This window comes from Cydia strobilella, chromosome 21, assembly GCF_947568885.1.
Source record: "Cydia strobilella chromosome 21, ilCydStro3.1, whole genome shotgun sequence".
In the NCBI taxonomy this organism is placed as follows: domain Eukaryota; kingdom Metazoa; phylum Arthropoda; class Insecta; order Lepidoptera; family Tortricidae; genus Cydia; species Cydia strobilella.
In genome coordinates, this window is record NC_086061.1 from 5,552,832 (window position 1) to 5,796,624 (window position 243,793).

At 38.6% G+C, this 243,793-nt stretch overlaps 7 protein-coding genes across 9 annotated transcripts; 3 read left to right on the forward strand and 4 right to left on the reverse strand.

Moving 5' to 3' along the window:
* Window positions 1–92,271: 92,271 nt before the first annotated feature.
* Window positions 92,272–111,029, forward strand: LOC134750909 (clavesin-1-like). Of its 2 annotated transcripts, none has more exons than XM_063686150.1 (6): window positions 92,272–92,354; window positions 107,061–107,326; window positions 107,621–107,842; window positions 108,510–108,703; window positions 109,548–109,664; window positions 110,788–111,029. In XM_063686150.1, the coding sequence occupies exons 2-6, from the start codon at window positions 107,068–107,070 to the stop codon at window positions 111,019–111,021; spliced, it is 1,026 nt and encodes a 341-aa protein (XP_063542220.1). In that variant the 5' UTR covers window positions 92,272–92,354; window positions 107,061–107,067; the 3' UTR covers window positions 111,022–111,029. The 2 variants fall into 2 exon arrangements, with proteins under 2 accessions (XP_063542220.1, XP_063542219.1); XM_063686149.1 differs by lacking the exon at window positions 92,272–92,354 and adding an exon at window positions 92,525–92,746.
* A 2,839-nt stretch (window positions 111,030–113,868) lies between these two features.
* LOC134751037 (sister chromatid cohesion protein PDS5 homolog B-like) lies at window positions 113,869–154,189 on the forward strand. Its single transcript, XM_063686371.1, has 19 exons — window positions 113,869–114,116; window positions 117,818–117,907; window positions 122,927–123,121; window positions 123,476–123,666; window positions 123,975–124,182; window positions 125,989–127,035; window positions 128,615–128,792; window positions 129,428–129,616; window positions 130,665–130,758; window positions 131,391–131,574; window positions 132,613–132,834; window positions 133,286–133,423; window positions 133,627–133,686; window positions 133,970–134,129; window positions 137,429–137,547; window positions 138,563–138,706; window positions 140,221–140,385; window positions 142,359–142,454; window positions 149,959–154,189. The coding sequence occupies exons 2-19, from the start codon at window positions 117,827–117,829 to the stop codon at window positions 150,058–150,060; spliced, it is 3,573 nt and encodes a 1,190-aa protein (XP_063542441.1). The 5' UTR covers window positions 113,869–114,116; window positions 117,818–117,826; the 3' UTR covers window positions 150,061–154,189.
* A 1,384-nt stretch (window positions 154,190–155,573) lies between these two features.
* LOC134751306 (facilitated trehalose transporter Tret1-like) lies at window positions 155,574–167,445 on the reverse strand. The gene is made up of 8 exons (XM_063686691.1): window positions 167,127–167,445; window positions 164,292–164,503; window positions 163,594–163,767; window positions 161,657–161,806; window positions 160,723–160,855; window positions 157,531–157,748; window positions 156,825–157,007; window positions 155,574–155,836 (listed from the first exon to the last, which is right to left on the reverse strand). The coding sequence occupies exons 1-8, from the start codon at window positions 167,203–167,205 to the stop codon at window positions 155,600–155,602; spliced, it is 1,386 nt and encodes a 461-aa protein (XP_063542761.1). The 5' UTR covers window positions 167,206–167,445; the 3' UTR covers window positions 155,574–155,599.
* A 1,785-nt stretch (window positions 167,446–169,230) lies between these two features.
* LOC134750837 (facilitated trehalose transporter Tret1-like) lies at window positions 169,231–186,764 on the reverse strand. Its single transcript, XM_063686070.1, has 9 exons — window positions 186,580–186,764; window positions 176,957–177,183; window positions 176,351–176,417; window positions 175,699–175,955; window positions 175,105–175,234; window positions 172,228–172,361; window positions 171,673–171,768; window positions 170,748–170,927; window positions 169,231–170,279 (listed from the first exon to the last, which is right to left on the reverse strand). Exons 1-9 carry the CDS (start codon window positions 186,650–186,652, stop codon window positions 169,986–169,988), a joined length of 1,458 nt encoding a protein of 485 aa, XP_063542140.1. The 5' UTR covers window positions 186,653–186,764; the 3' UTR covers window positions 169,231–169,985.
* A 6,995-nt stretch (window positions 186,765–193,759) lies between these two features.
* LOC134750942 (mannose-1-phosphate guanyltransferase alpha-A) lies at window positions 193,760–201,786 on the reverse strand. The gene is made up of 9 exons (XM_063686199.1): window positions 201,624–201,786; window positions 200,663–200,861; window positions 199,847–200,015; window positions 199,418–199,629; window positions 198,990–199,086; window positions 197,724–197,882; window positions 197,069–197,189; window positions 196,552–196,695; window positions 193,760–195,732 (listed from the first exon to the last, which is right to left on the reverse strand). Exons 1-9 carry the CDS (start codon window positions 201,691–201,693, stop codon window positions 195,632–195,634), a joined length of 1,272 nt encoding a protein of 423 aa, XP_063542269.1. The 5' UTR covers window positions 201,694–201,786; the 3' UTR covers window positions 193,760–195,631.
* A 4,019-nt stretch (window positions 201,787–205,805) lies between these two features.
* LOC134750846 (uncharacterized) lies at window positions 205,806–208,291 on the reverse strand. The gene has a single exon (XM_063686080.1). The coding sequence runs from the start codon at window positions 207,875–207,877 to the stop codon at window positions 206,288–206,290; it is 1,590 nt and encodes a 529-aa protein (XP_063542150.1). The 5' UTR covers window positions 207,878–208,291; the 3' UTR covers window positions 205,806–206,287.
* A 1,520-nt stretch (window positions 208,292–209,811) lies between these two features.
* On the forward strand, window positions 209,812–242,476 carry LOC134750919 (facilitated trehalose transporter Tret1-like). 2 transcript variants are annotated; one of them, XM_063686171.1, is made up of 10 exons: window positions 209,812–209,967; window positions 221,280–221,423; window positions 222,899–222,984; window positions 232,721–232,890; window positions 233,373–233,526; window positions 234,276–234,408; window positions 234,857–235,011; window positions 235,322–235,396; window positions 238,552–238,746; window positions 240,655–242,476. In XM_063686171.1, the coding sequence occupies exons 1-10, from the start codon at window positions 209,895–209,897 to the stop codon at window positions 240,910–240,912; spliced, it is 1,443 nt and encodes a 480-aa protein (XP_063542241.1). In that variant the 5' UTR covers window positions 209,812–209,894; the 3' UTR covers window positions 240,913–242,476. The 2 variants fall into 2 exon arrangements, with proteins under 2 accessions (XP_063542241.1, XP_063542242.1); XM_063686172.1 differs by lacking the exon at window positions 209,812–209,967 and adding an exon at window positions 212,677–212,795.
* Window positions 242,477–243,793: the final 1,317 nt, after the last annotated feature.

A 243,793-nucleotide genomic window follows, 5' to 3' on the forward strand; every position in this document is an offset into this window, starting at 1 on the left:
TTTGTCCGTTTTTATTGCTTTTGAGTTTTTTTATTTCATTAAGCTTAGGCTGCCTGTCCACAGGGGCGGAGCGAGGTGGCGGAGCGATGAGCGAGGAAAAAATCCACCGATTAAATGGCATAAAATCTCCGCTCTGTAATTTTAATGAAATTCTATTGCTGGATTTTTTCCCTGCTTACCGCTCCGCTCCAGTGGACAGGCAACCTAACTTTTAGAACCATACTCTAGAGGCGTTTTGACGCCGCAACAGGTCTCTAGTATATTAAAATAGACGAAAACTAATTTCACAGTTTTTCAAAAATCAAACATTTATTCAGCAAACAGGCCACAGGGGCACTTTTTCATGTCAATTTTTACAAGCAATAAAATTAGTCAAAAATTACAAGAAACAATTACAAATATGGAATCAATAAAATATTCGATACTTTGTTAGATATGTATTCAGTCTAAATGTGAAATTGCACAAAAAAACTAATAAAAAATATACAAACAACAGAAAAGTACTAAAATTGTTTAGAGATGTAAAAGTCTCAGGTGTCACAGATAAAATATATATAATAAAAAACCGGCCAAGTGCGAGTCGGACTCGCGCACCAAGGGTTCCGTACTTTTTAGTATTTGTTGTTATAGCGGCAACAGAAATGCATCATCTGTGAAAATTTCAACTGTCTAGCTATCACGGTCCCGTTTTTACCTTGGGTACGGAACCCTAAAAAAACGATTATCAAATTATCCTTAACGCATGAGATTTGTCTGTCAAAAACTACGAAGTTTCAACTGAAAAAAAAATAATGATTTATATATTTTATTGGGAACATTCGACATGAAATCACCGTATTAACAACATTACGCTGAAGAAAGTAAATGGATGCACGCTAGTGCCTTCGCCGAGACCTACCTACATGTGACGTCATGAGATTATATAATAAATGGAATGACAGTTGGGCGCTCGGCCGAGAGTGGGTAGGATTGAAACTAGTCTCGCTCCGACCCTGCCACCGATCGGACGAGTGCGTAACTGTGCATTCGAAACCAATATACGATGTGTTATTGTTGTTCCCCAAATACTTAAGAGGCAGGACGTTACAATGGCGACGAGGATGGGATCAAGTGAAAATCCTGTCTCAAAAATAAGAAAGAGGGATATAAATAGCAGCTTACTAACTAGTTGCACCACTAAAGCTATTTATTGTTAAATATATCGATGTAATAAATAAAGAACCCACGAGATGTACGTAAACGTAAACAAAAAGGTTATATGAATTGTTAATTCGTTACCCAACTTTTCCCGATAAATGTTAACGCCTTCAAAATAAAGATTTAAACACTACAAACAAAGACCTGCCGTGTTTATTAGTTACGGAAGTAATCTACTTCTATACCTAAACAATTCGTATTCGGTATGGCGCCAGGGTGCGGCGGCGCATCTGGACATCAAACCTATTATTGTATAAATTATAATTGCCTATGCCAGCGGTTCTTAAACTAGTGACGGAACAGTTTTGAAAAGCGAAATATTTCGTTGAACACTTGAGAATGGCTGGCCTATGCCTATCTTTCTAGTAAGTACTATCACACCTACCTAACAATAATATATAATTAGCCTTTCGGCTATGGCGAGACCCGAATCGGGCGTCTGCCATTGCGAAATCCTTATTTTCTAACTTCAGGGTCACAATTTAAATACACATTCTGACAAGCACAGATGGATGCAAATTTAATCTTTGTGTCACAAATCTTTAGCTATTGTAATAAAGGCGAAATTTTTGCAGTAGTTTGCAATGGCTCATGGCTAATAAGGTGGTTAGTATAGATGACCAAAAGGCGGAAAGGTTACGTTAATACGACGGAAAGGGTAACGAATATACAATTCATTTTTGTTTTAAAAATATATAAATAAGCATGTACATGCATAAGGCCTATTTAGGGCGGAAAGTTCCATACTGATTAAAAATCATGGGTATCAATCAGTATGAGTCAATTTTGTCTAGTATTTAACTAGAAACAAAATATTAGAAATTTACTCCAATAGGTTAAAAATATAATATATTCTTGCGGCATGGTGCCGTAGATGATGCTGGCCGACAAAAAGTTATCAGTTTTAAATTGTTCTCAATAAAGGAAAGGAGACGAATGACCCAAAATAGCACAGGTATGACTACCCACAAAGCAGTCTGAGCACATAAACATCTTTGTAAGGTACACTTTTGGTATTTAAACTACAGTATGGTCGAGAAAAGAACTATTTTTGCGCTAATAGTATTACTATAAAGCACATTTCAACATAACAATGAAATAAATAAATAACTAAATTTTCATGTAGTCAATTTTAGGCCAAATTTACTACGATTAAATTGAATTGACTACAGATTTACTTCAATAGGAATGTCTTAATCGCGATGTAAATTTTTTAATATTTACTAAAAGACATTCTTATTCAAATATATCTCGAAAAGTCAATATAATATTATGTATTTTAGGAAAGTCTATAAAGTTAGCATACCAGTCCCGCCAAGCTCACCAGGAAAAAATGGACCTCGTACAACGCATCCAAGAACTAAAGGAATCGATTGAGGAATCCAACCGCCCTGCTTCGGGACCTGTTTCGTTTGCCGAAGCCCTTAAGAAAAATGGAACGAGGTACGTTCAACCGTCTAACATCAGTTCAGTCGCAATTTACCCGGTCGACAAGTTGAAATCGAGTGAGGAGACAAAATCCCTCGTTCAAAAGATTATCCGGCCCGACGAGATGAAGCTGCACGTGAGAGGGTTGCGCAAGATCAAAAACGGCGGTGTTGTGATCAGCACTGACTCAAAAGAAGACGTCATAAAACTCAAGCAATCAGCGCAGCTTACGACCTCTGGACTCACCGTTGACGAGCCCCAAAAACGCAAGCCCAGAATTGTAGTCATCGGAGTTCCCGCGGACATGCAGGAACCTGAAGTCCTGAAGTGTATTTACCAACAAAACTTAGCCGATAAATTACAAGATTGGTCGCTCGAAAAATTTATGGCATCTACTAAGCTAAGTCACAAATCCGGAAAAAAGGACGCCGACACATGTAATTATATAATTGAGGTTTCTGGAGTGATACGCAAGGCCTTAATTACGAACGACAGAGTTTTTGTGAACTGGTCATCGTGCCCTGTAAGGGATTTCACCTTGGTTACGCGCTGTTTCAAATGTCAGCTCTACAATCATGCAGCGAAGACCTGCAAAATGGAGTCTAACATCTGCGGACACTGCGGCGAAGCGGGTCACTCATTCAAGGAATGCGCAAAAAAGGACGAAGCACCAAAGTGTGCAACATGCTCGCACTACAAGAAATCATGTAACCATCAAACAGGCGACCCCGAATGCCCAGCTAGACAAATGGCCGAAAAAAGGTACATAAACTCCATAGATTATGAAGGCGCCTAGGAGCGCTAACTTTTCACATATTTACATAGCACTTTTTGATTCATTCGTTTAACTACCTATGAATAATAGCATATTCTCTGACCTAGATAGTTTCTCTGTATCAGAGTCTAAAGCATGCGACGTCGAAACCTGCAAAAAACACATTCGTCCCAGCCGAAATCCATTATCGATCTTAACACAAAACATACGAAGTATTTCCAAAAATTCTGACAATTTTATTGTATTTCAACAAAGACTGGATATAACTTGTGACATAATTGTCTTGACAGAATGTTGGCTTGGTACACATACCAATCTACCAATTATGCCAGGGTACATTTCGTATTGCACTAAGTTTAATTATAACCAAAATGACGGGGTAGTAGTTTATGTAAAAAATATTTTTAAACATCACAGTTGAGGAACCCCAAATACAAGATTGCAATCGGCTTTTAATAAAAATCGGATCAGACACTGCAATACTAGCCTTGTATAGACCGCCTTCATTTAGAAATATCGGTAATTTTATCGAGTCTCTGGATGAAAACTTAAGTAAATTAACATCCTTTAAAAATATTGTATTGATAGGAGATATTAATATCAACATTCTATCTGATAGCAGCGAATCGACTTTGACAGCCCAGAGCTACCTTAACCTATGTTCTTTCCATGGCTTACTCCCAGCGCACACGCTTCCTACGCACCAAAGCGGGTCATGCTTAGATCATATTATGGTAAAATCTAATTTTTCGGCATTAGCACTTATTACTAACTCTACAGTGACCGACCACAGAGCTGCCCTACTAACCCTCTATCGTAAATCACGTAATACATGCACTCGCACGCAATTTGTGTCTAAATTAAATATAAACAAACTTGGAGATGATTTATGCAACATTGACTTTGGCCCCGTTTATTATTCTGCTGATGCAGAAAATAGTATGCTGTACTGGATTAAAAATGTCCAACAAGCAATATTTCTTAACACCAATAAGACACGTCTAAATCGCAAGAATTTTAACATAAAACCATGGATTACCCCGGGACTTCTTCGATCAATGAGACACAGGGATAAACTCCACTTGAAAGCTAAAGCAAATCCAGACAATCTTATATTGCAATTGTCGTATAAAAGATATCGTAACTTTTGTACCAACTTACTGAAAAACGTAAAAACAAACTACGACAAAAAACAGCTGGAAATTGCTGGAAAAAACAGTAAATTAGTTTGGAAATACCTTAAAAACGTAACATACACGGCAAAACAACGGGAGTCATCTGCAAGTTTGTTGCAAGTAGGTCCGTCCGAATTGTTGGCGGCAAATAGCACAAATGAATTTTTCGTTAACATAGGCAAAAACCTGGCAGAAAAAGTCCAGGGCGAGCCGTCTGCATTCCCTTCAAGAATACTTTCCGATACAAATAATTCACCCAAATCATTTGTGCTATTAAATACGGATGAAGCTGAGGTGGAAAGAATTATCATGAGCCTAAAAGACGATTCCGCGGCTGGTTGGGATGGGATATCGAACAAAATAATAAAGACATTCAGACACATCTTGGTTCCACCACTGACACACATATTTCAAAAGTGCATCTCTGAAGGAATATTTCCAAAATGTCTGAAAAAAGCCGTTGTAATCCCTGTCTATAAATCTGGTAGCAAAATACAAGTAACAAATTATAGACCGATTTCTCTTTTACCAGCGACATCTAAAATCCTGGAAAAAATTATTAATAATAGACTTGTTCAATATCTGGAGAAAAATGCCTTCTTGGCAAAGACGCAGTTCGGTTTTAGGTCCAAGTTATCAACCGCAGATGCTGTACACGAATTGACTGACTATTTACTTCAGGAACTAGACAAGGGAAACAAGACAATTGGAATCTTCCTGGACCTCGCAAAAATCTCTTCCTGAATCCTCCACTTACAAGAAAGCCCAGGAGCTTGATAAGAAGGGCTTTATGCAGGTGATGGTAAATGCAGCCAATGGAGAAGTGGATCAAACCGAAGAGACTTCTGAAACAGCAGTAATGGGACCCACTCTGTCGTCCCTCAAGGATTCAGTCACAGGAGCGGTTTCATGGTTTAAACCGGAAGAGACGGACAGTGAGGATTTTGAAGTCGAAGACGATCCACCAGAAGAACCCTCTGACGATCAGAAAGAGGATGATGATCCTGAGATTGTCACATCTCATGAAATCGCAGGCTTGGATCCTGATATACGATCGGCATTGGACCGGATACGGCAGGAGTTTGTTCCTGAGAATCATCCAACTTTCTTAGCGAACATCTCCCCTGACGACTGGCCAAATTTTTCTGCTATGATAAACTGGTTCAATCAAACCTCGGGATCTCAATATTCTGTAGCTAGGAAGTCTCCTACCGAGTGCCTCATCACTAGAATCAACAAAAAACTCGTTGAAAATACACCTTATGTCAATCAACCTGTGCCCAAAGCTGTCACCGTTGACACCTACACTGAATCTGTAGTGTCAAATGACCTTGTTCAACCTTCCGGGTCTGATCTAAATGAGGTGGCTATTCAGAACTCCGCATTGTCTTCTGAATCCCGATCCCTCTTATCTATACTGAGGAAGGGAGTTATACTGCCTGCAAAGAAAAAGGGAAAGCCAAATAAGAAGATTACAATTAGATCTATAGGCCTTCCAGAGGTTGATCTTCTCAAGATATTGTCCGAGGATCCAAAGATGCAAATGCCAGACCTGTTGAGGGCTGTTTACCTGCAGAAAAACACGTGGCCTCTTATTAACAATGGTTACAAAGTGAACGAATTCCGAATGGTTGATTGATCATGTATATCTTTAGAGCTGAATCACAGAAAAGCTTTTGACACCGTTTCTACTTCCATTTTACTGCACAAGCTTGAATCACTAGGCATTAGAGGCACACAACACAAATTAATTGCGAGCTACCTAGACGGACGAACTCAATGCGTTAAAATAGATAACATTATCAGTTCCGACTTAGATAACACATCTTTTGGCTTGCCACAAGGAAGTGTCCTGGCCTCGACCTTATTTTTAATTTATATTAATGACCTATGCAATCTAAAAATAGATAGTGGCAAAATCATTTCCTACGCAGATGACACTGCCCTACTTTTTTCCGCAAAGTCAACAAACGAGGTCTACGAGTTCGCACAACGCGGATTTAATGTTGTAACTGACTGGCTAAAACGTCATCTACTAACACTGAACTCTGACAAAACGAATTTAATAAGTTTTTCCATGCGGAAAACAGATCCGGTCGCACATAACCTCAAACTTTACGCACATAACTGTAAGGAAAAATCGAATAATCCCTGTTCATGCCCATCTCTAGCTATTACTGACAAAATTAAGTATTTGGGAGTCTTGATTGACGAAACCCTCACTTTCAAAAATCACATTGAATCATTATGCAATAGAGTCCGAAAGTTAATATTTGTATTCAAAAAACTTCGTTCGATTGCTGATCTAAATTTAATTAAGCAAGTATACTTTGCACTATGTCAATCAATACTAACCTACTGCATTTGTTCCTGGGGTGGCACAGCTAAAACTACCCTACTAACCCTAGAAAGAGCCCAGAGAGCGGTACTAAAGGTAGCTACATCCCGCCTATTTTTATACCCTACTGACCTCCTTTATAAATCATGGGAAGTACTAACTGTTCGTCAATTATATATATTAAGCACAACACTAAAGCAGCACGCCAGAATTCCTTTCAACCCTGAATACAGAAACAAAAGGCGCAAAGATATAATAGGTATTCAAACCGTTCAAAGGAAACACGTATTTTCATCTAGATTTTTTGTCTTCTTGGGCCCATTTTTGTACAACAGGTTAAATGTAAAACTAGACCTATACCCACTTAGCTATGCTTGTTGTAAGAATACTCTACGACGCGCCCTTCAAAATATGACGTACGATGATACAGAGAACCTACTTATAGTCGTAACATGATTGTGTACTTGGAATTTTAATACTTAAGACCCATTTTGTTAAGGCGATAAGACTTCTATTGTGTAAGTACTACTATTAATTTATAATTAAGTGAATAATTAAAAATTGATTAATTTTGTCCTTCGCTGCCTGAAACACAGGAACTCCTAGTTCAGGCATTCGTAAACCACTTTCCTCTACTAAAAACTCTTAGTCTTTAAGATGAACCTCTGTACAATACTTTTTTCAATAAATTATTTGTATTTGTATTATTATCCTGAAAAAAATAATAATAATAATGACGGCAGTTTTCCAATGGTGGTGGCAGTGATGTATATCCCTAAACCAAGTGGCATTACCAACTTGCAATCACTGATTTCTGCTATCAATTACATAGTTATATAAACCACCTATAAATTGTTGTGTTCTGGTTCTCTCGCAGACATTAGATAATGAGATATAATTAGTATAAGGCTATATGTATAATGTCCAACTACTTGTCTTAATTGGTAAACAGAAAAATATATGTTGTAATAAAAACATGTTATTCATATTTTTTTCTAATTGTAATAACATTAAGTAACTATATTCTTTGTTTTAGGTTGCATTGGTTTTTTTTTTCAGATTTTATGTTTTTTTACCAAATAAGTGGAGTAAGAATAAATGGGCTATCGTGACTATAGTAGAAGTAGAACAATGTTTTTTTCTTCATACAAAAATACCGGTATTGTTACATTCTTTGGTTAATTATTTCATTTTTAATGGGACAATCTAAAAATACGAAGTTGTTACTAAAACACATGGTTCAGTCCTACGTAAAGAGCATAAAATAATTAAAAACTTTGCGCTAGTTCAGGTTTTTGAAAAACACCAATTTCAAGCCCTGTTCACCACTTTATATTTTTGTTACTATCTTTTTAGGTTACATGCCCACATAATATTTGTAGATAAAAATATAAATAGCTAAAAATTCTACTGTTAATTGCAAACTGCTAATTAGTGTTATCAGCATATTATCACCAAAAGTATGCTATAAATATGTTATAATATGAAAATTATCCTCATTATTTTATATGTATGATAAATAAACTTTATATGCTGCAATGTTTTTTTAATTTACATGTGTTTGTCATACAGGGTAACTGATATGTGGCTCAATCGTACTCATTCGCTGACAAAAGCATGGTATAATGCAATCATTAAGGGTAGGTAGGGGAAAATTATTATTATTATTTATTTTGATACACTAGCAGCTCTTGGAGCTGATGCTGTATATCAAAGCACTTGTATTTTATTTTGCATTTTTCAAAGTTCTAAATAATAATAATGTGGCGTGTATATAGATTATAGACAATATTCGATACCTACTTAATAAAAACAACAATGTTTTTCATTTAATTTTTAATTAATCTTACATTACTATGGTGGGTAAACAAGACTACACCATAAACAAAGTTGCAAACTTATTACAATATCAATTCTGAAAAACTTTTAACAGAGATGTTAATCAATAGACCTGGTCAAAGAACACATCATCCACAACCGTCTCAAGAATCATATAATTGGCATCCACATCATGGACCTTCATATGCTTCTGCAGCACTCTCTTATTGGCCAAGGATTTACCACAAATATTACAACTTATCTCCTGTTTAGAGTGAGATTCCCAGTGGACCTTCAACCCAGAGGAAGTAGCAAATCCTTTCAGGCAAATGTTGTATTTTTTGCGTCAAATATAGGTTTTTTTGGTCACTTTCCTTTCAAAATATGGTATTGGGTCTCCAAAACTGCCGGGAGACAGCGGCGCCGGCCATCTACTTCAGCGGAATGGCGTCATCAAAATGACTCCCGCCTCGTTGCGAATATTGCATATTGCACCCAAACTATGCATTGCACATACACGTGTGCCAAATAGAAGAAGAAGAATAGAAGAATCTCCCAGACAATAGAAACAGGCAGAATTTGCTGTCTACGTGTGATGTATTGTTTACATGGAACTACTGAATTGATTTTGATAATTGAGGTGTCAATCTGTTCGTCTTTATAGCCCAGGTAACAAACCCTACATTTTAACCGACTTTCAAAGGAGGAGATTTTCGTACGAAAAGAAACCATTGTTTTGATTGTTTATCAAGCAAATTCAATTTATATATTTTGATTCCACTCCAAGATGTTGTTTTCATGTATATTTTGTAATGTTCTTTCATTTAATTGCATAATTTGAGCGCATTAAGTTCGTTTTTTTGATACAACTTCCACAGTTTTTATCGGAAATTAATAATTTAAGCTGTGACGTATAGTTGAATAACTGGTTTCTTTTATATTATACGCAACATTGTAATAACGTTTTTAGTTGAGCTATAAAATACATATACTTACACGAACTTTTTTCGTAGAAAGTGGTTTTTCTTTGTTTGTAGCTCTTTGATACATAATTTTCACATTTTTCGTCTGATTTTGATTTTTTTGATATCTGTGTATGGCTTGAGACATCATCTTTAATATTAACTTCCGATTTTTAGTTAGGTTGTAAAACCCAAATAATCGAATTTTTTTTTACGTCATTTTGATTTATTTTGTAAATTGCTCTTAAACTACTATATATAAAAAAGTACATAGTGTAGAAATTAAATATAGAATATTTAATTGGCTAACATTTAATACCCCACACGTGTATGTGCAATGCATAGTTTGGGTGCAATATGGAATATTTGCAAATAGGCGGGAGTCATTTTGATGAATTCGGAAATCGCTAATAACTAGACACGATCTCTGTGCATGCGCGCTCGATTCGCGGAGTAATTTTTTAATTACCTAAATTTTAATTTTGTTATTACATTAATTGTGCCTAGAAATTCTTAGATTCTGGTCAGAGACCAGTAGCGGTCAGAGATCAGGGTGGGGCAACTGCCCCACCTTGCCCCACCGTGGCTACGCCCATGATATTCATTAAAGCTAAGGTGGTTCTGCTGTGGAGCATGACACGAATCCCCTAGCCTGATCCTCTAGGGATCCTGGTGAATTTGGGGCCTGAACCCTCAAGCCGTAAAGCTGCAGCGTTTACATTACGGCAAACATCTATACATATAATAAAGCGGAAGAGGGTCGAAAGTCTGTACATGGAAGATATTTGAAAAAAAGTTGGCTGGGGATACTTAGAATCGATAACAGAACACGTTCCAACAGTTTTTAGAATTTTTGTCTGTTTGTCTGTTTATCTGTTTGTCTGTTTATCTATTTATCTGTTTATCTGTTTGTCTGTTTATTTGACCGCGCATCACGTGAAAACGGCTGAACGGATTTTGATGCAAACTTTACTAATCTGTCGAAAAAATCCACGGCCAGGTTATAGGCTATAAAAAATTGAGAAATTTCACCCCTAACGGGGTTAAAAAGGGGATGAAAATTTGTATGGGGTTCAAGATTTATTTTAAGCTAGCAATTTGAAACTTCGTAAAAAGATATATTATTGAAATACAAGAAAACTAATTTCAGCGTTTTTGAAAATTCATCCCCTAAGGTGGTGAAAAAAAGGTTGAAAGTTTATATGGAGATTCCACGCGGGCGGAGCCGCGGGCACAGCTAGTATATATATATAATTGTTAAAGGTTTTCTTGTTGTTCAAACCGCGAGTTCTCAGTCCGGGGCGAACTACTAGTTATATATCAAACAACAAAGGATAAACATTTATTGAATATATCCTGCTTAATAGACGTGGCTTTTTGTCTTCAGGATTTGATTTGCCATGTGATCATCGCTTTCCGGTTGCAACTTGATGCCATCGAGGAATGTCCATATATATATATAAAAATAAATTGTTTATACCTATCACAATACCTAATACCTACTACTAGAGGGCACCTGTAACACTATTTTGGCTATCTAGTTGTCTATATCAGCCATTCTCAAAGTGTGCTCCGCGGACCCCTAGGGCTCCGCAAAGCCTCTGTTGGGGCTCCGTGAGAATACTTGTAAAATAATCGTGAATAAAAAATTAAAAAAAAAAAACAGTTTTTCTATAGGTACATCTGGTCTACAGTGAAGAACGAAAATTTTAAATTGTGGCTCAAATACACACACATTCATTTGAAAGTTCTTAAATACCTAAAGTTTAAATACCTATAGTTGTTAGTGTGTAGTTTAGGCATTAAAAAAATTGTATGCTTATTATTAGCTAAGTGTGTGATTTATTTTTACATATTATGACCAGGAATGTTACCACACTTAATGCAAATAAATATATTTCATTTCATTAAAGTTAAACAAGCCTCCCACCCTAAATTCATCCAACTAAATGAAATATTCCGTAGGGTATATATATATAATATATAAAGACGGGCCAACATTTCGTTAACACCTGATTTGTATCTATTGTTTTATTTTTAAAGATTCTCTACCTATGTTTAATTCTACTTAACATAGCGCTGTTTCTTTGTACATACCGTATAGTAATATTTAATGTATCTACCAATCCTATGATACGACCTCTGTTCATGGGCTCTGCTCGTTTGCCTCCTATATTTAAAAAAATAACTTCTACTTAACATAGCGCTGTTAATATTCGGCATCCTCTCAAGGCGGCTGTACTGATTTTTCTTTAATAAAACAAATGTAAACAGGTTGTGAAGGGCAAGAGGAATCTACCGATACGTCATTTTAAAAAATCCGTCCAGTATCCTGAGCTACAGGATGTACTGATTATGATTATTTAAACCCATAACCCTACTTTCTGTTAAAGTCACAGTCGAGTAAAATGTTGATATTGGGGTATAACGTGTACAAATGTATAGACAAAAGTGGAATTCATATTCATCCAAGTTTCATATTAAGAGAATATCCCCTGAAAGGGTATAAGCGCTAAATCTGGATTCAGCTATTATTTTCTATAACAAGATGTATTTTTCCGTAAAGATTCCTAGGACTTTTTTGTGTAGAATTTAATAAGCTTTAATGTTGCCTTACACCATACTTTCATAGAGAACGTATATTTATAGACCTGTACCAATAACTTCTGAGGTTATAAGAATATTAATGTTGCTTATTTTTTATATATAGTTTCCAGACCATATACTAAACCTAAAAATAATATTTTGTGTCATCCTAGGTATTTGCTTAGGTAGAAGCTTAGGTAGAAATTTAGGTATTTCTTTTTTCAATCAGCATTCTGTAAAAAAAATATTCGAGACGAAATTCTTTGTTTCCCTGTAAAGGCAAAGTGGCTTCCGACGTACACACGCATTTTGTGTCATTTTCATCCACGGGTATAATGGCATTTAATAAATACCTAATATTGATCCTAAAACGCCTAAAAAAATATTAGAGTCGGTAAGTGAAGTGTTGTACTTTACAGAACATTGTTATATGTTATTCAAACAAATCTGTGTCAAATTCATCCACCGCTTTTATTTAAAAAAAATTTTTTTTTAATTAACACCCTGTATCTGCCACAAAAAAAAAATCATATTATTAAGTTAACGTCTACAATATTATAATACCACATTGAGACATCATTCATAATTTGGGTCATTTTGATCCACGGTTTTTTTACTATCTGGCAAAATAAAACTCAATTGAGCAAGAAGGGCGTGCGCGGGGAAGGGTACCTACGCGGGTGGGGTGCTTATTATACTTGCCGCAATATCAGCTGGCGACTGAGATCTTAATACTATCTCCTTTACCCTTGTTAAGACCAACCAAGAGATGGCATTATGAGCTGTCTCGCCACTTAGTTTTGCGATACAGTGTATTTATTTCATTCGGAGGCATAATTACATTGTCTTATCAATCTTACCGTAGTAGGTATATAAATATAATTAAAAATAAACTGTAGGCTGCACTCCTCATACTGACCAACATTTGTGACGTTCCTAATCAAAAGGTACCACTTTCTCTGATAGGTTATTTGTATAAAGATATAATCAAATTTCGTCTTTATGGTAAACGACAAAGTGGTATTTGATTGAGAATGTCACAACAGCGACTTAAAAATTACTTTTGTTTCGATTTTTAGTAGACTTTTTAAGTTTATTTTAAGACGCAATTTATTGTTTTTTTGTTATGTTTAAGCGTGGCAAGCAACATTAATTATATTGATGATGATGTTCATTAAATACAATATTTTTTCATACTATACTGAACTGTCACCCTATACATGAGAATGAACAGCGCCCTCTTGACAATGATCATATATTACTGGTCAGGCTTTAATATGTATCATAATTTAGTAAAGTCCCCTTTGTGGATTCTAAGTTTCCGAGTTACAGCAGTTTAGTGAAAGCGTTTTTTTTTTTTTAATATAAATTAAGGGTTGAATAAAGAGGAAAGAAAATTTGATTATTTTTGCGCTACGACGCACGGTTTAGGAGATACAGCCCTATAAAGTTTTTTTATTGTTTTTTTTCTTTTTTCTTTTTTACATTGTGTTTTTTGTATATTACTTTGGGGTTTCATAAAGGGGACCGAAAAGTTGATTATTTTTGCGCTACGACGCACGGTTTAGGAGATACAGCCCTATATAGATTTTTTTCTTTTTCTTTTTTACGTTTCTAAATCTTAATTAAGGGCTTTTTAAGGGGAATGAAAATTTTATTATTTTTCGCTACCATGCACGGTTTAGGAGATACATCCCTAAAGTTTTTTTTGTTGTTTTTTTTTTTCTTTTTTTTGTCATTGCGTTTTTTGTTATTACTTTGGGGTTTCATAAAAGGGAACGAAAATTTTATTATTTTTGCGCTACGACGCACGGTTTAGGAGATACAGCCCTAAAATGATTTTTTTCTCTTTTTCTTTTTTGCGTTATTAAATCTTAATTAGGGGCTTCTTAAAGGGGAACGGATATTGATTATTTTTGCGCTACGATGCACGGTTTAGGAGATACAGCCCTTTAAAGTTTTTTTGTTATTATTTTTTTCTTTCTTTTTCTTGTGTTTTTGTATATTATTTTGGGGCTTCATAAAGGGGAACGAAAATTTTATTATTTTTGCGCTACGACGCATGGTTTAGGAGATACAGCACTATAAAGTTTTTTTTTTTTTTAAATTTTGCGTTTTTTTTTAATATAAATTATGGGTTGCATAAAGGGGAACGAAAATTTTATTGTTTTTGCGGTACCACGCACGGTTTAGGAGATACAGCTCTATAAAGTTTTTTTTTCCTGGTTTTTTTTTGTTTTTTTAAAGTATTAATTACGGGTTTCTTAAAGGGGTTTTTTAAATTATTTTTGCGCTACGACGCATGGTTTAAGAGATACAGCCCTATAATGATTTTTTTTTTAAATTTTGCGTTTTTTTTTTTAAATATAAATTATGGGTTGCATAAAGGGGAACGAAAATTTTATTATTTTTGCGCCACCACGCACGGTTTAGGAGATATTATATCTATATATATAGTATAGCTATAATAGCTCTATAAAGTTTTTTTTCCTGGTTTTTTTTTTAAGTATTAATTAAGGGATCCTTAAAGGGGAACGATATTTTGATTATTTTTGCGCTACCACGCACGGTTTAGGAGATATAGCCCTATAAAGATTTTTTCCTGTTTTTTTTTTCATTGTGTTTTTTGTATATTACTTTGGGGTTCCGTAAAGGGGAACGAAAATTTTATTATTTTTGCGCTACGACGCACGGTTTAGGAGATACAGCCCTAAAATGATTTTTTTTCCACTTTTTCTTTTTTGCGTTTTTCAATCTTAATTAGGGGTTTCTTAAAGGGATTTTTTTAATTATTTTTGCGCTACGATGCACGGTTTAGGAGATATTATATCTATATATATAGCTATAATAGCTCTATAAAGTTTTTTTCCTGGTTTTTTTTTAAAGTTTTAATTAAGGGTTTCTTAAGGGGAACGAAAATTTGATTATTTTTGTGCTACGATGCACGGTTTAGGAGATGCAGCCCTATAAAGATTTTTTCCTCTTTTTTTTCTTTTTTGCGTTTTTAAATCTTAATTAGGGGCTTCTTAAAGGGGAGCGAAAATTTGATTATTTTTGCGCTACGATGCACGATATAGGAGATACAGCTAATACAGCCCTATAAAGATTTTGTTTCTTTTTTTTTCATTGTATTTTTCATGTATTACTTTTGGGTTACATAAAGGGGAACGAAAATTTTATTATTTTTGCGCTACGACGCATGGTTTAGGAGATACAGTCCTATATATTTTTTTACAATGCATGTGCTCGAAAAGTGCGTTTCCTACGGAGCCATATCGTGCGGAAAGTACTGCTTTTCTGCACTAGTGCTTTTTGTTTTCAATTTTTTTTACAGTACATATGGTGCTACTTTCTCGCACTAGTGCGGAAAAGAGCACTTACCGTGCATATGTCGAAAGTTTAAAGGGCCATATGTACTGTAAAACGTACGATACACGTGCGAATAGGTAATTCGCAACTCGTGTCGATTTAAAACACTCCTTTTAATAATTAAACTTATTTGTCATGACATGTTTTTTTATTTACTCGCACAATGCATAGTAAAACATTGTATGATACACGTGCGTAAAGATGATTTCCGCACTTGTTGCATAAATAGCAATTTTTTTTATCAAAGAATGAAAGAAAGTCACGGTATTAATAACCAAATTTTACTTTAGTGGTACCTTTTCCCTATCACTGTCACAAATGTATGTGGCGTTCACGTAAACGCGATATTTTTAAGATTTCCCTGCGCAATGTTGCCAGCTCGCTCGCAAATCAATCATGTACTTACAGTTCTTTTGCATAATGGTGACATTGTACAATATCTATGAGTTTTAAATAGGTAAAAGATAATTCGACGCATTCTTTGCTTGCTTGTTGCTTGTTGTTGTGTTGTTTGCGTAACTTCTTTGAATAAGTTGCGTTAATTTGGCGCACAGGCGAAGTAAACATGCGTTGCGTACGGCAAGGTCACGCCGCGGCCCCACCCTGCACGGCCTCCGTTGCCCATTCAGACCGCCCGCTAGCTTCGTTTGAACGCAAATAATATTTTTGTAATATTTGTTTATGCAGTGGATGCAAGTGACACAAATTCATACATCTTATTTATCCCGCATTTCAAATTAATAAGATGTAAACTCTAATATCTTTAATATTCTTTTGTAACGGTGACAGCCTGTTACAACAAAATCATCAAATATCTTATGAAGCTATGCCTTAATAAGACACAAAATCATTTAATGGACCTATTTAAACGATTAAATTCGACCTAAGTAAATTTTTTTAACTCTAATTTTTTTTTGTGTCATTTAGAATATTATGACATAGTATCAGATTGCAGTGGACGTAATTGACACAAACTATGTTTTCACACTAAAAACACTATCTTAAATGCAACACAGTTACATGTTTTCTCTCGAATATTTTTTTCTCCAAGATAATTCAAAATAAAAAATAATTACCACAAAATAACTAATTACTAGAAAAGCAAATTATATATATGACACAAAACAAAATGTAAGATTTACATCTTAACAAAGTATTCATAAGCGAAAACAGAATTGACTTTAATATTTTTATAACCTACGGGTCAAAATATAGCCAGCGGTACAGGTCTATTAGAGTAAAACGCAAATTTCTCCAGGATGGTAGTCTTACTTATTACAAACGATATTACAAACAGTTGAATGTCCCATCCTAAAATTGCGAGAGAGGGTTTTGAATAAATCTCCCGTTGTCAAAAACCTGCAAATATAAGTAATATGTAACACGATACAGGTAGAAAAACTTTATTTTTTAATTTTCTCATTTACCCCCCAAAAGTGGCCCCGATGTTTAAAATTCATTTGTTTACGTTTCATGTCCGTCTTGACCGTCTTACATAAATTTCAACTTAATTGGCCCAGTAGTTTAGGAGAAAATAGGCTGTGCCAGACGGAGAGACAGACAGACAGATAGACAGTCAGACAGACGCACGAGTGATCCTATAAGGGTTCCGTTTTTTCCTTTTGAGGTACGGAACCCTAAAAACGGCAAAAAAATCACGTTTGTTGTATGGGAGCCTCACTTAAATATTTATTTTATTCTGTTTTTAGTATTTGTGGTTATAGCGACAACAGAAATACATCATCTGTAAAAAAAATCAACTGTCTATAGCTATCACGGTTCATGAGATATAGCCTGGTGACAGACAGACAGAGTTTTAGTAATAGGGTCCCATTTTTACCGTTAAATAAAATCTTTGTTTTCAGAGCAACACAATACGTTTATTATTGGCGGATTCCTAACAATTCTTGATAATTGTCTTATAAAACGACATTTCTAGTAAAAACAAAACCATGGAAAAGTTAAGATTTACGTTCGAGGTACTAGCGACGGGCCCGGAAGGAAAAACAAATACGATGTGCATAACCTCAATCGAAGTACCCGATGGTCGTGTGTTTGAAGTTCCTGACGATCTGAAACCTGCTAGTAAACACACTGGCATTACGACTACGGATGTATTCACGAAAGTAAAAAACTCATTAAAAAAAAGACATCAAACACGGAAATTATGGATCCCACTAACTGAAGAGTTGAGAAAAATCTACTTGGACGCCGGTGAAAATGTACAGTTTGGTGATCAATATTTGGACGAAATTATAATATCCGCCGTACGGCGGAAAACTGACGACTCTCACCTGATAGTCTGTAGTCGCAGAGGTTACAGCAGGCAATTGCCGGCAGGCAATAATCGCTTATGTGTGTGGACGTTATTGGTCTAGGACTGCAGGCCGCCCGATACGATCTGAGACTGCAGGCGGACTGGTAGTACTGGCATACGACATTAACCAAAACCCAAACCGGGACGAGGTCGCCGCCCTGGACGGCCGTACCGGGCTGACACCTGGCCAGGTATTATACCTTCTAATTGTAGGCTCTATAATTAGTCCGTTTGCTATGGGGAAACAGTATGACATTCGTATCATACAGCAATGCCATTTGGAGCTAGGCAGAACCCACAAAGGACTCGAACTGTCGCCCTGAGAGATTCCTCGCTCAATCCTTATAAAATCCTGCGGGCCAAGGGCGGTTGGAATCGACATGCCAATTAATAGACTTTAAATCTCGTTTCTTTGTTTTCAGGTATGTTCTTAGTGTGTATAAGGCTAAATAAGTTTAGTTTAAAAATGTAAACTATTGGTTAAATAAAATCTTTGTTTTCAGAGCAACACAATACGTTTATTATTGGCGGATTCCTAACAATTCTTGATAATTGTCTTATAAAACGACATTTCTAGTAAAAACAAAACCATGGAAAAGTTAAGATTTATGTTCGAGGTACTAGCGACGGGCCCGGAAGGAAAAACAAATACGATGTGCATAACCTCAATCGAAGTACCCGATGGTCGTGTGTTTGAAGTTCCTGACGATCTGAAACCTGCTAGTAAACACACTGGCATTACGACTACGGATGTATTCACGAAAGTAAAAAACTCATTAAAAAAAAGACATCAAACACGGAAATTATGGATCCCACTAACTGAAGAGTTGAGAAAAATCTACTTGGACGCCGGTGAAAATGTACAGTTTGGTGATCAATATTTGGACGAAATTATAATATCCGCCGTACGGCGGAAAACTGACGACTCTCAACTGATAGTCTGTAGTCGCAGAGGTTACAGCGGGCAATTGCCGGCAGGCAATAATCGCTTATGTGTGTGGACGTTATTGGTCTAGGACTGCAGGCCGCCCGATACGATCTGAGACTGCAGGCGGACTGGTAGTACTGGCATACGACATTAACCAAAACCCAAACCGGGACGAGGTCGCCGCCCTGGACGGCCGTACCGGGCTGACACCTGGCCAGGTATTATACCTTCTAATTGTAGGCTCTATAATTAGTCCGTTTGCTATGGGGAAACAGTATGACATTCGTATCATACAGCAATGCCATTTGGAGCTACGCAGAACCCACAAAGGACTCGAACTGTCGCCCTGAGAGATTCCTCGCTCAATCCTTATAAAATCCTGCGGGCCAAGGGCGGTTGGAATCGACATGCCAATTAATAGACTTTAAATCTCGTTTCTTTGTTTTCAGGTATGTTCTTAGTGTGTATAAGGCTAAATAAGTTTAGTTTAAAAATGTAAACTTTTGGTTAAATAAAATCTTTGTTTTCAGAGCAACACAATACGTTTATTATTGGCGGATTCCTAACAATTCTTGATAATTGTCTTATAAAACGACATTTCTAGTAAAAACAAAAACATGGAAAAGTTAAGATTTACGTTCGAGGTACTAGCGACGGGCCCGGAAGGAAAAACAAATACGATGTGCATAACCTCAATCGAAGTACCCGATGGTCGTGTGTTTGAAGTTCCTGACGATCTGAAACCTGCTAGTAAACACACTGGCATTACGAATACGGATGTATTCACGAAAGTAAAAAACTCATTAAAAAAAAGACATCAAACACGGAAATTATGGATCCCACTAACTGAAGAGTTGAGAAAAATCTACTTGGACGCCGGTGAAAATGTACAGTTTGGTGATCAATATTTGGACGAAATTATAATATCCGCCGTACGGCGGAAAACTGACGACTCTCAACTGATAGTCTGTAGTCGCAGAGGTTACAGCAGGCAATTGCCGGCAGGCAATAATCGCTTATGTGTGTGGACGTTATTGGTCTAGGACTGCAGGCCGCCCGATACGATCTGAGACTGCAGGCGGACTGGTAGTACTGGCATACGACATTAACCAAAACCCAAACCGGGACGAGGTCGCCGCCCTGGACGGCCGTACCGGGCTGACACCTGGCCAGGTATTATACCTTCTAATTGTAGGCTCTATAATTAGTCCGTTTGCTATGGGGAAACAGTATGACATTCGTATCATACAGCAATGCCATTTGGAGCTAGGCAGAACCCACAAAGGACTCGAACTGTCGCCCTGAGAGATTCCTCGCTCAATCCTTATAAAATCCTGCGGGCCAAGGGCGGTTGGAATCGACATGCCAATTAATAGACTTTAAATCTCGTTTCTTTGTTTTCAGGTATGTTCTTAGTGTGTATAAGGCTAAATAAGTTTAGTTTAAAAATGTAAACTTTTGGTTAAATAAAATCTTTGTTTTCAGAGCAACACAATACGTTTATTATTGGCGGATTCCTAACAATTCTTGATAATTGTCTTATAAAACGACATTTCTAGTAAAAACAAAACCATGGAAAAGTTAAGATTTACGTTCGAGGTACTAGCGACGGGCCCGGAAGGAAAAACAAATACGATGTGCATAACCTCAATCGAAGTACCCGATGGTCGTGTGTTTGAAGTTCCTGACGATCTGAAACCTGCTAGTAAACACACTGGCATTACGACTACGGATGTATTCACGAAAGTAAAAAACTCATTAAAAAAAAGACATCAAACACGGAAATTATGGATCCCACTAACTGAAGAGTTGAGAAAAATCTACTTGGACGCCGGTGAAAATGTACAGTTTGGTGATCAATATTTGGACGAAATTACAATATCTGCCGTACGGCGGAAAACTGACGACTCTCAACTGATAGTCTGTAGTCGCAGAGGTTACAGCAGGCAATTGCCGGCAGGCAATAATCGCTTATGTGTGTGGACGTTATTGGTCTAGGACTGCAGGCCGCCCGATACGATCTGAGACTGCAGGCGGACTGGTAGTACTGGCATACGACATTAACCAAAACCCAAACCGGGACGAGGTCGCCGCCCTGGACGGCCGTACCGGGCTGACACCTGGCCAGGTATTATACCTTCTAATTGTAGGCTATATAATTAGTCCGTTTGCTATGGGGAAACAGTATGACATTCGTATCATACAGCAATGCCATTTGGAGCTAGGCAGAACCCACAAAGGACTCGAACTGTCGCCCTGAGAGATTCCTCGCTCAATCCTTATAAAATCCTGCGGGCCAAGGGCGGTCATAATTCATTTATTTATTATTAAGTAAAACAAATGTATTTTTCTCTCTTTACCCTTGTCTTACTTCTTTTTTGTTCCATGTAAATTTGTATTCGTTTCATTATTTATTTCTATACTCGAATTTCTATTCTAATCTTTACCTGGTTTGTATACAATAATAAAACATGACACTGGCTATTATAATAAAAGCCATTAAAAATAAAATAAAATAAATACTTAAATAAATGTTGATTGTTGGTGTTGAATCCCTTTGATAAGTTTAATATTTTTTAATTATGTATTTCGAGTGACGAGTACATATACATTATGGCATACTTTATCGATGCGGAGGAATTCCGTTGTTTTAATATTATGGCAAAATAATGAAGATTAGAAATAATGAAAATTCGGCGAGGAAATGGAAATGCCAATTACGGTCAGATTTAAAAAAAAAAAAAAAAATAACTGAAAATCTTTAAAAGGACATGTTTATTTATGTTACCCGTTTATTTTTTAACAGAGCCCAACTTATGCTGTTGTCCGTTAAATTTTCGTGAGCGGTGCCTGAAGATGATGTTCAAACGAATACACCGTTTGTATTTTGATAATTGTTGGGAAGAAGTGATAGAGGAGTGATTCTCAAAATAGTGGCTTCTTAACCTCGAATCGAGTTTTTGAATGGAATGTATGCTTATTTTCTCTTTTTCTTATGAAACAAAAATATGTATAGATAAACAAAAACAATGTTTATCGAGGCCAAGTCATTATTTTTAATTAAATTTAATACATATATTAAAAAAAAAATTAAGAGTACCAGTTTTCACTGTAACCTGTCTTGTCCAAACGCATCTCTGTTCCAGTTTTAGTTCTTTAGATTTTATAAGCACCAATTGTTGTTAATAAAGTATCATGCTTTAAGATAACATAAACAATACCTTTTAAAATGTACGTTGCACGGGTCTTATATTAATTTTTTTACAACAATATTCATGCATGAAGTTTGTCCAAGGATATTTTCACTGTAACCTGTACATCCGCGGTATTGCATCTCACTCACACATAGAAAATTATATTTAGATCATAGTTATGGCAAAGTATTAAGTAAGTATCAAACTAACCATCGTATGGAACCATCATGACCCAAGTGTCGTAGTTTCAGAGAGACAACTGATCAAAGGCTGAAATCTGGAGTTTGTAACAGGAATGATAACTTTAACTTGTCTCGATTATTTTACGAAATTGGTATGGGGCATAATGTAATAATATCATTTTAATATTGCATGAAGGTATATCTATCTATGCTAAAAGTGAGACATTCGTATTATTATTCGTTTAAAAGATAAAATCTATAAAATGCATTTTTCACTGTAACCTGCTTAACTTTAACCTGTGATCAATGTACAGGTTAAAGTAAGTCTTGGCAGGTTATTGTGACTTCTGACTCGATCCATATATTTACACTACCTTTCAGTCTATATATGACCGCTTTTACTAGCATAATATCGTGAGCTTGTGCAGGTCGTCTGGGGGTTCAGAAACATAAAATGCAGGACGTGTTTTTCGACTTTTTCAATTATATATTATATTTCTCCATAAACTTATTGTAGCCAAAACCGAAATTCATAGTCACTAGACTAGTTAGTAAGTTAGTTTTGCTGGGCATTTTCGGCAAATCGACAACCATTGTGCCTATTCTGGGTGTGGTTGACTAGTGCGGAGCCTGTTTTAAGGGCTCTTTCCCACTGAACATCCCTTTTTTGCGGGTACGGTATTCTACAGGAGACTGTTCTAGTAGTAACGTGCAGTATCCCACAAACAGAATGCTTGTGTGAATGTTATTATATTAGCACGTATACTACAAAAATGGGATCCTGCAGAAAACCGTACCCGCATAAAACAGGATGTTCCAGACCCAGAATAAAGAGGTATAACCCCTCAAGACCGTACGTAATTCATAATACCTTCACACATCTTAATGGTGGGGAACGTGGCTCTTTTCTTGAATATAATTAATAAATACCAATGGAGACTTGGTTATGAACGATACTGGAAACTTGGAGAGGAGTATGCTGTTGAATAGGATGGTTCAAATGCCCACACTACTAGGCCTCGGCTTCCAGGTTTCGAAGGCTCCCTTAACTCCAAGAGCTTTCCCCGTTTCTACCATTTGTAATATATGTGGTGAAGAGCTGAGTGGACTTCCACAGGCATTATCAATAACATTAAATAGTATTTGTTTCTGAGATCAGTAGGGTGGCTCGTGAAAGTATGACCGCCATTTCTCCTTCACCGCGAGGTCCCCCGCATTACAGGGTTGCAGGTGCACTTGTAAATATTCCATGGCGTTTTTCGCTCTTCCACCTCCATCTTAATGTATCAAGATCTGTTGCCGTTCCAACGAGCTTCCTGCAAGAACTCCACGATCAGTCGGTCATTCCACCCTGGACTACCTTGCGAGTCCGGTGAGCGTGCCGAAGTTTTAGGTAGCAAGCGGATCATTTGATGTGATTCGTCTTTTTAGCCGTGTCTATATCTAACTCAGTAGCACTAGCGCGCTTAACACAGCGGTCAGGCGGTAGCGCCCTATCCCTTGGGAACCTCTTTCTGCGACTATGCATTATTGAATGACAGAACTTTGCTTTTATACAGAAGCGGCCGTTAATATAACCCTCCGCCAACATTCAACGATGATGGACTGATGGTAGAGCTTTATATTATACACCCAAACTGGAATCATGCCGTTCTCTTTAAACAAATATTTAATTTTAACTTCCTTCAATATATAATTTTAACTAAGTAGGTACCTATCCTACCGACTGCGCCAATGTTAAGGATGTAAATCAAATACCAAGTTTGGGTTGAGACTGACTCGTACTTTACTTACTTACCCATATGCGTATATCACGAATATCAGATCTACCCACAATATCCTATTTTAATAAGTTTACTCATATATTTTATATTAAAACTCTCTGTTTCTGCTACATTTCACTCCTAACCTGTGTAGTTTAACTTTAACCTGTATGACAAAACTTCAACTTGTCATAACTTCTTCATTTTTATTAATATTCCGTTCCCTCCAAGAAATTTGGAGTACTTGAAATTGTAAAAAATATTTTTAATTCTTAAAAGTGAAAAAAGTACAAAAAAATATTTTTCGTTAACTTTAACCTGCCGATGCCACTTTTTTGGGAATCACTCAGAGGTACTTTGAAAACACCAAAAAAATGGTCTTCGCGACAAAATAGAGACCTTAGGAGTTGGTAATTGTACATGTGTAACACAGCCATCATACTTAAGAAAACTATTACAGAAGATACCTATACAAATATTTGAAACATTTTGGTTTGAGGCTGTTAATAAAATTGAAAAGTATGCTTGAAAATATATCTTGTTTACTTAATTTGATTAATAAAGCGAACGCTATTTAAATAAACGCTTCAGATACTAAAGTAGAATATCCAAGAAAATGTAACAATATCGCTGCCTTTTTAAGGGATATTGTTATCAGACCTATTTAGATAACGTTGAAGAGGTTCTACTAAAAGATTATTATATGCCACACTGACAATGTTAATTGAATTTGACTAATGTCACTGCATTTCAGCGAGTTTTCAATTTTATTTATAAATTCATCCCATAAAACCAATTAGTATGGAATATGGATTCCGATACATCAGCTGTCGTCGGTGAAGCAACATCAGCCTCAAGTTTCGAATCTGAAACTATATTTGACGATACGTTTTTTTCCAAAGTTACGTCTAAAACAACAAATTCGACCACCGTCGCAGCGTGTACGAAATGTTTACCATCTAACGTTGAAATAAAAGGATTTAAAAAATGCTCTTCCAACTTCATTAAACACCTGAAAAGAAAACATGGATCTGACTGTGTTGAAGAATTCAAATCATATTGCACTGAGAAGAAAAGAAAAATTCCAAAACCAACATCAGTTCAAAATCATCAAGTGCTTAAAATTAGCAGCGTATACTGACAAGACGAGTTTGAAAGAGACACAGTTAATTTTTTTATACATTCGGTGATACCACTCAGTTGTGTAGAAGACCCACATTTCATTCAAATCTTAAAGAGACTGCATGTCGATAGTTTTGGATTGAAAATTATGAGTCGTACAACTTTGACCCGTCGTATAAAACAACATTATGATGATCAAGTTAAAGTAATTAAAGATTTAATGACCAGAGTAAATTTTATCTGTGCTACTGCAGACATTTGGTCCAACCGGAAAAGAAGTTTTTTAGGTCTTACAGCCCATTGGATCGATCCTGATACTTTCCTAAGATCATCAAGGGCATTAGCATGTCGGAGATTCCCGGGAGTGCATAGTTACGATCGAATAACAAATCTACTAAGAGATATTTTACATGAATTTGACTTAGATTTGCCTAAGATTGTTGCTGTTACCACAGATAATGGAAGCAATTTTGTAAAGGCTTTTAAAGAATTCGGAGTTCACCCAAGCAGCATATAAATAATAGACAATTGTGAGACCGTGTCATACAATGATAACGAAGACGAGCCCTTGATGATTTCAGATAAAGGTTGTATTGATTTTTTAAATGATCAAGCACTGTTGCCGTATCACATGCGATGCTGTTCCCATACTTTAAATCTGATTGCAACCACAGATTTAAAACATTTACTTGCCGTTTCCGCTGACACTGTTCTGTCCAACATTCATAACAATGTAATAGACAAATGTAATCAACTTTGGAAAATGGCGAATCGTCCCAAAAGCTCGGAAATTATTCAAAATATATTGGGACATAATCTTAGTCGCCCAGGCGAAACTCGTTGGAACAGCATGTATGATGCCCTAAAGCAAATTTTATCGATTAAAGAAAAAAGCAGTGTTCTGCATGAAGGGCTCGGTTTAGAAAGCATACTGCGTAATAGAGACTTCAATTATATAGAAGAATATCTGTCTTGTTTGAAACCTGTAGCAACAGTACTAGATATTCTCCAAGGCGAAAATAATACCTATTACGGTTTATTGTTACCAACACTACTAATGCTTAAAAAAAAAAGAACAAGCACTACAGCAAAACAGTTATCAATATTGTAAACCAATTGCGGTCCAATTATTAAAAAAAGTGCAGGATCGCTTCGATAACATATTGAAACTTACAGGACCTGCCGCAGAAAAGGCAATTATCGCCGCACACAGCTATCCGAGATTCAAAAATACTTGGTATCCATGCGTTGATATCGAACATCACGCTCGGTTAAAATAAATATTTTCGGCGGCTGTATCAGAGGAATATTCACATCATTCAAATATCGAGCCGGAGATATTTCAACATACACCTGACATTCATGACGCGTTTTACGATTTCAGTAATTCAAACAGTGATAATTTTAGTATCAACAGTAACACCAGCAGCGGACACTCAATCAGAGCCGAATATTCTATATTAGGATATCTATCAGATACATCACGGTCACTGGATATCCTGAACAAATATCCTGAGATAAAAAAAGTTTTCCTAAAGTATAATACACCTCTGACCTCCTCAGCTCCAGTAGAACGACTGTTCTCGTACGCGACGATGACAAATACTCCTAAAAGCAACAGATTATCAGACGAGCTCTTTGAGCGAAGAGTAATTTTAAAAGCCAATTTGAATAAAGAAAAACATTCTTAAATGTAAGAAATACAATTTTATCTCGTATTCCGAATTCACTTAGCTTTTTTTGTACATATCAGACAAATAATTCCTATTAATTGTGAATGGTGTCCGCACTCTGTTTGTAATGAAAGGCATTGTAAGTAGTACAGTCAGCATCAATAATATATCGAATTTGAGTGTGTGCCGAAATGTTTACATATTATTGATACTGTCTGTACCATTTTTTACAGTCGAATATTTTAATTTAAAGCTTAAGTAAGTAAAAGCGATAAGTTTATTTTAATTTTATTTTGTTTGAGTTGAATAAATAAAACTATTGTTTATAATTGAAGTTTTTTTTTTATTCAAAAGGTTGAAGTGATCCAAGCCGAATACACAAGTAAAATAACGGCTTACCATCACAACTATACATAAACATCTTATATCTATCTACTTAAGCCAGTCGCTAAATATTTAAATTTACTGTTACAAATATAATTACAATGTAGTTTTGAATTAAATTTACTTTTGAAGGAATATTCTGACTATTATTAAATAATCTTTAAAGGTATCTAAAATTATTTCTTGTTTACATCTAGCAAAATGAGCTCGTTAGGATTATCAGGATTGGTTATTTATACAAAATGGTTGGCGAGCGGCGAGAAGCGAGTATAATTTTGATAGTTTTGACGCCCGAAGCCCAAACGTGAACTCAGCTACTTAATATATAAAAGTAATCTGGAAGTAATCAAGTCAACAATTCCAGTAATTTGGAATCGACATTGATTCCAATTACTTGTAATTAGAATATTTGTATAGATGATTACTGATTCCTTAATATGTAATGGTAATTCACCGTGTCACTTGAATACATTACAAGTAATCTGACACGCAGTAGCGGATTACAAAGTAAAATCAATTAACACGTTCGACGCCGGTGACACAGCGTCTGTGATCAAAAAATCCTTACTCCTATGCCAGTGACACATATGTGTGTTTTAATTTATAAGCCTTTTTGTTGCCAAATTTCAAATTAAATAAAAAATGATTGAACGTACACTTATGTTATTCAAAATTAAATCTAAATACGCTTTGGTTTCAAAATTTGTAAGTTATTGATATTGCACAAGATTACCTTTATACAGGTGGCACAAATATGTGTCATTTTTAAGACAGATTTCAGCGATTCTCAAAATTTTCTTTGGAACTTACTAGATTGCACAGCCAATCTATACATATAATAAAGCGGAAGAGGGTCGAAAGTCTGTACATGGAAGATATTTGAAAAAAAGTTGGCTGGGGATACTTAGAATCGATAACAGAACACGTTCCAACAGTTTTTAGAATTTTTGTCTGTTTGTCTGTTTATCTGTTTGTCTGTTTATTTGACCGCGCATCACTTGAAAACGGCTGAACGGATTTTGATGCAAACTTTACTAATCTATCGAAAAAATCCCCGGCCAGGTTATAGGCTATAAAAATTTGAGAAATTTCACCCCTAACGGGGTTAAAAAGGGGATGAAAATTTGTATGGGGTTCAAGATTTATTTTAAGCTAACAATTTGAAACTTCGTAAAAAGATATATTATTGAAATACAAGAAAACTAATTTCAGCGTTTTTGAAAATTCATCCCCTAAGGTGGTGAAAAAAAGGTTGAAAGTTTGTATGGAGATTCCACGCGGGCGGAGCCGCGGGCACAGCTAGTATGAAATAAGTTAACAATTTAGTACTAATTTTTATACCCCGGTAAGCTAACCCGGGAAGTAGCATATTTATTTAGTATCTTTTTGACTCCGTGCCGCTATTTGTCAATTTGATTTGATGCTGTCAGCGGTATTATGTTATTAATTAATTGACAGACATGACGAAACTATAAGGGTTCCCAGTTGACTACGGTCCCCTAAAATCATCAGATATTCACAGCAGTGTTGGCCGTAATTGTTAATTTAGATTAACCATTGATCAATTGCATTAACCATTAGTTCCGCCATTAACCAATTGCCATTAGGCACCAATTGCATTAAAGTTATTTCGGATTAAATTTTTGAGACGTGATAGGACCTTGAACATTAGTCATGGGATGGAAAATGTAGTTTGACACATCTGTCAAAACTGTCAAAATTGACAGTTTGACAGTTTTTGTCATTTTCAGTGACAGTTATCTTTTTGGGATAGAATTTAGCACCCAGTGACATTGTTGTGTAGATTTATACTATCTGTCAAAATTGACAGTTTGTGACATTCTGACAGTTTTGGATCCCAAATCGAAACGGCTTGTCCGATTTCGATAGGACCTTCAACATTAGTCATGGGATGGAAAATGTAGTTTGACACATCTGTCAAAACTGTCAATATTGACAGTTTTTGTCATTTTCAATAAAAATTATCTTTTTGGGATAGAATTTAGCACCCAGTGACATTGTTAAGTGTAGATTTAAACTATCTGTCAAAATTGTCAGTTTGTGACATTCTGACAGTTTTGGATCCCAAATCGAAACGGCTTGTCCGATTTCGATAGGACCTTCAACATTAGTCATGGGATGTAAAATGTAGTTTAACACATCTGTCAAAACTGTCAAAATTGACAGATTGTATGCTAAGTATGGTCTTATTTCTAATATTTCTATTACAGGTGTCAGCCTGGTATAAACTGAAAAAATATTTTTCTGATTTGCGAAGAAAAACGAAGGACACCTTATTGATATATACGGTAAGTGCCTGATAAAACACTTATATTTACTACTACTAGTGTAAGACAAAGATAGTATGATTCTCTCTGTCTATGTTTGAAATGAGACAGCCCCTTGACAAACTATGGAGATGATGAGACGATGGAGCAGGATGCTGAGCCACCGGATAAAACCGGTGGCCATACGGTTAGTCAAAAGCGTCCTATTTCTGAGGAAAACAGTGGAGTAGACCTTCATGGGAAAAAATCTAGTCCCCCAAGCGCGTCAAAGACAAGATAGTACGCATAATTTTTTAGGGTTCCGTACCCAAAGGGTAAAAACGGGACCCTATTACTAAGACTCCTCTGTCTGTCTGTCACCAGGCTGTATCTCACGAACCGTGATAGCTAGACAGTTGATATTTTCACAGATATGTATTTCTGTTGCCGCTATAACAAATACTAAAAACAGAATAATATACATTATAACACACCTAATAAAAGCGTGTTATAAAACGAGGGAAGAAGCGGGATGGCGCCTTACAAATTTCTAAAAAAGTTGTATGTTCTTCCCATTTCAGAAACAATGCCGCGACTACCGCGGCTCGCCGTCGAGCGTTAAGAGCTGTAAGTGTTCAAATTTGACTATAAACACGCGCCATGTTGCGGAATTTCATTAGGACTAATTTTTTCATACTATACTGAACTGTCACTTTGTGCCGGCAGGCAATAATCGCTTGTGTGTGTGGACGTTATTGGTCTAGGACTGCAGGCCGCCCGATACGATCTGAGACTGCAGGCGGACTGGTAGTCAGTGGGCCCCTTTAAATTGTGTTTTTGTTTCCAGAGCGTATACGATAAACGAAAGGCCGGACCGCGTACAGGTCGCCGCCCTAGCCCGCCGTGCCGGGCTGACACCTGGACAGGTATTATACCTTCTAATTGTAGGCTCTATAATTAGTCCGTTTGCTATGGGGATTTATTTCAAAAAAGATATTACAAGCTAAGTATGGTCTTATTTCTAATATTTCTATTACAGGTGTCAGCCTGGTATAAACTGAAAAAATATTTTTCTGATTTGCGAAGAAAAACGAAGGACACCTTATTGATATATACGGTAAGTGCCTGATAAAATACTTATATTTACTACTACTAGTGTAAGACAAAGATAGTATGATTCTCTCTGTCTATGTTTGAAATGAGACAGCCCCTTGACAAACTATGGAGATGATGAGACGATGGAGCAGGATGCTGAGCCACCGGATAAAACCGGTGGCCATACGGTTAGTCAAAAGCGTCCTATTTCTGAGGAAAACAGTGGAGTAGACCTTCATGGGAAAAAATCTAGTCCCCCAAGCGTGTCAAAGACAAGATAGTACGCATAATTTTTTAGGGTTCCGTACCCAAAGGGTAAAAACGGGACCCTATTACTAAGACTCCTCTGTCTGTCTGTCTGTCACCAGGCTGTATCTCACGAACCGTGATAGCTAGACAGTTGATATTTTCACAGATATGTATTTCTGTTGCCGCTATAACAAATACTAAAAACAGAATAATATACATTATAACACACCTAATAAAAGCGTGTTATAAAACGAGGGAAGAAGCGGGATGGCGCCTTACAAATTTCTAAAAAAGTTGTATGTTCTTCCCATTTCAGAAAAAATGCCGCCGCGGCTACCGATTATCGCCGTCCGCCGGCTAGAACTGTAAGTGTTCAAATTTGACTATAAACACGCGCCATGTTGCGGAATTTCATTAGAACTAATTTTTTCATACTATACTGAACTGTCACTTTGTGCCGGCAGGCAATAATCGCTTATGTGTGTGGACGTTATTGGTCTAGGACTGCAGGCCGCCCGATACGATCTGAGACTGCAGGCGGACTGGTAGTCAGTGGGGGCCCCTTTAAATTGTGTTTTTGTTTCCAGCGCATACACCATTGAAGAGAACCCCGACCGCGTCCAGGTCGCCGCCCTGGCCGGCCGGGCCGGGCTTACACCTCGCCAGGTATTATACCTTCTAATTGTAGGCTCTAATAATTGGCGTATTTTCGGCAGAAAAATACACTTCGTTTTTTAATTAAAAAAAATAAAAAGGCGGCAAAGCAAATCTTTTTACTTTTTTCTGTGAAAATATATACGTAATAACGTTGCTTCTGTAACGAACTATACAACATCATCTGCTTTTAATTCTAACCTCTTTGGTTTAGTAACCTACCATTTTGTATTTATGATACAGGGCCCGCCTAATGTGTTTTTATGACTTTTGTCAATGTCATTAGACAAACATAAACACAAACATTCAGGCAAGCAATTATTTAATCAATGTTTTTATACATTATATACTCCACCTACTTCTATTAGATCACAGTCAAGATTTACCCGGGACTTTAATTACTAAAACGTGAGTTTTCCACTAGGAATGTACAGTTGTCATCAGATATAGCGGCCAAAATGTTCAAACATAGAACATGTAATTACTTTAACGTCTTTGATAATAGAGAATGTGTTAATATATTTGTGACGCATTGTCCGCTCCGATATATATGGTGGCAATTGTATCCCCCACCTTAAGGTGGTTCGATTTTCATACAAAATTCAATCTGCTTTAATTAAGGCACTAAACACTATTACTACACAAATATTTGCTCATTTATCTACTTTCGAATATTCGTTTGCGCAAAATTAATAGAAAAACTTTGTTTCATACAGAAATCATACATAAACCAACGTAATTTTTTCATCAATTTTACGTATGTGTGTGTCACAAATGTCGTGTACAAATACGTTGCGTGCGGCGTTGCCACTCTATGACGTTGGCGACGTTGCCTGGCCGACCTGGCAGGATTTGCAGTGCCGTCATGTTTAGGGGAACCGCTAATGCACAGCCAAATAATGCTCAACCCAAGAATGTACAGCCCAATAATTGGCGTCCATGATGTACGTGTATTATTGGGTTGAGCATTCTCGCCTTACAAATTTCTAAAAAAGTTGTATGTTCTTCCCATTTCAGAAACAATGCCGCGACTACCGCGGCTCGCCGTGGAGCGTTTAGAGCTGTAAGTGTTCAAATTTGACTATAAACACGCGCCATGTTGCGGAATTTCATTAGGACTAATTTTTTCATACTATACTGAACTGTCACTTTGTGCCGGCAGGCAATAATCGCTTATGTGTGTGGACGTTATTGGTCTAGGACTGCAGGCCGCCCGATACGATCTGAGACTGCAGGCGGACTGGTAGTCAGTGGGGGCCCCTTTAAATTGTGTTTTTGTTTCCAGCGCATACACCATTGAAGAGAACCCCGACCGCGTCCAGGTCGCCGCCCTGGCCGGCCGGGCCGGGCTTACACCTCGCCAGGTATTATACCTTCTAATTGTAGGCTCTAATAATTGGCGTATTTTCGGCAGAAAAATACACTTCGTTTTTCAATTAAAAAAAATAAAAAGGCGGCAAAGCAAATCTTTTTACTTTTTTCTGTGAAAATATATACGTAATAACGTTGCTTCTGTAACGAACTATACAACATCATCTGCTTTTAATTCTAACCTCTTTGGTTTAGTAACCTACCATTTTGTATTTATGATACAGGGCCCGCCTAATGTGTTTTTATGACTTTTGTCAATGTCATTAGACAAACATAAACACAAACATTCAGGCAAGCAATTATTTAATCAATGTTTTCATACATTATATACTCCACCTACTTCTATTAGATCACAGTCAAGATTTACCCGGGACTTTAATTACTAAAACGTGAGTTTTCCACTAGGAATGTACAGTTGTCATCAGATATAGCGGCCAAAATGTTCAAACATAGAACATGTAATTACTTTAACGTCTTTGATAATAGAGAATGTGTTAATATATTTGTGACGCATTGTCCGCTCCGATATATATGGTGGCGATTGTATCCCCCACCTTAAGGTGGTTCGATTTTCATACAAAATTCAATCTGCTTTAATTAAGGCACTAAACACTATTACTACACAAATATTTGCTCATTTATCTACTTTCGAATATTCGTTTGCGCAAAATTAATAGAAAAACTTTGTTTCATACAGAAATCATACATAAACCAACGTAATTTTTTCATCAATTTTACGTATGTGTGTGTCACAAATGTCGTGTACAAATACGTTGCGTGCGGCGTTGCCACTCTATGACGTTGGCGACGTTGCCTGGCCGACCTGGCAGGATTTGCAGTGCCGTCATGTTTAGGGGAACCGCTAATGCACAGCCAAATAATGCTCAACTCAAGAATGTACAGCCCAATAATTGGCGTCCATGATGTACGTGTATTATTGGGTTGAGCATTCTCGCCTTACAAATTTCTAAAAAAGTTGTATGTTCTTCCCATTTCAGAAACAATGCCGCGACTACCGCGGCTCGCCGTGGAGCGTTTAGAGCTGTAAGTGTTCAAATTTGACTATAAACACGCGCCATGTTGCGGAATTTCATTAGGACTAATTTTTTCATACTATACTGAACTGTCACTTTGTGCCGGCAGGCAATAATCGCTTATGTGTGTGGACGTTATTGGTCTAGGACTGCAGGCCGCCCGATACGATCTGAGACTGCAGGCGGACTGGTAGTCAGTGGGGGCCCCTTTAAATTGTGTTTTTGTTTCCAGCGCATACACCATTGAAGAGAACCCCGACCGCGTCCAGGTCGCCGCCCTGGCCGGCCGGGCCGGGCTTACACCTCGCCAGGTATTATACCTTCTAATTGTAGGCTCTAATAATTGGCGTATTTTCGGCAGAAAAATACACTTCGTTTTTCAATTAAAAAAAATAAAAAGGCGGCAAAGCAAATCTTTTTACTTTTTTCTGTGAAAATATATCATCTCACTCGTCATCAACGTAGGCTTTTTTTGACTGCCAAAAAGCGGCTTCAGCCCGAGTATACCTTCGTGTGGTATCAGAACTCTAGTATCCTTGTGAAGAAGAGTGAGAACGAAAGGAAGATTTATAATATAAAACGCGAAGAGGATATCGATTCCCTGCTTAAAAACGAAAATCATAGCGTAACGGACGCAGAGTAAACAACATAAATACCGGGCATATTAAGAGCGCGTACACACTACTCATTATCTAATAATTATAATAAATATTCTTGTTACATATTATGAACCAAACATTCGAGTTCCTAGATAAAGACATAGAATATACTAGATATGATAATGTAAATTTATGGAGTAAATATATTACGTACAAACAGAAACAACTGGATATAGTACACCTAAATATTAGATCTATAAGAAAACAGTTTAACGAGCTTACGGCCTTGCTGAAATTATGCGATGACAAGCTGGAGGTAATAGTATTATCAGAAGTCAATATTAAAAGTGAAGAACTCCCTTTTTACTCAATACCAGGATATCAATTATATGCAAACACAAGGGAAAAACGTCGGGGAGGAGGACTGATCGTATATGTCAAGGACCACTTAAATTTTCACGCCGAAATAAAAAAAACCTCAGCCTCCGAAGTAATACATGGAGAGTTGAAGGCTACAAAAAAAAATATGCTGCATATAATAGCAGTTTACAGACCACCGAATACCAATAAATTGAAATTCATAGACGAGATTAATCTCTTGCTGAGAAATATTTCAAAGCTCGACGATATAGTGTTGATTGGTGACATGAACTTGGACTTGCTAAATAACCGAATAAACACGACAACTTCTAATTACAAAACCATGTTGAGTGAACACGGACTACAATGTGCAATACCTACTAGCGAGATAACGCGCGAGGCGATCGTCGACGGACACCTGCAGTCGTCGTGCATCGACCATGTGTGGGTGCGCAGGCGCAGCGCAGTGCGCGCTGACGCACACATGCTCACGTGCAAACTGTCCGATCATCATATGGTAGGGATGCGACTATACATTGGCGTAGATAATTATGATACGAATGCATCGGCAATAAGGTATGCGCTGTCTAATAAACTGATTAAGGAAAATTTGGATCTTATTGACTGGTCTGAATTATTAGCAATTGATTGCCCGCTTATCTTGTATGAAAAACTTTGTTCATTGTTTGGCAGTATCTATGATAAATCGATAATTGAAATAAAACGAAACTCTAAGAGAGAATCCCAACCGTGGGTTAGCAAACAATTAGAAAATATGATTGATAAAAGAGATGAACTGTTTCGAGTTTGGAAATGTTCTCCTAAAAACATGAATAAAAGATTAGAATACACTCGGTATAGAAATAAACTTAATAAAATCATAAATGCTGCCAAAAACAGATACAGACAGACTGAAATAAAAAAATGTGAGGGTGATTTTAGAAAAATATGGTCTAAAATTAATAACTGGCTAGGGCGAAACAAGAATAACGTAGATGAAACAGTAATGAGGTATTTGGGCAAAACTGATGACGTAACTAATATATGTAGTAATTTCTCAAGAACATTCACACAAGAAATTGCAAGTATAAAACATGTTTGTAATCAAAAATTTTTGGATCGAAATTCATATGTAAAAAGAAGCATTATTTCTTTTAGGTTTAGGAAAGTAAATGCCGTTACAGTCGAGAAAATTATTGAAAAATTTAGTTGTGAAAAATCGCCCGGCATAGACAAGATTAGGGTGCAGGACATTAAATACGTAAAAAAAGATTTAAGTAAATTATTGGCTAACTTTATTAACATATGCATGTCTAGCGGAATGTATCCTGATCTATTGAAAAAATCTCTAATTAGGCCTATATTTAAACAGGGATCTCATCTGGACTACTCAAATTACAGACCCATTGCCATTCTATCAGTTATAAATAAGATTGTAGAAAAAATAATAATGGAACAAGTGGGATCGTTTTTGGAGCATAACGGTATATTATCAGACGCGCAACACGGCTTCCGGAAGGGCCGTAGTACTGCTACGGCCTTGACCCACTTTACTAATTATGTCAACAATAGTCTCGGAGCCGGACAACAGGTTCTGGCACTATTTATTGACTTCCGGAAAGCATTCGACACCCTGGACCATGATCAGCTGTTGTTGGCGATGGACGAATGTGGTATCAGAGGGCCTACCAATAAGTGGTTCCGTGAGTACCTAACGAACCGAACATTAAGAACGGTCATCAACGGAACGACTGGAGCCGAGGCGCAAGTCAATCTCGGGGTACCGACTGGCTCGGTATATGGGCCAATTGGATATATTATGCATGTGAACAGTGTGTCGAATGTAGTCCGTAACTGCAAGGTGTATATGTACGCCGATGATATGTGTCTACTGTTCTCAGGGAGAGATATGGCGGATATGGTATGCAATGTGCAGGAGGATTTCGAGAACATTAATAAATGGGCCCATGACAATGGGATAATTTTAAATATAAGTAAAACAAAATGTATGCATATTTATTCGCCGCACAATAGGAAGGCAAAAAATGTGACTTCGACTGAAATTAAAATTATTGGTCACACATATGAGTGCCTACATGACAATAAACGTAACTGTATTTGTAATAAACTGGAAGTAGTGGATAACTTTAAATATTTAGGATTATTGATTGATACACATTTTAACTGGAAATTGCACATAAATCAAGTAAGTAATAGGCTTCGATCAGTCTTAGGCCAATTCTATCATTTGAATAGAATATTAAATAAACGCACCCTGTACATGGTTTACTATGCCCTTGCTGACTCATTGCTGAGCTACGGATTAAGTTGTTATGGACTCACTTTTAAAACCTACTTAGACCAAATTAAACAATTGCAGATAAGGTTGATGAAATACTTAGTTAACAAAAATATAAGAGATGAATGTAGAATTAATTATGAAAAATTGTTCTTAGCTTGTAAAATCCTTCCGATATCATGTAAAGTAGAATATCTTAATGCCATAGAATGTTATTATACCCAAGATTTTAAAGTTAACAGATCTGTTAACCACTATGATACTAGGTTATCTAAAAAGAGAAAATTACTTCAAATCACGACTAAAAATTATTACGGTCAACGAACTAAAGAATATGTAACACCTAAGATATGTAATAAATACCCTCTCTTACTTGAGGAAAATAAATTAAAAATAGGTAGTCTTAAGGCAAAGCTTAAGGAAATATTGTTAAATAACTATTCTGAAAGCCATTGTTAGTATATATATATCACAATATTGTTACTTGTGTTTAGTGTAGTTAAAGCTAGGTGAAGTGTTAACTTTACTAGTTACTGTTTGAATTTCTGGCCACTTCTGTGGGAGCTTGTTTTAGATTTAGGTACATACTAGTATGCACTCCAGGGATGCATGCGCATTGCATCTGTTATGCATAAAACTAACTTTTAATGTTGTAATTTTAATCACAGTAATCAATAAGTACGTATTAGGTAAGATAAAATAATAATAAGAGCGCACCGCCAACAAACTGTTACACAGTTTGGCGAAACTTTTGTAACGAAATTGATGAATGTTCTCTTTATATAACAATAAAAAAAAAAAAAAAAAAAAATATATACGTAATAACGTTGCTTCTGTAACGAACTATACAACATCATCTGCTTTTAATTCTAACCTCTTTGGTTTAGTAACCTACCATTTTGTATTTATGATACAGGGCCCGCCTAATGTGTTTTTATGACTTTTGTCAATGTCATTAGACAAACATAAACACAAACATTCAGGCAAGCAATTATTTAATCAATGTTTTTATACATTATATACTCCACCTACTTCTATTAGATCACAGTCAAGATTTACCCGGGACTTTAATTACTAAAACGTGAGTTTTCCACTAGGAATGTACAGTTGTCATCAGATATAGCGGCCAAAATGTTCAAACATAGAACATGTAATTACTTTAACGTCTTTGATAATAGAGAATGTGTTAATATATTTGTGACGCATTGTCCGCTCCGATATATATGGTGGCGATTGTATCCCCCACCTTAAGGTGGTTCGATTTTCATACAAAATTCAATCTGCTTTCATTAAACACTATTACTACACAAATATTTGCTCATTTATCTACTTTCGAATATTCGTTTGCGCAAAATTAATAGAAAAACTTTGTTTCATACAGAAATCATACATAAACCAACGTAATTTTTTCATCAATTTTACGTATGTGTGTGTCACAAATGTCGTGTACAAATACGTTGCTTGCGGCGTTGCCACTCTATGACGTTGGCGACGTTGCCTGGCCGACCTGGCAGGATTTGCAGTGCCGTCATGTTTAGGGGAACCGCTAATGCACAGCCAAATAATGCTCAACCCAAGAATGTACAGCCCAATAATTGGCGTCCATGATGTACGTGTATTATTGGGTTGAGCATTCTCGCCTTACAAATTTCTAAAAAAGTTGTATGTTCTTCCCATTTCAGAAACAATGCCGCGTCTACCGGAAGCCGCAGTCCGGCGGTTGGAGCTGTAAGTGTTCAAATTTGACTATAAACACGCGCCATGTTGCGGAATTTCATTAGGACTAATTTTTTCATACTATACTGAACTGTCACTTTGTGCCGGCAGGCAATAATCGCTTATGTGTGTGGACGTTATTGGTCTAGGACTGCAGGCCGCCCGATACGATCTGAGACTGCAGGCGGACTGGTAGTCAGTGGGGGCCCCTTTAAATTGTGTTTTTGTTTCCAGCGCATACACCATTGAAGAGAAACCCGACCGCGTCCAGTTCGCCGCCCTGGCCGGCCGGGCCGGGCTTACACCTCGCCAGGTATTATACCTTCTAATTGTAGGCTCTAATAATTGGCGTATTTTCGGCAGAAAAATACACTTCGTTTTTCAATTAAAAAAAATAAAAAGGCGGCAAAGCAAATCTTTTTACTTTTTTCTGTGAAAATATATACGTAATAACGTTGCTTCTGTAACGAACTATACAACATCATCTGCTTTTAATTCTAACCTCTTTGGTTTAGTAACCTACCATTTTGTATTTATGATACAGGGCCCGCCTAATGTGTTCTTATGACTTTTGTCAATGTCATTAGACAAACATAAACACAAACATTCAGGCAAGCAATTATTTAATCAATGTTTTCATACATTATATACTCCACCTACTTCTATTAGATCACAGTCAAGATTTACCCGGGACTTTAATTACTAAAACGTGAGTTTTCCACTAGGAATGTACAGTTGTCATCAGATATAGCGGCCAAAATGTTCAAACATAGAACATGTAATTACTTTAACGTCTTTGATAATAGAGAATGTGTTAATATATTTGTGACGCATTGTCCGCTCCGATATATATGGTGGCGATTGTATCCCCCACCTTAAGGTGGTTCGATTTTCATACAAAATTCAATCTGCTTTAATTAAGGCACTAAACACTATTACTACACAAATATTTGCTCATTTATCTACTTTCGAATATTCGTTTGCGCAAAATTAATAGAAAAACTTTGTTTCATACAGAAATCATACATAAACCAACGTAATTTTTTCATCAATTTTACGTATGTGTGTGTCACAAATGTCGTGTACAAATACGTTGCGTGCGGCGTTGCCACTCTATGACGTTGGCGACGTTGCCTGGCCGACCTGGCAGGATTTGCAGTGCCGTCATGTTTAGGGGAACCGCTAATGCACAGCCAAATAATGCTCAACCCAAGAATGTACAGCCCAATAATTGGCGTCCATGATGTACGTGTATTATTGGGTTGAGCATTCTCGCCTTACAAATTTCTAAAAAAGTTGTATGTTCTTCCCATTTCAGAAACAATGCCGCGACTACCGCGGCTCGCCGTGGAGCGTTTAGAGCTGTAAGTGTTCAAATTTGACTATAAACACGCGCCATGTTGCGGAATTTCATTAGGACTAATTTTTTCATACTATACTGAACTGTCACTTTGTGCCGGCAGGCAATAATCGCTTATGTGTGTGGACGTTATTGGTCTAGGACTGCAGGCCGCCCGATACGATCTGAGACTGCAGGCGGACTGGTAGTCAGTGGGGGCCCCTTTAAATTGTGTTTTTGTTTCCAGCGCATACACCATTGAAGAGAAACCCGACCGCGTCCAGGTCGCCGCCCTGGCCGGCCGGGCCGGGCTTACACCTCGCCAGGTATTATACCTTCTAATTGTAGGCTCTAATAATTGGCGTATTTTCGGCAGAAAAATACACTTCGTTTTTCAATTAAAAAAAATAAAAAGGCGGCAAAGCAAATCTTTTTACTTTTTTCTGTGAAAATATATACGTAATAACGTTGCTTCTGTAACGAACTATACAACATCATCTGCTTTTAATTCTAACCTCTTTGGTTTAGTAACCTACCATTTTGTATTTATGATACAGGGCCCGCCTAATGTGTTTTTATGACTTTTGTCAATGTCATTAGACAAACATAAACACAAACATTCAGGCAAGCAATTATTTAATCAATGTTTTCATACATTATATACTCCACCTACTTCTATTAGATCACAGTCAAGATTTACCCGGGACTTTAATTACTAAAACGTGAGTTTTCCACTAGGAATGTACAGTTGTCATCAGATATAGCGGCCAAAATGTTCAAACATAGAACATGTAATTACTTTAACGTCTTTGATAATAGAGAATGTGTTAATATATTTGTGACGCATTGTCCGCTCCGATATATATGGTGGCGATTGTATCCCCCACCTTAAGGTGGTTCGATTTTCATACAAAATTCAATCTGCTTTAATTAAGGCACTAAACACTATTACTACACAAATATTTGCTCATTTATCTACTTTCGAATATTCGTTTGCGCAAAATTAATAGAAAAACTTTGTTTCATACAGAAATCATACATAAACCAACGTAATTTTTTCATCAATTTTACGTATGTGTGTGTCACAAATGTCGTGTACAAATACGTTGCGTGCGGCGTTGCCACTCTATGACGTTGGCGACGTTGCCTGGCCGACCTGGCAGGATTTGCAGTGCCGTCATGTTTAGGGGAACCGCTAATGCACAGCCAAATAATGCTCAACCCAAGAATGTACAGCCCAATAATTGGCGTCCATGATGTACGTGTATTATTGGGTTGAGCATTCTCGCCTTACAAATTTCTAAAAAAGTTGTATGTTCTTCCCATTTCAGAAACAATGCCGCGACTACCGCGGCTCGCCGTGGAGCGTTTAGAGCTGTAAGTGTTCAAATTTGACTATAAACACGCGCCATGTTGCGGAATTTCATTAGGACTAATTTTTTCATACTATACTGAACTGTCACTTTGTGCCGGCAGGCAATAATCGCTTATGTGTGTGGACGTTATTGGTCTAGGACTGCAGGCCGCCCGATACGATCTGAGACTGCAGGCGGACTGGTAGTCAGTGGGGGCCCCTTTAAATTGTGTTTTTGTTTCCAGCGCATACACCATTGAAGAGAAACCCGACCGCGTCCAGGTCGCCGCCCTGGCCGGCCGGGCCGGGCTTACACCTCGCCAGGTATTATACCTTCTAATTGTAGGCTCTAATAATTGGCGTATTTTCGGCAGAAAAATACACTTCGTTTTTCAATTAAAAAAAATAAAAAGGCGGCAAAGCAAATCTTATTACTTTTTTCTGTGAAAATATATACGTAATAACGTTGCTTCTGTAACGAACTATACAACATCATCTGCTTTTAATTCTAACCTCTTTGGTTTAGTAACCTACCATTTTGTATTTATGATACAGGGCCCGCCTAATGTGTTTTTATGACTTTTGTCAATGTCATTAGACAAACATAAACACAAACATTCAGGCAAGCAATTATTTAATCAATGTTTTCATACATTATATACTCCACCTACTTCTATTAGATCACAGTCAAGATTTACCCGGGACTTTAATTACTAAAACGTGAGTTTTCCACTAGGAATGTACAGTTGTCATCAGATATAGCGGCCAAAATGTTCAAACATAGAACATGTAATTACTTTAACGTCTTTGATAATAGAGAATGTGTTAATATATTTGTGACGCATTGTCCGCTCCGATATATATGGTGGCGATTGTATCCCCCACCTTAAGGTGGTTCGATTTTCATACAAAATTCAATCTGCTTTAATTAAGGCACTAAACACTATTACTACACAAATATTTGCTCATTTATCTACTTTCGAATATTCGTTTGCGCAAAATTAATAGAAAAACTTTGTTTCATACAGAAATCATACATAAACCAACGTAATTTTTTCATCAATTTTACGTATGTGTGTGTCACAAATGTCGTGTACAAATACGTTGCGTGCGGCGTTGCCACTCTATGACGTTGGCGACGTTGCCTGGCCGACCTGGCAGGATTTGCAGTGCCGTCATGTTTAGGGGAACCGCTAATGCACAGCCAAATAATGCTCAACCCAAGAATGTACAGCCCAATAATTGGCGTCCATGATGTACGTGTATTATTGGGTTGAGCATTCTCGCCTTACAAATTTCTAAAAAAGTTGTATGTTCTTCCCATTTCAGAAACAATGCCGCGACTACCGCGGCTCGCCGTGGAGCGTTTAGAGCTGTAAGTGTTCAAATTTGACTATAAACACGCGCCATGTTGCGGAATTTCATTAGGACTAATTTTTTCATACTATACTGAACTGTCACTTTGTGCCGGCAGGCAATAATCGCTTATGTGTGTGGACGTTATTGGTCTAGGACTGCAGGCCGCCCGATACGATCTGAGACTGCAGGCGGACTGGTAGTCAGTGGGGGCCCCTTTAAATTGTGTTTTTGTTTCCAGCGCATACACCATTGAAGAGAACCCCGACCGCGTCCAGGTCGCCGCCCTGGCCGGCCGGGCCGGGCTTACACCTCGCCAGGTATTATACCTTCTAATTGTAGGCTCTAATAATTGGCGTATTTTCGGCAGAAAAATACACTTCGTTTTTCAATTAAAAAAAATAAAAAGGCGGCAAAGCAAATCTTTTTACTTTTTTCTGTGAAAATATATACGTAATAACGTTGCTTCTGTAACGAACTATACAACATCATCTGCTTTTAATTCTAACCTCTTTGGTTTAGTAACCTACCATTTTGTATTTATGATATAGGCCCGCCTAATGTGTTTTTATGACTTTTGTCAATGTCATTAGACAAACATAAACACAAACATTCAGGCAAGCAATTATTTAATCAATGTTTTTATACATTATATACTCCACCTACTTCTATTAGATCACAGTCAAGATTTACCCGGGACTTTAATTACTAAAACGTGAGTTTTCCACTAGGAATGTACAGTTGTCATCAGATATAGCGGCCAAAATGTTCAAACATAGAACATGTAATTACTTTAACGTCTTTGATAATAGAGAATGTGTTAATATATTTGTGACGCATTGTCCGCTCCGATATATATGGTGGCGATTGTATCCCCCACCTTAAGGTGGTTCGATTTTCATACAAAATTCAATCTGCTTTAATTAAGGCACTAAACACTATTACTACACAAATATTTGCTCATTTATCTACTTTCGAATATTCGTTTGCGCAAAATTAATAGAAAAACTTTGTTTCATACAGAAATCATACATAAACCAACGTAATTTTTTCATCAATTTTACGTATGTGTGTGTCACAAATGTCGTGTACAAATACGTTGCGTGCGGCGTTGCCACTCTATGACGTTGGCGACGTTGCCTGGCCGACCTGGCAGGATTTGCAGTGCCGTCATGTTTAGGGGAACCGCTAATGCACAGCCAAATAATGCTCAACCCAAGAATGTACAGCCCAATAATTGGCGTCCATGATGTACGCGTATTATTGGGTTGAGCATTCTCGCCTTACAAATTTCTAAAAAAGTTGTATGTTCTTCCCATTTCAGAAAAAATGCCGCGACTTCCGCAGCGCGCAGTAGAGCGCTTAGAGCTGTAAGTGTTCAAATTTGACTATAAACGCGCCATGTTGCGGAATTTCATTAGGACTAATTTTTTCATACTATACTGAACTGTCACTTTGTGCCGGCAGGCAATAATCGCTTATGTGTGTGGACGTTATTGGTCTAGGACTGCAGGCCGCCCGATACGATCTGAGACTGCAGGCGGACTGGTAGTCAGTGGGGGCCCCTTTAAATTGTGTTTTTGTTTCCAGCGCATACACCATTGAAGAGAACTCCGACCGCGTCCAGGTCGCCGCCCTGGCCGGCCGGGCCGGGCTTACACCTCGCCAGGTATTATACCTTCTAATTGTAGGCTCTAATAATTGGCGTATTTTCGGCAGAAAAATACACTTCGTTTTTCAATTAAAAAAAATAAAAAGGCGGCAAAGCAAATCTTTTTACTTTTTTCTGTGAAAATATATACGTAATAACGTTGCTTCTGTAACGAACTATACAACATCATCTGCTTTTAATTCTAACCTCTTTGGTTTAGTAACCTACCATTTTGTATTTATGATACAGGGCCCGCCTAATGTGTTTTTATGACTTTTGTCAATGTCATTAGACAAACATAAACACAAACATTCAGGCAAGCAATTATTTAATCAATGTTTTTATACATTATATACTCCACCTACTTCTATTAGATCACAGTCAAGATTTACCCGGGACTTTAATTACTAAAACGTGAGTTTTCCACTAGGAATGTACAGTTGTCATCAGATATAGCGGCCAAAATGTTCAAACATAGAACATGTAATTACTTTAACGTCTTTGATAATAGAGAATGTGTTAATATATTTGTGACGCATTGTCCGCTCCGATATATATGGTGGCGATTGTATCCCCCACCTTAAGGTGGTTCGATTTTCATACAAAATTCAATCTGCTTTAATTAAGGCACTAAACACTATTACTACACAAATATTTGCTCATTTATCTACTTTCGAATATTCGTTTGCGCAAAATTAATAGAAAAACTTTGTTTCATACAGAAATCATACATAAACCAACGTAATTTTTTCATCAATTTTACGTATGTGTGTGTCACAAATGTCGTGTACAAATACGTTGCGTGCGGCGTTGCCACTCTATAACGTTGGCGACGTTGCCTGGCCGACCTGGCAGGATTTGCAGTGCCGTCATGTTTAGGGGAACCGCTAATGCACAGCCAAATAATGCTCAACCCAAGAATGTACAGCCCAATAATTGGCGTCCATGATGTACGTGTATTATTGGGTTGAGCATTCTCGCCTTACAAATTTCTAAAAAAGTTGTATGTTCTTCCCATTTCAGAAACAATGCCGCGACTACCGCGGCTCGCCGTGGAGCGTTTAGAGCTGTAAGTGTTCAAATTTGACTATAAACACGCGCCATGTTGCGGAATTTCATTAGGACTAATTTTTTCATACTATACTGAACTGTCACTTTGTGCCGGCAGGCAATAATCGCTTATGTGTGTGGACGTTATTGGTCTAGGACTGCAGGCCGCCCGATACGATCTGAGACTGCAGGCGGACTGGTAGTCAGTGGGGGCCCCTTTAAATTGTGTTTTTGTTTCCAGCGCATACACCATTGAAGAGAACCCCGACCGCGTCCAGGTCGCCGCCCTGGCCGGCCGGGCCGGGCTTACACCTCGCCAGGTATTATACCTTCTAATTGTAGGCTCTAATAATTGGCGTATTTTCGGCAGAAAAATACACTTCGTTTTTCAATTAAAAAAAATAAAAAGGCGGCAAAGCAAATCTTTTTACTTTTTTCTGTGAAAATATATACGTAATAACGTTGCTTCTGTAACGAACTATACAACATCATCTGCTTTTAATTCTAACCTCTTTGGTTTAGTAACCTACCATTTTGTATTTATGATACAGGGCCCGCCTAATGTGTTTTTATGACTTTTGTCAATGTCATTAGACAAACATAAACACAAACATTCAGGCAAGCAATTATTTAATCAATGTTTTCATACATTATATACTCCACCTACTTCTATTAGATCACAGTCAAGATTTACCCGGGACTTTAATTACTAAAACGTGAGTTTTCCACTAGGAATGTACAGTTGTCATCAGATATAGCGGCCAAAATGTTCAAACATAGAACATGTAATTACTTTAACGTCTTTGATAATAGAGAATGTGTTAATATATTTGTGACGCATTGTCCGCTCCGATATATATGGTGGCGATTGTATCCCCCACCTTAAGGTGGTTCGATTTTCATACAAAATTCAATCTGCTTTAATTAAGGCACTAAACACTATTACTACACAAATATTTGCTCATTTATCTACTTTCGAATATTCGTTTGCGCAAAATTAATAGAAAAACTTTGTTTCATACAGAAATCATACATAAACCAACGTAATTTTTTCATCAATTTTACGTATGTGTGTGTCACAAATGTCGTGTACAAATACGTTGCGTGCGGCGTTGCCACTCTATGACGTTGGCGACGTTGCCTGGCCGACCTGGCAGGATTTGCAGTGCCGTCATGTTTAGGGGAACCGCTAATGCACAGCCAAATAATGCTCAACCCAAGAATGTACAGCCCAATAATTGGCGTCCATGATGTACGTGTATTATTGGGTTGAGCATTCTCGCCTTACAAATTTCTAAAAAAGTTGTATGTTCTTCCCATTTCAGAAACAATGCCGCGACTACCGCGGCTCGCCGTGGAGCGTTTAGAGCTGTAAGTGTTCAAATTTGACTATAAACACGCGCCATGTTGCGGAATTTCATTAGGACTAATTTTTTCATACTATACTGAACTGTCACTTTGTGCCGGCAGGCAATAATCGCTTATGTGTGTGGACGTTATTGGTCTAGGACTGCAGGCCGCCCGATACGATCTGAGACTGCAGGCGGACTGGTAGTCAGTGGGGGCCCCTTTAAATTGTGTTTTTGTTTCCAGCGCATACACCATTGAAGAGAACCCCGACCGCGTCCAGGTCGCCGCCCTGGCCGGCCGGGCCGGGCTTACACCTCGCCAGGTATTATACCTTCTAATTGTAGGCTCTAATAATTGGCGTATTTTCGGCAGAAAAATACACTTCATTTTTCAATTAAAAAAAATAAAAAGGCGGCAAAGCAAATCTTTTTACTTTTTTCTGTGAAAATATATACGTAATAACGTTGCTTCTGTAACGAACTATACAACATCATCTGCTTTTAATTCTAACCTCTTTGGTTTAGTAACCTACCATTTTGTATTTATGATATAGGCCCGCCTAATGTGTTTTTATGACTTTTGTCAATGTCATTAGACAAACATAAACACAAACATTCAGGCAAGCAATTATTTAATCAATGTTTTTATACATTATATACTCCACCTACTTCTATTAGATCACAGTCAAGATTTACCCGGGACTTTAATTACTAAAACGTGAGTTTTCCACTAGGAATGTACAGTTGTCATCAGATATAGCGGCCAAAATGTTCAAACATAGAACATGTAATTACTTTAACGTCTTTGATAATAGAGAATGTGTTAATATATTTGTGACGCATTGTCCGCTCCGATATATATGGTGGCGATTGTATCCCCCACCTTAAGGTGGTTCGATTTTCATACAAAATTCAATCTGCTTTAATTAAGGCACTAAACACTATTACTACACAAATATTTGCTCATTTATCTACTTTCGAATATTCGTTTGCGCAAAATTAATAGAAAAACTTTGTTTCATACAGAAATCATACATAAACCAACGTAATTTTTTCATCAATTTTACGTATGTGTGTGTCACAAATGTCGTGTACAAATACGTTGCGTGCGGCGTTGCCACTCTATGACGTTGGCGACGTTGCCTGGCCGACCTGGCAGGATTTGCAGTGCCGTCATGTTTAGGGGAACCGCTAATGCACAGCCAAATAATGCTCAACCCAAGAATGTACAGCCCAATAATTGGCGTCCATGATGTACGCGTATTATTGGGTTGAGCATTCTCGCCTTACAAATTTCTAAAAAAGTTGTATGTTCTTCCCATTTCAGAAAAAATGCCGCGTCTACCGGAAGCCGCAGTCCGGCGGTTGGAGCTGTAAGTGTTCAAATTTGACTATAAACACGCGCCATGTTGCGGAATTTCATTAGGACTAATTTTTTCATACTATACTGAACTGTCACTTTGTGCCGGCAGGCAATAATCGCTTATGTGTGTGGACGTTATTGGTCTAGGACTGCAGGCCGCCCGATACGATCTGAGACTGCAGGCGGACTGGTAGTCAGTGGGGGCCCCTTTAAATTGTGTTTTTGTTTCCAGCGCATACACCATTGAAGAGAACCCCGACCGCGTCCAGGTCGCCGCCCTGGCCGGCCGGGCCGGGCTTACACCTCGCCAGGTATTATACCTTCTAATTGTAGGCTCTAATAATTGGCGTATTTTCGGCAGAAAAATACACTTCGTTTTTCAATTAAAAAAAATAAAAAGGCGGCAAAGCAAATCTTTTTACTTTTTTCTGTGAAAATATATACGTAATAACGTTGCTTCTGTAACGAACTATACAACATCATCTGCTTTTAATTCTAACCTCTTTGGTTTAGTAACCTACCATTTTGTATTTATGATACAGGGCCCGCCTAATGTGTTTTTATGACTTTTGTCAATGTCATTAGACAAACATAAACACAAACATTCAGGCAAGCAATTATTTAATCAATGTTTTCATACATTATATACTCCACCTACTTCTATTAGATCACAGTCAAGATTTACCCGGGACTTTAATTACTAAAACGTGAGTTTTCCACTAGGAATGTACAGTTGTCATCAGATATAGCGGCCAAAATGTTCAAACATAGAACATGTAATTACTTTAACGTCTTTGATAATAGAGAATGTGTTAATATATTTGTGACGCATTGTCCGCTCCGATATATATGGTGGCGATTGTATCCCCCACCTTAAGGTGGTTCGATTTTCATACAAAATTCAATCTGCTTTAATTAAGGCACTAAACACTATTACTACACAAATATTTGCTCATTTATCTACTTTCGAATATTCGTTTGCGCAAAATTAATAGAAAAACTTTGTTTCATACAGAAATCATACATAAACCAACGTAATTTTTTCATCAATTTTACGTATGTGTGTGTCACAAATGTCGTGTACAAATACGTTGCGTGCGGCGTTGCCACTCTATGACGTTGGCGACGTTGCCTGGCCGACCTGGCAGGATTTGCAGTGCCGTCATGTTTAGGGGAACCGCTAATGCACAGCCAAATAATGCTCAACCCAAGAATGTACAGCCCAATAATTGGCGTCCATGATGTACGTGTATTATTGGGTTGAGCATTCTCGCCTTACAAATTTCTAAAAAAGTTGTATGTTCTTCCCATTTCAGAAACAATGCCGCGACTACCGCGGCTCGCCGTGGAGCGTTTAGAGCTGTAAGTAATCAAATTTGACTATAAACACGCGCCATGTTGCGGAATTTCATTAGGACTAATTTTTTCATACTATACCGAACTGTCACTTTGTGCCGGCAGGCAATAATCGCTTATGTGTGTGGACGTTATTGGTCTAGGACTGCAGGCCGCCCGATACGATCTGAGACTGCAGGCGGACTGGTAGTCAGTGGGGGCCCCTTTAAATTGTGTTTTTGTTTCCAGCGCATACACCATTGAAGAGAACTCCGACCGCGTCCAGGTCGCCGCCCTGGCCGGCCGGGCCGGGCTTACACCTCGCCAGGTATTATACCTTCTAATTGTAGGCTCTAATAATTGGCGTATTTTCGGCAGAAAAATACACTTCGTTTTTCAATTAAAAAAAATAAAAAGGCGGCAAAGCAAATCTTTTTACTTTTTTCTGTGAAAATATATACGTAATAACGTTGCTTCTGTAACGAACTATACAACATCATCTGCTTTTAATTCTAACCTCTTTGGTTTAGTAACCTACCATTTTGTATTTATGATACAGGGCCCGCCTAATGTGTTTTTATGACTTTTGTCAATGTCATTAGACAAACATAAACACAAACATTCAGGCAAGCAATTATTTAATCAATGTTTTTATACATTATATACTCCACCTACTTCTATTAGATCACAGTCAAGATTTACCCGGGACTTTAATTACTAAAACGTGAGTTTTCCACTAGGAATGTACAGTTGTCATCAGATATAGCGGCCAAAATGTTCAAACATAGAACATGTAATTACTTTAACGTCTTTGATAATAGAGAATGTGTTAATATATTTGTGACGCATTGTCCGCTCCGATATATATGGTGGCGATTGTATCCCCCACCTTAAGGTGGTTCGATTTTCATACAAAATTCAATCTGCTTTAATTAAGGCACTAAACACTATTACTACACAAATATTTGCTCATTTATCTACTTTCGAATATTCGTTTGCGCAAAATTAATAGAAAAACTTTGTTTCATACAGAAATCATACATAAACCAACGTAATTTTTTCATCAATTTTACGTATGTGTGTGTCACAAATGTCGTGTACAAATACGTTGCGTGCGGCGTTGCCACTCTATAACGTTGGCGACGTTGCCTGGCCGACCTGGCAGGATTTGCAGTGCCGTCATGTTTAGGGGAACCGCTAATGCACAGCCAAATAATGCTCAACCCAAGAATGTACAGCCCAATAATTGGCGTCCATGATGTACGTGTATTATTGGGTTGAGCATTCTCGCCTTACAAATTTCTAAAAAAGTTGTATGTTCTTCCCATTTCAGAAACAATGCCGCGACTACCGCGGCTCGCCGTGGAGCGTTTAGAGCTGTAAGTGTTCAAATTTGACTATAAACACGCGCCATGTTGCGGAATTTCATTAGGACTAATTTTTTCATACTATACTGAACTGTCACTTTGTGCCGGCAGGCAATAATCGCTTATGTGTGTGGACGTTATTGGTCTAGGACTGCAGGCCGCCCGATACGATCTGAGACTGCAGGCGGACTGGTAGTCAGTGGGGGCCCCTTTAAATTGTGTTTTTGTTTCCAGCGCATACACCATTGAAGAGAACCCCGACCGCGTCCAGGTCGCCGCCCTGGCCGGCCGGGCCGGGCTTACACCTCGCCAGGTATTATACCTTCTAATTGTAGGCTCTAATAATTGGCGTATTTTCGGCAGAAAAATACACTTCGTTTTTCAATTAAAAAAAATAAAAAGGCGGCAAAGCAAATCTTTTTACTTTTTTCTGTGAAAATATATACGTAATAACGTTGCTTCTGTAACGAACTATACAACATCATCTGCTTTTAATTCTAACCTCTTTGGTTTAGTAACCTACCATTTTGTATTTATGATACAGGGCCCGCCTAATGTGTTTTTATGACTTTTGTCAATGTCATTAGACAAACATAAACACAAACATTCAGGCAAGCAATTATTTAATCAATGTTTTCATACATTATATACTCCACCTACTTCTATTAGATCACAGTCAAGATTTACCCGGGACTTTAATTACTAAAACGTGAGTTTTCCACTAGGAATGTACAGTTGTCATCAGATATAGCGGCCAAAATGTTCAAACATAGAACATGTAATTACTTTAACGTCTTTGATAATAGAGAATGTGTTAATATATTTGTGACGCATTGTCCGCTCCGATATATATGGTGGCGATTGTATCCCCCACCTTAAGGTGGTTCGATTTTCATACAAAATTCAATCTGCTTTAATTAAGGCACTAAACACTATTACTACACAAATATTTGCTCATTTATCTACTTTCGAATATTCGTTTGCGCAAAATTAATAGAAAAACTTTGTTTCATACAGAAATCATACATAAACCAACGTAATTTTTTCATCAATTTTACGTATGTGTGTGTCACAAATGTCGTGTACAAATACGTTGCGTGCGGCGTTGCCACTCTATGACGTTGGCGACGTTGCCTGGCCGACCTGGCAGGATTTGCAGTGCCGTCATGTTTAGGGGAACCGCTAATGCACAGCCAAATAATGCTCAACCCAAGAATGTACAGCCCAATAATTGGCGTCCATGATGTACGTGTATTATTGGGTTGAGCATTCTCGCCTTACAAATTTCTAAAAAAGTTGTATGTTCTTCCCATTTCAGAAACAATGCCGCGACTACCGCGGCTCGCCGTGGAGCGTTTAGAGCTGTAAGTGTTCAAATTTGACTATAAACACGCGCCATGTTGCGGAATTTCATTAGGACTAATTTTTTCATACTATACTGAACTGTCACTTTGTGCCGGCAGGCAATAATCGCTTATGTGTGTGGACGTTATTGGTCTAGGACTGCAGGCCGCCCGATACGATCTGAGACTGCAGGCGGACTGGTAGTCAGTGGGGGCCCCTTTAAATTGTGTTTTTGTTTCCAGCGCATACACCATTGAAGAGAACCCCGACCGCGTCCAGGTCGCCGCCCTGGCCGGCCGGGCCGGGCTTACACCTCGCCAGGTATTATACCTTCTAATTGTAGGCTCTAATAATTGGCGTATTTTCGGCAGAAAAATACACTTCGTTTTTCAATTAAAAAAAATAAAAAGGCGGCAAAGCAAATCTTTTTACTTTTTTCTGTGAAAATATATACGTAATAACGTTGCTTCTGTAACGAACTATACAACATCATCTGCTTTTAATTCTAACCTCTTTGGTTTAGTAACCTACCATTTTGTATTTATGATATAGGCCCGCCTAATGTGTTTTTATGACTTTTGTCAATGTCATTAGACAAACATAAACACAAACATTCAGGCAAGCAATTATTTAATCAATGTTTTTATACATTATATACTCCACCTACTTCTATTAGATCACAGTCAAGATTTACCCGGGACTTTAATTACTAAAACGTGAGTTTTCCACTAGGAATGTACAGTTGTCATCAGATATAGCGGCCAAAATGTTCAAACATAGAACATGTAATTACTTTAACGTCTTTGATAATAGAGAATGTGTTAATATATTTGTGACGCATTGTCCGCTCCGATATATATGGTGGCGATTGTATCCCCCACCTTAAGGTGGTTCGATTTTCATACAAAATTCAATCTGCTTTAATTAAGGCACTAAACACTATTACTACACAAATATTTGCTCATTTATCTACTTTCGAATATTCGTTTGCGCAAAATTAATAGAAAAACTTTGTTTCATACAGAAATCATACATAAACCAACGTAATTTTTTCATCAATTTTACGTATGTGTGTGTCACAAATGTCGTGTACAAATACGTTGCGTGCGGCGTTGCCACTCTATGACGTTGGCGACGTTGCCTGGCCGACCTGGCAGGATTTGCAGTGCCGTCATGTTTAGGGGAACCGCTAATGCACAGCCAAATAATGCTCAACCCAAGAATGTACAGCCCAATAATTGGCGTCCCTGATGTACGCGTATTATTGGGTTGAGCATTCTCGCCTTACAAATTTCTAAAAAAGTTGTATGTTCTTCCCATTTCAGAAAAAATGCCGCGTCTACCGGAAGCCGCAGTCCGGCGGTTGGAGCTGTAAGTGTTCAAATTTGACTATAAACACGCGCCATGTTGCGGAATTTCATTAGGACTAATTTTTTCATACTATACTGAACTGTCACTTTGTGCCGGCAGGCAATAATCGCTTATGTGTGTGGACGTTATTGGTCTAGGACTGCAGGCCGCCCGATACGATCTGAGACTGCAGGCGGACTGGTAGTCAGTGGGGGCCCCTTTAAATTGTGTTTTTGTTTCCAGCGCATACACCATTGAAGAGAACCCCGACCGCGTCCAGGTCGCCGCCCTGGCCGGCCGGGCCGGGCTTACACCTCGCCAGGTATTATACCTTCTAATTGTAGGCTCTAATAATTGGCGTATTTTCGGCAGAAAAATACACTTCGTTTTTCAATTAAAAAAAATAAAAAGGCGGCAAAGCAAATCTTTTTACTTTTTTCTGTGAAAATATATACGTAATAACGTTGCTTCTGTAACGAACTATACAACATCATCTGCTTTTAATTCTAACCTCTTTGGTTTAGTAACCTACCATTTTGTATTTATGATACAGGGCCCGCCTAATGTGTTTTTATGACTTTTGTCAATGTCATTAGACAAACATAAACACAAACATTCAGGCAAGCAATTATTTAATCAATGTTTTTATACATTATATACTCCACCTACTTCTATTAGATCACAGTCAAGATTTACCCGGGACTTTAATTACTAAAACGTGAGTTTTCCACTAGGAATGTACAGTTGTCATCAGATATAGCGGCCAAAATGTTCAAACATAGAACATGTAATTACTTTAACGTCTTTGATAATAGAGAATGTGTTAATATATTTGTGACGCATTGTCCGCTCCGATATATATGGTGGCGATTGTATCCCCCACCTTAAGGTGGTTCGATTTTCATACAAAATTCAATCTGCTTTAATTAAGGCACTAAACACTATTACTACACAAATATTTGCTCATTTATCTACTTTCGAATATTCGTTTGCGCAAAATTAATAGAAAAACTTTGTTTCATACAGAAATCATACATAAACCAACGTAATTTTTTCATCAATTTTACGTATGTGTGTGTCACAAATGTCGTGTACAAATACGTTGCGTGCGGCGTTGCCACTCTATGACGTTGGCGACGTTGCCTGGCCGACCTGGCAGGATTTGCAGTGCCGTCATGTTTAGGGGAACCGCTAATGCACAGCCAAATAATGCTCAACCCAAGAATGTACAGCCCAATAATTGGCGTCCATGATGTACGTGTATTATTGGGTTGAGCATTCTCGCCTTACAAATTTCTAAAAAAGTTGTATGTTCTTCCCATTTCAGAAAAAATGCCGCGTCTACCGGAAGCCGCAGTCCGGCGGTTGGAGCTGTAAGTGTTCAAATTTGACTATAAACACGCGCCATGTTGCGGAATTTCATTAGAACTAATTTTTTCATACTATACTGAACTGTCACTTTGTGCCGGCAGGCAATAATCGCTTATGTGTGTGGACGTTATTGGTCTAGGACTGCAGGCCGCCCGATACGATCTGAGACTGCAGGCGGACTGGTAGTCAGTGGGGGCCCCTTTAAATAGGCTATTTGACAAATTTTTGAAAATGGTTTTAATTTATTGTTTATGACTTAATAATTACACTACATTGATATTTCCGTGAAATTTCCTGTATTAAATATAAAAAAACAATGTTAAAGTTTATTTATTTTGAACGCGCCTTAAACGCTGTTTTTGCAAAGGGGCTAATCACGTGACACGTTTGACGTCACACGCGAGTAAACTCAGTCAACGACCTTAGTAAATCTTATGGTTTATGTTTATGTGCATTGAATTGATTATTTCACTGTAAAGTGGTATATAAATGGTGTATAGTGCCGCAATGTTCAAGTACGACTATAAAAAATTCAGATAAATTGTTTGTTTCCGTTCCAACGAATCCCAAAAAAAGAAAAATGTGGTTAAAACTAGCGCGAAGAGACCTAAAGAGCATTTTAGCGCATACAAATGTTTTTATGTGTGAAGACCACTTCGATTTAAATAATATTTAACTGTAAATAAATATGGTAATTAAAGCAGCGGATTTTGTTATTTAACGAAACAAGATCTAGGTATTTAATGTATTACTACATAACCTCATAACATAGCTCTTTCAGCATTAGTAGGTAGGCATACTTTTTTTTTTTCAAACTAAAGTGCAGTTTGGAGATATTATTCTCGTCATCGTATTCTATACATCGTCGTCGTATTCGTATCATCGAAATCGAAATGTTCGTAAATAAACAATTTCTACGTATACTCACACAGCTATTTTTACATTTCTAAGTTCCGCAGCATTGTAATCCGGATTATCTTTAAAGAAAAGTGCAACCATTAATGCGTCTGTCTGGTAGGTTGCGCTATCAGCTTTTACATATTTCGGCTCTATTTTGAGATTCTTATGAATATTGTGCTACTAGATATACGGATAAATCGGAATATATCAGAAAACTGTGGAACAATAACTAAAATTAACTAAATACAAATAAAACAGTTAAAACACTCAAGGCAATCAAGAATTTTTACACGCGTGTGACGTCATCCGAGCGTTGACCAATCACAGAGCGTTCACGTCCCTGATGAAATTTCAAAAAATATTAAATTTTCTTTCGTTTATTTTCCAAAAAATAAACATAATTTACATTCAAATATAGTGAAATATACTTTATTAGTTTATTATCTTTCAGGATGACAGCAATTCGTTATATATTTTTAATGTTGTCAAATACCCTATTGTGTTTTTGTTTCCAGAGCGTATACCATACGGCCATACCCGCAACGGGAGCACGTCGCCGCCCTGGCCGGCCGGGCCGGGCTGACACCACAGCAGGTATTATACCTTCTAATAGGCTATTTGACTAATTTTTGAAAATGGTTTGAATTGATTGTTTATGACTTAATAATTACACTACATTGATATTTCCGTGAAATTTCCTGTATTAAATATAAAAAAACAATGTTAAATTTTATTTATTTTGAACGCGCCTTAAACGCTGTTTTTGCAAAGGGGCTAATCACGTGACACGTGTGACGTCACACGCGAGTAAACTCAGTCAATGACCTTAGTAAATCTTATGGTTTATGTGCATTGAATTGATTATTTCACTGTCAAATGGTATATAAATGGTGTATAGTGCCGCAATGTTCAAGTACGACTATAAAAAATCCAGATAAATTGTTTGTTTCCGTTCCAACGACTCCCAAAAAAAGAAAAATGTGGTTAAAACTAGCGCGAAGAGACCCAAAGAGCATTTTAGCGCATACAAATGTTTTTATGTGTGAAGACCACTTCGATGTAAGTAATATTTAACTGTAAATAAATATGGTAGTTAAAGCAGCGGATTTTGTTGTATTTAGGTATTTAATGTATTACTACATAACCTCATAACATAGCTCTTTCCGCATTAGTAGGTAGTTAGTAGCATACTTTTTCTTTCAAACTAAAGTGCAGTATGGAGATACTATTCTCGTCATCGTATTCTATATATATATATCGTCGTATTCGTATCATCGAAATCGAAATGTTCGTAAATAAACAATTTCTACGTATACTCACACAGCTGTTTTTACATTTCTAAGTTCCGCAGCATAGTAATCCGGATTATCTTTAAAAAAAAGTGCAACCATTAATGCGTCTATGTCTGGTAGGTTGCCGCTATCAGCTTTCACATATTTCGGCTCCATTTTGAGATTCTTATGAATATTGTGCTACTAGATATACGGATAAATCGGAATATATCAGAAAACTGTGGAACAATAACTAAAATTAACTAAATACAAATAAAACTGTTAAAACACTCAAGGCAATCAAGAATGTTTACCCGCCTGTGACGTCATCCGAGCGTTGACCAATCACAGAGCGTTCACGTCCCTGATGAAATTTCAAAAAATATTAAATTTTCTTTCGTTTATTTTCCGAAAACTAAACATAATTTACATTCAAATATAGTGAAATATACTTTATTAGTTTATTATCTTTCAGGATGACAGCAATTCGTTGTATATTTTTAATGTTGTCAAATACCCTATTGTAGGCTCTATAATTAGTCCGTTTGCTATGGGGAAACAGTATGACATTCGTATCATACAGCAATGCCATTTGGAGCTAGGCAGAACCCACAAAGGACTCGAACTGTCGCCCTGAGAGATTCCTCGCTCAATCCTTATAAAATCCTGCGGGCCAAGGGCGGTCATAATTTATTTATTTATTATTAAGTAAAACAAATGTATTTTTCTCTCTTTACCCTTGTCTTACTTCTTTTTAATATACTAGCTGCGCTCCGCGGTGTTACCCGCGGTTAAGAAGTAGTCTGTGTGTTAATCCAAGGTGTAAATAGTACATTTCGATGCTAGTGCGGAAAGTACCGAGATATCTTGCCACGAGCCGATGATTGATGTTCGATTTCAGGCAAAGAGGATATAATATAGAGCGGTACTGTCATAGTAAATTTTGTAACCCCAGTAAATTCACTGCCATCTATCGACACACTTTAAACTAAAAATGAAGATTTATAAAAATACTATAAAATGTATTTAAATATGGATAAATGATTTTTTTTATTTGTATTAATTATTTTTATGATTTTGACCCATGTTCTTTCACTGATATGCGTTAAAATGGTTAAATAACAAACGAAACCGTCAACGCCATCTATACGACAGTAGGCCAAAGCTTTGGTTTGTAGTAAGGTTTTGAAAAGTTTACGGCAAGAAACAGTGCCAATATAGAGGGCGCTATTTGGCTGGTTTACGTGAACTTGGTTCAAATCTGTACTTTCGAATGCGAATTTCATGTGTTTTGGACAGTGAAAATTAAGGTACTATAAAATTTTAAGTATAATAGGTAGCTTAATAAAACTTGGTGTTTTTGATAAGTCTACTGAGTACATGGTATACAAAAAATTTCAGCTCTCTAGCATTGTCCAAGCCGAAACTACGAGGGTTCGAAAATACGGCGAAACGTGCCGAGAAAAGATATGCACTGCCTTTTGCCCTTTGTCTCGTCTTGGCGGGGGCACGGTACGATTGATACCGATATATACTTTTAACACCATTGCAGCATTTGTGACATTTTCAACCAAAAGGTACCACATTGTCGCTTGTCAATAAGGTTGATTTCAAATTGAAGCTGTATGGAAATAGCGCCTTATTGACAACCGACAATAAGTACTGTGGCGAGGTACGAGTATATGTACACGTATGTATGGGTATAAGTAGGAACTAAGTATATGAGTAACCATATCATGTAATGTGTTAGGTTTAAGCAGTCAGTAATAAACGACACGTCGAACATATTGGTTGTTTGCCTCACTTACGTCCCACCGATACCCCCCACTTCAGATGGCGACCTTGCCAGAGCTTTCCGCCTACTAAGGACTTATTACACGCGGAAAGGATGACGCAATCGTATCCCTACACTCGCGCAGCGGTGTCGCGTCTCATTTATAACGAAAAATACGGCAAGCTATACGAAGATGGGAAAGGAGTGCTCTAAGTGCATTTGTGACAACAAGGAGGTGATTGTTAACCAACATGGCAGCGCCAACGATGCCGGAGCTGAGATAAGGAACCACACAAACGTGAACAATATTCTACTATCAGTGGTGCTGGCGCTTTGCGGGGCAGGCGTCCTTTACATCATATACAGGCAATATAATAAATGCCACAAAAAGTTGGTGCGGAACGAGTTACGTGAAAACGCATTTCGGAGGATTCGTCTAAGGTTGTCAGGGCGCGGAGATCGTGCCAACGGCGACCACGTCGAGGACCACGAGGTACCGGTACCGGCTACTTAAAAATGAGCGTAAAAGGATAGGATACTTCAAAAACTCGGCGGTATAGTCATGTAAGTTTTCTTGTTTATATTTAGAATTAATAGTAAGTATATTTTATGGAAAACCTTGATTTAGTATTTGGGAGCTTAAAGAAAATTCAAGTAGCATTAAGAAAATTAGGTCAAAAAAGGCATTTATATCCATTAAATGTAAGTGAAAAAATTAAAAATGCCAAAATATTTTATGACCAATATAAGTTGATTCTCGCTAACTTGAATAAAACAGACTTAAGTATAGAATATGCAGAATATACACTAGAAAATTTAATAGATAATATAGAATGTACTTATAAGAAAATTTTATCATATCAGTGTTATGTAACACCTGACTGTTCTAAAAATAGCTGTACGATAACCACTACCATGGACAAGTTCGATTTAAAAACGGCGGCGACTTTGTTACCTGTAATGGACGGTTCAGAGGACGTCACAAATAACTTAATAGATGCAATTAGTATGTACGAAGGGTGTTTGAAAGAAAGTAGCTGCAAGCAGTTATTAATTAAATTTGTTCTTGCCACAAGGTTAACAAAGTCCGCGAAATTGAAACTTAAATCACAGTATGGCACTTGTGAGGATTTACTTGCGGAAATGAAAAAGTATTTGCTAACTAAAAAGTCAGCTAATGCTTTATTGATGAAACTTAACAGTGTTTCGCAGGGCGAGATGTCTATCTCACAATACGCAAATCAAATAGAAGATATTTTCGTAAACTTGACTATCTCACAAGCCAATACCAACGAAAAAGCCTGTGAGGTACTCAAACCAATAAATGAGCAGCTAGCTATAAAAAAGTTTGCTGACGGATTGCGGAATAGACGTCTCAGTACAATTATAGCGGCTCGGGACTACACAGACTTCAAGGATGCTGTGCGTGCTGCACACGACGAAGAGACTGCACAGCCAGAGACCAATACGATGCTGAATTTCAGAGGTAGGTCTTTCAACAGGAATCACTTTGGCTTCGGATATCGCGGATATAAACCATATAGAGGTAATTTTAACACCTCAAACCAAGGTTATCAACAGTATAGAGCTAATTTTAATGGTTCGACACGAGGACATCATCAGAATCGAGGTAACTATAATATGCCTACATATAATAGGTATCAGTCTCGCGGGAGCTATGTGAGATCGCGTTCGAATCGCGGTCGAGTTTCTCGTGGTAGGGGACATGTACTTACCACAACGCAGATGAACAATGAAACTACACAGCCGAATACAAGTGAGTTTTTTCGTGCCTAAACAACATATATTAACATTTGACGAAAATGTCGGATATGTATTTTTCAATACAGTATATAAACAATGTTCGTGGTTAGTAGACACGGGAGCTACGTTATCAGCAATCAAGTCCGAATCATTATCGGAACATGCTATTATATTTAGTCAAAACAATGAGGTACGCGGTATAGGCGGTACATTACATTCCTACGGATATACGTTCATTGAAATACATACTCCTAATGGCTACGTTATTAACCATAAATTTCACATTTTTGACAATTTACCAGTGCAATCAGATGGAATACTTGGGTTTGACTTTTTAAAGCAACATAGAGCAAACATTGACTTAGATAATTTTCAGTTAACATTAAAAAATCAAGATAAATCGACGACAGTACCGATTTACGGATCTCCAAAAGTTAGCCGCGATTATTTAACAATCCCCGCTCGAAGCGAATCTATTCATTATATAAGTTTAAATAAAAAGATTTCTGAGGACTGTGTCGTATGCCCACAAGAATTACAAGAAAATTTGCTTCTAGCTGGATTAATAGTAGAACCAAATAAAAATGTAATACCTATTAAAATTCTTAATACTAGCCATAGCAACATAACAATTCCAATATTTCAACCAACGTTGTACTTATTGCGCGACTACAACATGTGCTTATTTAGCAAGTGCGACTCAAGTTCCGTTCGGGCTAAAGAGTTGTTATTGTTACTGAAACTTGATCACTTGCAACAAAATGAGCGTGGGACTATAGAAGCCATTTGTTCTAAGTATGCTGATGTATTTCATTTACCGGGTGATAAACTAACAAGTACTTCTGTGTGTGACCATACAATAACGGTTAAAGAGAATAGTAGTCCAGTGTATGTAAAACCTTATAGGCTACCTAAAAGTCAACAGCGGGAAATACAAAGACAAATAAAACGAATGCTTGACGATGACATAATCGAGGAAACGCGAAGCGAATGGTCTAGTCCTATTTTGTTAGTTCCGAAAAAGGGAGAAAATAAAGATAAAAAAGAGTGGAGATTAGTAATCGACTACCGAAAATTAAACGAAAAATTAGAAGACGATAAATTCCCCTTACCGAATATTACGGAAATCTTGGATTCACTTTCTGGTGCTATATACTTTTCACACTTAGACCTTAGCCAATCTTATTATCAAGTCAAACTTACCCCAGATTGTCGTAAATACACAAGTTTCAATACAAATTCAGGACAATTTTCCATGAAAAGGTTGCCAATTGGTTTACGAACAAGTGCAAGTACTTTCTCTAGAGTAATGACAGTAGCAATGTCTGGTTTAAACTTAGAAAAGTGTTTTGTGTATCTCGATGACCTTGTAGTATTTGGACGTAATTTAGAGATCCATAACAAAAACCTTTTAGACATTTTCGAACGGTTGAGACAAGTAAATTTAAAACTTAATCCTTATAAATGCCAATTTTTAAAGACAGAACTTCTTTACTTGGGTCACGTCGTATCAGCCCAGGGCGTTTCGCCGGATCCTGAAAAAATTAAAACAGTAAAAGACTACCCAGTACCAACCAATGTAGATGACGTCAGACGGTTCGTGGCGTTCTGTAACTACTATAGAAAATTTATAAAAAAATTTGCTACTATCACGATACCATTAACTAATTTGTGTAAAAAGAATGTTCCTTTTAATTTCACCCAAGAATGTCAACAAAGCTTTGAATATCTAAAAAATAAACTGATTTCACCACCTATATTACAGTATCCTGATTTTAGTAAACAATTTATTTTGCAAACAGACGCGTCAGGTATAGCGATAGGAGCAGTTTTATGCAACGATGACATGAGACCGGTGGCTTACGCCAGTCGGCCATTAAACCAAGCTGAAAAAAATTACCCAACGATACAAAAAGAGTTACTTGCTGTCGTATGGGGTATAAAATATTTTAGACCATATCTATTTGGGAAAAAAATCACAATTATGACAGACCACAAACCACTTATTTACCTCTTTGGGATGAAAGATCCATCAAGTAGATTGTTAAAATTCCGATTACTATTAGAAGAGTACGATTTTAATGTTTGTTATGCAAAAGGCAAAGAAAATGCTGTCGCAGACACGTTATCGCGTATAGTAATTACTTCAAACGAATTGAAGGACATGAATAATCAAATTATCACAGTAATGACGAGAGCACAGAGTAGAAGAATACAAGAAGCGAATAAGACAGGAATTGAGCAATCCGATATTCCTAGTATCGAAACAAACAGGCGGCCCGATCAACCGCGTGTCGTAGAGATATTAAGAATACCAGGAAAAGCGGTAGAGATGATGATGATTAAAGGCGAAGAGTTAAGAAAGTTAGAAAGGAAAGGAAAATTAATAATGGAAAATGATGAATGTTTTAGTTTTGATAAAAATAAAAATATAATTTACGTAAATCTCGATTTTAGATTGCATTTTACGCGAGTCGAATTTGTAACTAAATTGAGCGAATACTGTAAAGAAATTGACGCCAAACAAATGTATTATCAAAAATGATGAAAACGAGCATTTTATCAAACAAATAATACAGGAAATAAATAATCGTAAACAATGGTCCTGTCCACACGTATGTGTATTAAGAGGTATAAAAAGAATACTTGATGATGATGAAAAAAAATTCATAATTAGTGACTACCATTTACTGCCCACAAGTGGCCACGCGGGGGTACGTAAAATGATTAATAATATTAAAAGAAGATTCTACTGGCCATCAATAGAAAAAGATGTCAGAGAATTCATTCGAAAGTGTGAGTCTTGTCAAAAACACAAGCACTCTCGAAACACAGTGGAGCCGATGGTAGTGACGACTACAGCCACGTCGGCATTTGATAAGGTATTTCTAGATTTAATGGGTCCGATCGAGCAGGACGACGAAAATTATAAGTATATACTTACTATCCAGTGTGAGCTGAGCAAGTACGTAGAAGCTTATCCACTTAGAAATAAAGATACGGTAAGCGTAGCACGTAGTTTAGTTAATAATTTTATACTAAGATATGGACCACCCAAGGCGATTGTTACGGACAGGGGCACCGAGTTCATTTCATCAACAATGTCTGAGGTATGTAAACTTTTAAAAATAGATAAACTCCAATCAACATCATATCACCATGAAACCATAGGGTCCCTCGAAAATTCTCACAAGAGCTTAGGCGCTTATTTAAGAATTCAATGTAATAAACATCCAGAAACATGGAGTCACTGGCTTCCATTTTGGTGCTTTACATATAATAACTCAGTACATGCAGTAACAAAATACACTCCGTTTGAACTCGTCTTTGGTAAAACATTGTAGAGTAACAAGTACAATTGAACCATGGGAACAAACTTGGAGATGATTTATGCAACATTGACTTTGGCCCCGTTTATTATTCTGCTGATGCAGAAAATAGTATGCTGTACTGGATTAAAAATGTCCAACAAGCAATATTTCTTAACACCAATAAGACACGTCTAAATCGCAAGAATTTTAACATAAAACCATGGATTACCCCGGGACTTCTTCGATCAATGAGACACAGGGATAAACTCCACTTGAAAGCTAAAGCAAATCCAGACAATCTTATATTGCAATTGTCGTATAAAAGATATCGTAACTTTTGTACCAACTTACTGAAAAACGTAAAAACAAACTACGACAAAAAACAGCTGGAAATTGCTGGAAAAAACAGTAAATTAGTTTGGAAATACCTTAAAAACGTAACATACACGGCAAAACAACGGGAGTCATCTGCAAGTTTGTTGCAAGTAGGTCCGTCCGAATTGTTGGCGGCAAATAGCACAAATGAATTTTTCGTTAACATAGGCAAAAACCTGGCAGAAAAAGTCCAGGGCGAGCCGTCTGCATTCCCTTCAAGAATACTTTCCGATACAAATAATTCACCCAAATCATTTGTGCTATTAAATACGGATGAAGCTGAGGTGGAAAGAATTATCATGAGCCTAAAAGACGATTCCGCGGCTGGTTGGGATGGGATATCGAACAAAATAATAAAGACATTCAGACACATCTTGGTTCCACCACTGACACACATATTTCAAAAGTGCATCTCTGAAGGAATATTTCCAAAATGTCTGAAAAAAGCCGTTGTAATCCCTGTCTATAAATCTGGTAGCAAAATACAAGTAACAAATTATAGACCGATTTCTCTTTTACCAGCGACATCTAAAATCCTGGAAAAAATTATTAATAATAGACTTGTTCAATATCTGGAGAAAAATGCCTTCTTGGCAAAGACGCAGTTCGGTTTTAGGTCCAAGTTATCAACCGCAGATGCTGTACACGAATTGACTGACTATTTACTTCAGGAACTAGACAAGGGAAACAAGACAATTGGAATCTTCCTGGACCTCGCAAAAGCTTTTGACACCGTTTCTACTTCCATTTTACTGCACAAGCTTGAATCACTAGGCATTAGAGGCACACAACACAAATTAATCGCGAGCTACCTAGACGGACGAACTCAATGCGTTAAAATAGATAACATTATCAGTTCCGACTTAGATAACACATCTTTTGGCTTGCCACAAGGAAGTGTCCTGGCCTCGACCTTATTTTTAATTTATATTAATGACCTATGCAATCTAAAAATAGATAGTGGCAAAATCATTTCCTACGCAGATGACACTGCCCTACTTTTTTCCGCAAAGTCAACAAACGAGGTCTACGAGTTCGCACAACGCGGATTTAATGTTGTAACTGACTGGCTAAAACGTCATCTACTAACACTGAACTCTGACAAAACGAATTTAATAAGTTTTTCCATGCGGAAAACAGATCCGGTCGCACATAACCTCAAACTTTACGCACATAACTGTAAGGAAAAATCGAATAATCCCTGTTCATGCCCATCTCTAGCTATTACTGACAAAATTAAGTATTTGGGAGTCTTGATTGACGAAACCCTCACTTTCAAAAATCACATTGAATCATTATGCAATAGAGTCCGAAAGTTAATATTTGTATTCAAAAAACTTCGTTCGATTGCTGATCTAAATTTAATTAAGCAAGTATACTTTGCACTATGTCAATCAATACTAACCTACTGCATTTGTTCCTGGGGTGGCACAGCTAAAACTACCCTACTAACCCTAGAAAGAGCCCAGAGAGCGGTACTAAAGGTAGCTACTTCCCGCCTATTTTTATACCCTACTGACCTCCTTTATAAATCATGGGAAGTACTAACTGTTCGTCAATTATATATATTAAGCACAACACTAAAGCAGCACGCCAGAATTCCTTTCAACCCTGAATACAGAAACAAAAGGCGCAAAGATATAATAGGTATTCAAACCGTTCAAACACGTATTTTCATCTAGATTTTTTGTCTTCTTGGGCCCATTTTTGTACAACAGGTTAAATGTAAAACTAGACCTATACCCACTTAGCTATGCTTGTTGTAAGAATACTCTACGACGCGCCCTTCAAAATATGACGTACGATGATACAGAGAACCTACTAATAGTCGTAACATGATTGTGTACTTTGAAATTTAATACTTAAGACCCATTTTGTTAAGGCGATAAGACTTCTATTGTGTAAGTACTACTATTAATTTATAATTAAGTGAATAATTAAAAATTGATTAATTTTGTCCTTCGCTGCCTGAAACACAGGAACTCCTAGTTCAGGCATTCGTAAACCACTTTCCTCTACTAAAAACTCTTAGTCTTTAAGATGAACCTCTGTACAATACTTTTTTCAATAAATTATTTGTATTTGTATTATTATCCTGAAAATAATAATAATAATAATGACGGCAGTTTTCCAATGGTGGTGGCAGTGATGTATATCCCTAAACCAAGTGGCATTACCAACTTGCAATCACTGATTTCTGCTATCAATTACATAGTTATATAAACCACCTATAAATTGTTGTGTTCTGGTTCTCTCGCAGACATTAGATAATGAGATATAATTAGTATAAGGCTATATGTATAATGTCCAACTACTTGTCTTAATTGGTAAACAGAAAAATATATGTTGTAATAAAAACATGTTATTCATATTTTTTTCTAATTGTAATAACATTAAGTAACTATATTCTTTGTTTTAGGTTGCATTGGTTTTTTTTTTTCAGATTTTGTTTTTTTACCAAATAAGTGGAGTAAGAATAAATGGGCTATCGTGACTATAGTAGAAGTAGAACAATGTTTTTTTCTTCATACAAAAATACCGGTATTGTTACATTCTTTGGTTAATTATTTCATTTTTAATGGGACAATCTAAAAATACGAAGTTGTTACTAAAACACATGGTTCAGTCCTACGTAAAGAGCATAAAATAATTAAAAACTTTGCGCTAGTTCAGGTTTTTGAAAAACACCAATTTCAAGCCCTGTTCACCACTTTATATTTTTGTTACTATCTTTTTAGGTTACATGCCCACATAATATTTGTAGATAAAAATATAAATAGCTAAAAATTCTACTGTTAATTGCAAACTGCTAATTAGTGTTATCAGCATATTATCACCAAAAGTATGCTATAAATATGTTATAATATGAAAATTATCCTTATTATTTTATATGTATGATAAATAAACTTTATATGCTGCAATGTTTTTTTAATTTACATGTGTTTGTCATACAGGGTAACTGATATGTGGCTCAATCGTACTCATTCGCTGACAAAAGCATGGTATAATGCAATCATTAAGGGTAGGTAGGGGAAAATTATTATTATTATTTATTTTGATACACTAGCAGCTCTTGGAGCTGATGCTGTATATCAAAGCACTTGTATTTTATTTTGCATTTTTCAAAGTTCTAAATAATAATAATGTGGCGTGTATATAGATTATAGACAATATTCGATACCTACTTAATAAAAACAACAATGTTTTTCATTTAATTTTTAATTAATCTTACATTACTATGGTGGGTAAACAAGACTACACCATAAACAAAGTTGCAAACTTATTACAATATCAATTCTGAAAAACTTTTAACAGAGATGTTAATCAATAGACCTGGTCAAAGAACACATCATCCACAACCGTCTCAAGAATCATATAATTGGCATCCACATCATGGACCTTCATATGCTTCTGCAGCACTCTCTTATTGGCCAAGGATTTACCACAAATATTACAACTTATCTCCTGTTTAGAGTGAGATTCCCAGTGGACCTTCAACCCAGAGGAAGTAGCAAATCCTTTCAGGCAAATGTTGTATTTTTTGCGTCAAATATAGGTTTTTTTGGTCACTTTCCTTTCAAAATATGGTATTGGGTCTCCAAAACTGCCGGGAGACAGCGGCGCCGGCCATCTACTTCAGCGGAATGGCGTCATCAAAATGACTCCCGCCTCGTTGCGAATATTGCATATTGCACCCAAACTATGCATTGCACATACACGTGTGCCAAATAGAAGAAGAAGAATAGAAGAATCTCCCAGACAATAGAAACAGGCAGAATTTGCTGTCTACGTGTGATGTATTGTTTACATGGAACTACTGAATTGATTTTGATAATTGAGGTGTCAATCTGTTCGTCTTTATAGCCCAGGTAACAAACCCTACATTTTAACCGACTTTCAAAGGAGGAGATTTTCGTACGAAAAGAAACCATTGTTTTGATTGTTTATCAAGCAAATTCAATTTATATATTTTGATTCCACTCCAAGATGTTGTTTTCATGTATATTTTGTAATGTTCTTTCATTTAATTGCATAATTTGAGCGCATTAAGTTCGTTTTTTTGATACAACTTCCACAGTTTTTATCGGAAATTAATAATTTAAGCTGTGACGTATAGTTGAATAACTGGTTTCTTTTATATTATACGCAACATTATAATAACGTTTTTAGTTGAGCTATAAAATACATATACTTACACGAACTTTTTTCGTAGAAAGTGGTTTTTCTTTGTTTGTAGCTCTTTGATACATAATTTTCACATTTTTCGTCTGATTTTGATTTTTTTGATATCTGTGTATGGCTTGAGACATCATCTTTAATATTAACTTCCGATTTTTAGTTAGGTTGTAAAACCCAAATAATCGAATTTTTTTTTACGTCATTTTGATTTATTTTGTAAATTGCTCTTAAACTACTATATATAAAAAAGTACATAGTGTAGAAATTAAATATAGAATATTTAATTGGCTAACATTTAATACCCCACACGTGTATGTGCAATGCATAGTTTGGGTGCAATATGGAATATTTGCAAATAGGCGGGAGTCATTTTGATGAATTCGGAAATCGCTAATAACTAGACACGATCTCTGTGCATGCGCGCTCGATTCGCGGAGTAATTTTTTAATTACCTAAATTTTAATTTTGTTATTACATTAATTGTGCCTAGAAATTCTTAGATTCTGGTCAGAGACCAGTAGCGGTCAGAGATCAGGGTGGGGCAACTGCCCCACCTTGCCCCACCGTGGCTACGCCCATGATATTCATTAAAGCTAAGGTGGTTCTGCTGTGGAGCATGACACGAATCCCCTAGCCTGATCCTCTAGGGATCCTGGTGAATTTGGGGCCTGAACCCTCAAGCCGTAAAGCTGCAGCGTTTACATTACGGCAAACATCTATACATATAATAAAGCGGAAGAGGGTCGAAAGTCTGTACATGGAAGATATTTGAAAAAAAGTTGGCTGGGGATACTTAGAATCGATAACAGAACACGTTCCAACAGTTTTTAGAATTTTTGTCTGTTTGTCTGTTTATCTGTTTGTCTGTTTATCTATTTATCTGTTTATCTGTTTGTCTGTTTATTTGACCGCGCATCACGTGAAAACGGCTGAACGGATTTTGATGCAAACTTTACTAATCTGTCGAAAAAATCCACGGCCAGGTTATAGGCTATAAAAAATTGAGAAATTTCACCCCTAACGGGGTTAAAAAGGGGATGAAAATTTGTATGGGGTTCAAGATTTATTTTAAGCTAGCAATTTGAAACTTCGTAAAAAGATATATTATTGAAATACAAGAAAACTAATTTCAGCGTTTTTGAAAATTCATCCCCTAAGGTGGTGAAAAAAAGGTTGAAAGTTTATATGGAGATTCCACGCGGGCGGAGCCGCGGGCACAGCTAGTATATATATATAATTGTTAAAGGTTTTCTTGTTGTTCAAACCGCGAGTTCTCAGTCCGGGGCGAACTACTAGTTATATATCAAACAACAAAGGATAAACATTTATTGAATATATCCTGCTTAATAGACGTGGCTTTTTGTCTTCAGGATTTGATTTGCCATGTGATCATCGCTTTCCGGTTGCAACTTGATGCCATCGAGGAATGTCCATATATATATATAAAAATAAATTGTTTATACCTATCACAATACCTAATACCTACTACTAGAGGGCACCTGTAACACTATTTTGGCTATCTAGTTGTCTATATCAGCCATTCTCAAAGTGTGCTCCGCGGACCCCTAGGGCTCCGCAAAGCCTCTGTTGGGGCTCCGTGAGAATACTTGTAAAATAATCGTGAATAAAAAATTAAAAAAAAAAAAAACAGTTTTTCTATAGGTACATCTGGTCTACAGTGAAGAACGAAAATTTTAAATTGTGGCTCAAATACACACACATTCATTTGAAAGTTCTTAAATACCTAAAGTTTAAATACCTATAGTTGTTAGTGTGTAGTTTAGGCATTAAAAAAATTGTATGCTTATTATTAGCTAAGTGTGTGATTTATTTTTACATATTATGACCAGGAATGTTACCACACTTAATGCAAATAAATATATTTCATTTCATTAAAGTTAAACAAGCCTCCCACCCTAAATTCATCCAACTAAATGAAATATTCCGTAGGGTATATATATATAATATATAAAGACGGGCCAACATTTCGTTAACACCTGATTTGTATCTATTGTTTTATTTTTAAAGATTCTCTACCTATGTTTAATTCTACTTAACATAGCGCTGTTTCTTTGTACATACCGTATAGTAATATTTAATGTATCTACCAATCCTATGATACGACCTCTGTTCATGGGCTCTGCTCGTTTGCCTCCTATATTTAAAAAAATAACTTCTACTTAACATAGCGCTGTTAATATTCGGCATCCTCTCAAGGCGGCTGTACTGATTTTTCTTTAATAAAACAAATGTAAACAGGTTGTGAAGGGCAAGAGGAATCTACCGATACGTCATTTTAAAAAATCCGTCCAGTATCCTGAGCTACAGGATGTACTGATTATGATTATTTAAACCCATAACCCTACTTTCTGTTAAAGTCACAGTCGAGTAAAATGTTGATATTGGGGTATAACGTGTACAAATGTATAGACAAAAGTGGAATTCATATTCATCCAAGTTTCATATTAAGAGAATATCCCCTGAAAGGGTATAAGCGCTAAATCTGGATTCAGCTATTATTTTCTATAACAAGATGTATTTTTCCGTAAAGATTCCTAGGACTTTTTTGTGTAGAATTTAATAAGCTTTAATGTTGCCTTACACCATACTTTCATAGAGAACGTATATTTAGAGTAAAACGCAAATTTCTCCAAGATGGTAGTCTTACTTATTACAAACGATATTACAAACAGTTGAATGTCCCATCCTAAAATTGCGAGAGAGGGTTTTGAATAAATCTCCCGTTGTCAAAAACCTGCAAATATAAGTAATATGTAACACGATACAGGTAGAAAAACTTTATTTTTTAATTTTCTCATTTACCCCCCAAAAGTGGCCCCGATGTTTAAAATTCATTTGTTTACGTTTACGTTGCTGCGATAAAAGAAACTGTGAATTGGGACATTTGGGACCGGTCCGAACCAAATGTAAAGTCGCCTTGTGTGCCTCACGGAAGAGACCAGTCCAGTTTGACAGGCAAAAAAAAGTATAAGTAGGTACCTACGTTTTTAAAAGTCAAGTGCCCGTACGGTTCATTCTCTTTACTTAAATTTTGATGTTTTATTTGACTGGGTTTTATTAATTTAACTGCCCTCAGTACATAAATATGTATATATTTCTTCACCTTAATCCTTGGCAATAAGGTGTGTCGCGAATATCGCGAATCGGCTAATAGCTGCCAACGTCATGGAGTAGATGGCGCTCGTAGTCACGTTTAAGTGAAATAACCGCTTCTAGGTTGTTGTGATTTTTAAGGGTAAAACAAGAGGGTATACGCGCGAACGACAGTAAGAAAAGGAGGTTGTGTGCGAACAAAGCTACGGCAAGAGTGATATTTGCTTTAGGATCTATTCAAGGAGTTTCTAATGGTGTTATTAGAATAATGAGGTGTCTATTGTAGATTGTGACTAACATTCATTGTGATATCAGTATTCAGAGTGTCAACAGTGATCCGAGGGAATTGTTCATGGCTAATGTAAGTGAAGTTCAATCATAATTATACGAAGGGTTTCGTCCCAAGATATTAGTAATTTAGAATTATAGAACACATTGTAGTTACGAGAAAGTGTAACCACTCATCATATGAACTTAAGGTAAACTTAGTGTGCGGAAAGGGGTCGCTATAAGGGGAGGTTGGAGGCGACTATGAAGCCCAAGTAACCAGATGGATAATCAGGTTTAACTCATGTTATACGTAGGTAACAAAGTAGGACACCAGCAATGAATTATCGTCATCTCACTAACGTCCAGGCCTCGTATAGGTATGCAGTATGTTTACATATCGTTTTTCCAGTATCAGTAAAGGCATCAGCTCATTCAGTAAAGGCATCAGCTCATTCGATAGGTTAATAAGTATAGTGAGCTTGACGACATGGTGGAGATGCTGGGATTTTTTATGCACTCACTGTTATCATCATCAAATGTAACGTATGTTTCTCTCTAACAGATGAAAAGTCAATTTTCTTACGCATGCACAGTCAACAATACTATTAGCTTAGCACCTTTGCATACAAATTTCTATGCAGGGGGTAGTTTTTCTCTGCAGCTGACTGTAGAATTAAAGTGCTAAATTTTTTGGCTTGTTCAGTTCAATTTAATGTTTTATTTCAGGCATGAAGCCCATAATATTTATGTAATCCTTTTCTTGCAAAAAGGCGTTAAGCAGGCGATAATGTTAGTAGTTAACCGGAACACATAGGCGATTAAGTACCTACATTTTATTAAACATTCTTGCTCTTTGATCTTTGGTATACAAGAGATTGCAAATGTCAGTAGGTATAAAAAAAATATAGTTTTTAAAAAGTAAGTACCTAACAAAATACAAACACTTTCTTGGTATATTATTTAAATGCAAAATACAGTGAAACCTGGAAAACTGAGATTTCAAGGGATCTGCGAATTAGTCCCACTTTAACAGGTATTCCACTTACACAGTTTTCTCAGATATCCAGGTTGAAGAAAAAAATGTGTCTCATTTAAAGATGGTCTCAAAAATACAGGTTGGTTCAGTAATACCTGGAGGTGAGATAATTAAATGAAACAACCGTTTTTTGTAAATATTAAACAAACAGATGTAATCTTTAGATATAGGTAATCACAAAAAGGTAACAAATCAACAAAAATAATCAAGTTTCCGTTTGTTGTACACAGAAGCGAATCACTCAAAGAAATCTGTCATTTTAGTTTGTCTTTGGGAACCATCAGCACTAAGATGTTTTCAATGCAATAAATTATATCAAATATATACTTATTTCATCGCGTGGCTAGCCACTCAAAATCGGATATTGACTGTTGTATTTCACGTATTGATGAAGGCTTAAGGCTTCGTTTCGGCATATTACAAATATGTACTCATCTCATTATGCACAATAAGCCAAAGTCCGAAATTTGCGAGTAGACTGAGAACGAAACGGAAATTTATTTTCGTCCTACATAAGTCTCAGTAAAAGAGGTTAAAACCACTCACTGTCTCAGTTATAGAGGTAATTTTGACGAAAAAATCGACAGGACCGCCCAGGTCCCACTTATTCCGGTTTCACGTAGTTTCAAAAATTCTATTTGAAATACAAAATACTAAAATGCTATCTTTAATCTTTGAAAACAATATTAATCAATCAGTTCTATAGAGTGCAAATTTGAAGTTGATTCCTCGTGGTAAGCAGTAGGATAGAATTTCAAGTTATGGTTTTGAAGTTATAAACTTTTAAAAGCATTAATTTATATTTTTAACGTTTTACAGCCAGTATTTGTTACTGGTTGATTTGATAAAAATGTTTGTTTCACCAGGGCAGCAGTTTGTTCTTAACTCACGTGCCTTGAAACCCTAGCAGCGCTCAGGATTCCACTTATTCAACCACTTGTTACGCTCGTGGTCATGTGCGACATTATTATGCAGATTCAACATTTCTATGTTATAAGAATGAGAGTGGCAAAGATTGTCACATCAGAAAAGATCATCTACATACCTACTAAAAGGTATCAGGAAGCATTCGTAATTAGACATGGTGAACGACCCTGTTATGGGCGTGGCATCAGGTTTGGTATGTTTACCATGAATCCTGTAAGACAGGTGTACATCATCAGTTTTTAAGCAATAACTTGGTAATATTTCACCTTCAACACGAGCCATGGAACAGCTCAAATCTCACATTTCATTATGTTGAAACCAGTTACTATTAAAGCAGTAGAAACTTTACACTTAATCAGCAATAATTCAATATAAACGGAAATATCAAAGAAAAAGTGAAGAAGCCCTCCAATGGCAATATTTGATAAAAACAACTTGATTTTTCCCAAAGTTGTGAATAATCAAATTTTTCTCATATGATTGGCACCGCGCGTTACCATACCTGCTCATATTACCTAACAAATTTAAGTTGAAAAGGAAGAAATTTAGGTGTTTATTATGGTCATGTTCACACGAACATGGTTTAATTTTCATATTTATGATTGATTATGTAATTGACAAGTTTATTTGCTTGTTTAGATTTCTTTGACAAAATCCTGCACTAAATGTTTATCATTTACGACTTTTGAATTAAAATTTGCTGGTCGATTTGTGAACCAGCATGAATCCTTTCAAACAGCGACTTTATCACCTGAGCTACAAGATTCAAATTATGCAGTTGATCAACAATTTAACCTTACTAATTACATCTGTTTAGAAATAGGGTTCCTAGTGACAATTATGACTTCTATGACCTTGCAACTTTATTTGTGACGTTGCAGGAATTAAGATCTTCATATTAAAATAATAAGAATCACTATCTCACATTCATTGTTCTGTGTAGCCAAATAGTTAATAGTATCCAATTTAAAGTTTATTTATCATGCGGGTAGTTGATATTATGACTTGGCAACTGTTGTTGCTTAGCTGGCAAACCAGTTTAGGTCTGACCTCAGATCTGGTATATTTTCTATTACTTCGGGATCTAGTTAAATTGGTGATATACAATATTTTGTGAATTAGATCGCCTAATCATGATGTTCTGTGCCAAGTTCATTCTTACCGGATTGCATGCTTTTCTATAACATGCATTGCTTGCATAATACCCGCTTCATCCAAATTATCAGCTCAGCCCTGATTTAACTAGTCGTGCGCGCAAGTGTGGTGAATTCAAAAACAAAATAAATATATTGCGCGTCTTTATATGAGACGAACGTATCATGTTTAATGTGTTAGGTATAGGAACTAGATTCAACAATATATCGTTCCTTATACTTATATGATCCGTACCTACATATTCTTTTAGAAAGAAACAAAATTTGTTTTATGTACAAATATTTATGTTTAAAACAATACAGTACAAATAAACTTCATTAAACTATGGTACACAACAGGCGGTCTTATCGTTAAAGAGCGATATCTTCCAGACAAACAAACCGGGCTATTATAATTGTATCTTTTGCGCATCCATATTTTCACTGAGCTAAACTCAGAACCATTTAGTTTAATTCGAAATTCGAATTTTACCCTTTCACCTCGTTTGAAGGACTAGAACAACTCATATCATAAGAGATGTTAATATGGAATTTCATGCCTCGATGTTGTTTGTTGTTACAGTTGTAATTGTACCTAACGAGTTGGTTTCTTAGAAGTTGGTATCATTTAGTTGTAGTAACCTGTAATGTGCCTGAGTAAAAATGCAGAAGCCAATTGAAATCAGATTACAATTTGATGTCATATGTACAATGCACATGGCTACCCAAACTCAAAGGACCAGAACCATCACTGGGACTCAATCAGAATCGCGCAGCCATTCCGACTAATGGCACCAGCAAACTGCCAAAAATGGATTTAACAGTAGTAACATAGGTACTCAATTGGCATGCATGATATTTCTGCTCTGAAAGAATAAATGGTTGAAGCATGACGCACTAATTATTTTTAAATAATATTCACTTTATGGATTGCGTTTAATCAGCGTTACATTAAGGTTCCAAAAGGTTTTCTCTTGATGTAGCACAGCACAGTATCTCGATTTATTCCCAATTAACATTCCAATCTAGAGATTGTTATAAGAGAATCAGTAATATCAACTTGGATAAAACAGTAAATGACAAAGGCAAATCTGTGGTATAAATAAGCGACCGCTAATATGTTTGCAGCGAAGCAATACACTTTACCCTAAGGTATAATGACTTCCCATTATTATTGAACCATTGATTCTTGATTCTTAGTATGGAAAGTCCATAGATTAGCGATTAGATAAAGATTAACTAAACTTCTGAATTGTGTAAAATGGAAATGAAAATATTTATTGATAACAATTGTTACATGTTGTTGTTGTTGTTGTATGTACCTATGTACATGCGATGACCCAAACGTAAAGGGTTAAAAATGCTAAACTAAATAATTATTGAGAAGGTTTCAAATGGAAGGCATACTGATTGAATGGGCTAGTGATTTCTATATTATCTGCTAAATGATTTAGATACTTCTAAGTACACAATACATACTTTAATCTAATTTAAGGTGGTAGATATTTGTTAAATGAATTGCGAGTAATACATAAATGAATTAATGTCGCCTACCCAATCGAGTATACTTGTCGTAGATGTACATAGGAGTATACGAACCTATATAGGTATTCATAATAATTAAAGAGACGGTAGCAAGACCATGGTGGAAAAGTTTCTGAATTAGAGAGGAAATTCTCAAGTATTCGGTTATTTTAATAAACGGGATAACAGAAGGAATTCAGATAGTATTTATTTAATCGTATGGCATGTTATACATTGAGGCCAATCACAGTGTAGCCTTGAGGGTGCCAAGCCAAGCAACCAAGTCAGGTGTCAGGGTGTTCAGGTCCTCAGCAGGCTCAAGGCTCAGGCTGATTCTCAGCCTGTTCAGGCGGCGTCAGATTTTCCGTGGAAGCTCAAACCCTTATGGTTTTTTAGTCGGGTCAGATATATGACTTTGCCGAAGCAGACCATTCCGCTTTCCACCTATCCGAAATGTTAAAGCTGCTCAGGCTCTCAGCTGCAGCACAGGTTCAGATAGTACCTATGTTGTATAATATTATGTTTGGAAACATTAAAAAGGACCTTTAGTGAAATTAATCTAACTAAGTAAATATTATACATTATTATTAATTATTTTACTATGCAAAAGTCTCAGACCATTAAACCTATAAAAGTATTATGATGGTACCTACCACATTGCAAACTAATTAATATGATAACGTATTTTTAACAATGATAGTAATTATTGTCTCAGTCCGTGCAAGTAGTTCTGAAATTAAATAATGGCCTAATGACAAAGATACAAGAGTAATGTTTCAGAGTATTTACCTATGTCTTACGAAAAGGAACACTAGGTATTCGATGCATGTAAAGCGAATGGTGGGGGAAGCCGAAACGATCGCAGCGCTTGATGTGGCCAAAAATGACAAGTTTGCAAGCAGTGTCAATTCCCATACTTTTCAGTTAATTTGTTCACGTTTTTTGCTTAAAAATCATATTTACGATAAAAATGGGTCACGATAGCTGTTGTGTAGTAAACTGCAATAATACTAGAGCTAGACGAAACAGTAACAGTATATTTTCAACACTGAGCTAGAAATTAGCATTTTATCTATCTCAACACAGAGTTCTGCTTAGATGTCAATACAATAGTATGGCTAATACAGTATGTACCAACATTAGGTGATTGTAATATTAGTTATAATGCCTGTTATTGAAAACCAGTCAAAAGCATACTTTTGGCACGTAGGGTTGTCTGTCGTCTTTCACAACAGACATTGTAATGCAAGTGAACATTATTTTTAACATATAATGTTTCGATTTAAACCTGTGAAGAAGGGCTATAGGTAACTTCAATTAAGTATTAAACTTTTTATGTTATAGTAAAAGGAAGATAATATTTTAATCATGGGCCAAATAAGTATTGGCGTATGAACGTGACATCAACTGTTCGCTTGTTTATCAGATTTAATCAGATTGATATATAAAATGCAGGCTGGAGCTACACATAAATCAGGATCACAATTAAAATCAGATGTCATATTACTCATATTATAAGGAAGTGCGATATCCTTCTTCATTAATTTTAATATTATAATATTGCCCTAAAATATCGTATTGTTCAGGACGTGGTAATTGTTTTATGTACGACTACTACAGCAGCAATGATCACAAGACTGATTTATCAGTATTATTCGTTGCCGTATGTGTCACTGTGAACAGTTGGACACCTGTACTGTGTGGTTCTTCACCAGTGCTCTTTAAGCCGCTCTTTCTTGGGCTCGGTGTAGGTATGCTAGCCTGTAATGTGACTTTGTCTTTAATATTATCTGTTCGCCCAACGTGTGGCCATACGTCCATCCCTACGCTTCCTTGCCATGTGGCCAGTGATTATGAGCTTCTGCAGACTACATGGTCCTGTTTTGCCTCGATAGCCGCAGAAACTAAGTACGCGATGGGTACAAACAGTGGATAACCTCGGTTTGACGTTGAGTTCATCGAAAGTTGGTGCAATTGCACTTAGTGCGTTCAAGCATTCATCGCCAGCACCACATCTCAAATGCATCTTTCCTATGATGGGTTTCAGTTTGTAATGGTCTAGGTTTCGGACATGTACTTACAGAAAGTACGAGAGAATAAGGCGTCCGCATTAGTCTTATCCTTGTTTTATGTTCTCTGTCGAGTCGTTTCACTGCAGAAATCAGAAATTATTTATATGCACTGATACAGTTTGGGGATGTTACAATACATTTGTTTTACAGTTCATGTATTTAGCTTGCATGCAAGCGTGCAAATTTAATATCAATAAAGTTACACACAATAAATCTAAATTAATATAAAATGTCAAATAGAAATACTTAATTGAAAAAGTTAACATAATGGGCATATCACAATACAATTGTATTACAATTATATAACTACTTATGACTAATTTGAATACTGCTGGTATTCGAGATACGACTGCCCATCCCAGCCATCTACAGCTTTGGCCATCTGAGCTCTTCTGGCCATGCTTTGGTCGCAGGCGCCATCGTCGCTTATTTAAAATCCCAAGTAAACCAACCTCAATTATCCTCAAGCCTCAAGAATAAAATAAAATTCTGGATCGACATTCATCAACTTCGTCTTATTTCTATTGATCCTAGGGTATGGATCTGGTCTGAATCCTGAGTATGGACTAATTACTGACATGCTTAATTTTTGAAGCAGAACCGCAAGTTATTTTCCACAGACACTTAACCTAAATAATATAGTCATGTCATCTGCAAAACGGAGGTTATTGGTTAGCTGACCACCAACTCAGACATAGACACCACCCTCACAGCCTTCCTACTCATTATGTACACACCGATGTTAGTGAACAGTTGATCAACTATAAAAAGATAACGTGAGGTGGTCTCCTCATTTCGCTCATAACCCTGAACATTTTACTCCAGTTAAGGAAATCAAAAGCCTTTGCGAAGTCAATAAAGCACATGTCCATAAAGAGTATACAGACGCTGCGCCAAAATTGCCACACGTTGAGTATTTGCTACCGAGTTGTGATGTGAAAATTCGTGAATAAAGGAAACAAAGTGGATCAGTTTGATAGACACAGCAGTTAAAATACCGTAGTACGGGAAGTTGGCGATTATTACACTTAATTTAAGATCTGATCGATTACATCAATTAAGGAATAGGCATGTAAAGTCGTAATTAATAGGCACCTCGGATGTACAGTATATGTATTACTATTGCTATGCTGTTTCTACGGTCCTTAGCATGACTGATTATGTACACGGGGATGTAACGCAGTAAAAAAGAGTTGTTTACAGGTTTTGTAATTAATTAAAAATAATGTAGGTACTTAGTTTAAATTATTTGAGTGTAGCTTAGGTTAAATGCATTGATGGCTTTTAGACCTAATAGAGGCTGACGATTTGACTGTGCCAACTTATTTAAACCAGATTATCTCACACCAGGCGAAAAATAAAAGCACCAGAAAATGATTAGAGAAATGAAAACCGCAGTTATTTTGGCCACAATAAATCAGAATGAACTGACATCACATCACTTGTTTTGGATTTGACAGTCCGAAATAACAGCCTGATTTGGCAAGTCGGTTGATAATCCTTAGCTTAGCTTAATAAAAAAAAAAAAAAGAATGTGGCTCTTGTGAGTTGTAGATAGGTTCTATTTTACATTCTGATTTGTGATCATATGAGAATAGCGTGTTTCTTCCTTGGATTGGGAGGGCTACCGGATATGAAGTAGGTACACCCAGAGATGGATATGTCAATTACTTAGGTATAATAGATAAGCGAATAGATTAAAATACTTGACATAGTAGATTACTGCCAGTAGTATTCAGTAAAGAGAAGTGGGAACTTAGGTTACATACACTTCCCGGTCGGATAAGACGGTCGCATTTGTCTGTGTAATAACTATCAGTGCTTATAAAAACGTGGGTTCAGTTCGATCACGCGGTTGACGCGGTGTTTAATAAAGTTGCAGTTGTTTAATTATACACGCAAATTATGCTGGTCATTATGTTTACGTCTGCTGTAGTAAAAGTTGTGACACTTGAAGTAGTGAAATAAGATGTTAACGATATCATAAGAGCAAAGCAGCATATTACATCACAGATGGTAGTCATAGATAAAATATATCGCGAACGGAGTTCTCACAGTCTAACAACACCGATGATTGATATCAAATTGCGTGGCCACTCTCTGACATATTAGGTCGCATGACGCTGTATCTTTCTCGTGAACTAGATTGTAACTAGAGTGTGAGTAATACCATTGGTCATAGGTAGACCAGTAACGGATCAGAGATGACAAACCGCAGCCGTGATCCTACTCAGCTCAACTCAGACATCAATAAACGCTCACACCAATCTCAGAATTCTGCTTTCAATCAGTTTAACACTATTAATGAATGCTCAAACCAGTCCCAGTATCCTGTTATTAATCAGCTCAGCACAAACATTGATGAATGCTCAGACCAGTCTCAGGGATTCTTTATCAGCTCAGCAAAAATACAGATGAACAATCAGATCAGTCTCAGAAACGGCGTGCCTCAGCGCATTTCTACAACGTCATCAGAAATTATACGAAATCTCAGGCCATACCAATTCACAGCGCAAAAGCCGAGAGAGGCAGTTCGAGATTGAACGGCTAAAATACATTATAATTCAAATTAGTGTTCTTATCATCAACTCAATCTTATTGGTGTTTCAATTATCATCTAATTGTTGATTTATTTACATGTTTGCCTATTGGCATCTAACTTCAATTAAAAGAGTAGCTTTTTCCTGCGGGGCGCGAGTGTCGCGAATATCGCGAATCGGCTAATAGCTGCCAACGTCATGGAGTAGATGGCGCTCGTAGTCACGTTTAAGTGAAATAACCGCTTCTAGGTTGTTGTGATTTTTAAGGGTAAAACAAGAGGGTATACGCGCGAACGACAGTAAGAAAAGGAGGTTGTGTGCGAACAAAGCTACGGCAAGAGTGATATTTGCTTTAGGATCTATTCAAGGAGTTTCTAATGGTGTTATTAGAATAATGAGGTGTCTATTGTAGATTGTGACTAACATTCATTGTGATATCAGTATTCAGAGTGTCAACAGTGATCCGAGGGAATTGTTCATGGCTAATGTAAGTGAAGTTCAATCATAATTATACGAAGGGTTTCGTCCCAAGATATTAGTAATTTAGAATTATAGAACACATTGTAGTTACGAGAAAGTGTAACCACTCATCATATGAACTTAAGGTAAACTTAGTGTGCGGAAAGGGGTCGCTATAAGGGGAGGTTGGAGGCGACTATGAAGCCCAAGTAACCAGATGGATAATCAGGTTTAACTCATGTTATACGTAGGTAACAAAGTAGGACACCAGCAATGAATTATCGTCATCTCACTAACGTCCAGGCCTCGTATAGGTATGCAGTATGTTTACATATCGTTTTTCCAGTATCAGTAAAGGCATCAGCTCATTCAGTAAAGGCATCAGCTCATTCGATAGGTTAATAAGTATAGTGAGCTTGACGACAAGGTGCAAACATGTGTACATATGTATGATCTCAACCTGTATGTCTGTCTTATTGAATCTTGAAAGACCAATTGAATCCACTTCCTGATTTTCAATTAAAATAAAATTTTGAATAGGTAGTCATTTAAATAAGTAGTCATGTATTAAAAATATCTCAATGCAATACAGTTGCCAAATTTCCCTATACCTTTTGATTCCCTAGTGTCGAAATATATAATAAGAAAGAATTTTTAATGACACCAGTAATGAACGATTGCGGGCAAAACTACATTGTAGTGTTTCAAGAATAAAATCATCATTTTAATAAGAATTCGTCGGACTAAAATCGAGTTGATTTTATTCCCGTCAAAATTATTCCGCTAATTTTGGCCGGGACTAATTCGTATGTGACAAAATTGAATGGGGATAACTTATTCTTATTCAAATAAATGTAATCATGATTTTTTATTCCAAATAATATTCCGGGAATAAAAACGTGGTCTGGGTCTGGGTACCGTATAGGCGTTACGTATGGATAGAGGTATAGTAGATTGTTAACCAAGGGACGAAAGGCACTCATTTCTGCCGAGGTATTTTGGCGCTCGAATGCAGTGAGAGCGCCAATAGTCCGAGGCAGAAATGATGCCTTTCACCCGAGTTAAACACTCTACTTTTCATTTCGAATACGAGGAAAGTAAAATGCATGTATTTTTTTTAAAACATGACTAAGTATACATTTTTATAGTATTTCTTGAGGGTACTTTCAATTAACAATTCAGACAAAAGTATCGTTATTTATGGAATGGAGAGTCAAATATCAAAATGAAAAATTTATTACAAATCCATTTAAACTCAAATTTCAATTGCGTATCGTAAAAAAATTAAAAAAGTCGTACTTCGAACATAAAATGCTCTAGTGCAGACACGTATCATTTTCTGCGCACCTTTTAGAACAACAATGACCCTCTTTCAGAGCATGAGAAATGAAAAATAATTGTAGTTTCTTTCTTGTCTAATTTATACCTATTTGTATGCAATATAATCTTACAAATTGACTGTCACATAGTCTTGGTACCCGTATTGCTTTTAATGTGATAACTAAATCATCAGTTACAATTCAGCTGATCTGATCGAATGTTTGGTAGCGAAACTCTTCAAATAGCTGATTGTACCTAAACTAAAGTAATAAATAAAAATACATGTTTCTAAAGGTATGATGAGTAATGGCTCGATGTGGTGTATTCCTATTTCTCCCCGCCGGGCGCATATGTGAATAGGCGCTTCATATAAATCATTCCAATATGTCCCCGCCTCATGTATCGCGGCGGCCACGTGGGGTAGGAACAAATGGGGAATACACTCTTGATTTTATTGTTTTCGAATTATGTTTAGTAGTTTTACTGTCCGAATTACTAACGAGACTTATGGTGTTTTTTAAAAAGTTCTTTTGATATTTAAAATTTGCATTTATTATCATACGGAAAGATAACAGGAACAGTATTCAAATCGTTCGACACCCGGGTACCGCAGTGCTAACAATAAATTCACCAGCCACGACTTAATCCTATTGTTACTGCCAAATTGCCAATGAGTAAACAATGACGGGCACACGTGGAAATTAACACGTCAAATAATACAATACAACTCATGCTGCGACTTTCGGTAAATCTAGCGATAAGCGTAGGACTCTTTTCTTACCTGCTCTAATTTACTATCTCATTCACTTTCCGTGGGTGTGAAAGAGATAGCATACTTAAGAGTAATAATATGTAAAATCCTAGCAAAAATTCAGTTACTTGTTAGTAATACGCTTGATAACATCTCGTCGATCGACACTTATAATGTATATATGATATTTATACATATTATGTATACCATATATATATAACCATGGAAGATTTAAGTGGTGAATCTGTGATGTCAGTGGACAGTTGTGATGAACAAAATACTACGCGAACGGATGTTGCAGTTTCCGTTAGCACAAACTCTGAAACCAGTGCCGTATTAGACATACTACTTGATGGGAAGTTCTTTGAGCTCCATTCAAACAGTTCAAATGGTAAAAATGTAATTGCTATATGCAAAAAATGTACACCAAACAAAAACAATAAAGTAAAAGGAACCAGCCGTTCAACATCTAACTTCCTTAGTCATCTGAGAAGAAAGCATGGCTCCGGTGTGATTGAAGAGTATCGTCAGTATTTACAGCATAGAAAACAACAAAAGCGCACCAATAATGACAAAACTTTTTCTCAGGAAAGTTTCAACAGCGATGTGGTGAATTATTTTCTTAGTTCAATGATCCCATTAAGTTGTATAGAAAACCCTCATTTTAACAAAATGTTTACACATTTTGAAAAAGTTGATATGAAAGTGAAAATAATGAGCTGAAGAACCCTATGCCGCAAAATTGACAATTTATATCAAAAGCAAGTGTGCGATACCAAAACAGTATTACGAAATGTTGACAATGTGTGTACTAACGTTGATATCTGGTCGACGCGCAAAAGGAATTTTCTGGGAGTAACAGCACATTGGATAGACGAAAATTTAAACAGACAATCCAAAACACTTGCGTGCCGTAGATTTCCAGGCACGCATAGCTACGATCAAATTGCCATTTTACTGGACAGGCTACACAGCGATTATGACCTTGACGCAAAAAAAGTTGTAGCAGCTGTAACTGACAACGCAAGCAATTTCATTAAAGCGTTTATAGAATTCGGGATCTCTATTGAAAGCTTAGATTCGCTCGAGCTCGGAACCGATCAACAAGTGTTAACTGAAGATGGAATTGTATTGGATGATGTTCACTCTTCTGATGAAGAAGATCAGTTGTTATTGTCAGAACATCGATTGTCAACTTTAAATGACAGTGATAATGAAACTATCGAATTGCCGGTACATTTGCGCTGTGCTGCGCACACTTTAAATCTAGTTGCTACTACTGATGCAAACCGGCTACTTAAGAAACAAGAAATTACTGGCAGGTTAACAGTTTTAGCTGGTGTTCACGAAAAAACATTAAATAAATGTAACAATTTGTGGAAAGCTGCCAATCGCCCAAAATCTGCAGAAATCATTCAAAATACAATTGGACATACCTTAAGTAGACCTGGTGCCACTAGATGGAACAGTCTTTTTGATGCTTTTAAGCAAATACTCTCCATAAAAGAAAAAAATGTGCAATTGCATAGAGCTTTGGGCTTAAGAAATCCATTAACAGATAATGAGTTCGACTACATACATGAATATATCACATGTTCCGCACCCTTAGCCGAAGCGCTGGATATATTACAAGGAGAGAAACAAATGTTTTATGGACTTCTGATACCTTGTCTATTACGTTTGGTCATTATATAGTTCCCTTGTTCACTTTATAGCTTTATCACACAGCTACAAAGTAAGAATTATGAAGTTTCTATAAAGTGTCTGATAGGTATTTAAAATTTGCATTTGTTATGAGACGAAAAGATAGGTAAAAAAGAAACAATATCAAAATCGTTTGAAACACCGCCTGCCGCATGCACGTGTTTATTAGCAAGTGCTAACCAAGAATTTTACCAGCTACGACTTAAACCTATTGTTATTGCCAATGAGCAATGGCGGTCTTAAGTGCAAACACACCAAATAATACTATACAATTCATGCTGCGACTTTCTACACATCTAGCGAAGCGCCGCAGGTTCTTTTTTACCTGTCATTTACTATCTCTTTCACTGTCCGTAGGTGTGACAGAGTTAGCATATGTAAGACCTTAAGGCTTAAGGTTGATAGGAGTAATAAACAAAATAAATAATACGCAAATACATTGAACCATCACAGAATTTCGCTGTTTACTTTCTATGTAGCTTCATCATCAAATTATCATCAACGTTTCAAAGGCACCAAAAAAATGTTCCAATCTACATATTAACATAAAATCTTTTTACGCTAAAAAAATTTCAAATTTATCCCACCATTGAAAAGAGGGGTGAAATTAATTTTACAAACTATAACCAATTGTACTACAAAAGTTAATCCAATACGGAATAACATTTTAATTGAATAAAACGTTATTTTTGGGATAATCCTACATCGGGACTAATTAGTACGTTTTTTATTCCTCATTTAAGATAAAAGTTACATGATTTAGTCCCGTTCATTTTATTCGGGACTAACGAGTGCAAGAATTATTTTATTCCAATCGATTGGAATAAGAATAACATTTCTGTTTTTATTTTTATTCTTATTCAAGTAAATTTTTGCCCAACACTGCTACAAACGACAGATTGGAGTGCTCTCATCAAACCAGACCAAAATATAACCTTTCACGGACATTTAGTGACACTTCTCAACACCTACATACCTAAAAAAACAATAAAAGTAGGTAACAAGAACAAAAAGACTTGGCCCACAAAGGGATTAAAAACGTCTTGTAAAAATAAACGTTTGCTAAGAATACTAATATCACAGACAGAAAGTAAAGTATTACATGACTATTATAAAAACTATGAAAAAATATTCAAACAATCAATAAAAGCATCAAATAAAAATCAATATACAAAGAGAATAATTTCATCAAAAAATATTACTCGAACAATGTGGCCAGTTATTAAAGAACGTACAAACAAAGTAGTTCATAGAGAAGAAACTAATATTAAATTGGAAATTAATGATAAAAGTATAAACCAACCTCAAGAAATAGCGAATATATTTAATGATTTCTTTATATCCGTGGGTAAAATACAAACAAAAAACATACCCAAAGGTCGACCGGTAATTTCACCTTTGAATAACTCTATGTATTTATAACCAACAAATGAGCGGGAAAAAAAATTGAAACTAAAAAATCTTACTTCTGGTTGCGATGAGATACCGACCCTAGTAAAATACTGTAAACATGAATTAACAGGACCACTATCAGATTTAATTAACCAGTCTTTTAGAGAGGGTACATTTCCAGAATTATTAAAAATATCAATAATAAAACCCATACCTAAAATAAAAAATGCAAATCAAATTCAGCAGTATCGACCAATATCTTTGTTGTCAATTTTTTCTAAAATATTTGAACAGGCAATGGCACAGCGCTTATATTCGTATTGTGAGAAATTCAAAATTTATGATAACTATCAGAACGGTTTCAGAAAGAAAAGGTCCACTATAACGGCTCTTTATGACGTTATAAGCGAAGTTCTCAAAGTGATTAATAATCGGAAATATGCAATAGCCATGATGTTGGATATGAGCAAAGCATACTATAAAGTATCACATGAGATTCATAAACAAAAGCTTTATGGTGTTGGTGGAATAGCTCTCAATTAATTTGCCTCTTATTTGAAAAGTAGAGTACAATACGCAGAAATTGACCACCATGATTTTAAAAACAATCGCATGATTAAGATTAGGTCTGAGAAACTGAATGTACAAAATTCCATCCCACAGGTCTGGTGTTTTGGGCTGTATCCTATTCGTGATTTATATTAATGATTTGTCAAAAATCTTGAGTACCAAGGCCGTGCTATACGCCGACGAAATCTCCTTAATTTTTGAATGCAACGATAGTCAGGAACTAAACAATAAACTACATAGTACTTTTAAATTAATATTAGATTGGCCAAATGATCATAATCTCCAAATGAATATTTCTAAAACTAAAATCATGCAGATAAAACCTTATCAGAATCAGAAGCCAACAATTGATATGAACCTTTACTATAATAACGAATCATTGGCGGTTGTTGAGTCATGCTCTTTGCTAGGAGTGGAAATAGATTCCTGCGTAAATTGGAAGGCACATGTTGATAAAATCTCGATAAAATTATCCAAATTTACATATGGGCCTCTCCCAATTGAAAAAATGTACAGACTTAAAAGCTGCAACTAATGCCTATTACGCCTACGCCCACTCTTGGTTGTCATATGGTATTATCTTATGGGGAATAGCACAAACGTAGTCGTTGTTCTTGCTACAAAAAAAGTGTATAAGAATACTAGAAGTTTGATATTTTCACAGCTTCAAGGGACTGTCAACCTGAGTATTCATTTCAACTCAATACCTCCATGCATTTCCGAGATAAGGGGTCTTGAAAGACAGACGGACAACAAAGTGATCCTATAAGGGTTCTGTTTTCTTTTTCCTTCTGAGGTATGGAACCCTAAAAAACGAAGTATAGTACCTATTTGACTATTCTCAAAGGTTGACTGCAACTATTTATATACCACGCGTACCTATCTGATGTTAGGGGTCACAATAGCCTAAGGTAAATAAAATATGAAGGAAGGACGGAACCCAGCGATGCACCAAGTGCAGTCAATGACTCGCAATTCGGGTGTAACGGTGCATCTGGGACCCAGATTCTGGGTGCATCGACCGTGGGCACTTTTCGACCACGTGCATAACACAGTACCTTTTTAATAAGTTGGTCTTTTGCTACCGTTTTTATGGATTACTAGCTTTTGCCCGCGACTTCTTCTGCGTGGACTTAGTAACAGCAGCTAGAGCAAGAATAGGAAAAATTCTCATAGCAATCTAAGTTTGAGCATACGAGGGCTGTTCCGTAAAAAGTTAGTCAACGGCGTACTATTAATCATGTTCATTTAATTTTAGTGTAGCTTAAAGACAAATTTCATTACAAACTCTTTCGTGTAAATGTCACTGGCCAGTGACATTCAATTATTTTTTTATGAAATCAGAAAAAAAACATGTCTGTCACTTTTTGTTCGCAAAAATGGAGCTATCGCGGGAAGCATTTCGTGCTATGATATATTATGACTATAGACGAGGGTTAACATACAAGGATTGTCATGAAAATTTAACTAGTGTTTTTAGATCATTATCACCATCTCTTGCTACTGTCAGTTACTGGTTTCGTGAATTTAAGCGTGGGCGGAGCGACGTCAAAGATGAGCCTAGACCGGGCCGACCGCCAACGGCAGTCACTCCAGAAAATGTTATCAAGGTGGAGTGGCTAATCAAGGAATCTCGAAACATTACCCACCGAGAGATTCAGGACGAACTGAAGATTGGATCCCGGGCAGTTTCTACCATTTTGCATGACCACCTTCAAGTTCGAAAGGTTTGGATACCACATTTTCTCACACAGGAGCAAAAAGATAGGCGTGTCGATTGGTGCAAATTTATGCTAAAAAAATTCGATAATGGCGATTCTCAACAAGTGAGCTACATTGTGACATCCGACGAATCTTGGATATATAGCTATGACCCATTTACAAAACAGCAATCAACACAATGGGTTTTCGAAGAAGATGATTTACCTACTAAAGTAGTTCGCGGCCGAAGCGTCAACAAAAAAATGGTTGCTGTTTTTTTTCGACGTATTGGACCTGTAGCCGTAATTCCACTTGAAGATCATAAAACAGTTACCAGCCAATGGTACAGTGAAGTTTGCTTGCCACAGGCCTTCCAGGAGCTGAACGTCAGTCGTCCAAGTACTGGAACCCGGAGCATAATTTTTCATCAAGACAATGCTCCGGCTCACACTGCTGCCAGAACGATGGATTTTTTAAGCAAATCAGGAGTTCAACTGCTACCACACCCTGCGTACAGCCCTGACCTGGCACCGTGTGATTTTTTTCTGTTTCCCACGTTAAAAAAATCATTACGAGGACGACGATTTTCTACGGCGGATGAAGCAGTGGACGAATTCAGGCGACTTTTTTTTGACCTTCCGCAAGAAGCGTTTTTTTCCTGTTTTGAAAGTTGGTTCAGTCGAATGCATAAGTGTATAAATGTAGCAGGGGAATACTTTGAAAAGTTGTAAATAAAGTTTTATTATATTCCTTATAGTTTTTGTTTAGCTAAAAATTTCCGGAACAGCCCTCGTATTATGCACACAAATTAGCAGGCACTTCGTTAATTATCTCAATTCCACCCCGCTTTTTACTTTCTTAAGGGATGATTTTCGGGATAAAAACTATCCTATGTCCTTCTCAGAGATTTAATTTAACCTATCTCTATGCCAAATTTCATCTAAATCGGTTCAGCGGTTTAAGCGTGAAGAGGGAACACACAGACAGAAAGACAGACAGACAGACTTTCGCATTTATAATATTAGTATGGATTATGATTGTCATTCATTGGTATTTAATAAAACATTAATTGGGGAAACTCTTATTATTGTCCTTCAAATGGGAAATGAATGATGCCCCAGAATAATAAAGGTAAATTAAGATTTACGGTACCTAATTATTTTAATTAAAGATTGCGTGGAATTAAGATTCCAAGCAATAGAGCTGTTAAACACTAGAGTTTTCGGTTACTAGGTAATTAATAATTTCTTAAGTAGGTACCAATGTCAAAGAAATTAAAATTGTGTTTAAGTAGTAGCTTTAGCTTATTTGGTATCACTTCCATCGCTGGAGCGTCGAAAATGATGACCACCAATTAATATGTAGATCAATTTAATATAAATACCTATTAGGTTTTGTGACGTAAAAGTTCGTTAACATAGTATTTGTGAGTTTATGGCAAATTAAAAAATTCAATGAGGCACCTAGTTGACATTCACACGAGAAAAACAAACAAACATTATTTTCTTGCAGTCTATAACATTTTAGATAATAACCGTTTATTGCTATTTTTTACCTAAACAAGACAATCACAACTTCCCATAACCTTACATTAAAAATACGCTATTTTTCTACCTTTCATATACCAGTTATCGTATACAACCTTCATGTTAGGGGTCATCCGGTTACGCCCCTTAAGGCATTTATCATGAAGTATGTATATGATGGAAATAATATCGCCACAGCCAAATAAACTCCGGTAGCTCATAAGCTCAGTTGGTAGAGCGGTGGGCCAGTGTACAGTCGCCATCAGATATATCGGAGCGGCCAAGGTCCAAGGTGCTCACAAATATCTGAACACGCCTCTATTGTCAAGGCGTTAGAGTGCGTGTTTAGATATTTTTGAGCACCTTGGCAGCTTCGATATATCTGATGGCGACTGTAACAGAGCTACTTTATAATTTGAGGAGACATCCATTGGGCAAGCTGTAACTCATTTAACTTATACCAGAACCAAAACGATCTAACATGACAAGATATACAGAGTGTGTTTCTTATACGAACATATATTTGAGGGGCTGAAAGTATAAGTCTTAATAAACGTAAATTAATAATATTAGTAAAATAAAATACCTTTTTTTTTCATACAAATTAATTCGGCACGCAATGTATCGGTAACGAACTTAACAATTGACATTAATTTGACGTTTCAGAGAGGCAGAGCTAGTTTCGATTCAGTTTAATGTTTGCATTACATTGCTGCTCAAGATTTTTTTTAAATTAATTACTCGTCGTTAGGAAAGGTAATAGTTATATTTTTGTGATAAAACGGTTCACAGCACTTAAAGCTACCGTTAATTAAAATTTATGTTCTTATGAGAAACACAGACTGTATAACTTATAATACCTACTTCTTAATACCTAGATTATTATTTCACAGGGAGCCCATCTCCTCTGCTTACATAACAGTTTTTTATATCAACGATCGGGTTACATTATGCCGATAGCGTGACTATTCACGAGTTACGTAAGTGTTACAAGTAACGAGTCAACCCTAATCTACGAGGCCGATGGAGCTATTGACCTCAGTGATAATTTACGCTTAATATTAATAATACAGATGCAGTTCTTGTTTATTGGGATGTAAAACTGAATAATTGTATAGCTTAAAGCTAAAAAAAATTCAACAAAATAATTGCCAAAAAAAATCTATTTAACAACACAAAATTTCACGAGAATCGGTTGACAATAGCGACCTGTAGAGGACAGAGGAGAACATCCGGACATACGAAAGAATTTATTCAGCTTGAAACGAAGACCTTATCCCAATTATCTCAAGATTAATGGTATTGCGATTATCTTTTCATTTTATTTTATTCGATCTTTGTTTTAATAACGAAAACGATTTTCCCATAGACAGCGTCCAAAATTCACAAGCCGCAGGTCATCAAACTCCAAAAGCTCGTACAAATACCTGCATTACCTGCTAAGGGCAATACTCTACTTATGAAGTCGGCATGTCGCAATATTTCGGGAGCATGTAGCGACCGTTACTACTCCGCAGTCGGGACGGACCGCCGGGCTATGCCGACGTGCCCGGCTACAGGCGCGTTTACCCTACAAAATGGCGTTTTGTAGGGATGTGCTAATTTTCGCATAGACAAAATAGAGTTATCAGTGTAATGTTGCCAGGATAAAATTGTAGTTATTTTTTTATTGGTGTGTGATGTTTCTTTTTTTTTATAGTAATGTGAATTTAGCGTTAATTTTAAAGTAACGTTTTTTTTCTGTGATCACGATCTCGAATATACAGTAACATACTTTATTTAGATCTATGTAAAACGAGTATGAAAACACAAAAGGCTTGTTAAATAAAATTCAGCATCCGTCTCAGAAAAAACAACGAAGAAGCCTATGTTAAATTGCTAACACTTAAATGCCAGGAAACTCGTATATTTAACTCAATCTTTACAGCATTTTCGTATTCTTAATGCACCTTTATGATTCGTTTTACTTGTTTAAAAATAGCCATTATAACAAACAACATAGAGTCTAAAATGCTTCCGAAGAAATGAAACAATGACGTCAAACATAAGGTAAGGAGCGCGCTGGATGAATTCAAATCGCTTTATTGTGAGTGAGTCAACAGAATAACAATTAAGCTCCCATGTTTACTATATTTTATTAATAACTATTTAATTAGAATTTAAAAAAACCCTACGCTAATCATTAGATTTTTTTAAACCATTTTACGACAAAGCCTTACATCATTTTGGAAAAGAACTGATAATCTTCGACCTGCTGGATTGATTTTAGTTAAACATATTTAAGAACCATCGCAAGGAAACCTTACCTACGTAAAAAAAAACCGCATCGAAATCGGTACATCCGTTTAATTGAGAGCTACGATTTCACATACAGTTACAGACACACAGACAGACATTGGCGTCAAACTTATAACACGGGGTAAAGAGAAGAATCGTGGAATGTAAGGGAACCCATACATTCTATGACTCTTCTCGTTCCGCACAGACTCTAACATGCACTAGTAGGAGTCTTAAAACATTATTTTTTCTTTCAAAGCGAATATTTTCGGATATATCACGTTTATCAAAAAAATGTTCTTAAAGACTTATATTCATTTCAAAAGACCTATCCAATGACACCCCACACTATAGGGTAGAAACGAAAAAAAAATTCATCCCCACTTCTCGACCATGGTCTAACTTTTGAACCATGGGTCCAAAAAATATGAAAACAATCGTGAAAGCTTATTAAAGATTTTCAAGGAAAACTATAGCAAACCTGATCGGTTAAGCCATTTTTAAGTTTTTGCAAAAAGTATATCTTAAACTTGCTTACGTATATAATATACTAGCGACCCGCCCCGGCTTCGCATGGGTTACACAAAACCTTAACAAATTATACACCTAATCTTTTCTCAAGAAACATACTATTGATAGGTGAAGTTTCCAGCGAACATACATACATACATACAAACAGACAGACGCGGCGGGAGATTTTGTTTTTTAAGGTGTAGTGATTACAGAAATAGAGTAAGAAAAGGAAGAAGTCTTGGAAAGTCAATGGCACACTTTAGTTGTGACATGTTCATACTTGGGCGTCTTTCTTTACTTAATTTTTACTCTGGCAACTTATCGCTTGTCCTTCCTCCTTCTTCGATATCAAACTGTTCGAGTCGTTCGATGTACAACCTAACTAGATTTACTCTCTTAATAATAAGATTTATATATATTAGTTACTGTATCTATTGACTACCTTTAACATTTTGTGGATTATGGTAATAGTAATACATCAATGTTTAAAGGACGAAGTGGTTTTTGTTCACGATCACACCATTTCCTTCTGCTGTGTGCACCCCGAGACCGGGCTCTGCATAACAACAAGTTTTACCTTTATTGACCAGCATATTTTCCTTAAGACAGTCCATGACAGCTTCGATCTTAGAGGAGCGCATGGTAAGTTGGAACACGGGGTTCTTCGGATAGAGCATGAATGGCCAATGGGAGAAGTTACCTTTATTGACCAGCACATTTTTCTTAAGACAGTCCATGACAGATTTAATCTTAGAGGAGCGCATGGTAAGTTGGAACACGGGGTTGTTCGGAGAGTTTAACTACGGAAGTACGAAACCATACACTAAGCATGGTCCGACATGCTCTTGGCCGGTTTATTTTTATTTTTGATCAGCAGGTGACTCAACTTGCTTATTCTTTACTAAAAAGTTCAGTTATGATGAACAACTACGAAAAAACGACGTTTTCTTATGTAGTCTACATTTCATCTCTTTGTTAACTTAAACACCCTGTAGCTCCTAAAGTATTGATCGTAGAGTAAAAATAAATATAACCTAATTTGTAGATTTTTTTTGTAGAAATTTTTGTTCGAAATAATTATAATGCTATTCGTACAGATATTCGAGATACGAGCATAAATCTGAAAAAATATACCTTCACCCCCCCCCCCCCTACACCCTCAGCACAACCCCCACCCCCGAGGACTTTTAGTATGTTCATCTGTACACCACAAGGTACAACTATACCAATTTTCAAAACTACACGAATTATTACCGCAGATTTGTTATTTTTCTTGGGTTATGTAATATTTCACCTAGAGCTGAGGCACACCAAACGAGAATGTTCGGTCGGAATTATATGAACGGGCCTATCCTTTTGAAATATTTGGGACAGACTCATTCAGACTGATTGGAACTACATATATTGAATCTTTTTTTTATACCCACGAGCAAAAACCAGAGTAGGAATACATCCACTTATCAATAGCGTACACTTACTCTTCCCGCAAGTGTACCCCAAAAGAATTTCTTATCGAATTCCATTAATAAGGAATTTACGTTCAGCGTGGGGTCTATCAATTCTAACTCCCGGTCACCATCCAGTCACCCAGATTCATTTTTACTGTTTACTTGTCAACTAACTAACACACTCTATGCTAACACCAACAAAAGTCAAAATTTCATTTGATTTGACATAATGAAATATTTTTGAAAGCGCGGTTAAATGTGGAATGCGTTCGTTCGGAAATATATTTTCGAAATTATTTAATGAGAATATATTTGAATTTCATTAGCGTATCATCAAATAATTATAGTTAGTCAAACCAAATTGTCAGTAAATAAGAGCAAAAAAAAACTATAATCACCTTTTCTTTTAGGTGCTAGTACTAGTGCAAGACAAAGATAGTATGATTCTGTCTTGAGACAGTCCTTTGACAAACGCGGATACGTAGTATTTCCGGACTTAATTTGAAGTAAGTCATGTCAACATTTCCGTTGCAATTATATAGTCTCCATGGTTTCAATGTTTATTTGATCACTCATTAAAATATGAGGTCAATGCACCAAACCGTCCTGCTAAATCCCATACAATTTTGCTAGACAATTAAAACCTATGTTGGCGCCATCTATAAAAACCTTGCCAACCTCGTTTCCGAAAGAAAAAACTGCCAAGTGCGATTCGGACTCGCGCACAAAGGGTTCCGTAATATTACAAAAAAACGGCAAAAAATCACGTTTGTTGTAATTCAATTTGCTCACTGTCGCGAATACGACTATGCACTGCATCTCTATCTCTATAATTTTTTTTATAAGCTATGCAAGACGTGGGCGGGAGATGACAGGATGACAAAAATGTTAACGAAAAAGTTAGGATGGCCGCTTTCGGATGAAAGAAGCGCCGTTGGCTAGTTGGGTTGACGACATTCGGAAGATTGCGGGTGACTTCTGGATGAGATTACCTCGGGACCCGGACAAGTGGCGTACTAGAAGAGAGGCCTATGCTCAGCAGTGGTAGATATATGTTAATAGTCAGATGCTGAGAACATTTGGTTGTCTATCTTTGAGCGTTTTGACAGCATTTCTGACGTTATTAAGTTGATTTTGCTGTCGCTTGGGCAGACATTTCTTGAGTGACAACCTGACTAAGATCGTAAACAAGTTGACCTGATAACTGGTCTTTACCCATGCAGGGACTATGCTTCCCATTTCTCCTGCAGCAGATTTATTATAATGAAATAGATGCATTGTCCGTTAAAACATTGCGAAAACGAAAACACATCGTAAACTTCAAGGACCACTATGGAAAATGGCGTCGCTGCGCAGTTGCGCGTTGCGTCGAGCAGCAGCCATAAAGTCGACGGGACAGGAGACGCTGGTGGGGGTTGGCCCTAACAGCTGAATAGTAAATAGATAAAGACGACGGGAAAACGTCATTCGACCTTCATCCTCATGACATTTGCAATATTTGCATGCACAACTTTCACTTTATGACTTTCGCATAGTCTGTCTACGCTAACTCTGGATCGAAGTTGAAGTGGGATAATGTGGGAGTGCACTATTCATGTCATATTTTCATGAATTTGAAGTTTTTTGGTGAAACTGGTTTGCTTTGGTTACTGCAAATTCTGTGCAAAGTTAGCTAGGTCTAAGTCTGACTCTAGAGGTGTCTCAAAATTTCGTACTTAACGAATTATTTTAAAATGGGACATTTCAACTTTTCTGCTCACCATCTTAAATGTTGCATCCTTTGAAAGCAGGCTTCGCTTTGGCAATAATCAAGAATTAGCGCAGGCACTCACTACTCTTTACGAAAGTGACTGCTGTTAGTGCCGTTGGACCTTGCAACCAAGGGGGGAAAATAGGTCCTAACTGGGATTACTCAGTATTTCCTCACGTTCGATTCACCGAAAACTGATTTATAAATATCGAACAATATTTCGTACAGAAACTCAATGATAGCTACGAGCCAGGGTTCGATTCGAACCCGCGATCATCGGTTTAAAAGGCACACGCCTTACCGCTAGGCCCCAACGCTTGTCAAAGATTTTATTCTTGTATGCTTATTTCTTACATCCGGTTCTTACGGTAAATTTCTACTGAATGCTTCAATTAAATTCTGCTTATGAGTCCAAGTCCGGGTAAGAAATCTAAACGAATTCCTTGAATAAAATTAGCACGAATGTATCTCATAGTGTGCTTAATACAATACCACTTATCTAAATCTAATTAATACCAACCGACAATGCTAAAAACGAATTCCCGTGTTAGTGAATTACGAGAAGCTGTATTTATAAGAAAACCGGCCAAGTGCGAGTCGGACTCGCGCACGAAGGGTTCCGTACCATTACTCAAAAAACGTTGTTGTATGGGAGTCCCACTTAAATATTTATTTTTAGTATTTGTTGTTATAGCCACGCAACGGAGCCACGCTGGTATGTCGTCGCCCAAATCTACTTGAATTGTAATTTGTTATTACTTGTCTTTTCTCGTATCTTTGTATTTTTAAATGCTTTGTAGTTCGTGCCTTAGTAGTAATACTGTAATGCTGTGTAACTAATTTGAATAATAAAATAAAAATAAAATAAAATAGCGGCAACAGAAATACATCATCTGTGGAAATTTCAACTGTCTAGCTATCACGGTTCATGAGATACAGCCAGGTGACACACAGACAGATAGGTAAGCTCATGGGATAAATTCCAAATTTTATTTTCCATATCATACAGTTTCGTTCTCATTTAAAACACTATATAGTCCTGAAATATTATATTTTTCTATTATTTTTTTATATGTAATGAGTATGAAATTTCATGAGTTATTTCATTCCATATCGAGACGTGACATAAAAAATTGTGTTTTTTAGGTAACCCACTATTATATTTTATATTACAGGGGTACCGAAAAATCAATAAGAAACGCATGGATAAAAATATTGGGAGCGCCCTTCCGCGGAAGCACGCGTTTGCTCTAAGCATTTTTCTAAAAGCGCGTATAGGTATCGAAAAGGACGAAGATGCCTGAAAATTGGGGCAATCCCGGAGTTAAAAATACAAACAGTAAAATACCACAGCAGTCAGTCATATTTATAGTTTTTTATCCGACCCCTACGGGTTTTTTAAAGCCATTTTCACTCACGTTTCACATTGTGTAATGTACGGAACCCTTGGAACGCGAGTCAGACTCGCACTTGGCCGGTTTTTAGGGTTCCGTAGTCAACCCTAAAAACTAAGAACCCTTATAGTTTCGCTATGTCTGTCTGCCTGTTCAAACCCCGGCCCGCGAGGATTTCCAATCCGGCCCGCGGACAACCAGTTCTTGGTATTATCAGCAACCAGACACCACCAAATGGCGCCCGATGGTAGCCCACGCGAAAGATTCTGAGGTGCAATATGGCCCTCAGGTAAAAAAATTTGGAGACCCCTGATATATTTAATTTAATTTCAGAGACGTGGGACTACGACTGGCATGGGATCCCTCATAATTTTTTAAAATTTTACAAAATGTATGACAGGTAAACAAAACTTCCTGGATCAAGGTGATTTGTCGGGATCGTAATAAACCCGTTCTGTCCACATTCCATGAATCCCAACAACGCAGAAAGTGATTGACCCTAATACAGCGGATAATAAACTACTAATTAAAAACCAATTTATCTTATACCATTTTTTATAGTTTAACTTTTGGTGTTTTTAAACAATCGTTTTTGAGACATTTTTTGCTTATTACTTTCGTTTACAAAGGTTTTTGTTTTAACATCGGGTCAGTCACGGTTTAAATTTAACTTTTATTTTAAATTTCACACCTTTTGAAATGTGGTGTTGGCGAAGGATGGAAGGAATAAGTTGGACCGAAAAAGTTACCAATGAAGACGTCCTAAAAAGAGTGAAGGAAAAGAGAAGTATAATAAACATCATTAAAAATAGAAGAGGAAAAATGATCGGCCACCTGCTACGACACGACCAATTCATCAGGAACATCATAGAAGGGAAAATAAACGGAAGGAGAGGTAGGGGAAGGCCAAGAAAAAGTTATATGAGCCAAGTAAAGGAGCATGCAGGGGCCGTGTCGTACCAGGACACTAAAGGGCTGGCTTCGGATCGACCAAGGTGGAGACAACTTCATCACCCTGCACCGACAAGAGCCCACAGCTCTTAAATTGGATGATGACCTTTTGGAACACAACTGTCAAAAACCTAGCCGCGGAATGCCGGGAATATTATTTAGGGCAGCTGTCTGAAGAAGCTGCAGCTATACAGAATGGAAGTGATCCCTTATAGGCCATATGTTTGTTTGAAAAATGTAAATAGCATGTGTTAAAGCCTCGTTCAGAACGGAGTATGTTGGGACTAAAAATACGAGACAAAGTTAGAAATACAGAAATAAGAAAAAAGACCAAGCTGACAGACGTAGCTGACTTAGCCTGCAGGCTAAAATGGCGCTGGGCAGGTCACGTCGCCCGTGCGCACGACGGCCGCTGGAGCGAGCGCATACCTACACGTATGTAAGTTTGTGACCCAAAGACGAGCATTTAACGCAAACGATTTCAATGCAACAGACGGATAGAAAAAAGATACTGATTAGAATAAGAATAAGAATATATTTATTTAAAAGAAAAAACCTTAATAATATTCGACAATATCCAGTGGCCCCACACTAGGCAATGCCTGTCACGTGGTAGCCGGGTTCGCATTAAACAACCAAAGGTTAAGTAAAAAACTAGGTGACATTAATAGAAGTAATAATTAAAGAAATTAAGTAATTTAAAGAAAGAAAATTAAAGAAAAAACTTTGTCTCTCTGTGTGTGTGTGTGTGTGTGTAAGTGTGTGTGTGTGTGTGTGTATGTGTGTGAGTGTGTGTTGGGTTGCGCATGTATTAAGGCTACAGAGATTGTTAGCATACGTAAGTGATTAGGTGACGACCTTCAGCAGCATTTCAGTTTGACTATAGTTAAGACCTTTCAACCAGTTCTTAATTACGAATTTTGCTTCAAGAGGAGACTTTTTAGATATGTTGCAGGCCTTTACTACTGTATTGTAAATATAAGGATGCAGGGAGTTAGGCAAACGCCTCGCGAATGCGGATTTTGTGATGGGAGTAGGAACTTTGAAGATTCGATTACGGATTAGGGTAAGATATTCTTCGGAATTTATAGTTTTTCGATGCACGTGAGTTGCAACTGATTCCAATGGTATATTTAGTTTACTTACAAAAAATGCAAAAAATGGCAAAAAATGTCCCTTACGACATTTGAAATTTCCACCGACGATATATGGGATACTAGTTGCCTGAAATAAAGATTTTCATTTCATTTGGCAGTCTGTATTAAAAAAAAACCTCTGAATTTGTGGAAAGGAGCACAAGAAAACTGCATCACCCTATTGCTTAGTACTTATATATATTTTACCCTCATTCATGTTTATCAGACGCATCGGAGAGAAATGTCGTCAGGAGCCCATTATAGAGAATATGTGATTTCAGTTTGGTATACGAAAGTCGATGAGTAGAAAAATCTATATAAGATCATTAGGCTCATATAGAATTTTCTACTCGTGTACATTATTACTATGTTTTAGTTACTACGTTTCTTCTCAAAGCCCTGTTTAGGCCGCCTAAATACCAATAAACAGCTCAATCAAAGCTTCCATAGAGGATAAGAGACTACGCCTAAAATCAAAACAAGTTGAGACTTGACCTTCATTCTTATTTATGTTAGAACAAATCTACAACCGTATAATTTGCACCAAAAGCAAATAAAACCATAAGAATAAGACCATGTAAAATATTACCATGACCATTATGTAAAATATGAACCCTCGAAAAAATTTTTTCACTAGTCAAAACAATCAAGTAGTTTGTACTTTTTAATTTTTCTCCCGAAAAATATTGACCACATCCTTGCTTCATAGAATGACGTGACGTGATGCAAGTAATAATATGATGTCTTTTATTTTTGTAAATAAAACTGGAGAAAAAGTCAAAAACAAGGAAATTTTAAACACATCCCAAAAAAAAGATCATTTTCAGAAATGTTCATAATACAGAACCCTACACAACACAATAGAATCCATACTAACATTATAAATGCCAGTCTGTCTGTGTGGGACCTCTTCATGTTTAAACCGCTGAACTCATTTATTTAAAATTTGGTATAGAGATAGATTTAGTCACGGGAAAGGACATAGGATAGTTTTAATCTCAGGTAGTGAGATAATTCATGCATTGCCTGATAATCAACGACAGAACGACCAATTTTTGAATGACTTATCGACCGGGATATACAAATAACGACCAGATAGGTATATACACTACAATGACCATAGAAACCCAACTTAAATTACCCAACTAAATTTATGTTCCCCACACCAGCTGGTAAAGACCCCCTTGATTGTTTAAGTAAAAAGATGATTGTTTATTTTTTAATGTTTTATGGCGCTTACGCTAATATTAATGCGCCTGCCGCAATAACAACGAAGGAAATCAACACAAACACCGAGGGGAAATGGATATCACGCCTTTGATTTATGGAACGTCGTGGATTTCATTCGACACCCTTTTGGAATGGATGGCGTCATTTTGGGGACGGTTAGACGGACGCTTCTTGAATAAAACCATTTCAACGACGGTGATGCGCAAGGGAGTTGCTGCTCTTGTTATTTCATTTGTGTCCTGCCATCTCGCCAGCTCCAGCTTCAGCGTCAGCTTTCTTGAATTCCAAAATTGTTTTACTTTTGCAGAAATTATTGCAGATCAGTCAACTGTTTTTCTCTTCTCTGACAACTCCTAATTCAAATTTCATTAAACATAGAACACTAGATATGTGCTGGCAGGTTTACCATAGACAATTAGACAACCTAGACATCATTTTTTTTTTTTGAACGCCTGGATGCGAGTACTTAGGCCTCATACTCACGAGCGTTTTTCAACGTGCGTTAACAAAGCGTTTGAATGACACAAATGGAAACATGTGTATTTATTCACACGATGGCGGTAGCGCTTTTTATCAAGCGTTGTTGGATTTTCAACTTTAAGGCTAGGACTTTAAATCGAATTTAGCGTACGGGCAGATTCAAGCCCTTTTTTAACGCGCTCTTGAGTATGATGCTCGCTCTGCATCGTAGTCATCTCTCTTTATAGCTTCTGATTGCTATAAAGAGTTATACATACCTACATACCTGTGTTGTGTACAATAAAGTGATTACTACTACTACTAGATTACTGAACTAGAATGAATTCGACCATTCAGGTGCCGCCGAGGCCATAAGACAAAACAAAACAATAGAACAAAAGATATCAACGGTTTAGGCCTCATAAGCACGAGAGCTTAAAAAGCGTTGCGTGTGTGACGCATCCATAAGTAAGAGCGAGAAAGAGATATCGCTTTCTCGCTCTTACTTATGGGTGCGTCACACACGCAACGCTTTTTAAGCTCTCGTGCGAATGGGGCCTTAACAAGTTTGGCGCAATATGCACTGCAATTTCCTCCTGCTGACGGTCGGCTGGCTCGGTTGTGGAAAGAAATCCCTGCCGAGGTTTCCCGAGGGGCTATTACTCTTCAAAAAAGGAGTGTACAGGTTTTTAAAGGGTCGGCAACGCGCATGTAGTGTTGCTACATGCGCGTTGGTGCAGAGGACCTACCAGGAAACGCGAATCCGAAAATTCGCTATCTGCCTCTTTATCGCTCGATTTTGCAAGAGTGACAGAGATGTTAGATAGAGAAATTTTCTTGTTTCACGATAGACCCTCAGATTGTGGCAGATCTCAGAATAATTATTCTGAGTGGCAGATTGTGGTGTGGCCCCCTGGCACCACCTACGCAGAGTTTCGCGTAATATTCCCTAGAAATCTGTTTCATGGCCATACTTGGCCATAGAAATTATATTATTATAATTAAAGCTGTCAGTAATTCAAATTTAGCTTAACATATATTAGGTGTTCATAAATATAGTATTTATCTCTTAAGTATTGTACTTGCCCGATTTCTACCACCTAAGTAGGGTACGCGACTGAGTAGAGAGGCCACTTTCTTGCGGATGATGGCGTGGAACCCATCCGTGTGCGCCTCCGCGAACATACCTGACGCCCTACAGAACCGGGGCAGCTGCATCAGCATCCTGAAAATGTTAATGTATAATTATTTAGCTATAGATACTATAGATAGCCTTATACTAAATTCGTTTACGCGTTAGGTGAATAAACAATTTAGGATTCTAAGCGCATTTGCACCATCCCACTGAAGCGGGGTTAACCGGTTATACCCATTGACGTATTATATGTAAGGACCGGCCTTACGGGAAATCATGGGAAATACATTGAATGGGGCCATAGTCGTATTATTTTAGTTGAAATATTTCGGGATGTTTCAGCGGTCATCTTGGTTTATTTTAATTATATTTTTGCTATTCCTGAAAGATTGTTGGAAAACGTGCTGAGTTTTTATTTGTAATGGTTTGAAGTTCCCTTTGTGATAATGTCTTGTGTGATCGAGGGCTGTAAATCGCATACAGGAAGAAAAGAAAATACGCACGAACCGATAACCTTTAATTGGTGAGTTTTGTTCAATTTTGAAGAAATTTATTTATAGGACCTGACCCTAAACATAGAAATCGATATGTTGTTTATGTAATTTTTACTTGCATTCAAGTCTATATAGATTTTTGCATATATTTTCGAACTTTTCTGCTAAGTATGAAAGGTTATATTTTTGGCATAGTGATGTATCGACCTCAGATCAATAACCTATCGACATTTACAGCTTTCTTATAGTTTGGCCCAGGACTGTCTCATTTTAATTGATGAGTACAGTCAAGGGCATAAATATATATACATTCCCAAAGTCTCAAAAATATGTGTACGCTCAGACAATAAAATCGTGTTCACATATTTTTAAGCCATTTGTCTGGATCGATATTTTTGCCTTCGACTGTACCTATAGTTTTCTTTGTTCCTACTTACTGACAGATTGTGTTTGCCAGACTATAGTTTAATACTAAAAACCGGTCAAGTGCGGGTCGGACGCGCGCACCAAGGGGACCGTACTTTTTAGTATTTGTTGTTATAGCGGCAACAGAAATACATCATCTGTGAAAATTTCAACTGTCTAGCTATCACGGTTCATGAGATACAGCCTGGTGACAGACAGACGGACAGCGAAGTATTAGTAATAGGGTCCCGTTTTTACCCTTTGGGTACGGAACCCTAATAAAAAAGACATTAATGATCATTGATGAATGTTCCTTTTATTAATATTTTTGGTCACAAAACTCAACTTTTTATTTCAGATTTCCAAAGGACGAGGAATAGGGGATATTACTGCAATGTTCTGCCACCAGAGTGCAGCACTAGCTTTTTTAGTGCACCGTAGAGTAACTTATTCATACTGTACCTTTAACAGGTTTTTGACAAGTTTTCAGGGGACCTACCGGAAAACTCGAATCCGAAATTTCGTTATCTAGCTGCCTCTTTATCGCTCGAATACGCAAGAGTGACAGAGATGTTAGATAACGAAAGTTCGATTTTCTTGTTTCGCGATAGACCCTCAGATTGTGATAGTGGCGCCACCTACGCCGAGTTTCGCGTAAAAAAATATTACACGAACGTTTTTTTTTATTATTTCCTATTTGGTACAGTCAGCTGCAGAGAAAAGGTACCCCACGTCCATACTAATTTACAGAACTTTGTATGCAGGGGGGTGCCTTTTCTCTGCAGCTGACTGTACATGACTAGAAACTATACTTAGTCTTTTAGCATTAGAAAAAACGGTAAACCATTTCCACGTGTCTTTTTATTGACAAGTTTTTATATAAATATAACAATATTTTACTTATGAAAGCAAAAGTATGTAAATGATCGTATATTATATTTGTTGTGACTTATTTTCAAAGTGTTTTTCGATAAAACGACACGTTAAGATCGCTCGCCTTCTTTCTAATGATAAAAAAACGAGAGGTATAGTTAGACGGTTCTGAGTGGTAGACTGCAAATGAGATAAAAACTATATTAGGTACATGCATTAATCCTCATATCAGGCGGCCCTTTGATTCCAAGGATTGCATAATTTTTATACTTTTTAATGATTTTTAGAATATAAAAGTTATAAAAAGTGTAAAAGTTATGCAATCCTTGTATTCCACGCATTTCATTTCATTTCATTTCAACGAGCCGCCTGCTACAGATTTCTTGAAATTGCCGCGTTTTTTCAGGTTCAACTTTCATTAGCCAGACTATTATCAATTTGCCAATTTCGTGATTATTATTTTACACGGCACATAAACTCATGCATTATTTATCGATATAAAAAGTCGACACAGTTACATCCCTAGCAAATTATCAAACTTATGACACCGTACGTAAATGAGAAATAACAAGCATATATGCATCTCTTTTCGGCACATTATCTAATTCGTAAGGAAGTAAAGTACGGGTATACATATTTGCGAAGCATTTTTGCCCGACTTCTATGCTTTAGTCATTATTCTGAGTTTAGGGCCCTTAGGGCTTCGCTCCGCGATTCGCGCACGAGTGTTTAGACAACACGGTTGGCTCGAATTCGTGAGGCACACCGCTGAACTAGCACCATTCTTAGTGCCCGTATGGCTCGTCCTCAGATATACGTCAAAGGTTAAACCTGGAACCTGGAGTTACCATGGTTACTAGTACAATTTTCATACTGGGTTAACGGGTTAACTCCGGGTTAGTGGGATGGTGTAAGTGGCCCTAAATATAGGACGGTGTGACACAGTAGCAGATTTAGGGGGTGCATGAAAAACTGACCTACTTTAGTTAGCTTTTCTTTCATTCAACTGTTGTCAAATTATTCAACTAGCTGAGAGTTATGCAAGCAGTTTAGGTGGGAATCTGCTTCCCACCTAAACCTACTCTCATTGGGTTCAAGCCCTTCCCAAACCAAAGCCCCGAAAATCAAGATCCCGGATCCGTCACGCCCTGAACATTCTCAGCATTTGTAATGCTCTGCATTTGCTCACACACATCGCTTTTTTGAACAACTTGATGCTATTTAGCCGCATTTTCTCCTGCTGTGATATTTCCTTAGTTAACATTTTTAATTTAATTGGTCATTTAATACTCAAGTTTTTGCGTAACGCGTTACATTTATGTTAACAGAGATCAGAATTCTCATTGGTCCAAAAGCTTCGGCCAACATAAGTGCACTCTCCGATTACTCATAGTAGTTACGGCTCTCGAGTTCACGTTAATGTGGTTCGTCTTGGAATACCATCGTTGACACAGTTTGACTATTCGAGGACCTTATGGCAAGGAGATAAGGTATATTTTAATCAGATTTTAATGTTGCTACTACATGATCTGCAAGCGGGTCAACAGGCTCCATGTCGCAATGTCTGTTTCAGTACTGTAGGGCCAAAGGCCTCTACAAACAGTACAAACCTTACTGATAATCGCTGCGATGCGGCATTTGATCGATCTATTGAGTTCGTTACACATACTTCGTTAGACAATTATCTAAAATCGCATGTCATTTCTTGCAATGTTATACGGCATAGCGGCAGTGATACCTCTTTAAGTATGATTGAAGACATATTTAGAATTAATTTAGCTTTGATGTTTAAAATTTTTGGACATTTGCGTACCCAGGGTTATATTTAAAGCCCACTACAGACTACGCGGCGCGAAGCCGCGAACCCGAGTGTGGAGTCGATTTTGCTGATTAGCGAACTAGACTCCACACAGCTTCGCCCCGTGATTCGCGCATGAGTGTGGAGGGACCTTTATATACTCAAAGGGAGGGCCCTAAAGATATAGTTGGTCAAACCAATTTGTCAGTCAGTAACAACCAGGAACATTATACTCATCTCTATCTTTTGGGTGCTAGTACTAGTGTAAGACAAAGATGATTGGGTGATTCTCTCTGTCTATGTTTGAAATGAGACAGTCCTTTGACAAACTATAAGATAAGCGCTCTACTCACATTTCAACACTTGCAACTAATCGCTTGCTGTTTTCGTTATGCGCCAATCGAACCATATTATCACCTCCAGAATGCTCAACGTCTTAGATTCTACTCAAATACAAATCAAATGCAGTCAAATTAAACGTTTTCCTCCTCTTGTTTCAGAACCAAGATGGCGACATCAGTCCTCCAACCAGAATCGCGACGCGAACACGAACCGAAGGCGGAAATAGCCGAGTCCCTCCGACTGACCGACGATGAGCGCATGGCGATCCTCGAAGCGAAAGAGAGGGAAACAGGCGAGCTGCCTGCGGAACTGAGGGAGAGAGCTAGATTGGAGCTGAGAGAAGAACCGGCGATTAGGGAGCACGCTTTGGCGCAGATGAGGCATTTTATTGAAAAGCATCCGGCTATAAAAAAGTCTAGGACAGGTTTGTTTATTTTTGTTATTTCTCAGGAGATCCTTAAAGGGCAACCGCATATAGTACCCCCTAAGATACAGGGAAAAAATAACCTCGTCGCCCCACCTAGTTCATATATCGTTGAAAATCCAACTGGCGTGGAGTAGCTTATAATAGGGAAGAGAGGCGTTCCTTGGTGTCGGAACCCAAGATTCTCATGGAGCCACTATGCTAATGTAGTTAATTAGATGTCTTTATCCTTGTACATTTCTGTCAAGTCACTTTTCACAAATTCTCCGCTAACAGTACATAACTCATTTTCAGATGCACCATTCCTTCTCCGGTTTCTCCGAACCAAGAAGTACTCCGTTCCCCAAGCATGCGCTATGCTGGAACGCTACCTGACGCTGCGCCAGGTCCATCCTCACTGGTTCCAGAAACTAGACCCCCTGGACCCTAAAATAGCGGCAGTGATTGACGCCGGGTATCTCGTTCCGCTGCCGAAAAGAGACGCTGAGGGCAGACGAGTCGTATTATCTTGCATGGGTAAGGTTTAAATGGTTCTTATAATAGAATATAGATGATAGTCCATCTGGGGTATCTTATGCTTCGTTAGGTCCACCCGCACTAGTTTCAGAAGTCAAACCTCTTGCATGCTCCCTACGGATCCTTCATAAACGAAAAAATATCATAGTAGGGTTGCCAGTTTAAAAACCCTTATCCTCAACAACCTTTCGATTTCTTGGCAGCGAAAGAAATTTAAGATTATAATATAAAATTATTTTAATCTTAATTTTAATTGAGGAGAGAAGACCGCTAGGCTGAAGTGGGACTGGGCGGGTCACGTCTGCCGCATGCATCCGGATAGGACCAAGTGGATGCCGCAAAAGAAGCGCGGACGTGGCAGGCCCAGACGGAAATGGCGGGACGACTTAGACAACTTCATCAGTAACTGGCCGGAAAAAGCACAACAACGGGAGTTGTGGAGATCAAGGGCCAGCAGTGGGACACTTTAGCGGGCTATTAATTTATTTATTTTTGTAGCGACCTCACCAAGGGAGTTTTGACTTTGACCCAAGGGTGTCAAGTTCCGGCAGTTTCGCGTCCGGCTCCCTGACACTGCGGGGTTGTGAACTTGTGAAATGCATTGCAGACATTGTTGTGTATTTTTTGGTTTTAAGATATATTTTATGTCACTTATTTTATTCTGTAGGCCGGTTCGACCCCCACGTATACGACAGCTGCGTCATGGCGCGCGTCCACTCCATGATAGTGGAGATGCTGCTGGACGAGCCCCGGAGCCAACTCCTGGGTTACACCCACGTGAACGATGAGGCCGGCATGCAGATGCCGCACGTTAGTTTATGGTCCTTCAACGATGTTAGAACCATGCTCAACTGTATCCAGGTATTCTTCATTCTACTCTCCTTTATACTTTATACTTTTTTTTTTTTTTTTTTTTTTATTTACATACAAGATATATACAGTGGTACTACGTAAACGAAATTAATAACTAGCTTAAATCTAAAATAGGCCCTTGAGGCATTGTACCAAGGATGCTGGCGGCATTTCCCCGCTGTATCGCAATGCTGATACGTTGTGCGAGAAAGCCGCCAGCTCTTCGGTCACCAGTTACGTCAACCAGACGCTTCGCGATTTCTGCAAACAACTTATGCGCGCTGGGACCCCATGGACCTAGAGTTTCAACTCCAAATGGAACGAAATGATACTCTCTACCGAGGCTCTTATATTTATTACGTTATACTTAAATTACTTTCTAGACAACAATGCAAGGATGCGCAGGCGTAACAACACTAGGATTGTCGACTACACTTAGAAATGTTTTGTAAGGAAAATAACTTCCAAATTATTATATCAAGTCTTTCTTAAAGCCTAACAGACGGGCGTACCGGACCGCGACCTTAGTAATGGCTTGTTCGATCGAGTGTAAGGTGGCTCGCCGTACGTCCGTTAAGGACGCCGCTATGTGTGAAGGCGAGAAAGACATAAGCTGACTGGATCAAGGTCGCGGTCCGGAACACCCGTCTGTTAGGACTATTAGAGTGTACTGTCCTGACAGCATTATACATTTATAGCTCTTTTAAACGCGCCAAAAGCTACGGTGTCTAATGAGGCCCATGATTATCCCATAATGTTTCATCATCGTCTGTAGGAAAACAGATGAACAAACTCCGCACCTATTTATTTTACTATCCTAAACTTATGTTAATAAGTTTGTGTTTCTTTTCAGAATTCAACACCGATGCGCCACAAGTGTACTCATTTCGTAAACGTACCTCACTACGGAGCCAAGTTCTTTGAATTCGCCGTATCACTGCTGAGTGATAAATTAAAGGACCGGGTTATGGTATTATTCTTTTATCATAAATGATCGTTCTATACGTTTTAATTAACTTCATTATAATTACGTATGTTTTCAATTTTGAATATCCTATATAGTTGCCTAAAGTTGTTGCCAACATTACGACATGCAGCTAGCTTCATGATAAGTTGCTCCAGACTACCGGCGCGAAGCCGCGAACGCGAGTGTGGAGTCGATTTCGTGATTAGCGAACTAGATTCCATACTCACGTTCGCGGCTTCGCGCCGTGATTCGTGCATGAGTGTGGAGGGTCCTTAGAAGTCCCAGTTCGGACTACGAGTAATTTATTTAGTCGAGTGGCGAGTATTTGTGACTTTGCATGCCTAAAGGGTCCTTATGCTCCATAATCAATCAATCAATATTTTTATTTTAGGCAAAAAACCCATTTGATAAAAGTTACAGATTAAACAATACAGTATGACTGAAACTGGCACACCCACTTTGTCAGTAGAAAAAGGCGGCAAAATTTAAAAATGTAGGTTCGAAGAGTTGACTTCCCAATCCCATAGAAAATTTGAATGTCGCGCCTTTTCTACTGACTAAATGGGTATGTCTGAGTACTCTGAGTATACTTCTCGATTGATCAAAATGGAAGAGTAATGTTTTTCTAATGTGTATTTATAAATATGTAACTAAACATACTCTGAGGCCTAAACTGTGTACCTAGATTTTAACGGAAGTTTTGTTACATTCGTTTAGTTTAATAACATTATTTGAGTATGTACTCGTTTTGTATATTGTTACGAAATTTGAAAAATTTGTTATATAAATATTTACTTTAAACACTTCACACATCGTCGTCAAGCGTAGTCTGGACTCTGGATGCACTAACTAAGAAATATTTTTATGGATGCTAGAGGTAGACCAAGCTAAGTTGGCAGCGATTTTGATAGCCCACTGTGCAAGTGTTATTAAAACGTCATGATTTCATAGAAGATTGACATTTAAAACAACACTTGCACAGTGGGCTATTAAAATCGCTGCCAACTTAGCTTGGTCTAACTCTTGTATCTATAGCTAGTTAGGACGTCTGAAATAGAAAAGTTAGATGTGTGAAGCGCTTTACTGACAATTTCGACAGGAAATAATAAAATCCGTTCTTTTTCAGTTTCACCGCAACACCCAAGACCTGAATAAGCACGTAGATCCCGCTATTTTACCAAAAGAATATGGCGGCACGGTTCCTCTACGCGATATGATCGAAGAGTTGAAACGCAAACTTCTTAAACACAGGGAAGAATTACTTGCGCTAGACGAAATGTGTGTCGATGTAAACGCTCTCGAGAAGAATGATATTACTCAAGATGTTCATTCCACAGCTGGATCATTCAGAAAACTTTAATTGGATTAAGATATCTCAGTCTCTACAATTTCGGCTTTTAGTTTTTATTTTATTATTATAATTTGTGACATTCTACTCTATTGTTGTTGTGGATTCAATTTTTAAGTATGTTATAGTAACATGAGCTGGCAGATAATTCTAAGCTTTCCAATAGTTTTACAGACTTCATATTATATATATACATAGATCTCAATGGCTTCCCCTTCTAATTAAGGAACGGGTTATATGCAATTATTTCAGTATTAAATACCTAAGTTTTACTATTCCACATTACTTGTATCGGTTGTAAAAACTATAGCTTCATATTTAAAAAAAACCGGCCAAGTGCGAGTCGGACTCACACACGAAGGGTTCCGTACCATTAACTATAAAAACGGTCACCCATCCAAGTACTGACCCCGCCCGACGTTGCTTAACTTCGGTCAAGAATCACGTTTGTTGTATGGGAGCCCCACTTAAATCTCTATTTTATTCTGTTTTTAGTATTTGTTGTTATAGCGGCCACCGAAATACATCATCTGTGAAAATTTCAACTGTCTAGCTATCACAGATCACGAGATACAGCCTAGTGACAGACGGACAGACGGACAGCGGAGTCTTAGTAATAGGGTCCCGTTTTTACCCTTTGGGTATGGAACCCTAAAAACCATATCCACACTTGATTTGATGAATATAATCTGCACAACCAATTTTTATATTAAGAAAAGGCTCGATATTCTAGTTTTATTTGGGAGACCGAAACTTCATGCCAACAATTTTCAAATTTTCCGCCTTTTTCACTAATGAATTTGGTTTTCCAGAATATAGTGATTCGTATACACTTATAAAGGGCTCTCCACACGCGAGCCCGAATCGCGGCGCGAAGCCACGAACGCGAGTGTGGAGTCTAGTTCGCTAATCAGCGAAATCGACTCCACACTCACGTTCGCGGCTTCGCGCCGCGTAGTCTAAGCCCACTCCAGACTACGCGGCGCGAAGTGATTAGCGAACTAGGCTTGCTCACGAGTGTGGAGGGCCCTTAAGAGGAATAATTGCATTAACCTATTACTAATTAAGTAACTATAATAGTGACCTAGTGGCAGCCGTAGGTGGTGTCACGTTACCATTCTTACCTTGCTGGGTTTGTAAATCTCTCATAACTGATTGATTATGTGTGACCGATGGAGTGGAACTTTTGTAATTATAAAGACAACCGATTGATATTTGCAAGATATTTGTCGAGCTTGAAATATTGCGGGATTCTAAAGGGCCCTCCACACTCATGCGCGCATGAGTGTGGAGTGCCCTTAATGTAGACCCCAATACTTGAATTCGCACCTGTACTGTATACTTACATGACTTTGTTGAAGTTTTAGTTTATTTATGCATGATAAGTGAAATACTAATACTAATATTATAGTGATAAGTGTTATATTAATGCTTAAGAATTAAAATTATTTCTTAATTATTTCAGTTTCATTTGTCCTTTTAGAATAATATGTTCCTATGTATTGATATGATACATAGCTTTCATTCTGCTGCTTCTGCGCCAGGTAAATCACCAGGTATCCTTTTGATTGATAGCAATCCTATAGTGATTGTTTATTGTCATTGCGATTATCTATATAAATGTTTTTGCGAAAAAAAATTTTTGGGTATGTACAACTTTTTATCCTACAGTACAGGTAGATACTTTTTTCTTTCCACGTGCCTTTATTCTTTATTCAAACAAACACAAGTATAAGTTTACAGCGACCTACGCCAAGACACCTATACTGTTAATACATAGTCAGTATCATAAACATGTATATATTTTTGAACTACGAGTATCTCTAGGAACTTAAATTAAACATACATACTACAAAGTTACATAGGTAGATTAAAACAAAAAATCCGACACTACTTTGTAAGGACATTATATACTGTTTTGATAAAGTACAATATTTTAAGTAGCTAAATAATTGTACAGCACCGCTTGACTTTGTTGGGAAAGTTATACAATTACTCGTGTCAATTGAGGGACCCATTCCAGCACAATATATGGGTAAATATTTTTTTACTAAATAAACTGACTTTACAAATACTTTTAAATACCAAAGAAGAAACGTATGGCCATAGAAGTTCCCTCAATTTTGTCCACAAAAAACCATGTTTCCATTTTTGAAGTCGGTTAAAAAGAATTATTACAGCGTATATTTATAGCCAACATATAGAAGATCTTAAGACCCCTAGTCACCCCTAGTCTAGTTCGCTGATTAGCGCGTGAGTGTGAGGTTCCACACTCACGTTCGCGCCGCGATTCGCGCACGAGTGTGGAGGACCCTTTACATAGTTGGTCAAGCAAATCTTGTTAGTAGAAAGAGGCGCGAAATTTTCTATGGGACGATTTGGACGATATCCCTTCGAGCCTATTTTTTTTAAATTTGCCGCCTTTTTCTACTGACAAGATTTGCTTGACCAACTATGTAATAAAATGTCTAAAGCGCGCTCCAGACAACGCGGCGCGAAGCCACGAACGCGACTGTGGAGTCGATTTAGCTGATTAGCGAACTAGACTCCACACTCGCGTTCGCGGTTTCGCGTCGCGATTCGCGCACGAGTGTGGAGGATCTTAACTCTTCTATATGTTGGCTATAAATATATAGCTGGTCAAGCAAATCTTGTCAGTAGAAAAAGGCGCGAAATTCAAATTTTCTATGGGACGATATCCCTTCGCGCCTACATTTTTTAAATTTGCCGCCTTTTTGTACTGACAAGATTTGCTTGACCAGCTATAAATTCTTTTTAATCATCATCATAGACAATGAGCTAATCATAGACAGTAGACACGTCATTTGAGCATAGACAGTAGAACGACCTTGAAAATGCGAACACGATCGTAGCTAACTTCGCTGTAGTTTTTCCCGCAGTTTGGCGTCCACACGGACTGATATAAAAAATATTATACAAAATTTCTATGAATTTAGATCAATAGGACATTACAATCCCCGTGTGTTTTGTTCTGCAGTGATGTTCTAATGGATGTAATATGTTTGTTCTGTGATTGTTTTGTTTGATAGCTAGTGCCGTGGCGGTTTTGTAAACACGGGAAACGGGACCCACGTCTATGACTTATCGTACGTATTTTAGCCATTATCGGTAGCAAATCGTTGTTTCATTACAAGCATTCCTCAAAATCAAGTATATTTTGTTGATATTTTGTCTACTTCACACGGATTAACCTCGAAATGGTTGCGATGTTTGCTTAGATGAAAAAAAATGTTGATATGCCATAATTTGATTGCGGTGTTGTTACGGATGAATCGTGTAGTTCGTGTACAAACGTAGTTTGTGCTTGACAAAACAGTGCTTGAAATATACTGTTATTTAAATGTAATGTGTGTTTTTGGACTGTTTATTGTTACTACGTATTTCACGTTTTCGTACGAGCGCGCTAGGTGTAATCGTTTTGGAGATATGTGCCCGATTTGATTGTTTGGCGATAGGTAAGTTGTGCACAGTGCACGGATGTTATGATTTAGGTTAACAATATTGAATAAATCAACATTTTTTTAAATTAATCGATTTCTAAACTTAGGTATTTTGGCTAAAAGCTAAATAAACAGACTGAAGCTGGCATGAGGATAACTAGAAATATGGCAACTGATCTATAAGTATAATATGGCTCTAGAAAATAGACAAAATTCTTATAGTTGATGTATCATTAGTTTGAAAATAAATGCAACAAAAACACTTTATGTTAAAATCCTGCATGTTTTCTAAAATATGTATATTTCAAGGATTACACGATAATATTTACTAGTCATTTCATATGGGATTTATCATGCTGACATTAGTAAAATACTGATTTAGTATTAAAATAAATAAATAAAAACATGCATAAATGAGAGCAGCAAATTATAGCTTACAAATGAAATGGTAAGCATTATTAGAATAATGGAGTTTTCAGTTTTTCTATTGCTATACTAACACTTCAATAGATCAACAATGGTTGCAGTGATACAAAAGTGGCATAGCCTATGAAGAAGAGATAGAAGCATCTTTGACCAAACACACAATTGTAGACAACCCATTAAAGGCAGGCACTTTTATGATCACTTGATCAGTCAACTCTACTCATTCCAGGTCATTTTAAGCTCACTCTAAATGTTACTTTTCCATTCAATTGCATATGGCATCACTAGCCACTAAATGAGTTTATAATATATGTGGCTTTCCATTACAGAAGGGTCCTTATGCTTCAAGTGCAATAAGGACCATTTTATCTGAAACTCCAACAGAAATTTTGATAGTATAGATTTTGACGATCCTCTACAGCAGATACTATCATGACATTATTTTGAAATACCTACTAGTATCCTGTAATTATTAAATTTTTTGAATTGATATTTTATTTATATTTATTTTATTTTTATTTCTTGTATATCTTTTTTTGACGATCATAATATGAATTCTTGTAGATTGACATGCCTGCAATTTATAATGTAATCTGTATTATGAAATAAATAAATCTAAATCTATTGCACATGAAACATAAGGACCCACAGACTGGAAAGCCACATATATTCGAAATTAGAGCTGCCATTATGTTTTAAAGTGTGAATGCTCAAATAAATGTAACCTGTTTAATTCTAGAATAATTTAATTCCTGTTTATCTAACAATTTCGAAGCTGATGAAGTTAGGGCAGTCTTGTGGTAGTTAGTATACACCCACACTATTTAATTTCCTTATAGTCTCTTGAAGGTGCAGAATAGTAATTTTATATAATGTAAATTACAACATTATATAAAATTACTATTCTGCTATAAATAGTAAACTGGGTCAAGATTCTATTGATTTTACATTATTGTCTAGTCTAGTTTTTATACAAAATTAAAAAATATTGTGGATTTTAAACCGAAATTCGGAACACTGCATATTCTGAGCTATGCTAGCTGATTTAATAATTCTGAATAAATAAATATTATAGGACGATTTTACACAGTTCTACTTAGGCCCACAAGCTACTTAGGCTCAAGAAGGCTTGTGTTGTGGGAACTAGACTAGACGGTAGAATGCTTCATATGCAGGCTCACTAAGTCACTACTCACTACCAACTAGGCTAGTCTAGCCTAGTAGGAGGCTGTCAAAAAAAAAGAAAAACTTTATGTGAGTTTATGATTTTAGCGGGCATTACATTATACAAATTGCAGAGCGCTAGCTGGGTTTGCGCACTAATTTGGTATAGTGTAAAGGCAGTTAGCCAGTTAGTGACCCAATCTAGTGCGATCGTAAGTGCTCTGCCGCACTAACGCTACCTAGCGCACTAGATCGCATAGTGTAAATGGTGTTAGCGCGCTTAGCGCTTACTGTGCAAGGTCAGTTGTCCGCACGCCACCGACGCAGTCGAACGTATAGCAAGTTATTTCATTACAGTTCAAAAAAAAATGATGCAGCCACAAACTAGGGAGAAGGAAATCTTGCTTAACATGATTGAACTTTATAAAGACATGCCATTTTTATGGGATAAAAAAGATGCGGTTGCGTTCAATGCGGTGCGATTTGAACTATGACCACTGCCGAAATGAGAGTAAGACACTAACTAGCGTCGCTAGCTAGTGTAGTGTAATGAGCGAGCTCTTTTTTACCTCGCCTAGCGACACTAAATTAGTGCTCTGCAAATTGTACAATGTAATGTCCGCTTTTGCCAAATGTATCATTCAATATTTACATGCCTTAGTTTTTGTTTTACCTTAGGGCCGGTTTACACATTGATTAGTGTTAAGTGCAGGATCATACATTTGCTACTTGCGTTTATTTAGTAGCAAATGTATGTACTCGCACTTAACACTAATCAATGTAAAAACAGGCTGTTAGTCAAGTTGAGTAAAGTTTGTGCAATAACTGTATAATTAGTTTTACCTAAATAATGAGGTTACTGTGTATGTCTGACCCGCTAGGGTACAGTTAGAACAAAAGATAATAATGAATATGCGGAGAAAAACAAAATCCGTATATTTTTCGATCCATTCCATTCGGAAATGGAATGGAAATAATAATCATAGGACAGTTTTTTGTTCTATTTAAATCGAAAGAATGCGTAGACGCATTAGATCAAAAGAATGAGTAGAAATAACATAAACAACCTAAAAAAAAAGTGTAGTGTACAACTTTAAATAAAAAAAAAAATTCAAGTTGTCATTGCCCTTACACAATTTTTTTATTTTCGAGTTACTTTATGAGTTCATGACTTTCATTAAGCACACCATTTTGTAAAGTATAACATTGCTACTAATTTCCACGCTCATCGCCTTTTATTATTGTGTTAAGTATGTTATGTTACAAGACGCATAACATAACTATTTACACAGCATGGTCAGGGTCGAATGTGACAATGAGGTTTACATTTATGTGTATATATTAACATCTATTGAATTTATTAAGGTCCTTTGCTGATTACTCTCAAGTACCTGTGTTAAATATGTTTATATGGTTTCACCGATTTTGTCACCCACTTAAAAAATTGTTAAATTTAACACCGAGAAAATAAAAGATTGTTCATCAAAATATTAAGTAAAATTGTAATTTCGTATGTTTTACAATATTTTTAAGTACTCATCGAAATCACCAAAAAGTTTTTGACAGTAAAAACTGGACAAGTGCGAGTTGGACTCGCCCACCGAGGCAACAGAAATACATAATCTGTGAAAATTATCACGGTTCATGAGATACAGCTTTGTGACAGACAGACAGACGGACAGTGGAGTCTTTACACTGATTGAAACTTTCACGATTTTTACTCATTATTATTCACAACAATTGTAATTCGTTTCCAGATTGGCAGTATGGCGGAAATAGTGTACCCGCAAGGCTGCAGGCCTATCACCGATGACCTAGGACCCGATGAGCTAGTGCGGAGACTTAAGGCAGGTTTCCTGTTTACATAGAAAAAAAATAAAGAAAAATTATAGCAGGTGGTAGTGGCCATCGCCTTCGATCGAATGCCAATCTTGCACTGGCAACACCTCATCACAAATAGCCGGGTCCACACAAAGCGTGCATACGCGCGAGGCAATTTCCTCGCGCACAAAACGGCCAGTGTAGACGTGCCACGGCCGAGGCGCGCGTATTGTATCAACATTTTTAGACGTGCCTCGCGCGCGCCGCCTCGGTCGAGGCACGTCTACACTGGCCGTTTTGTGCGCGAGGAAATTGCCTCGCGCGTATGCTCGCTCTGTGTGGACCCGACTAATCTCGTGCGTATGGTAAATCATTTGCGGTACGAGCGGTTCAGCTTTGGAATGAGTTGCCTCCCTCAGCAATCGCAGTCAGTTGCATCGCTTAAGAGGCAGTTAAAGAAGCTGTGGCTATCCGACGAGAGCTAACTTGTTTGTGACTATAGGTATATATTTATTATATATATAACTTAGGTATTCTATATTATATATATTTGTTATACTGTTACATACTTCTAATTTTTATCTTATTTTATTTATTTTCGCCCTCTTTTATAATTTTATTGACTTACCTCTAGTCTATTGTACTCAGTGCTGTATTTGTCTACCGTTCTTCGTCAATTCTGGTTAAAATCAACTCAAAGGTTAACTGGAAGAAATCCCTTAAAGGGATAAGTTTGCCTTTGGACTGCCTATCTTGTGCCATATTTCTTTTGTGCATACATACAATTTTCCTGTTCTACCTTTTTTTCAGTTTTGTTTATGATATAGGTGACAAACAAGGAGACGTATCGCCTGATGGTGAGCAATTAAGCCCGGTTCACATTCGTCTGTCGTGTTGTGTTGTGTCGTGACGCATCAGAACGGCAATCGGTTTCATACATTTAATATGGTTGCGTTCACATTTGTCTGATGCCTGATGCACGACACGTCAGACAAATGTGAACCGGGCTTTACCCTCACGGATGGACACCTGCAACATCAGAGCGGTTGCAAGTGCGATGCCGGACTTTAAGATAGGAATACGCTCTTTTCTTGAAGGTTAAAGTCGTCTTTGTCCGGAAATACAGCGGGCGATAATTCATTCCACTGTTTAGCTTAGTTGCAGGGTTCCATCCGATAATAGCCCAGGGTCTGCTTTGTCGCTTTGTGAACCTAATCCCTAATCACTGGCACAAGCACCAGTTCTTATGAAAGTGATTGTGTCTTTTAACCCAAAAGGGGAAACTAGGGTTAGTTGGGACCAGTCCCGTTTGCTAGCGATGTTTTCTTTCACAGAAGAGCTGGTAAATATTTAGTGATATAATGATGTTGTTGTGTGAAGAATGAGTGAAAGCAGGCTTACAAAGAGAGTGTACAAGGGAGAAGTAGAAGCGGGAGTTGGAAGGGGTAACCTTGGCGGACTTTCTCTGATCAGATCGGGGAAATCCTGAAGAAAGGCCAGGTCAAGAGCACCCTAAACCGGCGAGCGTGTATGAAGAATGTTATGAAAGTGAAGGAAGCGAAAGAGGTATATGTCAGGATCGTAGCAAGCCTCTGCCTACTAATAGGCGTGATTATATGTATGTATAATGATGTTTGTACGAGACGGGGTTCGATTCGAACCTATGATATCTGGTTTAGAAGCCTTACCGCAAGCCGTGGCAAAAACCTAGACGTTATGAAGATTAATGATGTCAGTTTGTAAACAAGACCACTGTTATATTGAAACGAGAGTGAAATTAAAGAATGCTTAACGTGGACTATTTTTACCGCGTGACCCACATACTGTTATATCTTTATAACATATCGCTTAGTTTCACTTTTCTTTAACTAGAACAATTTTAATGATTATTATACTCGTACTTATGACACTTCGTAGTTGCATTATGGTGATGATGGTGACTCGTAGTGGTCATTTGATTACTTTTTATCTTTAGATTTTTTAGAGGTCTAAAGCTGGAGGTAGCTTTATTTGACATTCATAGGTAAGCGTATTGTAATATGCCTATTTGAAAAATTGACTATCTTTATCTATTGATCTTATATAAGCAGTCGCGATTATAATATAAATAAGAATGGGTAACACCTACCATAACAACTGGCCAGAAGAAACACAAAATTTGGAATCTCGAAGATTTAGCGCCTTTTAAGGCTTTTTTCTATTTAACAGTGGGACACTCAAATGGGCTAGTAAATAGATTAGGTTTTTAAAGCTTGTATTGGCTTATCCTTCTAACATCGGCGGCCTATTTTTCAAAGTAATGGTCGGCCACCATTACTAAGCGGATATCAAACTGATGCGGATTCGTAGGTCGTTCCGCTGCGAGCGAGACGGGACTTTGCATATCCCCCATTCGCACACCGGAGCGGCGTGCGGATGCTCATCTAATGTAAAGACCGCCTAACCATAGTTGCACGATCACGATATATTAGCCGATGTCATCCTATCTCACCGCATCCGACCCCCCGCCCCCACACACACCCTGTAAATCAGTAATATCTATAAGGAAAACAGACATGGTACGAGGGCTGTTCCGTAAAAAGTTAGTCAACGGCGTACTATTAATCATGTTCATTTAATTTTAGTGTAGCTTAAAGACAAATTTCATTACAAACTCTTTCGTGTAAATGTCACTGGCCAGTGACAGTCAATTATTTTTTTATGAAATCAGAAAAAAAACATGTCTGTCACTTTTTGTTCGCAAAAATGGAGCTATCGCGGGAAGCATTTCGTGCTATGATATATTATGACTATAGACGAGGGTTAACATACAAGGATTGTCATGAAAATTTAACTAGTGTTTTTAGGTCATTATCACCATCTCTTGCTACTGTCAGTTACTGGTTTCGTGAATTTAAGCGTGGGCGGAGCGACGTCAAAGATGAGCCTAGACCGGGCCGACCGCCAACGGCAGTCACTCCAGAAAATGTTATCAAGGTGGAGTGGCTAATCAAGGAATCTCGAAACATTACCCACCGAGAGATTCAGGACGAACTGAAGATTGGATCCCGGGCAGTTTCTACCATTTTGCATGACCACCTTCAAGTTCGAAAGGTTTCGTCTCGGTGGATACCACATTTTCTCACACAGGAGCAAAAAGATAGGCGTGTCGATTGGTGCAAATTTATGCTAAAAAAATTCGATAATGGCGATTCTCAACAAGTGAGCTACATTGTGACATCCGACGAATCTTGGATATATAGCTATGACCCATTTACAAAACAGCAATCAACACAATGGGTCTTTGAAGAAGATGATTTACCTACTAAAGTAGTTCGCGGCCGAAGCGTCAACAAAAAAATGGTTGCTGTTTTTTTTCGACGTATTGGACCTGTAGCCGTAATTCCACTTGAAGATCATAAAACAGTTACCAGCCAATGGTACAGTGAAGTTTGCTTGCCACAGGCCTTCCAGGAGCTGAACGTCAGTCGTCCAAGTACTGGAACCCGGAGCATAATTTTTCATCAAGACAATGCTCCGGCTCACACTGCTGCCAGAACGATGGATTTTTTAATCAAATCAGGAGTTCAACTGCTACCACACCCTGCGTACAGCCCTGACCTGGCACCGTGTGATTTTTTTCTGTTTCCCACGTTAAAAAAATCATTACGAGGACGACGATTTTCTACGGCGGATGAAGCAGTGGACGAATTCAGGCGACTTTTTTTTGACCTTCCGCAAGAAGCGTTTTTTTCCTGTTTTGAAAGTTGGTTCAGTCGAATGCATAAGTGTATAAATGTAGCAGGGGAATACTTTGAAAAGTTGTAAATAAAGTTTTATTATATTCCTTATAGTTTTTGTTTAGCTAAAAATTTCCGGAACAGCCCTCGTATTTCTATTCCGTTTTGTCGGTTATAGTCAGCAAATGGTTCAGACGTTTAGCTACTGAATTGATTATTTAATTATCTCTAACATGTGCCATACGCCATGCGACACATTAATTATGCATGAACAATGCGTTAGCATAATCAATCGATTGCAAGTACAAATTTCACTTATCAGATGAGCTTGATAAGTCCACACAGTCCGTGAAGAAACTAAATTAAGAGGCTGTATTGTAATTGACCGATCGTTAGTGAAAGTCTCCGTTTCAGCTTGGGCAAAAACGCTTTCGTATGTCCGGATGTTCTCCTTTACAGGTCGCATTTCTCAACCGATTCTCGTGAAATTTTGTGAGCAGGTTCGGTAGTTAGATATATATTTTGTGAGCAGGTTCGGTAGTTAGATATATATTTTTTTTATTTTTTTTGGAAAATATTCAAAATGGCGGAAATTGGCATAAATATAAGATAGTGACTCAACGAAGTAACTATTTTTTATTTTATAATTATCATCATCATCACTCATTCAGTAACAATATTACATTGTGTTTGAAATCTTAAAACTAGGCACATGCATACAAAAAATATTACTAAAACACAGCCACCATAGCCACCAATGAAGAAAATAATTAATAGTCAGCAACAAGTTCACGAGAATCAAATAACAATAAAAAGTAGAAGTTTCCTAAATTAAATCAATTGAAAATAATAAAGAAAAATTTCAACAAGTATAAAGTAAAAAAAATAATAATATCATTATAAATGTCAGAATAAGAAAAAAATGTCATCGTAAAAAGTACCTAAATTAAAAATAAAAGTAGTTTCGAAAGTTGTTATTAAAATAATAATAATAAAGTACATTTTGTAATCTTATCTCGAGGTTTACAGCTCACTGGACCACTAGTCATTTAGTAAGACGACTTTGTTAAATGTATAATTCCCGCGACCCATACAAAATGTATGAAAAGAGTCGTGGCCATTAGACGCAACCGCAGACATATTCCCAGAGAATGACGCTTTAAGGAAACAAACGAAATTCTTTTATGATTGTGTGTCAGTCTGCCTGTCACAGTCAACTAGCTCGAAACAACTTTGCATTAGCATGCATGGGCACAAGGGCATGTAACAGGGCACCATATCAAAGTGAGCTTTTAGACCACCAGTTTACTTTTTTTTTTTTAACAGGCATTGGCGCACACTCTCCAAGGGTTAGGCCAGGATGAGGGCATGTACCAGCAATACATCCCTCTGGCAATCCACCTCGCCGACGAGTTCTTCCTCGCCAACCCCTCTCGCGACGTTCAGCTTCTGATAGCATGTTGTATCGCGGATGTACTGCGTGTGTACGCTCCTGAAGCGCCGTATAAAGACCAGGAACAGGTTTGTATTACAACATCCCACTGATAACTGAACTTAAGCCACATCTGGCGCTCTTTGCGGGCGAGTTCTTCACCAATCCTTCTCGCGACGTCCTACTGCTTAAAGCATGTTGTATTGCGGATGTATTGCATATGTACGCACCTGAAGCCCCTATGAAGACCAGTAAGCATCCAACTTCCAATTGCAAGCCTTGATACGTTGCTTGTATGCCCATGAATAATGTAAGATAAGGCCATTGTCTACTTCTGGTATCGTGGATAACTTTTTGTCAAAGCGAACTTTTTCGCTACAATTCCGATATTTATAACGGCTGTAGAAAGTAGAAATGACGTTAAAACTGATGTTTATCCACAGGTGAAGACAATATTCCTGTTCCTAATCAACCAGCTGCAAGGCCTCCGGGACCCAAAGGACCCGGCATTCAAACGCTACTTCTACCTGCTTGAGAACCTTGCCTATGTCAAGTCGTTTAACATGTGCTTTGAGTTGGAAGACTGCCAGGAGATCTTCTGCGCTCTGTTCTCGCTCATGTTCAAGATTGTCAAGTGAGTAAACTAGTATCTATGTGTTTTAAATAAATTTATTTATTTAAAATTCACCCGGTAAGATGTTAACCAAAAAATTGAGTTAGTTAATCAAGTCATAATTTGTGACGTAAATCAATGATACTTCAGATAAATTTTACATTTTTACTGGTGAGGCGTGTTGGAAACATTTACAAGGTTGACTTTAAAATGCTAGTTACTTGTTGTTAAGCGTCGGTAAACACTTTTTTGGCAACTTTAAGACTCTAAGGACTTTTTTTCTTTGGAAAACCTTAACGAAACTTAAAACATTACCTTTATTTTCCCAGCACGGAGCACTCGTCCAAAGTGAAATCCTTCATGCTGGACGTCCTGTGCCCGCTGATCACAGAGTCGGACGTGGTCTCCAACGAGCTGCTGAACGTGATCCTCATGAACCTGGTGGAGCCGAACAAGCGTGAGAGAAAGCACGCGTACGCGCTCGCCAAGGAGCTGATCAGCAAGACGAGCGAAACTTTAGAACCTTATATACAGGCGGTGAGTTACATATGCTACCCTAAAGTTTCAACTTACAGATTTTAGTTGGCCTTTGAGCTACAAAAAGGCCCCCAAGTATCCGTTTTCTTTGGTTCCCAAATTGCCCAATAGAGACTCGAGCTATTGGCAAGTTACTCTTAGTTTATAGTATAATGGCAGTTCTCTAGCTCCCTCAAGCTGCCTTGAGGTTCATGTACCGCTCATACGGAGTTACAATGTTACAAACGGATATAAACACTATCACTACAGCTATACTGTTATCAAAGGTGGCCGCTTTGGTAATATTTCAGGTAAGATGTTATACTAAAATCAAATTGTTGTAAAGAATATGAATTTTGTCACGCCTGCTGATGGTCGTCATGAATTTTTAAGAATCCCTTTTGGTATCTGCAATGTCCTTTGAGTTTTCCAAATGATAAGTATAAACGCCTATTAGAATATGCTATCCCTTTATAAATCTCGTCGTATACGAGGGCTGCCTATTAAGTTGTGTCGTTTGGAAAAACTAAAGACAATTTAAGTGTTCAATGGTATTTATTGTTTTTCAAAGTAATCACCGTGATATGTAATACACTTTTTCATTCGATCGAACCAGTTTTCGAAACACTTATTCCAGTCCGACGTCGGGGTCTCCAAAATGGCCATTTTGTATGCCTCAACCGCTTCTTCAGGCGTCTGGTACAACGGACCACGAAGTCGTTGCTTGATTTTTGGAAAAGTAAAAAAATCGTTAGGGCTTAAGTCTGGACTGTACGGCGGGTGTTCCAGAATTTCGACGTTTTGCTCTTTTAAAAACGCAATTGTTTGCCGGGCGGTGTGCGAGCTCGCATTATCGTGGTGCAGTCTTATACGACGTCTTGGGTTATTTTTTCGAAACTCGCCGATGACTTCTGGTAAACAGACAGTGGTATACCAGTCAGCATTAACCGTTTTACGATCCTCGAGCACGATGGTGGCAACGTGGCCACTTTTCGCCACAAACGTGGCCACCATTTTTTTCGAAGTGCTCCGTGAGCGTATTACTTTGGTCGGTTTTGGCTCATCTTGGAACACCCAAACAGTCGACTGCTGTTTAGAATCGGGATCGTAGGCATATATCCAAGATTCGTCACCACTGATAATGTCGTAAACATGTTTCGAGTTTCCTCGGTTGAATTGCCGCAGAGTTTTGCGACACCATCGAACGCGAGCCGTTGTTTGGTCTTCACTGAGTAAATGTGGTATCCAGCGTGAGATCAACTTTTTTACGCCTAATTGATCATGCAAAATACTGTGAACACTGGTCCCTGAAATACTTAAGGAAGCTTCTATCTCACGGTATGTCGCATGGCGATCTTCGACGATCAGTTGCCGTACAGCATCAATGTTCTCCTGGGTTATGGCTGTTTTTGGTCGACCTTCACGATGTCTATCACCAAGACTAGATCAACCACGTTGAAATTCTAAATACCAGCGTTCCACAGTCCGGAGGCATGGTGCTTTATCATTGAAAACCGTAGTCAACTCTTCGAAGCACTGAAGTCGCGTTAAGCCCCTTTTGAAGTTGTAAAAAATTATCGCACGTAAATTTTCCTTCGAAATTTCCATTTTCACAACTGACTTGTCAACTTTGAACGAACGCTGTACTAAAACGGTTGGGCCGATTTCGAGTCATTCTTTTGTTTTGGAATTCTAAATTCAAATATTTTAAGAAGACACTAATTTTTTTTTTATGCAATCACGGGAGGTTTGCAAACGACAGAACTTAAAAGGCAGCCCTCGTATCTGACTGGTATTCCTTAACTAAATTTATTCTTATTTTTACAGTTCTTCAACCACGTCCTAATCCTCGGAAAAGAAGAAAAAACCCTCCTAATCTTCTCTAAAGTATACGAGCTTATCTACGAACTGAACCAATGCTGCCCCTCCATCCTCATCGCCGTGCTACCCCAGCTCGAATGCAAGCTCAAATCCGCGCAGTTCCAGGAGAGACTCAGCGCTGTCGCCCTACTTGCTAGAATGTTCTCCGAACCCGGATCGGGACTTGCCAAGCAGTACCCAGCCCTATGGCGAGCTTTCCTAGGACGCTTTAATGATATAGCTGTCCCGATTCGAATCAAATGTGTCCAGTATTGCATGCACTTCTTAGTGCACCACCCAGACTTGAGAAAAGATATAACAGAGACATTGAAAATGCGACAGCATGATGCTCATGAACAGGTTAGGTATGAAGTCGTTATGGCTATAATTGCAACAGCACAGAGAGATTTCCAAGCGGTAGCCGAATCAGAAGACCTGCTCCATTTTGTAAGAGAAAGAACTCTGGATAAAAAATTCAAAATCCGTAAAGAAGCTATGTCAGGTTTAGCTATGATTTACAGAAAATTCTTGACTGAAGAAAGCGTGCCGCCGGCTACAGAGAAGGCGGTACAATGGATTAAAGATAAAATCCTCCACGGATATTATATGACCGCTCTAGAAGACAGATTGCTTGTTGAAAGACTGTTAAACACTTCTCTCGTTCCTTACACTCTGCCGCCTCAAGTTAGAATGAAGAAGTTATACTATCTAATGTCTAATGTCGACGCTAACGCAACTAAAGCGTTTATAGAACTTCAAAAGCATCAGTTAGCGGTCCGTCGTACGGTCGCCGAATGGGTAGAGCTACACAGAAAACCACCGACACCAGCGGTGCAAAAGGAATTGATTGCTAAAGTCTTACACATAAGCTCCAAGTTCCTGCCGGAGTCGGTGAAGGCACAGGAGTTCTTAAATAAGTTCTCGGCTCATATGAAACAGGCGCCCGAGCTGCTGCAGGGAATGGAGATGATACTGAATCCTAATGTTAGCTGCGAAGTGTGCGTTCGTACCACGGTAAGTTTTTGGTATTTCCTAGAGAAATAAGTAAGGATAGAGTGCTAACTCCATACATCAGTTTTCTTACAAAACGCGGGTTATTTCCTAGTCGACATCTAGCGTCAAGTAGTGGATTTATCAGTACCGCTACTTGATACTAAATGTCGCGACTGACGAAAAGGGGTTGAAAATAGAGTTCCGGTTAATCTGGTTATAATATTAGCTGAAAATTGTTGAGCATTAGACTTTTCGTTCGTCTCGACATCTATTGTATCTAAGTAGGTGTACTGATAAATCCACTACTTGACGCTAGATGTCGATTACGAAAATAACCTGCGTTTTGGTAAGAAAACTCATTAGCTCATTAGCAAGAAAACTCAGGAGTTAGCACTCTATCCTAACTTATTTCTCTATGATCTTTATGTAAAAAAAAAGAACTTATTTAAAAATTTTGTTATTAAATAACTCTTCATTGGTTAAAGTATCTCTCTCTAACACGATTTTTATAGAAGTTAGATGTTTAAATTTAATCAAATTGTGGTGAGAATATATTGTACACTAAATTAAAGTAATTAATAATTAGTACCTGACTGACGGAGCGACGAATTTTACTATTTCTTTGGCATTATCTGCAGCCCTCCGTTATTATTTTCCTTATTAGGAGTTTTTACATGTGTTTTAGTTGTAAAAGTTCCATAAGTTTTCACTTTTATAATCAATCGGGTATTGGCTATGTGCAAAGTTGGTGATGTGGGAAATACAAGCGACGCCAACGCACGACGTGGTGAAAATATGAACTTTCGTGGGACGCCATCTTCATACTTTTTGACTTCTTGAATCTAGTATAACTGGATCGGTCATGAGGGGTGGGGGGAAATGACCGTACGGGATGTATCTTTCAGTAGGAGTAGCAGAGAAAGCGCTGTTATTGTTTGTCCTTGTCACAGTCTCACATTTTTAGGGTTCCGTACCCAAAGGGTAAAAACGGGACCCTATTACTAAGACTTCGCTGTCTGTGTGTCTGTGTCCGTCTGTCGCCAGGCTGTATCTCATGAACTGTTGTGTAAGAAAACGATGGTTGGATGATGTTTTTTTTTATAGTTCTACCCACAACAAATTGTGATAGTTGAAATTTTCACAGATAATGTATTTCTGTTGCCGCTAGAACAACAAATACTAAAAACAGAATAAAATCAATATTTAAGGGGGGCTCCCATACAACAAACAAACGTGGTTTTTATAGATAATAGTACGAAACCCTTCGTGCGCGCGTCCGACTCGCACTTGGCCGGTTTTCTTTATTCCTTACCGTAAGTTTAGTATGATTTATGGTGGGCTACAAATCTACTCGACCAATAATATTGTCGCATTGCGTATGTTCTGTCCCTCACGGGCGCACGCGTATAGCTGATCTATGTATTTGGCAGTTGCCAACTGACAAATAAGCAATACGTCTCACACCCACTAGGGCGGCGCCACAGGAGCGAATAAAATAAAATCTTGAGGGAATATTTATTCTTTAATCCCTGTATCAATGTTTTAGTTACATAGTTTAATTTTTTCAAATACTGTTTACAATAACATTTTTATTTGACAGTCGAACGTGCTAAAGAAACTCGGCCAGCCCGTGATGACAAACCTCTACTACAACACAGTAAAGATGCTGCTGGAACGCGTCAGCTCCGTAATGATCGACCACGAGGCTCTGCTCATCCTCGTCGGTTATGTAGAGGGCGCTTGTAGGGGCTCTGACGACTCCATCGCTGAGGAGTGCGGTATGTATTCTATTGTTTACTCAATCATCCGCTAGATGTCGTTGAAACGGCCGCGGTGTATCTACATCGCGCTAAAGATGTGTTAACGTAAAATGCATTAGTATTGAGGACATTGTTAAGACTTAAGAATCGTGCTCGTAGATAAAGAGTAAACTTGTAGATATAACATACAGAGTTAACGCATTCACTGCCAGGGGGCGTGGCCTAGGAACAAACTTGTATGACGGTGAAAGCACATGTGCGTTGGGGGCAGTGAATGTGTTAAGATGCTTTTCTAACGCGTCAGCGGTAATGATCGACCACGAGACTACTCATACTTTGTCGGTTATGTAGAGGGACTAGGGGGCGCTTGTAGGGACTCTAACGACTCCATCGCTGAGGAAAGCGGTATGGTATATTCAGAGGCTGTTAAAGTGCTCAACCATTTACCATATCATCATATTGGAGAACGCCAGAACATGGTTGAGAAACATACTTATCTCAAATGAATGGAAAATGCATGTTTTGTGATTATGTTATGTTGGATTTGATGCTACAAAAATGTAAGAATTTTCTTTTTCCCACAAGGGTTGTCACTTTATGGCTGGCCCAATCATTTTAGACATTATTTACTGATTACATGCTTTATTTCGCAGGCACAACACAAAAAGTGGCAGCAGAGCGCGGCCTGAAGCTCCTAGTGATGCTCTCCTTCGTGTTTCCGTCGCACTTCTTACACTCAGACGTATTGGAACGACTCACAGCTCTTCTGGAACATGAGGATGAATCTGTGGCGCCGCATATTCTAGCCGCGCTCACGTTCCTTGGGAAATATCGCCCGCTGAGTAAGTAGCTTACCTAATCGTCCGCTAGATGGCACTGTACCGCCCGAGGCGATTTCTACATCGCGCTTACGAAGTGTCGACGGAGAATGTGTAAAGGCCTGCGCAAACCGGACGATTAACCATATGTAAGAAAGATCGCTTAGGGCCAGTTGCACCAAACACAATTAACAGACTGATTAACGTCAAGTAGCAGAGAACTATGAAACTTTCCATACAATAAAATTTAGCGAACGGTAAAACGGCGTTCAACCCTTGAATTATCTGATCCCATCAAATCATAAATCGCTGCTTATCCAAAATATCATCAGATCTCTATTTCAGAAGAGGGGTTTGAAAAATAAACAAAACAATGTCATGCTCATGCTATAATTTTTATTGTAATTAACAAAAATTAAATATTCTTTCTGATGCAGTTTCCTTTTTTAATGGAGTAACAATATTAATCCCAGAAGAACTAAAATATTAACACAAGGCCACTTGCACCATTCACTACCCCGGGGTTAACCGGTTAAACCTGGAGTTACAATGGTTATCAGTACAATTTGACGCTGGGTTAATGGTTAAACCGGTTAATCCTGGGTTAGGGGGATGGTGCAAGTGGCGCTTAGGATTGTTTCGTACTGTTTGCTTGAGTATTTATTTGAGTATTTTTGTTTATATTCTCCAGATAAGGAAGGGCGGTACCTCCTGGCACAGGCTTTTAAAGCTTAAAAGGAGGTTCCAACCACTAAATTTAAGATGACGAAATTGTTAAAGAAAATAAACATTTTTGATTTTTTGATTATGAGCAATATTAGTTACAACAAAATAATAATATTTCGAAGAAATAGTTCATTTTTATGACGGATATCGGCGTATTCGTCTAAAATAGAATTATTATTTTGCGTTGTGCCTGTAGTCACCAAAGAAACGTAATACCTAATAACGCGGACAGCCGTGGCACAACTGGTCTGCAGTCGATCTTGCTCGTATATATACAACAAACATAAATAAACAACAAATGATCCCATAACATACGGAATTAAGTTATAATTGTATTTGTTGACAGGCGAGGCGTGTCCATCTCTGTTCCCGCGACTGACCTCGCTGTGCAAGGCGTACGCCGAAGTCGGCACGCCCAAACAGGCCAAGAATGCTGTCAGGTAATTTAGTACATCATCTTAACATATGACTAACTATGCATCTTAATATCCATTCTCCAGGAACTCAAGGTCACACAACGCCTTTGGGCAATCGTTCACTCTCGTATCCTTAGATACTTCGGTCACGTTACGCGCAAGGAAGACGACGCCATGGAGAGGCTTGTTGTCCAGGGCTGAGTGAATGGCGCAAGACCCAGATTGCGGCCCTCGATGCGATGGACCAAGTCAAAGCTCCCACCGGGTCACCTTTAAATCTGCGTGCGGAATGCAGTAAATAGAGAAGCATGGCGGGAAACAACGAAAAAAGCCGTACAACGACCTCAATGACCACGACTGCTCTGACAAGAGTATCCGACTGAGAAGAAGAAGAACTATGCTGCAGTCCTATGGAGGGTAGTGTAGTAAGGTGAAAACTTTTTTATGGGAGAACAGTCGCGAAAGTGTCCAACTGTGAGCTATAAATAACAGTTCCAAATTTCTCCAGAGTGGCGTTATTGACGGAGTGAGCTGTTGAGATTTTTTTATCAAATATTCTAGGTATTGGGGCGCCACCTATTTAAGGTTTTTTGACTGACACCTTTTCAAACAATTACGCTATGACACTTTTTTTTTACAATGTCCATTTTTCGCAGATGCCTATTCGTGAACGTGCCCGAGCAGCGCTCTGCCATCTTCACCGAAATCCTAGAGACGCTCAAAGGCACGCTGACTCCACATTCTGAGCATTACCGCACAGCCATAGTGACGCTCGGACATATCGCCCACAACCTGCCAGAGACCTTCCCTCTGCACATCAAGAACATCGTCTCCAGAAAGGTTAGTCTTGCTCTATGTTTTGTGGTAAAAAAATGTACATAATTAAGCCGTATTAACATAAGAAAATGGCTTTTTGTCACTCCTATCAGAGAGAATAGTGTATAGAGGGTAAGAAAATGGCTTTTTGTCACTCCTATCAGAGAGAATAGTTTATTTATGTATATTGTATGATAAATTTGTATATGTATTTATATTGTTTATTTATGTAGTTTATAAAGGTATTATAGTATATAAATATTACTAGTTTGTATATTGGCGTTAGTATTAGAATTTATATTTAGAAAAAAAAAAATTTCGCATCGCACTGCACCCACCTTAACAATTTCTGTTTGGCCCAGTGGTTGACTGGTAGAGAATGCCTCAAGGCATTAAGTCCGCCTTTTGTACTTGTTCTTGTGCAATAAAGTTTAAAATAAATAAATAAATAAAATAGTGTATAGAGGGTTATTGTATTAGTAAATTTTGTAGTCACAGTAAATTTACTGCCATCTTTCGACACAGACATAAAAATGAATAAAAATAGAAAAAAAATTTTTTTTAGAACGCCATATGACTTTGACCCATGTTCTTTCACTGATACGTGTTAAAATAGTTAAATATCAAACGGTGTCGCCAAAGCCATCTACACGAGTATAGGCCAAAGGTATGGCGCCATTTTTTCGAGCATAATTTTTTCTTGATTTTCCGAGCCACGTCTTTGCTCTTAGACAAATATAGCACTGCGTACAATAGACTAGACTAGAGGAAAGTCAATAAATCCTCTTCCTCCCCCTTCCTCTTTTCTTAGTTATCCCATTTTAAAGAAAATTTCACCTCTCATCAAGTGACCCACCATTTTGTCCTGTTTATTTTCAATTTTACACTAAGTGCCAGTTGCACCATCCACACTTGATAGACCGATCAACGTCACCCGGCGCGCCGCGGCAGTTTACTATGAAACTTTCCATACAATAAAATTTAGCGAACTCTTTAACGATGACAAAAGTTTGGTACAACCGGCCCTTACTTAGTCTGTGTGTAAAACTCATCGTTCTCCAGATCGTGAAGGAGCTTCTAGTCCGCGAGGGCGGCGGCGGGCCTCGCGCGCCCGACGACGAGTGGTGCGCCGAGGAGCAGCTGCCGGAGGAGACCCGCTGCAAGCTCGAGGGGCTCAAGTGCATGGCGCGCTGGCTGCTAGGGCTCAAACGTGACGAGCTGTCGGCGCAGAAGACCTTCCGCATGCTCAACGCGTTCATAGTGCACAAGGGGGACTTACTGCAGGTATATATTATACTCCTCGACGATCTAGGTGGCTGTCACACTGGATGCGATTCGTGCGAGCGGGATGTCGCTATAATACGCGCCTAGCGTTGTCTCGCTCAAACGTCGGAGCGACGTGCGAATCGCATCTTAGCGGGTCACTACGCTTTTTTCTTAGGTGGGCCCTAATCAAATTTTTCTTAGGTCAAATTTGATCTGCTGGCCAGATCAAACAATGAAGTTGTGTTCACATCATTTTGATAATTGGTTCGCTTATCTATTTTTACTGCTGATTCTACATTTCTCTTATTAAACTAGCAGTAACGATCACGGAGCAAAGCCGCGGACGTACAGACGGACATGGCGAAACTATAAGGGTTCCTAGTTGACTGCGGAACCCTAAAAAGGGGTTGCCGGCCTCGTATCCCTATCTATAACCACTTAGCCAGCCATCCCCTATTGATATTTACAGCAAAACCAGCTGTCTAAAGCTGAGATGGCGTGGCTGCGGCTCGGCGCGGGCGCCGCCATGCTCAAGATCTGCGAGCAAAAGGGCGTCGGCGACCAGTACACCGCGGAACAGTTCTACAACCTCAGTCATCTCATCATCGTGAGTGCGCTATCTCACCTACTTTTTACTTGAATTGACCCAAAGATACCAAAAATATTCGGAGCGACATCCCTCAGTTTTAGCGTAAGAAGATTTTTGTTTGTGACCATACACAATCATAAGCTTTTTTTTTGGTATTGGGGGATTGCATTATTAATACTTTGAAATTATGTAGTGGTCTGACAACTAAAACTTTTTTTCAGGACCCTGTACCACAAGTCAGAGAAGCATTTGCAGCGAAACTACACAAAGGTCTTTCAAAGGTATATATTTCATATCAAAAAAGTTGGTATAGAGCCGATAACCTAAGTTTAATTGTGTCTATTTAAACACCAACATATATCCCGAGTTCCTGATAAGATTTTATTTGGCGTGCGTCATGTTGGTGATTTTCAGTGGAACTAATTTATTCCACACATCAACTGTCAAATATGAATGAACTTTTGAACCGACATTTTTTTTTTTGCACCACGATTCTCTATTCGACCGATTCCTTCGAGTTGTTTAGTTTTGAAAATAGTGGTAGTAATGTTTTGAAATTTGCAGGGTATCCCGAATAAATGTCTGCCGCTGGACTTCATGGGCATGTACGCGCTGGGCGGGCGCGAGCCGGAGCGGCGCCTGCGCGGGCTGGTGCGCCAGTACATGCTCGCGGACGTGGTGCGCAGGCGCGAGTACATACGGAACATCACCGTCGGCACTAAAGGTAAAGGTTAGGGGCGGGCGAGAGCCGGAGCGGCGCCTGCGCGGGCTGGTGCGCCAGTACATGCTCGCGGACGTGGTGCGCAGGCGCGAGTACATACGGAACATCACCGTCGGCACTAAAGGTAAAGGTTAGGGGCGGGCGCGAGCCGGAGCGGCGCCTGCGCGGGCTGGTGCGCCAGTACATGCTCGCGGACGTGGTGCGCAGGCGCGAGTACATACGGAACATCACCGTCGGCACTAAAGGTAAAGGTTAGGGGCGGGCGAGAGCCGGAGCGGCGCCTGCGCGGGCTGGTGCGCCAGTACATGCTCGCGGACGTGGTGCGCAGGCGCGAGTACATACGGAACATCACCGTCGGCACTAAAGGTAAAGGTTAGGGGCGGGCGAGAGCCGGAGCGGCGCCTGCGCGGGCTGGTGCGCCAGTACATGCTCGCGGACGTGGTGCGCAGGCGCGAGTACATACGGAACATCACCGTCGGCACTATAGGTAAAGGTTAGGGGCGGGCGCGAGCCGGAGCGGCGCCTGCGCGGGCTGGTGCGCCAGTACATGCTCGCGGACGTGGTGCGCAGGCGCGAGTACATACGGAACATCACCGTCGGCACTAAAGGTAAACGTTAGGGGCGGGCGCGAGCCGGAGCGGCGCCTGCGCGGGCTGGTGCGCCAGTACATGCTCGCGGACGTGGTGCGCAGGCGCGAGTACATACGGAACATCACCGTCGGCACTAAAGGTAAAGGTTAGGGGCGGGCGAGAGCCGGAGCGGCGCCTGCGCGGGCTGGTGCGCCAGTACATGCTCGCGGACGTGGTGCGCAGGCGCGAGTACATACGGAACATCACCGTCGGCACTAAAGGTAAAGGTTAGGGGCGGGCGAGAGCCGGAGCGGCGCCTGCGCGGGCTGGTGCGCCAGTACATGCTCGCGGACGTGGTGCGCAGGCGCGAGTACATACGGAACATCACCGTCGGCACTAAAGGTAAAGGTTAGGGGCGGGCGCGAGCCGGAGCGGCGCCTGCGCGGGCTGGTGCGCCAGTACATGCTCGCGGACGTGGTGCGCAGGCGCGAGTACATACGGAACATCACCGTCGGCACTAAAGGTAAAGGTTAGGGGCGGGCGAGAGCCGGAGCGGCGCCTGCGCGGGCTGGTGCGCCAGTACATGCTCGCGGACGTGGTGCGCAGGCGCGAGTACATACGGAACATCACCGTCGGCACTAAAGGTAAAGGTTAGGGGCGGGCGCGAGCCGGAGCGGCGCCTGCGCGGGCTGGTGCGCCAGTACATGCTCGCGGACGTGGTGCGCAGGCGCGAGTACATACGGAACATCACCGTCGGCACTAAAGGTAAAGGTTAGGGGCGGGCGCGAGCCGGAGCGGCGCCTGCGCGGGCTGGTGCGCCAGTACATGCTCGCGGACGTGGTGCGCAGGCGCGAGTACATACGGAACATCACCGTCGGCACTAAAGGTAAAGGTTAGGGGCGGGCGAGAGCCGGAGCGGCGCCTGCGCGGGCTGGTGCGCCAGTACATGCTCGCGGACGTGGTGCGCAGGCGCGAGTACATACGGAACATCACCGTCGGCACTATAGGTAAAGGTTAGGGGCGGGCGCGAGCCGGAGCGGCGCCTGCGCGGGCTGGTGCGCCAGTACATGCTCGCGGACGTGGTGCGCAGGCGCGAGTACATACGGAACATCACCGTCGGCACTAAAGGTAAACGTTAGGGGCGGGCGCGAGCCGGAGCGGCGCCTGCGCGGGCTGGTGCGCCAGTACATGCTCGCGGACGTGGTGCGCAGGCGCGAGTACATACGGAACATCACCGTCGGCACTAAAGGTAAAGGTTAGGGGCGGGCGAGAGCCGGAGCGGCGCCTGCGCGGGCTGGTGCGCCAGTACATGCTCGCGGACGTGGTGCGCAGGCGCGAGTACATACGGAACATCACCGTCGGCACTAAAGGTAAAGGTTAGGGGCGGGCGCGAGCCGGAGCGGCGCCTGCGCGGGCTGGTGCGCCAGTACATGCTCGCGGACGTGGTGCGCAGGCGCGAGTACATACGGAACATCACCGTCGGCACTAAAGGTAAACGTTAGGGGCGGGCGCGAGCCGGAGCGGCGCCTGCGCGGGCTGGTGCGCCAGTACATGCTCGCGGACGTGGTGCGCAGGCGCGAGTACATACGGAACATCACCGTCGGCACTAAAGGTAAAGGTTAGGGGCGGGCGAGAGCCGGAGCGGCGCCTGCGCGGGCTGGTGCGCCAGTACATGCTCGCGGACGTGGTGCGCAGGCGCGAGTACATACGGAACATCACCGTCGGCACTAAAGGTAAAGGTTAGGGGCGGGCGAGAGCCGGAGCGGCGCCTGCGCGGGCTGGTGCGCCAGTACATGCTCGCGGACGTGGTGCGCAGGCGCGAGTACATACGGAACATCACCGTCGGCACTAAAGGTAAAGGTTAGGGGCGGGCGAGAGCCGGAGCGGCGCCTGCGCGGGCTGGTGCGCCAGTACATGCTCGCGGACGTGGTGCGCAGGCGCGAGTACATACGGAACATCACCGTCGGCACTAAAGGTAAAGGTTAGGGGCGGGCGCGAGCCGGAGCGGCGCCTGCGCGGGCTGGTGCGCCAGTACATGCTCGCGGACGTGGTGCGCAGGCGCGAGTACATACGGAACATCACCGTCGGCACTAAAGGTAAAGGTTAGGGGCGGGCGAGAGCCGGAGCGGCGCCTGCGCGGGCTGGTGCGCCAGTACATGCTCGCGGACGTGGTGCGCAGGCGCGAGTACATACGGAACATCACCGTCGGCACTAAAGGTAAAGGTTAGGGGCGGGCGAGAGCCGGAGCGGCGCCTGCGCGGGCTGGTGCGCCAGTACATGCTCGCGGACGTGGTGCGCAGGCGCGAGTACATACGGAACATCACCGTCGGCACTAAAGGTGTAAAGGTTAGGGTTCTGGAAATTTTCATAGCGACTGATAAGTTGTTTCACTTCGGTGTGCATTTGCAGTTATTTTTGTACATTTAGAGATGTTCTCACTCATTGCTCATATACGAATTGTTTTTTTTTTGTTTTTTCTTATTTTTTATATTGTAATTTTGATATATCTCATACTCTCTCTGTAATCACATACTGTGCAATGTTATCATAGCGTGTACTGTTTAACATATTATTATATTCAGTTTGTATTTGCGAGTTCCTATAATTGGCTCTGTATTGTTATTCAAAAATTTAAACTAATATTTTATAGCTGTTGGAATTCCTTGTATAAATAAACAAATAAAATAAACAAATATCTGTTGACATAATAAATAAATGTATGTTTTTTTACAGTGGAACAAGCGGTATCTCAGCTGCCACACATCCTGCCGGACTACATGCTGGTGTTCGCTGTGCCGGTCCTTACTCACGATCCTTTCTTTGAGACGTATGACAACGCGACGCAGCTCAAGGTAGATTACCATATTCACTTAGGCACTTGACATGTCTTATGCTGTCGTACATGCTTACGGTGACTAAGAAAGTAAGATATAACCCTTTTATAGTTATTTTACAGTTCGCTTTCATGAAAATTTATAGAGGGTCTTGCGCCTAAAATAAATTCAAAGATAATGAAAAAACTGTCTTCATTTGTACAAAATATTGGTCCAAGGTGTATTTGCGTCTCACATTTTGCTTAATGAGAGTGAGATGCAATGTACATTAGACAAAGATATTAGACAGATGGACCACCACCCTTAGCTATATCACTACCACTACATTGCTAGTTTTTAGGATCAAATGACAATATGGGACCCATTGCATTAAAGCAATACAAAAGTCAGAAATGATAGTCAAAGTCCGACAGTCGTACTTCACTCGGGAAACACTTCTAACAAAACGATGTGAACGTGACGTCACGGTCACTAAGAGCCCATCCTGAAGTACGGAAAACAAGAAAATTGCGATTTTCTCGGTGAAATATTGCGTTCATGTATATAGTTGCCGTACAATCTTTATTTTGGATAAAATGTAAGGAATCGAATGGTACCCTTACTTTATTACTTTTTGGAAGTTAAAAAAACCTTATATTTTGAAATTTTCAGGTCCTGTATTTTTTTATGATTACAAAATGAGATCACTGTTGTCTTAAAAAGTTAATAAACGAATGAGGGCTAACGCGTATGAATTCGCCGCTAGGGGCGCTAGTGTAGATGGTGGTCTTTTCCATAGTTTGAAATGACAAATGTCACTTGTCACTTCAATGACTGACAGCTGTTCTTTAGTCTTTTGGACCACCATCAACAGAGGCGCCAACTGGTGAGCAAAAAAACGATAGCCCTCATTGAAATTGAATTGAAGTGAATATATTATTTTAATACCCACATTATTGCGATAAATTGCTCATTTGCTATTTAATTTACTAGATTATGTTATAAAATTCAACATGTGTCATCATCCGTATTCAACATGTGTTCTGTTTTACAGGTGATGAAGCAGTGCTTATGGTTCGTGCTGGAGCCACTGATCACCCGCAACGACTTCTACTGCTACGGGTTCTACAAGAGCCTCGTCGAGCGCATGAAGAACCACAAGGACGCCCTCCATGAATCTGACGACAACTACAATTACGTAAGTTTTTATATACATTCGCAAGTTATATAGGGTGGGGTAGGAAACAGTGGCTCAGCTCGAACAGTGGTTCAGTCGCCCAAATATCGCCTCTATCATGTTGGAATTAGGTTGAGTGAGCCAATGTACCCGGCAATTTTTTTTCCGAGCCACTGTTTCCTACCCTACCCTATGTATACTTAATTTTTCTTAACATATTAGCAAATTAGGGATTGCGATCCTCGCTCCGGAGCGTACCTGGTCCAACAGATCCCCTTGGCAATTCAACGAGGCAACGCTGCTAGGGTCATGGGGACGTTTGGGCCGGCTACGGTCCGGGATGGCACCTTAGCATACTTTAATTTTGTCAAAAAGGATATAATTAGGAATTAAACGAACTTACCTGTAAGTGAAGTTCGATTCTAATTATATGAGCTGTACAAACTTCGAAATGATGTATATCAACTTGTAGTAGGCGCTATCAGCGTGCCTTTGATCATGACTTTTAGAGCAATAATTCAGAGTAAAAAAATTTTTTTTTTACGAGAATTCACAATAGATCAGATTTCTGAACGTACACTTCGTACTTCCCGCCTAAGACATCTGTCAGTGTCACCTCATTTAGTTTAGAGTACAAGCCAAGTCATAACACTTTCACTGCCAGTGACCCGCTAGGCGGATTCTCTATTCTTAGGCGCTTGTCGCTACAAAGCGGAAAACACGTGTTATCAGCTTCGCTCGTAGCTAAAAATATCAAAAAAAGATATTTTTATTTTTGCATTAATTATTTTTATATTATTTAAACCCATGTTCTTTCACTGATATGCGTTAAAATTGTTAAATAACAAACGAAACCGTCAACGCCATTTATTCGAGAGTAGGCCAAAGGTAGTGGCGCCAGATGGCGCGCGAGAATCAAATTTTCTTGATTTTCGTGGCACGTTTTTGCCTTAGACTGTATATCCATCTATTACGGAATTGTATCTATCTTTGATTTAGTGGTTGCCAAAGCCTGTTGCGGATTACATCATTTGTTAGTAGGTGACGAAACCTGTAGCTAATTTGCTTTTCTGTCCATTTGACGAAGTCTGCGTTGCTGATCACGAACTAATTTCTATTTACTATTTTATATATTTTACCCGAGTAAATGTATTTCTAACTACTTCATTAGTTATATATTTTGTTTATCACATCACGCAAAATAGCCATTAATCGACGAGTTGCGGAAAATCACCCGAGCTACAATACAATATTCTGATTAAGACTGAAAAACTAATTCCAGGCGGGGATTTTGAAAGGCATGTTGATGTAATTAGGCTCCGGTGTATGCACAAAAGTATATTATTATAATACAAAAGTATATTGAAATAAAAATAATTTAAAAAAGAGATGCTTGTTACATGAGTTGTTTTATGTTAAGGCCAGATTCATCTAGTTCTTCAATCGGCCGCCTTAGTAGTGTAATGTAGGCAGCTTGCCGGTATCTGTGATCTGTTTTGATAGTTTCATTAATGAAAGAAATGTGTGTGTTTCAGAAAATGTGGGCGATCTGCGACCTGGCCATGTCGGTGATCTGGACGCGCTCGGCCAGCTTCGAGATGCGCGACTTCCCCTCCGACGCGCGCATCCCCACCATGTACTTCGCGCCGCAGAACGAGTTCTTCGTCAACACGCGCGTGTTCCTCCCGCCCGAGCTGCAGGTACGTGCGAGTGCGGCACACACATACAGACACACTTACACTATACCTCACTGGTCCAATGATGGTCCTTGTGACGGTTCATTTTTATAAGGATAAAAAAACAGGCCAAGTGCGAGTCGGACTCGCCCACCGAGGGTTCCGTACTTTTTTAGTATTTGTTGTTATAGGAGCAACAAAAATACATCATCATAAGCCTCAGCATAATGCTAACCCAAAAGTCAGCGCTGATCTTCCGGCCCTCAAATGGTCTCGCCGGAAGATCAGCGCTGACTTTTGGGTTAGAATTATGCTGAGGCGGGACCATTTCGTGGTAAAATATTTATTTATTTTTATGTTTATATTTCTTTGTTCTTTTTTTATACTTTTGTATGGTATAGTTTATCATGAAATGCGATGATTTCTGATTTCTGATCATCTGTGAAAATTTTAACTGTCTAGCTATCACGGTTCATGAGATACAGCCTGGTGACAGATCGACGGACAGACGGACAGTGGAGTCTTAGTAATAGGGTCCCGTTTTTACCCTTTGGGTACGGAACCCTAAAATATCTACAAACATTTTACGTAATATCTTAAAATGTTTGTAGTTTTTTTTTGAAAGATTAAATAAATAAATATAAGGCGATATCTTACACAGATCAACCTAGCCCTAATTAAGCAAAGCTTGTACTACGAGTGTTAGGCGACGATATACATATTTATATAGATAAATACATACTTATAAACATAGAAAACACCCATGACTGAGAAACAAATATTTGTGTTTATCACTCATCATTTATTGCTATGTATGTGCCGTGTATATATTATAGGGAGCGTGCATGAACTATAGGGGGCAGCACGGGAGCCGTGCTTCCGATGTAGCCCACAAGATGGCAGAACCTACTATGCACAAGAAAACGTACGAGAACGGTAGATGGTAGCACTCGCTTTGGCAATGTTTATGTTTTCGATTCGGGTCACAAGATGGCAGACCCTCCAACGCGCACGGTCCCTATTCCATCGCCCACACTCTTAACTGTATATCGGTGGACCTTATGTGGAAAGTTAACAGTGTTGCTGTTTGTACGACATGCGTATGATACAGGGATGTTGCGGATGCCGATTTTTTGACATCCGCGGATGCGGATGCAGATGCGGATTTTCAAAGGCTCACATCCGCGGATGCGGATGCAGATGTCGAGATTAGGCACATAAAAAACGTCAAATATTACACTCTAGTAATTTTTATTTAAAAAAACGAAACTTTTAGTATTTGAACAAGAATATAGGTGCCCCACAATCGCATTACTATACTACAGACCAAATAAAACAAACATTTCACTTGTCGCTGTCCGTCATAGGCTAAAGTGCTCGATCGACGAATCACTAAAACGAAACGAGATACCTATTGGCTAATGACGAAATTACCTAGCACTTACGCCGCCGCTAAGACGTTCCTGTACCCACCTGTTCCACATCCGCATCCGCATTAAGCTCCGCATCGATTTTATGCGGATGCGGATGTTGAAAATAATGCGGAAGTTCCGCGGATGCGACCTTACTTACATAACATTTTTATCTGTATAATTAAGTTAATATGAAAGGACTTCAAAATGTTATTTGGTTGATAACCCTATCCCCCTTTGGCCCACGCTCTTACCCGAAGAACGAAATTTAGACTTATATTAGTTTAGCAAGTAAGTAAGTAATTTATTTATTGTGTAGGTACATAAAGGTGTTAAACATATCAACAGGTATCAACAGTTGTTAGTTTCATAAGAAAGTGAAGGTACGTTTTTAAACAAAATATTTATTAATCCTAAAAACATTGCTCTGCCTCTTATAATATTCTCCTGGATCGGTAAATCCTTTTGTTTTGTTTTTGAATTCGAAACCTTCAAAAACAAATGTCGTCGTGCGACCTTATTTTGTGTAATTAGTGCGCTCCTCAAATCTTTTAACTGACTCGTAGTAACTGAGTAATTTTCCAGTTCCAGCCCAAGAAGCCGACGCCGGCCGAGGCGGCGCCGCGCGGCAAGAAGCGCGCGCGCCCCGCCGCCGACAACATCGACACCAACGACGTCGAGGTAGCACTAGCACTAGCACTAACACTAACACTATAACCCTAACGCTCGCTCTACTCCCTGGAGTGGCAAGAAGCCGACGCCGGCCGAGGCGGCGCCGCGCGGCAAGAAGCGCGCGCGCCCCGCCGCCGACAACATCGACACCAACGACGTCGAGGTAGCACTAGCACTAGCACTAACACTAACACTATAACCCTAACGCTCGCTCTACTCCCTGGAGTGGCAAGAAGCCGACGCCGGCCGAGGCGGCGCCGCGCGGCAAGAAGCGCGCGCGCCCCGCCGCCGACAACATCGACACCAACGACGTCGAGGTAGCACTAGCACTAGCACTAACACTAACACTATAACCCTAACGCTCGCTCTACTCCCTGGAGTGGCAAGAAGCCGACGCCGGCCGAGGCGGCGCTGCGCGGCAAGAAGCGCGCGCGCCCCGCCGCCGACAACATCGACACCAACGACGTCGAGGTAGCACTAGCACTAGCACTAACACTAACACTATAACCCTAACGCTCGCTCTACTCCCTGGAGTGGCAAGAAGCCGACGCCGGCCGAGGCGGCGCCGCGCGGCAAGAAGCGCGCGCGCCCCGCCGCCGACAACATCGACACCAACGACGTCGAGGTAGCACTAGCACTAGCACTAACACTAACACTATAACCCTAACGCTCGCTCTACTCCCTGGAGTGGCAAGAAGCCGACGCCGGCCGAGGCGGCGCCGCGCGGCAAGAAGCGCGCGCGCCCCGCCGCCGACAACATCGACACCAACGACGTCGAGGTAGCACTAGCACTAGCACTAACACTAACACTATAACCCTAACGCTCGCTCTACTCCCTGGAGTGGCAAGAAGCCGACGCCGGCCGAGGCGGCGCCGCGCGGCAAGAAGCGCGCGCGCCCCGCCGCCGACAACATCGACACCAACGACGTCGAGGTAGCACTAGCACTAGCACTAACACTAACACTATAACCCTAACGCTCGCTCTACTCCCTGGAGTGGCAAGAAGCCGACGCCGGCCGAGGCGGCGCCGCGCGGCAAGAAGCGCGCGCGCCCCGCCGCCGACAACATCGACACCAACGACGTCGAGGTAGCACTAGCACTAGCACTAACACTAACACTATAACCCTAACGCTCGCTCTACTCCCTGGAGTGGCAAGAAGCCGACGCCGGCCGAGGCGGCGCCGCGCGGCAAGAAGCGCGCGCGCCCCGCCGCCGACAACATCGACACCAACGACGTCGAGGTAGCACTAGCACTAGCACTAACACTAACACTATAACCCTAACGCTCGCTCTACTCCCTGGAGTGGCAAGAAGCCGACGCCGGCCGAGGCGGCGCCGCGCGGCAAGAAGCGCGCGCGCCCCGCCGCCGACAACATCGACACCAACGACGTCGAGGTAGCACTAGCACTAGCACTAACACTAACACTATAACCCTAACGCTCGCTCTACTCCCTGGAGTGGCAAGAAGCCGACGCCGGCCGAGGCGGCGCCGCGCGGCAAGAAGCGCGCGCGCCCCGCCGCCGACAACATCGACACCAACGACGTCGAGGTAGCACTAGCACTAGCACTAACACTAACACTATAACCCTAACGCTCGCTCTACTCCCTGGAGTGGCAAGAAGCCGACGCCGGCCGAGGCGGCGCCGCGCGGCAAGAAGCGCGCGCGCCCCGCCGCCGACAACATCGACACCAACGACGTCGAGGTAGCACTAGCACTAGCACTAACACTAACACTATAACCCTAACGCTCGCTCTACTCCCTGGAGTGGCAAGAAGCCGACGCCGGCCGAGGCGGCGCCGCGCGGCAAGAAGCGCGCGCGCCCCGCCGCCGACAACATCGACACCAACGACGTCGAGGTAGCACTAGCACTAGCACTAACACTAACACTATAACCCTAACGCTCGCTCTACTCCCTGGAGTGGCAAGAAGCCGACGCCGGCCGAGGCGGCGCCGCGCGGCAAGAAGCGCGCGCGCCCCGCCGCCGACAACATCGACACCAACGACGTCGAGGTAGCACTAGCACTAGCACTAACACTAACACTATAACCCTAACGCTCGCTCTACTCCCTGGAGTGGCAAGAAGCCGACGCCGGCCGAGGCGGCGCCGCGCGGCAAGAAGCGCGCGCGCCCCGCCGCCGACAACATCGACACCAACGACGTCGAGGTAGCACTAGCACTAGCACTAACACTAACACTATAACCCTAACGCTCGCTCTACTCCCTGGAGTGGCAAGAAGCCGACGCCGGCCGAGGCGGCGCCGCGCGGCAAGAAGCGCGCGCGCCCCGCCGCCGACAACATCGACACCAACGACGTCGAGGTAGCACTAGCACTAGCACTAACACTAACACTATAACCCTAACGCTCGCTCTACTCCCTGGAGTGGCAAGAAGCCGACGCCGGCCGAGGCGGCGCCGCGCGGCAAGAAGCGCGCGCGCCCCGCCGCCGACAACATCGACACCAACGACGTCGAGGTAACACTAGCACTAGCACTAACACTAACACTATAACCCTAACGCTCGCTCTACTCCCTGGAGTGGCAAGAAGCCGACGCCGGCCGAGGCGGCGCCGCGCGGCAAGAAGCGCGCGCGCCCCGCCGCCGACAACATCGACACCAACGACGTCGAGGTAACACTAGCACTAGCACTAACACTAACACTATAACCCTAACGCTCGCTCTACTCCCTGGAGTGGCAAGAAGCCGACGCCGGCCGAGGCGGCGCCGCGCGGCAAGAAGCGCGCGCGCCCCGCCGCCGACAACATCGACACCAACGACGTCGAGGTAGCACTAGCACTAGCACTAACACTAACACTATAACCCTAACGCTCGCTCTACTCCCTGGAGTGGCAAGAAGCCGACGCCGGCCGAGGCGGCGCCGCGCGGCAAGAAGCGCGCGCGCCCCGCCGCCGACAACATCGACACCAACGACGTCGAGGTAGCACTAGCACTAGCACTAACACTAACACTATAACCCTAACGCTCGCTCTACTCCCTGGAGTGGCAAGAAGCCGACGCCGGCCGAGGCGGCGCCGCGCGGCAAGAAGCGCGCGCGCCCCGCCGCCGACAACATCGACACCAACGACGTCGAGGTAACACTAGCACTAGCACTAACACTAACACTATAACCCTAACGCTCGCTCTACTCCCTGGAGTGGCAAGAAGCCGACGCCGGCCGAGGCGGCGCCGCGCGGCAAGAAGCGCGCGCGCCCCGCCGCCGACAATATCGACACCAACGACGTCGAGGTAGCACTAGCACTAGCACTAACACTAACACTATAACCCTAACGCTCGCTCTACTCCCTGGAGTGGCAAGAAGCCGACGCCGGCCGAGGCGGCGCCGCGCGGCAAGAAGCGCGCGCGCCCCGCCGCCGACAACATCGACACCAACGACGTCGAGGTAGCACTAGCACTAGCACTAACACTAACACTATAACCCTAACGCTCGCTCTACTCCCTGGAGTGGCAAGAAGCCGACGCCGGCCGAGGCGGCGCCGCGCGGCAAGAAGCGCGCGCGCCCCGCCGCCGACAACATCGACACCAACGACGTCGAGGTAGCACTAGCACTAGCACTAACACTAACACTATAACCCTAACGCTCGCTCTACTCCCTGGAGTGGCAAGAAGCCGACGCCGGCCGAGGCGGCGCCGCGCGGCAAGAAGCGCGCGCGCCCCGCCGCCGACAACATCGACACCAACGACGTCGAGGTAGCACTAGCACTAGCACTAACACTAACACTATAACCCTAACGCTCGCTCTACTCCCTGGAGTGGCAAGAAGCCGACGCCGGCCGAGGCGGCGCCGCGCGGCAAGAAGCGCGCGCGCCCCGCCGCCGACAACATCGACACCAACGACGTCGAGGTAGCACTAGCACTAGCACTAACACTAACACTATAACCCTAACGCTCGCTCTACTCCCTGGAGTGGCAAGAAGCCGACGCCGGCCGAGGCGGCGCCGCGCGGCAAGAAGCGCGCGCGCCCCGCCGCCGACAACATCGACACCAACGACGTCGAGGTAGCACTAGCACTAGCACTAACACTAACACTATAACCCTAACGCTCGCTCTACTCCCTGGAGTGGCAAGAAGCCGACGCCGGCCGAGGCGGCGCCGCGCGGCAAGAAGCGCGCGCGCCCCGCCGCCGACAACATCGACACCAACGACGTCGAGGTAGCACTAGCACTAGCACTAACACTAACACTATAACCCTAACGCTCGCTCTACTCCCTGGAGTGGCAAGAAGCCGACGCCGGCCGAGGCGGCGCCGCGCGGCAAGAAGCGCGCGCGCCCCGCCGCCGACAACATCGACACCAACGACGTCGAGGTAGCACTAGCACTAGCACTAACACTAACACTATAACCCTAACGCTCGCTCTACTCCCTGGAGTGGCAAGAAGCCGACGCCGGCCGAGGCGGCGCCGCGCGGCAAGAAGCGCGCGCGCCCCGCCGCCGACAACATCGACACCAACGACGTCGAGGTAGCACTAGCACTAGCACTAACACTAACACTATAACCCTAACGCTCGCTCTACTCCCTGGAGTGGCAAGAAGCCGACGCCGGCCGAGGCGGCGCCGCGCGGCAAGAAGCGCGCGCGCCCCGCCGCCGACAACATCGACACCAACGACGTCGAGGTAACACTAGCACTAGCACTAACACTAACACTATAACCCTAACGCTCGCTCTACTCCCTGGAGTGGCAAGAAGCCGACGCCGGCCGAGGCGGCGCCGCGCGGCAAGAAGCGCGCGCGCCCCGCCGCCGACAACATCGACACCAACGACGTCGAGGTAGCACTAGCACTAACACTAACACTATAACCCTAACGCTCGCTCTACTCCCTGGAGCGGCAAGAAGCCGACGCCGGCCGAGGCGGCGCCGCGCGGCAAGAAGCCGATCCTTATTTTCGAATTTAAAAACATGTGAACTACATTCCTGCCAAATTTGTTTTTTTTTTTTTTAATCATTGTCTTCTAACAAATAGACTTATATTGACCGGGATATAGACCGTGATTACCTTTTGTATTATTTGTGAGCTCCCGATATTTAATACAAAAGGTAATCACGGTCTATATCCCGGTCAATATAAGTCTAGTGAAACTAACCGTGAATCATTCAAAACTCTAATTCTAACAAATATATAATATACCTAAATTATACCTAAATATACCCACCCAACCCACCTAATTATACCTAATATATACCTAAATTTATATGAATTTCATGTTAACAATTTTTGTTTTGTACAATAAAGTGATTTACTACTACTACTACTAATATACAGAATCCTAAGATTTCGCTCTGCTCTGATAAATCGTTAGATGCTCGGGCTTGTGTATTTTTTTAGCAAATAAAAAAAACGAAATTATAGAAACTTGTCAATCGGAAACACATCGAGCACCATTTAAAAAAAGATATACTCTTCGTCGGGTGGAACTTTTTTTTTAAACGCACTGAAATATCAACTTCAAAAATTAGTATCGTATTAACGAGACATGTCGGCGATAGATATTCCTACAACGTAAGAACTGCCAGCCGCATGTACGAGGGAAACGAGGCCGTTCGGTAACACGAGGCTAGCTTTTTCCTATAGAATCTGATAAATTCCATGGCACAAATAAAATAAATAAATAAATACAATAAAAAATCATTTATTGTCACAGAAAAAAAACCAGTAGTAGGTACAATAAGCTTAAATTACAGCAGTATACAAGTACATATTAAATAAATACACATACAGTCAGCAGCAGTAGTTGCTAAGCTTATTCTCTTAACAAATAAAGTCGCGTCACAATAATTTTGAACACCTGGCCCGCTTAGCAACTTCTGCTGCTGGCTGTACACACATAGTACATAGTAAATAAGACCCTGTAGCGTGTACCGTTCTGTTGCAAGCTGCCCCGCCCCCTCGCACGTAGCGTGGACGCGCGCGCGCCGCCCGGGGTCATCGACCTCAAGGTAACCCGACCCGACCCGACCCGACCCGACCCCACTCTGTATTGCATAATGCATACTGTATACTGTGTGGTTGTCTGGGGCCCGTTTCTCAAAAGCTTGTTACTTGTAATACAAGCGGATGTCACTTTTTGACAGCTTTAGTTAGAAAGGGACTTCCACTTGTATTACAAGCTACAAGCTTTTGAGAAACTGGCCCCTGTAGGCCGGGCACATGATTGGCGCGATAGTATTTCGCCGCGAGATAGACTAACCGTCTAACTATGAATTAAAGAGGGGCGGGTAGTCTATGTCGCGGCGAGATACTCTCGCGCCAATCATGTGCTAGCCCGGCTGCCATACATATTTCACATTTTTGTTTCCTGCAATGTAGTGGCAGATTTTAATGATTTCGTAATTTTATACTTTTATGGTTTGTCAATATTTTTTTTACATCAGCTTCTGTAGCCTTACCATGAGTTTGATACTGATATATTCGCTAGCGCGTGTGTAAACTTAATTTCGTTGTGTCTCACTCGTCCTGACATATTAGTGCGAGCGAGATAAGTTACGCAGATGTTATCGAATGTGTCAGTGTCAAACGCGTGGTAAGGCTCCTGGTGTCGATAAAAGTAAATCTTATATCTGGTTGTGCCTTTTTTGTGTTTTTATATTGTTTTGTATGGACAAAAGTTCCTGGTCCAAGTAATTTACCATACAAAACGATAGATGATATAGAGATATGGATATGGAAAAAAATAAAGCATGGATTTGTAAATTCTAATTTCAAGTAGAGCCTGTTCTAGTTTATTGTAAGTTTTATTCCTTGCATGTAATATTATTCATGTTGATGTTTCTCGTGAAAAAGTCACATGTGAATTCAAATCAATCATATATTTTATTCTATAAATAAGTATTCTCATTTAGTACTTAATTCACTTTAATGTTGTAAGCAAAAGCAATTATTCAATCTCAAATTTTTATAATATTACATTAAGCCAGGGGCAGGTTCAATTACAATTTTATTGAAGCCTTACAGTACAGTAAGGCTTAGAACGCACTGCGGTTTTTCAAAAGTGGTTCCGCAACAGCAAAAAAATGTAACTTTATAAGCGCACGCACTTAAAAAGACTGAAACCGCAAGAAAATAATCGCAGTTCGTTTTCAGCCTAATACCATAGAGTAACTTATACTAGAGCGGTACTGTCATAGTAAATTTTGTAACTCCAGTAAATTCACTGCCATCTGTCGACACACTTTAAAACTAAAAATGAAGATTTATAAAAATACGATAGAATGTATTTAAATATAGATAAATGATTTTTTTTTATTTGCATTAATTATTTTTATGATTTTGACCCATGTTCTTTCACTGATATGCATTAAAATTGTTAAATAACAAACGAAACCGTCAACGCCATCTATTCGACTGTAGGCCAAAAGTAGTAGCGCCCTCTGAACGAGAATCAAATTTTCTTGATTTTCGAGGCACGTTTTTTCCTTAGACTGTATCTATCTATTACGGAGTTATATCTATCTTTGCTAATACCTATCCCCACATTCTCATGGTAACATGATGTTTCCAGCCATCGGAGGCGTCCGACACGCAGATCCAGCTGCCCGGCCTCGAGCAGCCGCCCGAGTCCGACGTGGACGAGCCGCCCGGCAAGCGGACCAACTCCGACTGAACGCCACCACGCACCACCACCACACCGACTAGGAGGACCCAGACCACACGGACGGATACAGAGACATACTCATTTTGTACTTTTACCCTTTGAACGCCGGAAACGGTCGCCAAGTTTGTGTAATCGGTTTACCACCAAATTAACTTGTGAACGAACCAAAGGCCGAGGCCACGGTGACCCTAACCCTTGAAGCTCGGTTGGCTCGTCATCGTCGTAGGCGCTACATCATACTTGAAAATGTCACATATATGCAAGTGAGTCCATATAAATTAGCGTATAACACTTAGCGTTCCTGGCGCTGTGGGCTACGTGACGATTTTTTGGCGTTCTTGGCATCCAAAGGGGTCAAACTGGACTTGAATAGCGTTTGGAAGTTTTAATCGTGTACCTTTTTTTTTCGAGAAACTATTATTTTCGGTGTTTTCTATGCAAAATCACTGGTATTTATATTATTTTAATAACAGAACAGTATTTTCAGTTTTCCATACGACATAATTACTTGTTTTGTTTTAAATTCGATTGTTTTGTGATTTCGATAAAAATATTTGTGAGTATGCGTCTCAAAACTGTCTGCTTAATAAATTAAACTAATGTAATAAAATATTCGTGATTTTGAATAGGTACTTAATATCCGAAACTCTAACAAGATAATATATTCATAATGTCCAATTTAAAACACTGCCAGGTGGTTTTCTTTTATAATCTGCTAGAGATTTCATTTGTCGTGCTATAAAATCAAGGTTATATCCAGTATTTTGGATGTTGTTAAATAAAAGGCAATAAACGCTACTATCCTGAATTGATACTGAAAATGAAACGATGATTTCGGCTTTTAACCTCGTAAGCATGCTAGTCCAAGTACAAATTCAATTCGAGTTTTACTCTTATAGAAACTAGTGGCTTGCGATAAGTATACAGTACACTGTATTTACTTGAAAATAGTTGTACAACTAGACTTATGAACTGATTTTGCATGTACAATCAGCCTTAAGTTTCTAGTTTATGATGGTTCATTATTTTTTGTATGTTGGTATTTTTGCACTTTGTAGCTTTTCCTCAGTCACCCGTTGACCACGAACGCTGTAAACGGTTCGAAACGGAGATAAAGTATAAATTCAATATACGCGATATAATCCGTTTTCATAGTTTTATTTCTTGCGATAAGCTCATAACTGTTAAAAAAATTTAATACTTCATTGAGTCATTATCACAGTGAAATCAAATGGTCTTAAGTGACATAGAACCTACTGGCGCTTAATTAAGTCCCTTAAAATCCGCCATTTTGAACTTTTACCAAAAAACCTCTTAACAAACCATCTCACAAACGAGAATCGATTGTGAAATGCGACCTGCAGAGGAGAACACATACGAAAGCAAATACAAGAGCGCTGTTTTACGAGGTTAAATTTACCGTATCATCAGTATTCTGTATACGGGTAAATATAATAAAACCTAAATTACCCAAAATGCCTATTGGAGCAATCCATACATATTTGCTCCATACCGATTAAGAGTTACTTTCTATTGGAATGAATAATAATGAGTAATAATTATGTAAACATGTCTTAAATTGAGAGACGGATTTACAGAAACTGGCATTTTTATTATAGAAAAAAAACCCAGTTTCGATTGTCGAAAAATTTGATTTGTCCGAATAATTTATTTGATAGGTATTTAAAATGGTGTGTAAGAGCTTCTCATTCATAAGAAATGAATAAATACATGTAATTTGTGTAAAGAATGTCGAAAGACTAAGGCAAGAATGGTACTGCAGTACTTTTAATTCGGTTTATATTACTGTGACTGCAGCATCTATTTCGTTTGCTTTTTAAGTCGTAGTAATCATATTTGGGTTCCAATATAATTAGCATTAAAAACTGCACTTAATAATATCAGAAACCATCAGTCTTTGAATAAGTTTGAAAACCCAAACTTTATGAAGTTATGGACAATTTAAGTAATTAGAAAACTAAAGGCTTAAGGATTAAAGGAGGGTTTAGGAAGGAGGAGGAAGGAGGAATCACTTATTTTCAACTACGCCCCTTAATGACTGCCCGTGCTTTTTCATGGGCCATAATAATCGATATTTGACTATAGTAAATCTTGAATTGATTACTTAAATATTATGATGGATTTTGGTCTATTTTCTGGATTATTCTTTTTTAACTTTAACGTGTCCTAAGTTAATTTTGTGCGCAAGGATATCACTGACATCATGTCATTATTATAAAATAATTTTGTTCTTTTTCAAGGACAATGGATAGAACGTTCTTTTTATTTTATCATCACCATGTCTTAAGATGACATTAAGGAGTGATATATGGATTAAGTCGAGTCTGTAATATAGAATTATAATCATAAGTTTTTAGACTAATACGTAAATTTGTTTGCCCGTTGTTCTAGTTTGTATTTTCGGCTGATAGTTATCTGTTCATTTTCGTTTCGATTTGACAAAATTTTAAATTTAAACAATTATGTTTTTACTATTCTGACTTAATTGTATCAATTATAAATAAATTTGGGCACTTCATGGACATCGTAGCTAGCTTATGTATTAAGTTTTACATTTTAGCAGTTTCTTCGTGATATTATTATCTAACAAAATGTCCTATTTGAAGAACTATTAACCTTTTCGCTGCCACGCATGAATCTAGTATGAAACTGGATTAGGCATGAGTGGTGGGGTAACTGTCAGAACGGGATTGTCTTATGAATCTTTCAGTAGGAGTAGCAGAGAAAGCGTTATTGTTTGTCCTTGTTACAGTCTTTTTTTTAATTCCCCACCGTAAATTTGTATGGTTTATGGTGGGGTACAAATCTACTCGACCAATAATATTGTCGCATTGCGTATGTTCTGTCCCTCACGGGCGCTCGCGGTAGGCCACTTCTATAGGATTCTACATTCTACACCGCCACGTCAATGAAGTAATAGTGTCTTCAACGCCATGTCAAAAATAGGGAGTATTACGCGTAACTCTGCGTAGGTGGCGCCACTACCACAATCTGAAGGTCTATTGCAAAACAAGAAAATCGAAATTTCGTTATCTAACATCTCTGTCACTCTTGCATATTCGAGCGATAAAGAGGCTGATAGCGAAATTTCGGATTCGCGTTTCCCGGTAGGTCCTCTGTAAACAAACCGCCTTGGTGCATCAATGTCATATTTTAATTTTATTATCTCTGAAAATTTGTCAAAAACCTGTTAAAGGTACAGTATGTATAAGTTACTCTATGGTTTACTAAAAAGGCTAGTGCTGCACTCTGGTGGCAGAACATTGCAGTAATATCTCCTATTGCACGTAAACGAACCTATGCAAAACCACGACTTGATATGAAGTCGTGGGTGTGGGACACGAAGTGCACTGACTTTATATCAAGTCAATGGCGGCGAGAAGGTTGATTTCCTAGCGGCTTCTGCTATGTGTGTAATTTTTCGAAAACGTTTCACTTATTATTAAGTTTAATTTTTAATATTTTTCGGGAATATTCGTATGGAGATGAGTAATGTTGTATTGTAGTTAGGAACAAAATATTACAGTTCCTATAAGGTTAGGCTGTGTAGGTTTGTGGCATTTTTAAAGGGGCGTAAAGATTGTCAGAGCGAAAACGACGGGTTTTTTTTTTGAAAGTTCACAATTAATGTACCTGGACTCTTATCGTTTCGGGGACCTAGCCTTACCACGAGTTTGACACTGACTTACTAACTTACTTTATATGCATCTCGCTCGTACTGGCTTATTAGTGCGAGCAAGATGTATAGAAAGTAAGTTACGCAGACGCTAGCGAATATGTCAGTGTCAAACTCGTGGTAAGGCTATAAGGTGGAATATAAATTCACTCTAGGCTCGTAGAAAAGAGATGCAAAGATCCCAGATTATATTTAATGGTAAAAGCTACCCAATGAAATTTGTTCTATAAAAAGTACGTACATGAAGTATTTTTGTAAATGTACGCTTTTTTTTGCTCGGTGTCCAAACTGTGTTTCGAGCCTGGCAATAGTGTATTGTTTTTAATTTTAATTCACTTGTATCAATTAAGTGTACCAAAAATTGGATAACAACTGACGGCGGTGACGCGACGCATGCGTCGAGACGATTCTCTGTAGTTATATATTAAATAATAAATATAACACTTTGTTTTTCATTTAATTCCTCCATAAATACATACAACATGGTAAAAATATAAAAAACTATATCACATATATTACAATCGAAATCTCAACCGAATTTCACATAATTGGCACTTAGTAAAAAGTTGAGTTAGATATTTATTTCCTAGTACAGTCGGATACAGGTGTAAATTGTTCATAAAACAGCCGCCATAAGTCAAAAGGGATAAGTTCGCCTTTGTACATCTTATTATTTGTACCATGTAATTTTTAATATGTATATTTGTACAATAAAGAGTTTACTACTACCACTAAAACAATCTCCAAGTGTAAACCTAATGTATAGCATTATAAATAGTGTATAATAATATAAGAGGGGTACAGTCGATGTCAAAGATGTGTTTACATTTTTCGCCTACATTTTACATTGACTGTACCTGTCTTATATCTGAGGAGAGTCTTTTTAAAAGGACTTATTTTTGTATCGTACAAAAATAAGTCCTTTTGAAAAGACACTCCTCATTTATAATGCTATACATTAGGTACACACTTCGAGATTGTTTTATGAACAATTTACAAATACTTAATTAAGTACTTCCATTTTTTTAATACTTAAAAATATAATTTAAAATTAAATATACAGTGTATAGTGTTTGGTTTTTGTTTTCAGACAATGGGGTTGGCAACTGTCAAAGGTTTGCAGAGATGGCGCCATCATAGCTTGCCCCTTTTTCTATGAGATTTGGCTTAAAGGGCTGGCATCCAGGGCATTAAAAAAAATAATTTGACACAATTCTAGGGATTGACAGGGCAAGCTATGCTGGCGCCCTCTGCTAATTATTTCGACCTGCCAACCCAACCCCATTCAATTCGCACAGCACTGCAATGCACTTTGTGGACAGTTATCAAATGCACGCGTGTAATCGTAATAATTTACAGCATTTATTTTACTTTTTTACTTAAACATTCTTAAGTGAAAGATATTTTGTTCCACGCGTCAATCCCACTTGTATCTACCTATACTGGTGGAATGATAAACTGGGTTTAATTAAATCTCTTTAAAATTGACTACGAATGTAAACTTGAGCTCGCGTCGTTTTTAACAAATTTACCTGTATCTACTTATCTAAAGATATATCACATCTCTATTATCTCTGTTTTTAGGGTTCAGTACCCTAAGGGTTTAAACGGGACCCTATTACTAAGACTCATCTGTCTGTCTGTCACCAGTCTGTCTGAACCGTGATAGCTAGAGTTGAAATTTTCACAGATGATGTATTTCTGGTGCCGCTATAACAACAAATACTAATAAAAACAGAATAAAAGAAATATATTAGTACCCATTCAACAAACGTGATTTTTTTGCCGTTTATGTGCGTTATGGTACGGAATCCTTCGTACGCGAGTTCGACTCGCACTTGGCCGGTTGTTTTATACATGTACGGGCTCAGGCTTGACCCAATACTCCCTAATCTCCTGCAGACTCTTCCCCCTCGTCTCGGGCACCCAGAGCGCCGTGTACACCACGCCCCACGCCGTCACGGCCGCGAACACGTAGAACACCACGTGTACACCGAACGCGGTCGCTATGGGCGTGTAGAACAGGACGGTCATGGAGCTGCAGAGGAATGAGAACGCCATGGACGCGCCGGCCATGCGGGCTCGCATCTGTAGACGATATGTTTAGATCAGAATAGTTGCAGCGAAAGTAATTGTATCCCCAAGCTCTTTATGTTAATATATTAATATTATAAATGCGAAAGTCTGTCTGTCTGTCTTTCTGTCTGTGTGTTCCCTCTTCACGCTTAAATGATGCGTTTTTGGTTTTGGCTTAAATGATGTTTCTTTTTGTACAATAAAGAGTTTTACTACTACTACTAAACCGCTGAACCGATTTAGATGAAATTTGGCATAGAGATAGGTTGAGTCCCTGAGAAGGACATAGGATAGTTTTTATCCCGAAAATCATCCCTTAAGAAAGTAAAAAGCGGGGTGGAATTGAAATAATTAACGAAGTGCCTGCTAATTTGTGTGCATAATATGCTCAAATTTAGATTGCTATGAGAGTTTTTCCAGGCGCTATTCCTACCCTAGCTGCGGTTACTAAGTCCACGCAGACGAAGTCGCGGGCAAAAGCTAGTGTTAATATATGTGTAGCTACGAGTGGTATCCTAAAATAGTATGTTACATTTTTTTGCTCAGCGGCCCAAAAGTTGACGCTTTCCTGCCGGAGGGCAGAATCAAATTTTTTATTTTACCTCGTTGTCGACTTGATTGATGTGTGTGTACTCATGCCAGATTTGATCATTACCTACTTATATTGCTAACTACCACTGATCTAAACCGCAGACGGATAGACAGACAGATGAACATTGCGCAACTACAAGGGTTTCTGATGATGATGATCCTACCGGCCGATTTCGGCCATGGCGTACTTCGCTAATTTGCTCGGCGCTCCCCAGGTAGCATTCATACGTCAATATGACGCGAGCGACTACATTATGACTTCATAATGCCGTCATTAGGACGTCGCTGACGTCACTTTGCTACCTGTGCGTCCGAGGTGAACCCCCAGGCACGTGAGGACACCAGCCACGTAGTGATAGTGAATGGGAGCAGGGTTTCTAACAAAAAGAAAACCTGAAGAATGATTTACCTGGTATGTGAACACCTCTGCCATAACCACCATCGGCACGGGCGCTAGTCCAGCACCGTATGAAAGCAGGCATAGACACACAGACACCACGGGAAGCCATCGAGGACCCGAGTGAGTTACGAAGTAGGTTGCTAGGGCAAACATGCAGAGGGAGACCAAGGCGCAGCTGCAGGCCAGTGGGATCTGGGGATGAAAATATTAAAGTATAAGTCATCATATCAGCCGAAAGACTGCTTACGATTTAGAACGCCCCTTTGTCCCGACGGGACTTTGGACGAAGAAAATCCCTATAAATCTTAAGAACAGAATGGACGCTTTTATACTCTATCGTGGTCGTCCACGAGGTGTATTCCTATTTGTCCCCGCCTCGTGTGTGGCGGCGGTCACTTGGGGTGGGGACGAATGGGAATACACCGTCCACGGTACGACACTAACGACTAGATTTATCGTTAGGATCACGCAGAAAACCAAAATGTACGAGATTGTATGCAGTCGCTTTTATACGAAATCGATGGACAATATCGACCACGAACCATGATAGTTTAAAAGTGCATACAATCTCATTAAATATGTGACGATAAATTGTGTCGTTACCGTAAACGACAAAACATAAATCAAAATTGTATAGGGTTATAGTATTTGAGACACTTTCTATATTACATTATTCCGTATTAATTGTTTGTTTCAATAAATTCGACTGTCTTACCTTCCTCCCAAACTTCTCGATGGATATCGTCGTAAAGAAAGAGCCAGCTAATTGCAAGAAGCCCATGAGTAGCGTTAGCAGGTTAGGGTCCCACGTGGAGCCAGCCCGGGCGAACACTTCGGACGCGTAGTTCATGAGGGCGAAACACCCGGAGAGGGTCTGGAGCGCCATCAGCATAAGCGTCACTCGGAGAGCGGAGAAGGTGGCTCGGTCCCGTACTGAGATAAACGGAAGTTGATTGAACTTTAACGATTTTCGCTTTAGACTGTAGAGATATCTGTATCTCTTTTCTACGCATTGCTGCGTCGCTGTCGTCAGTTACTGAATTAAGTAATAAGGTGAGTTAACTGCTTAAGCTGTGCGCCGATTTGGCAAATGACCGAGTGTGAACATGGCACCAAAAAGTCGCAGAGTTAATTTCTTTCATGTTTCAAGGTTTTTTTCACTTGTTTTTTCTCCCCTACACAAAAGTTGTCTGGAATAGATCATGCTTTGGCGATTAAACTTCTCTTTTTTCTTTCATAAGTATTTAGCCTACCTTAGTTTTTAAGAAAGTAGGTAGATAGATACTTTTTTGTATGCAATAATAGTTATTTGTTATACAAGGGTGCAAAGTTGTATTTTACCCGCGAGTGTTTCAACACACGAGAAGTAAAATACATTTGCGCCCGTGTGTAACACAAAACTTTTCAACTCAACTAAAATATATTTTCCCCTCACTAGCTCGGAAAGTTGTCTTTTATCCTTCAATACAAGCGGGGAAAAACGCGTTTTATCCACTAGTGGGGAAAGTAATTTGACCTTGGATGGAGCGTGTTTAAGTAGCTTGACAGATAACAAAACGTAAAACGCTCATGATAATGGTTCGTTCGATATTAATTATCATTAAATAAATGGTTTGAGAATCTAATAAAAATACCAAATTTAGCTTTATTTAATGATTTTAAGTCATAAACCTTAAAATTCCATAGGAAACGTTTGTTTTTTTATAATGATGTTAAATATAATTCTGAACGCACAAGTTGAGTCGATGCAATTTCAAAACGCATCGTTGACATTTCATACATCAGAAATGTCAACATTGTCAACAATTTTTTTACTTAAAACCTTTTCTCACCGAATCGCGTAAAAATACACAACTTCCAGAGATTTCTGTTATAATATCGTAAAGAAATGAGTGATTCCAGTGATGAAGATGATCTAACGCCTGTGGATGTTGCACTTTCCTCGCTATAGTGAGGTGAAAAGTTTTGTGTTACACACGGGCGCAAATGTATTTTACTTCTCGTGTGTTGAAACACTCGCTACGCTCAGGATTCTATTTTAGAACCACTCGCTTCGCTCGTGGTTCACCGTTAGAATCCTTTCGCTTGCTCGTGTTTCAATTCTACACTCGCGGGTAAAATACAACTTTGCACCCTTGTATAACAAATAACTATTTTTATATAGTATACTCTGGCATCATTGTTATCACATTAGGATTATTGCTGTGGTTAGGTAACTACATTACATGCATTAGCGCATTTATACAGTGTGCACAGACTACAAAGAGATAGTGTGTTTACATTTAACAATTTAACCTACGGCTGTATACAGTGTGGAAAACATTTATGGGCCCTGGAGGGAAAGTGCCTTAAAACCTTAAGTTAGCTCATTTTACTTAAAGGAAACATTCTTTTATTTTTAAAATAATCAAAACTGCATTCAAAGATTTTTTAAACTCGCTTGCCTCGCCCGGAAATCGAACCGACTAAAAATTCCAAAAAATAAACACTCGCTATTTTATTTTACTAGTCGATACAGTTAATGTTAATGATAACATTTCTCCAAGAAACGTTAGGTCTTACACTCGTCTGTAGTACAAAATATCCATAAAATCGAATATTTAGTACTCGAGAATATTTTTAGAAAAGCGAAATTGAAAAAAAAAATGAAAAATCTTTGAATGCAGTTTTGTTTATTTGAAAACTAAAAGAATGTTTTCTTTAAGTAACATGAACTAACTTAAGGTTTTAAGGCACTTTCCCTCCAGGGCCCATCATTTTTTTCCATCCTTTATATATCCGAGATTTTACGGATTTTACCTAGCTATCTCAATACACACACAAATATTGTTCTTGCTGTGAAATACTTAAGGCAATTAAAGTCGGATTTCCATTGAATCACGGCTCAATTTGCTGTGAACTATTATTTTATGACCGAGGTAATTATAATTCAGTATAACTTCATAATTACAAACAACCGTTGGATTATGATTAAGTTTCTACAAACTTAATGTATTTACCGCGTATACTTAATAAGTAGAACATTGTACTTTGAATATCATAAAGTTAAATGTACCTAATAATACTTATTTACGAGAATTGAATGCAAAACTCTTGTTTCAAATATTGATGTTGGCGCACTTCGCCCCCTTCACCTCATGGTGGTATTTCCCAGGTAGCATAGTCGTTATGACGTCATTTATACGTCATAATGACATAACGGACGTCAATATGAATAAATGCTACCTGGGTTCAATTTCTCATTAAGCAAAATGTGAGACGCAATACACGTTGGACAAAGATATTTGACAGGTGGAATATCACCCTAAGAAGTGGGAATGAGCTTTACTCCTTTGGCTGGTGGAGCGGCGATACAAGTGGGACGATGGCACTGATAAAGAAAGTTGTTCAGAGCATTTCTATTGGCGTTTTTCGAAAAATGCTTGTCATTTTGACTACGGCCCTTATAGTTCGTTCGTGTTAAGAATGCAGTCCATTGGCCTAGCGATGCTCGTAGCCAATCAAATCGTAATAAGAAAGTATGCCTTCCACTGAAGGCCTACCGCGAACACCGAAGTACGCAAATTACGGGCATCTTTCTCTATCACTCTAATTAGATACGCTTTAATTAGAGTAGTGTTTGCGGTTATAGCCCTGAGGGCCTAGCCAAGATGCCCATCGTTTGCGCCGTAGCGAACGACGGTAATGTTAATTCTCTCTAATCACTCTTCCATATAAGTGCGATAAAGAGACATTAGTATTTCGTTCGCTACGGCGCAAACGGTTGGCATCTTGGTTACTGTTAACTTCGCTTTCTAATGAGGAACGATTTGATTGGTTACCCGGGCGCTGCTAGACCGGCGGACAATTATGATTTTACTGCATTCTTAACGTGAACGTAACTATAGATAGGTCCAACGTTACTTACTTATACTGCACAGCGTGACCCTGGGCATCTCGTCGAACCGCCTGTGCTCGTCTTTCAGTTTGTGCACTTCATCGAGGACGGATGTTTCACCTCTGTTGAGGCTCCGAAGCCAGGCTATCGTTTGTGTTGCTTTCTAAAAAAAAAGCAGCGTACACTTGAATTAAGAATAAGAATAATTTATTGAGAAAACCTTATTGCTAATGTTATTTTACATATTAAGTACGTAGGTACGTACATTACATGTTATGTGCGCCTGAACGGAAGTTCAGCAGCTGTGCAATTTCTTATGATATATATGGTTAAAATAAACCTCAGTAATAAATAATATCTGGAGAGGAAAATGGGGACTACGTTTGTATGGAAGAAGCGGTCACGTGACGTCGTCCCCTTTCCTCTTGATCTGGAGAACGGACTGTAAGGATTTTGAAATAAATTCAAGTTACGTAGTAAATAAACTAGTAACCATACGAGAGCTGATTACTAAGTCTACGAAGACATGTAAAATAAAACCTAGTTGCTATGTGATAAGGTCTATTAATAGTCCAGTCAATGCGTCCTTTTTTGCAATCCCTATTTATACCATATTGCAAAAGCACTAGACACTAGACGTGGAATTTCTTAGAGTGGAATGAGACGTCGAATTGTCTAAAGTAGCTATTAGATTGAGCAACATATGTAAAATATGTCTTTAGTACTTGAGCCTCGCGAGCTTAGCAAATTGCCAACTGTTTGCTTTGCTTAAGATTTAAAGTGATAAACTATTAAAATGTTACTAATAAAATGACAGAGCGAATGCTCCAATTTGTTGATCTCTTATTTAAGTACAAAAACAGAATCATTGGGTAGTGATTTGGTTAATCCGCCGTCATTTTAGAATCTGGTATCATTCTGGGATATTAAAATAAAAACCCATCTTACTGAAAGTGTTTCTCACCTTCTCTCTACCCCGCTTCAGCAAGTAGTTAGGCGACTCCGGCATGAAGCCGAACACTAGCGCATGGAGGATCGCCACGGTCAAGTAAACCGCCTGGTTGTGTGTGTAGGGCAACCATGTGCCCAGCCCGTATACGAAGATGACGCCTAGCTTCAACAAAAACAAATCAAAGTTAATTTTGTGCCAAGTAAAATTATCGAATTGGCGGGCGATCCGAAAAATAGATGCCCCATGTATAGTGTTTAGATTTCAAACAGTCCCCTTTCGGCTTATCCTTTGTCTATTGTTAAATGAAACCGCACGTGCTACTTACTAGCATAAAAAAATGGTAGGGCCGTTTTAACCGGTTATTGAATTACCACTCTATGAAGATTGCAATAAGGTTTAAAATGAACTAATGGGAAAACATATTCCATAGCTGTGTGGTCTTTGCGGTTACTGAGTGCCGGCAAGTCGAACGCTACAGAACCAGTCTTAAATGTGTCATCGATATGCGTAACAAAGGCGCGTTATCGGAGAGCGCACTTACACTGGTTTTTTTAGCGTTGGACTAGCCTGCGCTCAGGTGCCATTTAAAATTATGCACGAACCAGGTAAGGGACAGGGACGGATTGCGATTAAAACATTTTGATGGATTCATGACAAGTATGTATTTATTTAAGGCTTATTATTCATTGGGCATAATATATAATAAGCCTGCACGCCTTACCGTCCCAATTTGGACTATGATTGGACTAATATTAATATGCCACATCTCGAAATCGGAAACATGGACTGCTGCTGCTACATAAGTTACTGAGGAGTCAATACTTACTCGAAATTATTCGTGAATCAAGTAATTTTTAATTCGGTAACTCGCGCTTGATGTTTCGCGTTTTTGCTTTACAAACTTGGCTTGCACACTAATCATCATCATCTTAGCATTGTCCCGGATTTTTCCTATGGCTCGCTTGGCAACCTAATCACAAAGTATCGTTGAAGAGGGTTGAAGGTATTTTTTAGTGAAAGCCACTGCCACCCGACCTTCGGAGGAGAAACTAGGCATCATTGGAATAAATCCGGTTTCCTCACGAAGTCACGAAGTTTGCCTTCTCCGAGAAACGACAGCTAAATATCAAATGATAGGTACTTCAGTATGTCGTACATTTAGCTCCGAGGAATTCATTAGTGGTTACCTACGAGGTTTGAAGGCCACATATATTTTAAATACCACTGGGTATAGTTGGACAAATATCAGGTTAGGTAACTTTTGTCACCCCACCAGTCTAAGCAGAAAAGTTCACTGCCGAACAGTTCAGTTCAGTAACATTAGCTGTAGGTAGGGCAAACCTTGGCTTATCGGTGATACTTGGTAATTCGGTGATACTGCATTATTATTTTACACAGCTCTTACCATGAGGAAATGCAAGCTATAAATATTACATTTCACCATTGTGACCTTAGCGTAAGATAATAACGCAGTATCACCGAATTACCAAGTATCACCGATTAGCCAAGGTTTGCCCTACCTATCTATTAGTTAGCTTCCTAGCGCCTTGTGCATTATATTTAATTCGAATCGAATGTGTGTGAATGAGGCCCTTGACTATATTTATTCAGCAAATAGACCTCAAGGTTGCCGGTTACTAAGATTCAATGAATCTCAATATAGTCGAGTGAGTCTAATGATAGATCCAAAATGATATTGCGATTTTTCTACGGTTAACGAGACGCAATAAGCCTCAGTTGTCCTGTCTGTCCGTACATCCGTTCGAAAAAAACGATTTAATTCTTTAAATCAGTTGAAATTTAAGGTTTTTAGAAAATACCTCACAGACGGACATAGTAAGAGACGCCAGAGTTCATCGCCAGGAATCATCCGCAATCGCCTTAACATAAACAGGTACCTTTTTTCTTTTTACTTAGTTCAGGGAAAGTCTAATAGGGTCAGAAAGTACCTTGCAGACAGTCATAGTAAGAGAAGCTAAGGCTCCCCGCCAGGAGTCCTCAGCAATCTCCTTGACGTAGACAGGAACCACAACGAAGCACCCGGCAGCCGCTACACCGGCGATGGCGCGTGCGGCGATCAGTAATGGGGCGGAGAGGGTGGTTAGTTTGATGGTCCATGATATCTGTGAATAAAGAATACCTTGGCTATTATCACGCAAAAACTAGGTTGGGCCTGAACCCTGGTTTAACCTTTTCGCCGCCACGTCAATGAAGTAATAAAGTATCATTAACGCCAAGCCACAACTTGCACGTAAACAACCCGTATTAACATATCAAGAAGTTGTGGCGTGTGGGCGTGTCGGGCACGAAATGTACTGACTATATGAAGTCAATGGTGGCGAAAAGGTTAACGTGAAACGACATGGAAATGTCGTCTTTGGTGTGCCACAGCTACAAGGCGATTGGTTGATGAGTTCGCATCAGGCGCTCGATTGGTCGAAATTAGCGCGGTTAGACAGCACGATTGGCTCGATTTCGTGAGGCACACCGCTGAACTAGCACCATTCTTAGTGCCCGTAAGGCTGAGGACGGCCTCAGATGTGTCAATGGTGTGGGACATATTGCTTATTTGTGAGTTGGCACGAGATGGCGCTGTCGGTCACTGGAAATAGCTGACTCTTTCTGTTCAGCAGGGACAGAGACTTACACAAGATAGAAGAGACACGGCGATAATACAGATCTTCCTCCCGAAGCGATCGCTGGAGTAACTAAAAAACGGTATGCCGCATATAGCCGCGAGTGGTAGTGCGGCCGCTAACCAAGAGATGTCGCTGTCTGTCACGCCGGCAGCCTTCAGGTGGAGACGGGTTGGCGACAGCCAGCCAATTTGAATGCCGTAGGTGAATGTAGGGATTGTTGCTGTGAACAATTAATTAAGACATTTACAAGTGATAGCACAGAATAGCAGCAATGTTTTTGGCTTTACAATCTACTAATCAAGGTACTCCATGTAAAAAAACCGGTAAAGTACGAGTTCGTTTAACTCGCGCACCGACGGTTCCGTACAAACTTTAAATTTTTTTTGTAACTATATTCAAGAAAAACTTTTGATCAGAATTAGCCTCATGCATGAAGTTTATATTTGAACGAAATATGTTTTATTCGGATGTTTGTTACCGTTATATCATGTTACAAATGCATTTCCGTTTTTAAATTACCATTTAATTACTTAAAATTATAAATAAAAAGTACAAAAATTTGCCCGCGAAAAGCTAGTGAGCGAAACGCTCGAAACGCCACGTGACGTCACGCGTTCGACAGTTTAGTGTCATTAGTAGCAAACGTCAGTTGGGCCGCCCAACGTGTGACGTCATCACGCTCTGTCGAATTCGCGCCAAAAATTATGAGGGTTTCAACCGCTCAAAAATTTTCAACATTTTAAATATTTTTTAATAAAATAATGTTAAGGTTTACAAAAGTATTTTTATCATTTCCGGTGTTCCAACGATATAAATTATGAATCCAAAAAAAAAAAAAATTCATGCATGGAGCTAATTATACTGAGCGTAATTGTGTACAGCGCCATCTATTGGCAAATTGGCTAACTCATTTGCGCGACATGTTGGTTTTTCACTAAAAAAAAAAAAAAATTGTTTTGTAATTCAAGCTCTTTCAAATGATATCCCACTCGACCTACCCAGCCGACCTGCCAAAAACCTGCTTTTTAAACTGTTGTACTTTATTGCACGACAATATATGTAAGTACAGTGAGTACTTTTTTAATGTCAGGATGTTTTCCCTCGTGATGGCCCTGTTCGAGGCGTATTTAGATTTTAAAAACATCATATTGATGCACTGATTTCTAAGAGCACTTCGTTCGCATTCATGAACGGGTTTAAAATCATATTTCTTACACCGGAGTACGCCTCTAGATTCGATTAAATGCTATACTCGTTTGCTAGCTTGCCATACTCGTACCGCGTCTCGTTTTACGACACATGTTGCAATATGCAATACCTACTTCAACTGTTTATATTATGTACATACTTTACGATCTCCTCGACCTTTGTAAGGTAGTGTGATCGGGACACATACAGCAGCGTCGTTGGTGTTGCACGACGCAGCAAATGGTTGGGTCCAGTCGGTGCGGTACCGGTCTCTTCTCCACCTTTTTGAAATCGTACTATGACAGTACCCCTCTTTTTCTTTGTAAGATTTAAGCTTAATAGGTATTAACTTTTGAGCGAGATTATAATTTACCAATTTGTTACGGGTTTGATTTTGTTTTGATACGGTTTTGATGATAGCTCACGCTCATGCGAATGCAATGAAAGTTGTGCGTGGGATGTGCCCCAATCGCCATGACGATCGTCCAGGTCTTATCAAAACAAGATCAAAATCATAATAAATCGTTAAATGAGAATCGGCCTCCGGTCTGGCAAACCCAATTTGTCAGTAAATAAGAACAAAAAAAACTATACAAACTAAAAAAAGGGATGAGCTTTTTTTAGCGCTAGTACTAGTGCAAGACAAAGACAGTATGATTATTTCTATCATCTAACATATAAGTATGTTGTTTGAAATGAGACAGTGGATGGGCAAACTATCAACGCACTACTTGCCGTCGGCAGGGTGTTCATCCTCTCACCCCCACCCTAGAACCTAAAAGGTCGCGCACTGTGCGGTTTATGAGGAATTTGTTACTACGGACGCTCCGGCGAGTGAGTGTCGAGGATTTCTCTACACTCTACACTTAAAAAAAAAAAAGTGAACAGGTTTACGCGCATGTAACACCCCTGAAGTTGCAGGCGTCCATAGGCCATATGCCATGTAGGTCTATAGGCGTGAGCACATTACCATCAGGCGGGCCATATATGATTGTTTGCCACCGACGTGGTAATAAAAAAATGTAAGATTCGGAGCGAGGTTCGCCACCCCAATCTCTTAAACGCCGCTTCAAAGCTCCGAGGCCTCCGAGCAATGTCTAGGTCTACATCCCACATAACAAGGCCCTTAGCTTTTTAGGTAGTACTTAAAACTAAAAATATTAAAAACCGCCCAAGTGCGAGTCGGACTCGCGCACGAAGGGTTCCGTACCATTACGCAAAAAACGGCAAAAAAATCACGTTTACGTGTATGGGAGCCCCACTTAAATATTTATTTTACTTCGTTTTTAGTATTTGTTGTTATAGCGGTAACAGAAATACATCATCTGTGAAAATTTCAACTGTCTAGCTATCACGGTTCTTGAGCTACAGCCTGGTGACAGACGGACAGACATACGCGGAGTCTTAGTAATAGGGTTCCGTTTTTACCCTCTGGGTACGGAACCCTAAAAAACAAAAATTTTGGAACGACTATTAACTAACAACGACGCTTCGCATAACCAATCGGTGCACAGCTGTGAGAATATTTAATTAAGTTAATTTAGCATTCATTAGTATAAATATAGATACGAAGGTATTTATTACAGAAGTTTGCGTCATATTGTTAATAAATAACATTATGTACCTACTCAATAATAACAAAAACTTTCTCTTACCTAACAGTGCTGTTAAAATTTGTCTCCTAGCACTACTTTCGACAGTCGGCCGCTTCCTTACCGTGGCTGTATGATTCATTGCCACTGCCAGTTCACCATTGATGACGGACAATTTAAAAACAAACACTACACTCGATACTTTTAGAGGTTATGTTGCGTAAACATTTCAATAAGCACAAATTACATTAAATTTACAGCTTGATTACTTGAAATTAATGATAAATAGAACTTTTTATCGAATTTAAAAGTAAAGTTTAGTTATCACAGGTTGTTTTTTAATTGTAGTTTTTAATAAATACGAACGTAGAGTCATACAGACGGCGCGAATCGTACTAAAGTCGGACTGGACTGTACTATAGCGATACCGTTACGTTACATGCATGTTTTATCTATGTCCACATACGTGCTCGAGTGGCATAACGTGTGTGCGTGTAGTCTACATGGTTATGGTATAATTTCGCATGTTTTCAGATTTAATTAGACATAGTTTTTGCACAGATGGCGTGACACGTACCTACTGATTTTATTGTAATTAGTAATTCAAATTAGTTACTTATGTTGAAACGATTTGATTTATAAAAATATGACTCAAGGCCCCATTCATTTATTACGTAAGACGATTTTTGCCAGATTTTGACCCCCTTCCGCCCCTACGTAAGAAAAAATAAGAATAGGCCGACTCCCACCCGGTTAATATTTAACTAATGACTGAGGAAAATACAGACGCCTATACACACTAGCTGCGCAATAATTCATATACTAGACGTTGCGTTACTATTTAGCATACAGATTTATATTAAGTATATGCAAGTTGTCACCCGTTGACCACGAACGCTGTAAAGGGTTCGAAACGTCGGGATGTATTATAAATTCAATATACGCGATATAATCCGTTATCATAGTTTTATTTTATATGCAAGTTGTTAAAAGATTCTAAAAATTAAGAAAAGGCTTTTCAGGCAAATTTCACAAGAAATAAAGAAAGTTTCCATTTTGGAAATGGTAACTTTCGTTCCCCATATAATAATATGAAAGTTTTCGAAATTGTTCCTTGTGGAAATATCACAATTTTGGAAACTTTCTGACGGCAAAACAGTAGGTCAGTGTCTTAAAGGTGTGTAAATATATTTTTGGAATGATGGCTTGTAAACTCGGCTGTTTTCGTGTCTCGGCATCTAGTCACCTTCACCAAGATAAAGGAAGGGTTTTGGCCGATGGGTGTCAAAATTCCGGAGCTTTGCGGCCGTCTCCTGATGCCACGGGATTGGGGAAATTATACCTCAGAAATACATTACAGAACACTGCAGCCAAATAACACTAGACCCTACTCATAGTGTTGTTTCTGCCGGTGAGTTCAACGAGGGTGCGGAGTATTAGGGTCGGCAACGCGCATGTAACATTTCTCTTTATAAAGCAAAGTCCTTCGCCACGTCTGTCTGTTTGTATGTATGTATGTTCGCGATAAACTCAAAAACTACTTAACGAATTTTCATGCGGTTTTCACCTATCAATAGTGATTATTAAGGATGGTTCAGGTATATAATTTGTTAAGGTTTTGTGTAACCCGTGCGAAACCGGGGCAGGTCGTTAGTATTCAATAAGATCGTCTGAATGCATCACAGGCTATCTAAGTGGATGTTATGATCAGGTGTTTGGTTTATCAATTGTGCTTTGAAACCCTCGCAACGCTCAAGATTCTACTTTTAGAACCACTCGCTTGTGATCGTTTAGGCTTTGGAATCCTTGGCTTGCTCCCGAGTCGATATTAGCACGATGAGCAAACAGTAACTTTGCCCCCTTGTATAATAAATGACTATTTCCTAGGTATTATTATTAACAAGTATCAATGGCGGTTGTGAGGCAAAAAAACTTAGGTATTTTGTCCGTCGGCATTTTTTTTTGGATGTCTTGATACTTTTAAGAAAACGTTGAACTAAAAACTCACTTCGCTTTTGATTCAATCTCGCAATCCCTCTGTTTCTTGACCTGTGAAATAATTTGCGGTGGTATAGCTAACTATGTAACTAATGACTTTTTACATAAAGGAAAGTCAACACACATTTTAGTATTTTCTATTTTTAGCCAAACGACTCGTAACTATGTATGTACAATGATGTTAATCGTTAATATAATCTAAAAAACATTTAAGTATCTATCTAATACATCGATTCTAAACTTAACGAAATAGTTGAAATGCCTACTAAACTAATTAGTTTCGTTAGGTAATTACCTAAGAGTCCCCGGCAAGCTCGGCCGAATTTCACCTTCCCATACAAACGGAGTTTCGTTCTCATTTTAAATTTTAGATTTAGATTTAGTTTTATTTATTTCAGCTGGTGGTTTAAAACTACGTGTTGGATAAAATGAGAGCGTAACTACGGCTACGCTTGTATGAAGAACCAAGCTTACCGGGGACCCGTAACTGACAATTTGTGAGTTACAGTTAAAGTTTATATATTCACCTTGCAAAGTGTATGGTTACTATGTAAAGAAGAGACACTTTCTCTACAGATAGATTTTCGTAGGTACATTAACCCGCCACGCGCATAATTATATCGCTGTCAAACTCGTACAGTGACATTGACAACCGGCATCATGGGCGGGACAGCAATATAATTATGCGCGTGCAATAGAGATAGTAAGAGGCGGGTCAATGTACGAAAATCCATTTGGAAAGCGTCTCTGCTTTACTGTGGCTAAACACTGAAAATATACAACTTGTCTAACTTTCACTCGACTACAGACTGAAATTACATCTCATTCACTACCTACACATATTTCGGTATAGTAATCAAATTACTAAAGTCCACATCTACTTACTTTTCTAAACAAACAATAAATATTAACCTAAAAATTAACCTACAACCGCGTTACGTCAGGCGCTTCGCATCCCTTCACTTCTTTTCCACCATCTTCCTTTCCGCCATCTCGACCTTTCCCGCCAATCCTAGCGTATATCTGGTCTATGGTCTTCATCTTTGTCTCTGGCACGCAGATGACGATGTAGATGGTGCTGACAAGGCAAACGCCGGCGAATAGAAAGAAGACTGTGTGGAGACCGGCCAGTTCGGAGAGGGGGTGGAAGAAGCGAAGCTCGATCGAGACGAGGGCGCAGGCGAAGGCTATGACTAGGGAGGTTACGGTGCCGCGGAGCTGGAAAATAATGGGAATTATGAGCCAACGAAGTAGAATAACTATAGAAGTGTGGTTAGAGCTCAAAAATGACCCCACGTGTATTGTGGCGCAAGCGACCGACTCAAACTGTACTTGACAAAGATGTTTGATACCTATACATATATAATTTTATTTTAAGCAATCAAAACTGTTAGTCTGATCTCAAATGGTCCACATGATCGGACAAGCATCACTGATACATGTCAGATTAGTGTTAGTTGTGGACCATTTTTTGAAGTCAAAATTGACTAAGAGCTTCGTCTATATAGAGCACATATGATGTATATTCCGTCGCTGGTTAGATAAAATTGATAAACATAGATTGAGGTTTGAATGTATCTTCTGTTCCCGAAATTCAAAACTTTTGTACAACATCCTATCTTGCCGCATGCGAACCGGTTAATAAGAGAGCAAAAGGGAGTCAAAGCAAACATAGAGTAAAATTACTTGGAAGGAGAACATCTCTGTCATCACCACGAACGGCACTGGCTGTAGCCCGGCCGCATCACAGTAGATGCAGAGACACAGCGCCGCCACGGGCAGCCAGCCGCCGCCGCCCATAGCGAACCAGGCGCCCAGGAGACACATGGACACGCCGGACACGAAACATGTCACGCCTAGGAGCGGCTGAGGACAAAAGTATACACTGAATGAGGACAGATGCGCAATCTTTAACGGACATGGCGCTGCAATATGCCAAATCCAAAGAAAAATAAACAACAGACTACTATTTTTGGGTTCCTGAGAGTTAGAAGCATTTATTTAATCTGTGGGTTTTTAACCAAATGTTTCATTTATTTGGCGCAGCGGCGTAAGTTAAACTCTGATTTTTACTTCCCTGAATTTCTGGTAGTTTCATAAGCGCGTATAGAAAAGGTCGTATAGAATTACCTTAAATTGAAAAATAGCAATATTAATTTGAATTTGGAATGGCCAAGCACTGTATAGAATCTACCCGCGATTTCGTTTGCGTATACTTCTCTTCTCGTACCTCCTTCGCACTCGTATAAATTGCTATCTCGGTTGCTTGCGCATTGCTTAAAAAGTTTCCTATGTCCTGTTCCAGGTATTAAACTATCTGCGTGCTAAATTTTGTCGAAATCCGTTGACCCGTTTTTGCTTGATGGAGGAACAAACATCCAAACTAGAATGGTATTTGTATGTTTCTTTATAAAATAAAGGGATTCTCTAACATTAAAAAAATACTAAGCCTGCAAATTATTTATTCCTCGTCTTCCAAAACATTCCTTACCTGGTCTTATGCTTCGATTCTCCTGATCCAGTGATTTACCTTACCATATTCTTTGATTCTCGCATTTATCCCAGGATGCCATCGTTCGGGAGGAAAGGAGGAATTAAAAAATGTTGTTACCTTCCTCCCAGTCCTCTCCACCAAAGTGGAAGCCGTGACCGACCCGAACAGCTGCACGGCGCCCAGCACCGCCGCCTGCTGGTTGGCTGTCAGCACCTGCAACGATAAAAAGCGTCTCCGTGTAGGTTTGGGCAAAAATGCTTTCCTATCCGGCTGTTTTCCTATATAAGTCGCAATTTTCAAATAATTCTTGTAAAATTTTGTCAGCAAATTCGGTAATTATGCGGTAGTTTATGAATATTTTTTTAATTAAATAGGTTTACAGGACTTCTTGAAATCAGGTCAATGATGTCTCAAGGGTCCTGTGTGGGTAAGGTAAAATATGACAGCAGATAAGTTGATACGAGGGATAATGTCGTATGAAGTCGTAGAGTGTTTCAACGTACGTCTAAAGAGTGGTACCGCTGTGGTTGGCCTCGATGAAGATCTTGGAAGCGAAGTGGAGCAAGGCCAGACAGTCGCATAGTTCTCTGGCCAGGGTTATGGCGAGGAATATGCGAAAGGCGTGGATTCAGAGGTAGTACGTGTAATGACGAGAGAGGTGATGGTACACACCCAGTTGCCGCTGTGGTTGGCCTCGCTGAAGATCTTCGAGGCGAAGTGGAGGACGGCTAGGCATCCGCAGAGTTCTCTGGCCAGGGTTATGGTGAGGACTATGCGGAAGGCGCGGCAGGCGATGCGGTCTGACGCTGCGAAAGTAAAAGGATAATTGTATTTAGCACATAGGAAGGTAATCCATACTAATATTATAAATGCGAAAGTCTGTCTGTCTGTCTTTCTGTCTGTGTGTTCCCTCTTCACGCTTAAACCGCTGAATCGATTTGGATGAAATTTGGCATAGAGATAGGTTGAGTCCCTGAGAAGGACATAGGATAGTTTTTATCCCGAAAATCATCCCTTAAGAAAGTAAAAAGCGGGGTGGAATTGAGATAATTAATGAAGTGCCTGCTAATTTGTGTGCATAATATGTTCAAATTGAATTGCTATGAGATTTTTTCCAGGCGCTATACTTACTTTAGCTGCTGTTACTAAGTCCACGCAGACGAAGTCGCGGGCAAAAGATAGTACATACTTAAAAGTTAAGTGAGATAGTGAGTCACGCGGCTTTCAAACGCGCGCGCGTGTTTAAAGGGTTCGAACCACGGATGCCAAAACGTTTTTTAGAACATAAATCCTTTGATATACTATGTATACTATGTAACGAAATTAAAAATTCTCACTTAATCAACTCTACACATTCTGGAGTCAGACGTTTAATCCTACATGTTAAACGATCCACATAACCTTCGAAGGTATCAGTGTCAGGCGAATTCACTCAAAGAGTTATTTTTCGTGGCCTTTATGTAACACGGTCAATCGCTGCTGGTATCATTTGCTGTTACGAAGAAAGGTAACAAGGTCGTATATTACCATTGACTGTGCGATATAATTTCTCAAAATGTCCAAAATAAGCTGATCTCAAGATTAGTAGCAACTATCAATAATAGGAGAGCGTATTATACTGGTTACCGTTGAGCGATACCTGTGAATGTTTCCTATTTAATGATACACATTGTTAGCACTAATTGTTTGCACGATTCGTGGTGTCAATAGAAATGGAGATTTTGGTAGTCACGTGTTTTTGGTATTTATTTAGTGTCAATAATGTTGATTTAGGTCATCGCACACGTGATCGTCACGTGTCTTGCGCGTAGCCAACATGCCAATCGCTTACGCTCCGTAGCTATCGAAACGTACCTGTCACTGTCGTACTAATATGGAAAAGTGATAGAGACACAAAGCGTTTCGTTTTCGAAGCGATAGCAATTGTCACCTTGGCTAGGCCGGTAGTTTCCTACTGTTTAGTTCAGCAATCGCGGGCAAGATTAGGTACCTACTAGATACTAAATGATTTAGGTATTGCATACTTTGAAACTTCACACCAATCTAGAGCGAATGTGAGGCGATCGGGTGGTGAAACGAGCTTTTGAGGAAAAACCGACGAAGAAGAGTGGCGAGAAACTGCACAGGACCGGGATCGTTGGCGAGCAGTAGTGTTGGAGCCTGGAGGCCAAGACACACTTTGGGTCGCTGCGCCAGAGGAGTAAGTAAGTACCTATACCTAAATATGTTAAGACTTTCAAGGACTCATTTCACTAAATAAATAAAATGGTGTTTGCAATATGTAGTCTACGGAATGAAATGGAAAGTTGTTTGATTTGGAATGTCAATATAGACTGTAAAAAATCCTATAGAAATTAAATGTAAACAAAGAAATAAGGGACACTTTTACTTAAGCCTGTCTAACCGACCTTCGCGAGACACTGATATTGATTATATTCATTCTGACTGATAAAGAGGGAACACGCGTACTTGGGGACATTGTTCAGTTGATTTGGTGGTAATAAAGGAATACAGTAATTATTTTGAGGGGTATGTTTGACTACTTCTTTGATATAAAACTATCACCACCTACACCGCCTGTCGTTGGCTAACGCTGTAAAGGGTTCGAAACGTCGGGATGTATTATAAATTCAATATACGCGATATAATCGGTTTTCATACTTTTATTTCATGTGTAACTATCGCGGTAAGCGGTAACCGAAGACAATATTACTTCTTTGATATTTATTAAATCCCAAACGGCTTGATGAAGTCAAAGGTCTGTGTGAACTCCCTAGTTAACAATTGGCATACAGACCAGTAGCGCAGGATCCAGGAAAGCGCCGGAATCGCCGGATGCCAGGCTCAAGGGCTCTACAGATCTTGCAATAAATTGCATAAGATCTTCAATATAGGTACTTTATCGTTTAAGTATATATATATATATATGTAGGTGCAACGAATACGTCGAATCAAATGCAGCAATGTATCAAGAATAGCAAGCGATTTGTCAACGTCTATGGAGGAGCTCTTTGTTATATTTTTTATAATTTAATTAATATTTTGGGTCGCTGAGCCAACGGAGTTCAAGAGTACCAAAGTGGTAAGATCAAGATCAAGAATGCGAAGTCTGGGGCGGAGGGTATCAAGTAATAACAGACTCACCAAAAGTTTTGATGGCATAACTGAACTGGTTGTTCTTGTTCTGCTCGAATTCTATGAGAAGCATTTTCACCTCGCTGTCCACTGCCTTTGAGCTCTGACACCACCCCAGCTCCCCAAACCTCCTATATTAGACTTACCAAGAGTTTTGATAGAATATCTGAACTGGTTGTTCTTGTTCTGCTTAAAATTCTATGAGAAGCATTTTCACCTCGCGGTCCACTGCCTCTGAGCTCTGACACCACCAGCTCCCCAAACCTATAGTAGACTTACCAAGAGTTTTGATGGCATATCTGAACTGGTTGTTCTTGTTCTGCTCGAGTTCTATGAGAAGCATTTTCACCTCGCTGTTCACTGCCTCTGGGATCTGAAACCACCAGCTCCCCAAACCTCCTATAGTAGACTTACCAAGAGTTTTGATGGCATATCTGAACTGGTTGTTCTTGTTCTGCTCTAGTTCTATGAGGAGCATCTTTAGCTCGCTGTCCACTGCCCCTGAGCTCTGACAGCGTAGCCACCCCAGTGCTTCCCGAGCTTCCTGCACAAATATTATGAGTGTTGACAAAAATTAACCAAAAAAAACATATTCATATTCATTTAATCATTGCAGCAATTAAAAGCAAGACTAATTAGTACTTTTTAAAAGTAGCTACTTCGTAAGTACAGATCGATTTACTTGTAGTGAACGATATAAAAGAATGACTTCCATGTATGCATCACAGTGTGAGTGACCCTCGGTCACATCTCGGTCATATCGACCTGTATATATTTATGTAGGTATATTCCTATTGTACATTCGAAAAAATAACCTGTAGGTATCAAAAATTAAACCAAATATAATTGCGAGGTGAATATGTGTGACGCTTTCAAGCAAAAGGTCGGCAATTCTGAAAAGGTGGCATTGTCGGTTGTCGATAAGTAACAACCGACAATAAGTACCCCTTTGATTGAAAATGGCACATATAATGTAGTAATAGAAGATGTCGTTAAAACATATCTCACCTCAACCTTCCCACACTTTAACAAATACGACGGTGTTTCTGGCATCGTAGCGAACACCAACAAATGCACCAGCGGCACCGCCAGACAGATCCAAAGAACCGCGTGGTAACTTAAATATTCCCCCATGATATACACCACTAGGTTGCCCAGGTTTTGGCTGAGGACGACCAAGCTTCCGAGGGTCCCGCGGATGGAGTCTTCGCTTATCTCCTTGATGTAGAGTGGGGTGACCACGTATGAGCCACTGACTCCCAGGCCTGTCAATAATAAAAGTAACAATAGTAGAAAATTTAAAGGTGTTTGATGTTCCCTACCCGCTTCCCTACTCGAGACCTGTCAGAAACGAATGAGAATACCAGTTAAAAGTGTACGATGTTCCCTATCTGCATTATGACTACTGCCCAAATCGTTTTGTGGGAAGCCTAAACCAGAGTACGACGAGTATAGAATTTATTAGAAGATGATAATGGTTTTAAAGTACCAGTGTACCAAGGAGAAGTTTCTGATCTAGCCAAATTTCTATAGAAAATTTATCATAAATTTAAATTTAGAGCAAACAATGAACACATGTCAAGAACTTAACAGATAATACAAGCTTTATTAAATATTTCCTCTGCCTGTCTAATTAAAATGGGATAGGACAACAACAAACCTATAATGGCTCGCGCAGTGATGAGCGCCCATGTAGATGTTGAATATAATTTCAAACCCCAACATGCCTGAAAATATATTTAGAATCAAGTTCAAAATGTTTAAAATGGGGACATTAAGTACAAAGAAGATATAGAGAAACTTTCTTAGATTGAGAACCATCAGTTTAGATTAAAGAAGAAGCCTATTAAGATGTACGTATCCAACCACATCCGTGCTGCTTTTATTTATTTATTATTCGGAGAACAAACAGCTATCAGTTGCACAATAGTTATGGATGTAAGTAACTGAGAGCCAATTATAGGTTCTCACCAGTAGCCACAGGTTAACGACTTTCCTGACGACTCCAATCTTTCATTTCAGTAGTTACTTACAAAAAGAGAATTGGGTGGCAAATTAGCCATTTTAACTGAAATGCACAGCTTATTATACATGCTTACCTAATTTACAGTGAATGTTCATATAAGTACCTAAATATAAAGAGCCCGCATCGCGCAGTGATAAATCTATGAAGTTGCAATTTTCCAAAAGCTTGAGTGTCCGCTTAACATCACCTTAAAAATCCTATAAGTATACCTAGTGTATACAGTTAAGAGACGATACTCACAGCCATAGAGAAGGAAGTGAACATAAGCGCCCTCTTCCTTCCATAGTTATCCACGATGTATCCAAAGAGGAACACGGACGGCGTGCCCACCAGGTACACCACGGACGCCATCCACGACACCACGTCCGTGGATACGGACGCGGACAGGCTCGGGTCGTTGATGAGACGCGGACCCATCGGGGACAGCCAGCCGACCGCCATGCCGTACGAGAATACTGGGAGGACCACTGGAAAACAAATGAAGGTGAAACCTAAGTCTTAAACTGAGTGGACGCTCGAGGGCAAGTTGTATTTTAAGTTGTACAGTCGCCATCAGATATATCGGAGCGGCCGAGGTGTTTACAATATCTGAACACGCATTCTAACGCCTTGACAATAGAGGCGTGTTCAGATATTTGTGAGCGCCTTGGCCGCTCCGATATATCTGATGGCGACTGTACCACAAACTTGTATTTTAGATTTTTACATTATTGGCTCTCAGAATACGTGAAAATACAATACGTTAAAAAAGTGCCCTTAAAGTTTCATAATGTTTTTTGGTTAGTCCGCTTTCGGTCTAAGAAAGCTGTAACGTCAGCAAATAGGCCAGAAAAAAGGGTTTTTTTTTTCTCGGTAAGGTTGAAGAGGGCTCGTAATTCTGACATGCAAACATATTCAAAACTTCTACAACTTTAACGTTGTATGATTAAAGCAAAAAAATTTTTCCAAATCGTTAATATTCTATTGTTCACAGGAAAGACACCAGTTTTCCGAAATTATTATGAGCCAAATAGGCCTAAACTGAATTGTGGCACTTTTCGACCGTCCAATTAAAATCCAACATTAAAATCTTCCCGAAATTTGTTTACTAACAAATATTAATGTCAATAAAATGCACAAGCATCAATAACCATCAATTGGCTAACCTCATAAAGGCCACTTGTCGTCCTACGGGAAAACAACGTAATGAAATCTGGTCGGGAACAAATTCCAATGCTACATTGTCCCATTCACAAAGTTTAATTATTGCAACGTGCGGGGAATCACTGATGAAGAATGGAGATAGGTATGTAAGTATAGGGCTAAGGCTAAGGGCTTGGACTTGGAATTCATTGAGCACAAGTTTTCAAAGTTTCAAAAGACGTGTTCAAAAATGATATTGGCGTTATATTTGAGAATAACCAATATTATAAAACTAAATACCTACTTCTTCGATGAAGGTCGCACTGTGAAACGATGCCGTATTCTGCTTTTTGAAGATAACTTTTTACTGTCCTAACGAAAATCTATGAATTTTAGTAAGGATCTTAGGAATCTGTTTAGGACTATCCCTCCTAAATTTTACGAGTCTTTGTCAACAACATAAATAGTTATCATAGAAAGACGGCGTATCGGATATCAAGTATGGCGGCGTTCCATAGTGGGCCGCCGTGACCAGGGTGAGAGTTACGGCGTCAGCTTATTGTCAGACTTGAGCACTGGATGTCTTGGTTCTTTTTTCTTCCATTATATATAACACATTCAATGCCGAAAACCCGACTAGCGGGTATTTAATGGTTTCGTTTCCAGGCCGGACGCGTATTTACAAAAGCTAAACTATTTCAGTCACGCCTCAGATTATAATCGGGGAGCTTTTGTTTATGCATATTAGTTAACAATATCTATACCATTTCGGTAAAAAGTAGTCACTCAAATGGATTAGCTTTTTGCTTACATATTTTCAAATATTATTCACGACAAAACCTAGTCGAGTTTAGTAACGTCAGTATCGTTTGAATATGATATCTAAATTTTAATAATACTTATTTACTCAAATGGATTATTCCTAGCCACGGTTGGCAAATATTTGTACTTAACTGTCTATAAAATGGGAATCCAAAATTACACTAAATCAGTAGGTAGGTTAGGTTCGTTAGGTAGCTTTAAATGCCCGAAGGGCAAACCGCCCAGAAATAGGAGCCCCGCGAAGCGGGGCTCCGTCTAGTTAGCTGGAGTTCGTCGAACTGTTTCTTTAAAAAAAAAAATACTTCACAACGTAACTCAAACTGGCTGTAATCCTGGAATACAAGCATCGTTTGGGAGAGCTGAATAGATATAGTAGACAAAATAATCTTCGTAGTTTACCCAATGAACCTAATTTCATGACTACTAAGAATAATAATGTATATGGTAATAGGACTTGGTCCTCATACGTGCCAAAAACTCTAAACAGCTTTCCCAGAGATGTAATTGAAGATATAATTAAGAAACCTAGTAATATTAAGGCTATTGTTAAAAAAGCGCTGATAAACATAAATGTATAAATGTGTAAAATATTTAATTAAAATTTAATAATGTAAGCAGGGGTTGCATCCCCATATCCCTTAGCCCATATAATCTTAAAAATATAAGATTGGAGCTAGGAATGTTGTAATTCTTGTTCTTTATAAAAATAAACAGTTAAAATTTTAAATTTTTTTTAACTAGACGGAGGGGCTCCTATTTCTGGGCGGTTTGCCCTTCGGGCATTTGAAGCTACCTAACGAACCTAACCTACCTACCTATTGATTTAATGTAATTTTGGATTCCCATTTTGTAGCCAGTTACAAAACTTATTTACCAAACAATTCCACTCTGGCCCAATTCGTAACTGGCTACATACAAGGAATTTTAAATTCCTGTTTTGTAGCTAGTTACCAAATTTAGTTACCAAGCGGTAACACGCTGGCCCAATACGTAACCGGCTTCAAATTAACTGGGAATCTTGATTCCCATTTTGTAGCTGGTTACAAAATTTTGGTTACCAAACGGTACTAAAGGGAGTACTCGTACCTATCAACTGAAATAATTCTAAAAGTAAAAAAAAATCTTAGGCATTGTTAAGTAATTTGCATGAACGGTAATTTATTTAATACAATCGGAGTCGTTACTAAAATATGATTCAAATTTTAGATCGCAACAGACTAGCATTTGTAGTAACAATATCCGTATGAATTTAGTTAATAAAGTCTACGATTTCAGTAAATTTCTATACTATAATAGATTAGGGTTTTGTTAAGTTTTATCCAAACAAAAGCTAATCTAGTTCAGTTCGCATCTGAACCATATCAGTATAGCCTTTGTAAATACGCAGCCCGCACGACCCGATAGTCGGGATCGTTGTACTACAGCTTTATATATGACTAAATTTGTGTGGCCTGGCGCGGATGTCTTGTGTGGCTGGGTGGCAATGAATGTGTTAATTAATTAATGTTGTACTCTAGGTAGGTAGGTACCAGCTTATCGGACCTAAGGGATTTCAATGATAGAAAAATAATCTTTGAAAAAATCAAACCTGCGCTACGCTCATGTCAACCCTATTACTCAACAACATGTGCAAAAACAAACCAAGACCCACGTGACCCTTCCGTTTAATAACTTATTAAGGAAGTAACGAAGGAGCTAGTTCAGTTTAGACTGGTTCCTTAATAGGCAGATCAATTGGGCAGTGTAAATATTGCAACCAACTTATATCTGCAGTTGTTTCGCAGTTGCGTCGGTACATTTTGTGCGGAGCTTTTCGAAGGTTCGGCGGTCGGAATCAGGAGTATCAGGACATTTCTAGATGAATCAGAGTCATGTCTCTTTCAGTGTAAGGCCTGAGTGGACGCTCGAAGCGGAGCGTTCGGCGGGGCGTACAGCGTGGCGTCGGGCTCACAAATGATTTGAGCAGCGTGCACTAAGGCCGCTCCTATACCTTTGCATTTGTTTAACATGCACGCCGCACACCCCGCTCCCTTGCACGACCAACTCGAGCGTCCACTCAGGCCTTACACTCAGCGTCTCATTAACCTCTAACGATTGCTACACTGATTATTTCATTAATTTTAAAAATAAAACAATGACACTACTCACTATAAGCAAAGATAGATATAACTCCGTAAGAGATGGATACAGTCTAAGGAAAAAACGTGCCTCGAAAATCAAGAAAATTTTATTCTCGTTCAGAGGGCGCTACTAGTTTTGGCCTACAGTCGTATAGATGGCGTTGACGGTTTCGTTTGTTATTTAACAATTTTAACGCATATCAGTAAAAGAACATGGGTCAAAATCATAAAAATAATTAATGCAAATTAAAAAAATCATTTATCTATATTTAAATACATTCTATCGTATTTTTATAAATCTTCATTTTTAGTTTTAAAGTGTGTCGACAGATGGCAGTGAATTTACTGGGGTTACAAAATTTACTATGACAGTACTGTACCGCTCTAGTATAAGTTACTCTATGCTATTAGTTAACTTTTTAGATATCTATTATAACTAATTACGAAATAATATAATATCTTGGGTACACTCGGTACATTACACGATTACATTTATGGTGTATGAAGGAGGTGGAAATATTCGTTGCAGGCGGGTAATTCTCGGTAACTCAGTTGGTGGAGCGGCGGCCACAGGGCAGCAGATAACGAAATTTTCCAATTTCCAATATCAAGAACACAAAGACGACATTTCCATAAATGTTGAGAATAATATGTACCTATGTATTTTAATGTAGGTAAAACCGTGACTAACCTACCCCAATTACTCAGTTACTCTTAAGTATATTATAACAGATGTTACACAATTAATTGACAAATAATGAGACCAGAGTATTCATTTCCAAAGCAGGTCATGTCGATTTCATTAATTTATTATTTCCCTACCTACTATAGATACCTATACATAAGTTACAACTTAAAAATGTGGTGTGTGCAGGGCCGGATTTAGGGGAGGGCAACCGGGGCTACTGTTCCAGGCCTCCACAATTTGGGGCCAGGGGGCCTCCACTCCTTTGTTGCCCCGGGGCTTCCAGACCTCTAAATCCGGCCCTGGGTGTGTGTATTTTAAACGGATGTAGCTGAAACGTTCAGCCGTGCGATTGGCTACCCTGCTGAGGTCGAGGGTTCAAATTCTGACTGGTACCAAAAACTAGGCTTTATTTGTCAAAAGTAAGGTAAGACAAATCAGGGATAATCATTACGACAAAGCCTATATTTTCTCAAGAAAAGGTAATGGTAACAGTTCTCGCAAAAGTGCCTTCGCCAAATCCTGGGATAGGAGGGCCAAGCAGGCTCCAGGGTCTACCCATTAGGAGAGGGCCAAGATGAAAACTCTCAAACCTTATTTTTTGGCTCTTGCCGAGCTGAAGAGACTGTTTTTGTTCTTTGGATTGGATTTGGATCCGCATGCCGCATGTTCGCATGCGGAGTTTTCGTTATATTACCGGCGCGGCGTGCGAAGCCACATTAGTGTAAAGATCTTAATTGGAATAACACATGATTAATATGGGTTAGTTATTACTTTTTAATGTTATTTTTATTATACATATTCACTGATATCTATCTATGGTAATGTAGAATTCGGGAAATCAATTAAAAGCGTGTGCCAGCCAGATTGGCTTATCGATTGTTTAAATTAAAACACCGCTTAAATAAATACTTCGTTCATGAATACTCAACAAAATGAGATATTTAATAATACCTTAATAGGCTGAGATACCACAAGTAATTACTGCACCTATCAGTACTTTAATATGACGTAAATAAGAGATTTGCCATTTTGTACTCTTTTGGACAGGTGAATCGGGGTTAAAGAGGCTACGACATTCCATACATACCTACACATTTATTTAAATTTCAAAATATCTCAGAAAGCTTTATCTGTTTGACAGATATTACTTGTCATTCTACACATGTCATTATAAAATCACGGGTAATTAAGATTTTTTCCTCCCTTATCGAAAAAAGCAGATCATTATCATCATCGTACCTATCAGACGAAAAACGTCTACCGCTGCCTCTCGATGTGCAATCATCATGACAATGACTAGTGGCTAACTAGGTACTTACCTCCACTGCGATTTTGACCAAATAATCGGTCCACCTTAAGAACAAAAGGATGCAGAAAAATGCGAGTGTTTCAGAGGGAATCCCGTTGTTTGATATAATTAATGAAAGTCATAATGTAATGATTGTCAGATTATCATTAGTCATAACTGAAACCGTTAACATTTCAGGATTTGTGTGAGGTTATCCTGTAGATAGGTTAGGTTAGGTTTGTTTTATGGCAATCCTGAAAAGTTACGCGTTTCTGAGAAAACCCAAATTATAACTAACGAAAATTCAGACAAAAAATACATTATGACTTGAAACTTTACGAGAAACAATAGAGACCCGTTTCAGACTATCAGGTGCATACGATGCCTGCCGCTGATGTATTAAGCTCTCTGATTGACCTGCGTGCAGTTTAGATTGATGAAACATTAGAATTATGTGCAGTCGGTTCCCTAACATAAGTATCCGCTTTCCTATACAGCTAGTTAGGCGAAGTTTAACAAATTATATGGTTACAATAGTAATTCTGGTCTAAGATTTGTATTCTTGATCATTTCACCAAAATTATCATACACAGCCTAGTTACTTTTAGAATGCACAATTTGGATAGCGATATCAATACTATCGAAATAAATCATTATCATGTTAAGTACGTCAGCTGAAATGCATCCACTTGGACTAATGATTCCTCAATTATCCGTTGCAATTGCAGGAAAATAAAATAAAATAAAAAATAAATTAATTCAACCATTTCCTGTGATTTTGACAACAGAGTCGGTCAAGCTTAGAAATAACACATGACTGCAGAAATCTGCAATAGGATCTCAGTCTAACACGTGCATTATTGCGATGCATTGTGGCGCTGCTTGCGGTTGATTGATAGCCCTCTGATTGACCTGCGTTCAGTTTAGATTGATGACAATGCATATTTACAGTTATTTTACATTAGTCTTCACAATATGGAAGTTGGGATGATAAACGGGATATTAAATCACATTTAGAGACGGGTCTATCGCGAATTTATTTTGTTACCTTTATTTACCGACTATTATGTGTAGTGGGTGGTTTGAAAATGTGATGTCTACCTCGAACTTTAAATGAACTTTTCGTGGGGTAGTCACACAAATCTCTGTTTTGACATTTTGCTGGGACGTCAGTTAGCCGCGACCACGACCAGTGAAACCTGTCCCCCGTCCCTAAATGTGATTTAATATGTGTTCAAACCGCGAAAGTTTTAAATGATAAACGGGATGCCATAGAAACTGGCTTTACGATAAAATTAACAAAACTTAAAAGAAAAGAGCGTACTCCCATCTTAAAGGCCAGAAGCGCACATACAACCCCTCTGGTGTTGCAGGCGTCCATGGGCGAAGGTAATCGCTTACCACCAGGCGATTATTCTGCTCGTTTGCCTCCTACATCATACGACAAAAATACTGAAGTGACATTTCGGTTGTTCTAATTTGTCCACCTTATGTGTTACTTCAGTACAAAATTAACGGGATTTGAGTATATCGTCTTTACGGGCTAAGGGCACCCCGGGCCGTCCTCAAGGGGCCCCGGGCCCTATATATGCCCGGGCATAATAAATAGAAGAGCACAGTAGAAAAAATTAAATTTAATTCGCTCTCTTTACTTTCTAAAAGGGCCCCAAATTCTTAGTAAAATATTGCTAATACTCTTCCTACTTTACTTATGGGTCGTTGTTGCCTGAAAATAAATGATTTTGGGTCCCAGCATAGTTTAAGACCGACTTGAATTTGGGTACCTGTACCTAATACCTAGTAACTTGGATAACCGAACAGTCGCTTTAGTATCACTACACCTTATGAAACAAAGTCTCCGGCCGTGTCTGTCTGTTTGTGTGTATGTATGTAAGTTCGCGATAAACTCAAAACGTTATGATCGGATTTTCATGCGGTTTCCACATATCAATATAATGATTATTGAGGAAGGTTATGGTGTATAATTTGTTTAGGTTGTGTGTAACCCGTGCGAAGCCGGGGCGGGTCGTTGGGATACAAAATAGTAGCGCCTTATGATTCGGATTATGTTCCGAAGAAGATGCCATAAGGATACATATACCTTGACAAAAGTTTGAACATACTATGATAAAAATATGATAAATTTGTTAACTGCTTGAAAAATTATTTAACGAGTAATTGTTTTTATTCTATACAAGAATATTTTGATTGTAATAAATACCATAAATAGACATATAAGTAATACATAGCTTAGATAGGTATAACTTTTGTGTAATGTTATCTCTGTGTTTAATTTACATATGTATTAGTTTAGAGTAGATAGATAAAATTGCAATACCCTTACAGGGTGTCATGTTGTGATACATTATCGATTAAGAACATCTGTAATTTTACCAATGTGAAAGCAATAAATATATATATATACTAGTAACCCTAAAAATCCAGCATTCCAAAAGCGCTCATTACATTCCTTATACCAAAACCTAACGTGGGCCATTACCCCCTTAATGCTGTTTCTACAGCATAACCTTCCCTTTCCTCTGCACGAGTTTTATCTATCTTATACTGACGTTCCTTAAAATGGTCCTACTTTGCTCCTTGGTGGGTAACCATGATCCAATTTAAAAAAAAAACTGTTCCGTACTTTTTTAGTATTTGTTATAACAGCAACAGAAATACATCATCTGTGAAAATTTCAACTGTCTAGCTATCACGGTTCATGAGATACAGCCTGGTGTCAGACGGACAGACGGACAGCGGAGTCTTAGTAATAGGGTCCCGTTTTTACCCTTTGGGCACGGAACCCTAAAAAGTACGTCTAATATATTCAAACATAATATTTCTATATTATTATGTATATACTCAAATAAACTAAATTGTATATATATTTTAAATTGCTACGTTAGTCATAAAATTAATCTGTCTTTTTGGCGGGGCCTATTAATTTGGCGCACAATGGGGTAACTTTGCACCCCTAAGTAAACTATAGATAGAAGCAAAAATACCCTAAACAATGGGTATCTTGTGCTCCTTATTCATAGCTTCGTTTTATATAAAACAACATTTCATAAAGTTGATTTACCGATAAAATATGTTATATAAGATGTTCTTCTTGATATTCAATTCGTCTGAATATGTAATAATGAACAGTAAAAAAAAATTGGAGCAAAGTAGGACCATTTTACGGTTTCTAAAAAACCCTGACAATCCCCAAGTCCCCCCGCAATCCTGACAAAGGACTCCAAATCCTGACATGTAAGGGAAAATCCTGACGTATGGCAACCCTATACGAAGACAACGGGACATCCCGGATGCGTTCGAAAGCGATTGTAAGAGGTTGCAACGCAAATTTACGAATTTATTTGCTCAGCAGTGAGACACAATTAGGCTACCAAAAAAACCTGATATATTGCGTAAAATCTTGAAAATTAGGTAGGTACGTATATACCAACTTTTTCGAATCACGGGAATCGAGTGTTAGAAATCAAAGCTTCAGGTTGTTTTAACTGACTGCGGCGAAGCCAAAACAGGAGGGTTATGGATATGACAGGTATACATGGCCGTCCCTGTGGCTGAACACATTTGAATTAAGTAATGTTGTCGTAAATATATAAATATGTGCGAGTATCACTGAATACGTAAAAATATAAAAAAAACTAAATGGCTGATTTTCAGTGAAGAAACTTCTGTGAAAAAAAATCGCTATACAAATAAAGAGTATAAATAATTAATAACAATTGAAAAAATTACTTAATTGTTTGCACTATTATATTGTATTTTTTTTTTCCTAAAGTAAGAAAAAAATATTTAAAAAAAAACTTACTTAAAGAAGCCATAATCACTTGATTAATCCTGCTCCCTTCAGAGCAATATTTCTTCACCGTATACTTTAACATTTTACTTTTTTTATACACTCAAATTTAAAAACATGAAAAATGACTGACCGCGCGCAAAACGAAAAGTTAAAAAAAATCGAATTTTAAACAATTGCCGCGCGCGACCGCTACTGTATTCCGTACGCGAGTGAGAGCGTTATGGCGGGACAAGCTTTTGTCACAATAAAGCTAAGCTACTCGTATAATATCTACAGTAGCGGCAAAAAATCTATCATATTCCTATTTTCTGGAAGGCTGAATGCCTATAAATGTATATATACTTACGCCAACAGCAGCACGTGGCAAAAGGCAGCCACGTTAGCACAATGCGGATTGGGGACTACACACACATCAATTAATGTATGTTATAAATATTGAATTTCTTATATGAAAACACTCAAAAGCGAATCTTACCAACAATAAAACCTAGATGAAATCGAATCATTACTTTACAATTTAATACCCACCGGACTACCGCGAAAAATCGGGCAAACTAATTATTTTAAAAATGTACCCTAGGTTGATCTAATTGTCGTTTTCATACGTCCCTATATTGTAAATTTCATCGAAATCACTAGAGCCGTTTTTGAAATATAACAAAAAAAAAGTGCAAATGTATCTGAAAAAATATGTTAAATTATTTTCCGCTACTGTAGGTATCAAAAGGAAAAATAAAAATAATCAGTCTTATTTTATTATACTTTTCCTTTTGGTTTTTTATTGTTATTTGCGAACGGAGATGAAATTGCAGGAAAGAGTTAAGTACTGAAAATTAGTTATCGCGATAGAGCTAGTTGATTTAATTTAGTTATAGTTATAATTAGTAACAGCCTAAATATAATACTAAGGGATACCAGTCTTTGAACCTTTTTGAGGCTTTTACCAATGAATAAAGCAATTGTCTAAATCCCAAAATTATGGGTCCGCAGCAAGCTCGGGTTTCCATACAAACGTAGTTACGCTCTCGTTTAAAAATTGTTCTGAAAATTTGTATACTTACTCGTACAATAGAATAAGGTATATCTATATCTGTAATTAGTTTATATAGCTTCAGATACCATAATTAAATAAAAAAATACAGCGAATTTAAGTTTTTCATACAAAGCAAAAAATGCTCTATTTCGTTTGTTTTATAAGCTGGAGGTATATAAAATACAGGCATAGATATACCTCACTTGTCATTGTATATGCAAAGTGTCATTACAATCCAACACGTAGTTTGAAAATGAAAACGAAATTCCGTTTGTACGGAAAGATGAAATTCTGCTGAAATGTTGCTGCGGACTCTTAAAGCTAAGGATACATTCTGATGTAAACCTACTTAACCTACTAATGTATTAGGTTTTTTTGTGGAAATATAGCGTAAGTACAAGAAAATGTTCCTCCTTTTGCCCGCCAGTCGCATTGGCAAAACATTGTCTAAATTGTATATTCAATTTAATTAAATATGTAAATTATTATCTATTTAGTATCTTAAATACACGCGGCTGTATTTATTACCTACTTCATTCTTGCAACACAAATAATAATTAATGCTTTGTAAATAAGCTGGCGTTAATTAATGGATAAAAATAATTTATTCCAGAAACATAAAGTAATTTTATCATAAATCCTCTATGATGCGTTCAAAAACTGCAAATTACGGCCAACATAAAGATAAAGTACCTATTTCGTTTGAATAAATTTCATCTGTGAAAATGTTATTAGGTAAGTTAAGTATTTAATTTAATGACATTCACATTTCGAAAATATCTTAATCTAAAAAACAAAGGAATTTGATTTGACCTAGGGAATGGAAACCGGTAAATAATTGTTGAGAAATTACTGGTAAACCTACGTAAACCGTTAATTACCGGTATTTCTCATAATGTTTGTGTCCGTTCGTCCCTAAATATAGAGCCCTACGGCTACCACGAGTTGACACTTGATATTTACGTTAGCGTCTGCGTGAACTCTATCGCATTATTCGAATATTCGAATTCCCCCCTCCGAGTTTACGCACTCGCTAACGCGGTACGGCTACTGAATACGTACGTATTTTACTGTCATCCGGAAAAAGCGCAAAAACAAGTAAATAGTTTTTTTTTATGATGAGTAGGCAGGCGTTTGACCACGATCCCACCTGATGGTAAGTGATGATGCGGTCTAAATATTTATTAATCGTCACACAAGGTCGCATGTGGTCGCATTTATCATTCATTGTTTTCAATGGCACCCATACATTTCCATGTTCTTTTGATCTTAACATACTTTGACGTAATTTAGTGAGCTCTCTACGGCCCTTTTGTTAGAGTAGATTTATAAGTTTTATAACTTATCGTCGCGATCGACTGTGTAATGCATGCAATATTAAACCCACAAGTATAAATGTTTAAACCGCGACCATAATGTCAGTACAAAATGGGTCGGAAATTCAAATCTTTGACTGTATACCTACAGATTTTACGGTTTATCTCACGTATTTTTAGTCACTCGTGCGACATGTTGTGGAGTGCCTAGGTTTACGCTTTAAGCACTATAGTATTTTTCAGACAGCTTGGGTGAGGCGACAGCCGTAATTTCAATATATATTTTAGTTTTAAGGTTATTAAATTGTATCAAAGATATCTAATCTCTTTGATTGTAACTATGAAGATGGCACCTGTCATCGTACCCAAGCTAAATGATAAATACTATAACATTGCATTAGCAGCGGTAACGACAGCTGGCTGCTATAAAAGGCTGTTTAAAATAGTGGATTGGACTTTTACATACTTACCTATCTTAATTTTATAAAAATAGGTGAGTTAAACCGTATTTAATATATTAATAATGGGTCACTCACGTATTTTAAGTCGAAATGTTTCACTCCGTACCGAGGAGTGTCATCAGGAGCTTGCGTTGACGGTGACGGACCGGCGCAGACTTATATTAAAAGTATTATACCTTATTTAAAACACCGGTGATGCGTGTAGAACATCGAAACTGGACAAAAATATTTTTCCCTATTTTTCATGTAATCTATGAAAGTTTTACATGGATTTATACTAGTTTTGGTTTATTGGTTATTTTTGGAAATAGAGGCAGGGTTTAGGAAAAAAAATGGTAATAAAAATGTATATTAACATACATACACATAAATATAATCACGCCTATTTCCCGGAGGGGTCCGCAGAGACCACGGATTTCCACTTGCTACGATCCTGGCATACCTGTTCCCTTCCTTCACTTTCATAACATTCCTCATACACGCTCGTCGGTTTAGGGTGCTCTTGACCTGGCCTTTCTTCAGGATTTCCCCGATCTGATCAGAGAAAGTCCGCCGAGGTCTGCCCCTTCCAACTCCCGTTTCTACCTCTCCCTTATACACTCTCTTTGTTAGCCTTCTTTCACTCATTCTTTCCACGTGTCCAAATACGATCTCAACATACCTTTTTCAATTTTTGTCACTACATCTTCGTTCAGTCTACACTTTTCCCTTATCACACTGTTCCTAATTCTATCTTGTAATCTCACACCACACACACTTCTCAACGCTCTCATTTCCACTGCATTCACTTGGCTCTGATGCCTCATCCGCCATACCCAACTTTCGCTACCATACATAAGTGTAGGCACCAGCACCCCTCAACCGTGCTTTTTGCGACACCTTCTGGCTGCTCATAAAAGCGTTAAGTGCCTCATTCACGCGATTTCCAGCATTCACTCTCCTTTCAATGTCTTTATCATGCTTACCGTCCCTAGTGAGCAAGGTTTCCAGATACACAGACTCTTTCACAAATGTATATTAAAACATAAAAATAAGAAATACATGTTAATATGCTTAATTTTGTCTAATTATATAATTACGAATTAGTCATCATCATCGTCATACATTTCATTTCATCATCATAAATTCATCATGCAGTTAAAAGCTATATTTACAAACGATAACACATAAAAATTAACAATAACTTAATATCTAACTTAATTTTATTATCATTCACTTATTTTATTTAAGTATTTAAGTGGACACATCATCATCATTATCATGCATAAAGTTGAAACTACCTATAGAAACTGTATTTACATTTGATGTGCTAATACTATGAGGATTTGAGGAACGAATGAAGATAAAACTTCAGACTAGTTTCCTTGTCTTTTGCCTGGGAATAGCTCTGAAAATATTAATGAAGAGTTCCGATTTGATTAATTACATATTCATTATATATGTAGTTTATGTAGTTTATTTTTCATTGTTTGTTATTTATACTTAGGTATTTGATTTGTAAACTTTACACCTTTGTTATTTTGCACTGCCCATTAACTTATTTCTAGCCACTGAATCGCTATCTGAAGGTTGTCTGGAAGAGATCGCTTTTTAGCGATAAGTCCGCCTGTTGTTACCTACTCACTTATGTCCTGTCATTGTTTGTAACATGTATTTTTCTTTGTAGTGCACAATAAAGTATTTTATTATTATTATTATTATTATTAAGGCTCTATTGGCTTTCTACAGTGGAGGCATATTGTGCAGACGCAGGTGCGTGAATGTGAAGCCGGGGACACACAGAACTCGACGCAGTTGCAAGCAACGTAGTCCTCATTTTCCTCTCTGGATATTAAGATTATTAAAAATATTTTGACACTGTTTTTTGTATATCAACCACAGTTATGCAACGCAAGGAAATCTGTTTTTCACTCCTAATTTTTACACAAATATATTCAGTCAATATTCAGAGAGGAAAATGAGGACAATGTTGTATGTAGAAGCGGCCGCATTGTATCCTCTTAATGTTAGTATGACGAAATTCAATGTTTCCCCGCGATTCAAAGTAATAAGTTTACGGTAATTACGACCCACCAAAAACATTTCATGTAAAATGTTGCCAAGACGAAACGAAACCATAAAGCTCGCACTGTCAAAAAGTTATTAGATCTTTTGTAGAGCCAAGCTTTCTACAGGTAACTCTACAGGCCCTAACTTCACAAACTCTACACCTTAGTCGAAATATGTGGCTGACAACGACAAGACTATCTTACATACCGAATTTCAGCTTCCTAGGACTTCAGAACCCTAAAGGTTTTGATGAGTGAGTGAGTGAGTGAGTGACGAAATGGTTTTTTTTTTAGATATGAATAAAATCTAAAGTATAAGAGCTATGCAATTGAAAATTTTTATGCTTAAAAAGTCCCCTTTCGACATCATATCCCTAGAATTTTGTTTATCTGGTGTAATCCAGACCCAAGTTATGAGGGTTCAAAAAAACGACGAAGCGCTTCGTGAAAAGGTAGGTAGAGCCCTTGCGCTTCGCTTTGCTCGTCTTGGCGGGGGCACTACCGTACCCCCAGATATTTAAGTTAGGTCACTTACTGTACTATCCAATAAGTACCTACCTACTTAAATCAATGTCTGATTTGCTTACATTATATTGTTAAACAGACAAACTGTCATATCCCTGTTATTACACGATTAGTTCCTTTCTGACGTTGTTTACATGTGAGTCGTTCTCACGCAAAAGGCACTAGTATCAGTTTAATACAATTTAGGTAATTATATTACGATTTTACATTTTTTACCCTCTAATATATTCTCACAGGTGAAAAGTTGTATGTGCCACGCACAGTAGACCAAAGTTTTTTTGCCCTTAAGATTCTTATTGTAGAAAATTAACTTTACTCTCTTGTTGCCCACATTTAATAACCATATTATTACACAAACCTAAAAAAAAACTACTCTTTTGACAAGTAATGTTAACAATAAAAACCGGCCAAGTGCGAGTCGGATTCGCGCACCGAGGGTTCCGCACTTTTTTAGTATTTGTTGTTATAGCGGCAACAGAAATACATCATCTGTGAAAATTTCAACTGTCTAGCTATCACGGTTCATCAGCGTGGTGACAGACAGACAGACGGACAGCGGAGTCTTAGTAAAAAGGTCCTGTTTTACCCTTTGGGTACGGAACCCTAGAAAGTAAACAATTGCTTTGTTTGTACATAAGTATATATAGTTTACAGATTTAAGCGCGCGGTTGTTTTATGCGATAAACGCAGCGCTGAACGCATGCGATCAACGGAATGTAGGAGAAATGACATTTTACATTAGATAATCTAATGACACTTATTTTACGCGGAAAACGCAGCGGTAAGGTGCAGTGTCATTTTTCATTTCTCTTACGCATGCGTTTAACGCTGTGTTTATTGTATAAAAAACTGCGCGCTTTAGAATGAATCTACGCGTAAGCGTCATCGTCTCGTCTGTGGTTGGTATAGTTGATGATTATCATTAATGAAAATCATTTTAACATCTTTTGTCTTTCACAGAAAAATTTATTATACTTGAAAAGGCCAGTTTAGAAATTTGCGTTTATACGGGACAAATCTGATTCTGTACACCATTTACCTACTATATTATTTATTTATTTAATCGTATGGCTGATAATAACCGGGTCGCATATATAATAATTACTATATTATTAAATTTATACGATTTAGATACCTAATACCTGTTACCTGAGACCGTCACATTACTCGTATATCCTAGGAAACGATTAAGATACGGAACGTGAGAAATTATCGGATTCATAAATACATAGTACCTTTTGCATTCTAAGTTAGCTATTAATAGATAGGGTGAATGACCCACGATCCCAGTTGTGAATGAATCATGTAATTGTAAATGAATGGTGTATCGTGAACACAGATACCTGTATATGCAAGTTACAGTGTCTTAGTTTCGACATTTGTATGAAATAGGCAAAAAAAAACTATTTTCGGGATTGAAAAGATGTAGAACTTTCGCAATTTTGGAAATTTTCTGACGACGGTGGGTGACAATGCAATATGGTACCATCGAGCTGATCTGACGACGGACAAAGGGGGTGGCCATATAGGAACTCTGTGATTCTCGTAAAACAACGTAACCTAATTGTGATTGGGTTTGTTAGAATTGTCTAGGTGAGTAGTTAGCGATAAAAGCTTGTATCAAAAATGAAATTTTTGACTAAACTTATATATCTTTTTTTAGTAATAACGGCACGCAGCAGAACAACCAAGTTCGGTCTTATTGCAACTATTGCAAGGGTTTCAAAATACGTTACGGTGTTATTAGAACGCACCAGATGGCGCTACTATGTTTTGTCGGGTGGTTAAATAAAAGTTTAGTTAGGTATTGCACATATTTCATATATTTAACGGATTAAAATATAACATAACTTATTTACAGTACAATTATTTGCATCAACATCAAATAAGGTACATACTTACCCTACGTACAGGATGTAACAAAAATAGTGGAGATCCGTTTAACGGCGTATTCGGTCTCGTGTTCTCGTGTTAGGAAAAGTAGAATTTTTGAACACGATACCGAATATGCCCTTAAACGGATCCCCGCTATTTTGTATTACACCTTGTATAGTATCATAAAATCGATATAAAAGATATAAGTAGGTAAGACTGTTTCTTTATCCCTTAGCCATATTTTTCGAGGTAAATGTATACCACACTAAGCTTTTCCTGCCTCGCACAGCTAAACCGTGGAACCTTCAAGAAAAGAGCGTACTCCCATCTTAAAAGCCGGCAACGCACTTACAACCCATCTGGTGATGCGGGTGTCCATTTATTTATAAATCCAGACGGCCCCTATTCTATTATACATATAAGTATAGGTATTTCATTTATAAATAAAACAAGTTCGATTCTTTGGCGTACCTACAATTCGGAGCTGAATGTACACGTTGAAAATAAGTTACGACAAGAATTATATTAATATTTACCTATTACACAGTACACTTAAATATTCTTAATTTAACTTTTAAATGGGTTCAGACATACTTTTGTGCAAATAATAAATAGTTTTAGTTTAAATAAATACGTTTTTTATAGACGACTATCTAATTAAGGTAAATTCATATCTTTCAGTACTTTAAGTTCATATAGTCTTATTTTATTATACCTTTAAAAGGACTTTCTACAATACATAAAGAACTATATTTACCAATCAGTTGGCAAGTGAGAAATATACAAATATATCAATCAGAAGTGTAGGCGAAAAATGTGACTTCTAATTAGCCTCATGCATGAAGTTTATATTTGAACGAAATATGTTTTATTCGTATGTTTGTTACCGTTATATCATGTTACAAATGCATTTCCGTTTTTAAATTACCATTTAATTACTTAAAATTATAAATAAAAAGTACAAAAATTTGCCCGCGAAAAGCTAGTGAGCGAAACGCTCGAAACGCCACGTGACGTCACGCGTTCGACAGATTAGTGTCATTAGTAGCAAACGTCAGTTTTCACGCTCTGTCGAATTCGCGCCAAAAATTATGAGCGTTTCAACCGCTTAAAAATTTTCAACATTTTAAATATTTTTTAATAAAATAATGTTAAGGTTTACAAAAGTGTGTTCCAACGATATAAATTATGAATCCAAAAATAAAAATAAATTCATGCATGGAGCTAATTCCATCCACAATCTCAGCCTGTTGTTGTTGCAGTGCTTAGCCAGTTCGCATATAAGTTTGCCCAGCAATTTTGTAAACAATGTAGTAAAATTCCCCTGATAAGTGTCTTTGGAAGTATTGAATTCAGATTTAATATGTGAATTATGCTCAAATTATTTAACATATTCCAAAATATAACCACCAGAGACAGACAGTCCTGGCGAAGAATTACTAGGAGAGCCGACCCCAAATGATGGGATTAAGGCTAGGAAAAGAATAAAATATAACCACCCACCGTATCTCTGAATGCAGCTTTACGTATTTTTCAGTCCGCCAACTTTACGTTTTGGGACATGCATTCAGGCTGCTAAAAATCGAAAAAAAAAACAAACGAGCGGAAATAGATGTGGTAGGTATAGGTAATCGAATTGTGTCAAAATATTTATAATAATGTTAATATCCAGAGTCTCCAGAGAAGAAAATGGGGGCTACGGTCGTCCACTGTCGTCTTAAGCGTAAGCGTCATTTAGATCTGTAAGGGGTTGTGTGTTTAGTGGATAATCTGTGGAATGTACTAACAGATGGGCCGGTGTGTTTACAGGATGATTTCGTGCTTGAAACTTCGTGTGAGATGCTTGTGGGGCAGCACTATTGTGTTCAGGAGGATCGTCTCTGCTGGCACCACAACGCTGGCACCTGCACATATAGGAAATTATTAATCATACTATTAATTGTTACTTTAGTTAAATAAAAGAATGAGGTAACTCCAGTTGTCAAAAATTGGCATTTGACGATGGGGTTGGCAACTGTATTTTTTTTGTCTATTTTCTTAAATAATTTCTAAACTATTTGTTTTAAAATTATATAAAAAATATATTTGAAATTCTCACAATGAGCTCTTTCATTTGATATATAACACAATATAGTTTGAAAATTTTTATTTTTTAATTTTCTCATTTATGTTTAAAATTCATTTGTTTACGTTACATGTCCGTCTTCGGGTCACAAACTTACAAATTTCAACTTAATTGGTCCAGTACTTTCCGAGAAAATAGGCTGTGACAGACGGACAGACAGACGCACGAGTGATCCTATAAGGGGTTCCGTTTTTTCCTTTTAAGGTACGGAACCCTAAAAATAACAAAAATTTGATACTATTAGCAGGACTGACAGGTAAACCCAGTGCTAGCGCCATCTGTAAAATACTCCGGCCAATCCCATTCTGCTGCCTCAAACTCAAAACATATGGTTGTCAAAATTGAATGTTTTGTCGATTGCCGAGGACGTGACACGTATGGCAGCTACCTTATTAACCTAAAATGTTATCATGCCAAATATCGGCTTCATATTTTTATCAGAAGTGTTAAAAAAATAGCGTCACGTACTCGACACATTTCTGGAATGCCCGTTTATTACTAAGTAGCCAATCATTCATGATTATTGATAATTAAGTACCTCATTCTAAAACCTTTTAGTACTACCCGTGTACCTATTCACGTGGTAGCAAGTTCTTACCAAGGATAGTGATGGAGGGGTTCAGCCGTCCGTCCGCGTTGAAAAGCGCCTGATTTTCCATTTTGGCAAACGGCTTGTTGGGGTCCGGGTCCGAAGGAGTCCCTTCTATCCGGGACCACTCGCCCACGCTCGCGTTTTGACCCACTGTAGGTAATAGGTACAATATATGTGTCGTTCTCAAGTAAAAGGTACCACATTGTCGCTTACCATAAGGGTGAGGAGAGCTTAGGATGGTTCCTAAGACCGTAATGTGTATAAGACCGGTTTATAATTTGGATGGACATCATTTCGAATTTCTCTCAATTTTGATTCGGTTTTGAGCACTTATGATTCGATTAGAGAAGATAACAAAATTGTATGTTAGAAAAATACTGTCTCAATAATAACAATGGTTCGCAACCTTTTTATTTCTACCCTCTTGAAAAAGATTTATCTGGTGGAGATTGTACAAGTACGTAGATCAGTGGTGAGCAACATGGGATCTTGTATAAAGTAAAAGAGAATAAGTAAAACTTACCCACAGAGTACATGACGAGCGAATGTTCGCTGATGGTCGCGTTGTTCAGAATAATGGACTCCTTGATGCGAACACCCGCTTTTATGGTACATCCGGCTCCGATGGATACATTTGGTCCGATCTGTGATAAGTACAAACAATTTGAAACTAATAAATTCGAGACTTCACCCTCGAACAGCGAATATTTTGACCACATGCATTTATTTATTTCTAAGCTTTATAGCATCGTTTTTAGACGTTGCTGCTTGATAAAAAATAAATTTTTCATCACACTCGCTCAGTAAATGTGGAATTGCACGCAGACTTAGCGGGAACTATAGAAAAAGCGTTTTACCTAGGGAGTTATGAAGTTTCTAGTATTATAATTAACAGTTTTTTGTCTTTATACTTCATTTTTGTATCGCAAGTGCGATGAAAAACATTGTGTGTAACTCGGGGCGTAATAATATTGCAAACTCGAGTCTATAAATCGCTCCGGCGACCCGTCGCGATTTAACTATACTCTCGTTTGCAATATTTAACTTACGCCCCATGTTGCACAATGTAACTTGTACAGCACCATCTATTTCAGAGCTAGGAGCAATGCACGTCTAAATTCAAAGTGTAGCGAAGGATAAACTGTTATTCAGAGCTAAGTGAGTGTTTCAAGTGTTACCACAGCAGAGTCATCAACGCACGCAGTGGGATGCACAAACACATCCGGCAGTATGTTGTTGTTGTGTGTGTCGCTCTGTGTTCTGTGGAGTTCTAGATAGTGACGGTTGGCGTATATGGCGGAGCCGGGAGTTTTTACTTGAGACCACCAGTTTGTTATCTGGAATGAAAAAAAATCTTTAAGACATTGACCATACTTAGTAAATGAAGTAACATTGTCTGCTAGCATTAAAATAAACGTGAACTATGTAAGTACTTCAGGATACTAAGAAAATTACTAGATATTATAAAAATATGTGAAGGTATACGAAAGAACATTTCTAGTCACTTTAAACATTTTGAGTTATCAAGTTCTTAAAGTTAGAAACTATGCAAAAAAGTTATAGCGGTAACAAAATATGTAAGTGATAGTTCATTATTTCTTTAAGAACTGCATTTTTATGATAAAAAATCTTATTTTTCACAAAAGTCACTAGTCATTTCATTTTCCTATAGCCTTCATGGTTTAATGTAGTATGTAAAAAAATTTTTTTTTTAATTATAGATATAGATAGACAGCTAGTGACGTCAAATGGAAGTGGACGTAAACATAAATACATGATTAAAATTCTAGGGTCAAAGTCAAAGTCGGAGAAGTTGATTTTTAGGGTTCCGTACCCAAAGGGTAAAAACGGGACCCTATTACTAAGACTCCGCTTTCCGTCCGTCCGTCCGTCTGTCCGTCCGTCACCAGGCTGTATCTCATGAACCGTGATAGCTAGACAGTTGAAATTTTCACAGATTATGTATTTCTTTTGCCGCTATAACAACAAATACTAAAAACAGAATAAAATAAAAATTTAAGTGGGGCTCTTATACAACAAACGTGATTTTTTTGCAGTTTTTTGCGTAATGGTACGGAACCCTTCGTGCGCGAGTCCGACTCGCGTTTGGCCGGTTTTTATTATAGTCTTATATGGTGGCAGGATACGGGCGTTTAAGCATATGCCTGTCTTAGAAATTATAAAAATCGAAAATACATACACATTTTTTTAAGTAGTAAGTAACTTGGGCATTTCATTTGGTATTAAAAATGGCAACGGTTGCATAGCGCATACATGAGTGAAGAAATTCAAATATGTTTGTATATATGCCATATGACTATAGCCATTGGGCTATAGTCATATGGTAAAGGGATTGCCCTTTCGTCAATTAGAAGCCTGTGCCTTCATTGGGACGTACCTATATGGGCTAAATTGTAATTACAATTACCTACTATCCTTATTACCTGCATGGCATAAAGCGTGTTGGTGCCAGCCAGCGGCGCCAGTACGTCCTGCTCCCAAGACATACAACCAGGGTTTGGGGTGCTCTGATTGTTGCCACTGGAACAATACAATTACTATAAGGTTTTGCCAAAAAAAGACTGAAATTAATGTCACGATAGAAAGAAAATAAAGATGTCTAATATTTAATTGGTGTTGCATGCTTAGTAAGAATAAAATACAATACAAATCCTCTTTATTGCACATGCAACCTCAAAATAATTTTCGCATCGTTTTTATGACGCAATTGACATAGGCAAAATTTTTAACCAACTTTTAAGTAGCAGGAGGTCTTTATCTCGAAAAAATCGTAGTACGGTACAAGTGTTTCAAACTTTTTGTTTTTTGCTATTATTTTAGGTACGGAACTCTAAAAACTTTAGGCACCAACCTGTAGTAGTCTGCTTCTTTCCTTTCCAAAGCCTTCGCCATAGTCTGAAACACCTTCGGCGCGCAAACGTAAACGCCACAATTGATAAGTGCTGAAACGTAAGAGGCAGGCTTCTCCACGTAGTGCGTTACTGCTTTTGTACTGGATTCGCGTACCATGCAGCCATAGTGGATGGACTGCTGGCGGGTTGCTTCTGTGCCCATGATTGTAACCTAGAAAAAAAAACGGTAACATTGCCTGCCTCGTTGTACTAAACGCCCTCGTTTATATTCGGCCGTTTAAATCTCGATGGGAAACACTTTTTCTCTTGTGTCCCAGTTTTCAGAGTCAAAGGGTTGCTTTGTATCCAATACATAAATGGAAATTATGGGTGGTTTTCTTAGTATAGAAAGTTCCATATACCTACTTTCAGTATACTTATTGACTCACCAGCGAGTTAGGCCTCTCCATATGGAACTCCCAGAGCTGTTTAAGCGGGAAGTCTGCACACACATCTCCATTGAGAAGAAAGAAGGCTGCCGGGTTCCCTGCTCGGATCTGGTCACGGAAATGGTATAATCCTCCACCAGTGCCTAGGGGAGTAAATTCTTGCAGGTATCTAGAAGAAAAAATACAGTAAAGCTGTAATTTTTTTGTATATAAGTATACAAGTAATATTAATCCATCTCCAGATCATGCCTAGCACCCATAGTCCAAGCTTTGCTTAGTTTGGGGCTAGGTTGAACACAGATGTCTCCTAATATTTATTTATTTTATCTTCAGAGCATATTTCTGAAAAGAAAAAAACCGGCCAGGTGCGAGTCGGACTCGCCTACCGAGGGTTTACCCTAAAAATGACAAAATGAATGAATGCATGAATTATGTTTATTGTTTAATTAATGGGTAATGCTTAATTAATTAAGTTAATTGCAAGTTACCTAAAAGGACAGACTATCGTCCCTTAAATCGTAATTAAGTAAATATTATCTCAACAAAAACATAAATGAGAGCCAAGTTCAATATTAAGAATATATGTCATTGTTGACTCGCCAACAAAAGAATTGAGATCTATATTTGTGTGTAGAAAATCCTGAAATTACAAAGGATTTGTCTTGGCCAGTTTTTACGTATATTGTATTATATTTGTCTATGTTACTTTTCAGAAATTTTGGTAAAAACTAGCAAAGTCAACCACGTGTAACCAACATGTCTTATATACATTAGAATCTAGTCACTAGATGAAGCCTTTTTTTTGGATTAACTAACCTGATAGCAACCGAATACTCTCTATGCATGTCCCCCACAAACTGAGCCATGTTTGCAGCAGTGTAAGAGCCAATGATGAGGATCTCCCGGACTTGAGGGAGCTTGACACAGGCAGCGATGTGGTGTTGAATCAATGGTATGCCGGCTATAGGAAATAGGGGCTTCGGAGTATCTAGAGACAGCGGCCGGAAGCGGGTACCTGAAATTATAAACTTAGGTTAAGAATTGCTACTACGCTATTGCTATTGCTGCTACGTGGAAATCCATGAACAAGGCATATGTCCGCCAGTGGACGGGAAATTGAGAAGACAAGTTATACCTTTGGGTTTAGTAATGGTGGATTGCCCACTTCATTTTTATGATGAATTGAACAAGTTTTGCCTCATCTTTAATAAAAACAATTTTTTTTGCATTTGTGTTTAGCAATGTAAATAAGTTTAAAAAAAGGTCTATATTTCAGAATACCTAAGGTTGTTTAAAGTTTAAGTAAGTGTTATTGTGTATTTGATTGTTATTTGTATTTAAGCTCTCCCTTACTTATTTATTTTTTACATTGTGTCCACTCAGGGATAACCCATTTACTGATTGCCACCTTGTCCATCTACTGGGCCTTACACAAAATCAGCATCACGGAGTGTGCCATGTGGCTCATACCGTGACACCAAGCTGAGTAAGGACCATTTAGCGCAACTTAATGTGTAATTATTTTTAGTCTTAGTTTTATGTAACATGTTGTGCTAATAAATGCTTTTTCTTTCTCTTTCTTTCTTCAATAGTGTAAAATTAAGGTTTCACCATAAAAACATTTCAAGATTTTAAAACATAAATTTTCAGTATTATACGACTCAACTGCTGATTGATTTGCTTTGTAAAAGCTATACGACTATAATTTTAATAACTGTTAAATATACAACCTTTCATCCTTATCATTGTCGGCGATAAAGTGATAAAACATTTTTACCTTTCTGCGGTCCCCCTATAAGTATTACTGCTTTTAACATAGTAGAATTATCGTACAGCGGCTTGTCCATTGTGATTTCACGATTAATGAATATTAGCAGGAAATTCTATCGCAAGTTTTAGTATTATTTCAATGTTTACAATACACACGTCACACAAAAACGTGTCAAACTGTCACTGTCAATGTCAAATTAAATAAAAATTCGGATGTGTAGTGTACGTTCGAAAACTAAACTACTGTAATACTGTCATATCAGTAAATAAAAAACAAACAAATACGTCTATAAAAGTCTGACAAGCCATTTCCGTCAGTAGAAAAAAGCGGCAAATTTAATAAATGTAGGCGCGAAGAGTTAACCTCCCATAGCAAAATTTGAATTTCGCGCCTTTTTCTACTTACAAAGTGGGTTCGTCAAAGTATACTAAAAAAACAGTCATTTACTTGTCTTTGGTTGCGGGAATCCCCGATTTCGCCATTCGGTTTAAAAAAAATGAACAGTAGGGGATTCCCTGTGAACCCCGAAGTACGCTAATTTCAATGAACGCATCGACCTTAATGTGCTATACGCGTGCGCCCCTGAGGGACAGAACATTCAAAATTCGACAAAATTAAAAACACGTTTTAACATTCTTGACAAAATGCCAAAAACACCCTACGTAATTTGGTCGGGTTCATTGTTACCCACCATAAAGTTTTGGGCAACAAAAAAAGTCAGATAGGACTTTTTAGAAGTAGGCAGATAGGAAAAGTGAGACTGACAAGGACAATAACATCAACAATAATAGCGCTTTCTCTGCTACTCCTACTGAAAGTTTCATAAGAGCATCTCGTTCGGTCAAATGGTCGAGGGGCCATTTCCTCTCTATATTAATTTTTTGCGGAACGTATCCGTCGCGTAAAGCGGGGTATCACGTATTACTGTATGTATTTATACATTACTTAAGATGGTACACCTGTCCAATTTCGTAGTCTAATGTCATTGCGTCTCACTCACTCATTAAGTAAAATGTGAGACGCAAATACGCAAATAATCAAATTAAATACGTTAGTTATATTAAGCATTTCATACAGATTCATCTTAGGAGTAATCGTAAATTAAAGTTCAATTTCGAGCCATATAACTTGTATGAAAATTGAAAATGTTAAAGACGCTAACTTCCGTTAGTTAGTAGTTAGCCTATTTTTACCACCGCATGCGCTGCGATCGCTTTACTTACCCCCACCATGTACTTCGCACGGTGCCATATAGCAAATAATTAGTTTTCCATTACCTGAGAAAGGTTAGCTTTATTCTTTGAAATCAGTGCGTTAAAGCAAAGATAGATATAAGTTAAAGTCATGCATTTTTACTATTTTTAGGAAACTCAAAAAATAAAATTATAATCCACCTTTGGCTTTACCGTAGGCGGGTAAAAAATACCGGATAAGTGCGAGTCTGATTGATTATGAAGTTTTCATCCCACTTGCTCGAAAAAAATGTTATTTCATGCAGATGTAGGTACTGAAGGACAAAGGCCCATATTGTTCCCTCAGGAGTTATGGATTGTAAAAAAAGCTATAACTCCCTAGGGAGATATAAATAAATAAATTTTATAGGACATTCTTACACTGATTGACTAATTCCCACGGTAAGCCCAAGGAGGCTTATGTTATGGGTACTCAGACAACGATAACGAGATATAACTCCGGGGTAAGAATATTGCAAATTCGCGTCTCTAATTAATTCGAGCCTAACATCCCCCTCGTTGCACACTGTAGGTACTATTCTTTCACTATTTTTAAAGAAACTACTTCGTGGTTATGGAAATAGAATTACTAGGTATACCTACGTAAATTAAAAGCTTGGTTGATTCATAAGTTTCATAACAATACACTTCATTTAATATTATCAAGTCAAGTGACAAAAAACATATGTAAGTAAGTAAATAAACAACAAGTGTAAAAATGTGGGTGCACTCATCATACTCAAAAATATGTCCCATAGCTCTTATGTCAGCGAATTGGGACATATTTTTGAGTAAGTTGTACTCACCCACATACATATTTTTACACTTGTACCAAGAATCAGCAAAGCAAAGAAGTAGGTTAAAGGGGCCTATATATGTATATCTATATATGGGGCATTTTCTATGAAAAGGGGCCTTATTGTCGATGGCGCTTACGCCGCACAGCGTCGCGCGGCATTGTATTTATATCGGAGCATCGTTAATAATGGCGTAAGCGCCATCGACAATAAGGTCCCTTTTTATAGAAAATACCACATATATAAAATTGAAAAACCTATCTAAATAAAAAAAATTGAAAAAGCGAGATGGCGCCTTACAAATTTCTAAAGTTTTTGACACGTTCCTTGAATACGACGCACGTATGATAAGAAAAAAGTGTTCAAATCTATTATCTAAATATAAAAAAAGAACTAGAGCATAAAAACTATTGCTTTCGCTGCGTATTTAATTTACAATAAGTAAAATAAATTTTCATAACAATCTTCATTTTACGACGATCGGCCATTTTCGGCAACTCACGGCAAAAGTGCTGTCAACCTTAGTCTACGCCCATACGAGTGGCTTATGCCATGACTTATGTCATAGTGGTGATGTATGAAAGTGTAAGTCATTTGTATTTTATTGTTTTAAATTTCTGAGTTTTATTATTCAGTGGCTTTCACGGCTTTGGCAAACATTGTTATGCATGCGGCGGGTGGATGGCGAAAAATGCCGAAAGTTAGATTCCATGGCCAAAAATACAAAGCTGATAACATGTAGCCTATCAGTTCAAGGAATGATGCGAAGGGATGGTGCCCGTAATAAGGGTTGGTAGTGTTGGTGTATATGTATTTAATAATTACACTTCAATGACTAGAGATATCATCAATTCGGGAACTTATGACTAGGTATGCTTTAACTGTTACTATTTCAGTTATTAAGGTTACGTAACCAAAGGGTAAAAACGGGACCCTATTACTAAGACTCCGCTGCCCGTCCGTCCGTCTGTCTGTCCGTCTGTCACCATCAGGTTGTATCTCATGAACCGTGATAGCTAGACAGTTGTAATTTTCACAGATGATGCATTTTTGTTGCCGCTATAACAACAAATACTAAAAATAGAATAAAATAAATATTTAAGTGGTGCTCCCATACAACAAACGTGATTTTTTGCCGTATTTGCGTAATGGTACGGAACCCTTCGTGCACGAGTCCGAGTCGCATTTGGCCGGTCTTAGTGCTTATCCTGTAAATATCCAGAAAGGAATATGGGGACTACCTACGCGTAGGTACGTTTGTATGAATAGGCCGTTTATTAAATTAAATTAAATTAAATAATAATTTATTGCAGATCATAACAATCCATAGATTTTGTTAGTTTGTCTTAAGCTAAGTACCTAATACTAGTGTCAGTAATTAAATAAGTTATTCTACAACTAAAAAGAACTAAACACCATACAGGTCAACATACAGGTCGCCCAGTTAAGACCACCAGGTGCCTCCATATTCGACAGTCGTACCTGTCGGATAATACTTTCAGAAAGCTGTTGGGACTGCTTCTTGCTCTTTCCATTAAGGAGGCTGAGCGCTTACGCAAGATAGCATGGAAACCGTCTGTGCGCGCCTCTGCAAACATCGTCGAGGCGCTGCAGAACCTTGACAGCCCCATCAGCATTCTGAAAGCATTATTATACTGAACTCGGAGAGCGTTTGCGGATCGCTGGGTGTACCTAACCCACAGGCTGCTCGTGAAAAAAGTCTGACTATAGGCTTTAAAAAGCGTTATTTTAACCTTGTCTGTACAGCGAGCGAACCTGCGTGCAAGCATGTTCCCACGAACCGCCAACGCTCTCCTTTCTCTCTCAATGTCCATGTCATCTCTTAGGTCATCGGTGGCAATGTGACCGAGATACTTAAAATGATACACTCTTTTCATGTCTTTACCATCTAGCCTTACAGTAGGAATTTCATCAGAAAATTTTCTGCCCGCTTTAAAAATCATTAGCTCGCTCTTGGAGGGGTTATACTTCAGCCCATGAGCTTTGGCATACCTCTCACATATCCCAATTAGTTTTCTAAACGCACTGATCGATGGCGCCAGCAGCACCATATCGTCTGCGTAACTTATATTGTTCATGAACACTCCATCAATAGAGCAACCGACATGAGCGCCGCTTAGCTCACCAATCAGAGCGTTAACATATACATTAAAAAGCAAGGGAGACGTTAACCCGCCCTGTCGTACCCCACACTCCAGTTTATACGGCTCCGACAGTTGATCGGCCCATCGTACACAGTTCGTCTGACTTCCGTACCAAAACTTCAACAACTGCACGAGCTGACTCGACACGCCCATTGCTCCTAACTTTTTCCATAACAGATTGTATGAAACTAAGTCAAATGCTTTGGACAGGTCGAGGAAGCACGCATAAACCGGAGTGTTTCTGTCAGTATAGTAGCCGACAGTTTGCTTGAGGCACATAATAGCACTCTCTGTTGATAAGCCCTTGCGAAAAACAAATTGCGCATCATGCAAATCGACTTGTTCCTCTACGTGTCTGTTAAGCAAACTGTCGAGCACTTTACCCACAACCGTTGCAAGAGAGATCGGCCTGTAATTGCTTAGATCGGATGCATCACCTGTCTTGCTTTTGATAATGGGTACGACAAGTGTTTGCGTTAATTGCGATGGCAGAAACGTATGCACAATACAAAGTTTAAAAAACATACAGAGTACCCGAGGTAGATGTTGCCCCCACGTTGCCCCGCATGTTGCAAGTGTTCGATGCTTAGCCCATCATGCCCCGGTGATTTACCTCTCTTCATCGACTTAATCACCCGAGCTACGTCTTTTACGCTAAATGTAAGAGTGTGGCCAGTAGAAAGACGGGGCTCCACATCGAACTGCTCGTTATTTACACTTGACAAGGGAGAGTCTACCCTGAAATGCTTACTGAACAAATTGGCAATCTTTTGGGGATCACTTTCACCGTTTACACTTACAGGAAGACTAGGTTTGGGGTTGCATCTCTTTGTGTGCTTCCAAAAGTCACGGAATTTACCATTGGAGTGATGTAAAGCAATGATGTCCATTTTTATTTGATCTTCATTGTCTTGACACCACTTCAATCTAGATTTAAAATATTTTCTAGTGTCACACATTTCCTTGTGGGCATAGCCAGACAAAGGTTTACCCACAAGAACCCAATGCTGAAACGCTTGCCTCGCACTTTTATGCGCACCGCTTACATACCTATTCCACCCTGTAATGTACTTCTTTTTCTTAACAGGTTTCGATTCATAGCTGTTAACAGCCGCCATACACAAAATGCTAATGATCTCACAGTACATATCACTCAAAATGCGCCTATGTTCTACATTATCACATGATAAACTGTTACATGTTATCAGTTTTTCTGGAAAATCAATGTATTTAAGTTTTTCGTTACAATAATTATAATAACTCTCTATTTGGTGCGCCTTTCTCTCGCCCCATCTGATTTTAAACATGTTATTATTATTACTATCATTACTTAAAACTAATTTTGGTTGAAGTCTGGTAAGGTCGCATTCAATACTAAGGGGAAAGTGATCCGACCACAATACATTATGCTCAATTTTTACATTCTGCACTGACCTGTATGCTGCCTGTGTTGCTAAGCAGTGGTCAAGCCACCTACGACATCCGTGGGCTTCGCTAATATAGGTGAAAGAGTCAGAGTCGACTCCCAAGAACTGCCCATCTACCCAAATCCATTCCTGGTCCTTGCAAAAATTACTCAACTCTTCACCGAATAGCTCACCGGGATGGGCATTAAAATCTCCCAAAATAAAAACTTCCGCCACTTCCTGTTCCTCCACTATAGCACTAATCTGACCGAGACATTCCGTGAACAATGATAAATTATCAATAGAATTCGTTGGCATGTACACACTAAACACAATAAATTGTCTATTCTCAGTTTTTATTTTAATTGCGCATAATCTAGTGTTATCACAATTAACCACGCTCACTATGTTAAAAACACTTTTCTTCCATAACAGTGCGACCCCACCGTACGGCCTGCCTCGAAACAGATCAACCGCAGTATCAATCGCCGACGTGCCTGTGTAGCCAAATTCTTTGTCAATATCTGCCAGAAAGCACAGGTCATGAGGCCACAACCATGTCTCTTGAAGTGCAATAATATCTGACGTCTTACATAACTCCCTGATACTCTCCACCGAACGCTTCACTGACTTGCAATTAAAAGAAACTAACTTATTCATTAAGAGATTGCCTTACGCCCGCCGCACTCCGTTGTCCCAGATTGACGAAACGCCTAAACGAGATTCCGTCCGGCCACATATTATCATTTAAAAATAAACTTAATTTGCTGTAAGGCACACTGCATTTGAAGGCGTTATGTCTCTTTTCTCTTCTCATTATGACTTTCTCAAGCGCTACCCGTACCTGAGTCATCTTAAAAATATAGTCAACAATATCCTGTTCTTGAGTTTCCTTATGCACATTAGTTATGAATAACTCTGTACTGCACACCGCGGCCCGAAACCGCGACTGGCTTCCAGTTACCGCTGTACCAACTTTTGAAATAAATCGGTTCCTTAATCGTTTATTTTGTATTTCCACCCATTTTCCATCTTGTTTATTAGTTTTCCATTCACCTTCCTTGCTTAACACATTAGCATGTTTATGGGCTGTGGTCGCAATTAATCTAATTAACGTTTTTTGCACTGGGCGTATAATATAAAATATATTTTTTCTAAATTTTTTTAATAAATACATGGATGAAAAAATACAATCTTGCCTTGTATCAAATCACATCATTTATTGAAAAAATTGCGAACTAAAAGTTATCTAAATAACGGTTACAAATAAGTCCCTATCACAGCTATGAACCCTGGCAGGGTTGAATGCTGAAGGGATAGATTACGTAGTAAGGTCGGTATTTAAGTAAACACAAGACAAACCCTTTATTTCACTTACGTGAGCGGAGCCGCGGGCCCGTCTAGTATGTATATATATCTTCCCATCCACAATACTTTTCAGAATTTGGACAAGTCTTGAATGAAGTCCAATTCTTTGACTCAGCATTTAACAGTCAGTCTTGGTCCAAACAACAGCTTGGTGAACATGTCCGCTAATTGAAGATCTGAGGAAACTTGCTTCAGAGCGAAGTCACCGTTCTGTATGCACTCTTAAATAAATAAGTGTTACCTATATTTCCTTCTCTTGTGGAACTCGTAAGGCGGATTCTCGGAAAGCTTGATTGTAGATTCATTATCCACATAAATGGTTGGTTTTTCAATGAATCCGGCTAATAATTCTTCCAGGAGTTCTTTTAGCCATATAACGCTTCTCTTGCAGTTTCAGTTAAGGCTACAAAAGTTCTGATTTAGTTGACGGGATTGCGACAGTTGCCTGCTTGTGGCTTTTCCACATTATGGGACCGTTGAAGAGGAAAACCATCCCTCATGTTGAGTGGCCCGTAGACGAGTCGCCAATGAAATCAGCGTCAGTGGTTTTTGCCGATTCAGCGTCGATAGGTGTGGGGTGACTCTAAAGGCCAGTCCAGACGGGAACAGTTTTTGCCAATCTGATGAAATTGTCTGATCAAATCAGGTGGTGCAGACGCAAACGCCAATTTGGCTCGTTGATTTGACCGCCGATTATGACCAGTATTACCGATAAAATGGAGTTGCGGACGCAAAAATACCAAATAGGGACGCTAGTTTTCGCGTTTGGGGGCATTTTTTTAATTAGAGCGCTCAAATATCACCATAAATCTAAAATTGGTGATTAAATTGGAGATTGACGCCAATTAATTTTTTGATCAAACCGGTCGATTTGGTCATCCCGTCTGGACTGGCCTCGACCGATTGCGTCTAACAGACGCGTTTCGCGAGAAGCGGTCACGTGATGTCGTCTCCTTTCCTAAACTATTTCCCAGGGCAGCTGTATGTCTAAACTATAAACGCTATCTAAGAGCCGATACAGGCGGACTGCAACCCGACTGCAATTTGTATGGAAACTGCACGCCAACTGCACGCGGACTGCACGCCAACTGCAACGTCGTCGTGCAGTTCCCATACAAGTCGCAGTCGGATTGCAGTCCGCCCGTATCGGCCCTAAAAGACGCTTAGTGTAAACTCGCTCTTATAAGTCGTAAACAAATTCGCATCGAATGCCGAATGCATTAAGTATCTTCTAATAGTCTGTGTTATTCAGCCAAACCGCGCGCGCCTCCGCGGTTTGTTATTAAATAAAAAACATTAAAAAATAACAATGTTTATAGTGCGGAGGTTTTTTGCTTGGAAAAATGGATCGAGGTTCAATCAGTACTTGATGGCTGTTATATGTAAGTTTTATTTAACTTTTTGCCTAAATGCCTATCTACCGACTTTTGGAGCAACCAGTGGTATAGGAGGTAGGGACAAAATAAATCAAAAATAACATAGCTTTTGTAAATATAGGCCCCAGTCTTACGAATTATAGGGCAATTAAAATTAGATACTTTGAGTTTCTTTATTTATAAATATGTATGACATCAATAGGTTTTTGAATTATTAAGATTAATGTCGGACCGGTAATACCGGTATGGAAACTATGGAATATGTTTACCCAAATCATATTAACAAATATTATCCTGCTCGTTTATTTTGGGTTCTGTAATCAATGTTCTATGTTCGTCTGTCTGTCAGCCTTTAGTTAGACACATCTCACTGAAAGTTAAACAAAAAAATGAATCAAAAATACCACAAACCAGCCTCCCGAGCATACGTTTTCTTAAATATGAAATAGTATAATAAATCCCATCAAAAACATTACATGTAAAAAGATGTAAGTCTCGCAACGCAGTTCTTCTACTACAAAAAAGTTTTGAGATGTAATGTGAAACCAAGTCGGTTATTTTAGTCAGTGCCAGGGGGTGTTAAAACCGTAACAATATTAGATACCTTTATTTTTTTAATACATATAATGACTTGGCATTCGCACGGCTACATAGCGACATAAGGATAATTCGTCAACTATTTAACTAATTGGACATAGCGCTAGCCCTAATGACGTGTAGTTTAAGCAATACACATACGAGCAGTAGCAGGATGTATGGCAGGAAGCAGTAAAAGGATGGTACGGCCGTGCGTCTTTGTTTTGTTCGACTTGGCGGGGGCACGGGTGCCCCCAGATATGAATGTTCTTAAGAAACATATTCTTAATTAATCTTCCCTGATTGTAACATTTTTAAAATAGGTCTTCCACTGTCCCATCTTCATTTATTCGAAATTAACATAACAAATTACATAAAAAAACATTAAAACTACATATTATCCAAACAAATTAAAACTAAACTAGCATTAAAATAAAACTACTAATTGTTAAATGTTGTCCCTGTACGTTGGTTCAAAACATTCAAACATCTTTCAGGGGCCAATTGCATAATAACTTGTAGCTAATAATATTAGCGTAAGTCTCTTTCAAATTCCTTTGATTAGAAAGAGACTTCCGCTAATATTATTAGTTACTTGTTATTATGCAATCGGCCCCTGGTTGTTACAATAAACCAACTGGGTACACAAATACCCGTGAGCGTCACGATGTTGGGTGGACCTAAGCGAATTTCAACGAAATATTTATAAACATACTTACTTAAGGGGCCCACTGACTACCAGTCCGCCGGACGATATCGGACTGTCAGTTAGAACAAAAACTTGACAGTTCCGAACAACTGACAGGCCGATATCGTCCGGCGGACTGGTAGTCAGTGGGCCCCTTAATTGTAACAAATAACGGTCAGCAAATTACACACAAATTTAATAAAGCATTCACATTATACAGTATAGTTGAGGAAACGCAAGAAATACGAGACATAAGAATGTATAGACAGTATTAAGCAGATACGTCTCTGCTTAATACTAATTTAATAGGCCTTTAACTTTTGCTATGTCCAAAGGAGAAATGGGAGCCTAATTACTGTGTATGGCCTACCTATATAATTAATGAACACCTATACGTAGAATTCGATGAACTAAATACAAAAACAGGCTAAGATAACAGGGCAAAAAACCAGTCAAGTGCAAGTTCATTTAACTCGCCCACGGAGGGTTCCGTACAAACCTTCAATTATTTCGTGCAACTATAAACACGACATTTTTTTTTTGACCAGAACAGACGGCAATCTTCTCACTAACTTGCATGACCCAATGTAATGTATGTATGTTGATTTTTCAGAGATAATTCTTTATTATGTGAACCGATTTCAACGTTTTTTTGTATTTGAAAGGATGTGTTTTTTAGCGTCGAGAGTAGGTAATATCAAGAATTATAAATACACGCAAATAAAAGCGGTTAAATTACGAACTACGTTCGGAAATGATTTTTTTTTAAATAAAAAAATATGTATTTTCATCACATTATCATGTTCGATATCAATTTTTTTCATTCTAACTATTCCAATTTTCAATTTAATACCTAGGGAAAATAGTCTTCGAGATATTAAGCGATGTGACAGACAGACGGGCAGAGTCGGCATTAGTCCTACAATCAGTACTTATATAAGTCGTTCCATAAAATTCTTTTTACCTTTTTGGTACGGAACTCTAAAAACAGTGTAAAAACAGGACCTGTACCCATGAGGTAATTTTTAGGGTTCCGTACCCAAAGGGTAAAAAAGGGACCCTATTACTAAGACTCCGCTGTCCGTCTGTCTGTTCGTCTGTCTGTCACGCTGTATCTCATGAATCGTGATAGCTAGACAGTTAAAATTTTCACAGATGATGTATTTCTGTTGCCCCTATAACAACAAATACTAAAAAGTACGGGACCCTCGGTGGGTAAGTCCGACTCGCACTTGACAGATTTTTTTATTGTTTTCCTCTAATACAGTTTCTTAACTGATTTTCGAAAAAAAAATTGAGATGATTCAAGATTGGTTTTTGTCGAATCAGTTTGTGTTATTTATGAGGAAATGCGAGCTTACCTTATTATTTATGATTTATCTTATTTAACGTTTTGACGTTTTGGATCGACAAAAAATAGTACATTTCGATGCTAGTGCGGAAAGTATGTCATTACTTCACGAGTACCGAGAGAGAGAGCAAGACTCGGGACGAGTGAAGAATGACATTTCCGCACGTGTATCGAACGACGTTTTTTAATACAGTTGCGAAAAAATAAGAAAAACAACAAGTAAGTAATAAAAACAATATTACAAACGTTCTTGATGATTTGGGCTAAACTTATGATGCCTATAAGTTACTTTATTAGTGGTTATAATCGTGGCATGTCTATCATAGGATATCTAATTACTAGCTTAATTTTGCAAAACGGTCTGTAAACGATACCGGATACTATTGTAACTCAATAGGTGCATTAACTTAATCTGTCATTACTGATAATTTGTTCCGTGTGTTGTGTGTAGTCATTAGGCTTTATCGACTTATAAAAAACAATCCGATAGTATAGGTACATTACTACAGAGGCTGGAAAGGGGGTTAAGGGGTTGCCGGCCGAATGCATATAGACGTGACGAGAGTGAGGCCGAATAGTTATGAGGCCGACAACCCCTTTTCACGCTGAGGTATGTATAGTGATTTTCTCAAACATGCAGCGAAATAAATAAATAAAAACTACACGAAATAAATGTTTTATTTCTAGGGAAACTTAAAGTAAACTTTATTTTATTTATTTTATTTTATTTATTAACCAACTTTACATTTACAGTTAAACCAAACATGCAAGTTATGGGTTATAAACATATATGTACTTAAAACTAAAATAATATGCTTATCACTAAATTAATTAATATTAATAGTTGTGGGCGTGGATATTGATTCTAGGTAGCGGGCTGCTGTGGCTAGGAATTTCGGTTCTGATTGCGAGAATATGTCAAGAGTGGGATTATGTAAAATTATGTTATTAATATGGTTAAGTGCGATAAATAGAGGACTAGTGACTAGTGTCATTGTGCTGGTCTTAGGAATTACGAACATTGGTGAAATGCGAGGTCTGAGAGTAGCTCTAACGAATGGTGTCGGTACCTTAAAATGAACATATTCTAGTAGCAATGGATTAACTATTGATCCACGTATTACTCTAAAAAAGTATTTTACTGTTGCAAGCTGCCTTCGTACTTCAAGTCTTTGATATGAGACCATTCCCAATACAAACGGCGTGGGATACATGTAGGGATAGTACCCATGTGTTTTCCAGTAGAGATACCTAATAAATGACTTTTGGATTTTTTCAATAAGAAGAATGTATTTTTTTTCGTGCGGGTTCCATACAATACAGTTAGTTTCCAGTAGGCTACGTACAAATGCATTATATAATAATGTAATGACATGACAAATATTAAAGTGTTTTGACTGGCGCATAACAAAGCCGAGGGCTTTTCTCGCTCTTTTGCAAATTTTAATTATATGTTGACTGAATGATATTTCTGAATCAAAAGATGTACCGAGGTCACGCATATCTTTAACGCTTTGCAGGTTTTCACCATTCAATGTATAAGATCGATCCATGGTGTGTGGCGTCTTTGAGTAGGTCATGACTGCACATTTGCTTGTATTTAAATGTAAACTATTACGTACACCCCATTGGTACACGCTATCAATATCTGTTTGGAGCTTGATAATGTCAGATTGATCGTGTATAGGCAAAGCGAGCTTAACATCATCAGCAAACATCAGTATTAACGAATGCTTAATGTAATCCGGGAGATCATTTATAGTTATTAGAAATAATAGCGGACCAAGACTGCTTCCTTGACCTATACCAGAGGAGACGGAGTATGTTTCGGATTTGGCTGCGTTATACATGACATATTGTTTTCGATCTGAAAGATAATTAGCGAAGAACTTTAACAGTATTTCGGAAAAACCTGACTTGGCCATTTTTTGTAGTAAAATATCACAATCAATCCTGTCAAAAGCCTTTTCAAAATCTAAATATATAACGTCGACTTGTTTTCTGTCATCCAAATGGTGGGCTGTGTACGTTACAATATTGAGGAGATTAGAACTGGTGGATCTGTTATGTATAAAACCATGCTGGGAGTCAGTAAACCATCCCTTTAATTGTTGATAAATTTTTTTATATAGAATACTTTCAAATACTTTACCAAACACAGAAAGAATGGCAATTGGTCGATAGTTTTTAAAATCCGATTTAGAACCAGTTTTATGAATTGGGAGAACTTTTGAGATTTTCCAGCTAGATGGATAAGTGTGTGTTTTAATGGCTAAATTAAAAATGAATAATAATGGTTTCACGAAAGCTTCGCAGCAGTCACGCACGAGATACTGTGGAATGGAGTCTGGGCCTTGCGTGGTCTTGGGAGCCAGTCGCTTTATAGCTGTACGTACATCATTTTCATTAATGTGGTCAATGGAAATAAGGTGATGTGACGGATCCCAGTGTTGACTTGCATTATGAACATTTAATATGGGAGAGTCTGGTAGAAATACACTACTAAAATACTTTGAAAATTGTTCGGCAATTTGAGCTGAAGTTAAATCACCAAAAGTGGCTTGCTCGTTATTTACCCGGTTGCTTTTAACATAGGACCAAAATGATGTAACGTCTTGCTTAATGTTCATTTGGACGCGTTTATTATATATCTTGAAATCCTGTTCTGACAGTATTTTTGTTTGTCGTCTGTAATATGTAAATAAACTATAATTCAGATCATTAATTTGATAGTTACTTTGTTTATACAATTTGTGATAATGATTTTTTAGCTTATTCATTTTGATAGTTTCTGGGGAGAACCATAACGGGTATCGGGTTTTATGTATTTTACGTACCTTAAAAGGCACTGCATTGGCAATATTTCTGTTGAGCGCACTATAAAAAGCAGAGACTGCATCATTGATATTATTATGAGAATAGGTATCGTCCCATCGATTGATAGCTATTTCAGCATACAAAAGAGGGAAATCAGCTTTACAATAATTTCTTTGTGGTGGTGAAACTGTTTCACTACGGGTTTGGTATTGACTGGTTCTAGAAGTCTGTTTTGTGTTAACTTGGATCCTTATGTCTAATGGAGTATGGTGTACTTCTTTAGAAACAATACCCTCACATGCAGATACCTGTACTCCGACCACAGCCTCATTCACCAAAATCAAGTCTAACATTCTACCGAGATCGTTGCATACAGTATTTTTCTGTAACAAATTACATTCAGCAAGAAATATTTCAAATTCACTTTTTACAGCAGGACTCGCAGAGTTTAGATTAAAATCTCCTAGTATAATTACTGGCAGTTTAGAATTATTTATCATCCTTCTTATACATTCAAAAACGGAGTAATATTTGTTATCAGTCACCTTAGGTGCTAGGTACACAACAGTGCAAATAAAGCGTGTGCGACCCCTGGTGACCATCGCGCACACTATCTCATCATCTTTACTCGCCTTACAATCGAGCCGCGAGACGGAATAAGGCGATCGCGCCGCGAGCAGCACGCCGCCGCCCCGTCCCCCAGCTCGGTCGCAGCGCAGTACACTGTATGTCGACGGGAACACTTCAGAGTCGAACACACTGTCATCTAGTCGGGTCTCAGTAAGAGCTATTAGACAGCTTGAAGTTATTGTTTGCAGAATATTTTTAATTTCTGTTCTTCTAGATTTTAATCCCCTTACATTTTGATAAAATATCTGCCCAAGTGTTTTTGTTTTACAATTAAGTATTTTTTTGCGTAATTGATTGCCCTTACCCTTTAAAAAAGAATTATGATCGAAAAAACTGGTTGCTGTTATTAAAATCTTGTGTAGATTGGGAGCGAGTACTGCTGTCATTAACGGTTGTAGTTTGGCTGTAAACATTGAATATAAAATTTTTCAGGCTTAAAAATACACTCCTAATGCCATATTTAGTAATTTTTCCCGAGTATTTACAGAACATATCATAAGTAAGATCCCGGTTTGTGTCAAATATATAAGCATAGTTATTTGTTTGCATATCCATAGCCAACAAGTTATTAAACATTTCGACCTTGTAGTTATATATGAGAGCTCCGCAAACATATGTAGGAAGACAAATTATTTTATTGGTGTGTGTTATTTTTTGGAGTTTTTCTCTTATATAATTTACAAACTCGATGCTGTTTTCAGACTTTGATAAATCACTTTCACTTAGAAATATAATACAGTAATCATTATGGGTAAAGTTTTCCAATTTTCTATCTATGTTTTCAAGCAAGTCTTTTGTTCCTCCGTCAGGCACAGAGTGGTGATAATATTCGACGCTCTCCTCAAATGAATTTTCAATAGCTTGCAAAGTTCCCAGCTTTTTATGATTACTCAAAATACATAATTTAATATTTCTGTCATTGGTTTTTGTGGCCTTAGGTGTATTGCCGATCTCATTGGCCTTCATTATATTTCTGTTATTCACCGCACTCGAAGTTGATGGCGATATCACTGCATTAATTGTTGCGCAATTCGCGCCCTTTACTTTCTTTCGTTTATTTTTACTGGCCTCTTCTGTCTGTACTAAAGTTTCATCTATGGTTTCGGAGCCGGAGATAAGCATTCGCTGAGATGCGTTATTCTGGGATAGACAATGCTTTGCAGTAAAAGAACACTGCAAGGGTTCATTCTCAGTGGTATTTAGTTTTTGTTTGATCATATGAATTCCCGTGTTTACTTGATTTTTATTTGTTTCCAGGCTTTCTATGCGTTCTGTGATGTTCTGTATCCCATCCACGTTTCCTACAGATGCGAGCAGTTTGTCAACATCTTCTCTCAAGTGTTCATACTTAGCATTTAGGTCGTTAAATGAAGATTTTAAACATTGTAAAGTTGAGGACATTTCTTGCATGTTTAATTCTTGAGCCAGTAATCTGGTCATGGTCTCTTCTTTGAATGTTATAAAGTCTAACATTGTACCGTCTGCTGCGGCATTTACGACAGTTCGAGCTGGGGATGGAATCGAACTATCATTTGATGAAAGCGTTGATATGTTTCTTTTTCGTAATGTAATATTTGCTTCGTCTTCAAGCTCTAAATCGATTAGAGAATCATCTGGTAATGTGCCCGTATCTTTGCCAATGGGATGCCAGGCCAATATTGGGCTGGCGGGGGTATCATTATTAATGTTTTTAGGCATCTTAGCTATACATTCCGGGCAGACCCAGTTTGCTCTATGCTCCGGTGACATAATGTTGTCAAATCGTCGATCACTAACATTGGCACATTCTAAATCGTAGATTTGAGAGCATTTTGAACATATAAGATAACGTCTCCCGGGAATGGGTTGAAAACATCCTTCGCATAGACGGGTCATTTTGAGCAGGGAAATATTTACAGCGCCCTCTATTTTTTACTTCTTCTAACCGATATTATGATATCTTTCTATGTGACGTGCTTCAAGGGCTTCAAGTCTATGTCTATGCACTGGGTATGTGTGTATGTTTGACGTCCATTATATTCATATAATAACACACTGACACTGACACTGTTATTTATGCAGTCATTGCAGCATAAAAACAAAATTTTCACTAAGTTGCAGTAAAAGGTCAATGACTTGCGAAGAATTTGGCGCGGAAGTTACGAATAATTTGAGTGTTTGCATTGATAATTATGTCCACTAGCACAGTAATAATGTTTCATTTGCAGTCCTTAATGTTATTCTTTAGTCCATATTGAAAATTTACACTGTAGTTATGATGTTCAACTTAGAGGTCATTTCGGTCACAGCGCCGTCATTTCACGCGGCGTGGCAGTTATTAATTTGCAAGTTTTGTAGTATATACAGATATTTTAATGAAGAAAACTTGCTTGTATATGTAAGAATGCCCTATTTAAAATAATAGTTGTGTAAAAAGTAGTTATTTTCAAGATGTACAACACAATTTCACTGTCATATAACACGAACAAATGATGCACTTTTTTAAAAGTCACAAATATCCTGAGTTCGCCACAGTTTTCTTAGATAACATTTGTCGTTATTAACTGTACTTAACTTTATTAGATTAAACTGTTTTTACAACTTTTAAGACACTTTAAACATTTTTATGAATTATAATTAGCGGGCGCAGTTGACGCGCTCTTGGTTGGAAGGTCACACGTCATTTTACATTAAACTAGACACAAAATATCACTAACACGTATATCTATATCACACTTACATTTTACACGTTTATTTTTTATTACACGTATATTCTGTACGTCTGACGGTCGTTTTAGCCACATAACTAAGTTTAGGTAGGTACAGTCGCCATCAGATATATCGGAGCGGCCGAGGTGCTCAAAAATATCTGAACACGTACCTAGCGCCTTGACAATAGAGGCGTGTTCAGATATTTGTGAGCACCTTGGCCGCTCAGATATATCTGATGGCGACTGTACATAGTTTTTCACATCACCAATTCTAAAAAGTCTTTTTTCTTCCCTGCTAGGAGGGATCAAAGTGGCACTTCTTCCCTGCTAGGACGGATCAAAGTAACACTTTTCTGTTGTAGGACACTATTTTTACATTTTTTCCGCATTATTTTTGACTTAAATAATATTTTTAAACATTATAATTACCTCATATAGTATGATATGAAAAGCAATACGTACCTCACTACGCTCAGGATTTTACTTAACAATCCTTCGCTTCGTTTAAGATTCAATTGTACGCCCTCGCGGTAAATGTGTCATTTTGCTCCCTTGTGACACAATCTACTATTTCATGTTGATATTATTCTTCACATACATATAGTGATGACGATTTTATAGTTACTATCAGTTCTTTAAAATATGCCAGTCTGTTTCCGATAAACTGTGGGCAGTTTTCTTAGTTTTTCAATTTTTAAAATGGCCATTAGCAACCATACACTTTGCCTTTGAGCGTCAGCAAGTTATTTAAAGTAAATTCTGCTTTCGATCTTAATTTCGTAGGAGTACCTACAACTAACATTGTTTTTAATTTTTCGTCGGAATTCATAATAAATAACAAAATCAACAACGCAATAAATCCAATAAAATTGAATTACAGAATGATAATTTTTCAATTTTGCGATGTTGCAATAAATTTTTTGGTTCGAGTGGACATTTTTCCCGCTAATAATTTAAATGAAATATTTTAAATGTGTATTTGTGTAGTTAAGTTTGCAATTCAAAATTATTGCATTTTTTTGTAGATGTTACAAAAAAAACTGCACAATATATCAAATATCGTTTATTGTTTTTTTTTTATAGGCGTATTGGCAGAATGTCATAACGAACCAAAAAGCAAATATTGCTAGTTTTTTTTAATGGCTGAATGCCATGATGCTGTGTCACAAAAACATACCTATGTATGTGAAGTGAAAATTAAAAACCGGACAAGTGCGAGTCGGACTCGCCCACCGAGGGTTCCGTACTTTTTTAGTATTTGTCGTTATAGCGGCAACAGAAATACATAATCTGTAAAAATTCAACTATCAGGGTTCATGACATGAGATACAGCCTGGTGACAATGACAGACAGACGGACAGAGGAGTCTTAGTATTTAATGGGGTCCCGTTTTTACCCTTTGGGTACGGAACCCTACCACAGCCACTTCCCGGCCTAGCCCTGCAACTTTGTATGAAATTTCATTAAGACCTCTCGTCTACTTCTTCTACTTCCCAGCCTAAATGAAGAATCGAATTTAAACTGTTGTGAGACATACTAACATTTAATAATTTTTACAGTACATATGGTGCTACTTTCTCGCACTAGTGCGTCAAATAGCACTTTTCGTGCATATGTCGAAAGTTTAAAGGGCCATATGTACTGTAAATCGTTGTACGATACACGTGCGAATAGGTAATTCGCAACTCATGTCGATTTAAAACACTCCCTGCGGTCGTGTTTTAATTTATCGCCACTCGTTACGAATTTCCTCTTTTCCGCACTTGTATCGTAAATAACTATACGGTTTAGTCAACTTTAGACTCACTTCACAAACACGTCGTGCGAGTGAACAAGTGAGTCTAACAAAACCGTAATAGTAGATTGTGTTACAAGGGAGCAAAATGACATATTTACGGCGAGGGCGTACATTGAATCCTAAACGAAGCGAAGGATTCTATAATAGATTCCTGAGAGTAACGAGGGATTCTAAAGTAGAATCCTGAGCGTAGTGAGGGATTCAAGTGTGTTACGCCCAAGATGGAAATAATTTTGCTACCATGTGACACATACAACTTTTCACATCACCTATGAGGTAATTATGATGTTTGAAAATATTATTTAAGCTAAAAAAATACTCTGCAAAAAAATGTAAAAATAATGTCCTAGAACAGAAAAGTGTCACTTTAATCTCTCCTAGCAGGGAAGAAAAGTGCCACTTTGATCCCTCCTAGCAGGGAAGAGAAACCCCTTTCTCGAATTGGCGTGTAAAAAATTATTTAATGTTTAATATAAATATTCTAAATGAAGAACATAATATTGGTTACATAATAAGGTTTGTGATTGCGGTTACTTTACACTTTTATATGTACTTAGTAAAAGCACAATGATCTATCCAATGATATTATCGATCGCGCGAATCGATGTTACAGCCCCTACAGGCCGCATAAGTCCTCAACCGTTTTTCAAGAAATTTTGTGACCAGGTTCGATCATTAGCAGAATTCATGAAAAATGTTTCACATATGGCTTGTCTTAACTAAATTAGCTACTTATAAAATTCAACTTGTCCCTATTTCGTTTTCCAGTATCGATCCCTCTCCTTTGCTTCGGCATGATTCAGGGCTGGCTGTCTCCTATGAGAAGGATTCTGGAGTCCTCAGAAAACCCAATAGACCACCCGTATACCAAGGATGAGTACTCCTGGGCGGCGTCCGTTACGTATATCACAGGTAAACCATCAATAAATTAATTTTTCATTTCTCATGCTCTGAAAGAGGGTCATTTTTGTTCTAAAAGTCGTGCAGAGAATTATACGTTTCTGCACTAGAGCATTTTAAGTTCCAAGTACGATTTTTGGATTTTTTTTACGATATGCAATTGAAGTTTGGGTTTAAATGGATTTGTAATACAATTTCCATTCTGATATTAAACTCCCCATTCCATACTTACCCCTACGATAACTTCCCTACTATCCCCTAAATTCCGATACTTTTCCCTAAATTGTTAATTTAAAGTACCCTCAAGAAATACTATAGAAATTTATACTTAGTCATGTTTTTAAAAACCGGCCAAGTGTACGTGAGTCGGACTCGCGTTCCAAGGGTTCCGTATATTACACAATTTAAACAATGTATTTTTTATGTGAAACGTGAGTGAAATGTCTTTAAAAAAACCGGCCAAGTGCGAGTCGGACTCGCGCACTGAGGGTTCCGTACTTTTTTAGTATTTGTTGTTATAGCGCTGCGGCAACAGAAATACATCATCTGTGAAAATTTCAACTGTCTAGCTATCACGGTTCATGAGATACAGCCTGGTGACAGACAGACAGACGGACAGACGGACAGCGGAGTCTTAGTAATAGGGTCCCGTTTTTACCCTTTGGGTACGAAACCCTACAAACTCGTAGGATCAAAAACTAAGTAATTAAGTCCGACTCACGCTTGACTGCACATTTCGAATAGGTTTTCCTGTAATCTATAGTAGTATTGTACTATTATTAATTAATTTAGTACTTAACATAGTTTTTAGGTTTTTTTTATATTAACACCGTTATGGATCAATGCAGATCTGAAATAAACGATTTTTATTTTATTTTATTTTTATAGGTTAAGATCTATTTTGTGTACTTTTTTCAACATTTTAGACCTAGTAGTTTCGGAGATTAAGGGGGGGGGAATGGTAATTTTTTGCCTATTTTCTTGAATAACTTCTAAATTGTTTATCCTAAAATTATAAAAAAAATATATTTGTAATTCAAACAATGAGCTCTTTCATTTGATATGTAACACGATATAGTTTGAAAAACTTTATTTTTTAATTTTCTCATTTACATTAAAAGTGGCCCCATGTTTAAAATTCATTTGTTTAGGTTACATGTCCGTCTTCGGGTCACACACTTACATATGTATACCAAATTTAGGTTCAGTAGTTTCGGAGAAAATAGGTTGTGACAGACGGACAGACAGACGCACGAGTAATCCTATAAGGGTTCCGTTTTTTCCGTTTGAGGTACGGAACCCTAAAAAACACTAGTATTTTACTTTCCTTGTATTTAAAATGAAAAGTAGTGTTTAACTCGGCTTTTGAAAATTCCTGTTGTAGATGATAAAATTTTAAACTGTTTAGAGATGCAGGTTATTTCAATAAATAGACAAATGAAAACTTATATATACTTTATATAAAGTGAATGTTTTATTTCCAACAGCAATCATAGTCGGACTTCCCCTGGGTTACTTCATGGACAGATTTGGTCGAAAAATTATGAGTCTAGTCACTATATCGACAATAATGGTAAGTAATCTCACCAAGTCACTCGGTATAGGAATTACGTTTTAAGAGGATAGAGGACGATTTTCAATAATGTTAATATCCAGAGAGGAAAATGGGGAAAACGTTTGTATGGAAAACCTGTTTCGAGGCGGTCGTCCCCTTTCGTCGTAATGAATTATTTTTAAGTGTGTAAGAAACTCGGAGTAGATACGTTTTCATTCAATTTATAATAGGTAATTAAAATATCTGCAAGGTATCAAGTAATAAAAATCCTTTTTTTTTATCCAGGGGTTATTTAAACCCTAAATTTTCCCTTCAATATTTATATGTAAATATTCGTAGTTTACTTTTAGTTGGAATATAATATACTAATTGTCCTTAATCAAATAATTAATATTTTTTTACACACTTTGTACAATTTCCGTCGTTTCACTATTATACAAGTGCATTTCGACGTTTTCGTTTCCATACAAACACTTGCTGGCGAATTGTAATTTGAATAATAATTATGTATTTAAACTTAAATTTGACTACTTTTATTTCATTCAATTTCACAAGAACCGAAGATAATAACACATTATATTTTTTTAAACTGATTTTTACGCCTTTTAGATACGGTGGATGAATGAAAGAAACACGCATTCAATGACGTCTAGACATCGTCTAGACATTTGGGGTCAAAAAATCCTCAAAAACACCTAAATACAATACGCTCGAAAAACACAACCTTCCTTCGGAACTCGGGTAAAAATCGACAGTTAAAATGGCTTACTATCACTAACAACGGAAAAGGCCATTGGCCTAAGTTTCCGTGCGTTTTTACCAACCTCATCATCAAACAAGACAAAAACAATTCCTCGTTTTTACATTACAATAGAGAAGTCACCCGTAAAGATGGTAACAATAGCTATTGGACCGGATAGAGCATTTCTTTAGGTACTTAGTTTTAATTAAATTTCTTAGTTTTTCCGGATCACACTATACGTGCAGACTTGCCGTACTTACTTTAACCTCTTAACAAGCGCTGATAGCCTAGCGGTAAGAGCGTGCGACTTTCGACCTGGAGGTCGCGGGTTCAAATACTGGCTCATTCGTACCAATGACTTTTTCGGAACTTAATGTACGATATATTTACCAGCCGCTTTCCGGCGAAGGAAAAGATCGCGAGGAAATACGACTACTTAAGAGGCCGGTGTCGATTTTAGTCGCAAAAATGTAAAATTGATAGATTTAGTCCGTGAAATTTTACATCTTAATTCAAATAACAAGTACTGGTTTCAATTAGCGCGTCTTCTTATCTTACCTTTTATCAGATAAATTTTTTGAAAACAGACTCACTAAATTAGTAATGTTTGCTTTTCTGATGGACGTTTAGGTAAACGCGCGTAAAGCACTGATTTTGTCGCTCTTATTTGTAAATTTCGTAATGTTTGGACTGCTAAACATGGTAATTTTGTATTACACATATCCTGTACTTGACGTTTATCAGACTACATTTTTATTATTATGACTTTGAAGTAGTGTAAATGAAAGTTAGACGAAATCAATTTTCTCCAGAAATTACTTCAAAACAAGTGGCAATTTCTCTAAAAATCGACTTAATTTCAACGTAATTTTGATACTTAAACAATCTACAACATTTGCTGAAACTATTCTTATACATCAATTTGTATAATTTACCACCATGATATTTTGATGAATTTTTAAAAACTGCCCCTTCTCTTCATGCATTACCGGTGACGCACGCTCGCGACCTCATTATTAAAAGGCAAGATGAGAAGACGTGCTAATAGAAATCAATACTTGTTATTTAGATATTACGTAACAAAACGTGTATAATTTCAACGACTAAATCTATAAATTTTACACTTTTGCTCCAAAATCGACTATGGCCTCTTTAAGCCCTATAAGTCCTAGTTTCCCGTCGGGATTGGAAGGGCTGATGGCAGTCGCTTTCGCAATAACTATACGCGAATTCTTGGGATTAGTTGCCATGCAGAACCCAGGCTCCCATGAACCGTGGCAAACAGCCGGGATAAGGTGAGGATCTCTTTCCCACTAACGTCCAGTTTTTTGCAGGATCCAGTTTTCTGTAATATGCTTAAAAATCCTGAAATACATATCTGGAGGCATCTTTTACACAATCTGCTTTTTACTGATTCCCCATACAAACTTCAACCCCCTTTTAAAAACTATCTACATATCCAATTTCAACTAAATCGGTTCAGCAGTTATTAATTTCCCATACAAAATTTCACCCCCTTTTCACCCCCTTAGGGGCTAAAAATTTCAAGTTTTAGAATTTTTCTGGTGTTTGTGTCCTAAGAGACTATCTTACCGACTTACTTGCGATTTTCAGTCAATGATTGGTCAATCAGCGATGGTTTTCAGCACTATAGGGCGCCTCGCTATAGGTAAATATTGTCAAGGGGTTTAAAATTGAAGTTATGGAGTACCTACCTACGCAGGTAATTAAATAAACCAGCACGTGTTGCAACTTACTAATTGCCTGTAAAATCGTTTATAACGACAAAATATCAAAAATAACCGGTTGGTTATCTTTACGTCACAATCGAATGAATTGCAAATGAAGTATAAAATACATACTTATTTATAATGCTTTGTGCGATCGCAATTTAGCGCTTTTATACCTACTTTATCATGATGTACTCCACTGCAACAATACGATTTATCGTCCCAATAAGATGCAGCAAGCAAGTTAAGCTGCAGCAAGATGATATTATGCGTACATCGACAAACTACAAGTAAAATTTGTATCGGAATGACAGATGCTACGAAAAGTCACGTGACTATTTTCATACGTTATTTAGTTTTCGATTTGCGTTTTTTATTAAACGATTATTATCTTGGATAGGCCCCCTGGATACCTTAAATGCAGGCGCTTTTAAATTTTAAATTTTAAATTTTTCTCCTTCTAGATCAGGGAACCGCCTTAAAGTCTGTCAAATCTAACAACCCTTTGATAATCACGTGTCCCTGTCTTTCATTTTTACATTAGTGTTTATTACAAATTTCACAAAATTTTGCTAAGTTTTATTAATGAGAATACGCGAAGTGCATGGCGGTCATAGGTTACTTCCATAATACATGAATCTGAATTACTACGAATAGGGCTGACTGCTATAGTTATTGGCCACTACATATAGTAATTGGCCTTTCCTAACAAATTAGAAAGAAACAATAATCCAAAAGAAGTCTTATTGTTAAGGTGGTTCGATTTTCATACAAAATTCAATCTGCTTTAATTAAGGCACTACACACTATTACTACACAAATATTTGCTTATTTATCTACTTTCGAATATTCGTTTGCGCTAAATTAATAGAAAAACTTTGTTTCATACAGAAATCATACATAAATCAACGTAATTTTTTCATCAATTTTACGTATGTGTGTGTCACAAATGTCGTGTACAAATACGTTGCGTGCGGCGTTGCCACTCTATGACGTTGGCGACGTTGCCTGGCCGACCTGGCAGGATTTGCAGTGCCGTCATGTTTAGTGCATTTTTATTTGACATTGTTGACACCGACACATAGGGTCATGTTTATTGTGTCAATTTGTTTGTATAAATTGAAAATGATAGCAACGTCTAAATCAAGTTACAAAAATCATCGGTGTTCTGGTCCGCGAAAATCCAGAAAAATTCAGACTCAACTGAAGCGGAATTCATGATGGTGAAGTTTCGTAAGGTAGGTACAGTTTCATTCCTTCATTGTACATTGTAATTTTCTCGTGCCGATCTTTTTAGAAAATAATTCTCACTTCTTCCGTAATGGTAGATATAAGCAGTGAACAATACCTATATAATGTAATTATTACTGTTTTGGTTGCCGAATAGTCAATGTGTCACTAACTCTAGGTTTTTTTAGGTATTGTGCAAAATGAAGAGGCATTCTTGGAAATAAAATGTTTTCCTTCATTAGCCAGAAAAAATCAGGACATCCTCACTGCAATAAAGTAAAATAAAACATATCCTGGGGATGAAAATTATGGAATTTTGTCTATGAATGAAAAACACAATTATTACTAGGTAAGTAAATGATAACTTTATTAGAATCCATATACGTTTACCAAAATTTATTAACCAAAAAAACAAAAAGGCATACCATCAGATCCACAGCGCAGGCTTCGTCACATTACAATAAGCTCATCCACCTCAGGTTTCGTCAAAACAGAACGTTCGTTTACACGTAAGTTATCTGCAACACGCATCGTCAACATTGATTGAAAACAAAGAAAAAATTATGAGTACAATAATAATAACACAAAAGAGCAAACCTAAACCCTAATCCGGTAAGTACCCGGCCCAAACGTCCCCATAATACCAGCGGCGTTCCCCCGCTGAACCGCCAAAGATATACGTTGGACCAGGTACGCACCAGACCTAGGATCACAACCCCTATCCCGCAAGCGCCTACCCAGATCCCTCACAAAACTCTTCGCCTCGGAACACCAAGGCCCAGCTGACTCAACAGCAAGAGGGACAAAATCATAAACCGGCTTTAAGTTTGAGTACTTGGCATGTTTTTGTCTCGCCGCATTCTCTGCAGCCCCCCCAGCCGCACGTGTAGTCTGTGCAAGATGTGACGCCGCAAATGTGCTCACACATGTAGCATCCCACAGCAGACTCCGCCCCTTAGCCCAAGGAACAAGGGTGAGACCGTCAGGCCGCTTCCCGTCCGTCCGACTAAGACCCTGGGGCTCCAACACGCACGGCAGGTTTGCCGACACCATCGCCCTGCGAACGATATCGTTAATCGCATGATGACGAGGAAACCTACCAGCACACCGCACACAACTCAATCCATGGTGCCCGTTCGCCTCCACCATAACCCCACAGACGCACAAATGTGGCTCGCACACATTACACCCGAGCCTTAACGCAGCACCAATCCTTAGGGAATCGTTATCTAACAACGTCCCCAAGTGCGACGACGGTAAGGCGTGCAGCCAGGCCCCAGACTCGGGTGCAGCTACCGCTTTCAGCCGAGCCTGTTCTACCCCTGATGCCCCTTCCAGCAACTGCTCATACGTCTGACGGCATAAAACGTCATCGCACGACCTCTGAGCCTCAAGGTCGTCCGGCCGCGTACCGCCAGAACAGCGAACAGTCCACTCATCCAACGCAGCACCCAAAAAAGGCATGTGGACGTCGACCTCATTGAGGGACAAAATGCGCGCAACTAGTCCCCGCGATGCATGCGAGGAAGCCAGAAAAGCTACAAGTCCCACATCATGCATGCGACGCACCCCCAAACCACCATGTCGTATGGGAAGAGTAGCCTGACACCACTGAGATTCCTCAAATCTGACATTAAGAATAGACTCCAGACCGTTTTGTAGTATCTGATCGAACCGTAACACAGCCTGCACATGCATCCACGTCGGCGCCGTTCTCAAAGTGTATGTCACGCGTGGAATTGATAAACAGTTACGCAACAACACCAAAGATACATGCGCCGACAAATGCTGCAAGTGCTTCATAGATTCTGAAAGCGCCACGGTCTTCTCCTGGACCACCTGACCAACCCCTTCCGGAAAAATCGGCGCCCCAAGGAGTGACAGCGATGACCTCTCCACCACCTTCACCCCGGGCAAAATCGCTTCAAAATCAGCTATGGAATGCATAGCATCTGGGCTGCAAAGAAACAATTCACACTTCTCAGCATTTATTTGCAAGCCAATGGCTGATAAAGCCTGCACAAGCTGCCGCACATCCCCCAACACAACATCTGGCGCACCACCTAACGTCCCGTCATCCAAGTACCATACGTTTAACGGGGAGGATAATGATTTTACAATACTTTGCACGGCTAGGCAAAAAAGAAGAGGCCCTAGCGGATCCCCCTGCTGAGCACCCACCCGTGATGCAATCAGATTAGTGCCATAGAAGAGATTGGTGGGGGAGAAATAACATTGATGAAGGTAGGGATATAACGAAGGCACACGATCCCTAACCTCCCTCAAAATTACATCTCTCTCTACAGTATTAAAAGCGTTTTTAATATCCACCTTTAAAACAACCCCGGAATCATTTTCCGGAGCCATAGCATAAGATCGCACTGCATGGATGGCTCCCTCACACCCCAAAGGCGTACCAAAACCAACCTGGCACGGCTGAAGAAATTCCGCCATCTCCTCCTTGACTGCACGACAAGCAAGCTTGGAAACAAGCCGCCTCAACGTGTTCCCAACAGCAATTGGCCTAACCCCACCATCCCTCTTCGCTAAAGCACACAGGGATGCCCCATATAAATACGGACAAGCTTGGGGATTAACCATGCCACGTAAAAGGAAGTTACAGAGCCTTGTAAGAGATTCCAAGAGTTTCCCCCCATTATCACCGGCCGACACCGAGGTTAACTCTTTTAGATGCTGGGGGCGCAAACCATCGAGCCCAGAAGCAGACCCATTGTAAAAGGACCCCAAAGCGCCCACAACCTCCTCCTGCGTCACGGTCAGGAATGGACTAGCCAGATCAGGTTCAGGGGGAAAATTCAGCTGCCTTGAAGGTGATGGGTGCTTCCCGACCAAAGCCTCCAGTGTGTCCCCATTAGCCGGCGCGAGAGTAGAATCAGAGAAGAGAAGACGGACCGCCCCCCTCAAATCTCCATCATGCACCTTCGCCTCTATTGTCCGGTAAAGTGAACCTGTCTTAAGACCGACCTCAGCAGGAAAGTACAGGCAGCAATTATCAATATTCTCTTTAACCTGCGTAGTTAAAGATCTGTGACCGACACCGTCCGGAACTCTCAAAGCCGTAAAAGAAAAAGTGAACAGCGCAAACCAATCTTTCAACTCATTATTGCTCAAACAATCCTGAATTATTGCGCATAGCTTTCCTGCGGCTTGACTCCTCGCCCCCTTTGGCACGTGCCGCAACACCCTAACATTTTTCTTCAGCTCGGGCAACTTCGAGATCTCGACGTTATCCCCCCCTCTTGGATCACGCTCCTCACTAGCGCAAGACGCCTGCAAACCAACCGCATCTCTATGCACACGACTAATATGGACATTCAGACCCCTAGGTACAACATATTGTCTTGCGGCGTCAGGACAATATGGACATGCTTGAAGATTGGGGTTGCTCATGTTCGCTCCGTAACACACATCCAAGAGAGAAAAAAAAAAAGGAATGCAAAAACACAATATAAAAACAAAGAAATCAACAAAAAATTGGCACAATATAACTGATAAAAATTATATGTCAATATAAACAAAATAAATGATTACACAAACGAAATAAATAAAAAAACGAGTACGTCAAAACGATGTCAAAATAAATATTTTAAAATAGGTACTCAAAATCCAAAATTATAAAAAACAAGTACGTCAAAACGATGTCAAAAAAAATGTTTTAAAATCGGTACTCAAAATCCAAAATTATGATTCACTTTGATTTAAATTATTCACAAGTTAAACAACAATTTCATCGAATATTACACGCAAAAAATAAATGCTAAACGTATAATTTGTACTTGACAAAATTACTAAAGTAATTAAAAAAAAATTAAAATAAATTCATTTAAGTAATTTAAAAAAGAAAAATTAAATAAAATAAAAAATAAAACAATTTACACATAAGAGTCCACCGGGGCTCGAACGCAGTCCACCCGGAGCACAAAAGTTATAATTATAAATCCATATTGTTGCATCATCTTTCTTCCTATAACATTAGAGATTTTGTGCTATCATGATATTATTTTTCTTTCAGGTACAGGGACAACTACGGATAACAAATATGAAAAAATGTTATTTCATTTGTTGTGTGAATCCATCTACACCAACAAGACATCCACTGCTGGACATAGGCCTCCCCAGGGATCTCCACAACGACTGGTCTTGCAAGACCGGCCAAAATATCGAGAAATAAATAATATAAATAAACATGATAAATATCCCGTTTTCTATAATAGTTATAATTAGAAGGCCATGCAATGTTGTTACTCACTGTACCTACTTGAATAAAAAAAAATATATAAAAAAAGTTTTAATTTTATTTTACAATTACTACTTTATTATTAGTACATTACGATACAAGTGCGAAAAGTAGGAAATTGGCAACGAGTGGCGATAAATTGAAACACGACCGAAGGAAGTGTTTTAATCGACACGAGTTGCGAATTACCTTTTCGCACGTGTATTGTACAACGTTTTACAGTCAGAATTATGGCCCTTTACATTTTCGACATATGCACGTATTGTACTAATTACCGCACTAGGGCGGTAACGTATATGTAGCACCATATGTACTAAAAAGTATTTTACAGTACATATGGTGCAACTTTCTCGCCCTAGTGCGTAAAGAGCACTTTTCATGCATATGTCGAAAGTTTAAAGGGCCATATGTACTGTAAAACGTTGTACGATACACGTGCGAATAGGTAATTCGCAACTCGTGTCGATTTAAAATACTCTCTGCGGTCGTGTTTTAATCTGTCGCCACTCGTTACGAATTTTCTCTTTTCCGCACTTGTATCGTAAATAACTATTTCAAACTGCAAGGGTACGATGATAGATCTCAATTCAATATAATTTTGCAACATTTGGCATTATTAGGTTATAAATTGTATGGAGATGAAATCTATCATCGTACCCTTCCAGTTTGAAAAATACTATAGAGGCTGGGCAGTAAGGGATTGCTTTACTTGTAGAACTATATTTAGCCCTTTAAAAAAAAAAAGATACCTAACACTTACAAACCTGGACTTCCTTGGGCTAGTGCTACTAAGAATCGTCAGTATTCTCCATCCTTTCTGAGTTGGAAGAACCCAAAAAGGTGAGATTTGTGAAAGTCAGGTTTTCAATATATGTGGCGTTTTCAACCAAACGGGTACCTACTTATTGTTGTCATATTTCCATAAAGCTTCAAAATGAAATCAACCTAATCGACAACCGACAATGTGGTACCTATTAGTTCAAAACGTCACATATTTTTATAAAACGTTATAAACTAATTTATTAATAATACTGAATATCTGGGAGAAAAAGAAAACATAAGTAAAAACTCAAAAATGCTCGTTTTCCCAGAGATAAGACCTAGCTAGATCGAACCCCTTACAGCAAATTTCATCAAAATCGTTAGAGCCGTTTCCGATATCACTGAAATATATTTCGGTTATATTGGAATCGGACAAGAATTCGAAGAATAAAAGGTATAAGAAACATAAGATAACACAAAAAGGACAAAATAAAGTACCCCTGTCGTACCAGTCTCGAACCCGAATCCTCTTGCACGTATTTCCACGAACATACCGCAACGCCATTGCAGCATACTTACACTGCATGAAATTGTCTACTACAAGCATCACGGAAACACTGTTTGCATGTGTGAGTAATAGTAGGAAATAGCATGACAGAAACACTCTGTCGACTTTAAAAGTGTTTTTTGCACTAATGAAGTATTCAATGTTTATTATAATAGTTCAATATTTATGTAAAGAGTGCGCTAAACATACTTTTAAGTATACAGATACCAACACTATTCCACAAAAAAATAAAACCTGAAAATTTGCGAAAGTGACGCCATCTAGCGGGGTTTAAGCTTTGGGTAACCTAGTCGAACCACCTTAAGTGGCCAATTTTGGTCAATAAATATAGCACTCACCCTTCACCCTATATGTATACTAGGGTCACACAAAGAGTTAAAAAGGGTTCTCATTCCTGTGGACAATAGTTGGCAACTTGTGAATATTATTTTCTATTTAATGATTTCTGACATTCTTGATTTTAGGCATATTGGCTGATAAAAATCATAAGTCTTGAGCCTTCGTCGTTCATCATAGCGCGCGCCGTGGCTGGATTCCCCTGCTCGGCCGTCTACATCATCATGCCATGCTACATCAAGGAGATCAGCGACATTGACCTTCGGAGTGCCTTTGGATCACTCTACATATTGATCAGGTATTCTCTCACTTTGCCACACTTTACCACATGCTACATTTTGCCACATCTGGAAACACCTGAGACGTAACAGCAAGACAGAAGGCAAATGCCTTGTTTCTGTGTATCCAATTACATTTTCTGTAATTTATTTATCGGCGGTACAGTATTTCCAGTCTAATAACGGTTAGGTTCCTAAACCAGTGTATATTATTTCCCTATAATTTTGCGTAAAATACCTATCTACTTATTAGAAAGACTATGGGTTGCATCGTAATTGTACTAACATAACTGGATACTTTCTATCTTGACTATGCTCATGTGTAGGGGTGCAATAGAAAAATTCTTCGCAGACAAAATCGCGGGCATGTCCATACCTATAGACAGCTGGGCCAACTATCCTTTTCTTTACTAGAAAAGTACGACTACTTGTTCCATTTGTATTCGTCGATTAGCTTATATCTTGTTCTAACTGACTTTAATATTAAATCTTCCGGTTCCAGAAACGTCGGTTACCTGACAAGCTACGTGCTCGCAGATCTGCTGAGCGTGTACGCCATGCTGTGGGTGGGCTTCGGTGTGGCTGCTGTTATATTTCTACTGTTTCTTCTGCTTCCAGAGACGCCTGAATATCTTATCAAGACGGGGAAGGTTGACGTAAGTGAATTTATGTCCTATGCACTTTGCTCATGCTCCTGTCGCTACCGGCATGTTGCCCAGAATGTCGCTGAACATTAATGGCACGGTTGCATGCCACAGTGAGGAGAAACACATTACGTTACTTATGCCATGCCGGTATGGGCAAATTGTGAACAGTTACTGCTCCTACCGCTACTGCTGACGCTGACGGTACCTACGGGCTGCTAAGCAGGGGAGGCGTAAAATGTAAATGGCGTACCTAACATATTGTATTGTATTCATTTAATTCAAGCAACATGGCTCATAAAAGCTTTGAAACATAAAAATCTATTAAAATTAAAATAAAAACTTAAAAATTATAATATGTATTACTAAAATATTAACTAAGTTACTGGAAACATGTCAAAAATAAAAGAATAAAAATTAACTAATAAATAAAACATGATTCATGTAGAATTTCAAATAAACTAACTTTAAATCGAATGTCGTACAAAAATCATAGTCGCGTAAAAATAAGTAACATGTCCCTCATATGGTACCTATGGATGAGTTTTGTCAGCTTTTGTGTCGTTGCTATGATACATATAATTAGTTAGCTGCCAAACCAAGGAAAATCCTGAAGTTTTGCTTCTTGGTGTTCTGGTAAGCAGTTCATTAAGATTTCAATACCTTAAAGCATGAGTTAGGTATCCCGAACCAAGAAGGAGAAAACACTTATGCAGCATGGTGTCCCTTACCTATCATTCTAATTTGAACTCTATTCGCAGGAGGCTAAGGAAGTGTTGGCGTGGCTCCGCGGCATCAACGTGACCGACGACCGGCTGGTCCGGGATATTGACACAATCATCTACCGTGATAAGCAGACCACTATGGAAGCGAAGTCCACGTGGGCCACTATTTGTAAGTTTTTCTTCTTCGCTCATATGTTCTTGGCAGAGTGATCGTGGCTTCCTGGTGCTTTTATCGCGGATTTGACTTAATCGGTCCACGTCATGGAAGACGCCACTTCTTCTCTGCCCTGCAAAAAAATTTGGAAGAAACTTTTACAGGAGAAAGAAAGCTCGAGAGTAATGTCCAGTAGGTATAGGTCTTAGCTGGTCCAACAAGTCTCCATTGCAATTTAAATCAGGGAACAACCTGCCAGTTTAATGAGAACTTTTGAGTTGGGCATGGCTCAGGGTGGGGTTATACTATTGGTATGTAGGTAGGTCAATTTTTTTGTGATAGTGTTAATAGAATCAGATCTAGAAAGTGTTACAGTTTTCTCTCCACGTTACCAGTTATTATAATTCCGCGTTCTAAACCCCTAGTTTGGTCGTCCCGTCATTTTATATTCCTCTTTTTTCAGTTCACGACGCAACCACCAGAAAAGCCTTTATAATATCCTGGGTCATCAAAGTGGCCCAGCAGTTCGACGGCTACCTGATCGTGCTCATCTACGCCAGCTCCATCTTCGATGTGGCGGCAGACTCCGTCAACATCAAGCTGTCTGCCAATCAGCAGGTTATTTTTATTTCGAGAAAAAATACTTAATGCTAAATATTTTATAATAAGCCTTGCTAAACTGTGACGTTTTTTATCGAAATGTGCTCATAAAAAGCAACTCAACTTAATCTACTTTACTAATAACATGTTACTTATGATAAGGTAATCTTCGAGAACAGCGAATGCCAATCGTGTTCTCGTTTACTGTACTTGTATTTTGTGTCTAAACCTGTTGACTTCTCAAGAAGGAAGAACCTTAGCCTTGATCGAATTGAATTGAATGTCGGCGCTGTTACTGTTGACATATTAATGTAGACATTGTTTTTAGGTCATGGTGGTGGGGGCAGTTCAGCTGGTTGGCTCCATGTCTGCCACGGCGCTCGTCGAGAAAACAGGAACGAAGGTAAATCTAGATAAGATTTTAGGGTATATCTAGTACGACAAACACCACAAGACAGCACATCGAATTTTCATTTTCCTCAAATCTGGAGAAATATACTTTTAGAAGACCAGGGTGCGTAACCAACATGACTATCGTTTACGCTGATGTTACGTTGTCGCACTAATATGGGGGAGTCAAAGAGGGACACCAAGCGTTTCGTTGTCGTAGCGTAAGCGATTGTCACCTTGGCTAGGCACTCAGGAGCCTTAAAAACACAGATAATTACTCTGTTTTGTGTAGTCCTATGTTCTGACGGTAAAATTGTAATGTGATGAGCCTGTCTTTTATCATTTCATCAACAACCTCTAGACTGTTCAAGAGACTGTCACTCGATCCGTAAAAGTATCTACATCTAATAGAAGTTCATGGACCACATGCGCAAAATCACGTATACCTACTTGTATTCCTGATAGGTTTATAGACATATCACCCCCAACTACTACACCCACCTACTACTACTATGCTACTATGTCACACCCTTCTTACCAAACCACCCCTCCCCCTTAGTATTCACGTACTAAATGCAAGTATTGCAACTTGCAACCGTATATAAGAAACAAATTCCGGGATAAAAAGTATCATAGATTCCGAGTAAGCTACTCTGCAAAATAGGTACGTCCTACTAATTCGTTGGAGTACGTTATCATTGTCACGTATATGCTTAAATTATTTACCAATTACAGTGTCTAATGATTGGCAATTTGGCATGTCAAATTAATGTTTTACTAACGTTTTGATTGTCATACCTACGCGAGTATGAGGGCTGCTGTTTGTTGCAAATTGCAGTCATTCCGCATCGTTAGTTCAATGCAAGTAAATTAGTTTATAATTAAAAAAATTGTTTAGAGCTAATAAAGCGAAATGGAGAGATACTAAACCAGGAGGTGCATTTAGGTTTATAATGTCATTCGTTAGATTTTCTTTGTATTTTTGTTTGATAATGATTCCATGGCTTAACTTAAAACAGTACATACTCGTATCAAACCAAAAATCGAGTTTGGAATGCTCCTGCTATGATATTAGCTCACATTGCAAACAAGGTTATTAACAATTTTGAGGTTGCTGAAGAGCCTACTCGCAGTAACCCCAAGTCTGAATTTTGAACTTTGAGAAAAAGTGATATTATTAGTGGTGCTATTTTGTTTCTGATGAAGATATTCTGAAGTTATCTGAATCGAAGGAAAACAAATTAGACACAGTTAAGTTCCATTTCGGCCCTATGGTTGACTGGTCGAGAACTCCTAAAGGCATTAAGTCCTATTTGTACGAATGTTTTGTCCAATAAAGTTTAATAGTAGTTTATGTGACTGCTACATATAATGAAAGGTATTAAAACTCGAGTGTTGGTTTATGAAACGAACGAATTAAGTTTCATAATAGTACACGAGTGGTTTAATGCCTAATTATGGACAGTTACATACACTGCTTTATTTACACACATATTATAAACTTTCTAAATAAGAAATTATTATTATTTTTTAACCGACTTCAAGATTTCAAAGGAGGAGGTTCTCAATTCGGTTCCAATAAAAACGAAAGGCCATGTGTATAAAACCGCTGTACGTCCCGCAATGCTGTATGGGTCAGAATGTTGGGCTACTACCAAACAGCACCTCAACAAACTACACACAACTGTAATGCGGATGCTTCGCTGGTCTGCGGGTGTCACCAGGTTAGACAAAATCCGAAATGAGTTTGTCAGGGGAAGCTTTAAGGTTCTGCCTATCACAGAAAAAGTTAAAGAAAACCGCCTCCGCTGGTACGGGCATATCCAAAGACGGCCAGAGGACCATATAGTAAAGCTAGCCCTAGATTTGCCAACGACGAAACGGGGACCTGGAAGGCCACCCACCACTTGGCTTACGACGGTCGAGAAAGACCTAAAACAATTAGGATTGGACGCCTGCACAGCTCAAGACCGAGCACAGTGGAAGAGAAGGATAAGGAGGGCCGACCCCAAGTAGATGGGAAAAGGTCGCGACAAAAGAAGAAGAAGAAGAAGAGGTTCTCAATTCGGTTTTTTTTTTTTTTAATGTTTGTTACTCCATAACTCCGTCATTTCTGGACCGATTTTGAAAATTATTTTTTTATTGTAAGTACATACAGATTGGTCCCGTTTTTGTCAAAAAGCAGTTCTGATGATGGGATCCATGAGGAATCTAGGGAACTCCTCAAATGTTAAAGGCATACATATAGTGATTTTAGTATTTTCATCAACAAATCAAGCACTTACATTTAAAAAAGTGACATTTGATGAAGTGGAACTGCTGATGATGATCAGAACGGAACTCTTCAATGACGCGTAGTTCACGTTTGGCGATTTGTCCTCTTCGTTATGTTTGTTAAGCAACTTAAGTTTTAAGACATATTTTTGTCAAGCTCGACTTCTGATGATGAGACCCACGAGGAACCGAGGGAACTCCTCAAATGTGAAATATAGTGATTTTTGTATTTTCATCAACAAATCAGGCATTTACATTTAAAAAAGTGACATTTGATGAAGTGGAACTGCTGATGATGATCAGAATGGAACTCTTCAATGACACATAGTTCACATTTGGCGATTTGTTCTCTTCCTTATGGACCCAGACCCAAACTTGGACTTGGACTCGGACCCGGACCCGGGTCTAAACATGGACCTCAACTCGGTACCGGACCCGGACCGAACTCTGACCCAAACTTGGACCCGGACAGCCGGACACGGACCCGGACTCGGATCCGGACCCAGACCCGGACCCGGAAATGCTACTAGAAAAGTGGGTTAGGTGGGTGGGTGGTCTTTGAACTGCGATACTCACAGAACAGAACTGCTATCAGAAAAGTAGGTTAGGTTAGGTTAGAGCTGTGACCCTTACAGAAACGAAATGCTATCATAAATGTAGGTTAGGTTAGGTTAGAACTGCGACCCTTACAAAAACGAAATGCTACCAGAAAAGTAGGTCGTTTTACCTCCTTTTCTACATAATTAGGCAAAAGATGCTGTCTTTTTCATTTCATTGTCTGGAATCTAAGAGTGCACCATCAACAATAAGTGAACTTTCAGCGGCATCCCCCATCGAAGTCGGTTTTTTTTTCTTAAAAATTATTATTTATTTATTTTAAATCGTATATTTCAGAAACTGCTACTCGGTACATCATTCACAATGGGTGTGGGCATGGGCATACTATCAATTTGGTTCTACCTGACGGCGTCAGGCTGGAGTCTGCCTGGCTGGATCCCGGTGCTGGCGCTGTGCCTTGCCATCATCTCTGATGCGGCTGGCTTTCAGCCTGTCTCTTACATTGTTATTACGGACATGTTTACATTCCATGTAAGTATACTCAAACACATCCAACTTGTCAGTAGGTAAAGGCGCGAAACTCATATGTTCTATGGGAGTTCAACCCTTTGCTCCTACATTCTATTCTATTCTGTTCTATTTAAGAATTTCCCGCCTTTTTCTACTGACAAAGTGGCTGTGCTAGAGCAGCTAGAGTAAATTTAAGCTTCTCTAAGTCAGCAGCAAGAAGGTGAAGATTTGTTTATGCTCTAAAGTAAAAAGTAACACCTCTAAAGTTATATATAAAAAATGCCTTGAATGTATTGCTGGAAATAGTTATTTGTTATACAAGGGTGCAAAGTTGTATTTTACCCGCGAGTGTTTCAACACACGAGAAGTAAAATACATTTGCGCCCGTGTGTAACACAAAACTTTTCACCTCACTATAGCGAGGAAAGTGCAACATCCACAGGCGTTAGATCATCTTCATCACTGGAATCACTCATTTCTTTACGATATTATAACAGAAAACTCTGGAAGTTGTGTATTTTTACGCGAGTCGGTGAGAAAAGGTTTTAAGTAAAAAAATTGTTGACAATGTTGACATTTCTGATGTATGAAATTTCAACGATGCGTTTTGAAATTGCATCGACTCAACTTGTGCGTTCAGAATTATATTTAACATCATTATAAAAAAAACAAACGTTTCTTATGGAATTTTAAGGTTTATGACTTAAAATCATTAAATTAAGCTAAATTTGGTATTTTTTATTAGATTCTCAAACCATTTATTTAATGATAATTAATATCGAACGAACCATTATCATGAGTGTTTTACGTTTGGTTATCTGTCAAGCTACATCCAAGGTCAAATTACTTTCCCCACTAGTGGATAAAACGCGTTTTTCCCCGCTTGTATTGAAGGATAAACGACAACTTTCCGAGCTAGTGAGGGGAAAAATAAAGTACCCACTGTCATGTACCTAAGTACTAAAAAATATAAGAATTGTACCTTTGTTACACGCTATTTGTATTTGCAAATCAATGTTGCTATTATTTTTTGTTAAGGCACTCAAAATAACTATACCATAAAATTACTAAAGTACTTACTATGATAAAACGGTTTCTACTAGAAATCAACGGGATCCTGGAAGGCTGGTTCATGACTGTGTTCCCAGGACAGCATTATACACTAATCACTGCTTTGTTATGTGCATGAAACTTTTTAACAAACTACCTAAAACTATAAGAGAACTACCTGTACATAGATTTAGAAATAAATTGATGAAGCTATTGACTGATAAAAGCTATTACAATGTAAAAGATTTCCTTTCTCAAGATATACAGCCAGATTTGTAGTAGTTTCTAGTTTTAAGATTTTTGCATGCTAGTACAACCTGTATAGTACAAATAGCAGAATAAGCAACCAATTGTCACTTACCACCTAAGACACTATTGTACCTACTTATTCTTTGCAAATAAATACTTACTTACTTACTTACTTACTTAAGGAAGAAAAATTCAAGTATTATAAAAACGAGTTTAGATGCGATCAATTTAAGGTCAAGTTGAAGTCAAAGCCGTTATACACTGTAGTGCATTCGTACGTGAATTTACGTTCGTATTTCTCATGCTACTTCACTTCAGTCAACCTCGGTACTTTTTGTACCGAGACTGACTCAAATAGCAAGACACGTTCGTACGTTTCCGCGAAAATACGATAGAAAATAATTATATATGCACTACATCTGTAATTGTATTATCTATAACTGCTATATATATATAATAATAACTTATTTCATATTGAAACCAACCCTTCCTTACGTCAACAATATAGTACGTACAAGACAATTATGTCTATAAAATAGTTGGTAAAAGACAATTTTACCGCCACTCGTTGGGATAATTCTATCTACAATTATTGAATCACAAATAGCTATTTAATGTCTTATTTTTCAGCTTCGCGGTCAAGTCTCAGCCTTCATCAACGTGTGCGGCAAAGGCGCCAACTTCATCCAAGTCAAGGGCTTCCACGCTCTCAACCAAGCCATAGGCATCCAGTCCACCTTCCTGATCTTTGCGCTCATCTGCTTCGGATCCTGTTTATTCTCCATCATCTTCTTTCCAGAGACTAGAGGACGGTCCCTTGATGAGATATATAAGGAGCTTGCTGGGAAAAATAAGAAGGAGGATAATCAAAATCAACCTCAGGTCTGAATTTAGCTAGTCTAAAAAATAAGTAGATATTGCTGAGAGTAGTACTAATAATAAGTGACGAGCGAAGCTACTTAGATGTGTGGTAGGTACCTAATAAGTTTCCTAAACTAGTAAACCAAAGATGAGTAAGAACATTGAAATTGAATTGAGCAATCATAAATTTCACATAGTTTTATGCGAATATTCAGTCGCACCAATCGCTTCATTACCATTCCCACCTTATTGACGAACTGCGTATATGTAAATGGTGAAGTCATTTTCGGTTATCTTGTAGCACTACCGTGCTTCTGCTATTCTTGTCACAATGATCCTGTTTGCTTTTATAAAAGTGGTGATGGTAGTGAAGAATCAAAACGCAGTACAAAATCGCATAGAATCACCCATTAACTCAAAGTGATATATATCGGTTGATTCACGAAGACGCGTGCTTTGTCAAGTATTGTCATATGCTATTAAAGTTTAGTTTTGATAAATCTGCGCGTATCGTGAAATAGTTAGGTACTATAGTTACATTACAAGAAAAAATACACACACACTTAAGCGCCTTTCGAAATTCTATTAGCAATACGTTCGTAAGGGTATTGGCAAATTAGAACAAAACTCCAAGCGGTAAATTGTCTGTACATAATATATATGTATGTATTTATGTATGTTTGTGTCACATATTGCACCGTAGTATCGAAACAACTGAGCCGATTGTGACGAATGAGGTGTCAAGCGATTCTTTTTTTTCTTATTATATTTATTTTATTTACAAGACTTAAATGAGTTGCTCCACGGTGTTGTCACAAATGAAAAAATTCGTTATTCGAATCCAAAAAATTTTTTTTAACTCAGGCTAATATTGATGCACGAGCAAGCGAAAACGAGCGTGCTAAGAGTGGAATCATGAGCGTTGCGAGGGTTAAACAAACCTTGCTACCCAGTGAAACAACAATTTTCACCACACCAACGCGTATAATATTAAATATCACTAAAAAAAACCGGACAAGTGCGAGTCGGACTCGCCCACCGAGGGTTCCGTACTTTTTAGTATTTGTTGTTATAGCGGCAACAGAAATAAGTACTTAGGTACATTATCTTATGTGTGAAATTTTCAATTGTCTAGCTATCACGGTTCATAAAATACAGCCTGGTGACAGACAGACGGACAGACAGACAGACGGACAGCGGAGTCTTAGTAATAGGGTCCCGTTTTTACCCTTCGGGTACGGAACCCTAAAAACAATCTATTGTATCTAATGACTTAGCCACTCCTGTGGATAAAATGCAACTTTCTCATTAGTTTTTCAAGAATAAAGAGAGCATTTACGAGTTGGTGTGGTGAAAACGATATTTGACAATCAAACAAAAAAAAAAAACTTAGGGCTTGATCTAAATTGATACCGTTATAAATGATGCTTCGCAATCTTCGCGTACCTATATAAATATCGATTTACCTAAGCACTAAATTATTTTTATAAAATTAATTAGAATTTTATTTATTTGTAGTGATTATTATACCGGGTGGGGCCTGTAACACGAGCAAATAATTAAAACATAGATTGTACTCTTCAAACGATGACACTTTCTTCTTCTTCTTCTTTTAAAATTATGGCTTCAGCCCAGTGGGACTATTTCGCCAGTATCAAGGTATTGAGAGGTTTACAAACGACAAAAATTGTACGGTTGTACAAGACAGTGTACGGTGATTTGTTAGCTCTTGTAAATCGATAGCTAGTCTTTACAAGAAGCACGTGGACTACCGGCCGTTGACTCCAAGATGGTGGTTAAACGCGCTTCAAAATTAATTCTCCATTTACTGCACACTACCACATTAGTTTACTGTATAATAAGCTATCGATATTACACTTTAAACAATATTAATAAGCAAAAAACAAAGTAATTAATCACGATGCTAACTATCAAGATGGCGCTCGAACCGGAAGTCGATGACACTTTTGTTCAATAACTTCATCATCGTTGTAGTTGACGTTGCGTGTCACGCTTTAAACCATTTAAACAACAAAATGTGCAAGCGCAATACATTGCGCCTTAGAATATACATTAGGCGCATAGCACACTGCATTCGATTCGCATGTCGCTCCGATGTTTGAGCGAGACAACGCTATGGCGACATCTCGCTCACACGTGCGAGTTGGTTGCAGTATGCAATGTGCTAAGCGCCTTAAAGAGGAATAAAAATCAAAGTACAAGTTATTTTTAAAAGTCGCTGAACAAATGTTGGTTTGAAACTGTAATAGATGTCATATATTGAAGAAAAAAAAACTTTTTCTTCAATATATGAGATCTATTACAGTTTTTCATTTATATATAGTAGTGTGACTACTTAAAAAAAAAAACAAATCAAAATATTTAATAAAATAATTCGATTTGTTCCCAAACTTGTTCAAATGTTGGTTAGTTTGAGTAAAGCCTACTGTTTATTTTTTTGCTCCTGTTATAGGCCCCACCCGGTGTGTATAGTTAGACCAAGAAAAGTCTGCAGAGATTTTGACAACACACGCAGTGCCAGTGTTATATATATCATAATTTCATAGAAGTTTGACGTTTAAAATAACACCTGCACTGCGTATGCTGTCATAATCTCTGCAGGCTTTCCTTGGTTTGACTCTAGACATGTATTGATTTATAAATAAGAATATTGAAAAAGTGATCTAAGTATTTGATAGAAATAAATTATAAATGATGACCTATCCTAGTTCAAGTCCCCTATTTAAAAAGTTAGCTAACTTTTTAGGGGGACCTTTTTAGGTTAACCTCTAAAAAAATGTTTGGTTTACTTTTATTTTGGTACTTATAAATATTTTGGTATAAATAAGTACCTATCTTGGAGGATATAACCAAACGAAACGGAGTTCCCCTCTGTCGAAAATAGTCG

Bases quoted from the DNA above. Each gene is read 5' to 3' on its own strand.
- LOC134750909 (XM_063686149.1), top strand. The intron at 107,843-108,509 runs GTAAGGTTTAAA...TTTATTCTGTAG, and splicing joins AGTCGTATTATCTTGCATGG to GCCGGTTCGACCCCCACGTA. The intron at 109,665-110,787 runs GTATTATTCTTT...GTTCTTTTTCAG, and splicing joins AATTAAAGGACCGGGTTATG to TTTCACCGCAACACCCAAGA.
- LOC134751037 (XM_063686371.1), top strand. From the start codon at position 117,827: ATGGCGGAAATAGTGTACCCGCAAGGCTGCAGGCCTATCACCGATGAC. The intron at 123,122-123,475 runs GTTTGTATTACA...GTTTATCCACAG, and splicing joins CGTATAAAGACCAGGAACAG to GTGAAGACAATATTCCTGTT. The intron at 134,130-137,428 runs GTAAAGGTTAGG...GTTTTTTTACAG, and splicing joins CATCACCGTCGGCACTAAAG to TGGAACAAGCGGTATCTCAG.
- LOC134751306 (XM_063686691.1), bottom strand. From the start codon at position 167,205: ATGAATCATACAGCCACGGTAAGGAAGCGGCCGACTGTCGAAAGTAGT. The intron at 163,768-164,291 runs GTAAGTCTCTGT...CTTTATTCACAG, and splicing joins CCGTGTCTCTTCTATCTTGT to ATATCATGGACCATCAAACT. The intron at 155,837-156,824 runs GTAAATCATTCT...TATCGTCTACAG, and splicing joins CAGAGGTGTTCACATACCAG to ATGCGAGCCCGCATGGCCGG.
- LOC134750837 (XM_063686070.1), bottom strand. From the start codon at position 186,652: ATGTTAAAGTATACGGTGAAGAAATATTGCTCTGAAGGGAGCAGGATT. The intron at 177,184-186,579 runs GTAAGTTTTTTT...TTTGTTTTCCAG, and splicing joins AGTGATTATGGCTTCTTTAA to TGGTCCTCCCAGTATTCTCG. The intron at 175,956-176,350 runs GTTTGTTGTTGT...TATTATTGACAG, and splicing joins CACTGCGCGAGCCATTATAG to GCCTGGGAGTCAGTGGCTCA.
- LOC134750942 (XM_063686199.1), bottom strand. From the start codon at position 201,693: ATGGACAAGCCGCTGTACGATAATTCTACTATGTTAAAAGCAGTAATA. The intron at 197,883-198,989 runs GTAATAAGGATA...TTTTCATTCCAG, and splicing joins ACACGCTTTATGCCATGCAG to ATAACAAACTGGTGGTCTCA. The intron at 197,190-197,723 runs GTAACACTTGAA...TACTTATCACAG, and splicing joins GCGTTGATGACTCTGCTGTG to ATCGGACCAAATGTATCCAT.
- LOC134750846 (XM_063686080.1), bottom strand. From the start codon at position 207,877: ATGAATAAGTTAGTTTCTTTTAATTGCAAGTCAGTGAAGCGTTCGGTG.
- LOC134750919 (XM_063686171.1), top strand. From the start codon at position 209,895: ATGTTTATAGTGCGGAGGTTTTTTGCTTGGAAAAATGGATCGAGGTTC. The intron at 234,409-234,856 runs GTAAGTTTTTCT...CTCTTTTTTCAG, and splicing joins GTCCACGTGGGCCACTATTT to TTCACGACGCAACCACCAGA. The intron at 238,747-240,654 runs GTAAGTATACTC...CTTATTTTTCAG, and splicing joins CGGACATGTTTACATTCCAT to CTTCGCGGTCAAGTCTCAGC.